Source organism: Sminthopsis crassicaudata, chromosome 3, assembly GCF_048593235.1.
Source record: "Sminthopsis crassicaudata isolate SCR6 chromosome 3, ASM4859323v1, whole genome shotgun sequence".
Lineage (NCBI taxonomy): Eukaryota > Metazoa > Chordata > Mammalia > Dasyuromorphia > Dasyuridae > Sminthopsis > Sminthopsis crassicaudata.
Window position 1 is genome coordinate 441,982,551 of NC_133619.1, and position 288,358 is coordinate 442,270,908.

General features: G+C 35.7%; 4 protein-coding genes across 7 annotated transcripts in view; all 4 read right to left on the bottom strand.

Moving 5' to 3' along the window:
- Positions 1-19,521: 19,521 nt before the first annotated feature.
- GAD1 (glutamate decarboxylase 1) lies at positions 19,522-75,362 on the bottom strand. Of its 4 annotated transcripts, none has more exons than XM_074303150.1 (17): positions 74,469-74,974; positions 72,825-72,988; positions 69,341-69,403; positions 61,353-61,511; positions 59,267-59,509; positions 54,857-54,947; positions 45,166-45,278; positions 43,733-43,848; positions 43,569-43,648; positions 43,286-43,340; positions 40,219-40,335; positions 38,570-38,634; positions 35,675-35,753; positions 34,262-34,411; positions 33,466-33,573; positions 27,906-27,995; positions 19,522-22,888 (listed from the first exon to the last, which is right to left on the bottom strand). In XM_074303150.1, exons 2-17 carry the CDS (start codon positions 72,904-72,906, stop codon positions 22,715-22,717), a joined length of 1,785 nt encoding a protein of 594 aa, XP_074159251.1. In that variant the 5' UTR covers positions 72,907-72,988; positions 74,469-74,974; the 3' UTR covers positions 19,522-22,714. The 4 variants fall into 4 exon arrangements, 3 of the variants coding, with proteins under 3 accessions (XP_074159251.1, XP_074159252.1, XP_074159253.1); XM_074303151.1 differs by lacking the exon at positions 74,469-74,974 and adding an exon at positions 73,137-73,431; XR_012488274.1 differs by lacking the exons at positions 19,522-22,888; positions 27,906-27,995; positions 33,466-33,573; ... (5 more) ...; positions 43,569-43,648; positions 43,733-43,848 and adding an exon at positions 47,078-47,178 and having other exon boundaries at positions 45,165-45,278; positions 74,469-75,362.
- Positions 75,363-85,846: 10,484 nt separating this feature from the next.
- ERICH2 (glutamate rich 2) lies at positions 85,847-168,373 on the bottom strand. Its single transcript, XM_074303153.1, has 11 exons — positions 168,185-168,373; positions 168,047-168,092; positions 137,759-137,792; positions 131,054-131,090; positions 124,075-124,105; positions 123,821-123,869; positions 104,222-104,302; positions 103,100-103,245; positions 93,758-93,815; positions 86,915-86,986; positions 85,847-86,123 (listed from the first exon to the last, which is right to left on the bottom strand). The coding sequence occupies exons 1-11, from the start codon at positions 168,190-168,192 to the stop codon at positions 85,996-85,998; spliced, it is 690 nt and encodes a 229-aa protein (XP_074159254.1). The 5' UTR covers positions 168,193-168,373; the 3' UTR covers positions 85,847-85,995.
- Positions 168,374-197,727: 29,354 nt separating this feature from the next.
- On the bottom strand, positions 197,728-200,892 carry SP5 (Sp5 transcription factor). The gene is made up of 2 exons (XM_074303154.1): positions 200,587-200,892; positions 197,728-199,593 (listed from the first exon to the last, which is right to left on the bottom strand). Exons 1-2 carry the CDS (start codon positions 200,635-200,637, stop codon positions 198,409-198,411), a joined length of 1,236 nt encoding a protein of 411 aa, XP_074159255.1. The 5' UTR covers positions 200,638-200,892; the 3' UTR covers positions 197,728-198,408.
- Positions 200,893-204,575: 3,683 nt separating this feature from the next.
- Positions 204,576-288,358, bottom strand: part of MYO3B (myosin IIIB) — a 679,546-nt gene continuing 595,763 nt past the window's right edge. Inside the window, exons 33-36 of the mRNA XM_074302208.1 lie at positions 268,234-268,340; positions 267,814-267,860; positions 266,712-266,884; positions 204,576-205,250 (exon numbers count right to left, since the gene is read on the bottom strand). Of these exons, the coding sequence (XP_074158309.1) occupies positions 266,746-266,884; positions 267,814-267,860; positions 268,234-268,340 (293 nt within the window). The 3' untranslated portion in view covers positions 204,576-205,250; positions 266,712-266,745. The remainder of the gene's footprint in view (positions 205,251-266,711; positions 266,885-267,813; positions 267,861-268,233; positions 268,341-288,358) is intronic.

A 288,358-nucleotide genomic window follows, 5' to 3' on the forward strand; every position in this document is an offset into this window, starting at 1 on the left:
TATGGTGTATTTTCTATGTCTCTTCCTGGGATGTAGTTTCCCTCTTTTTATCACTCCTTCCCCTTTTTCTGAACCGACCTCCTTCCCTTTACTACACCCCCCTTTTTTTCTTTTATATCAGTAAAATCAAATTATCCTTGAGTATTTTTTATATACCCACAACAGAGTTACAGTTCTCAAGGGTTCTGTGTACCTTTTTCTGTTTCTCTTCAGTCTTGTGGATGTAGATCAAATTTTTTGTTTAAGTCTGGTTTTTTTCTTAGAAACATATAGAATTCCTCTGTTTCATTGAATGACCATCTTCTTCCATGGAAAAAGATGCTAAACTTAGCTGGGTAGTTCATTCTTGGTTGCAGTCCTTGATCTTTTGCCTTACGGAATATCAGGTTCCAGGCCCTTCTATCTTTTAATGTGGAGGCAGCCAGATCTTGGGTGACCCTTATTGTGGCACCTTGGTATTTAAATTGTTTTTTTCTAGCTGCTTGCAGGATTTTCTCCTTTGTGTGGTAATTCTGCAGCTTAGCCACAATATTCCGTGGTGTTCTTTTTTTAGGGTCTATTTCAGAAGGAGTTCGATGAATTCTTTCCACATCTACTTTCCCTTCTGTTTCTATTATCTCTGGACAGTTCTCTTTGATAATTTCCTGTAAAATAGAATCTAGGCTCTTTTTTTGGTCATAGTTTTCTGGAAGTCCAATAATCCGCAGATTATCTCTCCTAGATCTATTTTCCAGGTCTATAGATTTTCCCAGTAAGTATTTGACGTTGTTCTCCAGCTTCTCATTTTTTTTGTTTTGTTTGACTAACTAAGATTTTTTTTAAGGAAGAGAGAGAGAGAGAGAGAGAGAGAGAGAGAGAGAGAGAGAGAGAGAGAGAGAGAGAGAGAGAGAGAGAGAGAGAGAGAGAGAGAGAGGAGGGACGGAGGGAGGAAAGGAGGGAGTGTGAGAGAGAGAACTGCTCATTAATTTTAATCATCTGTAAAGGAAAAATCAGAAAGCCAAAGGAAACCACAAAGTGGCTTTGCCCGTAAGCACATTTGCCTTACTTCTGACCTCTGTATGTGAATTATTCCCTAACTGAACAGAAACTGGGCTCTGGCAATGTCCTCTGTGAAGTTAGCATTTTGTATCGCTGCTCTGATCTGAGTATGAGGTTCCTCTACTGAAAATGAATTTTCTTGGACTTTTGAAACATAGATTTATGTCTATAAATGGCTGAGTTATTTTCAGTATTACTGGAGGCCTGACTGAATGGCATCATGGGAAAAGCCAAGAACTAGGGCTAAGATGAATTAAGTTTTAGTCTGAATTTTACCACTAATTAGCTGTGTAACCTTGAGAAAGACACTTTCCTGGTTTTCTCCTCTAGAAAATGAAGAATTTGGATTAAGGGACTTCTAGGGGCTCTTCCAACTTGTCATTCTAGGATTTTATGGAACAGTGATTTACCCACATGTTTAATGGAAACAATGCCTGAACAATAAAAAATAGAATTTGGTTGTTGAAGATCAGTGATGGTGACTTGACATTTATGCAGTTGTCTAGTAGCAGTTTCCCTCCTTTCCTATCAATGCCTTTGTGAAGCCTTTCTCTAAAACCTAATGAACTCTGCATCTCCCCATTCATGCTATTATTTACCACTTGGAGGACCCTAGCACATCAAACCTTTTTTTCTCCTATTAAACTTAGAGGATCAGTAAGTGGCCTCTCTTATATCCTCTTTTCCTTCTATGGTGGGTTGTTCAGAGAATTGGGGGTGAGAATAAAGCTATAAATATATTTATATAAATTTACATAAACATATTTGTATATAATATATAAATCCTCTGACTAAATCCAGATGGCTCATTGATTGCAAATATGTTTTTAGGCCATGATGGATGTGGACCATCCACTTCCGCTTCATATGCAAGAGATGCAGTTTGTGATGATGAGGCTGGTTGGGGGCAAGAGCCTTTTACTGGGACCCCTGATACTTCACAGAATCAGAAATTTAGAATTGGAAGGGGCTTTTTTTGAGCCTATCTATATCTGGATAAGAATTCCTCTCTAATGTATCATCTAGGTGGTGCAGTGGACAGAGTGCCAGGCCTGGAGTCAGGAAGACCTGAATTCCAAATCTGGTCTTATATATTTCATATACTCATATACATACAGGTGTATGACCCTGGGGAAGTCATCTAACCCTGTTTACCTCAGTTTCCTCATCTAAAATTTTTTCCAGAGAAGGAAATGCCAAGCACTCCAGAAAATCCCAACTGGGTCATGAAGAGTTGGACACCATTGAAATAACTCAACAACAACACAATATAACTGATGAACACACATTCAATTTCTGCTTGAAGACTTCCAATGTGGGGGGGAACTTACTGGATTATGAGGCACTCTTTTACATTCTTGGATAGCTCTAGTTACTAAGGAAATTTTCCTGACATCAAGCCTAATTTTGCCTCTATGACAGTTCTACCCATTGTTTATAGTCTGACCCTTTGAGGTCAAGCCATTCAAGATTAATTGTTCTTCTACATGACAACTTGTGAAATATTGAAGACACCATCATGTATTACAACCCTGAGTCTTTTCTTCTCTAATGCCTTTGATTAATTAATCCTCATATTGTATTCCTCTAGATACTTTTCAGTTTATCATGTCTTTCTTAAACTGTGATGTCTGGGATGTAATAAAATAACTCAGATGGGGCTAGATCAATGTTTGGTCTATAGCTTTGGCTATGATGAAGCTGTGCAAGTATAGAGTTTTTTCATATTGACATATAAAACAAAGTTTTTTTTTTTTTTTTAAGGAGCCCAGATTCATATGTGGATGGTAAAAACTGGACTTAAGTTTTATTTTAAATTAAAATTTACTTTTAACTAGGCCCATTATTTAATTTGTATAGGGAACTCCTAGTGAGAAAACCTTGATTTACAAAACAAATCAGTCTTCCTGACCCTAAATACAGTTCTCTATTCATTATAATACACTATCTTCAATTAATAAGCAAAAATATGGACTAAGCAGCTGCCACCCTACAGAAGGGATCATGTGGACAGAGATTACTGTAACCATATATAGGAAGTATTTTTTATTTCATCTTAAATCAGCTTATAGTAGGAAAAAAGAGAAAGAAATGATAAATAGAAATATTCATAGAATGCTGTTATATATACACATACAGGCATACATATGTGTATATATGCACACATATATACATACATATACATGTGTGTGTGTGTTTTAGGTCTCAGGGTTGCCACTTCTGGGAGTAGGGAAAAAAACAATCCAAAGTTAGATGATAACTTTATTATATATTTTAAAAGAAGAGCAAATTCTACATACTAGATTCATAGTTTAAAATATTTTTTCTATTTTACTGTGTTATGGAAATGTTTGTTTTATTTCTTAAATTCAGAATAAAATAAATAAAACAATTTTAAAGGCAATTTATTAAATGTTCTCTTGAGTCACAGAATTTAAGCATATACTATTATTGCCTTTGATGAACAGAGAATGAAAAATGTTAAACAAATTAAATGGTTTCTTTTATTCCCTCCTTCTTTTGGCTGCTTGCTTATTCTTTTGACACTTTTATAGCTAGATGGATGAAATGGTCTTTAATCTATATCAGATTATGGTTCTGTTGCTTTAGTCTTCTGTGGCATATAATGTTCTCCACCAAAGACAGATAGGTCTAAAATAAATTACATAAGTCAGATTTTCTCTGTCCCTGCCATAGGGAGCTACATTGAAATGGATGGATTGTAGGCTCATAGGAAGGAAGCCTTACAAGCCTCCTAGTCTAAGGGACTCATTTTACAGATGAGGAAAGTCTGTTCAATTTCCTTATTTTATAGATAAGGACATTGGGATCCATTCATAGAGGTTAACTGACTGCCCACTGTTAATATAGGTAGTCATCAGCAGAGGCAGATTTAAACCCAGGTTTTCTGACTCAAAGCCAGGACTTTTGTTTCCAGAGCCAGTACCTTCCTGCTTCTTCTAATCAATTAGCTATTTACTAAAGTAAGTGGATTAGAATTCCTATTTCCTGACTCCTGGTCCAAAGCAGTTCCCACAATAACACACTCCTAAGTGAAGAATAAAAGGTAACCTATCCATAAATCTTTATCCAATGACCATTATTAATTAAAGAGGGTTTGACCCTGAAATGCACCCGTTAAAGTCCTGTCATTGCAGAAAGTAGGCAAAGAAATGAATAGCTGAGTCTTTGAATGAACATTGAAAAAGGCTTGAGTCAATCAGCCAAATCAATTTGGATTTTCACAAATGGCAGGTGGATCTATGTCCTAAAAACACCAAACCATCCACCACAGTCTTATTTGTGTTTGTCAGTTATAGCTTTCCTGGAAAAGACTCCAAAGTGAGAAGCAAGATGTCACAGTTGATTAAATAAACCTGACAGTCAGAAGAAGCACAGGCTGATAAATCACTATTTAGCACTGAATGGGGCTAATGAATAGATCAGCTGAGGTCAATTCAAAGAAAAAAGTAATTAGAGATTCTTACTCATGTGTGCTCTCCTGCATTCTTGCATGCCAATTCACTTCAAGTTTATTGTGATTGCATCGAGGGAGCTATTGGCCAGCAAAGCTTTTATATTCAAGTGTTATTCTTGATTCTATTTATAGACATTTACACATTTGAAATATATGCTTCTCTAAAGCTTATTCAGTATAGAGTAGAAAGAAGACTGAAATGAAATGCTGTGTTCCACACTAGAGGCAGAGGAAATGTTTTTTTTCTTTAATGATAAATTTATTTTTTCATCTTCAAATAATATTTATTAATTAAACAGATATATAGAGCACAGTTCACAGTTAACTAAAAAAAGTCATAGTTCTTATCTTCTAGGAGCTAACAGTCTAAAAAGAAGGAAAATATGTTCATCAATCCTTAGCAACAACTAAATTTATTATTAACATTTTAATGGTATATTATTTTTCAAATATATGCAAAAATAGTTTTCAACATTCACCTTTGCAAAACTTTGCATTCCAAATTTTTTCTCTCCTCCATCCCTCTTCCCCAATACAGCAAAATCTGATATAGGTTAAATGTGTGCAATTGTTCTAAACATAATTTAAACACAAATTTTCATATTTGTCATTCTGAGCAAAAAAAAAATCTAGTCAAAAAGGAAAAAAAGTACATGAGAAAGGAAAAAAAAACACAAGCAAAGAATCAATGACAACAACAAAAAGTTGAAAATACTATGCTTTGATCCATATTCAGTTTCCATAGTTTTCTCTCTGGATATGGATAGCATTTTCTATCACAAGTCTATTGGAATTGCTTTCAATCACCTCAATTGTTGAAAAGAGTCAGGTCCATCATGGATTAACATTATTATTATTTTAAAAAATAGATCCAAATTCTCTTCCTCCTTCTCCTGATCTCCACATCGAGAAGTCAAGCAATATAAACTATACATGTGAAATCATGCAAAATGTGTTTTCAGATCCTAACTTGGACACTTCCCACATCTATAATGTTGAGTAAGTCACTTGACTTCAGTTATTGGACCACAAGTCAACGGGACTCACTTTTCTCTTGTAAAAGGGTGCAGACTAAATGATTTCTGAATTTCTCTTCAAGTCTAAGATTTTACAGTTTGATAACCTGATTTCTAAATTCCCTATCTCTCTTTTGCTGCCACTAATATACTTCTCCAGAAAGAAATATTTTTACAGAAGGAAATAATTTTACAGATGAGGAAACTGAGGCAAAAAGTTTTAAGTGACTTGCTCAAAGTCACGCAGTAAGTGTTTGACTCCAGATTTGTACTCAGGAAAATGAGTGTTTTTGACTCCCAACCTGGTATTCTACTGTACTACCTAGCTACCCCATGGTGATGATAGCTGGCATTTATATAGTGCTTTGAAATTTGCAAAAAACAACAACAACAACAATACTTTCACATATATAATCTCATTTAATCACGACAACAACACTGCAAGATAGGAACCATTATTATCATCCCCATTACATAGGTGAGAAAACCGAGGATCAGTGGAATTAAGTGACTTGCTCATGAGTGTATGAGTTGGAATTTGAACTCAGATTTTACTGAATCTAGTTTCAGAGTTCTATCCACTGTGCCACTTTGATGCCTCAGTCTGGCACCTACTTTCTTCTTTCTCTTTTTATATCTATAGCTACACATTCTAGACAAAGATAGAATATTTTCTAAGGTTTAACTACAAGGGGAAAAAGTGTGCAAAATCTGAGGTTATATAGTAGGATAAAGTTATTAGATAATAAAGAGAACTGTCCAGTGCTAGTCAGTTATGTTGCTTGGGGCAGCCCTGGTCTCTTCTTCCTAGTTTTGCCAGTATGCCAGAAAAGTTAGTTTACTTTTCTCTACCTCAGGCTTCTCACTTGTAAAATATGGTTATTGGACAAGAAGGTCTGCAAGATCCTTTAGAAAAAGAAATTAAGTCAAGCTCAGCTGAGTACCATGATTAAAGTACCATGTGCTAGACAGAATTTGATTTCATAGTTCTCATTGTTATTCCTTGCTCTACATACAGTCTTTACCTTGGATATATATTTGCCTTCAACTGATCCTTATTTTGAAATATCTTGGGCTCTTTCACCTGGTGACCTTCATTTTGGTGACCCTTTCCTGGCTAATACCAAGCTTAGCAATGCCACCTAAAAGTATGACTTCCAGAAGTGAATGGCCCAGGTCTGGTCTGATCAGGGTAAAGTATAGCAAAATTATCGCTTTTTTTCATCCTAGATATTCTGTCTCTCTTAATGGAGTTTAAGTTGGCTGCTATATCCAATTGTTGATTTCCTGCAACAATCCATTTACACCTCCCTAAATCAGTTCACCACCTCTCTCAACAAAGTGGCTATTCCAAACCATTTCACCACCTCTCAAACCCTCTTCCTGCATACACTGGCTAAGAATCATGTTATATCATTTTATACTTCACTGAAAGATATGAGGACATTCACCAAGAACTTCCCTCCCTCACCCTGCTTCATTCTTATTGCATATCCTTTAAGCATCTTCCATACTATTTCTTCCTTGTCTCCTTTGATCTTGTCTCCTAGTAAGAACAAGTGACCCTTATTTGAACAGGCAGTTTTCATACAAAGAAATCAAGGCTATCTACAGTCATATGAAAAAGTTCTCTAAATCATGATTGATTGGAGTAATACAAATTAAAACAGCTCTGAAGGACCCCTTCATACCTATCAGACTGGCTGACATGACAGGAAGAGAAAATGACAAATTTTGGAAGGGATGTGGGAAAATTCTATAGCAGTTCTTATCCTAGGGTATCTAATATTTTTAAAGTATTCATTTATTTCACTTAGATTATCAGATTTATTGGCATACAATTGGACAAAATAGCTCCTAATTATTGTTTTGATTTCCTCTTCATTGGTGGTAAGTTCTCTCTTTTCACTTTTGATAATTTAATTTACTTCTTTCCTTTTTCTAATCAAATTAAAGATTTATTTATTTTTTGTTGATTTTTTTTCACAAAAGGAACTCTTAGTTTTATTAGTTCAATAGTTTTCTTACTTTCAAATTTCTCAACCTCTCCTTTTATTTATTTATTTTTTTAGTATTTTTAGTTATGTGCCCAATTCATTGATCTTCTCTTTCTCTATTTTATTTATGTAAGCATCTGGAGACATAAAATTTCTGATCTTTTAAAAATAAAGATATATTTTGATAACTGTTTCCAGATAATTGGTATTCTTTGTCTTTTTCATGCTTAAAAACATTTTCTCCTCTGAGGAGTCCATAGTATTTAGTAAACTGCCAAAAGGGTCCCTAACACAAAAAGGTTAAGTTCTCTATACTATTTTGTTTGATGATCTTATTAGCTACAATAGGTTCAATTTTCATCTCCATGTAGATGGTCCTCAGATATATATATATATATATATATATATATATATATATATATATATATATATATATACATTTTCTGTACTCTTGTTCCATAACAGCAACTGAATTTTGGATATCTCAACTTGGGGGTTCCACTATCCTTCATGTCTCCCTTCTCACCTGTCCCTCATTTTTTCTTGGCTTTCTGCAAGATTCAGCTTCAATCCCCACTTTTTATAGTCTATTCATGTCCACTATTCCTAAAGTATTTCCCCTCTCTCCTGTATCCTTTTACCCTGCGATTCACAACTAATTTTTTGGAGACCTTCATTTTACATCCCTAACAGTCATAAAACAGCTCTTGAAAATAATTTTTTATTAAATAAATGTGCCTCTGCTTAATAAAGAAATTTTGTTTTATTAAATCATTTTGAATTTTTTAAAGACAAATAGAGCCTATTCTTTTCCTATTACTCAATTCTGGGTCCAAATCATTGATCAATTTCAGTGACTATCCTAGACATATGTATTGATGGATTAACTCAATAGGCTGATCTAAACATGACCCAAACAACAAATATTTTTCATCCAATTGGACAGGCTAATAACCAGTAGCCTAGTCATTTGACAGTGAATTCTCTGACATAGTGATACATGAAGCACAGCTAGGTGACACAGTGGAAAGAGTTCTGGGCCTAGAATCATCTTCCCAAGTTCAAATCTGGTCTCAGACATTTACTAGCTGTGTGACTCTGTTTGCCAGTTCCTTATCTATAAAATGAACTGGAGAAAGAAATGGCAAACCACTCTAGTATCTTTGCCAAGAAAACTCCATAGGGTTACAAAGAGTCAGATATGACTGAAAAATGGCTCAACAACACAGATAAAACAGAAAAATACAAAATGACCCTCAACTCTGTCCACATAAATTTAGAAGAGGGCCTCAGTAGTGGTGTATTGGTCAGAATTTTGGAAGATTTAGGAAAGATGTAGGAGAGAGTCAGGATGAAAAGGTATGTATGAGTTATGTCTCTTGTCATATTGATGAGATCATAGTTCCATCCAAGCATTCAAATTGGATTTGGCCCCATGTTTAAAACTATCAATTTTGGGGGGATCTTTACCCTGTCTTTCAATATGATAGCCATACCTTCTACTTTGGTGTCATCTGAAAATTTGATACACACCAATAGCTGACAAAAATATCAAAAAAGTGCAAATCTGCCCATATTATGCCATTATTCCCATGAGAAAAAACATGAACAATTGTCATGTTTTGTTAAAATTTGTTAAAAATTTGGCAAAGTAAAACTGCAGCATCCTCTCTATATTCTAGTCCAACAACAAACAATGAGGTTGATCTGGGAACCTTTTTTTTTTTTTTTAATATTTTTACTTCTGCCTTCTGGTTTTATGTAGCAGTCTTTTTCAAATATACCCCATATTCATTAGCCTTTCCCTAACCCAATTAACTTCCCTTAGCAACAAAGAAAAACATGATGTACTTAAATCTTTATCTTGAATCTGTCAAATGTGAAAAAAATTGGATACTTCTATGTGCTACAAATTGACTTAGAACAGAAAAGAGATTTGTGCTTAAAACTGCAAGTCTGTATTAAGTATAATGCATTTAAAAAAATTTCTGGGGTTTTCTCACAAAGATATTGGATGTTCTTGCCATGTCCTTCTCCAGTTCATTTTAGAGATGAGGAAACTGAAAAGAGGACTAAGTGACTTGCTTACAGTTAGTAAGTGTCTGAGGCTGAATTTGAACTTGAGAAGATGAGGCAATTGTAAAACTTTCAGTGTGAGCATATTTACAACTCACATACTGGCAAATGCTACAAATTGGGGCCAATTTGTATCAAATGATGTATCATTTTGTTAATAGTCTAGATTTAGGAAAGTGCTATAGAAAATGTTAACAATTCAAATTAAATTTAATGTAGTCTTGTATCTTTGTAGACCCAGTTGTTAAACATTTACTTGCACCCTCCCTAGCTTTATATTCCCTTTTGTCTTATAAATTCTTTCCATAGAAACTGAATTTTTAAATTTGTGTATGGAATTCTTATCCAATGACAATAAAAGATCTTTCTGCTCCCTTAGGAGATGAGAATTTTCCCACCTCAAATTTTCAAGTGTATTAGACCCTAACAATTTATAAGGTCCCAAGAAAAGACTCATTAAGTATTTTATGGTATACTCTTTAGACTATTAAGTTAAAAAGCTTAGTAATAAAACAGTTGGAGTTAATCAGTTGAATAAAGCACAAAGAAGCTGTTTTGTTTTGTTTTATCAAACTGATTAATAGAGACCTCAGTTATTAGAAACAAGAATTCTATATTATCAGAAAGATGGACCTGAAAAAGATTACTGAAAAAATTATGACTCTTTAAAAGAGCTACTTGGAAAAGTGAGGACAGTAAAGATTAATTCATAATGTGAATATCATGGCCATTTTCAAAAAGAATTTCTTTTTTCAAAATCAGAGAAGGAAAAAACTGTGATCTGTTTGACTTGAACTTGTGACCTTATTAGCAAGAGAATAATTAGTTACTATAATCTGGACTCACATGGTGCTCCTTTCCTCTAATTCCTGAATGATGCTTGAAATACCTTTAAATATGGTCAAAAGCATTTAATCTCACAGTTAAAACTAAGTATAAATACATGAATAAATCTGGGATAGATAAATGAGTTGACAGATATGGAAATTAACATTATAGAATAATTTGAGAGTAATTTTTAATAAAAAAAGCCTAGGAGCCCAAGTAGAGGAGAGGCAAAGAGGAGACAAGTAGAAGGCTTCTTCTGATCAGTTACCCCAGGAATTAATCTTAATAATTAATAATGATAATAATAATACAACTTTTTCCCATTTGTCATCCTGATAATGGAATAATTCTATTTTAGATATCTTTGAGGCTGAATTAGACATCTTGCCCAGTCTTCTCTCTTTTTTTATTATAGTTCTTTATTTGCAAATTTTTTTTCATCATTGACCCTTGCAAAATCTTTTGTTTCAACTTTTCCCCTTCTTCCCCCCACCCCTCCTCTAGATGGCAGGTAATCCAATACATGTTAAATATGTTAAAGTATATATTAAATCCAATATATGTATACAAATTTATATAATTATCTTGCTGCATAAGAAAAATCAGATCTAGAAAGAAAGAAAAAAAGCTGTGAAAAGGAAAACAAAAATGTAAGCAAACAAGAACAGAAAGAATGGAAATGCTGTGTTGTGGTCCACCCTCATTTTCCATACTTCTTTCTCTGGGTGTAGCTGATTCTCTTCATTACTGAACAACTGGAATTGGTTTGAATCATCTCATTGTTGAAGATGTTGCTCAGTCTTCTCATATATTTACTACAATTTCATGTCCAACAAACTTTGCTTGTTTCTTTTTTATTCCAGGACTAATCTTAATTATAAGCTTCTTTTCCTGAATTAGAAATGTATGGTGAAATTATTATTATTAAACTAATTTTTAATAATATTTTTTGTTTAATGCAACCTTTATTTTTACCGTGTGTGGCTCCCTTTCCTTCTGCACAGGAGCCATCTCTTTATCTTTCTCTGTTTCCCTCTGTCTATGCCTGTGTCTCTGTCTGTGTCTATCTGTCTGTCTCTCTCTCTTTCTCTCCTGTTTTATCTATATGTCTTAGAGATATTTGACACAAAGATTTTCTTCACACTGCTTTCCTTTTTAATTTAGTTCATACAATTAAAAAAATTTGTTCATATAAAAACATTTCAATTTTATTTACTGAAAATGATCTATTTTATCTTTTGTGATTCTCTCTACACTTTGTTTGGTTAAGAATTCACACTCCAGGTATTTTGTCTGATTACTTAATAAATTTTTAATTGTGTGATCCTTAATTTCCTATTAATTTTAATTCATTGTAGTATATGGTATAGGATGTTGATCTAAACTTAATTCTGCCAAATTGCTTCCCAGTTTTCCCAGTAACTCTTCTAGTTAGTAGGGGATTATTTTTTTCAGGTAATTTATACTTTCAGATTTATTAAACACTGAATTATTTATTTCAGTTATTTCTGATTTTTCCTTGATTACTTTGTTCCACTGATTTATTTTTATATTTCTTAATCAGCATCATATAATTTTGATAATTGATTGATAATATAATTTAAGGTCTGGAAGTATCTTTGGAGAAATTAATACATTTTAATAATGTATATATGAAAAATGACTGAGTGAATTTCATCTAGAGAAAATGAAGGCCTTGTTTGAAGGAAGGGTAAGAGATATTAGTCTGAAGGAGAAATAGTTGAAGGGAAATAGAGGTTTAGACATTACATATAAGGAACTTAAATTTTAAAGAAAATATGGGAGTTAAGTAGTGTGAAGAGGAGTTGCATGAGACTAATGCCTCATGTCTTTGAGTTTGAATTAAGAAATGCATAGTCACTTGACTATATGGGAGACTCAGCTTTTTGTAGTATAGTGAGATTTATTGAAAGGATATATTGGAGCAGCTATCATGCTACTTCCTTCACTAGTACATTCAACGACAGCAGACCCTGAATCAGCAGTCCAATCAGTCACATATTCTGAACCCCATATTCCCAGTTACCAATGGCATAATGAATCCCATTAATAAAAATGAAAGGGAAATGTGTGAGCAGACATTTGTACTGTCATCCTACTAGCTAATGACTCAATGCCTTCAGGGAAGAAAGGAGTTTATATCTCCAGGAGGGCTGGATGTAAAAATACTGGCAGTGTTCTCATGAGATTTCTTGGGACCATCTTGCAAAAAGTATAACAAAGTTTGGCAGCAGAGTAGGAGAAATTTTGTAACAGGGGAGATATGACAAGACTGAGAGAGGACTGTGGGATTGCCCTCTCTCAAATAAAAGGTAAATAGTAACTTACATAGATGCTCAGTGCTTGGGTACAAGATGATCATATGGATTGTTAGTGGGCCTAGTCCAATAATATGACTGCTCTCTACCCTAGGAGCTGAAACTGAGTGATGGATTTCTCAGAGCTAGATAGAACCAAGATACTTAAATATAAAAGAAAAGGCACTAAATGGAACTTTTAATTTCATTTATGGGTCTCCTAATTCCACACACGAAACCAAGTATCTATCTAGGTAGGTAGACCTATATAGGGAGGAGTCCTATTGGGAAAACAAAAATCAAAGAATGTTTATATTAATTTCCCCCTAGACAATATCAGCCTACTATATAGAACAATTAGACAGTTAAATTGTTATCTCTTAGGGTGGGTCTTTTTTCTTTTTAATGACAACATCAAGTATAATTACCAAGCATTAAAAAAATCTTCATTCAACTACTCAGCAATAATGATCTAAAAACTGTTCTATCCATCTATAAACATCTAAAGTAATATCTTAAAACAATTGAAAAGTAACTTTCACCTTCTGAGATGCCCCTCCCATCTTGATTATTGCAAATAGTATATAATGATTATTGAGACTATATGGTAACTTTGACCATAATTGCAATATAACTGATAGAGCATGAATAATTATAGATTGTATCACATATACAGTCTGTTTACAAGGTACTTACACAATTATTTGTGGTATGCACAATAAAGCAAAACCCCAATTGAAAGTTAATCTTAATAAAATTCATTATATACCTCATTTTCATTTGAATGGATACCATCTGTTTAAAATGCTAGCAAAGAGTAGAGGAAATAAACACTTCAGCAAGGACATTCTTATTTGTGTCCTCTCAACTTTTCAATGTCAGCGATTTAATACTTAAAACCTGCTAGTGAATGCAAAAAAATTGGCATTTTGGTTTTATTTTCTGGGTAATTAAAAAATTTTTCAGTAAAGGTAGGTGAAGGAATGTTTAGACATTTTTCATTCCACTAAGTTGATAGAGATCTTGGATTCCCAAGGTTCCATTTGTCTCATCAAGTGAACAATTATAGTGCTTATCTGTCCATTGGTGCTGAAATGGAAATTTGCTTTTTCATATCATCTGTAGTTGGTTGAAATATTATTCACTTTTCAGATTCTGATGATGATGATACCTTTAGCAACATAGTAGGTTTATTCTGAGAAATTTTTTGGAGCCTCTTAGACAGAGGATTACTAGATATTTTCAGAATAATTCTCTTCTTTGGTTGTTTTATTTAGTTGAAGAGTTAAGCAAAAATTTCATACTTTCTGCTATTCCTCCATTTTTTCCTCCTCCTCCTCCTCCTCCTCCTCCTCCTCCTCCTCCTCCTCCTCCTCCTCCTCCTCCTCCTCCTCCTCCTCCTCCTCCTCCTCCTCCTCCTCCTCCTCCTCTTCTTCTTCTTCTTCTTCTTCTTCTTCTTCTTCTTCTTCTTCTTCTTCTTCTTCTTCTTCTTCTTCTTCTTCTTCTTCTTCTTCTTCTTCTTCTTCTTCTTCTTCTTCTTCTTCTTCTTCTTCTTCTTCTTCTTCTCTCCTCCTCCTCCTCCTCCTCCTCCTCCTCTCTCTCTCTCTCTCTCTCTCTCTCTCTCTCTCTCTCTCTCTCTCTCTCTCTCTCCTTCCTTTTCTTCCCTGCCCCCAGCCCTAAGTATAAACAAGGAACATTTTTATTGTTGTTAAGAAGTAACTAGCACCTGAGAGGCTCAAAAAAGGCTTTATATAGATATCATTTGAGTACAGTTTTTTTTTAAAGGAAACAAAGAATTTTTGTCCCAGAAATGGTCCATGAAAATTTACTGATATGAAATTTCTAAAGTAGAAAGGTGAAGTTGTATGGAAAGTTCTTTCATTGGCATTTGTAAAAGAAACTCCAGGCATCAAAGAAAAAATTCTACTGCATTAGCATTATTGAAGCTTTTTACTTTCTTCCCCCTCAGTCATCCCTCATATCTGATCAATTGCCAAGTATTATTGATTCTACTTCAGCAGTAGTTTGCATATCCATCCCATCCTTAATTTTAATGATTAATGAGTTATTTCATACAACAGTCACATTTCACCACTCAGTTTCCTAATATTACCTTTGCTTACAAAAAGTAAAATAAAAGCATCTGATTTAGCATTTGTGACTGACAGAATATGTGATATTCCCTCTAGCTGTGGTTTATCATTTCTTGGCTGAGAAGAAGGAAATAGTTTTTTTTTTTAAAATATCAATTATTTAGAACTAACATTAGTCATTGTTATTTTGATTCCATTGATTGCCACTTGATTTGGCTTTCATTGTTCACATTCCTTTTTTTTTCAGCTCTCAAAGTCAGAACCCTAGTTGTAGGGCCTTGTTACTTTTTGATTACACATTGCAATTTTCTAATTATTTTTATTTGTTTTAGTCTTCCATTTCTTTAATACATCCTTCAAATCATTGCTCAATTTATGTAATACTTAGGTCTGATCATATTTACTTCCTTGATCAAAGACCTTCAATGGTTCTTAATCACAAAAATCTCAAAAACAGAAATGGATCTGAGGTCTTATATCTATGTATGCTCCTTTTGATTATATAAATCCCAACTCATCCTCATCCATTTTTTTCCATGTTCTCCCAAATGTTTACACAGGGGCCTCCCTAACTATATCCTGACATTGTAAGGATGTCAGTGGAACACTTAGTCTCAATCACATTTCTCACTATTCTTATCATATGACTAGTTCACTGTTTTCAATCAGACATTTCTTTGATGAATCCCTTCTTTATAATTTATAATTATTATGAATTTTATCCTTATAACCACCATGTACCATTCCTCTGTTGACTTTTGGGTGTTACTCATTTTAAATTCTTAATAGATTGTACTTTTGCCCCATGTCTTATGCCATATAATGTTGCCATGCAATATATTTTTTTGTTTTATTTTGACTTTGCAAAATAAAAGATGACAATTTCTCCTTTTGAGTTTCAATTCTTAATGTTACATCTTTTCACTTGTATAAAACTCCATGTTTCATTTGTTTTAAATTACTAAACATTGCCTGATATCCTGCTTTCTCCCACCTATGAATATTTGGACAGGCTTCCAGTAGAAGATGAAAATTTAATTGGGACTTTAAGGAAGACAAGGAAATCAGAAAGTGGCAATTAGGAGGAAAAAAGTCTAAGTATGAAGATCAGTCAGTGAAAATGAAGTTAGTAGATGGAATGTCCTTGATCGGAAGGTATATGCAACATAGTAAGGTATAAAAGGATGAGAAGGGAGGAAAGGGCCAAGTAACAAAAAAATTTAAGAGCCAAATAGAGATTTTGATAATTTGATCTTGGAGGAAATGGAGAGTTACTGGAGTTTGAGAAAAAGGACAGTGATGTGGTCATATCTGAATTTTAGGAGGACTACTTGAAATCTGAGTAGTGGATAGAATGGAGTAGGGAGTGAAAGAAGCATAGGCAAGGCATGAGGTGATGAAGACCTAACACTATTGTGGTGACCATGACAGAAGAGAGAAGGTGGTATATATAAGATGTTGAAAAAAATAGAAATGATAGGATTGGTAACAGATGTGATATGGTGATGAGAGAGAATGGTACACTGAGAATAATGCCTAGATGATGGAGAGGACAATTATGTACTCACTGTTAATAGGAAATTTGTGAAAAAATGGAAGAAAAAATTGGGGGAAAAGATAGTGACTTCAGTTTTGTATATGCTGAGGTATTTACAGGACATCTAGTTCAAGATGTCTAACAAGTAATTGAAGATGTAAGACTGGAAGTCTAGAGAGAAGTTAGGGATGGATAAGTATATTTTAGGCTCAACAGCATAGAAATGATAAGTGAATCTATATGAGCTGATGAAATCATCAAGTGAAATAATATAGATAGAGAAGGGAAATGAGCCCAAGACAGTCTCGAGTAATGTCCAAGAGTAGTGATCAGACTTGGATGAAAATCCAGAAAAGACTGAGGAGTGATCATATAGGCAGGAGAAGAACAAGGATAGTGCCATTAATATTTAGAGAGAAGATGTCAAGGAGAAGAGGATGATTAACAGTGTCAAAGGCTTAAGAGAAGTCAAGAAGGATGTAAGTTGGGAAAAGGCCAATAGATTTGGCAACTAAAGAGCACTGGTAAATTTGGAGAGATTAGTTTCAGTTGAATAATGAGGTTAGAAGTCAGACTACAAAGGATTAAGAGAGCAAAAGGCAAGAAAATGGAAGTGTTTTGAAGAATTCATTATAAATGGCCTTCTCAAGGAGTTTAGCTCTAAAAGGCAGGAAAAATATATAATGATTATTAGCAGAAATGCACAGATCAAGGGAAATTTTTTGGGGGGGTGGGGGAAATATGAGAATGGTTGCAGGCAATAGAGAAGCAGCCAGTACTCAGGGAGATATTGAGAATTAGTGAGAGAATGAGAATGATAGATGCAAGGCAATGTGCTGGAGAAGATGGGATAGAATGAGATCATTGATACATATAGAGGGGTTTGCCTTGGTAAGGAGCAGAGTGACCTCTTCATGTATAAAACAGATAAAGAAGGAGATAGTTGTAGAAGGCATCCAAATGCTGTGAGATGAAGAAAAGAGATCTTGGGGAAACAGCCTCATTTTGTGAAACATGAAACAAGTTTTTCAACTGAGGAGAGGGGGAGCCATAGTAGATGTGAGGTGGTATAAAAAAGATTTGGAAAAGTCACTATATTGAGTGGAATAGTGAATTGACTAGGGTTGTATAAAAGGATTGTCTTGCCACATTGAAGGTCCAATTGAGATTAAATAGTATAAATCTGTAGTAGACCAAGTCATCATAGTTTAGTGATTTTCTCTAGTTTCATTCAGCACTCTCTGCTTCCTTCACTTCCATATGAGTAGGAATGGATACACCAGATGCTGGGATTAATCTCAGGCTGGGATTTAGCAAGGTATGATCTTTTCTTTTTAGGTCAAACATGAACAATCCTTTTAGATATACTTCCTTATTTGTCATGTTAGGCAAAAAGACACAAAAAAGAAAAAGCAAACAAATAAAAAAAGGTGAAAATACTATGCCTTGATCCATATTCATTCTCTATAATTTTTTCTCTGGATGCAGATGACATTTTCCATCCCAAGTCTATTGTAATTGTCTTGAATTACCACATTACTGAGAAGAGCTAAGTCCATCACAGTTGATGATCACATAATATTGCTGTTTACTGTATACAATGTTCTTCTGATTCTGCTCACTTCACTCAGCATCAGTTCACGTAAATCTTTCCAGGCTTTTCTGAAATTGTCTTTGCTCATCATTTCACATAGAACAATAACATTTTGTTACATTCACAAAGTAAGGTAAGTTTTTTTAAAAAATGCCTTTATTTTAAAAATACATGCAAAGTTATAATTGTGGAAATATGTGTAGAAGAATTGCACATGTTTAACCTATATTGTATTACTTACCATCTTGGGGAGGAGGTGAGGTGAAGGGAGGGAGAAAAATTTTGGAACACAAGGTTTTGCAAGAGTGAATATTAAAAACGATGCATATGTTTTCAAAATAAAAAGCTGTAAAAAACACAGGCTCTATCACAGTTCAAGCACAAATAGTCCACATGAACATTTGGAGTAGAGGTGTCTCTACATTTGCACATCTTATGTTTCTTTTGAGCTACTGCACTTCTATTTTGTTCTCTATGAGAAAAACAGAATTTTTGAGAATGCTTATAGAACACAGTGCTTTCTTTGATGCAGGCATGCCATGTTGGATGGTTCTTTGCCATTATCTCCCATGTTAGTTCCAAGATTCTTCAGAGAGACCTTGAGAGTGTCCTTGTATCACTCCTTCTGTATGAATGCTTGCCTTGTGTAAAATAGTCTTTTAGGCAAATACACGTTTGATGTTCAAACAACATGGTCAACCATTGGAACTGTGATCTCTGCATGGATGCTTGGCAATTCAGCTTGAGAAAGAACTTCAGTGTCTGGTACATTATCTTGCCAGGTGATCTTCAGAATCTTCCCAGAACAATTCAAATGGAAGTGATCCATTTTTCTGGCAAGGTGCTGGCTGGCATCCTGCCTAGTGCTAAAGGAGATTACAGTGAGAAAATTTTCATTTTCTCTATTCACAAGGAGCTCTAATCTAGTAAGAGATTAATGTATGCATACAAATAATTATAATACAAATGAAAATATGCTAAGTATATAAGAGGAAGAAATCAAATTTTAAAAAGTGAAAGACTGGAATGGAGGGAAAAGTTCATAGAGAAGCCTTCCTAAAGAAAGTAGCACTTCATCTGGGCTTTTGAGGAAAAACAGAAATAACCTGTGGTTTTTTTCCAGTAGTAATGCTACTGGGCATTATACTATTATAATACTGATATAATAATAATATAATATTATTCAAAGGTTGGACTATAAGGAACACCACAGAACTCATGTTTTTGAATTGTGATGTTGGTGAAGATTTTTGAGAATACCTTGAATAGCAAGGAGATCAAATCAGTCAATACTTAAATTAATTCAGATTATTCACTAAAAGGTCAAATTCTATAACTGAAGCTTAAATATTTTGGTCACATCTCGAGACTCTGATGTTGGTTGGGAATGATTGAAGGCAAAAGGAAAAAGGAATAGCAGAGGATGAGATGGATAGATGATGTCATAGAAACAATGAACATGAACTTGGACAGACTTCAAGAACAATGGAGGATTGAATGACCTGGTGTATTATGGTCAATGGGGTCATGAAGAGAAGAACATGACTGAACAACCACAAGTTTATTACTAGGTTCAATTCATTGATACAAGGGAAACAGTTCAATTTAAGGGCTTATTAGGTTAGTTAGTTACAAATTAAAACACAAAAAGAAAGTTTCTTGTTTGGGGAAGACATTTAAAATAACTTACTTAATTAAAGAAGTCACTTTTCTCCTTCTCTCTCCCACTAGAACATTTTATTTTCTCTCTGAGGAAACCAGAAATGGTTCACCTCTGAACCAGTGAAAATATTAGCCAAGGAGGACAAGTTATTTTTCTCTTTTGAGTCTGGAACTACAGTCTAACTAGTTCTGTCTGGTATTAGGCTGTAATGGACCCTTTATTTCCTCAAATAACTGCCCCATCTTGTACTTTATTCTTCTTTTGTCTGTTTATCCCTAAGGCCTTAAAACCAAGATAGCAAGGATTTTTTTTGTCTTTTTGTTTGTTTGTTCTGTTCTTAGGGTTACCCTCAGGAGAAGAAAGGAATTGGAAGAGAATTGCTCTAACATTATCTAAGCTGATTTTACTTACAGGAATTATATGTGGACATTTTGGTGTTGTCTAGAGGGCATTATGATGCAATTTGCTTCCCATAATTAAAAAATTAATAAGATTATAACATTAAAAGGCAAAACTATATCCAAAGAATCCAAAGTTCTTTCTGTTTAAAAAAAATGTAGTGGTTCCTTAGCACACCTTAAATAGAATGAAAACTTCAGGGGTTCTTCTTTAATTAAACATGAATGGATGAACAAAAAAAATTCATTAATCACTTGCTATGTGCCAAGCATTTTGCTAAGCGTGGCATACAGGTATATAAAAAAGAAAGTTCCTGCCCTTAAGGACATAGTCTCATATGAGAAGACATAATACATTATACATAAAGGAGGAATATTTTAGACTGGAAAGGTGCAGTAATGGTGAGCAAAGCAATAGGGCAATTCATTTCCTTTTTAAAACCCTTCTGCACAAAAGCCTTATTTATTATTTTTCTGGACCCCTTCACAATCATGTCATTATTTCTTGAAAGAAAGTTATTCATGCAAACTAAAATCACCAACCCAAGCTGGGCAGGACAAATTGTTTCATTCTGTGCTTCTAACTTTCATAGAATCACCAAGAAATGAAGACTCAAACTGGAAAACAGAAAAGGAGATAAGAGAGCAAAACCTTTCCAAGACATTGAAATCAGCAAATGTTAGTGACTGGCCACAATAAAATTTTGTAGCTCCTAGTTGGTTGTGGGACTTTGCTTTGACATTGAATAGAGATTTAGATTAATCAAGAAGGTAAAATGCAGGCAATTAGCCACATAGTCAGTTGGCTAATGAGAACTGAATGATCTGTAGGTGTCCCAGGTGACTGTAATTGGAAACATCTCTCTCAATTAAAAAAGATAAACTGGCAAACCACTCTATTCAAGTTCTCCAAAGAGAACATTTTTATTTATTCATTTTTCTCATATATACTCTAAAATGTTCTTTCTGCAAAACAGTGGTGAGCCTGGTCAGTGCTCTCCTAGGATCCATAAGGATCTTCAGAAATGATGCCATAGAATTTATCTAAACTAGTCACAGAGCTTGGTCCTGATCTACCACAAAGGTACAAGGGCCTGGTTGTTAGCCAGGATTTACTAGAAAAGCATTCGGAAAACTGGACACACAGCCAAACAGTAAGGGGTAACAAAGGTGCAGATTCTATGGAAGTAAAGGGATTTCAATATACTCAACTCTATGTACAGTATCAGAATTCCTTTTACAGACAGGAAAATGATCCTTAAGTGATTACTTTTAAGGGCACTCTAATAGAAATGCAAATTTCACTAAATTTTACTCTTTTCTCTTTGGCTCACGACACTAAAATACCATAAACATTATTTCAAACTTACATCAATAAAATATAAATAAGATACATTACAAATGGAAGAAAATACAAGACACCTCTTAGCATGGTAAATCTCTGCATATAAATAAAGCAAATATTTCATATACCTACAATTGAACAGTTATTGAAACCATTACATATGTTCCTTTTTTCTGCCACAAAGTCATTTAACAATAATATACACAATCTACACAAAGTAATCTCTAAAAATACAGCAAGAATATACCTGTTAACAAGGACTGTGCTACTACTGTCCCCTACTATGACACTAATGGAGAGGGAGTAACTATTTGGGCAACAGATGGTGACTATCCTAGAGCTGTAAACTAGCAGTTCTGGAACTCAGGGCAAGCACCACAAGCTGCCTATTCTTGGAGCAAGCAGTAAGACAAATTCATCTGGGGCAGGTGGGGTTAGTGGGAGGAAGACCTCCCTTGGAGAAAGAGCTTAGATCTCAAGACACAAGATCCCTTGGGAGGAGACACCCCAGGACATCTAGAAGCTGCTGCTGCTGAGGTCATCACCTGGGAATGGAGTATAATGTGTCTTGAAAGAAGCTTACATGGGATTCAGGCCAACTGGGGGAGGGAGCTACTGTCATCTGACAGCTTCCTATTTTGACTATTTTTCCTAAGTAAGTGCTAAGTTCAATTGTTTCTTCCTGATGAAGGAAAACAAGTTCTGTCAATGCCCTGTAAATGTTAGCATCCTGGACAAAGCCTCTCTTGCTCGTCCTTAGTTATAGCTCTGAATTTTCCTAATTCATTATGTCAGGCTAGAGAGACTAACTGAGGGTAAGATTAAATCCTGCTAAGTCATAATTTCCTTTGTATCTACAGAACTACAGTTTTATAAAATCTTTCCTGTTTTCATTTAGCAAGCTGGTTTGCAGCACGTTATCCCCTTCTCAGTAACTGTGGAAGGAAGAATTGGCTCTCTGAAAGTGGAAAACATGCTGCTTATTACTAAGGTCCTACTCACTATACATATGTATAATTATATATAACTGTACATATATACTGTAAAGAGTTTTTCATCTGCAACTTCTTTTAAGACCTATTAGTTTCTTGCTAACTACAACAAACAGGCTTAAATAAGATTTAGCAGTACATATCACAATAATATATTTTTTTCCCTCAGTAAAATGGCCTATAGGTTATCAGCAACTTATAAGGATTTGTTCTAGAGTGCCATAGGAGAATGGAACATTTAGAAAGGAAACTTCCATGAAATGTGTTCTGTAGAACTGGGTGTTAAGCAGCCAATTCTGGAAAACAGCTCATGAAAGCAAGAAAGGATTTGCCAATTGTTATTACAGATCCTGCCCCAATCTTTCTATTTCCTCAATGAGGAAGTCGATGTCAGACTTGGTGGCTGCTGGATTTGAGATGACCATCCGGAAGAAGTTGGCTTTGTCTCCCTGAGGCTGATATCCAACCATAGTTGTTCCAGATTCCATCATCAGAGCTTTGATCTTCGGTGCCACCTTGTGATAGAGAACACAAAACAACAACTTTAACTTCTCTTTTCTGTTCATTTTAAAATCATTTTTATTTTTTATTATTCTTATCTTGACTATGGGAGGGGTCAAATTAAATTGATGTCTGAGGTGCCTTTCAGTTGTTAATCTATCATCCTATGTTTCTATCTAACACACAAACTTTCCATATTTGAAGAACAGAAAATGAGGTTTATTTATGAAATTGAAAATCTTTATAAATATAGCTTTTGTTTTAAAAAATCATATAGTGTGAACTGATGCTGAGTGAAATGAGTAGAACCAGAAGAACATTGTGTGATGATCAGCTAAGATAGACTTAGCTCTTCTCAGAAATACAGACACAAGACAATTCCAGTAGATGAGAGATTGAAAATGCCATCTGCATCCACAGAGAGAACTATGGAGAATAAATGCAGATCAAAGCATACATTTTAATTTTTTTTCTCTGGGTTTTTCCCTTTTGTTGTGATTTTTCTCTCACAACATGACTAATATGGAAATGTGTTAAAATGATTATATATGTATAATATATATCACATTGCTTTCTGTCTTGGGGAGGAGGAAGAAAAAAAATTTGAAATTCAAAATTTTATCAAAAAGAATGTTGAAAACTATTTTACATCTAATTGGAAAAACAAGACTATTGAGTGAAAAAAATAAAAATCACATAATAAAATCAACTTAATTAGTTTCTAAGCCATCCTACTAGTCCGTGTCTTCCTCTGACCTCCTTTAAGGATGTTTTTCAAATGAGTTTGTATACATATACATACAGTGCTTTGTAACAGCTAACAGATATTGTTATTAATAATAACAGTAAATAACAATAATACATAATTCAATGCATTTGGGCTATAGTGGGGAATTTAGAAAGAACAAATTGGCTAAAAACACCTTTACTATTTTTTTTTAACATGGGCAAGAATAAAAAAAGGAAAATGTTGAAAATTCCTATTTTATAGTGGCTGATGTGCTGTGGAAGAGGCAGTATGTCATAATGGATAGAATTAGGAAGATTTGTATTTAACAGTAACCAAATCCTTGGACAATATCCTAACAGAATAGCAATGTATTATACTACCATAGACATGCATAAAATATGGGCCAGGTGCACTATGATATTTGGCCCGTGCTCTATGGATGCCTCTATTTTCTCCCATGGGATAAGAGATCTTTTTTTGGGATATTCTGTTTAAAAGTAGACTTCATGAGTTTAAGGGACCAGTATATTATCAGAGCCAATTCTAACAGTGTCTGTTGAAAAAGGGCAACTATACAGGCTCACACAGCAGAGCCAACAGCAGTTATTTAAATATAGCTCTGAAATACTTCCCAAAATGTGTTCCAGCTAGCCATGTTCAACTTAGCCAATTAGAGCTTGACAAAAGCCACATTGCTGATCTTTTTCTGTGCCAGCCTCTCCCCAAAAACGTATCTCACTACTTATTGGTTGGCAGTGTTGTGTGGCAGGTACATAAAGCTTTGGATTTGGAGTCAGGGAGACCTATATTCAAATTCTACCTTAGGCTCTTAGAGTGATCTCCAGAAAGCCACAGCTCTAAACCTCATTTTCCTCATCTGTGAAATGAAGATAAAAATGATACCTACCTCACAGTGTTGTGATGAAATTCAAATGAAATAATAACATGTAAAATACTCTGAAAACTCTAAAGTGTTATATAAATATTAGTTATATCATTATTTTATTAGTTAGCTAATCATTATTTCTCAACTATAAAACAAGGACAGTGATTGGATAAACACAAGAAGGAAGTGGATTCTTATGTCATATGCTTTTGAGGGATGAAATAGAGCATTATCTGGAAAGTCTCTACAGAGGCAATATGAAATTTTCATATCCATTATTAATGGCAAGAAAGATGTCCAATATTGAATGGGGTTGACAATGGCCCACTGTTGTGGAGAGATCTCAGCAGGAGGAGACTGAAGCAGGAGGAGACTGACAGTGCAGGATGTGGTGCAACTATTTGATAGTTTCCTTTTCAATTATTCTTGCTGAGTTACAATACTTAATTTTGGCAAATACAATCAGTGCCTTCTAACTCTGTGCTGGATAAAGCCACAGTTGTTCTGTTCTAGGTATGAAATGAAGTTTTGCTCATTGTCTTGGAGTTTGTGAAAATAATTGGGGGAATATATGAAGACTGAATGTATTGACAGAGAAAGGGAGTGAGAAAGGGAGATAGCAACGGAGGGGGAAAGAGACAGAGAGAGAGAGAGAGAGAGAGAGAGAGAGAGAGAGAGAGAGAGACAGAGAGAGACAGAGAGAGACAGAGAGAGAGACAGAGAGAGAGACAGAGAGAGACAGAGAGAGAGAGAATATGTTGGTAGTTAGGGAGGTAGGATGGGGAACAATAGTTATTTAAGAAACAGAACCTTTCTCTTTGTTAGAATGATGATATTGGATTGTAACAGCAGCATCTATAAAGCTGGTGACAAAGATTTAACTCTGTCAGCACAGTGGTGGTAGAAGTCTCTGTCTAATTTGATTCTTCTTCCTTCTTCTTTCCTCCTCCTCCTTTTCTTCCTTCTCTCCCTCCTCCTTTTCCTTCTCTGTCTTTCTTCATAAAGAGCCCTAGCTTTTAGAAACCCCAAGAAAACTGGCCCCATCCCTATATACTGTTGTTGATCTCCAGAAAAGTCTTATTTTTTTAAACCATGAATGCTTCAGCAGACACATACCATGAGTTCAAAAGACAGAGATGGAACAGTTAGTCATTTTGTTATGGTTTAAAAAAAAGAATCTGCTGAATGATCATAGTTTTAGAGCTGATTTTATAGAGCTGATCATAGTTTTAGAGCAAATTTGGAAAGAATAAGACATATATTCAAGTCCTATAATAAAGGATTTGTCAGTGGAACTCAACTACTTTTCATCAGAAACCACATTCTTTTCTTCTTTTTCCATCTTTTCATCCATCTCTTCTTTTTTAAAATTATGTCAAATTCTGTCAAAATTCTGCAAATTTTTTCTTCCCTGGTCACAGGCCAATGATCCCACTGGAGTTTGCTTCATCCCAGAAGTGACATTGAAGGATAATCTATAATCTGCTTTGTTTAAACACTTTAGGAATTCAGACCTTGAGACTGACTTTCCCTATTCTTGCTTACCTCAAGGCATGACCCATGGATATTCTTGGTATAAAAATATAGTCTTTAAAAGGCTATTCTATGGCATTTTAAGTTTAACAGACCCTGACTTTACTGCTCTCCAAGGCCTTTGTACTTTGAAGATGGGACTATCAAATGCCAAATAGTGGGTTCAGAAGCAAAAAATTCCAGTTAGTTTTAATATTTGATTTTGTTTGTTTTTGTTTTCAGTAATAATGGTTGGTTTAATGCAGTGCTTCACTGAACTGAATACTGGTTATGACACCATGTAGACAAGGGGTGAAAATATACATAAAATCTTCTCAAGGGCCATTTACCTACAAAAAACCAATTCATGGCTATATAAAAAAGTAATTTAATTTGTTTTGAATGTTTTCTTTAAAAAAATAAAAACACTTCAACTCCTATCATTTAAATTAAAAAGAGTGAACATAAAACTTTGTTCACTGAACCCAACAAATACTAAAAAAGTACTTTAGTTTTAGATTGTGGTTTGTTAAATGCAGGGAAAAAATGAAAATGGAAGAAATATAAGAGAAGAGGAAGGAAATAGTGAGGGGAAGAAAGTGAAATGAGCAAAGAAGATAAAGAGAAAAGACATATAGGAAAGAAGAAAGAAGAAAATGAGAATGAGAAAAAGAGATTGAGGGAAAGGAAGGGACAGATAAAGAGAAAGATATAGAAAGAATAGAAGCAAATGAAGGAAAGAGATAAGAGAGAGAAAAGAAGGGTCAGACATATATAGTTATATATGTAAACATCTATATGTCTATATGTGTGTTCATACACACACACACACATATATATATATATATATATTTGAAAGAGACAAAGAGGAAGAAGAAGGGATGGAAAGGAAAGAGATACAGGGAGAGAAAAACTTGTCAGGACTCAGTAGATTTTTGAGGTAAAGTTCAAAACAGTCATTTGCGCTCTGGGTTTTAGTCTTAGACACTCCCCTTTAAATTTCAATTAGTTGCTTCACTATTATTTAAAGCTCTTCAACTGCCTCAAAATTGAGAGACTCTATGATAACAAAAGCAATCCATTAGAAAGAAAATTATTATTAATATAAAAGATATTTCATCACCCTGAGGAGCAGATTTAATCCATCAAAAATTCCTAGTCTGCCATAGAAACTGTCTGAATGGAGGGCTGGATTATTTGCTTTGCACTTGTATTTATAGGTTCAAACAATGTCCTCAAGTAGTTATTCAATTTTTTTTTGACAAATAACTGAAAGTTTAACCACTTAGCAAAGTTTCCATCAAATCTTTCATCTCATTCCCTTTTGTTGCTGTTGTTTAATCTTTTTTTAATCCATCCCAACTTTTTGTGACCACATTTGGAGTTTTCTTGGCAAAGAGACTAGAGGGGTTACCATTTCTTTCTCCAGTTCATTTTATAGATGAGGAACCTGAGGATTAAGTGATTTGCCTAGGGTCACACAGCTGTAAGTGTCTGAGGTCTTCCAAGCTCAGTACTCTAACCACTGAACCACCTAGCTCATTTCGTACTTTGTATTAAATGTATGTTCCTAGATGGATAAGCAGCTCCAGAGTGGTGATCAATTAGTTGTGAAGAGCTCTGGTCTTTACTGTACTAGCCTGGACTCTGCCATTGTCTAAGGATGTTCATTCGAATCTTGGCTATGTTCCAAGGGGGCTCCCATGAACACTGAGATAATTTACTAAAGTGACATAATTGAGTTGACTTTAAAACAAAATTGACAAGGATAGCTCAAAGAAGAAAACCCTGAGCTATTCAAAAATCTTTGATCTAGATAAGTAGAACCATCATATGAGAACAAGCTAACTGTAATCTGTTAGACAGAATGCAGGATAGATGATGGATTGTTTGTATCCCATACCTTGTGAAGTTTTTCTCTTCTTTCATCGCTGTCTGGAACACCCCTGAGGCTTTGTGGAATGTACCAGAAGCAAACATTTGTGTGCTCAGGCTGTGGAGGCAAAAACAACGATGTGAAAACCCAAGGAAAGGTTTTCTCTAACCCCAAATTCGTACTCAAAGTCATATATGAAATGGAAGGATCAGTCAACAAGATAAAGCTTTCAGATTTCCAATGGCATGATGTGTTTGAACAAATGTTGCTGCTGTACAAAGTAGAGTAGCATGTGATATTATTGTTCATCACCAGGGAATGAGTTATTCCACACATGAGAATTTCTCACATAACTGAAAGCTCTCTCTTCAAGTAATTACATTTAAAACCTATATATGATACAATGTATGCACTTAGATTTCTTGAAAAATTTTTTTTTAACAATATGGTATACTTCCTTGCTCTTTAGATCCCATTACAAAGTAGGTAATCAATAAATATTTGTAGATTTCAGTTTATTTAGAATGAACATAATTGAATTTTTCTTCTTTATGACTTAGAACAGGAGTGTGATGGTAAATATTAGACAAGTTGCTTTCCAAAAAAAAAAAGAGTACACATGATTCACTTTTAAGCTTAACCTGCATTTTCCCATCACATTAAGTCTAGATAATCAATAAAACAATAAGTTTATTCATTTCTGATGTGTAAATATTCACACTAAAAATTTAACAATTGACTTTCTTGACAATTCAAGTTGACTCTAGTATTCCTCTCACTCAGAGTCCTATTTATGAGCATGAATTTTTTATGTTGTGTTTTAATACAGTGATGTCCTCAGGAACCACTGGAGTATTTGGGGTTTTTTAGCCTTTATTTCATGGCCACATAATTACTTGAGTTCTTGTCTTTTTGTTTGTCACAGTTTGTCTGTCCTCTCTCACATTCTCCTTGCTGTCAATGAGACTGCCTTCTAAAGTTTTTCCTCTTCTTTCTAATCTAGTAGTTCTAAGGAATTGGCTAAAAAAGCCTGTGAATGATGGTCTGATGGATTCTCCTATGAATAAAACATATTTTATTAAGAGTTATTCCCCAATAAGTAAGTGGCCAAAATAAGAATAACCAATAACAAGCATATAAAATAATGCTCCAAAATGATAGCAATACAAATGCAAGTACAACTTTGAGTTTTTAAATCATATCCATCAAACTGGCAAAGAAAATAAAAGAGACAGTTTTATCCCGTTTCAAAAACCTGTCTAACATGGATTATAGAAGCTGTTACTGTCTCTTTAAAAATAAGAATAACTACACACACACACACACACACACACACACACATACATATATAATATGTGCAAGTTACAATGGTAACTACAATTAAAATAGGGGCTTCACTCTGTTGAGTGAGGAACTATGTGTGAGTTTAACTTTGAGCTAAGAGAATTGATGAGAAATTGTGCTGAAGACTAAAAAAAGTGAGGGGCAAATTATTTCTTGAGATAACTGTCTTAACTATTATTTTATGAGGAAATATCACTTTTAAAAACACTTTATGAAGTCAGCATGGAAGTATACTCAAGGATGAAGACTTGATAAAAGCTTAAAATGCTACTTTTCTGTCACATCTAGAGAAAGACTAAGAGAGCCCAAGGAGAAGGATGATAGAGACAACCTTTTTTTTTTTTTATGAAACTATTGTAAACATTGCCTTACAAAAAGGATAAAAAAGATTCTTTTGAAGAGATTTGTTATTTGAAGTATGCTAAATGGTATGGATTGTGCTCTCAGAAGTAAGGTCATTTGTCATCAGTGAGGATGTAAATTGACTCTGGTTGCGCTAAACACAATAATTGGCTATTTATGTCTTTGTTTTATTATTGAATTCATTGTTAATAACCTATATTATTAATTATGAAGATTTAGTATTCTTAATATTTATTTAATTCCAGGAGACTACATGATTTACTATATAGTTTTAAGTAATTACTATGGAAAAAATGTTTCTATAGTTTATTAAATAAATAATATTTGATGAACCTGAGTGAAGGCTCTGAAAATAGTTGATTAGGAAATAGATTAAAATATTATAATATTATTAACTTATTAGAAAATATAAAAATATGCTTCTTGTCTTTTTGTCATATTTTGTCTGTCCTCTCCCACACTGTCAGTTCTCCTTGCTGTCAATATCATGGTGAGATAAGATATGGAAATGAGTGAAGGGTAGCCAAGGAGGTGACTTAGAAGTAAAGTTGATGACTTATGCACCCCTGTTGCATAGCCAATATTGGAGGAACCCTTATAAATCAGAAACAGGAATACACTCTTGGTGGAACAGTGAATTGGTCTAACCATTATAGAAATCAATTTGAAATTATTTAAGAAAACTTTTAAAACTATTTATACACTTTGATTCAAAAATAATAATCATATTTATGTCAAAATTGTCACAACATCACTTCTTATATCAGTAAAAACCAAAAAACCTCTGAACAACAAGAAAACAAGCCCACAGAATGAGAGAATGACTGAACAAACCGTGGTTTGTGGATATAATTGAATATTATTGCTCTATAGAAAACAACAACTATAAGGAATTTAGAGTAATCTGCAAAGACTTGTATGAGTTGATACATAGGGTAGAAAGCAGAGCCAGGAAAATAACATGCACAAAGATTACAATAATTAAATTTATTTAAAATTAACACAACACTATCAAAATTCATATTAAATGCCATGACCAATTTTAGTTCCAAAGGACAGATGATGAAACATTTTTCTCCTCTTGGGAGTAAGATGGCGGACTAGAGGCATGGAATGCTGTATCCATTCTGTTTGTTGGTTTTTCTTAGCTTCATTTCTTAATTATTAAGGAGGACTCTATGGAGGAGGTGGTTTGTTAGGAAATGACTATGGTGTATAAAATGCAAATAACTTGTAAAATATTTTAAGAGATTTAAGAGCTTAAACTATAAGCTTTGTGATCTTTGGCTAACCAAAGTTCTAAATATTCTTGGACATTTTATAGATAAGGTTTTTTTTAAAAATGTCTTTTAGATAAATACTTATTTCTTAATGGTATTTGGTTGTGAAATTTTCATTTACTAGAAACTGATCTAATTTTAATACATTTCAAATTTTAATCAGTATGATGATGATCTACATTTAGATTAAAGTTAATTTTATCTTATTCTTTTTACAGGGCTATAGTAAAGCTTCATTTTACAGCTAATATCAGATGACATGTACAACATCCCCAATAAACATTCTGAGTTATAATGAAGTATATACAATCAACTTCTATATATTTGGGCACATGATTTGATATGCAATGTAATCAAAGGTGTGGCACAGTGAGAGACTATATATGGACAACATGTATAGACAACATATACATATATAGACAATACATACAATTTTTACATATATTTGTATATAGGTGGTAGAATTTTTGACAGTACCCAAATCAATCCAGTGACAAATAAGATCCTTAAAAAATAAATTCAATAGTCTGACTTTTTCTGGATTAGCCAAGGCATTTTTATTACTCATGTACAAAAGGGGAGAGCTGGATCATGGACACTAAAGCAAATCTCATAGACAACTCTACTTCCTCCCCAGTGAAATGTGTTTCATCTATCTATCTATCTATCTATCTATCTATTTGTATATATGTATATATATATAGCTTTACAACTCAGTTGAAAAAATATGATAAATTAGGAGTAAATGGGAGGGGGGGAGAAAGTGCAATGCTGGGAAAGACATACAAAACTGGGATATTGATAGGAGTATAGTTAACAGGTCATATGACCAAGTTGTAATTAGAGCATTCTAAGAACAAGTACTATAAGCAAGTAAATTCTTCCCAAGATCCTGCCTTAAGCCAGCATCCTCTCCCAAGAGAACTCATTTCCCTATCATTTCATCAGGTTAACAACACCTATTCGTCCCCCAAGATTTGGCAGAAATAACAAACTCTAGAAGCACAATAAAATAAGGGAGGCTTGAAGTCGTGATTCTATTAGAGGTCAAGCTAGATGAAAAAGAACTCATGGAAAATAGGGAAGGCATTACAAAGAGAGTTTGTGTAATTGCCTTAAAAATATTTTATGGAAGGGACAGCTAGGTGCACAGTAGATAGAGCACCAGCCCTGAATTCAGGAGGACCCGAATTCAAATCTGGTCTTAGACACTTAACACTTCCTAGTTGTGAGACCCTGGACAAGTCACTTAACCCCAATTGCTTCAGGGGATAAATACTTTAAATATTTTATGGAGAGAGAAGGCAACTCTTTGGGTAAAGAACATTAAAACCAATCCACTTTTTGAAGGCCTTTCTGGTTCTATGATACTATAATAAGTAGTCAACAATCTTACAGATAAGTCTGTGCTTATTTTGTTTTATTTTACAATCTGGATGATATTTGAACGAGATGTCTTTATTTAATTCCTCTCATAGTTCTTAATATTTGCTAATGTGAAGTCAAAGCAACTTCCTCAACAAGGTCCTAAAGACAAAATGACCAGCAAAATGTCTGCCTATAATAAAATCTGTTAGAGGAATTAGGTAAAAGAAATCTTGTTCAAATCTCATCCAGATTGTAGAATAGCATTAAAAGAAGTTCAATATGTCAATGGCAACTTGACAGAGTCATGTGCTTTATCTCTAGAAGATGGGGTTAAATGATTATTAAACTGTTATCTCTTTGAGAATTTGTTTTGGAGAGAGATAAAGCTCATACTTATTCCCTGAATTATTTGAAAATATTTTAAGAATTAATATAAATTATAATAACTGAGGTTTGCCCCAAAGTAAGAAGAGAAGATGCCCCTTCCTCCTTTCTTTGTAGAAGTCAGGGACTATGTATATTTTGCTAGACTCATTCAGTGTGTCAGTTTTGCTGAACTATGGTTCTTGTTAGTCTTTGTTACTTTATAGGAGGGAGAGGGATATATTTAGAAATAAAGATATATGCCAAGAAAAAAAAAAAGATGGCCCCAAATTTAAAACTAAAAAAAAAATAAAAGGTTTGTAAAGGGTTAATTTCAGAAGATAATCTCCTAAGGAAAAGAAGATGAAAAAAATAGATTTGTTCTGCAGGAGTGAGGATTTTAGTTAGAGAAGAATTTCTGATTGTAGAGATTAGCAGGGATGATTACTACTAGCAAGGAAAGATATCAGCTGGCTTTTCCCAGAGCCCTTGAAGAATAGGGAAATAGGTCAGTTTCACAGCTGTCCTAAATGGTGTCTATGCACTCTTTCCCAAAGATAGAGAAGCCAGACTAAGTATTCACTGAACACAACTCTACAAAAAAAATTGTGAATGTGCTAGTGTGTCTAATGATGCTATTTCCAATATGAATTCTGGGTCAAAAACATTCAAAAAATACATTCCAAAATGTCTTGGATAGTAGTATTTTTTTGAGCCAAAGAACAATAATGAAAACATAAAATACTGTTTGGAGTGCAATACTTGTCATTCCGAACAAATATGGCCTCATAATCGCCACTAATGGAAACACTCAATAAAACAAAAGCCTTCAACATATGCTATAATTAGGATAGACTATGATGACTTACCTCACCATCAAAAACCATTTCAAATTCTTCTCTGTTTTTAATTTTGGCATATAGATACTCTGCCAAATCCAGGCACTTGTTGACCTGATTTTCAAATCCCACTGTGCCCTGTTTTCAAAGGGAGAGAGATATTAATAAGAATGGATCATCTCCCCATTTATGCATTAAGATTATTGAATCTTAGAGTTGGGAGGAACCCCAGAAATCAGTTAGTCCAACCTCCCACCTGAACTAAGTTTTACTGCCCAGTGCTTTCAGTCTGGAGTCTTGTCTGCTTTGGAACATGACATATGTCCCTCTTATTTGAAACTATTAAGTGAACCCTGACCAAACATCCCTTCCTGCCCTCTCCCCCCCCCCAAGCAACTTTTCTCACTACTGTCATACCTTTCCTTTGATAGACAGGCAGGTGTGAGAGAGTCTTTGTGCATTCCCTGGCTTAGCAGGAGTCTTAAACATTGGGTCCAAGTACTGACAAATTAGTCAATCTAGACAAGCATGAAGCTTTAAAAATTAAGCAGAAGTGCCACATGTTTGTCGATGAACTCTCAGAAGAGCTGATTTGGGGTTAACTAACAAGACTGTGGGGTTCAAAACTGCCAAAATTTGTATCCTTCATAATGGCTGGCAGTCACCATTTTATGGATTATCCACTTTGGCAACTATCTATGATATATGTTAATGACAGGTGAGTGACTCCAAGGTTACCTTCCCTAGCTTCTGTTACTATTATATGCTCAGAAAATAGGAAGGGAAAGCATTTCTATCCCATTTCCTATATTCTCTCCTTGTTTACCTTAGCTTTCCACATCAACCAAAACTTGAAAATGTCCACATGGCGGCCACATTGGATGGCCTTGTCTCCAGTGTCATAGGAAATGTCATACTGCTTATCTTGCTGGAATAGGTAACCTGCACACATTTGATTGCATCCTTGGAGTATGCCCTGAGGGTGGAAACAGAGAAGGGTTTGCATATTGTATTCATGACTTTCTAAAGCATGACTGGCTGCCTGAAGGAGAGGGGACTTGAGATGACATACAGCTTTTATTTTTCCCCCTATTAATATTGCTAAGCTATCCTATATTTGTCCCATTAGGGGGAAGGTTACTCTTGGGAGAAATATAATGGCTTCCTGACTTCCATTTCTTCCTCTTCCACTATAGGCACTGCCATCAGAAATAGCCTTTGGGGTTACCTGTCTACCCTTTCCCATAACTCTGGGCTCTCCCACTGAAGTTCATGGGAACACTGCTAGTTGGTGGTGATAATACTTTTGACAGTGCCCTAGAAATAATACATTGAATGGCAAGGTGGGAACATTGGCAGACTCAAACAAACCAAAAAGTGCTCCCTTTTAAAATTTTCTATGAAAAAATTAATAAAAGCTTTATTTCTGTCTTTCTGTCTTTCTCTTTCTTTCTCTCTGTCTCTATCCCTTTCTCGGTCAGGCTTTGTCTCTCTGTCTCTATCTCTTTCTTGGTCTCTCTATCTCTGTGTTTATCTCTCTGTCTCTATCCCTCTGTTTCACTGTCTCTGTCTCTGCCTCTGACTCTTTGTCTTTCTATCTCTTTGTCTGTCTCTGTTTTTGTCTATTTGTTTATCTCTTTGTGTGTCTTTGTCTCTCTCTCTCTTTCTCTCTCTCACTCTCTCTTTCTCTGTCTCTCTCTGTCTCTTTATTTCACTGTCTCTGTTTCTCTCTGTTTCTCTCTCTGTCTGTCTGTCTGTCTGTCTCTTTGTTTCACTGTCTCTGTCTCTATCTCTGTCTCTCTATCTCTCTGACTTTGTTTATTTCTTTGTATCTCTGTCTCTGTCTCTCTCTTTGTCTGTCTATCATTGTCTCTTTGTCTCTCTGTCTCTCTCCATACATACACACATGTTGTCGCCCACATTAGAATGTAAGCCTTTTGAGAGCAACGACTATTTTATATTTGTTGTATTCCCATGTCAACCCCAGAGCAGACACTTTTAATAAATGCTTGTGGATTTATTAATAATAGAATATTGATGTCTACAAAACCTGGTCTGATTATACCCAGACAGATTTTTGTTCAGGAGCCTCAAAAATTCATACCTGGGAAGGACAGTATTATGGCTACCTAAAAACAGAGTTGCTAGCCTTGTTGCCAGCAGCTATCACTTTCTTTCCCTTATCTCCAGCTACCAAAACCTTTAGTACTTCAGAGTCATTTGCTGAAAGAAAGCAAACCTTTTCCCGCACGAGAATGGCAGAGCATTGTAACAGAACGCCCATCATCTTGTGAGGGTTCCAGGTAACTGAGTTGGCTCTGGAAGAAGAAGAAATTGATATTTATAAGAGGAGATGCATATCATGGAGCACAATAGATTATACTCATGTCATCACTACTTGTTCATAAACTGATATACTCTTCACATACAACCCTAGTTTGATTAAGTAAACGTGCATGTTTGACTTGTAAACCCAGTGTCAGTGCAGTAAGCAAAATACTGCCACTTATACCCAGGAAAGTGATTCAGAAGTTTCCTTCTTGTATTTATCCATAAAATGAGCTGGTGATAGATCTAACTATATGGCTACCTCCCTATCATAGGTAGAATCTACATAGTGCTTTATAAATATCATCTTATTTGATTCTTACAATAACTCTGAGGGGTAGTTGCTTTTATTATTCCCACTTTACAAATGAGAAAACTAGGGAATAATTCTGTTAAATGATTTGCCCTTGTTACACAGTTTGTGTTTGAAGCTGGATTTGCACTGAGGTTTCCTTGATTTCAGGTCCAGATACCTCTTAATAGGGGCAATTAATTGGGATGATGTATGAGGAGACATTCCTAAAAATGCCTATAGACTAGTCAACTCTAAAATTTTCTATCAGCAAGGTTATTTTAAATACTAAATGATCATGCTTTTACTATCTTCATTGTGACCATAGTTTAATAGTCGAGGGCTCTTATATCCTAATCACTTTATCCAAAACAATTAAGTGACTAAGAAGCATCTTAAACATGATTTTGCAACAATCCCTAAGTGAAATAGTAACAATTTTGCTTCAATGATGCATAGACATTAAAAAATTCCAGGTGAACCAGGTAGATTCTGTCCCCAATAGTCAATGATTTCTTTGAAATGTTTGTTTGCCCTTCCAACACTAAGTCCCTTATCCAGAATTCTTAACTTTTTATGTCACAGAAATCTTTTATTGGGAAAAGTATTCAATAGATATATTTGTGTCTGTAGAATGTGAATAAATAAAAATAGAAATCCTGACTAATTCTTTCCTCCAAAAATTATAACGAAGAAAACAAACTTACTGCAAGTAATGAATTTTCATCTCATCCAAAAGGGTCAAAGTTTAGAATCTGCTTAAGCCATAAGGGCCTTAGAGCAGAGGAGTTGGCCTGAGGTTCATTACAAATGTGCAGTTCTTTGCACAACAGATTGTCCTATTCTTAAGGAATATTTGTCTTATAAAATGTCATAAATTTTTCTGAACTTCCCAAATATTCTAAATAAACAATATAATTTTGCTTAATGGAAAATAAGATGCTCTAGTCAAGGTTTGATTTTCTTTAGGTTACATAAGCTAATGTAAATTTTTTTTTTTTTTGCTGTGTGGGGATTCAATGATTTCAGGAGTGTCTAACTCTTCATCCTCTGTAGGATTTTCTTGCCAAAGATACTGGACTGGTTTGCTATTTCTGTCTCCAGCTCATTTTACAGTTGAAGAACTAAGACAATTAGAGTTAAGCGACTTGTCCAGGGTCACATAAGTATCAGAAGCCAGATTTGAACTCAAGTGTTCTTGACTCCAGGACTGTCTCTTGGTCCATTGTACCATCTACCTGCCCCAAAATATATAATGCATAATCTATAATACATTAATTTATATATATGCATTCATACATATATCCATGTATACATAAAACATGTATATGTCTGACATATATCTATCTATACCTATATCTATCTCTAACTCATACTTCCCCCCTGTGCTTTGGATCAAGCCATTCTCCATCCTTAGCATGCCATCTTTCTTTGTTACCATCTCTCAGAATTCTTAAAGTTCAATTATGGTGCCACCTCCTCCACGAAGGCTTCCAAGAACCCTGCTGTTGTTAGTATTCTATTCCCCTTTCATTTTTCTTGGACTTATACTTATGCTGTGCATGTTGTGAAGCCAGAATAAAATATAATTTCTTTCATTTTTGTTCTTCAGCTCTAGCCCCTAGCACAATGCTTTGCAGATATATAGGTCTTAAATGTTTTTTGAATTTTTTTGATTCATCAAAAAATTCCCAATTTAAATTTTTAAATCTAAGAAAATCTGAAAAATATTGTGACTCCAAAAAATTTCTCTTAGTGAATGTGTTTATATGCATATGTGTATATATACATCTTATATATAGTCTAGATCTTCAGTATACACACATATACTATATAATATCTATGTGTTTGTATGAACATATACCTCCACACATGTATACCTGTGTTAGCATGTATACTTACATATACATATATGTGTGTGTATGTATACTCACACTAAAGAAGAAAATTCCTGGAATCAAAATATGTTTCAGGTTTTTCCAGATTCAAAACTTGAATTTCAATGGAAGTTGTTTGAGAAATCTAAACTGCATCTGGATTGGCTCCTCTCTGTGAGGAACCTTGTTTTTCACTTGTGTTTTCAATGGCCATCCTTATTTATTGTGTCTCTTTACTTACAAAAATGACCAGGAGAAATGGCTTTAAGCTAGAGAAGTCACTATAGGGAGCAGAGAGGCTAGTACTATGATTATGAATATAAGTTGCTTTTTATTTTTTGCCAATGGCCTTGAACTGGAAAGGAGAAAAGGTGTAATAAATGAGCAAGTGATGTTCTCTCAACCTGCCTCCCCTTTCTATCTCAAAGGAGCCAGCCAGCAACATGAGGCAGAGAAAGAAAATGAATTAGTGGGTGAACATGGCAAACTGCAAACTCTGCAGCTGAGCTTTTCCCAGCTAAGTAGAAAAATAACTGATTCTGCAAAGCAATCAAAGGAGATGCCACTCTGAATCAGAGGTCCACACAATGCGGGTCTGATAATCTGAATTAGAATTCCTGGAAACTGTGCCCCATACCTTTCAATGCCATTGAGCTTGTGACGGTGCTTTCTGGACATGAGGAGACCTCCTCCCCAAGCAGCCTGTGAGAGCAGAGAAAGAAAAGGGATAAAGATTCCAAGTTCTTTTCTAGGCTAGTTGGTCATTCTTTACTTAAACACGTGAGCTTTTATGCAAGATGAGATCCAGAAGTTCCTCTGGCAAAATAAACTCACTGAAGCTAACGACAACTTCAAGCTTTAATCTTTGCAAAATTTTTTAGATGATTTCTTTGAGGGCCAGGTTCCAGGCATAAAAGTTAATTGATGGAGGGTGGGAGATCAGGTTAGTTAAAGTCTGTGGTAACACCACAGATGGTCAAAGATATCGAGTATAGATGAGATAAAGATCAAAGGCTCTCCTAGATTGCTGCTTGAGTCAGGGATCACTTGGGGGAGCTTTGCAGAGTGGAAGGTGGCTGTTATCTAGCTTTTACTGCATGAGATGTATCTCAAAGGACCTAGATATGTGGCAAGATAATATCTGTATGGTTGCTGAAATTTGTAGCAAGCCACAAAATGTCCAGGTTTTCCTGGGGATAACCGTGAAAAATACTGCAGGGATGAGGGAAAGAGCAGGGAGAGACAGAAAGGAATCATATTTGTAGTAAGTTTTGTCATCTGCTTCACAAAAGAAAAAACAGTGGTATAAGGAGTTAAAAAGATAAGATAGAGACAGGTACACAGATAGTAGAAAGATATATTGAGAAAAAAAAAGAAAAAGTAGAGAAAAAATTAAAAGTTAGAGTGAGAATGGGAAGAGGAAGGAAGAAGGGAAAGGGGAGAGAGAAAGAGGAGGATGAGAAAGATATGTTGGAATCAGATTGTTAACTTTTCAATATACGGGCACTTATACCCTAAAATCAACAAATGCTACAAATCAGGAATTTATTAGTTGTTTTGTTGATTGTACAGACTTAAGAAAGTGATGGGAAAATGTTAATGCAGATTAAATGTTAAAGTGTGTCATCGTACATTTTTTAAAAAGTGAGATAATTGTTAAATATTTACCAGCACAGCCCTGAGGGGGGCAGAGAAAGAGAGAGGGGGGAGGGAAAGAGAGAGAGAGGGAGACAGAAAAAGGAGGGGAGAGGGGAGAGGAATGGGAGGAGAGAAGAAATATAGTTATGTATTTGAAAGGGTTTTCTGTTGTTCTTTAAGCTTCTTCAGAACAATTCAAGGGGAAAATCTCATTTAGTAGCATATGTATTTCCATGTTGTATTTCTAGATTAATCTTCCTAAGCAAAGGTCATGGACAGCTGCATTGACAGCAGGTAACCAAGCATGTGTAGTCACTTCCTTTATCTCTTCTCTCATTTTTCTTTTGGCCATCTAGGAGCAGTTTACCCAAAAGAAGCTGCTATGGAAGAAGTTGCTAGGTATGAACTAAAAAAAATTTCAAGTAACTCTGGAGGGGGCCAAAGAAATCTAAAGAAGAATACCAGTCTATGATGCAAGTTTGGACATTTGTCCAGAATTGCCAGATTGTGGACCAGAGGAGAACATGGGACTGAGAGGATGTGGAGAGACTGGGGGGTGGAGGTGGAAACAGCCCCAGTTCCCCAAAAGGAAAACTATTTTCCCTCACCTAGCTAGGTCTGGTCTGTCTAGTGTGTCCCAGCACTTACATCAACATGCAGCCAGAGGTTATATTTGTGACATATATCTGCAATCTCAGGTATCGGATCAAAAGCTCCATACACAGTCGTGCCTGCAGTTGCATTGACATAAAGAGGAACATATCCCTATAGCACAAGACAACAAATAATTAATATTTAATTTAATTAATTTTAACTGGTTGTTTATTAATCAATTACTTAATTAATTAATATTTAGCAGTTTTTATTTGAACCAAGAAGTATCAAAGTTTGATTTCAACTGATGGCAGCTGAATTGTTTCATTAAAAAAAAACATCCTGTAGTTATTAGAGATGGTTAAAGAAGGTTCCAACAGAATGAAACATATCTCTTCCTCAAAACAGTGGTGCGAGACTAGAACAGAATGATATATACATTATCAGATATAAAATTCCTCCTTCCTTCCTTCTTTCTTTCTTTCTTTCTTTCTTTCTTTCTTTCTTTCTTTCTTTCTTTCTTTCTTTCTTTCTTTCTTTCTTTCTTTCTTTCTTTCTTTCTTTCTTTCTTTCTTTTTCTTTCTTTCTTTCTTTCTTTTTCTTTCTTTTTCTTTCTCTCTCTTTCTTTCTTTCTTTCTTTTTCTTTCTCTCTCTCTTTCTTTCTTTCTTTCTTTTTCTTTCTTTCTTTCTTTCTTTTTCTTTCTCTCTCTTTCTTTCTTTCTTTTTCTTTCTCTCTCTTTCTTTCTTTCTTTCTTTCTTTCTTTCTTTCTTTCTTTCTCTCTCTCTCTCTTTATTTCTTTCTCTCTCTCTCTTTATTTCTCTTTCCTTCCTCCATACTTTCTTTCCTTTCTATTTTCTTCTTTTCCATCCACCCTCCTTCTCTCTTTTTCCTTCCTTCCTTCCTTCCTTCCTTCCTTCCTTCCTTCCTTCCTTCCTTCCTTCCTTCCTTCTCTTTTTTTTTTCTTGTTTAATCTATGGGTGTGGGTAAAGACAATGATACAAAGACAAAGACATCAGTAAAAATGTATTAAAAATGCTTCCAGATTGGGATAATTGATGTGACCAAGACATAATTCATAGAATCATAATTATAGAATTGGAAAGGACCTTAGGGACCATCTAAATTTAGCTTCTTCATTTTTCAGATGAGGAAACTGAGGCACAGAAAGGAGACCTAGGTCATCTGATTTTAAGGGCTCTTATCAGTATTTCCTGCTGTCTCTTATGTAAAGTGGCCAAACTGTCCAATGATATCATATAAGACCTTTGTGGGGTTTTTAAAAAATATAGATATTGTCCATTCTTCTTAGTAGTCATCCTTTCTAAAATATTTTTGGTTTATGATTATCTTAATGTAGCAATTAGTTACAAAAATCCATTCATTTTCAGAATTTGAAATATTAGATATATCAAAATACATAAAGGAAGAAATGGACATGAATTTAGAGACATCTGGGAGTCAAGATTTTTGAGGTACTTTAGCTCCACTTCCATCTCATGCCTCTGTGCAAGCCAGCCTCCATACCTAGCGTGCTACCTTTCCTCATCCTCTCCTCTCAGAATTCTTATCTTGCTTTAAGACTCAATTCAGATGCCCACTCCTCCAGGAAGCCTTCCATGAGCCTTTCTGTTATTAATATTCTTCTCCACTTCCATTTTCCTTGGACTATATGCCATTGGTGTAGTGAGGCCTGAATAGAATGTAATCTCCCTGAGGACAAAGACTTTATTTTTATCTTTCTAGCCCCAGAGTTTATCATTTACTTTACATAGAGCAGGTCATTAATAAATGTATGTTGAGTTGAAATTGTTGAATTATTCTTGCTCAAACTTTACCAGTTTCTTTCCTTCTCATCTATTTTTGTCTTCAGTCTACTGAAAGCCCAGAAAATAGATATTGTTACAGCAGAAGGCAAGAATGCTAAACCAAAACAACATTATAGTTAAATGGATTGACTGTAACATGGCAGGGCTTTATGAATACATCTGTTCGACAAGATTTTTCACTTAATAGAATTTGCTGAGATTAGATCAGCAAAGACATGTTACTATATGCCATAAGCTAGAACATGAGACTAGCTCTGCTAAACAGACTCCAATGTTAAACTGAGATTGTACCAATATAAAAAGCAAGTTAAAAGTTAAATAAAGCTGTGTTCCATAGGATGTTTAAGCAAGCAAGCAACTGAGCAAGAAAAAAAAGGAAGTTCAGAAGAAAGGAAGAACAAAAAGTTATTTAGCATAATGTGGACAAAATAATTGATTTTTGGCTGAATTTTTCACCTTTCAAGTGGCTTTTTTGTGCACTATATAGACAGAGCTTTAGAGATCCAAGCCAACCTGTTAATTGGAAATCAACAAAAATTGAAGAAAAAATGTTAGAAGTAACATTAAATGATATTTTGGGAGTCTATAACTGTAATTTGATCAATTGGTAATTCCAATGGGAAAATTCCCTCTACCAATATAGTTCAGGACCTGCTATGCAACTTGTCATCTTAAAGAGTTTTATAGGGGCACCAACAGATTGGATTTTGTCAATATGTATCAGAGATGGGATTTGAATGCATATTTTCCCTGATTGTGAAAGCCATCTCACTATCTGCTGCAAAAGGCTATTTCTCATGAAATAATGTTTTGATTTATTAAAGTCTTTTGATTTCTAGAGCAAAACTAGATTTAAAAATGTAAATACTAGAGATTATTTGTATTATGTTACTCTAAGAACTCACATTTACATAGCACATTGTCTTTTAAAACCTTTATCACAATAACCTTGTGAGTTTCTCTCTCTTTCTCTCTTTAAATATCCATCTATTTATCTGGATGAGGAACTGAGATTCACAAAAATTAAATGGCTTGGCTAAGTCAGAGTTGGGACTCAAATCCAAGACTTTTAATTCCAGGTCCAGTGGCCTTTGCATAACATCATACTACAAAACTCTTTCCTTACAACAAACTATAAGGTAGGAATATAAGATAAATCTTATCCTTTTTTTAATTTGAGGAAACTGAAGCTTAGGGACAATAAATGACTTGCTCACAGTCATGTGTGGGTAACTAAGTATTCAGGCTTGCTCAGGACTGATGACTCTTGTTTAGACTTTTCTACCACACTCACCTTTTTCTTGGCGTCAAGAATTTTTGCCTCCAAGTCAGCGGGGATGATTTTCCCCCTGTAATTGTAACAGAAGGAGATAGATTTTTTTTTTTAAGAAGCATCAACAAGGCTGCACGTGAAGGAGCTTCAGATGCAGAAGAAAGTAATTTAATCAGATATTTTCACCAGCTCATTAGCAGCTTGGCACATTGCACTGAACCAGCCCTTAAGCACAGTAAAACAAATTTAACAGATGAACACATTTAATACATCAAAAAATTTAGCAGTCACTCTTCCCTCCTACCTTTCATTGCATTTTATCAGAATCACATTGTCTGTTCCAAAGCCAAGTGCGGCCCCTGCTTTCTTTATTGAATAGTGACTCTGCAACGAAAAAGAGCCATGTATTGACAAGGAAGACCTTCATTTAGGATAGACTAAAGTCCATGAGCAGGAGCTATAACTTACATGTTCAGAGGTAAAGAGGACCAGTTTAGGAACAGCTGCCATGCCTTTGGTTTTGACTTCTGGGAAGTACTTATATCGAGCAGCCATGATGCTGTACATATTGGATATGGCACCCCCTATAACCAAATAAGCCTTGTGTTAAGGTGGGGTTGTCATTGTGCTTGCTATTCCACCAAACAACAAAGTCAGTGCTTGAATTTCACAATATAAGGGAGGGTGGAAAAAATGGGAAGAAATGACAACTTGTTGGATTGGGACATACTGGGCTATCCCCTTTATGGGGATACTGGGGCCCTTTTGGTCCCAGCTTCTATCCTCCCATCTATATTGGGGGTAGAAGTTTTCATTATTAGATTCTCCTTTGTAAATTGGCTTTTGGTTTTTCCACAGTGGCCCACCTTTCTCAAATTAAGCAGAAGTGAAAAAGGGAGTAATGGCAATAGTAATCAAGAAATATAACCTTTCTGTTTTCAATATGAGGTTGATAATGACTCAATCATAAAGTCAATCAATAATTTGAGTGCTTATTATATGTCAGTCACTGTGATAAGTGAAGCTATTCCCATAGAAACATTTTACTTGTGCTTTCCAACAAACTGTGCAATAATAAGCATTATTATCACTGTTTTATAGATGAGGAAACTGAGGCACAGAAAAGTTATAGATGAATTCAGAGAGAAAACAAAGGAACTTCCTGAAAGTTCTTGCCTCCTGAATTTTCAGTCCCCCAATCCACTTGCTTCTTGAAAGACTTTTTGTCACTATATCTCTAGTATCTACCATAATGCTTTGAATACAGTAGGTGTTTAATAAATGCATGTAGGAAGACTGAACACCAGGTCTCCTCAAAGAGCATTGAATGGTCAATCATTTATATTTCTGTTTGAAACTAAGTGATTTTAGAAAACTTAGACAAAAGCAGAACCTCTGTCTACAGAGAAAGTGAAATCCAGAAATTGAAGCAATTATTTAATCAATTTAGACAAAAACATTTTTTTTTCTTACTCCAACTATCTGGATATTACATAATCTAAATTAACTAGATATTTGCAACAGAATTTTTTAAAGTACATAATTTACTTTGCAAACACAGTTTTAAAATTTACAATTGAAATTTAAATATATAAATTTACAACTTCACTAAGACTTTTGGGATATCATATGTAGACCCTACCCAAACCAGAACACAACACACTCATAACTTATTCCTTAAATAAAATCCTTACACCTAAAAATAAAATTCCTTAAATCTTACTCCTTAAAACAAGCACTTGTTTTAACTGGAAACTGGAGAACTAGAAAAACTTTAGGAAACTTTCAATATGCTTCCATCAAACCTTTTGGATGAATTTTGTCAAGTGTCCTCCAATCCAAAGAACAGACCTCTAAACTTTATGGCTTTAATGAAATGAGACAAAGAAAAATAAACCTACCAGGTGAAAAAATGCCATCACCATCTTTACTTGACCATCCAATAATTTCTCGCATCTTCCTAAGTGTTATTTGCTCCATGAGGACAAACACTGGGGCAATTTCATATGTAAACCTTAAAAAATGGTGGGGAAAAAGAAGATGAATAAAGAGGACAAACCACTAATTTCAGGAACTGAGTTAGAGGAAGTTGTATTTCTTCAGAAAGATCTTCCAAAATCTCTAATGAAATATCTTTATTGAAGACAGAGCAAGTCACCAGTCAAAAGTTGCCAGACACCATTAAATTAGTTATCTGGATGAATTTCCCAGATAATTAAAATTCTTCACTTCAATCTGCTGTTGTAGACACTATTTGAAAACACTAAGCATTCATACCTTTTCCAAGATACCAATACTTATTTGAAAGACTCTGCCTGAACCTAGACAGAACTATTAGAGACTAGTAGTCAGTTCAACCAATAAATTTGTTTTGTTGATTTCTTTCCCCTACTGGATTTACCACAAGTTTCACTGAACTGAGCAGTGGTTCAGGAATTATAGAGATAAAGCCTCAGTAAGAATGCAGCAAATATAATGGGTTTTGCTTTTTTATTTTTACACATCCCATTATTTTATAATTATAAAATTAACTTAAAAATTATGATTTATTTACAAATCATTTTGTGAAAATTTTATGTGTTCCCATTGAACCTAAAGAGGGACAAGTATGTGAGAAAAAAATTAAATAAACCTGCCAGCTGACACTTTTTCCTTATCATTTATTTTTTTAAATGGTTACTAAGAGAATAAGAGATTCCTGATTGATTAGTTGGATATGGTCCTACCTTCAGGCATAGGGATGGATTAGGCAACTTCTCTGGGTTCCTTTTAGCCTAGGATTATATGACAAGGCACATCTTCATTATAGATATATGGACAGTTCTATATAAATTAGACTGCAAGGAAAAAAATTCTATAACTGCTAATTTTATACTTATACAATATGAATTGATGATGCCAAAAATCCTAGGTTTTTTTTTTTTTAATCATGAACATCAGAAAGCTAGCTGTGAAAATAATTAGAAATATTGGCTTGGGTTTTAAAAATCTAAGTGCAATTATCCATGTGGATTTTTTTCTACTGATAATCCCCAAGGACAATTTTGTTTTGACAGTGCCATGTAGTCAATATCTGTCAAGAGTAATTATAAAGGATGATTTTCTAATTGCCAATTACAAATAACAAGAAAGCAGTCAACTGGTATGTCTATCTACTCTAGACAAAGGGCATCAGATGGCCTGGCATGTGGTGCTTGTCTTATGCCAAACTGAATCTCCAGCAGCAGGTTATGAACTGCCAAATGGTCCCCTTGATCCAGTTATGAAAATAAGAGTATGCCCCTGAATTCAGGGCCTAAAAAAATCAAGGTAGGTCTAATGAAAATTAAGCAGCAGGCCTGAAAGATAGTTAAAATGCTCTGCTGCTCTTTGCTATCCATTTTGCTTGGTCTCCTTGAGCATCTGTGTCTTTGCAGTAGTCTGATCATGAGCTGAAGGCTGATGCCTTGTCACGTGGAGATCAAGAGAAGGTGAATCTGCTGAGGGAGGGGAAACTGCAATATCAGTCAGTGAGGGTGGGGCCAAGGAGAATGTGGGCCAAATGGAATTTTTGTTGGCCTTAACAATTTTTTTTTAACGTCTGAAAGCCCATTTTCAGACATAAGATGCAAGCAACAATTCTCACTTCCAAGAGTAGGGGGGAAACACAATCAATTTAATGACAATTATAGAAATGAGAGAAAAATGATCCCAGGGAGCTCTCATGACATTGCTGGTGGTATTTTTTTGTGGTAGAATTTTTTAACCAAAAAGAATCTGTTCGCTACTCTTCGGATTAGGAGGAAGAATACTTGGTTGTCATTTTTTAATTACCATCACCTCTGGAGGGCCACAATCATGCTTTGGTTCTGCTCTGAGCCCCATCATCATGGCAACCAACAATCCCTTATGTCTGATGGCATGCTGGAGACTGGCTGTCGTAAAGGAAGAAGAAGAGAGAAGGGTTCCTGGTAAGACCTGTGCTATTTAAAGTACCAAGTTGCAAACTCATGATGTGTGACATCAGTGAACAAGTGAGCTGGCAGAGTATGTGAGCTTCCAAACCCATTGGGAGGGTGAACTGTTTTAGCACTGTAGAGATGTGGGTATCACTGCTGTGAGCTGGCCAGAGTGGGTATAACAGATACACATGAAATGTCTTAAGAAGCCTTGTTAGAGTTGACCTGTCTGGTAAGGTGAGGAACCAACTGAGTCAGAAACCCAGGAGATCAGAAACTTATCAAGGATTGGTCAACCTTGACCACAGAGTGCATTAGTAGCCAAGCCAAGTCAGATGATCAGTTAGGAACCAGATGGACAAGGGAGGAATGGGATGTCATGATTTGTAGCCTTTTGCCCTTTGCCTGGCTTTAGACCAGGTCTAATTAGCCTCAGCTTTGTCTGAGCTGGTGATCTTCCTGTCCTAGTTGCTTACTCAGGTGGATCAGGTACAAGTTTGCTCATGTTGACTTCTGGCCTGCCCCTGCCCTTGCACCATGGTGGCTAACCAGCACTCTTAGGATTTGGAAAGGTTCAGGAAGTAGGAGACCAACTCATATTGTAATATCAACATTGTAGAAATGAACAATTCTAAAAAACCTTAAAAACTTTGATCAGTGCAATGATCAACCATGGGTCCAGAGGCCAATGATGAAAAAATGCTATCCATCTCCGAGAGTGAGGTGATGGATATACAGAACAAGGTATATGGTTTTTGGAATGATTAATATAGGAATGTGTTTTACTTGACTGTGCTTATTTGTTAAAAGAGATTTCTTTTTTCTTTTTGTTTTTTGCAATGGGGAAATAGGAGGGAGAAAAAATAAAATGCTTGACATTTAAAAAAAAGACATTTACTTACAAAAACTGAAAGTTTAGAGAATTCAATAACAAGAGAATCTGGTACCAACCAATTCTGCTTCCTCCTCAATTCTCAAGTCTTACAGCCAGCTAAGCAGTACAAAGGATAGAACACCCACAGGCTTTGGATCAGAAAGACCTCTTTTCAACTCTGGCTTAGACACTTAGTTACTAACTGTGTGATAGACAAGTCACTTAACCTCCTTCTGTCTCAGTTTCTCCATCTGTAAAGTGGGATAATGATAACACAGAAAGTTATGAGGATAAAGTGACATAACCACATATAATAGGCACTTAATAAATGTTATCTATAATCTATTTATCTATCAATCTATGTATTTATCTAAGTATCTATCATCTATGTATCAATCTATGTGTGTATCTATCATCTTTGTATTTATGTATATATCTGAGTATCCATCATCTACCTATGTATCTATCAATCAGTCATTTATCTATTTCTCTATCATCTATCCATCTTTCTAATCTTACTCTGATGATATAATCTGTTTAATTCCATGCCTCCTTACTCCTGATTTTTGCTACAATCTACTTGAAAACTCTTATTTGATCTGGGTAGGACAATTCCCTTTCAGGTTAGCTCTCTGTCCTTGGTGCCTGATCTCAGCCCTATCCTTCCCTAGTATCTGGCAAGGAAGTCCAGTTTTCTAGGATAATTTTGTATCTTCTGACTGCTGATGTTAGCTCTGATATCTCCCTAAGAGGGAACCATGTATGGTCAGAAGAACCTCATTCTGCCTGTTTTCTGATAGAGGCTGTCCCTTCTGGGACAGGTGAGGACCACTATGGACATCAAGAGATCAGAATTCAAGTCAGGAAGCAGCAGCAAGTTATATTGTAAGAGGAGAACGTGGGAAGAACAGAGAAGAAGAAATCAGGACCTTAGACAAAAGGTCTAGGTTGAAATACAGGAACTGAGCCCTAGAAGCAAGAAATGAGTACATTGAGTTGACTAATTTGAATCAATGCAATACTGAGGATAACCTGAGTTTTTCCATATACTCACCAGGGAAGGTGACTAAACTTTCTATACTGGCCTGGGGTGATTCCCTATCAAAAGATTATATGTAGAACTTTCTCTGACCTTCTCATCTTAGGAGCAAGGTGGAGGTGAGTCATTTATTGTATTTCACTCAGAGAGGGAATTTCTTCCCCTCTAGATTTGACTACTTCATAAAATTTAGAATATAATGTCCAGAGTTGGGAGGAGATAATAGAGCTAGTCAGATCACATCTGTATTGTGGAGTCCACTTCTGGCTACCACAGCTTAAGAACAAAAATAACAAGCTGAAGCATTTTCAAAAGCAGATGAACAGGGTAGTGTGAGTTCCCATTAGAAGGTTCTGAGGATATTAAACTGAAGGGAAACTAAGAGGAGGCAAGATATTGTCTTCCAGTATTTGAAAGGGTGCAGGAAAATGAGTGGGCTTCTTCTGTGTAATTCCAGTTGGAAGAATTAGAACTATGTAGGAGAAGACATAGGTATGTTGTCTGAGTTTAAGGAAAGCCTTCCAAATAATTTGAGCATATAATGTGGAATGGACTGTGAAATAGTATCACTGACAATATGGATATTGGTCTGTCTGTTGGGATGCCACAGAGGGGATCACTACATAGGATAACTAGATGACTTGTAAGGTCCCATTACACTTTGACATTCTAACATTATCTTTAATGAAAAGATCAGAGAGTACCAGAGATAGGAAGGACAGGGCAGTAGAATGAAGGAGAAGTACAGAGGAGATTCCTGTTATTCTGCTAACTCAGCCAAAGCAGAGTTGACCACTTTTCCCAGTTTTCCTTGCAGTTTTCTCCTAGGTAACGAATTGCTGATCATATGCACTTTTGTAGAAAGGCATACAATATCATGGCAACTTGCAGGGAAAATTTCTCAGTTGCAATTTCTATGAAATCATTGGCTTGGATGCTCTGAATTACTAATGAAGTGATGTAGGAGCTTTGAGTGATCTTGGTACTATAGCTGAGTATTGTCTATAAGCATTTGTAGGCAGAAACAAACAAATGTACAAGGGGCAGCTAAGTAGCAAAAGTAGATAGACTGCTGAACCTGAAGTCTGGAAAAACTGAGTTCATATTCAGCCTCAGATATTTACTAGCTGTATAATCCTAAGCAAGTCACTTAACATGATTTACCTCAGTTTCCTCATTTGTAAAATGAAGAAGAAAAAGATGAGATAATTTAGTAACTTTGACAAAAAAATCTCAAATGGGGTCACAAAGAGTGGGACATGAGAAAGCTGACTCTATGATAAAAACAACATAGGTATCAAACAGCTCTGGAAAACCACATGCCCTTATAGGGGGATGGGATGTGAGGGGTAGCATCCAACACATTAGTCTGAAATCTCTCATGGATTTGCCCTGGACTTTTGGCTTGGGAGCCTGTGTCCTGAAACAAAGGGCATATGCTGATGGGATGATAGCAAACTGAAATACATAAATATCTTTTCTGTGCTAACAATGCAGAAATGTCTTGGGTAGCCATTTTAATGATGTTACAGGGGAATACACTTCACAAACCTACATGAATTGTGGAATATAGTCATTATTTTTCCTAATAATTGCCTAGCAGTTGAAAATGTAACTCAGGTAATGAGTGTGTCATTGATGTAAACCCTACCTGGAAAAGCTTGATTCTTTTTTCCATCTTTTCCCAGAAATAGTTTGAACACTGCATCCAGATGGAGGCGATGACTGTCAGCAGGGAGGCAATTCACCCTAAAAGAACTTGACCTTTCTGCCACATTTCATGATCCTCTCATAGAATTGGCTTAGAACAATTTCTAGATAATAGTTATTACCTCTTTTCTAGACAATGCCTTGTCTTGAGAACTGACAGAAACTATTTCACTATTTTAAATAATGTTCTCTATTGATCTGTTGGAATTTTATCATATTTTTTAAAATATCCACTCTGCAGTACAGCTGCAATTACCACATGCCATTAAAGGATTTTGCTTTGACCTTCAATGGGTGAAATATATTTTAGCATTTCGTGGCTCAACTTAAATTAGGAAAGCGGAGAAAAGGGAAAAAAAGAAATAAAATTTGTGTGATTTTCCTGCTAAAGGAAAAGCATTTGAAGAAGGTATTTGGGTCATAAATTTTCAGAGGTAAGATAATATTAATTAACCAGATATGTTGGAGGAAAAACAGTGAAGGGTTGGCTTAAATATGGGAATGTAAAACAACATGAAAAGTTGATCTATGTGCCTACTCAGAGATAGTCATATAAATTTTTTTTTATGTAAAAACAATACAGGAAAGCTGGTGTGGTATCTTTATTTTTTTATTTGAAACTTAATTGATGTCTTTAAAGACCATAGTAGGAATCAAGTAATGTATATTTAAAAAAATTATCAACCATGACACTAGAATTTAATTTTCTCTTATGTATGCCGATATTAAAATGTGGAAGAAAAAATATCAATGACATTTCGTTATGCTATTTAATGCTAACATGTTTTTCCTACAAAACACAATGATTTCATAAATTAATTGATTTAAAAGTAGGTACCAGTTACACATTTTTATATAAAAATAAATTATATGTAGTTTAAAAAAAAAGTAAAAAAGCTGACAAAATAGGCACTAATCCTTTAAGGATGGTCAAGGGAATTAATTTAAGGCATTTAAAAAAGACACTTATGTTCTATGATCAACTGCCCATTGATTTCTATATTTCCTGAACTCTTTTTTCAAAAGATCTGAGATTAGTAAGGACATGGGTACCTCCCTCCATCCATGTGGATGCCCCTCCATACCTTAGGATGCTCAGCATAGTTAATATTGCCAAAGATAAATAAATAAATAAAGCATTGCCAGATAGCCACCCTTCCAGTTAAGTAGTTCTCTAAACTTAGCATGGCTGGTCTTTGGGTAGACAGTATACTTGCCAGGCCCATGCTGGAAGACTTCCCAGCTTAGTAGGACCTGTCAGAATTTATACTCCATTGGCATGCCCTTTTAGAATCCAGAGTCTCCTTCAGACCACAAGAAGATATCAAAGAATTTCTTTGAGTAGTTGAGTTTTAGTAAACTCATATTTTTGTAAGCAGCTAGGTGGCTCAGGGGATAAAGCATTAGATCTGGAATCAGGAAGACCTGAATTTAAATCTAACCTCAGACACTTACTGGTTATGTGACTCTGGGTAAATCACAACCTCTGTTTGCCTTAATCTACTAGAAAAGGAAATTGTGAACCACTTTAATATCTTTGCCAGGAAAACTCCATGGATAAAATAGTTGCACAAACTCATATTTAGCTTTTTAATGAATAATTAGTTTTTAAGTGCAACTGATGCTTTAAGTAGGCAGTAGATACCATGATTTTAAAAAGTTATTAGTTATTAGAGTACATTTTTTTATCTTTTATGTAATTATATGATAAATCACAAATAGATTCAACTAGAATAACAAGATTCAAAAATGACAAAGTGAACAAAGGGAGAATTTTGTTTGGGATGGACATTTAAATAATGATATACCTTAAACTTGGGTTTCATATGTCTGAATAGCATGCCTCATCACTCACATTATTAAACCTCGTTATGTTAACCCTTCCCCACAGATGGGGCAAATTAAAGCTCCCTTCATTTTCCATTTTTCAGATCAATGTCATTATTCAGGACATATGCCACTGAGGATTTCAGTACTGAGATACTTACTTTTTCAATTCTAATGCCAGTTTTAAATAGCAAAGTATGCAAGAATACTTGTTTAATTAATAGAAACTTGTTTTCTGTAACTGGTAAGTATTTCAACTTACAACATTTTACACTTTGGGAACACAAACAAATCAATACACAATTTCAAAATGGCCTTAGGGTTTCAGGGATGATAGTAGTTTGGTCTTGAAATACAACAAAACATCCTAAGCTTGAGTAATCTGCATTCCATCTTGATGTCAAATAGGACTTTCTTTTTAAAATCATATAACCTCTCTACCTAAATTCATTTTTCTGAGTCTCCTTTACTATGAACATAAACTCTGAGAATCTCAACAAGAATTAAATCCACCAGATAATCTAAATGAATCTCACTTGTCTATTAGGTACTATTTCCAATTTACATTAGTGAATATTGTAACCATTGTTCTGGAGACACAGAACCATTATGGCATTGATTAAAAAAAAAAAAAAAGGAAAATGCCACAAGTCCTACCCAGAAAAGAAGGCCAACTTGTAATTTGTTTGATTGATAGAATAGAGGTGTCAAACATATGGGTTTCAACACTCCCAAATCTGGTCAAATATAACTGAGAAATATTTAATAAACTAAGTTTTATAAAAATTGAACATGGATAATGTTATTATAAATGGTTTTCTAAGTTAATATACAGCCTAAAAGGACTTTTATGTACTGTTTTAATAGCCTAATTTCTATGAGTTTGCCACAACTGATATTGAGGATAAATGTATAGAAAAGAAACTTAGGGATCATTGCTGGATGGCCATAGAGGTAATAATTGCCCACCAGATAAATTAAAACCAGAGCTTTATATAAATTTACAAGAACAGAGAACAATATTAAGGCTGTATCTACAAATATTAATAGGGTTTTTTTTGGGGGGGAAAGTAACATTCAATTAAACAATAAGATATTCCACAATCCATTTAATTGAATCAAACAACTGATTAAATTTTTTTTGCCAAAAAATGTTTAGAATGTATAGTAATAACCTAAGGTAGAAAGATCACCAACCTTAATGATAATAGTCAATGACTTTGGTTAATAATAGGAAAATGAATCAAGATTATTCTAGAGGGCAAAAAATGTTGTTTAATTACCTTCTCCTGAGGACATGGGCATTTTCTTATAGTTTTAACGTAAATAATAACTCTAAAGTCACCATTTCTTTTAATCTTTTTGTCAGTGAGCTATATCATGAATTCAATTCAAAAGGGTTTATTGAATGGTAATGATGTTAATAATAGCTAACATTTATATAAACATTAAAGTTTGCAAACTGCTTTATGAATATTACCTTATTTGGATCTCCTAACCATTTGAGTCAGATACCTACATATATTATTATGCCCATTTTACAGAGAAGGAAAATGAGAATGGGAAAGTTTAAATGACTTGTGCAAGGTCACAGAGCCATGGAGGGCCTACTATATACTCAGCACTGAAAGGATACTGATTCTAGATTTAAAGGATCCAAATTCTCTTTCTGCTATTTATTAACTATGTGATCTTAGATAAAGAGCTTAATTTCCCTAGGTTTCAGCTTCTTCATCCATAAGAGAGGGTTTACCTAGATGACTTTCAAGGTCCCCTTCAACTCTGGCTAAAGAATTAACATATGGGGGCCAGCTAGGTGGCACAGTGGATAGAGCACCAGCCCTGAATTCAGGAGGACCAGAGTTCAAATCTTGTCTCAGACACTTAACACTTCCTAGCTGTGTGATCCTGGGCAAGTCACTTTACCCCAGCCTCAGGGAAAAAAAAAAAAGAATTAACATATGTAAAATGTTTTGCAAACCTTAAAATGCTATATAAATGCTAGCTATTATTTATTTATCCATTATATGTATGATTCTATGACTATAACCGTGCACCTAAGAGATTGTACAGCAAAAAATTCTTCTAGAAACCTTTGACAATTTATAATAAATTAATAGGGATTAGTCTCCAACAATCCAACTTAACAGTAAAGATGTATCAATATTGCTAATTAGAAAAGAAGAAAAAGGTATAGGACTTACATATTGGTATTAGCAGTTGACGTCAGCCACTCACCAGCTAAGCCAATTATATCCAGTCCAGTAGAGAGTTGATTGAAAAATCGAGGATGACCTAGTAAGACAAGAATAACACAGCCACATGAACGTGAGAATTTCTTCTTCTGGACAGAGGGCTGATGAACCCAGAGTGCAGACTGAAGCATATTTTCTTTTCTTCCTTCTTTTTTTCTTTTTTAGGACATAGTCAGTATGGGAATTTGTTTTGCATGACTATAGATATTTGTAATAAGCTTTTTTCCCCCTTGCTTTCTGGCCAGGTAAGGAGGGTGGGGAAGGAAGGAGAATTCAGAAGTGAAAATAAAATTGAAAAATAATTTTTTTTAAAAACCCATAAGAATTGTCAGACCCATAGTCTATGGGTCCCCTATGCTCTATGTGAACAGTAGCACCAAGGGGCACACAATGCAAGGGCATTGTCTTCTCTAAAATCAAGCTTAAAGCTTAGTGACATCTCACAAAACAGTTTGAAAACTGGGGCAGTTTTAAAATAAAACAGAAGCTGCAGCATTATAAAGCCAATCACTCTACTTCTTGTGACTTTTTTCGGTTTGCAAATTTCTCACGTTTAATTTCTCAGTGCAAAACAAAATGAAATACTCTTGAGAACGCTTGAGAACCTGCAATTTCAATAGAGTATCACCTCTTTAAAACCCCTTTGGATCAAGATAAGATTCAGTGACTCAGCTTTGAACTAGTCTGATACCTCCTGTGACCGAGAGGGAGAATGGTGCTGTAATTTAGGAGAACATCTTCTACCTTGTTACATGACTTTAAAACTGTTAATCAGTTAATTCCTGTGTCTTATGAAGGTAAATCATCCAATCAAACCAGTTGGTTCTGTCAAAAACTAAATCAAGATACCAAATAACTGATCTCACTCAACTTTTCACTCAGTGGACTTATATTCAGGTTTTGTGTAGATAAAACTTCAGTATCCTTTATCTGGAAAAAGGGTACAATAATAAAAGTCCAATAACATGTGTATCGTGATGAATATTTACTATTCTTAAAAGATTAACATCCTTTTGTTCTCATATACCTTTATTAATATGTCTGATGCTAAAGCCTAGTTTCCTTCAGTAGAGTCATTGCCTTGGCACAATTTAGCCTTCATAAGAAGGAGGAGAAGAGTAGTGGCAAAGATATTGAAAGTTGATGAAAATATGAAACGGCTGTAATCAGTCCTTGAGAATCTGTCACACTGAATTTCACAGCAATAGGCAATGACCTGCTTTGCTGTTATTCATTAAATCAACAAGCCTTTGCTAAGTTATTTCCTATTTATGCTTTATATAGCTTTGTTTGCATATTGTTTCCCCTTTTAAATTACAAGTTCTTTGAGGGCAGGGGCTTTCTTTTGCTTCTTTTTGTGTTCTCAGCATTTAACATAGTTTGGGGCACTTGGTAGGTGCTTAATAAGTGTTTATTGGTTGATTGGTTGGGAAATAGAAAACTTCCCTTAAGAGAGACAAAGAAAAGACTTTCAGCTAGGTACTCTTGGGGTAGTACATAGAGAGTTGACTTTAGAAGGAAAATCTGGGTTCAAATGCTCTGACACATATTTGATAGTGTAACTATAGGGAAATCATTTCATTTCTCAGGCAATTCTCTTAAGCTTCAGAAAAGGTAATTCTGCAGGAGTTGAAAAAAGTTCTCGCTAGCAGGCAACTTCTTATACCCATGAATTTACAAGTCCAGTTAAAAAATTAAAATCTTCTCAGCAAAAAAAGATAGGATAAGCATAAAGCAATACACTTAAATGTCTGGGCTGACTATAGACATATCCTTGAATATATCATTCACTCATTTAGATTATACCTAGTCATCTGAGTTCACCTTGGAAGCATTTCTTAAATTGTAACCTCCTGTACCCAAGAGTTCCCAGGAGAATTACACTGGAAATTCTTGTGATATATAAAGATTTTAATAAAGGAATCTATTTAACTATCACTGCTGGACCAGATTCTTAAAGTTCATCTAGACAACACTAGATTGTCTAGGACAAATGTTCTATGAGCTACAGAAGGTTTTTAGTTTGGTCAAACTTAAACTGATGGGATGTCCACAATAAGTTCATAACCAGTATGATGAGCAAATTGTCCTAAGTCAGAAAAATAAAATGAGTCAATGCTTCTGTGCTGATCAACATCGAAGTTGAGCTCATAAAGGCTGTTTATACTTCTCCCCAGGGTTAGAGAGATCCAATATCTACCCCCATTCCTAAAAGAAGTAGCATTTTCTTGTTTTTAGTGAAGGCAAGATGTGGTGGAAATGCTACTGAATAGTGGAATGACTCAAATGCAAGCAGCAGGATAAAGTCAAAGGAAGTCTAGGATGCTTGGGGTCACTGAAATGATGACTCTATGATTCTTTTGGAATGAAGAGTACCGGTCTGTGTTCAAGTGAACAACTAAGGACTGAGAGAAGACTACATTCAGCAGCTTTTGAATGCCTCGTGTAAACTGGAAAGGCCAGAGAGCTCTGCAAGCTGCTGACCAAGCTGCCTCAGTTAACCAGAAGTGGCAATTAGGAATTAAAGAAGTACCACTGATCGTCTTGGGCAACTCTCCAAATTCTGCCTCTTCCTCTGAGCACCTGGAATGTGGATCTTTGGGGAACCTGTATAAGCAAAGTCTCTTCTTTTTGGTATTCCAGATGAATTCATCTAACCAAATAGTGCCAGGAAATTTAGCTTCAACTGGCATGAATTTATAGAGTGAAGTGAGCAGAAACAACAGTTTATACAATAACACTGGAAAAACTTAAGAACTCTGATGAATGTAAAGACCAGTTATGATTCCAAGTAACTGATGAAGAAATATGCTATCTTACTCCTAATAGACAGGGCATGGACTCAAAATGCTGAATAAAGCATATTCTGTTATATTTTTTGTACTTGGTCAATGTAGGGGTGAATAGTCAAATTCACCCATCATTAAGAGAGTTTTTTTTATGTTTTTTTCTTTTTCAGTGAGGAAATGGGAGATGGAAGGGGAAAAAAATGAGAAAGTAGATTTTTGTCCATTAAAGATAATAAAATTTATTTTTTAAAAATAAAATTTATTCTTTCATTAGTATGAGACTCATAAAGAAGGTCCAATGCAAAACTGGGTCTCTAGATATCTACTTATGCACACATACATTTCTTTCTCCTTGTTCTGGATGAATACACATTTCTCTGCCATATGCACTGATAAGCTACAAAACCATTGATTTTTGATATGAGCTGGCTGGGCTATGCTCACAAAGAACCACAGTAATGAGTCAATACCTCTAACTTCTGCTTTGTCTTTGGAATCACCCTCCTGGTTGCTCCTTTGGGGACTTTAACTTGAAGGAGAGATTTTTGGCTGAGAGTTCGTAGGTTTTTTTTAAATGAGGGTAATAAGGAAAATTGAAGTTTTTTTATTTCACAAATTGTAGAACAGAAAAAATAAACAGGAGTCTGAATCCTACTCGGTGACAGGAACAGGGAGAGAGGGAGTTAATTAGTCAGGACTAGGGATGGAAACCATAGACAAAAAAAGGAACAAGAAAAATCAGTCTCCTATCTGTCAAGTATAAGTAAATGCTTAAATTACTGTCTGATTTTTGAAAGAAATGATAGACTTAAGCTACATAATGAGAAGTATAGTTTTAGACACATAATGGTGAGATTTGGTTGCTTCATTATATATCTATAATTAATATATATATATATGCATATAAATTAAAAAGGTTTTGTTTTTCTTTTCCTTTATTCCTGTTGGAAGATAGGATAGAAGAAGAAGGTAGGAATAAAGTTAGGGTAAGAGAAGAAAAAAAGAAAAGGAAAGAAAGGAAGTTACTGAGGCATATTTTTTTCTTTAAAGAATAGAAAAGACCAGATAAAAGACCAGAAAGAAGTCCAGACAAGTAGGATATTTCAAAAGCAACAAGTTGATTTTATCATTTTTTTTAAAGCAAGCAGTACTTAATAGTTGCACTTCCATATACCCATATTCTTTTATCTTTCTACTATGTTTATGAAAAAGACTGTTCTGTTTAAGTAAATTCAAAATAAAAATAAATTAAAATATAAATGAATACTAAATTTTTAAAAATGGCGATGAGCTATGGTTAGAATCATTTGATTTCCCCCAAGAAGGATAGGAAAAAATTCAAGATACCAGACTGCCAGGCAGAACTTCCAGAGAAAGTTACTCCCTTGCCATTATTCTGAAAGTTTGTGCCATTCCCACAGGATACCAGGCATGTGGCTGATTGCCTACTGAAATAATTTGATCTTCTTAGCCTTTCTTTAGAGCTATGTGTACATGTAGAAGTGGGGAAAAAACTAAAGTGTGGAGGATAGAGTTTAATCTCCAAGTGTTTGCTTGTCTGGGACTCTACCTGTTCGAACTCCGTACTTCAGAGTATCTCTGCAGTCCACAAGGATCTGCTCCAAGGATTCGGGATGGTCAGATAGCTCTAGGTTGAAGCCCTCCATTCCTTCCAGCAACTGGTGTGGGTGGTGGAAGTCCAGCACCTTGGTTGATCTGTCAAATGTCTTTCGAACATAGTTGAGGAGGATATCCACCACTTCCAAAAGGAACTGCACAGTTTGCTCTTCCCCATTCTTAGCTGGAAGAAGGTCTGAGAGGTGAAATGCAGCAAATAATTAACATCTACTATCTGGAAGACTTATGCTTGAGAATCAGTAATATCTTTCCTATTCCTTCCTATCTATACCACTATCCCCAACTCCCAGACTCACTTTGGTTTTAGGACCATGCTCCCTCAACTAGGCAATATAGTGGCTAGAGTGTTACACAGAGTTAAGAAGAAATGTGTTAAAATTTTATCTCATATACTTAACTATGTTTCCCTGGGCAAGTCATACAACCTCCTTAGGTCTCAATCTCTTTATTGTAAAATAATGAAGTTAGACTTAATAACCTCGAAAATTGTGATTTTATTATGTCCCTCTTCACGCACAGCCCCCCTTAAGTATCTGGAGATGTTTAGTCTGGAAAGAAAAGAAGGAAATGTAGGTAGGTGAAGCATATGATGGATATCTTAAAATCTTTGGAAGGGCTGTAATGTAAAAAAGAGAATGGATTTATTCTATGTGTCATTGTGAGTAGCTAAGTAGTACAGTGGTTAGAGCAGTTGGTCTGGAGTCAACAAGACTTATCTTCATGAGTCCAAACTAGGGTTCAGACATTTCCTAGCTATGGCAAGTCACTTAACTTTGTCTCAGTTCCTCATCTGTAAAATGAGCTGGAGAAGGAAATGGTAAAGCACTGCAGTATCTTTGCCAAGAAAATCCCAAATGGGGTCACAAAGAGTCAGACAGGACTTATCGACTAAATAACAATCTCCAGAAAGCAGAATTTGGACCAAAGGGTAGAAGTTACAGAGAATCTTAGCTCAGTTTATATATGGAGAAAGAGATGTTGCATACCCAAAACCCATTTGGGGACTCTGCCAAAGAAATTCAACATAAAATATGTGGAAATTTCAGACTATGACATTCACTTGAACCACAAGAGTAATCTAAGGACTTAGATACTTTAATCAATATAACAACCAACCATGATTCCAAGACTCATGATAAAAAACCTCCTGATAGAGAAGGGATAGACTCGGTATAGACTGTTTAGCCCAGAAACAATGAATGAATCATATAAGATCACACAGATAGTGAGGATCAGAGGCAAGGTTTGTTTGTTTTATCTTTTAATTTAATTTATTTCTTATTAATAATATACATTTTTTCTTTTCATCCATCCCAGTAAAAATGAAAAACAACTATGAAAAATCAAACCAAATAAATTTCTGAATTGGTAATGTCCAAAATATTTGTCTTGACTCCACCACTTGTGGATAGCATGATTCTCCATCAGTCCTCTGGACTAGAGGTAAAATTTGAACTATGTCCTTTGCCTCCCATCATTTAACTCTATCCTCCTGGCCCACATTTCTTGCCTTTATCTATCAATAGCCAAACCATTTGTCCTCTATTTTCTGGACATTATGAGCTTTCTGACTCCTTACACTAGGACATTTTTTCCAAAAGTTATTGGTGTTTAAAAAGGAGGTGGACTTTCTCATCACTAGGGATATTTGAGGAGAGACTTTTGCCAGGTCTGCTAGTGAATGGATTCCTCAACTGATTAAGAGGCTGGATAAGATGGTTTCCATAGGTATCTGTGGAAGATGAAGTTTCTATAATAAATTGGGGATGGGGCTGACATTCTCAATTGACTTCTAAAATAAGTGAAATTTGGGAAGTTGAGAAGGTAGGAATGTCCCTATCCCTGAGATATAAGGAAAACAGCTTTGATGAATGAGGGTTTGGAGAAATGAATTCAATTTCTTGGTGTCTGCCCTCCACTCCCCAGCCATTAATTAGTACTAGCAAATCCTTGAAATAAGCAAACCAAAAGGCTACTTTTTTAGAAGGAAGGGAAGGATGAAGGGTCAAGCGCATTACCTCTGGCAAACAGGTTGGAGAAGTCAGTCTCAGTTCGTCGGAACCGGGCCTCCCGCTCACTATTTTCACATGATATCAGATTCTTTGAGGATTGCCTCTCCTTGAAGGCACTCACAATTCGACTCTTCTCCTCCAGGCTGTTGGTCCTTTGCAAGAAGCCTATGTTAATATAAGAAAAAGTGGTCAAGGATTCCCCATCAGGCTTACAATCAGCTGCAGGGTGCAAACCCAAGTTGTCCAAATGGATTTCTGTTTTTCTTACAGTCAGTCTGAGTCTCTGTGTGCATGTTTCTCTCTCTCTCTCTCTCTCTCTCTCTCTCTCTCTCTCTCTCTCTCTCTCTCTCTCTCTCTCTCTTTCTCTCTCTCTCTCTTTCCTCTCTCTCTCTCTCTCTCTCTCTCTCTCTCTCTCTCTCTCTCTCTCTCTCTCTCTCTCTCATACACACACACACACACACACACACACACACACACACACACACACACACACACACAGACTTCTCTGCCTTGGGCAGTGAGAAAATAGCACAAAGTGACATCAGTGGCACAGATCCAGGCATGTTCAGAGAGAAAGAAAAAACCCCCAACCCCAACAATAAATGAAACCTATTTCCATCTCTGAATCTGACAGTAAGCTCTGAATTAAGTCAATTGGACATATTCCACTCCAGTAACCAGCCCTAGGAATAGGGTTTTAGGGAATGGATGGGATCATTGTCACTGAAAGCAGCCATAGGATTTATGGACTCTGTAAGCAAAGGGAAGGAGGGAGTCAGGATGGGCAATGAAGAGAATTATGAAATCTGGTCTTCTGCATCCCCACCCCTTAAGTCTACTGACAGGAGAGCTGACCAAAATTTTTCTGACTCAGACTTAAAATCTTATTCTTCCTATGCCTCTTTCCTCTCTTTTTCCTTGGCTCATACCATTAGGGAGGAAGAAATTCTAGGAAACGGAGTTGGGTGAAATCTGAAATAACTAAGAACAAAGACTGGTTTTTCTGAGCATATTGATTTATTAAGCAATGCATTCCAATTGCATAAAAAAATTAGGAGCAGGCCTCCTCAGCTTGGCACTGGACCCAAATACAAGAGGAGGCCAATTTCTTTGTGCTTTAAAAGAAAACAATTAACAGGATACAAACCAGGATATAAGATTAGGTAATCAGATTTTTCATTGGAAGAAAGATTAGCGGTTTTCACAGTGCGGGGTGGGGACAGCAAAAAGGTACAATTTCTCTGTATTCAATTAAAGGAACAAGGAAACAGTAACTGATTGACTAGTACAGGGCCACTTGTCAATAAGACAAATATGTAGCTTGAGATTTATAATTGGAAGAAAATTTCTTGCAGAAATCTTTGACTCTTATTGGGGTTTTGGTCAGCATAATCCAGGTGTTTAGTCTCTAAATAACAGGTAGAGGTGGTCCACCTTTCTAGCTTGAGTTTAAAAAATGCAATAAAGTTTTCTCACAAGTCCCATAATTGAATCAAGTTTTCTCATAAGAGAGAAATTGGACTAGTCCTATGATAGAAAAGAAAGAGAATTGAGCTAGCTCTAGAACTGAGTTACAAGAGGAAATTAGTCAATTCCCACAATGCCCTCTGAGTAGTTCTGAATAGTATTTTGCAAATGAAGATGTGAGCTGGGGTGATAATACTCAGAGGGAAGAACACTCTCACCTTTCACTTTACCTATCTGGGCCACAACATCCTGTATATAAAAGGGGAATAATACTAGGGAAAGGAACCAGATACCTGTGATTTTATCAGTAAAGGAATTTCATCTACCAAAGAAGATCAGCACCTTCTCTTAAATTTATAGTTTTAACTAGCTCCCTAGAGCCTTGAGGGTATAAATGATTTGACAAAAATCAAAGTTGGAAATCAAACTTAGGTCTTCCCTGCTGTGAGGCTAACTCTCTACCCATTACACTATGCTGTCCCTTATACTATAAAGCCTTTTTCTATTTGCTATGTAGAGTTGTTTTGAGGATTAAATAAGGAAATATATATAAAGTTGATTGAAACCATAGTGTCCTGGAACTAAAAAGTGCTGAATCAATGTAAGTTATTCTTATTATTTTTTCCTCCAATAAGTTATTTTTCTCAGCAAAATTTTAAGTTCTCCTGACACAATTGTCATCAAAGAGACTTAAAAGGTTCCAGGAAGAATAAGTTCATCTGTGAATTTAGAGTTTATTTCCCCAGAACTCAAGGGTAATTGTAATGAGAAATGGAAGAGGATAGGGGACAGCTCCTGGAGTGGCACATTGGTTAGGAGCTGTAATCCTCACGCACACAATCCCTGGTCATTTTTTGGATCTCTCCTGTCCTAAACACATTTAACTGAATTTTTTCTTCCTATGTCTTAGACCCATTAGCCCTAGTTCTGCACTCTGGAACTATATGGAATAAATATTTAGAAGATGCTATCATATAAAAGGCTTGATAGTAGTGTTTGGATCCTCATTGGTTCTTTCTTCTATCAGATATTTAACTTTCCCCATTCTGCTCTTCTTTACTCTGGTTCATTACTGGAAACCAGGGTCAGTTGACTGAACTCAGTTTTACCATTATTTGAAAGAATCTGACATTTTTCCCAGAGGTGAATGAGTAGTAAACAGATCATAGTGTTGCCTAGATTGGTCATGAAGTTGCCTAGATGACTTCTATGACTACTTCTTGACAAGGAAGGTGAAGTCTTGACTCATCAGTCAACTCCACTCCTCCACCCCCAACACACCTTGGGGGCAAGAGTTAGGAACCTGGGGACAAAAATGAAGCTTATATTGGCCTTCAGCAATTGTGCTACTTTCCTTATTGTCTTTGCTACCCTCCAGTAATTCAAGGAACCTAATTTGCTCTATTTGGATTTCAGAAATCCCGTCATCAGCCTGAACCTGTCTCATCCTGATAACTTTGCTCCCAGAGTTCCAGAGGCAGGAGTAAGGGAGACATATAAATTTCTTTCCCTTCTGGGATTATGGCACTGAGGCCACTTTTTTCATAGTTTTAGATATCTTTATATAAAAGAATAAATTAGTTTGATTTTTTTTCCTATTTGCATGCTATGGCTGTTATCAAAGTATTTAGTTATTTTGAGTCATAGATTTGCAGTTAGAATGGGCCTTAAAGTTCACATACTCCTTATTTTACATATGAGAAAATAGAAATCCAGAAAGATGAAGTGACATCCAACATTACAAAGCTAGGAGGTGACCAAACATCTGATTAGATTAGACTAAGAATTATCTGATTGTGGGCAGCTAGGTGGCACAGTGGATAGAGCACTAGCCCTGAATTCAGGAGGACAAATCTGGTCTCAGACACTTAACACTTCCTAGCTGTGTGACCCTGGGCAAGTCACTTAACCCCAGCCTGGGGGTGGGAGGGAAGAATTATCTGATTGTTAATCCAATGCTCTTTCCATTGTACTACATTGTTGTGTGCACAGATTAAAAAGATACAGTTTGAGGTGTATGATAGATACATGAGTTCTTTTTTTTTTTTTTTTTTTTTTGGTGCATTTTTATTCCTGCCAGGAGGCTTGCTATCTGAGTGGATTGGATATCTACTCTCTTTAGGACCAAATCTATAACTGATGGGTGGTGGTGACACAGCAGAGTCCTGGAGATGATTCCCTAGGAAACTTTGAGGGAATTAAGGGGAGAGAGAATTAGGAAGAGGATTTTGGGGCCAGATTAAGATATCTCTTCTTAAAAGTAGAATTAGCAGATGTGAAAACCAGTCACCCAATCTTTGCACTGGAAATCTATTTCTAGTGCTCCATAGAAATAACCTCACAAATTCAGTCCTATGTCCAGCTTGGGCTAAGCCAACTGAATACCCTTAAGATGACTCTGAGGGAGAGGACAGGTAGGGATGAAGTCCCTGACCATAGTGACCTGAGGAGATGACATAGACTCCTAAATCAGGAAGAGAGAGAAAGTTCATGGACCAAGAGAAGGGAATGGGGCCAGTTAAAAAACAACAACAACAACAACAACAACAACAAAAAAGCCTCATCTCTGCTCAGCTTCAGGGAAATGAAAGAAAATGGGTTGCTTGAGAGAGCATTTGATTGGTAAGAAGGTGAAATGAAACAATCTTGAAGGCAAACACTGGAGAGGCAGTGTTGTTCTGTGGAAAGAGCACTGGCTTGGAACCTAGAGAATCTGGGTTTAAATCTAAACTCTGCTACTTACTACCTTTGTGATTCTGGACTCCCTGGGCCATGTTTCTTCATAGTAAAGTAAGAGGTTTGGATCAGCTCTAAATCTGTGATCCCGTAAAAAGTAGAAAGCAGAAGCAAACATACACAAATGTTTGTCAAATGAATAAGTGAATATTCCCTCCAAGAATTTAAACTAAATATCCGCTAATCTGAAATTTCATCATCATAATTAAATTGTGTGAGAACCTTCTACTAATGCAGATAGCAAATCTAGTTACTTAGTTACTAAATAGGTTAAGAACTAAGGAGCTATGGGAAGGGCATAGAGGCTCACTGACTTGCTCAGATCCACGCTACTATTAAATTATGAGGAATGGAAGTTTAATTACGATTTTCTTGCCTCAGAGTTACCCCGGAAACTAAGGTTACTTCTATGGAAACTCCATATCAATCCTAAAATAAAGGGAATAGTTCAATGCGAATCTCCTATATGATTTGATTTGAAGGGAAATTCTTTCCCCAATTTGATAAATGAAATGCAAAATATTAAAATTATTTATAACACAAATATAGTTTTTCCTTTAACAGAACCGTACCTACGACTAATATAATGTCAATTATCTATCTCTCTTCTTTCTCCCCCTCTTCTTTTTCCAATCCACGATTTTAAATTCGGCGGCTATTTTCAAAAGATAATTTTCCTATCACAATACACTGTCCACCCCGCCTCCCATACTCGAGGCACATGCTCACACAAACGCAAGCGCACACGGGCCCACGGACGGACACACACACACACACACACACACACACACACACACACACACACACACACACACACACCAGCAAAGGACTCCTTTGTGACTTTTTTCTGCTAGTTGAGCCGACTCTGAATTATAGAGATTTAGGAGGAGTAAATGCTTTTGTAAAGTGAGGAAGAAGAATCAAATGAATTCCTAGGATGAGGATCTCTAAGCGGCACACTTCTGCTAGACTCATCCCCTATTGACCACCCGCAGAGAAAGGAGGGCAGACTTAATTACAGTAATGGGCTCCTGCGTTCTTTAAGTGCACTTGTCCAGTGAGTCCCGAGCACTATTCCCTTCCTCTTTTACAGGGGACCGGAGGATGACTAACCCGTAATTTTCTTAGACCCCTTATCCAAGTAGGCTTAATTCCTGTCAGGTTTCTATCACTACAGACGATCTTGTATCCCAGGGAATGTTTAATTTTTTTTTTTTTTTAAACTTTAAAGAAGTTGCTTTAAGCCATCTCCCTTTCCACCATGCTGGAGGATGGTGAATCTGGAGGAAGGGCAACAGCCTTCCCTGAAAGCTGGGCAGTAGTGAACTCTATGCAGTCTTGATCTAGCTAAAGGAGATGGGGTGGGGTGGAACCCAACAAAATTTACTCTTCTCATCCTCTTCCCAATCCATATAGTAACTGACCCGCTGAAGAGGGGGCAAAAAACGATCCTTTGGATACTGATTTAATTTGATATGATAATTCACGTGTATTTGGTGTTTTAAGGTTCACACACACACACACACACACACACACACACACACACACACACACACACACACACAAGCTTTACTAAGTGAAAGTGGGTTCCTCTTCCCCTCCGCCTCCTCCTCCGGCCATTCCCTGCATCCGTTGGGTCTCACCCACCCCCATTTCCCTTACTGCTCCTACAGGGGCTAGCAAAATGGGGTTGGCAGGCGGCGGTGCGTTACTCGATCAGTTCTGCTTGCCGGGCTGCATTAAAATGACAGCAGAGAAGCCGAGCGCTGCAGTCGCCGAAGGGACCCTAGGCGTAACGGCCCATTAAATCCAGATTGGGGGGAGGGGGCTATTTATAGAACAAAGCCACTAGCTCTTTGAGTTTCCTCTTCCCGGAGCCTCACTGCCACCTCTCCCTATTCCTCAACCTAGACCGAGTGCCGGGAAAAGTCTTTAAAATAAAGATGTGAATTTAAAATTGTAGGTTCCTCTCCCGCCTCCACTCTAAACTTGAATCTTCATGAATCTTGAAACCCGGGTTGAAGGGGAGAAGAGTAGGGAAAAGGTTGAACCCAAGGCTATTCTTAAACATCATTGGTGGACTGGAATTTAAATTTCACTTGATGTGTGTGTACACACATGTTGTGTATGTGTGTGTGTGGGGGGGAGCACGCGTACGTGTATGGGTCTTAATATATCCCCTTTCCAAGCTTCTCTCTGTGTCCATCGCCTTCACTCAAAATAAGAAGGATCACTTTAAATCTTCTTGTCTTTCTAAGATAAAGGGGGAAAAGGGTTTGAAGATTACCGGGGTAGTCTGGTTATCCATTACTGGGTATTTTGGTCATCGCCAGTAGGGCGGGAGGAAAGGGGAAGGTTTGGAATTTCAGAACTAAGATCTGAATGCTCCAGGTGGCTGCCACTGGTTGGGTTCTAAACATTTAAGAGCTCTACAAACGAAAAAGCAGCCCGCCAAGGCAGCTTGTTATCTCCAAATGGATCTCTAGCTGTATCTTGGCCATCCGACTGCTGGGTATTTGTTTTCCTAGTTGTCCATTTAGTGCGTGCTGGGAAACAGGGCAGGCAATGCTGCTATCTCACCCACCCAGCCTTCTGACGAATTGCTTTTTAATAATTCTCTCGTTAATCTTTTCCCTCCCTTCGCCCTGGGGAGATCCGTATTTTCTGGTCAGATAAGGTTTGGGAATTTTAGACGGCGAAACGTAGCAGGGAGAGAAAATCATCACTGTTCTCGCTACAAGGCTGCAGCTGCTATAATCGGCTTCCCTTCGAACAAAATCTCTTATTGTTCTTTTACATTTCATTTATTTCAAGTAGTCACCACAAGATTCTTCAAATAGTCTCTCCATCCCTATTCGTCTCTACCAATCTCCTCACCTGTCTGAAGCTCCCAATTGCTCATCTCTTACTCCGTGTATTAATTCTACAGCCCTTCCATCTTAGAAGCAGACAGAACATGCTTGATTCTATCTCCCACCCCACAAAGCTTTACCAAATAGACTCTGTATGCACCACGAGCTCTCACGCGCTCTGGGTTAGCTTCAACCCTTCCCTCTCCTGCAACAGAAATTTCGCTCCCCGCCCTTTCTTTCTACCATCACCTAGGACACGCATTTCAACTTCCCCTTCCACAGATAGCTCCTCCGTCTGCCTACAGAGGAATGGAAAACCATCTCTTCCTCCGTGGTCCTTGACAGAAACCACAAGCAAAGGGACGAAAGAAGGAAAGAACGTGAAATTTTAGGCACAATTGTTCACGCTGAACATTTTGATTGACCTTAGAAACGACCGCCTGCCTATTTCAAGCCAGTCAAATGCTGCTCAGGGGAAATAGCTCTTGGTCAATTGGTTGCCTCCAAAACGTAGGAGCTCAGGAACGTTCTTTCTTTCTGTGTAAGTAGGCTAAACTGGGGGGCGGATTTTGTGGGTGGAGAGCGGTCTACAGGCAGAAGGAGAGCGAAGCCCCGGGTGCGACCTTGCTGTACTAGCGCCCTTGGGCCAGCAGAAGGCGCAGAGGGATCACCTAAAAGCGCCTCCTTTAGAGAGTCCCAGTTCTAAACCTTGTCTTTTTAAGCTAATGCTTCCGATTCTAAGCAATGAAGTGGATGATTGGATTGGGGGGTTTCAAAGAGAGAAAAGAAGATCCCTAAAAAAGTCGAGTTCCTCTTACCCATCTAGAGCTCTCTATTAAAAATAAGCCGTTATCCACTAAGATTAGGGGCCGTGGCTTATGGTTTTCTCTCCCCCAACATATCCCCCATTTCTAGCTTCAGTTTTTTTTTTTTTCTTACCGCATATCTTGAGTCCCAGTTTTCTGGTACATCCATGGGCCACCCCACACCAGGTGTCATAAGCTAGAAAGAAAGAAAGAAAAACCATTCACTAGAGTATGGAAGGAAAAAAAAAAAAACCTTAGGAGGCAATTCTGGAAAGTAAACAGGATTGGGGGATGATTGAAGTGGAGAAGACAGAAGTTGTTTCTTTAGATTTTGGGAGTAAATATAACATTAAAAACATCCACCCAAGAGCACCAGCCCTAAAGTCAGGAGGACCTGAGTTCAAACTTGGCTTCAGACACTTAGCACTTCTTAGCTGTGTGACCCTGGGCAAAGTCACTTAACCCCAGTTGCCTCAGCAAAAAAAGAAAAAAAAGAAAAACGAAACGAAACGAAACAACTACAAACATCCATCCAATCCCCACTACTCTTCCAGAAGGAAACAAAACTTATTGATAGCATTGAAATGTATCAGGTGGAACCCTTCTTCTAGCCAAACTTGAAATACCACATGGAGCTTAAATGAAGGTTAAAAAAAGTCCCAAACTCAGAAAAGAATCTACATTTAAAACTAACTGTGACCTAGATCCTGAGATAGGAACAATGGTGGGGGGAGTAAGTAGGGAAAACAGAGCAGCCAAAAGCCCTTTGTTTCAGTCTAGCAGATGTGAAAAGGCCCTCACATCAGTCCAGCAAAGGAACAAAAAGGCATCTGGGGACCTAAACATCTCATAATTTCCTGGCAGGTCTCCAGCAGAATGGCAGCTTAAAATAAACTGGCATGAAATGGGGTCGCAGAAGAGTTCAGGAATTAATTGGGTGAAAAATAGTATTTGACTAGATGATAGGGCTTGCATGACTGCCCTTCAGCTGGACGGAGAATCCAAAAAGACATTAGTGTGCCTCAAATATCTTTCTCCATTCCCCCCTTTCCACCTTGTTCCTCATTAACCCACTTGCCTCCAGTCCTCATCCCTGGCCAGGTTTCATTGTGGGTTTGCTCTAGAATATAGTTTATGGAAAAGGGGGTGAGTGGGTAAGAAGGTAGGGTGGTGAAGAAAAGTCATTGGGAGGTTATGAATGGGACATTTTAATACCACTGATGTTAGCATGCTAGGGAATGTTTTCTTTTACCTTGACCTGTGTCTGTCCCAGCTCACTGCCTTGCTTTCCTATAGAAGGGGAATTAAGGGAACCAGTCCTGCAAGCATTTTGTTGTGCCTAATGGAGTACCAGTTTGTGTTCTTCCAATGTCTCCAAATTTCTTTCATTTTTATATATCCCTAACCACATCATATGGTGTTGGCAGAGATAATGGGGACAGTAATCATTGCTACATGGTCCAAAAGGACAAAGGGAAACGCGAGAAAGAAGGAAACAGGGTATATTCACTATTGATAGACACTGAGAGAAGACTATAAGGAAATGAAAGCAGAGATGAGAGAAAGAAATACTTCCAGTCACTCTGCCCTAGGGTCAAATGGAATAAGATACTTAGGAAAGGAGGACAAGAACAAAACAATATGGAAAGAACTTCCTTTGGAGACCTAAAAACCCTGACCTGGTGAATCAAGAAATAATTATGGTCACTATTGACTTCGAATGGTAATGGAAGAAAGTGGGTTTGGTGGGGGTAATTTGAGGGATGGAACAGTAATATATTTTTCCCATATGTCTGTACCAGGGATAACAAAACAAAGATACTTGCAGAACGATCTGGGTAATCACAGAGATAGAGAGAAGGTAGTCTGTAAATGTGAAATACTGGCTTGGGTTTGTGAAAGTGACAAGCTATCACTTTTTGTGTCCCCTGGAAGACAGAGCAGTCTAGGCTGTGCTAGGATGAAACTGTGGGTGTGTAGGGAATGGAATGGATTGAGGATCAGCCTCAGCCCCTAAACAAAACAAACAAGTAAAAAACCAAAAATCTGCCAATTTACTGGGAATCTCTTAAGGGATTCGTCCCTCCGGTTTTATTTCTTTGTCTTGGACTTGAATGCTCAGAAAACCTTTTTGTTTATGGGTTAGTATGACAGAACAACAAAATTTGCGAAGGTTTTAGACCAAACTCAACAAGCACCAAAGAAATATGTCTAGAACAGTCTAGAACAGGTATGTGAGGAGAGAATCTTGTTTGAGGAAATAAAGAAACATGGAAAAAGGGAAAAGGTGATGGTGGGGGGAGGCATGAACTGGGGGAGGTGGAGATTGTCGTGAATAAGTATACTATAAGCGAAAAAAACTGGGTCTAACAGCAAAGAAGATAGTAATGAAGAATGAAAATAAATAAATCTGGAAAGCAAAAAGACAAAAGCCAGCTCTCTGCATTCCTCCTGCTTCTCTCCCCCACACCCCCATCCCCCAATCCATCGGCCCAGAGCGGTGGCGCTGAAGCGCAGAGATGAGAGTGCCCGCCCGGCAGAGTCTCAGTCAGGGTGGGCTTTGCTCCTCTCGGGTTATATCCTCTTTGTTATGAGCACAATTATACACCAAGCTGGGGGTGGGGGTGGGGGCGAGAGGGAGAAAAATACGGGAATAGAGTGGAAAGAGGCAACTGTGTTGGGGCATTTAAGTAGATGCCCTCTTTCTCTCAGATTCCAGGAAAATTAATCCTATTTTGAACCGCAATGGGGTTCAAGGGGGACGGGGCGGGGCGAAGAAGCTAAGGTGAACCTTCTGAGATAGGGCGGGGTGTGTTTGGAAACAATCTGCTTTTGGATGGATTGATGCCCTTTCGTAGGGTTTTTGTTTTTCATCCTCCTCTTTTTTTTTTCCCCCCAGAATTAGCATCCAGACATGATTTTGCCAGTCTCAAGGAGAAGTACAGGGCAGGATTTTCTGGATTGTTTCCGAAAGACCATTTTCTACTGGCCCCCGCCCCTACAGGCTCCTCAATTAATTCGTTCATAATGATTACACCCTTCAATCCTATTTAAAAAAAAAGAAAAAAGAACTAATTGATTGTCTGAATTGTCAAGGCAGGACCACAACTGATTTTTTTCCACCTTCCCATCCCTTCCTTTCCCCTCACACTTCAATAGCTCGACGCAAATTCGGAGCAATTAGGGACACGGGGTTTTCGAAAAGCTGCAATTAAAGTCCAAATTTCCGCTGATTATAGACTTCCTAGCGAAGAACTGGAAGGATGGGGAGGGCGGCTGGGGGAAGGAAGGGGAGAGAAGCCAGCTCTTGGCTCAACGAATTCCAGAGACAGAAATGTTCTTGATTTCCCTGAGGGATTCCCAGCTCTTCTCACCTTTTTTTTTTTTTTTTTTTTTTTTTCTAGACCCATACACGATCTCCTTCATGTCAAAATAAATTACACATAATAAAATAAACCACTTCCCCGATCTCCTACATGGATATCTACACAGTCCTATCTGGGACCTTGAGTTACTGGGTTAACAGCTTAATTTTTTCTAATCTCCAATTTTCCCCTCCCTTCCCCCATCTCCATCCCCAGCCAAGAATTTCAGGAAGAAAATCTGACAGGACTTACTTGTAGGGCGTAGGTTGGTGGGGTTAGAGTCCGGCCCCGGGTTGGAAGAGGAGGAGGAGGAAGAAGGAGCCGAAGAAGCCATTTGCTCTTTTGCCAGTGTCTTAGGTCTTATCTGCTTTCTCGGGTTCTTCACTTGGGAAGCCGATGGTTAATTAAGGAGCCGACTGCAAAAAAGAGAGATGTTACACAATTAGGATTTCCAGGTAAGGAGGACGCGAAAAAGAGATTTGAGGACAGGCAAAAGGCAATGGGGAGTCAAGAGGCTCCCCCTTGCGCTAGGGCAGAGGAGACGGGAAAAAAAGAGGAAGGGACCTTGGTTTTATACATGAAGTGCTCGAGTGGCGTGCTCCAGAGCTGCTGTCAATTCAGCGTGCAGAGGAGAAGCACAAAAAATATGGCCCGAGTCTTAGGCCCTTGGATTTCGGAACCTCAATTCTATGACTTCAGGAACGTCAGAGGACATTTTGCATCGGGTTAAGGAAAGAAGAGCGAGGGTGGGGGTAGGGGAAGCGCAGTACGTAGACTCAGGTCTCGGAGGTCAGAACGCTTGCCCAGGAGCCCCACTCGAAGGAGAGCGAAAGGGGAGCTAATACTCAAGCGAGGACAAGCCCCAAAGGACTCGGCGCGGCGGGAGGGAGTAGGTGAGTGAGGGAGGCGAGAGGCGGGCACGTCTGGTAGGATGTCTGGTTTCTGTTGTTGTGTCTGGCAAATCCCTGGAAAGGGCAAGAAGGAAGACTCACTTTGCCCTGTGAATAGGGTACTAGTAGTGAGGTAAACTATCCTGCCAGATTCCCAAAGATATCCCGAACTGAGACATTTCCAGACTTGGCGGAGGTACAGAGACAAGTCACCAAGAAAAAGGACAATTCTCCCACCCTCATCTCCCCTTTCCTTAACTCAGCCAATTAAAGGCTTCTTCCCGACTACCCAGTCTTTTGGGACCTGGAATGAAAAGCTTAGTAGGTACTCCGACCAGCAGAGAGGTCTTGTGCTGTGTCCCCTTCATTTAATCTCCAATTGCTCCGGTCCCTATTTCATTGCCTTTGGGCATACAAAGTTGCGCCCTAGGCTAGGAAGGCAAAGGAGTTAGAAACCTACTCCACCCGTCTTTAGTAAGCCCTTGAGGGCGTCCAGAACCGTTAGGAGGGAAAGGTGAACATTCAACCAGAGCCAAGCCTCTGGAATAATATGCTTGCAACCCTACTTCTACCCAAAGCGCTCGAACGCGCGTACACACACACACACACACACACACACACACACACACACACACACACACACACACACACAGACACCCCTCTGATACCAACCCCGGGAACAAACCCAGATAGATTAGCGGTTGTAATGGAAGTAACAGGTTATTGTCGCTCTGAGCGGCTCCAGTGACTCTTGCAAAGATTTGTTAAGTGCTTCTTTTGGTTAAATAAGTGATGGTTGCACACAACGGAAAAGGGGAAGGAGAAATTGATGATGTTTCTCCCCCAGCCCGCCCGCTCCCACATATAGTTCCAGAGGAGCAGCCTCTTTCTCCTAGCTCACCGAGCCAGCTTGACGCTGCTCAATTGTTTGGGGGTTAGAAAGGAAGAGGTTGTCTGTGCGGCTCACAAAGGGAGCTGGTCGTCTGGGGTCTCTTTAGTCACTTACATTTGCGGACCGAAGTAGTCTGCACGAGCTGGCTGACAGGTTCCGAGTCTCGGGAAAACAGTAGGATGAAGAGGAAATAGCGCACTTCAGAAGCTGGGCAAAAAGACAGACGTTTACAAACTCCAGATGGCACAGCGCCCGTATTCCGAACACTTAGGTGTTGAAAATGCACCTGGAGCTGACTTGCGGCTCTCAGCTCTTCCACAGCTCAGGAGCGCTCCTGGATGCTCTGTGCAAGGCAAAAGGATCAGCTCTGTTCTTCTCAGTTCCGCTCCTACGCAGGCATGAATCACAGCCTTGCTGTCCGTCACCTCTAGTAGATGCAGTAGCTGCTTTCTTCTCAGCTGTCTCCTTAGGTCCGGCAAGGGAGGGTGAGGAGGAGAGCATAGGAAAAAGGCAAAGGGGGGGGGGAGCAGAAAGAGGGAGAGAGAGAAAAAGAAGGGAGGAGGGATGGAGAGAGAGAGAGAGAGAGAGAGAGAGAGAGAGAGAGAGAGAGAGAGAGAGAGAGAGAGAGAGAGAGAGAGAGAGAGAGAGAGAGAGAGAGAGAGAGAGAGAGCGCCCTTAGAGGCTCTCTTTTTTTTGGGGGGGGGTGGATGAAGTGGAGGGGCGAAGGAGAGGTTGGTGGAGAATCACGGCTCTTTGTAGCCGGGTTTTCTCGGCTAGAATGCTGTGACTTACTTGCAGGTGCATGGACTTTATAGCTCCATTATCGATCCAGATCACGAAGTTGCACCCGGAATGAGTAATCTAGTACGTACTCACGCTCCATTTTCTGAAAGAAGGCATGCTAGTGGGTGGGAATAAGAGTTGGGGGACAGAAACGCTTTCTTTCTTTCATCACATTCTGCTGAGCCATTTACCCCTCCCTTTTTCAAATTTCTCAAGAGATGGAGAAATCGCTTTCACTTCCCTCCTTTCCCAGGTACCCTGCCATCCCTCCTCGTGACCTGACTGTTAGATTACTAACTGCACCTGACACTTGGAAACATTTTTATTGTGAGGGGAAAATTACGCCAGAATCCATCTTCATTTTCCCCTCTCAATTCTTATAGAAAGAAAGAGTCTCGGGGAGCTGTAGAAGTAACGTCTTAATAACAAAGATATTTACAATTTCTCTCCTCTTTTTCTAGGGACAGCCTTGTGTTTTGAGTCTAACCCTAAAAGATCACCTCAGCCCAGAGTGGATACTTCCCCCTACAGGATTATATACATAATTTAAATGGTGAAGGATAATCCCCACTACCTCTTGAGTTTCTTCCTAGCTGCATTCCTACCTTTTCAAATACCTTTTTGGTGGAGTGGGGAACGATAGTTCAGCGTTATTAGACACTCGGTCATATTTTAAAAGCATGAAGGTTAATTGAAAGTATGAATGCGTCTCCAGAAACATGTAAGCATTTAATCGAGGAAGTGGCCCAGGGTCCAGGTGTTGATAGAACTGACTGAAAATGAACACCAGTCTCTTTCCCAGCTGAGCCGCATTTCCCCCCTATGTTTTCCCGCCCTCTTATAGGATCATTATTTTGAAAATAGTTGAATGACCCCAATAATTAATTCATGTTAAGCAATACTTGGGTGAAAATATGCCCCCTTTTACACAGAAACCTTTCATGAAAGATATCCACCAGAGGGCGCCAGGCACCCAAAGACTGAGCTGTCCTTCAATTACGGAGGTGGGAATGAAAACACCTGAGCTCAATAGCTAAGGGGCGAGGGGTGGTACACAGACAGCTACAGTGGATTTCAGCCTTAAAAAAAAAACAAAAAAAACAAAACAAAACAAAACAAAACAAAACAAAAAAACTCAAAACGTTTTCTTTCCTCACTACCTTCTTCCTTTCCCCCCACTTCCTTATGCCTTGTAGCCTGTTCATTTCTTTTGGTTTTGACATGAGGAGACGAAGTAAATTTCATATGATCAACTAGGTGTGGTCAACTGGGTTGGGAAAAAAATTCTTTTACTCTCCAACATTTGTATGTCGCGACCTAATGAGCAAAGGGTTTGCATTTTCTAGCATCTGGATTTCTTTCTTTGTACATCTAAATGTCCTGTGGCAGCGGAGCTCCAACAACTCTCATGAGAAGAACCCTATTACTCCCTCTCCTTGAAATGAATCCTCTAGATTCACAGGAACAGTTGAAAACTCGAAAATTTCCAATACGCCACCGAAAATTCCCGAAGGGAAGCATGGGTAGGAAAGGAGGAAAGATTTTCTGATAAGCAAACGAGAGTAGTCGTAAAGCTGGTTTTTTTTTTTTTTTAAATAAATGCTACCCAATTTATAAGGGGAAATGCCTTCTATTCCTTCCTAACTGTACCAGACACCCTTACCCACAAACGAGTCTTAAGCGGAAGGTCAGTCGCAATTAATAGTTGACATTGCTGTTTTAGCCAGGGCACACCATCGGATAACTTATATTCTCCAGGCGCTAGACACATCAAAAATAGTGCACAAAAGGCATCCTGTATTTCAGCCAATTAGTAGAAATGTGTGATTTATATACGGGGAGCAAAGCTCTGGTTTTCTAGCTCTTCTCCTTTATACTCCACTTCAGCTGATCTGACCCCCAAAGCAGTCGCTCTCTCCAATCAGGGAGATCTTTTGTCCATATTAAATCATTAGCGACACAATCGAACAATGAGCCCAGCCAGTAGAAGGAAATAAATGCTCATTTTATTTGTAGTTGCCACTGTGAAAGAATCCAAATTGCTCACTCTCAGTGCCCTCAACTCCCCCCAAAGACCCTAAAATTCTCTCATATTCAGGAGAGGAGATTCGTTTACTTCATAATTTTGTCCAGCATCTGATTTGTGCCTGACACACAGTAAGCGCTTACTAAGTGCTTGTTGGGTAATTGGTAGATTTAGAAATTTCCAAACATCCTCACTTTTGACCTCACGTTTTAAACATATGCACTACAATCTTTCATATAAGGAGAAAAATACCCATATTTCTTGGATGGTAATATCTGCCACACTACGGAATTTGTGTTAAAAATTGAAACTTTCCAGCTGTGAGTTCAAAAGAAATCTGCTGGTCAGTAGGAACAGGAATTAGATTTTTTTGAAAGTAAATTGTAAATAGCCATTGTTCTGAAAACTTGCTCTATAGTTGTGCAAGATGAATGTAGGACTGAGTCACGTTACCTATTTTATTTTGTTTTACACACACATGCACAAAGACACAATATTCCTTGTGTACCCTAAGTGATCTCTCTGCAGTGACTAAGAGGAATTGATGAACTTGATTTTTCATTCAGTGTTTTCACATCCTAAATCTCTGAGGTGAGATGTTCAGGACAAGATTCAGGACCAAGGACAGCGTTCAGCCTCCTTACAACCTGAAACCGCTCTTTTGTCTTCTGGATTTTGCTCACTATCCCCTAGTCCGACTCCCTAAGGACTTTATATATCCCTCCCTTCCCCTTTAGTTTCTCCCCCCCCCCCTTACTGGATTTAGGGTGTTGGTGACTATCTTTTAGGAATATCCATGGTCTGCAGTTTTCTATTGTTGTCTGTTTCCAATCTTTCTTGTATTTGTTTCCTTTCTGTGGGCGGGAGAGGAAGAGTAAAGGTGGAAATGAAGGAATCGCCAACAAGACTTGAACTAGCAAAGGGATTTGCAGGCGGAAGGGAGTGGCATTCCCACAGCTATTTGTTTTCATTAGATCCAGGATCTAAAGCTTTGAAGAAATATAAACAAACATCTCAAAGCCGGAACAAGGGGCTGGGGGCGATTTGCACCGCCTCTTTTTCCCCAGAGTCTCAGATTATAGTCTTCCCCAACCCCCAACCCTTGTGTGGCTTTTGAGTTCGGGAGTGAAGAGCTGGACAGCTGGATCTCGCTTTTGGAAGTAAAACCTTTCTTCGGGTCAGAGGTGTCTGGGGTTTTGGCTTCTGTCCTTTCGCCTACGCTTCCTTCCCCCCCCCCCCCCCGGGAGGTTTAAAGATTCCCATCCGGATTCTGGGTCCAGGTCCTCCTAGTGGATCAAAGATGGGGGTGGGGAGGAGAGAGAGGAAGGACTTGAGATGTGAAAAGCAAAGGGGGAGCCTTAAAACAGGCAGCTATGGAGATTTGGAGCATAAAAATGTGGTCCGAATCAAGGTGAGTAGATAAGAAACGTCCATCTTTTTTTTCCCAGCACATTTAGCATTTTTAGCCTCAAGGAAAGATAATTTTAAACTGCAAGACTGCTTCAGTTCAGTGGATGCTTTAAACTCTATTTTAAGTCTCTAATTTATGGCAAAAAAAAAAAAAAAAATGGCAGTGCTCACCACTTAAACGTCTATCTCCCGAGACAAGGAGTGTGCAGAAATGTTGCTTTAATGTTGAAGTCGGCATTTCTTGTATGGGATTTATTTCTTCTATGGTCGTCGAAGTTAGGTGTTTATCTTAACCACAAAAAAAAATCAAATAGGACTTTCTTTGCCGGACTACAGCAGAATCTAAACCACATAGAAAGCAGTTGTCAAAGCGCAAAAAGCCTCTAGCCAGGCTTGGCAAACTCTGTGGGGCTTCTGGCAGGAAGATAGGGAATCTACTCTATAAATTACAATCATTTCATTCTAAAGAAGAGAATCGAATTCCTCTGAGTGATTTCTTAGTAGCTACTTTCCCCTTAACATCCAGAAGATGAAAACATTCCAAAAGAAATTAATCAATACGACAGAGTGATTTATGTTAGTGCATATCGCCGTATGCAAATCTCAACAGACCACCAATCCCTTGTTATTTCCACCGCTGAAAAAAAATTAAATGCCACCAGGTGGCGGTAGTTTCCAATTTCTGAGATGAAACAACAACAAAAAAATTAACAGTATTTCTAACAAAGAAGAACGAAGATCTTCCTAATTTTCTTTTTTGTTGCTGACATTTTCCAAAGGGAAGTCGTTCTTTTGAAGGAATGGAAGGGCTGAATGCAGTGAGCTGAGACACCTACAGATTCCTGTCCTCAGACGAAAGGATCAGGTGACCAATGACATTTCCAAAACAATGTCAGTGGGGAAAGGGGGGTTTTTGGAAATGATATAAGTCAATGACGTCTTTCTGTCTCCTCACTCTTACAAATAGAAACTAGAATATTTGCAAAATCTGGATCAAACGTTTTGTCTTGGCCAGGAAAATTAAAGACATTTTTAGGTTACCCATGTCTACTTGACTTAGGTCCAAAACAAATTTTCAAGATCTCTGATGAAATGTTGTGCTTATTGATATTCCTTTATTTCTACCACAGGGCTTGGATCTTGCTAAATTTAAAAAGGATTTTAAGTTCAGACTGAAGAGACATCTAGACCCCCTCTCATATCCTTTCTAGATTTAGGTATCTCATTTCTAGAGTTTCCAATTTTAGGTATCTTTTTGAATGCGTGTCATAAGAGACTGGTGGATTTGAAATATGGGTTAGGGGACAGAATGAGTTTATTCTTCTGTTTAGACACAATTTTGATAATCTCCTAAGGTTCCCCCTGGAAATATTAATCTTCAAGTAGTAGAAAAAGAGCATTCATATCTTGACTCCTTCTGAAGCTTCATGTCTAAGCCACATCTATGAGGATTTCAACATTTCAATTCAACAAACACTTGACAAGTTTCTATTATGTAAAAAGCACTGTGACTGGGGCAACTAGGTAGCATAGTAGCTTGAGTTTTGGCCCTGGAGTCAGGAGGACTGGAGTTCAAATACTACCTCAGAGACTTGGCTTACTAGCCCTGGAAAAGTCACAACACTAATTGCCTCACCAAAGAAAGAAAAAACAAAAAGCACTGTGGTACCCAGTTTTTGGGACACTAAGGTACTCAATAAGAGCAATGGCATATACACAGCTAAATATATTGCAAGATATAATGTGACAAGGGTAAAAGAAATATACAAGTGATCTAAAAAATTGAAGGAGAGCCAATCAGGCAGTTATTAGGATTAGGAAAATTTTCAAGAAGGAGATGACATCTAAACTGGGACTTGAAAGATTTCAGCCTCTTTTCAACAATGAGATGAATCAAATCAGTTCCATTTGTTCAATAATGAATAGAACTAGCTACACCCAGTGAAAGAACTCTGGGAAATGAGAGTTTACCACTACAAAGCATTTCTAATCCCTCTGTTTTTGTCCACTTGCATTTTTGATTTTTCTTCTCAGGTTAATTTTATATTATTTCAAAGTCCGATTCTTCTTGTGCAGCAAAATAATTGTATGGATATGTATACATATATTGTATTTAACATATACTTTAACATATTTAACATGTATTGATCTACCTGCCATCTTGGGGAGGGAGTGGGGGGAAGGAAGGCAAAAGTTGGAACAGAAGGTTTTGCAATTGTCAATGCTGAAAAATTATCCATGCATATATATTGTAAATAAAAAGCTATAATAATAATAATAAAAAGATTTTAGCTAGAGAGAATGTGAAAGGACTAAGTCCTGGGCATTCAGCTTAGTCTAAGCAAATACATGGAGGGGGGAAATATGAGATTGAGGCAGTATACAGTCAATAACTAGTTTGACTGAAATATAGAATTAAAGGGAAGTCATATGAAATGTCTGGAAAGATAGGTTAGAGCCAGATTGCATAGGTCCATAAATACTAGGATAAAGAATTTGAATTTTATTCTCTATCTACTAGGGAGCCATTGAAAATTTTCACATATAATCTGTATATACACTTAACACCTCCCCCCTATCCATTAGGAGTATTCTTTTGGGAGCTGTATTAAGAATGTATTACTTGGGAGATAATATCATGTAGCTGATTTTGAAAGGATGCTGAATCTGGAGCACAGAGATTAGAATTATGGAAATTGAAGTTGAATCCTGACTCTGCAGATTACTTGCTATATGGCCTGAGACAAATCATTTGACTTCTTAAGGCCTGTTTCCTCCTTTGTAAATTGAGCTGCTTGGAATACATGATCTCTAAGGTCCATTCTAGCTTAACAACAGATCTATAATTTCAGAATCCTATGAGTGAGACATAAAGCTGAGGAATCTGTGAGGAGGGTATACAATAGTTCAGGTGAGAAGTGAGAAGGACCTTGAGTAAGAGAAATGACAATGTGAATGCAAAGATAGTGCAACTGATATAATTTGGCAACTCAATAGATTTTTGGGATGAGTGGAAAAAAATCAAAGATGGTAGGTTTGCAAGCTTGGTGACTGAAAGAATAGTCAATAGAGATGAAATTTGAGAAGAGAGGACTATTTGAGGGAGGGTTTACATTTTTGACATATCGAGCTTGAGGTTCTGGAGGAACACTCAGATGGAACTATTCAACAAATAGATAATAATACAAGACTGGAACGTAGAGGACAGAGGTAGACTTATTAGCCATTTTTGTTCTGGCTGAAGTAGCATAAAATATGCCAAATGCTGCTGGTAGTGGAGGGTGGGGAAATGAAGGTCAACATGTTGGGGGAAGAGCCAGTTTGGTATATGGCTGTCACTTGATGACTTCCTATTTGAACCAATAATAATTAGTTAACAATAGTTAATGAGGTGCAAAACTTAGTTGTTTCTATACTGCTGAAAGTGCTATCAGCACCCTCTAATTTTCTGTGTTCAAGGACAAAATCTTAAAGGTTTATTTCCTAGTTATGGTTCTGAAGGGGCAAATTAGGCTGGATATAAATCTGAGAATTATTGTCTAGAGGTGGTCATTGAAGGCAGGGGAATATTTGAGATCCCAATGGTAGAGTATGGAGAGCAAAGAGGAGGGCCAAAGACAGAACTTTAGAAGGCTGGAAGATGGACCTCCCAAAGGAGAGGCCAGGCAGATTGTGTCAGAAGAGAAACTTATTGGGGTTCATTAAAAGTGTCATAAAATTCTTTTCTACATTTCTGCAAAACAAAAGCCTTTCAATGATCTTGGAACCTAAGTGTCATTAGAAGAGGGATGAATCTTTTCTAAGTTACAGTTGAAATTTTCTTTTTTTCCTTTTTTTCTTTATTTTTAAAATTATAGCTTTTTATTGACAGAACATCTGCATGGGTGATTTTTACAACATTGTCCCTTGCACTCACGTCTTTTTTTTCTTTTTTTCTTTTAATAGTTTTTATTTACCAGATATATACATGGGTAAATTTTACAACATTGACAATTGCCAAACCTTTTGTTCTAATTTTTCCTCTCCTTCCTCCCTCCCCCAGATGGCAGGTTGACCAATACATGTTAAATATGATAGAGTATAAATTACATACAATACATGTACACATGACTAAACAGTTGTTTTGGTGTACAAAAAGAATTGGACTTTGAAATAGTGTACAATTAACCTGTGAAGGAAATCCAAAATGCAGGCGGACAAAATTAGAGGGATTGGGAATTCTATGTAGTGGTTCATAGTCTTCTCCTAGAGTTCTTTTGCTGGGTGTAGCTGGTTCAGTTCATTACTGCTCTCTTGGAACTGATTTGGTTCATCTCATTGCTGAAAATGACCACATCCATCAGAATTAATCATCATATAGTATTGTTGTTGAAGTATACAACGATCTCCTGGTCCTGCTCATTTCACTCAGCATCAGTTCATGTAAGTCTCTCAGGCCTTTCTGAAATCATCCTGTTGGTCATTTCTTACAGAACAATAATATTCCATAACATTCATATACCACAATTTATTCAGCCAATCTCCAATTGATGGGCATCCACATAGTTTCCAGTTTCTGGCCACCACAAAGAGGGATACCGCAAACATTCTTGCACATACAGGTCCCTTTCCCTTCTTTAAGATCTCTTTGGGATGCAAACCTAGTAGCAACACTGCTGGGTCGAAGGGTATGCACAGTTTGATAATTTTTTGAGCATAGTTCCAAATTGTTCTCCAGAATGGCTGGATGTATTCACAGTTCCACCAACAAACGTATCAGTGTCCCTGTTTTCCCACATCTCCAACATTCTGCATTACCTTTCCCTGTCATTCTAGCCAATCTGACAGGTGTGTAGTGGTATCTCAGAGTTGTCTTAATTTGCATTTCTCTGATTAATAATGATTTGGAGCATCTTTTCATATGACTAGAAATAGTTTCAATTTCTTTATCTGAGAATTGACTGTTCATATCCTTTAACCATTTATCAATTGGAGATTGGCTTGATTTCTTTGCACTCACTTCTGTTCCAACTTTTCCCTTCCCTCCATCTACTCCCTCCCCTAGAGGGCAGGCAGTCCCATACATGTTAAATATGTTATAGTATATCATAGATACAATATTTGTTTGCAGGTCTGTACAGTTCTCTTGTTGAACAAGAAAAATTGGATTCAGAAGGTAAAAATAACCTGGGAAGAAACATAAAAATGCAAGTAGTCCACATTCATTTCCCAGTGTTCCTTCTCTGGGTGTAGCTGATTTTGTCCAGTATTGATCAATTGGATCTGAGTTAGATCATTTCTTTGTCGAAGATATCCATTTCCATCAGAATACATCCTCATACAGTATCATTGTTGAAGTGTATAATGATCTCCTGGTTCTGCTCATTTCACTCAGCATCAGTTCATGTAAGTTACTCCAAGCCTCTCTGAATTCATCCTGCTGGTCATTTCTTACAGAATAATATTCCATAACAGTTGAAATTTTCAGGTTCTTTTTACCTTCTCCAAATATAAAAAATAGAATTGTGCTACACTCATATTTTCCACATGTTGTAAAGTGACTTCTGAATGTGGGTTATTAAAATGTAAATAAACTATTTTCTGATTTGGCTAATACTATTCACATATTTAATATTGGGGACACAAGCATGCTAAATCCAAACCTTCAAGGCTGGAAAATTTTTCATACAGAAAGGAAAGGGAGTGATGGTGCTGAGTCTTAAAGAGTAAAGATTTAAAGTTAAATGAATTTCAGTTAGATAGCTTCAATCTTCTTAGTGAAGTAGGCGTTTAAGTCATTAGCTGAGTGTGAAACCAGAGCAAGGCATAAAGTAGGACCTGTGTTAAGAAATAAGTTTCCCACATTTACAGTGAAGACTCAGTAAGAATAAAAGACTTGAACAGCAATGGGGGCTCAGTTGAAATCGTGCTACAGACATATAGCAGGCAAACCAGATTAATTTTATGACATTGTCCAGTGATAGATATCTATGATCTTGAAAAGAATTGGAGATGTTACCTAAAGTTTTGAAAATAGTGGAAAAGTCTGACACAAGGAATCTTAGGGTAGCTAATAAGAATCATTAAAGTGAAAGGTGAGGTAAAGACTGAATTTTCAGTTAAATACTGAGGGTAGAGATAGAATTAAAAAAGGATAAGGAGACAGGAGGTCATGATGAGGGCAGAGTGTATATAGTGTGAATGTTAAAAGAGTGGAATTAGAAAGGTAAAATCATGGAGAGATGGTTTTTAAAGATTTGGAAGTGGTGAAATTCTATGAGAGAAATATCTCTGAGATATGATTGTGAATAGAATTTTTTTACTCTGGAAATTCCTGAAATTTCTAAGACTTTTTTTTTTTTTAAACCCTGAACACCACTTTACCATGCTGACTCTTTTTATTCCATTGGTGGGTTCTCTCCAGTGTTTCCATTTTGAGGAGCAGGCCCATGCTTCATGCCCTTCCGGCTGTATTTCTTACTCAATAGCACTTACGTGCCCTCATCTAGGTACCTTCTCCCTCAATAACTAGACAGGAGAAGGTATAAGCTGAGTGGTCAGGGGCAATAATCACTGCTCATTATTGTAATAAAGTTGAAAAGCAAAAAATAACCCATATCTTATAGATGAGAAGTGATGTGATTTATGACTTCATAGTCTCATTATTGGGGGTGTTCTTGCTCTCTGATGTAGTGTTCTATTTGAAAAATTTCAGTTCCTTGCATTATTTTTCCTCCCACTTTTATATTTAGTCATTAAAGAAATTAGTATAAAGTTTAGTTTTGGAAGTTTTTTTGGTTTGTCTTAACACACATCAGATAGTAGTCACTACATTAATTCCTTACCTGGTGATTATCATCACTAATAGAAATAAAAATGGTTATTAGCCCATTCCTAAAAGCCTGTGCTAGTATTCCCAGTATTACAAGTCTTGGGTAGAATCTATGATATCTTCAGCATAGAAAGTTCCCTATGAACAAAATTCCTTCTACCAATACAGATCAATTCTTCTGGAATATACTTATGGTCTTAAGAGAGTTATATGAAGGCAATGACAGGTAGTTATTTGCTTAATGACATACAACCATCATTGTGTTGGAGGCAGTATTTAAATCTAGGTCTTCCTTTCACTCTACACTCCAATTGTAATTGGGTCACTTAATAAGTAAGGTGTTACAGGAACATATCTGCTAATGCTCCAAACAAAAAAAAAAGATTAAAATGTTTTGATTGTGAATGAATAAAAAAATGGGAATATTACTAAATATGAATAAAAACTAGACTAAGAGTAATATACTTTTTAAAAATGTTTTTTCAGATTCATCAGAACCACTTTTATTTTTATCATCCTGTTTTTGATAATAAATGCTAATAAAAAAGAATGTGAATGTTACTAAAAATGAATGAAAACCATTAGGCCATCGAAGTCATAGGAATTTTTTTTTATATATCTTCAGATTCATCAGAACTCTCTTCACTTTGATCCTTATCATCACTGCTGTCTTCTTCACTATCATCACTACTATCTTCACTTTCTTCCTCTTCTTCTTCTTCCCCAGCATGTGCTTTTTCTGACACAGAAATAAATAGAATTGTTAATGACTATGAGGATAAATTAACTTTTAGATAACTAGTTTGGGATCAAATATAATTTTTTGTTTTTACCTTGAATAAATTCAGTGGAAAATTTTGGAATAGATTTCCCCAATATCTATAAGCCACTTTTGGAAGCTATACTATTATAATTTGATAAAATTATTATTCTAAGACACAAGGGTAGTGTCAAAAACTTTTTCCTACTATATGATATTTCAATAAAGGAGCACATTCTTATTTGAATTGTGAACTTTAAATTTACCATGGATCTTTTTAAAGAGAAATTTGTAAACATGGTTTTCCATAGCTCTTCTCAACAATGTATTTTTATAAAAAATGTTAAAATGAAGACAATTTAGGCATTTCCTGTGACATGAGAAAGTCTGTGCTTTTAGTACTACGGAATAGGAAAGGGATCAGCAGCAGCCTCATGTCTTTGGGAGCTCTGCTTAGGGGCTAGAAATCTTGGGAATTACTTTAAATTGCATTGTGCAGTTAATGAAAAACTAGGAAACATGTCTTTGAAGGTTTATCTAATTAATGTCTCTGATTTCAGACAATTCAAGATAGTTGTTGCTTTTTTCTTGATTATCTCCATCTAAGCACGAGATTCTCTCTTTTCTCTTCTCTCTCCCTCCCTCCCTCCTTCCATTCTTCCTTCCTTCTCTTCCCCCCTTCACCCTCCCTCTCTCCCTCTTCCTCCTCCATTTCCTCCCCCTATAACTAGTTATAAAATAAAGAAGTAGTTTCAAATTTTTGAAAATACCCATTAGCAACTTTTCTTCAATCAGTGAAGAAAACTGTTTGGCTTCAGGATTTTCTGGTTCATAGATTAGTACTGAAATTTGACAAGAAAATATATATTATTAATGGTCAAAGTGTTTAATAAATAGACATCCCATAGAAAAATGTAGTTAAATTGTCAATCAATAAATATGAAACTGCATACAATTACATTAGTAATATAACAACTATAAATAACAAATCAAAGAACTCCCCTTACTTTTATAACTCTACTTTTATTACTTTATTAATTCTCATGACATTTTTATGGTGAAGTAGGTAACAAATATGATCAATCACAAAAATCTGTTAGGCTCCATTCATTATTTGGGATCCAAAACATTTCTTGGACACAGTCTTTTTCTTTTCCCAAAACAGGATATAATCCAGCTGCAGAACAAGCTAGCTAGCAGACAAGACTGGGGGAGGTAGTTTTGTTTACTTTTTTTTTGATCACTGATTTATCTCAAATTGAGCATATTATTGCTAACTTTAAACACAATGAAGAAAAAACATTTTTAATTTAATGATTGTCTTACTTTTTTAAACATGATAACCTATATAAAATTACTTATCTCAGGGGGAGGGAAGAGAGGGAAAGAATTTGGAACTCAATTTTTTTTTAAATGGTAAATTTTTATTTTTAAATTTTATTTGTGGAATAAAATAAGCAATTCCATAATCTAGTATAATAAAAAAGATTGCACATGAAACTGCACCTTACTATTCCTTTTACATATATAATAAAGCTATCATGTAAATGTCTTTTTTTCCCTTCCCCACCCTAGAGATGGCTGCCATTAGACAGAAATAGGTTATATATATATGTATGTATATATTGTATATATAATATATGCAAAATTAAATTATAATCTATTTTAAAACACATGGCAAAAATTGTTTTTATATGTAAATGGGAAATATTAAAATATTATGTATAATTGGGAAACATTTAACAAATACATAAAATATATAGTTTAAAAAGAAAGTTTTTTAAAAAAATACCTTTTAAAAAATCTTGCTTAGATTGGGAGTACAGGCAAGGGCTACTGATAGGCGTTGTCCCATTTTAACTGACATGGAGCATTAATCTATTTCCTATTTGGGATGCTTCAGGTCTCCTTTGAAACCTGTTGACTCCCTTTCTAGATGCTCACCATATTAATGCCAAACTCAAGGAGTACACCCCATCCATACTTTTAGCATACTGCAGTTTGGAACTTCTGAGCTCAAGAAGTCTTGCCAGCACTCTGTCTCTCTAGCAGCAGAAATTATAGGTGTGTCATGTCAAAAGTAGCTTTCTCAATATAGAGGTCATGTAACTTTTCCTTTCACCTCTCAAGTAAGAAAATCTTAAGTCAGCTTTGGTCATTACCCTATACTTCATATACCCAATTGCTGCTTTTCTACACATTTGATTAATTCATTCTGTTATCTCTATCCTGACAGCATACATTTTCATACAGATCCCTAATTGAAGTGCTATAATTTCTTTTTTAGTGGATCCATCAATACTATTTTCCTCTCATAGATCCTTTTTATCACTATTATTAATGAAGCCATTTTTGTGGCTTAGTTGTATTTAACTCTTCATGACCCTATGGACCATAACATGCCAGGACCTTCTATCTTCCACTATTTTCCAAAGTCTGTTCAAGTTCTTTTAACATGGTCCTATAACCCCTTTATTAGGATGCAAGGTGATTTCCTAACATCATATAGCTCAGAAATATTTTTACACAGCCCATCTCCTCATTCCCATTTGAGCCCTTCCAAGTCCTTGAAGAAGAAGATACTATCAATTTACTAACCCATTACACAGATTTTTAAAAGAATAATAAAAATACACATCTGAGACATAGTGAGTACAATTCAAAGTCTCTTGAAATTTCTAATAACCTTTACTTAAATATTAAAATAGATAATTTTATCCACTTATGCAGAGTACAACTCCCCACAAAATGTTATTCTAATGCCTCAGGTGTGCAGGTGACCCTGAGTCCTCACAGTTATTCCAGAATACAATAAGCTCTCAATGGTTCTATATTTGAAAGATTTTGAGTGTCAACCTGAAAACAGATTGAAATTGTTTTCCAAGGACCAATCTGGCTAACAAGAGAGACATATCACCAGAAGGCTGATAATTTCTTTAGCCATGGCAATCCATAAAACAAAGAAAAATAACCTTTAATATTTTATAAATGACTTGAAATGGTGTTTTCAATGGTATAATTCTGCCACATAAAATAAGCTACTTATTTTAATCAGAGAAGAGGCAAAGAGATTATGTTATCTCTTGGCATGGAGCTTGGGGTCAGTGTACAATCACTTTTCTCTCCTGTCTGACAAGCTGTTTATCTATCAAAAGTTGGGGGAAGGTATATTATTCATACAACAATCTAGCCTGTCAAAGACAGCAGTCAGTAAATATAAATTTATTAAGTACTTACTATGTGCTAGACACTATGGATACAAAAAAAGCCCTTTGCTCTCAAGGAGCTTACATTATAATCAGGGAAGACACTATTGAAATTTTTTATTATTGTTCAATCATGTCCAATTCTCAATAATCCTATTTGGGATTTCTTGGCAAAGGTACAGGAATAGAATGTCCATTTTCTTCTCAGTTTATTTTACAGATAAGGAAACTGATATAAACAGGGTTAACTGACTTGCCCAGGATCACACAGCTGGTAGGTGCCTGAGACTAGATTTCAACTCAGGAAAATTGAGTTTTTTGACTTAAGGTCCAGCATTCTGGACACATTCCACGAGGAATAATCAGAATATAGAACAGATTATTCTGATATTTGCCTTCCTGGGTACCAAGGTGTTTCTGGCTCTCTTTGTGGTATAAATCAAAAAAGCTAAAAGTAGGTCCAAGAGAAGGAAACCTTTAAGAATCAACTGCCCCTAGCTCATGTACCAGGTCCATCCTCTAAAGACTCTTTCAGTGTAATGTCCAAGCAGCTAACTCCTATTGCTAAGAGGGACCTCTTGAACAGCCTCAAGGGATAACAGATGATTGTTGCTGGTGAAGTTTTGTTGTGCACCCATATAAAAATGCAATCATTTTTTCATTAAATGTTGTGCATTCCAAATGGGCCTGGTCCATATGTTGGTGGGAGGGATGACTCAACTCTCATAAAATATTATTTCATTGCCCTTTTTCCCTAGTAGAAAGCCCTCCAGTGGGCTATGCACAAAAGCTCCATGCAAGAGCAGATAGATGCACCAAACCAAAGACTTGAAGACTTTCAATAGACTATTAGGCTGTTTTTAATTTGAGAGAAGAAACATTTGAAAAAAGATTTATAAATTAAATTCTCACCAAATGGATATATTTGTTAAAGGCTATTTTCAGTTTTTATATTTGGAAAAAATCACATTAGGAACTTAACAGAATTTGGAAACAAAACTATTTTTGGCAATAGAACACAATTTTATAATATTACATCATGAGGAGTAACAAGTTCCATCCATCTTAATGATGCAAAAGGGACAGACAGAGACAGGAAGGAAATTAGCATCAATCTTGTGAGACATAGACCTTCACTTTATTTTTATAAATACCAACTGCATGATTTTTTGCAATTTCATAATTTCAAATATGCATCACATATAAGAGGCTAAATAAAAAATACATCATTAGAGAGGACTTTTGGAGACAAGTTTCTGATAAACTAGATGACAGGAGGTCGGAAATGATTTTGCTGAGAATTTAGAAGCAAGTAAGAGAAAAAGTACAACAATATATTTAGTGCAGTCAGTTTTCTCAATGAGCTTAAAAGAGAAGGGAGAGATGGAGGACAACAGCTCATGGAGTCAAATTAAGTAAGGGTAAACAGAGGAGGGAAGGAATCAGGAGACAGGGAGCTATAGAATAATATTAGAGTAGGACTGGGTCCAGTCTAGGTAACTGTAAATTGGATTCAAGGCCTGCCTTGGACATATTCTGGCTGTGCGATCCTAGGAAAGGCACTTAATTTCTCAGTGCTCTAGAGCCCTAAGAATACAAGTTTTCTTCACATTATGGCCTCACATTGGAGTTTAATCAGCCAGGAGGTTCCTTATGCCAATGGAATCACAGCTTCTTGGTCAAGAAAAAGTCTTGTTTTTTCATTATTTACCTCCACTATACTTAACTGTCCCCTAACTTTTGCCCATAAATGCTATTTCATTTCCCTCCTCCATTGCCTTTGCCCACAACATACCTACCTCTTCACCTCTGCCTTCTGGAATTCCTCAATCCTTTGAAGCTCAGCTCCAGTGCTATCCTCACATGAGGCATTTCCTGACTTATTTACCCAGATTAATTTGTATGTATTTTTATTATGAATCCATATTGATGATTTCCAGTAGAACATAATCTCTTTGAGGGCAGGGTTTAATTTGTTTTTCTGTATTTGTATGTGGCTACCACAATTTCTTACAAATAGTAAGCATTTAATAAATATTTGTTAATTGAACCGAAAAAGGAATATAGAAGACATCCCAAATATTGCATTATATACATGAAGTATTAAAAAGACCTAGAAGAGGACCTCCAGGGTAGTAGGCAGATCCTCTAGGAAGTTTTATGGAAAGATATGGACTTAGGATGAGATAGGCCTAGATACGTTTTGATGTGCACTGGGAAAGGGAAGAATGATAGTATCAATGAGATCTTGCGTCCATCAAAGGAATAATGAAGTAAAGGCCCAAATTTTCCCACTTAGAGACATTAGTTGTCTGTGATAAGTCAAAATCAGTCAATGTTTGTCTCTGTCTCTGTTTCTCTCTCTCTTTCTCCTTACATCTATCCTTCCTCTGTGCCCCTTCCTCTCTCTCCCTGACAAAACTGAAGCCTATAATCTCTGTTTTACACGTGAAGGTAGCAAGAAATAGCAAGACTGATTTGTGCAAAGTCTTACAGTAAATAAACAAAAGAGCTGCAAATGGTACCTGAAACTTTTGACTGCTAGTCCCATATAAAAAACATTAATACGAATAAATTTGGCTAGCGTGCAAAGCCCATGTAGAGCATTAAATATAGAAAAAAGGGCAGCACAGGATCATCATGGCCCTTAAATGTTAGCCAAAGGAGTCAGTTTGAACTGAACATTAAGGTCTTGAACAGAGGTATTACTAGTATTACTAGATTTATGAATAAGGAAGAAAGGAGTATGAAGAACAGTTGGCAGAACAAATTAAATGGAGGCTGTTTAAAATTGCTGTAATAAACAGGTGGATGAAGACCTGTACTTGGACATATCAGGATAGGATAGATGGATGTAAGAAATCTTGCGAAGATAACATTAACAGGACTCTTATTAAAAGAGGCATTGTGGGATAGTGGATAGAGAACTGGCCTCAGAGTTCAGAGAACCTTGTTTGAAATCAATGTCTCTACTATTCTGGTTATGATTTTAAGCAAATCACAGGGCCACAGACATTCTTAATGTACTCCTAGAAGTACATATCCTGCTGCCCAATGTCCCCTAAATTTTGTCCAGGATTATAAATTGCTTATTGGAAACTTCAAAGAGGATTAAAGTAAACGAGTTTCTTTTCCCCTAAACCCTTCATCCACACTTCTCTTTGTCCTTTCAGTGTCTCAAGTTTGTCATCTCATTATAATCCTTGAATCCTTCACTGTTCTTTATTCCATATATTCATGAAGTTGACAAATCTGACTTTCTACTTCACTCAATCCTGGGCATCTAATCCCTTTGCCTTCACTTTATTTTAGGATCTTCACTTTTCTCACCATTTCCAATTCATCTTATATGCTACTGCCAAACTAATATTCCTTAAGTGAAGATGTGATCATGTGACTTCCCCAATCAATCAACTCTAGTGGCTTCCTTTTGTCTCTAAAATAAACTCGCATGTTTAGCTTTTAAAGTCTTACAGAAACTAGCCCCAAATTATATTTCCTTTTTGAATATTATTCCCTCTCCTGAATTCTGCAATCCGTTCAAAGTGGACTTTGTTTTATTCTCCTCTCATGAAATTTCATTTCCTTTCCCAATACCTTTGCATTCATTTATGCCTGGAATCCACTCCCTCCCTTTAAGATGCTGTGCAGGCAATATCATGAAGCCTTTTTTGGTCCTCCCAATTGCTGGTGCCCTCTCTCAAAACAACCTTCTATATAGCTGTTGTGCATGTTCATTTATTTTATATGAATTTATGGGAAATCTGGATAATCATTTGTTATTATGAAATTATATCTCACATTTATTTAGAAATATAAAAGAGAACTAAGTATGACTATAATTACTGGTACTAGGAGGCTGAGGCTGATTTTGATCTTTTAAGCTCAAGAGTTCTGAAGTGTAGTAGAGGCAAAGGTGATTGAGTGTCCATAATAGTGTCCATTCTCAATATGGTGAGGAGGACTATACAGAAGTAAACCAACTCTACTTGGAAATGAAATATGTGCAAATTTTCATGTCTCCTGGCAATAGGATGGAGGCCTTTGCCCCAGTGGCTTCTTCCTCTCTGGGACTGGAAGCATCTGTTGTTCTTTCCCAGAACCACCATTCAAAAAAAGAGCCCAGGTCAGCCATGTCTTTATTTCCCTCCTGACTGCACTTTGCGTGAGTTTGGCATCATGTCCCCACCCAAGGTACCTCTCTACTTTCCCCCTGCTTTTCTACTGATTGGCTGAATGCTAGCTGTTACATTTCAGACTGGGCAAGGTTGAGACCAAAAGGGAGAAGAAAAAGGTGAGAAAGTAACAAGGAGAGAAAAGAGAAGGAAAGAAAAGGCAAAGGAGGGGGAAAATACATTAAAAAAAGAAGGGAATAAAGAAAGAAAAACATAAGAAAATTGTACTTACTCAATTGACATAATTTTTTTGCCACAGCATAGTTTCGGCTCATTACTGCTCTTAGAAACTAAAAGAAAAATTAATAGATTTTAGAGTTTAAATATAAGTAAGATATATTACCTCTTCTCTTAGCTATTAATTTTTATACATATCATTTAGGAGTGTGCCTAATCAACAAAGAACTATTTATTGAATACCTTATTATGATTAACTCTTTCAAATAAAATAATAACTGTCTTATGAAAGCACTTTAAGGTCTGAAAAGCATTTTATATGCATTATCCAATTTGTTCCTCATAATAATCATAGATATTATTCCTTTCTTACAGAGGGTAAAGAGAAGTTAAAATGACTTGCCCACAGTCATATAGCAATGAGATATAAGAAGCAAAATCTCAGGGCAGGTCAAATTCAACTCCTCTCCCTCCATTGAGGGAGGAATTCCATGGAGTAAATAGTAGGATAAAGTACTTACTTTACAGTAGGTAAAAACATGCTATAGGTTTTTCGGTATAAGAACAGGACTCAAACTGCTAGGAACTTTGATGCTATTAAGGAAAAAATTCATCACTATTCTCCAGCAAACTCAAATTGATTTAGTTTTAGCACTTCATTTTTAAATTCATAATTTACTTCCAATTATGTAGAATTGTGAAGAAAATAATTGGAATAAATGTAGACTCTTTTCTTATGAACTTTACACTCTGTTGCAAAGATCTAACACATTTCTGATGCCAGCTTTGTCTTCTAGTATTAAAGAATCAAAAGAAAGGCCCTAAAACACTGGGATGGTATTCCCCCTGCCTCTGATTTTAAAAAGGGAAGATATAATTAGAACAGGTAAAAGAAGATTAAAGTAACACTGTATTTTAAGAAGATAAACTCAAATAAGGAAATCCAAGAACCTGAATGGGGAAGCATGGTGGAGAACATTTGGGTGAAGACTGATGAAGGCACAACACAGAAGTAATTTTGTTAAGAAGGGGATTCGATAGACAATCTAGACTGAGAAAGGAAGTAAACGAGGAGCTTGGAAAACAGACCACAAGCCTGGCAAAGAGGAATGATATAACCATGATGAGGGCTTAAATTATCCAGACATCTGCTGGAGCTTGCTCTCTCTTAAAAGCAGAGAAGCTAATAATTTTAGGACTTGCCTTAATGACAATTTTCAGCCTTCTAAAATGCAAAGGAACCCACAAAAGAAACTTTGATTTTGGATTTGAATCTAATCAACCCAAAGAAACCAATTGCTGGAGGGAGAAGAGTGGGAACCTTGAGAGGAACCTGGCCCCTTTCCAGTTTCTTTGTCAGGATCTTTACACAATTTACAATCCAGCAGTGCTGTCTATTCCACAACTACTACTCTATTTCCCCACCTGGGCCTTTCTTCATGCTGTCTTTCCCTCCTGAGTTGCCTCCAATGTCACTCTCTGCAAAAGATTTTGCCTAGTTCATTCATCTCTAAACTCACCCAGAACTTTCCCTTAAGGATTACTTTCCATTTACATTGTATGTATTTTATGTATTTGTTGTTTGACATACCCTCTCCCTTCTTAGAAATGTGAGCTCCCTAAAAGGGATGAACCTTGGCTTTTGCCTCTTTGTATCCCCTGCCCTTAGGTGCAATGTCTGGCACATAGTAAATGCTTAATAAATGTTTGCAGTTGAATATGGTTACAATAAAGTAACTATTCTCCTTTTCTTGAGTTTGTGATATGAAAAAGGAAATGTGGACATAAATTTCTACTAGGGATAGATTTTTGGAAGAAAAGATTTTAAAGACATCAGAGGAGGAAAAGACTTTTTATAGAAGTCAACCTAGGTGGAATAGCAATCTCCCAATAGTGAAGCCTGAAGAAAGAAAAACAATTACAATAAGGAAGAAAAAGAGGGCTTCTCTGAAGAGACAAACATGGTTTCACAGGGAACACACACACACACACACACACACACACACACACACACACACACACACACACACACACAGCTTAACTTTTTAAAAGCCAGGTATAGAAAACGGAAGCAGGGTCAGTTAGCAAAACAAATACAAAGACATGATGTGGTTCTTTAAGTCTTTGTCAGGATTGCAAGGGAAAGGAATTCCTCAGCTGGAGGAAAACTATGGAAAAATTTTAAAAAAAAACATTTTGAAAGCCAAAAGCCAAAATTGGTGGGAAAAGGAGGATCAAAGGAAGCTATGGGGAAATATGATAACTGACACCAAAGAAAAGGTAGAGTCACTGATTCTTATTTTCCCGTTTTCTGCTAAGGAGTTTCTCCCCAAGCTTTCTTTTATCCTGGGTATTAGGATCACATCTGTCAAACACAGGGGAATACTTAGGTAGGCTGCCTTCTTTATTTTTGCAAACAGTAGAGCATGAGTTCATTGTTCTTTCACTTGTAAATTCATCTGGGCCTTCTTCTAACTGAGGTTCTTTTTTAAAAGCTCATTTATGGCTTTATTAAATTTCTTTTTTTGATGTATGTTATTTAAATTCTTTATTTCTTATTCTATTTAAATGACAATTTTATATTTGTACAAGTCTCCATCAATGTTATTTATCAATTTTGTTGGCACATAGTTGAACAAGAGAGTTTTTTTTTTAAAACAATTACTTCTTCAGAAAAAAGCACTTAATTATCTCTTTACTTCTGTAGTATATTAACTACCTGTTAGCTATTTTTATTATCAATTCCAGTGGCTGAAAAATTAGAAGTATATTATGAACTAAAAAAAGGAATCAGAAAGGACAGTACAAAAATGGCCAAGAAATAATTGATACCCAAAATAAGTATGTAAAGTATTAATAGAACACTTAGTGACATTGAATGAGTTCAGGTTATATGGTTCAGATGAACTATATCTTCAGGTACAGAAAAAACTGATAGAAATAATTGATAAACCACTAATGGGAGAGGTATTCAAAGATTATGGAAGAATAAATGTCCTAATTAAAAAGAGAGAATGGAATCATCTAATAAATGTGACTGTGATTCTTAGCAAAATCCTGTAATATTTATTTTATAATAGCAGTGGTTAGTGAATATCTAAAAATGGATATGTAATCCCAAAGAACCAGCATTGACTAAGTAAAAATAGGTCATTCCAGACTAATTTTATTTTGATAGGTAAATTACTAATTGGTGGATAAGGAAAAAGGTATAGATACATTTTACTACATTTTGACAAAGTATTTGATTAAATTTAGTCTTCTGATATTCTTGTAGCAAAAATATAGTGTTATGAGCTGGACAATAACATAATTATATGGATTCAGAATTAGCTGAATGAGTGGACACAAAGTATATTAATTGTTCAATATTAACTTAGAAGGAGGTCTCCAGTGGAATTCCTCAACATTCTATAGTAGGCTCCAGTGTTAATATTTTTATCTATGATTGGGGAAAAGGGATATATGACATGCTTATGAAATCTGCAGATGATACAAAGTCAGTCAAAGAATAAATAGTATCAAGTATCTAATCTTGCAATTATGCTAGGCAATAATGCTAGGAATAAAATAAGAGGCAAAAGATACTTCCTGGAGCCAGATATCACTTCAGTTTCTAAAAGGATTCTCCTATCTTTTAGCCTCTCTACCCTCAAACCTGAGTGTTACCCTCTGGTCATCTGCACAGTTCTATTTCCTTTTCAGAGAAACTTTTTTTTTTTCCCCCTGAGGCTGGGGTTAAGTGATTTGCTCAGGGTCACACAGCTAGGAAGTGTTAAGTGTCTGAGATCAGATTTGAACTCGGGTCCTCCTGAATTCAGGGCTGGTGCTCTATCTAGCTGCCACCCAAACCAGAGAAACTTGCCAAACTGCAGAGACAAGTGTACTTTGGTGGGAAAGGAAGTACTTGAAGAAAATACTTCAGATAGCAAGAACTTTCAGTTTTCCTAAAAGTGACAATATTTATGGAACTGAAGAAGTAATTATGTTTATCAACCAAGAAATAGTGATCCATTTTAAGAATCAAAGTTTAGACATTATTGACTACAAATATGTTTACTATTGCTATTGTTATGATTACTATTGATGAAGATGATAATAAACTTCTAGATTTCAGTGGGAATGTTCATGAGACTTATAATAACAGGGCAAAATGAATTTGAGTATCAACTTTTAAAAGTTAAAACTTCAAAAAGTTATATGAAGCTGCTCTTTTATATCATGTGACTCTTTTCTTCCCCCCCCCCCTCTTTTTGTTTATGGATCTGGAGAATTAGATTTTTAGTATTTTGAAGGCCACTGGACACTGTAGTTCTTTTCATTTATTGCTTAAACACAATTCGTTCTTTTCAGCCTAACCACAGTGAACAAGTATGTAATTAGTTTGAAAAAAAATTACTGAAATCTTTACCTTGTTTAAAAAAAAGACAGTACCTGCCCTTCAAGGAGCTTACAATCTAAGGAAGAGGAATAAATAATATCATAGATGGTAGAGTAAGGATCCAATATATATTGATAGGTTAGAAAACTGGAATGAATTTAATGGCATGGAATGCAGTAGAGATCTTATCCTTGGGTTAAAAATATCAATTTTTTTCATTTTATAAGATATGAAGGAAGTATATCCAGCAGCTGGTTTAAAACAAGGTACTCCTTCCATATAGCAACTTTCCCTATCAAAGTTTTGATATATCAGGAGTTAGCATAAGAAATTAAATGGGATTTTTTTGGAGTTTCACAAAAGCCACAGATGACACTTAAAAAAAGCCAGCAAATGATGCAGAACTTATGACCAAACATAACCCAAATTTTACAATAAGATACTGTAAACATCTCATAAAAGAAAAAGAAAAAAAATTCAGACTTCTTTGGTACAAAGGGAGGGCCAAAAAATTTTACATGGATTTTCCAGATCTAGGGGATACCATATCCCTTCCCAATATGAAAGGAATAATTATATAGATTTTAGCTAATTTGCAAGCTCAATGAGTAGAATGACTTGGAGCTATCTTAAGAAGCATGATTGTCAGGAAAAGGGCAGTGATAGTCCCACTGTACTCTATGCTGCTCATACTAAATCTTGAGTTTTGTATTTAGTTCTGAGTATCATATTCTAAGAGCTCAACGATAAACTGAAAAACATCCAGAGAAGAGGCAACTAAGATGGGAGAGGTGAATGATCTTTTACCACAAATACCCAGGGGTGGGAAATGATAACAGTCTAAGTATTCAGTGAGCTATAACATAAAAGAAGTATTAGATTCATCCTGCTTGATTGTAGAGAGACACTATGTAGAATTTGCAAAGAGATAAATTTGGTCCTGTTGTAAGGAAATATTCCCAACAAATAGGGCAAACAGTGAAAAGGCTTGCCTCTATAGGTCAAGAATCCCCTTCTTTTGAGGTCTTCTAAAAAGGTTGAACATCCCTTCATTTGTAGAAAGAATTCTTGGTTATGGATTAGACTAATTATGACTTCATATGTATAACTGATATCATGGGGAGAACTAAATTAAAAAAATAAATGTAAAAATTGTTTTTATATGTTATTAGAAAAAATAAACTATTTAAAAATGTTAAAAGTTCCACATGCATGAGTTTTTATTACAAAGTGTCATGATAGATGGATATACCCTTCTTTGAGAAAAGGCAACACTTCTACCATAGTTTAAGGATCTTGTGTGATGAGTAATTTAGTTTCTTTATATAAAAGAAGACTACTTAAAGGAATCTTTTTCAAAGAAGTTCCATTTTAACATCCTCCTTTCAACCACTAGGTGAAAAAAATCATTAGCATAGTGGGGCACAAGTAACAGATGGGTCCTGATTAGTAAGAATAATAAATCTTCTGAAGTGGTCAAATTACTTGAATTCATACTGTATATTCTATTGAGCTGGAAATGATGACCAAAATATATATAATTATTATTTCAAGTAATGTGGATTCAAATACAGATTTTTCCTATCACTTTTTAAAAATAAATTATTACTTTTAATGAAAAATGTCAGAGGAATTAAAGATGTGGTGGTAATCTATCTTGACAAGAAAATGTTTTAGGATTTTTTCCATATTTAATCATCATCAAAAGCTAAATAATATAATTATTAACATTTAATAATTTTTTTTTGTTTCTGAGAACTAAGCAGATTTGTGCAATGAAGAACTTTGTTCATGAAGAAACAGGCAGCATCAAGAATCAGGAAAGATGGCATTAGGAAACTTCTCACTGGAGTGCATTTATTTTATTCTCCAAAATGTATGGCAAGTGTAATAAGTATAAAAGGATTTAATTGTTAAGTACAATTTTTGTAACCATACATTTTTTCATTAAACTTAGAAATTGACAGCATCCATTTTTTTGAGTTATAAAGGAGCAAAGTTGAAAGTGTAAGGAGTCAATAGTATAGGAATTCATTTTGCTACATTTTAGTAATATGCTTCAATATAATCACATTCAATTCTTTAGATAATATGTTAAGAATAAAGTGATATTTTAATTTAGTATTACTGAGCCTCTATTATTGATCTTTTTTTAATTAAAACTTTTTATTTTCCAAAATAATATGTGTGGACAATTCTTCACCATTAGCCTTTGCAGAACTTTGTGTTCCAATTCCCCCCATCCCATGATGGCAAGTAGTCCAATATGTGTTAAACATGATAGAAATATGTTAAATCCAATATATGCATACATATTTGTACAATTATCGTGCTGCACAAGAAAAATCAAATCAAACCAGTAAAAAAGGAGAAAGCAAAATAAAATGCAATCAAACAACAAAAAGAGTGAAAATGCTATGTTATGAACCACACACAGTTCCCACAGGCTCTGGGTGTAGATGGCTCTCTTCATAAGTGAACAATTATTACTGGTTTGACTCATCTCATTGTTGAAGAGAGCTGTGTCCATCAGAATTGATCATCATACAATTTTATTGTTGCTTTGTATGATGATCTCCTGGTTCTTCTCATTTTACTTAGCATCAGTTCATGTAAGTCTCTCCAGGCCTCTCTGAAATCAACCTGCTGATTGTTTCTTTTAGAACAATAACATCTCATAACATTTATATACCATAAGTTATTCAGCTATTCTCCAACTGATGGACCTCCCTTCAGTATCCACTTTCTAGCCATTACAAAAATGACTGCCAAAAACATCTTTGCACATGTGGGTCCCTTTTCCTCCTTTAAGATTTCTTTGGGATAAGCCCAGTAGAAACATTGCTGGATCAAAGGGTATGCAGTTTGATAACTTTTTGAGCATAGTTCCAAATCGCTCTCTAGAATGGTTGGATCCATTCACAGTTCCACCAACAATGTATCGGTGTCCCAGTTTTCCCACATTCCCTCCAATATTCATCATTATCTTTTCTGTCATCTTAGCCAATCTGAGTTATGTAGTGGTATCTCCGAGTTGTTTTAGTTTGCATTTCTTTGATCAATGTAAAGGGCAGGAACTTTGGAGAAATATACTTAAGGCTCAGTATGATTGATTTAAACAAGGTGTTAACTCAGTGGAATTGATAAGACAATGGTTATCTAGTTTAGCATGTGAGGTCTCTAGTTCAGTATGATTGATTTAATCTTACACCAAATAATGGTTCCCTAGTGATATAATGATTGGTTTATACTCAGTATATTGTAATAGAGTATATAAGCTGGAGCTCAAGCTCTCAGACTAGAAGAGACATTTCATCTTCATCAGCCACGTGGTGGCTCCCCTGCTTCCCCCCCACTGAGATCAAGGCCTGTCTGAAGGACTTCCAGAAAGCTAGCTGAGTCCCAGGCAAGGAGACAGACTGTGAAGGAGACAATAAAGACTTTTGGACTTTATCCCTGGCTATTCTTGTGGTGATTATTGTGCTGAAATGAAGGCTGATCCCAAGACCTTCAGAAAGCTAAACCAGAACCTTACAGATCAATAGGGATTTAGAGCACCTTTTCTCTATTATTGATCTTATTTTTTGTTTAAGGAATAAGGGAAGAGGCTTATTTGAAGAAGTCCCCCAAATTGGCTGCTTTAGTAATACTATTCAAGACTCTATGATAACAAGAGCAAGGAAGGTAATATTTTGTTTCTATTTAATTTTTCATCCAGGAATTTCAAAACACTTTTAAAACCATCTAGTTTTAAGAAAATTTTCTTAATTTCATACATAAAACCTATACATTATAAATTCTAATTTTCCTGAAGACACAAGTAAATTAGTTGCTAAGCCAACTTTTCATTATTTTACCTTTCTTGCTTCTTAAACATATATGATAACAGTAAAAACAAAAACAGTGTTCATATTTAATTTTTAACTAAAAATCATTTAGTAAATGGATTGGTTCATAGAGTCTAGGTTTTCCAAAAATTAGTGTTAAATATTGTGAATAAAAACAATTAGACAAACATACAAAGTAAGTATATCTCATTCCTTTATAGGTAGGGTAGTTATAGAAAGGGAAAAAAAAGTATTGGAAGTGGAATTAAGAGACCTATGGTCCAATCTCATGGGGCTTTACCATTTTCTACCTGGATACTCTAGCTCCTTTCCACTTTCATCTTCTTAATAGTGTAATGATTTTTTGGATTAAGTAAGTTTTAAGATTCCCTCCTTACTCTAGATCTGGGAACCTGAAAAAAAAGATGGGAGGAGGAATCATCTTCTCTCTCTCCAATAAAATAATCAATAATTGTTCATACCAGTTTTGTGTTCTAATTTGCTGTTTCATCTTAAGATATGAACTGGAGGAGTGCTGTGTGAATAAATGTTCTACTGAAGCATATCATGGTGCCTGGATTCAAGTTTCACAAATAAGGTTAATTTAATTAATAAGGTATTTAATTCTAACTGATGTTAGTGGGAAAGAAGTTTAAAAAAAAACAAGCAGGAAAATGTACTAAACATACTTCATGTCTCCTTTTTTATCTTACTCATTACCTCTCCCCACTTTAGCTATCATATTTAACTCACAGGAGTTTGTCTAGTAGGAAAACACAAACTATAATATAAGACAACTATAACACAGAATATTACACAAGCACATTATAGAGTTGCAAAAGAAAATCTGAGTTGGGATTTAAATTCTAGATAGGAATTCAAGATGCAAGGTGAGGAGAAAGGGCACTGTAGGCTAAGAGAACATGAGCAGAGGGTTAAGGGCATGTTGATGCTCCTCATGATGCATCCCAAGACAATCTTAGTGAGAGGAAGCCGAGTTGTTGAAGCATTAACTCCAGCTTTGCCATGAGGTTTTTCCTCAGTTAGTGCTGCCCAGGTAGATTCTGAGAAGAATCTGGAAATGGATTCCATAGATGGTCAGGTAAATGTCTATGTAGGTAGTTTTGAAAATTGTGAAGATGTAACAGCATGACTTTCAAATATATAATAATGTATAAGTAAAATTTACCTCTGTCATTAACTCCAATGGTGCAACATTTTTCCCAACAAATTTATCATTATGGTGTTTTTCATCATCAATTGTAGTTTCTAATAATTTTTCATCAGAACTTTGTGAGGAGTCATCATTATTTTTTTCATCTGCTGTATCTTGACCTATATTTCGAGCAAAACACAGAATGAACAATCTTTAAATGATCAGCCTCCAAAAAGAAAACAAACCAAAATTGCTATTCCCTACTTGTGATATACAATAATATAATCTGGAACTGATTTTGCCCTCTGGCTTTCTGTTTTGGAGCATATCATTTCAAAGCCAAAGCCAATGACAAAAAACTGATCTTATTTTTAGATATCTCTATAGTCAATTATTTCCCATTCATCACATGGTAAACTGAACAGAAGTGGTCTCAGTAAGTTCCACAGCCTCCCCAGAATACTTTCCTGACTCTTTCTCCTAGGATACTCCAGAAGCAGGTTATCTTATGCCCTTTTCCATGGAGAGAAATCCATGTGAGGATCTAACCAGATCTTCATGGCACTTTTTAAAAAAATTGCTATACAACTGGGAAAAAAATCAGCTTAGCAGTTGAGAATATATACAGCAGGGTGGAAAATAATGCCAGCAATGTCAGATTTATAGTCAGACAGTCTAGGATGGTTCAATCAATCAATCAATTGATTATCAAGCATTTATCAAGTGCTTATTCTTTGGCAGGCACTCTAACTTAGTGATGTCATTTTGGTCCTTCAAGAATGAAGAACACCAACCAATAAATACCCCCACTATTGAAATAATTAATAAAGCATAAGAATGGGAGGTCAAGAAATGATGAAATAATGGTTCCTTCAATCCTTGAGAGAAAAATGCTAAAAGAACTTTGAATTAAGGAAAGGAATAGAAATAAATAGTAATTTGAATATTAGCAAAGAGAAATTAATATGACTATTACAAAAAGTGGTTTGAAATCAAATTCATGGATGTATTTTATATATATTTCAATAATTATGTATTTTCAAAAAATAAAGACAAATGTTAAAATTCCACTTACATGAGATTCTGGAAGTGCTAGCCTCTACTTTTATGGAAGTAACCTTAGAAGTTTCTAAATTGGACTAGTACAATACTTACTTGAATCTCCAGGGCTATGACAGCGTGCAGCATCCTGGGAGGTGGTTTCAGTGGGAACAGAATAACTCGGAGTTGGTCTATCTAGGTAAATACAGAAAAACATATTTTTAAGAATGAAGCAAATAAAGAAAATCAGGAAGTTTAAAAGTATTAAGAAAACACTTAAGACCACCACTAAAGCTGCTGGGGAGCAAAACACATGCAAAAAGCTAAGTATTAAAAAAAAACACTCAACATGATGACCGGGCTTACCTGTTTTATCTCTCTGAGGCTCCACTGGCTTAAGTGTGTTGGGATTCATTGGGGCAATCCCTTGATTTAATCAGCCCCTTCTTCTTGAGGACTGACTCCCTGGCTTTACCCAACTTTACAACTGACATCACACAAGAGCTCATAATGGGGGATGAAAAGATGAATAATGTTGAACGAGCCTGAGTTGTAAACAGAAACCAGGGGATCCCCAATCTGGAAAGGAAGTTTTTCTCTTCTCATAACTAAAGATACTACTACATTTCTCATATGTAAATAGACCTTTTATTAAGAGACTAGAAATTAGCTCTAAATAAAATGAGTTATTTTTAGATTCCTTATATTGCTATTTGGCATAATATTCATTATAAACTATATAATAGCCTATCATGAATTATTTAATCCAGCTATTTTAATTCCCTATTCAGAACCTGTAGTTGTCATTGGGATAGAGTACAAATAAATTTATTATAGAAGTCAGCTTCAAAAAAGGCTCATATAAATTAATGGATATAAACCTTTCTTGAAGCTTACTTCAATAATACTAATAACAATAGCTTGTCATTTATATAGCCATTTTAAAGTATGCAAAGCAGTTTTATATATATTATCTCATTTGATCTTAACAACAATCCTGTGAGGTAAGTGCTTTTAAGGGCAATTAGGTGTTGGGGTGGATAGAATGCCAGGCCTGGAGTCAGGAACACTCATTTTTCTGAGTTCAAATCCCTACTTGGACACTTATTAGTTGAATGATCCTGGGCAACTCATTTAACCCTTAACCCTATGTCTTTATTTCTTCATCTGTAAAATGAACTAGAGAAGTAAACAGCAAACCACTACAGTATCTTTGCTAAGAAAATCCCAAATGGGGTTACGAAGAGTCGGACATGACTAAAAGCAACAAAAAAGGTGCTTTTATTATTCCCCTTTTACAGATAAGGATACCATGGCTTACAGGATAATATGGCTTGTACAAGGTCACACAGTTATGTCTGGGGCAGTATTCAAACTCAATTATCTTTCTACTCTGGTACACTATCCACTGTATCACTTTGATGTCTGATATATAAATAATAAAATCATTATGGAGTTAAGTCTCAGAAAGGCTTCTGCAATTTCAGGGATGGGGGACAATGAGATATAGTGTGTACAGAACTGGTTGCAGAATCAGGAAAGCCTGGGTTCTAAGATTGGCAGTATGACCCCAGCAAGGTAATTTTTCAGTGCCTAAGGCAACTTTCAAACTCAAGTGCAAAAAAGGGGCCAATTATTTATTCTGGCAGTTTCCTTACCTAGGCATAGAAATCAAAGGTCTGCTCCTTATTTGCCTATCTGGATAGAATGTGTCCAAAGTACAAGATTCCTGAATTCAGGCTTTTCCATTCTGTGATTTTTAGTGATCTATGTGTGATACATTCATTATGGATCATTAATGGAAATCGGAACACTTTGCTTTATAGCTATTACCTTTACCTTTATACATATTACATGTTATAGCCTTACTCTATGAAACTGATCTCAAGAAAGAAAGCTATATGCCATTTTTTTATATTCTACAAGATCCCTGAATTCAAGGCTTTCCCTTTCTATTATTTTTAGTGACCTATGGCATACTCATTATGTATCACTAAGGGAAATCTGAACATTTTGCTTTATTATCTGTACTATAACCTTACTCTGTGAGGTTGATCTCAAGAGAGAAAGCTGTATTCAATTATATTGGTATCATAGAAATGGAACTCTAGGTTAAACAAAACATTGGTTTGACCAGCAATGATTTTCATTTTATTGTTCTAGAAAATGTCAGCTCTTTCCTTTGCTAAGATCGAATCATGAATTCACAACTCTTATAATAACTAAATCTGTTTTAAATTCATTCCATTTGAATAATTTATTTATATTAAAATAAGATAAAAATGAATGACAAGACTAATTCTGTGTCTTCATTTTCACAGCTTTCACATTCGATGCTTTGATTCTTACATTATAGACATATGGAGTATTTAGGTAGGGAATCAATCTGAAGGAAATTTTGTTGCTCAGTTAAATCAACCGAAATATTTGCTTACTGAATTACTATAAATAAGCCAAACATTTATTAAACAACTACTATGTACAAGGAAGCTAGGTGGGCACAGTGAATAGAGCACTGGGCCCAAAGTCAGGAAGTTCTTCATTCAAATCTTGCCTTAGACCTGGGTAAGTCACTTAACCCTTTTTGACTCAGTTTGCTCATCAATCAAATGAGCTGGAGAAGGAAATGACAAACCATTTCAATATCTTTGTCAAGAAAACCCCAGCATGGCTGAAATAATTGAATTAATGCAAAATACTAGAGAGATAAAGATAAAAATGAAACACTACTTGCCCTCAAAGAGCTTACATTCTAATACAGTATGAACAAAAATACTAATGTGAAAGGCACTGTAGGGATACAAATCAGAGGCAGAATCTAATCTCCATGAATGACCAATGTAGTTGGGGGAAACAAGAAGGCATAAGAAAATAAAAATAGGAGAGTAAAATAATAGCAGTGTTAGCCTCTGCATAGTGCTGCTTTGAATTCTGTCTGAATTAATTTGATGCTGCACAATGACTATTATAGTTTTTCACTTACTCATTTGGTGATCCCTGTATGGATATCTCTAACATCATTCTGGGCAGTCAAGATATTGTCCTTGCCTTAGTAATTCTGATTTTTGAAACTTTTCTCAAACTTGTATTAATGGCCCTGTGACAGGATCAATATCTACTAAAATTCCTGTCATGTAGACTGGGCTAATTTTTTTGCACAAAGATTATGAGACTTTCTTGGTTCAGGGGGACTAGGATTTGAGCTTTTGACATGACTTCTCAATTGTGTAGGGTATAAAAAAAGAGTTGTAGGGAGTCAGTGAGCTTTGATGGATGTGCACCTGTCACAAAAATCAACACATTTCTGGCCGTTATGTTTCTATATGGAGGGGATGGGCCTGTGTTTACCTGACCCAGTGCAAAAATAAATCTTTTTTGGTGTTAAGTGTTGGATGATCTAAGAGTGTCTCACTTTATTCCAATTCTGAGCCTGGCCCAGTCTAGCACATTTGGTATCAGTTAGCAGAACTAAATCAGAATGATCTTGTTTCTGACAAGTGGGGAAAAGGTAATCAGAAGGCCACATCCAGGTGTTTTGCCCATCTATGGCTAGGGAGCTTTTGGCTGTCTGCATATGAAGAGTTTCCTTAATAAAGACTCAGGGGATCAGCCTAGTGGGTTCTAAAGGAGGTAAAAGAGAAGGAAAAGAGAATAGCTGGTGGGAACATTGCCTGGCTATTATTAAAAAAAAAATAAAGCTGTTCTAACATCGTAAGGAAACAACCAGAAACAGAGCATTTCATATTTAAGGCTATTCCTTGAAGAGAGAGGGACAGCTCCTGAGCTTAGGAACAGCACAAATAAAAGAGGCAAAGCTAAAGGAGATGGGAATTGTCAGACCATAAGCTGAATGCATATCTACCACCCAGAAATATAGCTGGGAAATGTGAACTCTGTTGAGATCAAAGTTAATAAAAGACAAGAATGGGAACAGAAATGAGGATGAGTTTTATATTAACCTCCTTATATAGTAGCACTTTGGGGACTGATATTGTGTATATTATATTTTTACTATTATAAAGCTTGTACTGCATTGTTTATCTTATTATTCATCATTTCTATAATATTTAATACTGACTTTCTGAAACAAAGCTTCAATTTCTTTTCTTTTTTCCCTTCTCTCTATAAAATTGCAACATTTAATTGACAATAAAAATGTATATTAAGATAAAATGAAATATTCATTGTTCCTTACTCATTCTTTATTGTATGCATGGTTAAAGTATACTTATCTTTAAATAATATGTACTTTAATTTTGTTATTATAAGAAGTCAATATGAAATTGTTATTATATCAATTTCTTTTTTTTCTTTTTCTTATTTTCTCATTCCTAGACATATCTAAAATTAAAGATGCTGATACAGATGGCTGCTTAATTTCCTAAACAAGCTAATGAAGAAATAATACCTTTTTATTTTTCAAAATACATGCAAAGACAGTTTTTAACATTCTCCCTTACAAAACCTTGTATTCCAAATTTTTCTCCATCCCTTCCTACTTACTTCCCTCCTCCCCTAGACAGCAAGTAATCCAATATAAGTTAAACATGTCCAGTTCTTCTAAACATTTCCACATTTATCATCCTGAACAAGAAAAATCAGATCAAAAGGGTAAAAAAATGAGAAAAAAAACAACAACAAAAACAGTGAAAATACTATACTGCGATCCATATCAGTCCCATAGTTCTCTCTCAGGATGCAGATGGCTTTCTCCATTACAAGTCTACTAGAATTGGACTAAATTACTTCACTGTTGAAAAGAGCCATGCCCATTACACTTGATCATCAAAAATCTTATTGTTATGTACAGTGTTTTTTTTTTAGTTCTACTCATTTCACTTAGCATTGGTTCATGTAATTCTCTCCAGGCCTTTCTGAAATCAGCCTGCTGATCATTTCTTATAGAACAGTAATATTCTGTTACATTCATATACCATAACTTAGTCTAATGATACTTTCAAAAAGAATATTTAAAATAAAAAGACAACAGTAGCAACTACATTTAAAATTTTTACTACTTTAAACTGGTTTGCTCAATCATCTATTCCTCAAACCTAAAAACAAATACATGGATCAAATATAATGATCTCTCCTTTTTCACTGACTTTCCTCTTCCTTTAAAAATAAATTATTGTTTTTTCAATTACTATACTTACTTACTTATATTTTCTCCCACATCTGGTGGATTATGTTCTCTTCATTGCCCAAATCATGATCTCATAATAAGTAATCAAGCATTTAGGAGAGTACATTATACTCCTTCATTTCACTAGGGCACCATAGACAACTCAGTGAAATTTTATCAATAATTATGTAGGATATTGTTTCCTATCCCTTTATATCCTAGGACATACCAGAATGACAAACACTTCTTTTATATATCTCTCCGCAGAGAGATGCTTCTGAAAAAAAGTGAGACACACCTGTAAAGGTAAAAGGAATATTCCCCCTTATTCATCACATTAATATTTCTAACATCAACCATCCATCCCTTTCTCCTTCCATTCTCAGCACACAGCTTGGATCTAACATTCCTGAGACTGGAGTTGGAGAAATATCAATTGTTCATGGGTAGGCAGGGCCAATATAATAAAAACGTCAATTTTACTTTATTTATACATTCAATGCCTTCCCAATTAAGTTGCCAAAAATTATTTTACTAAATTAGAAAAAAAACAATAAAAAATTCATTTGGAAGAATAAAATGTCAAGAATATCAAAGGAACTAAAGAAAAACATGTAAATAAAGGAGGTTTACCAATGCCAGATCATAAGCCATATTAAAAGGTAATAGTTATGAAAACTATCTTGTACTAGCTAATAAATAGAAAGGTATATTAGTGGAAAATAGTAAACATACAATTTACAGCAACAAAAAGATACAGTAACCTTGTATTTGAAAGGTATAAAGACTTAAGTTTTTGGCATAAGAATTCATTATTTGTCAAATTGTTGGGAAACTGCAAAGCAGTCTGGCAGAAACAGGGCATAGACCACTATCTTACACTGTTTTCCAAGATAAGATAAAAAATTACATGACCTAGATATAGAGATATTACCAAAAAACTTGAAGAACATGAAGCATATTATCTATCAGGCTTATGAATAGGTGAACAATTTATGAACAAACAAGAGATGGAGAGCATTGAGACAGGCAAGATGCATAATTTTGACCAAATTAAAAAGCTTTTATGCATCAGAGAAATACAAATTAAGAAAACTCTGAGGCACCACTACATATTTCTCAGATTGACTAAGATGACAGGAAAAGATAATGAAGAATGTTGGAGATGTTGGAAAATTGGGACACTGATACATTGTTAGTGGAATTGTGAACATCCAACCATTCTGGAGAGCAATTTGAAACTATGCCCAAAGGAATATCAAGCTGCACATACCCTATGATCCAGCAGTGTTTCTACTGGGCTTATATCTCCAAAGAGATCTTAAAGAAGGGAAAAGGACCCTCATGTGCAAAAATGTTTGTGGCAGCCCTTTTTGTAGTGGCAAGGAACTGGATACTGAGTGGATACCCATCAGTTGGAGAATGGCTGAATAAGTTATGGTATATGAATGGTATGGAATATTATTGTTATATAAGAAATGATCAGCAGGATGATTTCAGAGAGGCCTGGAGAGACTTACATGAACTGATGCTGAGTGAAATGAGTAGAATCAGGAGATCATTGTACTCAGCAACGAGAAGACTATACAATGATCAATTCTGATGGATGTGGCTCTCTTCAGCAATGAGATTAATTCAAACCAGTTCCAACTGTTCAGTGATAAAGAGAGCCATCTACACCCAGAAAGAGGACTTTGGGAATTGAGTGTGGAGCACAACATAGCATTTTCGTTTTTTCATTGTTGTCTGCTTGAATTGTTTTCTTTCTCATTTTTTAATCATATTTTTCTTGTGCAGCAAGACAATTGTGGAAATATGTGTAGAAGAATTGCACATGTCTAACATATATTGGATTACTTGTCATCTAGGAGAGGGAGTGGGGGGAAGAGAGAGAGAAAATAATTTGGAACACATGATTTTGCAAGGGTGAATGTTGGAAATTATGTATATATTTTGAAAATAAAAAGCTTTTAAAAACATGAAAAGACAAAAAAAGTTTTTGTAAAAATACCAAGATCAAAAGAAAAGCAGAAAATTTGGGGAAAACATTTTATGGGCATTTTCTCAGATATGTCAAATATATAAAGAACTTTGTCAAACCTTTAAGAATATGAGTCATTCTCCAACTGATAAATGGTCAAAGGACATGAACAGACAATTTCTGATGAAGAAATCAAAACAAGTTAGTTTTGAAAAAATGCTCTAAATCATTACTAACTAGAAAAATGTAGTTTAAAGCTAACCTTGATATATCATTTTGCAACTATAAGATTGGTTAAAATCATCAAAGGGGAAAGTGACAATTGCTGAAGGTTGGAACAATAATTCTATGCTGGTAGAACAGTGAACTGATCCAACCATTTTAGGGAATAACCTGCAATTACACACAAACAGTTTACTGAATGAACTGTGTTCTACCCTCTGACCCAGCAATACCACTACAAAATCTGTTTCCCAAGGTGACTAGGGAAAAAGGAAAAGAACCTATATATTCTAAAACATTTATAGCAGCTCTCTTTGTGGCGGCAAAGATCTAAAAACTGTGGAATGCCTACCAAGTGGGAATGGCTGAACAGCTCAATATAATTGTGCTTAAATAACTACTGTTCTATTCAAAATGATGAGCTCAAATGATCTTGTAAAAACATGGATAGACTTGCACAAAATAATGAAGAGCAAAATGAGTAATGACAAAGATATGAAGACACTATTTTTGTCCAGAGAGAAAACTGATAAATATTAGTATGTATAGAATGGTTTACATGTGTATGTATATGTATATCTGTGTCTGTATAGGTGTGTGTATGGTATATATGTGTGTGTGTATGGTGTATATATATATATGTATATATATGTGTGTGTGTGTATAATGTAAATTATCTCTAGGTGAAAGAGGGTAGGGAAGAAAAAAAGAGGGAAAAAAAGAAAGTTACATGTTAACTATTATATGTTGAAAAGAAATGGGAAGTAAAAATACTTTTGCAGTTTCACATTAAAGTCAATCATCTTTTTTTCTATTCTACTATACAATGAAAATGTTTTATTTTTTAAGTACAGAATAAATTTTAAAAATAAAAAAGAAAGAGAAGATATGGGCATAGACACAGATATTTTGAGATAGAAGAGTGAAAGATTAACTTCATCAAATACAATAAAGTAGCAAAGCAATTCAGCAAGTATTTATTAATCATCTATGTTCAAGCATTGCACCAGAAACTGCACCTATAAACAAAATAGCCCCTGATTTCAAGTTTACATTCTACAGCAAGTATTTATTAATCATCTATGTTCAAGCATTGCACCAGAAACTGCACCTATAAACAAAATAGCCCCTGACTTCAAGTTTACATTCTACTGGATAATACTAATTCTACTATTAATAACAGTGGTTAGCATTTACTTATAACATTTATTTTTATGAAAATGGTGTCCTAAAATCCCTAAGCAGTGATTAAAGCTTAAAACTGCACTAAGACTTTTGGATACCTTGTATGACAAACACCTTCCTTACATCATCTTATTTGTTTTTTTAACCAAATCCTTAAGTACTTGGTACTGAAGCACTTAAATATTGAACCAAAAGGTTCAGAAGTTAAGTGACTTTCTATACTTACAATTAATAATTGTTGGATGGTGGGATTTGAACCCAGATCATTTTGATTACAAGATAAGTACTCTAGCATATTATCTAGGAAGTAAAGGTGAAACCATATCTTGAAAGTGAACAGGGATGAGTTGGATAGGAAATAAAAGTAGAGTTAAGAGGTTGTTTTGTTTTACAAAGAAATGTAGATGTAAATGACAGCAGGTTGGAGATCAATAGACCTAAAATTAGGGTGGAAATATTAGTGATCGGATGAAAAGAGAAAAGAAGCCCATTCAGCCCAATTCCAAATGAAAAGTTGTGGTGTTTTCACTGGAAACCAAAGAATCACAGAATTTTAAAGCTAGACTCCACTCAGTAGAAACCAAGAAAAGTGCTTGTGCTCAGAGTTCACAGCCAAGGTCTTTCCTGATTAGTAATAAGAAACAGCTGATGTGATGGTTCAGGAGTAACAAACCCAGAACTTTCAGGGGGTATGTAAAATCAGGATAATTTAAAAGATGGATGATAATAATAAATGTCAAGTATCTATATCTGTAAGGAGAAAACAGATGGACGGGGCTCATCTACCATAAAAAGATAGGGCTAAGGATATAAGCCAGTTTCTGGAAAAAATATACACATATATACATACATACATACACACACACATATATACATATACATATATATACACATACACACACACACACTCACAGAGAAACAATCTAAATGTAAGTATCTAAATATAAGTATGTTATATGTGTGTGTGTGTTCATAACATATCTAAAACATTCAGATATAAAATTCAGGAAATAAAAATTTCCTTTAAACAAAACAGATCATAATCACTACCACCACAATAGTTGATATATAGCATTGGAAAATGCATACATTGTTATTATTATAAAAATAATTTGTTGTGTGTTGTCCTAAAATAACCAGAGGAACTAGGTATTATTTAAAATAAATTCTCTAAGTATATTTATATAGTGACAAGCCCTGAAGCAAATAACTACTATATAATTAATGGTCAAGACAATAAGGCAATATGCATACTGGAAAGAGTGCCAGACACTGAATTTGGAATTTAATCAAATAACCTCCTCAGTTTCTTGTGTTTCAAGAAATAAGTTCTTTAACCTTTCTGAGCATCAGTTTTCTCATATGTAAAATTGATCTGTATTGGCAGAAAGAGTTTTCACATCAGGAGCACCACACAGAAGAAATCATGGTACTCAAGTCCCTCTACTTACATTGGGATAACAATATCTGCATTTGATTAATAGGATTATTGTGGAATTAAATGAGACCACTTAAACATTATATAAATACCTTATTTAAATTTCATAAGACAAATAAAATTAAAAGATGAATATATCCATGAGACCTACATTCCATTAGTCATTAAAAATTAACACAAGTCTTCAATCACAGATTTGTGTGTAAATGGATTAATTTTGACACACCTGTAATTGAATAAAAACCATTACCTGCCTTTTCTCATAAGGAGGAAGATGACCATAACTTATTTTCTTAATTTGTAAATAAACTTTTATTTTCACTACTCTTTGAGGAAATTTTCTTCCTAGATATTAAAGTAAATAATGACTAACAAAATATTTTGTGTTTCTTTTATAAGGATTTAACATGGACAGTAGGGTTTTTTTTTAAGGAAAGATAGGATTCTAATATTCTGATGGATTGATGATTTCATTGATATATTACCTTCTCCAGAAGTACAGATTGAAACTGATCCAGTATCTACTCATCCCACTCTTTTGTACATATTCCCGAAGTCCTCTAAGAAAGCTCCACTCTGTGCATCTGACGGCTTGCCTTCCTTGTGTTTGCTTTATATTCTAGGAATGAAGCTGTAGGCCCATGGGCTATCTACCAATTAATTATCCCTCCCTCTTGCGACATGAAGTGATTCACCCTGTTTTCTAGTCCCAACTTTTTGGATTATATTTTTCTGACTATTTCTCTGTTATGGCTCTCCAATAGTAAAGTGCTGTCATTTACGCCTGCTTCATGGCCCTCTGTAACCAGAAAATTGAATTCTGAAGAGATTGTAGTACTCCATGGCTTGCAGCAATACAGTACCACCATTCTGATGTTTAAAAAAGCCCAAACATTTGAAAGGACATGAAAAAAAACTCTTCAATTTCCCAAAGTAATCCAGCCAATTACCACATTCAATTCTAAGCCCTGGTTCTGTGTCTGGGCAGACTCTGCTCAAGATGCTTATTCTAAGGAGTGTGTTCTCTACAATCTGTCCATTAATCTATATATCACAATACAGGCAATAGCAAAACTTCTTTATCCCCTTGGCTTTTTTGGATGGCCATGTGATAGTCATGACTGACCATGGCTATCACTTTGGAAGCTCTGCAGTGTTTGGGGTTTGTTGGAATCAATACAATCCATAAACATCCGTTTGGATAAAAAGAACATCAATCTCTTCTATTTGGACTCTGTGTTGGACAGCCACCACAACAGTCAAAAATAACTTTAGTGAGCACAGCTGTTTTATATACGTCACCTTGATATTAAGAATCAGAGGATCACAAAATTTAAAAAATGTTTTTTTCTGATGTGACTAATCAAAGAGCCATGGATGGTACTTGGAAAACATCTTGTTAGAGAAGACACTTTTAAGGTGGCACTTTTCTTCACCAAATAAGAAATTTCCCTAAAATCAATAAATAAGAAATACAGCAAGATCTTATATTATCTTGGTAGCCAGATGGTGCAGAGAATAAGAGTTGCATTCAAATGTGGCTTTGGACACCATCTGTGGGACCCTTAGCTGGTCATTTAACCTAACTCTGGCTTAGTTTATATAGAACAAGATAATAACAGTCCTTACCTCACAGGCTTGTGAGGATCAACTGAGAAAATGTAAAGTCCTTAGTATTGTACCTGAAGCCTATGATATAGGAGCCTAATAAATATTTGTTTCTATTCTCTTCAGTCAAGTGTGTGACTGTAAAGATATGGTTTACTAGAGAGTATAAATTATGAAAGTCTACCTTTTTCCTTTTCTTATCTTTAAATAAGAATTACTCTGTTATGGATATGGATTAGTATTATAAAGAATTTGTAGCCATGGGAATAAGGGCAGTTATTAACATTTTTCTTGTCTGTCTGGTTAATAAGATTTGAAATTTTTTTCTAAATCCTTGGTGTTAATTACTAAAATAAAAAATCCAATTTCTTTAACATTTTTGTCATTGTGACAGCATTTCTAGAAAGTTTGGGAGTTTCATAGTCTTGATACACTATCTACTACAGTAGATCTACACTATCCTTATTTAGAAGAGTAAGTTGAAGTAAAGAAAATGAACATAACCTTTTTTATATAATAGATTTTTATTTTAAAAATATATGCAAAGATAGTTTTCAAACATTCACCCTTGCAAAACCTTGTGTACCAGATTTTTTTCTCTTCTTTATCCCACTCCCTTCCCTAGATAGCAAATAATCTAATATATGTTAAACATGTAATTCTTTTAAATATATTTCTACATTTATCAGAACATATCAATCTTAAGCCAATATTCCTTCTACAATTTATAAATCATTTCCTACTACTGCTAGGACATAGAAAAGCCTTGGTGCAGTTTTAATCTTTAATAGCTTGAAACTGTACTAAGAGTTTCAGGATGCCCTGTACTTGTGGATGGAATTCAACAATATTGGTATTGTTTGAAAATAATAGGGGCAGCTAGGTGGCGCAGTGGATAGAGCACCAGCCCTGAATTCAGGAGGACCTGAGTTCAAATGTGCTCTCAGACACTTAACACTTCCTAGCTGTATGACCCTGGGCAAGTCACTTAACCCCAGCCTCAGGGAAAAAAATAATATAAAACATCTTATTTTAAAAATAAGCTCAAACAATAAATGCTTAATCTCCATGTTTAGATCTTAGCTCTGAAAATATGTGATGACATTAATGGGAATAAAATCTGGTAAGAAGGAGAGAAATCCAGGTTATATATTTTATTCAGAAAATATAGACATCTTGACTGGTAAAATAAACAAAGTTAATTTCATAATATCTTACATTAATCAGATCTTTTCAAGATTAAAAAAGACAAATGCTACCCGTATATTTAATAGAAAAATACTGTATAAATATTTTCAAATTTTCCAGAGCTCTATATCTTTACATTTAATACATAAATCTAAAGTGCTAACACTACTCAACTCAACCAATGACTTGAACTGAAAAACTAAGAGATAAGAGGTTTACTATAATAACCACATAGGTATCTCAGTTTCTAATGGATATATTCCTAAAATAGTCTCTCTTTATTAACTCAAATATATACAATAAAGATAAATTTGCAGACAAATGACATCTGTCATTTTGCTGTTATTATGAAAGAAGTCATCCATGAAGAAACATGACTAGAAGTTGGTTAGCCACTCAAGTATCCAATCGCCATCACTGTCAAATTCCAACTATCTGGCAGAAAAGTGGGAGTCAGGAAGAACCTGGCAGAACAGAAAAAAATCAACAGCAGCCACAAAATACAACTCATTGCCCCCCTCTTTATGTAGGTGGAGCTTCCCTAGCAAGTCACTGCTCTTTAGGAATTTGGCTTTCCATTTCCAAGAAACTAATTTTCCATCTTTTCAAGGTATGGCTTGTTTTTTTCAGAGTTTGACATGGCAAAGTACTGCTGCTAGTGAAAAAATAGCAAGGAGGGACAATGTCTACCTTTGTTTTCCTAAAGCCTGCTGTTCTTACCAGTTTACAATTTTACTTCTAGTAAATTCTAAAAACCCTAAATTGACAGATTTCTAACAGTTTGATAATTGCTCTTCCATTTTGTCCAGCTGTTTCAGATGAGTTTTCAAGCTTTTTGGTTCAATCTGAACCAAATATTTCATTTCTCTAGAATATGTAATTATCTCAAATAGAATATAGTTTAGTATTTGTTAGCTTACGTGAAAATGAAATTTTAAAATAAAGGAAAACATCATCAGAGGTAAAACAGGAGGTAAATTCTTTCTTGGGAGAGGGGCAAGCTTAATTCTTCTTTCTAGCCTTTACTACACCCAAAAGTTTTAGAAAAGTATATAGTTACTTTCTATGCTATGGTAACTTCTATGGGGATAGCATATAGAAGAAAATGAGGTAAGTATTTTATTGAGTATCATTTAGAATAATGTCCTACTTCATGCCTCACTGTGCAGAGTCAAGTCTTGGTTTTCAATATGTTGGTCAGCTGGCAAATTCTGGCATGTTCTAAACATTCTGCTCATTAGGACAGGTTAGGAGATAACCCAAACCTGTTACCTAATGACTAGACTAGTTAAACTGAGATAATTTTATCAACTTGGCTGCAGAAAACTCAAATGACTCACTACTGAGGTAGAGAGGAATTACAATCTGTATTTGAGGAGGGAGGATCTGCCCTGACAAAATCATATTCTTGATATATTTAACTATAATGATTATTATAAGCTAACAGGTCTGGAGAGACTAATTATTCAGCTTAAATTTATTAGCAAATGGTCATAGTCTTGAAAAATATAAGAAGAGTTTAAAAAAATAATTTTATAGCTATTTATATAAAAGAACATTAAGAACTATTTACAAATGAGTCAAGTGATGAAACATCTAAAAACAGCTATCCATTTTGTAACATACGTAATGATTAATTTTTTCCCAAAGTTTAGCCTAAAATAGAAAATGTAATCAGTTAAAATTTATTTTTCTGAGGATATTTTAGCTATACTTAAGAGAGGATTTTATTGTTGTCAATTCCCGTCTGCTTCCCAAGAATACTTAACTTAAAATTTTTTTAGCCACAAGATAAAAAATGGTTTGTCATTAGTATGGGGATAAATTTGGCTATAAAACTATGATTTTACAATTACCTATATTAAATAATTCTCAGTCTTCTGAGAGGTAGAGTTTGATATTCATCAGCTCTGACCAAATTAATTCCCTTTTCTATTCTATTCTAAATGGAATTGTAGGTTAACCCAAAGTCAATCAATTAGAAGTCAAAGTAATAATACAAATAATCATGTTAATAAATAACAAGATAAATTGATTTTTTTGTTGCTGCTATCTATCTGAAATCTATCTGATTTGGAAATAGATTTAATATGAACTGGAAAAATTTTGTTACAACTCTGAATACTAGACATTACTTCTGCTTAATCTGAACCTATTATTCTCACATGAAAAGAATTACATGACAAGATATAATAATTAAAGATATACTAACTGTGCAAAATTTCTGTAAAATTATTAAATTCATTTTTAAAAATTCTCCCTCTCTGGAACAACAAAGTAAAAGAGGCTAGGAGTTACTTTATATATGGTCCAATTTTAGATTATCACTTAGACCAAACCATGACACTCTAAATATTAAAAAAAATAAACCTCTAATAACCTACTTATTCAAAATAGATTAAAGATACTTATAAGGATTTGGGGGGAAGGAGGAGTGAAAGGGGTGGAATTGGCTGGGATTTTTAAAAAGATAATTAACATCTAACTGAACAAAAGAAAAAGAAAATCTTTATTGGTTAGTGGGTATTCATTACTCCATGACTTTCCTTGGGAATTACAAAACAGAGAAACTTTTATTCTATTTTGATGGTTCTCATGCACTGTCCTGACAGCTGAAATAAACTAGAGTAGTCTTTTCACATAAAGTTTATGTAATTAGTTGTAGAGCAGCAATCTGGAATGAGTAGAACTGCTTTGGAGTCTGGAAGATGAGGATTCAGTCTTGCCTTTAACACTTACTAGTTGTTTGATTTGGGCAAGTCCCTTAATGTCTCAGTGTCTTAGATAACTCTCTAAGATCATAAAAATCACAGAGTTCTATTAGTAGAGTGAATTTCCACAATGATGAAACAAATAAAATTATTTGTAATTAAGTAATTACTAATTATATCATGCAGTTGTAATATGTAATTATTAATACTTGGGAGAAATAACCATTTAACACAGAGTTTAGTCTGTTTTGAAATATTTAATAAACAAAATATTAGAAGCAGTAAGGGCAGAAGGGCTTACACTTTCATTTTACATAGTGATGAAACAGGTATAGACAGATTAACAGGTTTTGTTTATGGTCACATGAGTAGCTATTTAATAGCATTGTAAAGGCCAGAACCCATTCCTGAATCTTACAGAAGATTACCGTGCTGCTCCCTCACATAGTTGCATTGTTTTAGTTGTCTAACTCCCTGTGACCCCATTTGGAGTTTTCTTGGCAAAGATACTGAAGTAATTTGTCTCCAACTCATTTTATAGATGAAGAAACTGAAGCAAACAGAGTTGAGTGACTTGGCCAGGGTCACACAGTGTTTGAAGTCAAATTTGAACTTCAGTCTTCTTGTCTCCAGGCCCAATGCTTATCTACTGCCCCAAATGTAGAGTTAGCCTTCAATAATGGAAATAGGAAGTGCATTTCCCTCTGCCTTTCCCAATAGCTGAATCGTACCCTAAGTCAGACTGCACTTGGGCAGGTGAGCCTGTGGGACCACATATGGAATGCTCCTGAATGCAGGCTGTGTCACTCTTGCAACAAGTGAGATTTACAGAACTGGATGTGCCCCAAGACACCATACTAAACTGACAAAACTTAATGCTACCCATGTTATATGGGAACATCACATCCCATGGGGAAGTTTACAAAAATCACTTCCATTATGTGTTGGGAAGGACAGAAATTTTTTGCTCTAGTTTCCTATAGGAAACAAACAATTATTTTTTCTTAGTAATACCAACTATAGGACCATAGAAAAATGATCATTTTAGAGGGAACAATATGCCATTTTCATGTTTACACAGTATTTTCCTCACATTTCCATAATATAAGTAGCCCAAGTAAGATTTTTTTTCCCATTTTACAGATGAGTAAACTGAAATTCAGAGAGTTTAAATCTCTTGCCAGTGGTCATATATCTGTCAGAGAATAAGAGCTGGGACCCAAATGCAAACTTCAAACTCCAAGTTCAGCATTCTATCCATTGTATTGTTTTAGTTCTCAGAAGACTTTGAAAACATATTCCAATGCACAGGTCACCAGTAACAAGTTAGTCTATTTCCACAGCTTTCTTGCAATTCAATTTGGAATGAAGAACTTAAGTTTTCCACAGAATAACATTTTATATATAATCTTGCAAATTGGGAAGCAGGACAATTATAATGGAATCAATGTTTTCTTAATCCTCCTCCTCCTTGGCCCCTCTGTCAGTTTGTCCCTTCTGACCTCCCTTCTCTCCACCTACAAACCTGTCTTCTCTGAGTTTTCTTGGCAGTGGATCTTCTACCTGACTGGCCCTTTTTAGCTTTGTTCTGTCATCCACATCATGTCCCTAAAATGGCTGGATACCCAAGGCTCTATCTTGAACTGTCTATTTCTCTATACCCTGTCACTTGGTTCCTCTGGATTTTATCATCTCTTCCTATGGATTTAATGATCATCTCTAAGCATGTACAACCCTAGTCTCTCTCGCGGCTCAATCATGCATCAACAACTTGCTTTGGCTACTAGATGTCCTGTAGACATCCAAAACAGAGTTCACTGTCTTTCCCCCAAGTCCCCCTCACTTCCCAACTTTCCTGTAATTATTGACTACCATCCTCTCCTAGACATCCAAGCTCACAACCTTGCTATCTATCGTCCTGAATCCTCACTCACACTGGATCCATGTATACAATTTATTGCCACGTCTTGCCAATATCTGTCCTATATAATAATGGCTTTTTTCCCCCATTCATGTCACCACCCCCAGTATAGGTCCTGATTTCCTCTTGCCTGAACTACCACAATAGCTTCCTAATTAGTCCCCACCTCAAATCTCTCCCCCATTTCCATCTATCTTCCACACAATTGCCACATGATTTTCCTAAGGCTGTCATTCTCCTAGTCAAAAAACTCTGTGACCTCCTATTGCTTCTAAGACTAAATTAAACTATTTGGTTTTTAAAGCCCTTCAGAATTTAGTCCCAACCTACTTTTCTAGTTTTCTCATATACTGATCTCCCCTCATGACAATACTCCCATTTTCTACCTTCATGATTTTCCTCTGACTATATCCCCCAGATCTCATATGCACTCTCATCTTAAATGCACACTTATATATTCTGCCTCTTAAAAATCTCTTTTACCTTCAAAATTCTGCTCAACTTTTAGCTAAAAAGCCTACCTTTTTCATGAAGCTTTCCCTGATCTTCCTTGGTTCTTGTGTCCTTCCTATTTAATTTATTTTGTATTATATTTTGCATATATTTATTTATATACATTTTTAGACCATATGTAATTGATTGATAATATATATTCTACTGAATATCCGATCTACGGTTGGGAGCAGAAATTTGAATTATATATAGAATACTATGATTCATCAATAGTTCATAAAATCTATGCTATCATGCAAAATTATTGGTAATATATTTAATGACAAATGAAGTTAGAATTATCAGAAAAAAGCAATTGTTAAGTGATTACTATGTTCCAGGCACTGTGCTAAGTGCTGGGATTACAAAGAAAGGCAAAAACAGTTCTTGCCCTCAAGAAGTACAAATTTTAATGCAGTAAGCAACACTTGATGGGGACTAGGAAAGAATTCCTACAAAAGATATGATATGAGCTGAATCTTAAAAGATGCCAGGGAAATAGAGACAGAGACAAACAGAAACACAGATATATATATATATATATATAGAGAGAGAGAGAGAGAGAGAGAGAGAGAGAGAGAGAGAGAGAGAGAGAGAGGGGGAGAGAAAGGGGGGGAATGGATATATGGGAGGGAGAGTAAATATTCCAGGCACATCTGAGTCATAACTTTAGCACTGTGAAGAACTGAACATTAATTATAAAAAGTCAAAAGACAAAATTTATTTATTTATATTTTACATCGGTTAAATAAGATCCCTCTGTATTTGGAAAATAAAGAAGTCAAATGGTAGAACTTATTTTATTTTTATTATTGGTTGAAATAAGAACAGACAGAATTCTATTAATAAAATAAGTACCAGTTAATCAGGAACAGAACTCTCTTAAAATATATTGTATACAATGAATAGATCACCATTTCCTTTGTATTTTTTCTTAGAAATCAAAATTGGCAGAAAATGCTAGCATTTTACTATATACATATATATGCTCTATACATGTATTTTGGTTTCCACCCCTATTTTGATAGCTGAGTAGAGATGTGTAATAACTTTAGAAAGTTGTTCTAATACAATAATTATTTTCAACATTGTCTCAGTTTGATTTTGACTAACATTTGGTGGTAATTTTTATTTTGTGAAGTAGGATCTTAATAAATATAAAAGTAGGATCTTAGTAAATATAAAGTCCATTTTATTTTAAACACCTAAGATTCCCTTACATGTACATCTTGAAAGAATTATGAAATATCAAAAGGGAATAGAGAATGAATAGCAAATGTCATTTTTTGTGACAAGTTAAATAAACAAAAAAAAATCACATAATCAGTATTATAACATTTAGTAGGTTAAAACAAATATCTACTGTACATCTTATACATTTTAGAAAATCAACATCTACTTTTTTAATGTCCTTTAATCTAAATAACAATTGCACTAAGTGAAGTAAAAGCTAAAGTTCGAATCCATGCATTTCAAGTCTTTCAAATTTAATTGAGTGAGAAATGATTGCATTATCTAGTTTTAATTGCTTAAGAGGCATGTAATAGATCAGCTGCACAACCAAAGACATCTTCTTACCATGACATTGCTTCATTTGGTTCAATAACTATTTCTGAAAAACAAGTTAAATAGCCTTAGTATCTTAAGTGTTAGTTCCCTTCTTGTAAATTCTGATTTCCAAGTATTTTGGCCTTTAATTTCTGAAATAAAGACACTGGAATAAAGAATTGTGTTACTAAAATTAGTTATTTAGACAGCTATTTTATCATTTTTCTTCTTAGTAATTGTGATAAATTGATAGTTGTTACAAACATATTTCTGTGACAATCATGAATTATTTACCATTTGGATCAAGCACCTGCAATTTGCCATAGTGTCTATTCTTTGCTTCCTAAAACAGAAAAAGAAACAAGACATTTTCATCATAATTTCAGTTTGGGGTATATGAAAATATTTATCCAGAACCATTAACTGAACATTTCTAACAAACTAAAATATCTTATTTTAATAAAATAAAAACCATGCATATGTTCACATACATGACCAGATGACCAGGAAACAACTTTAAAGAATAGCCTAGAAAAGTTTACTCTTACCTTAGTAATGTTTGCTCTGTCAAAATTCCGCCTAGGAAATAAAAAAAAAATTAATAAAATATTTAAAAAATATTCTATAATTTTCTAGTCATTAGAACATATTTAAAAAGAAAACAAAATCTTTTATCTAGGAGATGAGTATACATTTTCATAATAACTTTTATTAATATTTCAAGGATGTAAAAAAAACTTTGCATCCATCATCTCATATAACTCTCATCAACTGGTGGTGTAGACCTACAAGAATCATGAAGCCCATTTTACAGATCACAGAATCATTGATTTAGAGATAGAGATATATGAAAAGTCAATTATGTAATTTAAACCACGAGGAAGAAATTAAAATATCTTTTGCCTGTGGTCAGCCATGTTTGGGACAAGAAGACGTACCCAATTTGACTACTCAGAGATCACTCATATAAAGCAGAATTATTTATTAGAATCTCGAGAAGAAGACCCCATCCTGGTCTGTGAGCCAATTTCACAGCGGGATAGGGCCAGAACCTTGAAAATGCTTACAGCTTTTTATACATTTCAGACAAAGAACCTTCAAAATCCCACCCTCCATATGCTGTGATTGGTCACATAAGTCTACTGTTCCCCTAGTTGGTAGTAAACAAAGTGATATACAGCTTCTTCGGCCATGTTGGACAATGGAATGTTGTTTAGGCCTTATCTAAAAATCACGTGATTCTGGAGAAGCTGAAACTGAGGCCTAATAGGCTTGGTCTACTTTAATAAACAGTCTCTGATCAATATGTGCTGTAAGTTCTTCACCCTTTTCTCACACAGCCAGCTGATGCTTCTCTCTCTAAGTGCTGGCTCTTCTCCTTTCTCCTATTACTTTATATTTCTTTATATGTTGACATGCTGTATTCTACCTTTTCTCCACTCATAGTTTATAAACTCTTTTATATCAGAGTCCGGAGAGTTTTTTCTTCTTCGTATGTTCAGCATGTAATATAACACAGCACACAGTAATGACTTTGCAAATATTTGAAATGATTTTAATTCATGGTTGGTAATCTATTTCTAAAATATTTATGTTCATTTTAGTCTGTCCAAACTATATCCTTTGAGATTAAAAAGTTGTAAAAAATACCTCAAGAGATAGGATAACCTTTTAAATATAAGAAAAGAGCTCTGAAACTAGGCATTGACCAACACTTAACACCCTCTACCAAGATAAGGTCAAAATGGGTTTATGATTTAGACATAAAAGATTATATATATATATATGTATATATATACACATATATATATATACATATATACATACATACATATATACATACATACATATATATATATGTATGTGTAATATATAAAAGAAGGGGGATAGTTTAGTTCTCAGATCTGTGGAGATGACATGCAAAATGGTTAATTTTGATTACATTAAATCAAAAAGGTTTTCTAAAAACAAAATCAATGCAGCTAAGGTTAGAAGGAACAGAAAACTCAGGAAAAATGTTTACATAGAATGATTCTGATTAAAGGCCTCATTTCTAAAATATAGAGAGAATCAACTCAAATGTATAAGAATATAAGCCATTTTCCAACTGATAAATAGTCAAAGGATATGAACAGACAATTTTCAAATGAAGAAATTAAAGCCATTTCTAGTCACATGAAAAAATGCTCTAAATTACTATTGATCAGAGAAATGAAAATTAAGACAACTCTGAGGTATCACTACCCACCTCTCAGATTGGCTAGGAGACAGGAAAAGATGATAAAAATTGGAGGGGATATGGGAAAACAGGGACACTAATGTATTGTTGGTGGAGTTGTGAACTGATCCAATCATTCTGGAGAACAATTTGGAACTATGTCTAAAGGGGTTTCAAACTCTGTGTACCCTTTGATCCAATAAGTGTCTTGACTGGGCCTTTATCCAAAAGAGATTAAGAAAAAAAAAAGGGAAAAGGACTCACATGTACAAAAATGATCATAGTAGTCCTTTTTGAAATGGCAAGGAACTAGAAATTGAGTGAATGCCCATCAGTTGGGGAATGGAACATGATTTCAGAAAAGCTTGGGAAGATTTACATGAACTGATGCTGAGTGAAATGAGCAGAACCAAGATATCATTATACATAGCAACAATAAAATTATATGATGATCAATTCTGATAGATATGACTCTCTTCAAAAATGAGATGATTCAGGCCAGTTCCAATAGACTTGTCATGGGAAGACCATCTGCACCCAGAGAGGGGACTATGGGGACTGAATGTGGATCACAACATAGTATTTTCGATTTTTTGTTGTTGTTGTTTACTTGATTTTTTTTCTTATTTTTTCCTTTTTGATTAGATTTTTCTTGTGGAGCATAATAAATGTGGAAATATGTTTAAAAGAATTGCACATATTTAACCTATATTGGATTACTTGCTGTCTAGGGAAGGGGGATAGAGGAAAAGGAAGGGAGAAAAAATTGGAACACAAGGTTTTGCAAGGATGAATGTTGAAAACTATCTTTGTGTGTATTTTGAAAATAAAAAAGCTATTACCAAAATTAAAATAAAATAAATGTTAAAAAAAAAAGAGCTCTGGATGAAACCTTATCTGGAAGAAAACAGACATAAGTGAAAATCTCTGATCTTATCTACACTTAGGATTTTATACAATGTTGACTTTACTTAGCTAATACACTTTTTATTGTTTTTCAGTTGTGTTCAACTTATTTGTGATCCTGTTTGGGGTTTTCTTGATAAAAATGCTGGAATTGTTTGCCATTTCCTTTTCTAACACATTTTACAGATACGGAAACTGAGACAAATAGGGTTAAGTGACTTGCCCAGGCTCACACAGCCATAAGTATTTGAGAATGGATTTGAATTCAGGTATTCCTAACTCCAGGACCAGGGCTGTGTGCACTGTGCTACTCAGCTACTCTATATACATTTTAAGGCCCTGAGATTTTAACATCCAAAGACAAAGAGCAAATCTCTTTTTCCCCCTACGAATTTCCTTTACTGCTTTTCCCTACTTATCATAACCTAAGAAATTATGAATTCACTTTGGATCATATTCATAATGCTCTTCTCTATTGTTCCCCCAAAGAACAAAGCAGAGAATAATGCTATACTTAAAAACCAGACATAAAAAGCCATATAGGCACACATAAGGAATAGTATAAATTGTATAATTTAAACATATCTTTTCTAGATTTGTAAGAAAAAATATTACCATATGAACTAGAAGATTTAAAAATTTTTTTTATATCTTCAAGTTAGAAGTTAAGTATATACGAGAAATATATGCTTTCTTCTAAGTATGTATCAGAAATATATGTGCTTTCCTCCAGCAAAAACCTATTTAAGAAAAATAATTCTTACCTTATACAAGTTTGATGATGTGCTTTAAAAAATTATAACTTATTTTGAACTTAACATGAATTTTTTAAAAACAATAATTATATTTAAAACCATGAATTTTTTATCCTTTAAAATAAATACCAATATATTAATATGTATAATATAGATTATAGTTATTAACATGTTTAAGCTATTTCTTATAATTATATACATAAATATAATTATATTTAATTAATTCATTAATTATTATCTAATATATAAATATAAAATATTTCTATTTATTTAATTATTTTATTTAATATATTGAATTTAACATGACAGAAACACAATTGACTCATATTTTTAATGTTTAATTGAGCTTTTTTTTTCCTTTTTAAAAAATCACATTACCCTTTAAATTTTCCTAAACATAGTCAAGCAAAATAAATCATATTGGCTATGTCTGTAAATCTATGTCTCTCCATGAACTTCTCCATTATCCCTCTGCCAAAAAGTGGAAAGAATCTTTCCTAATCATCTTCTGAGTTATGAGATTTTTCATCAATTAGAATTTTGTAATTTATCAAAGTTGTTTTCCTTTACATCACTGCAGTCATATAAACTGTGATCCTAATTGTATTCACTTCACTCAGCATTGGTTTCTTAGATTACAATAAGCAGGGAAGAAACTTGGAAAGGCTAATCCCTATTTGGGATTTTCTTGGCAGAGACACAGGAGTGATTAGCCGTTTCCTTCTTCAGTTTATTTTACAGATGAGGAAACTAAGGCAAATGGGATTAAGTGCCTTGTCCAAGGTCACATAGCTACTAAGTGTTCCAAAGCCAGAATTGAATTCAGGAAGAGTCTTCTTGCCTTTGGGTATGACACTGTATGTACTATACTTTCTAGCTGCTTTGTTCCCTTGTTCCATTTATGCTTCTTCTATACTCTCATTGCCATTGCTTACTATCAGGTTCAAGACCTCATTATTTGTGGTTTAGGCTAGGTTCCTATCTTGGCCCTTGACTTCTAATGTTTAGTCATTTCAATCCATTTTAAACACAAAGGCCAGGATTACTTTATTAATGCATAGATTTGATTTTGCTACATTCATAAAAATCTTCAATGAACTTCCCACTGTCTGTAAAATCATAGTCCAAATGCCTTAGCTTGCTAGTCAAGATCCTTTGTAATCTGCCCTAAATCCACCACATAGGATTGATGTGAACAAAATGCTTTATAACATTATTATCTTTTCTGTATTATTTTCTACTACTCCCTTTTATGTACTCTATGTTCCAGCCAAACTAGATGATTTATTCCCCATTCATGACTTTGTTATTCTCTATAAGAACCTCCTTTCTTCCTATTTCTACCTATCTAAACTATACCTGTCTTTTTTTTTTTTTTTCTTTTTTTAAAGTCTAGCTCCAATGTCATCCACTCCAAGAAGCCTTTCCTGATGTGCCTGAAAGGAACCTCTCAGAACCCGTATGACAGTTTGCAAATTGTTTGCAGCATGTTTCATGCTTCTTGTATCAGAGTTAGAATATCCCTTACAATTGTGTAGTACAATAGTGTAATTTCCCTTAGGATAGTGTAAGCCAGTGATTTCAAACTCAAATAGAAATGGGTATCACCAAAAGGATTCCAACAGACATATTAATATGGCTGGGAAAAAACCACACATTAACATTATCTATGTTCTACTATATTTTTATTTAGTTTGTTAAATATTTTCCAATCACATTTTTATCTGGTTTGGTGGCTTCTCTATTGTCAGAGGGATTACTTGATACCTCTGATATAAACCTATTCAGTTAGGGATCATGTCCTGTTTATGTTTGTAGTCTTCACAGGAAGCGGTACATAAGAGGTGATTGATAAATGTTTTTTAAATAAATTAAGTTCCAGAAAGAAAATCTGGGCATTGATACAAGAGACAATATATTCTTTAGATCATATGTTTTATCACACAGATTCTCTTAGTGAAATTCAATTTGTTTTTTAACAAAACTTCATTTTTTTTTCATTCTTTTAATTTTATTGCTTCCTCGTGTTTCATGGAGTCTTTAGCTTCTACTCACCCAATTCTAAATTTTATAAAAGGAATAATTTTCTTCAGTGAGTTTTTGTATCACTTTTTTTTCATTTAGCCAATTTTGCTTTTTAAGCATTTATTTTATCAGGGAAGTTTTATATCCCTTTTTCCATTATTTTCTTCAACTTTTTTTGTGTGCCTCTTTTAACAAGTGCTTGTTTTCATAATTTTTTTGTACTGCTTTCATTTCTTTTCCTGACTTTTCTTCTATTATTCTTATTTGATTCTGAAAATCATTTTTAGCTCTTTTAAGAACTCTTGGTGGGCTTATGCCCAATTCACATTTTCCCACCTTGAGGTTTTGGTTATAGCTGTTTTGACATGATATTCTTCTGAATTTGTGTCTTGATATTCTGTATCATAACAATAGCTTTTTATGATCATTTTTTTCCAGTCTATTTCCTGACTCTGAACTTTCTGTTCAAGTTGGGCTCTGTTCACTTGGGTGAAATGAGGGAATGGGGGATGGGGAAACTATCCCAAACTTCAAGCTTTTTTATACTGCTCTTTTCAGAGTTATTTCTGAAGATTTAGAATTTTTTAGTGCTCCCCAAGTGCAGTGATCTGGGGGGAGGTGTAGTCACTGCTCTCCTGGTCTGTGCTCTGGTCTTTACCAAGGAAGGGTCCCTGGTTCCTTGCACCTGCAAGCATTATTGCTACTCAGAGTCCCAGCTACATCATGAAAGTGCTCCTCTCCTCCCTTACCTATAACTTGAAAGTGGGCATAAGCAATGACATTGTCAGACAGCATGTGGTCCTGTGTCCAGGTCTAGCCCAGAGGCAATCTCTTCCCAACACGTTGCCAGATATCCTTATCATCTCTTGCTTGAGAGTCCCTAAAGCCGCTGCTACATCTGTCACTATCCCCAAGTCTCACCACTGATGTTGCATCCAGATGGGCTCTGGACACATTCCCACCCCCTATCATGGATCTTTCCTTTCAACCTCCTAAATTGAATTGGGTTGGAAGGATGTCTCATCCTGACTTTTTGTTAGTTCTGCAACTCCAGAATTTAATTGGAGCCATTGTTTTAAAGTTGTTTGGAATATATTAGTTCTATCACCAGAAGTCCATAAAATATTCTTTACCTTCTCTATGAAAACTACACTATATTTAGAGCAATAATCTCAAATCAAATGATCTCAAGTGTAAAAGAATATTTGACATTATCTGAGATAATGGGGAGATGCTACATCATCAACATATTGCCCACTTCAGTTGAATCATTTCCCCAAGCAACTTTTCTAAGCCTAAAAACACAATATTAGTAATTATAACAACATTTACATAGTACTTACTCTATGTCAGATATTATGTTAAGTACTTTACAATTATTTCATTTGATCCTAATGACGATCCTGGGAATTAGGTGCTATTATTATTCCCATTTTACAACTCTAGGAACTGAGACAGAAATTAAGTGATACCCAAGGTCTTATGGCCAGTGTTTGAAGCTGGATTGAATTCAGGTCTTCCTGACTCCAGACTGGTGTTCCATCTCCTTGTTGCTACCTTGCTCTCCCTATATCATCCAGTGTCTTAAAACATTAACTTGTTAATGGAATTATTTTCTCTTACCCAGAAATTGTCAAATCAGCTTCCAAAAATACTTCACCTAGAGAGAAATTAAATTAAAAACAAAGTTAAACTAAAAGATAAAACATTTTGAATCTGTAATTTTTCTTTATTAATTTCACATTCTATTTAATTGAGAGTTCCAGATAATACTTCATTATTTTGGAGTGACTACAATACACGATTTCAGCAGGAGCAAAAACCTGCACCTTGCTGTTCAGCAAAAGTATTAATTGATTCGTGCACATACCCATTCAGTTGGCTAGAATATAAATTCCAGTCTTTTCACTGGCCTAGATGTGGCTGCCAGATGGGCCCAAGTATTACTATGCTGGAGGCAGTATAACTTTGAGGGTATTGAGGGACCAGTATACAAGATATCCGAAGGATGGAAAGAGACCAAAAGTATATTTAAAAAAACCTCACACTTTGTTAAACTGAAAAAACCAAGATGACCAAGAGAACATCAGTAATTACCAATCTATGCAAAGTGTTTATGAGAGTCATTTATATATGAATTGTAGGCATCCTCAATAAGGTTATTAGTAAAGGAACAAGCAGGATTTGCAGGTGATGCTCAAAAACGGACTGCATCTTTATCATATCACAATTAGCTGAAAGATATAAGGAATAAAAAGTTCCATTGGGTTTACTACTTACAGACTACAAAAAATTATTTGATTTGCTAGAACTGAACACTGTCATAAGCATTTTTTCCCCCTGAGGTTAAGTGACTTGCCCAGGGTCACACAGCCAGGATCACACAGATTTTAACTTAGATCCTCTTGACTTCAGGGCTGGTATACCAACTAGCTGCTCCTCTTATAAGTGTTTTTTAATAACAAAGTTACTCCCATCCATATATCAAGCTCATTAATGATTCCTTGGAAGATGTAATAAGAAAATAACCCTATTTGGTGATCATCTTAAATAAGTAAACAAAAATGTTTAAAAAAATGAAAGCAACATTTGCTAGTGTTGCAGGGAAACTTAGAAAATCACTGCCTTTGAAGAACCAAAGCTGAATAACAGATGAGGGCAACAGAGGGATGTATGGTGAGCATGACCAGGCTGCAACACACAGCCATTGAGGATTTCTGAAGAAGGAGGGATAAAAGAATTATATGACAAAGAGAATAAAGTATGAGCATGCGGCAAGAGTAAGGGATAATAATATACAGAGTTCTGTATTGGTACCTTTGAAATGTTGGGAGAAAGTAAAGAAGACCTCCAGTAAGGTGGCTACCCAATCTGGTGGCAAGGGTACCCTACAGTGAACTTTGAGATGATGATAGACACAGGATGAGAAAGCATGGATGGACTGCAATCTGCACCACTGGAGAGAACTCCTTAATCAATGAGCTCACAGCTCTATTTGAGAAAAAGGTAACTGTATATGTTGGCTAATGACATAATAAGGAATGAGCACAAAGAACGTGCAGCTCAATGTAAGAGCACCTTGCAAACTGACCAATTATCACTGCAATAAGTTATTTGGAATATGTAATGCTAACTCTGTGTACAATTTTTCTGTTGAAAATATAACAAAAAAGAATTGGACTAAAACTTTTGGTGCTTTTCTGAATGATTCAGAGTCCTGCTAATTGGACAAACCTTATGTTAAACTTCAAATTTGGGAATTCTGGGGACATAAGTTGATTACCTGAATGATGTGGCTCAAATATATATACACATACACTTTATTACTATAAAATAATTCAACACTTGCAGTAATACATGCTGGATAATTCCCTCTAAAAAACCTGGTTAGTTGCATTTATATGGATCCTATTCTACCATCCCCTCCTGAGTTCTTCTGCCTACCTAGAATTTCTCTATTGAGATCTCTATGCAGACCTCTATTCAGACCTCTATTCTAATTTCTCTATTCAGGTCACCTGAAATTTTAATTAATCAGGGATTTTCATATTCTAGGATTTGTAATCATATAACATGAAGAATAGTAATTTTTAAAAGATTGGTTTGGGGAAACCAGTTAGATTTCTGAATAGTTGTGTCTAAACTGACCATTCCTGCTTCATGATTTCAAAACTGCAATTACTATAAACAATTAAAATCCTCTTGAGGAAAACTTCAAAGTTAAACTACTAGACTCAAAAATGAATAAGCAAAAAGGGAGTGCTAACATAAATTATTTTGGGGAGAGAAGAAAATGTAATGGCAGAGAGAAAGAGTCTTGTATTTTCTCTCTTTTGGCCTAAGTAATTCCATTTTGGACCATTATTATCTCTAACTAAAAAGTGAGGAGATGGGTACTCAAGCTTGATATGAGCATTTTAACACTGTATATCCCTCTGAGGTTCTATAGATGCTGCCACAAGCAGCCCTCAGTTTCCCTTGATCCACTGGACATCAAACTCTATTATCTTCACCATCACCCCTAGCTTGGCCCCTTGGCTCAACCCAATCCTATCATATACTTCAATATTGCTGTCAATAATAAGTTTCTGTTACTTCTTAGCTATTTTCAGACAAGTTTCCAAAGACAGTGGAGATTAGAGAGAAGAGATTTGATTAGGATGGATTCTGCTTTCATGGAATCATTCCTGGATCCATGTGCCATACTAAATACCATAGTTGCACTTCACATACCATAATGGCACTGGAATGGAAGCAAGTCCACTTATGGAGAAATTTGCTGAGGAGGAATTAATGCTGGTCCTGGCATCTTGTCTGTGACAAATGCTGGAACCAACACATATTACTTCCAGTTATTCTTCTGTACTGCTAAGGCTAATTGGACAGTAAGCATGTGGTTTTTGACCAAGTAAAAGAAGGTATAAAATGGTAGAAGTGATGAAGTACCCTCGTTCCCAGGATGACACGATCAGAAAGATCATTACTGCCATCTATGAACAACTCTCTTTTTTTGAGAAATAAAGAAAAACCAAAGAATTATAAGGGATGGTGAGATACAGTCTCTTACAGATTATGAGAAGATCAAGCAATAATCAATAGCTTAAAACATATAATGGGAAAAATTCTAAGCAGTATATCTTGTGAAAAAGATGACAAATGAAATTTTTAAAAATTCTAAATGAAAAACTGAAGCAGCAAAACTAAATGAACCCATGAAGTCACTATAAATCAAAGTAAAAACTGATCTTAAAGACAGAGCTTGACAAGAGAGCCAAATTATCATTATTCTAGAAAATATGATAAACAAAAGAGATATTCTAGAAAAAATATTCTAGAAGATCACACAAGAAAATTATCCAAAAACATTGGAAACACTTAGATCATAGAAATTACATTTAAAGTAAGGGGTTGAAATAAAACCTTTAACTGAATTTTAAAAAATCAGGTATCACTATGATTTTGGATGAAGCAATATAAAAATATATACCCTCAGAAAAGACAAAGAAGATATATAGGAAAACTAAGTTATGCTTTAAGACACCAGAAGTAAAGAAATAATATCAATAGTAAATATATATATATGTATATATGTATATACATATATATACACATACACACACACACATATATATACACACACACACTGAGTATCACAGGAAATAAATACATAAAAGAAAAATTAAGTGAAATGCAAAAATACCTCTATATTAAAGCAAAAGAAAACTCATCACTTAATGATCAGTTCATATTTTACTAAGAGTCTTTCCAGTCTGGTAAAATTTACCAAAACTAAGCAGAATTCTGCTGGCAGAACTGTCAGTAGATTACTTCCTTATAGTTTGAGGCATAGTAAGAATTCTATAAAGCTGTTTCATTTTAATATTTAGAAATTTTGTTTTCTCAATGAAATTAAAACTAATCAAGTTCTAAACTAGAAACATTTTACTACAATGTTTAGTATATTAAACTAATTAATAATGAAATGCTAATTTTTGGCATTTTCTTTCCACAAAACAAGTATTTGGAGACAAATATCTAGAAACAACAAAATAAAGCAGAACCAAAAAGCAGTAAAGACTCCAAAATTATACTTGATAGGATACGGTCAGTTTGTCATTTGCAAAGAAAATAGCACACTGGTTACCAAATGGCTGATCTTTTGATTCAAAATCCAAGATGAATAGGGAGGGTTGGGAGGAACACCAGGAGACAGAAAAAAAAAACATGAAAAAAAGTGAATAGAAGGGAAAAGAGAATACATAAGAGTATATACCAAATGCATACCTTATAGTAAGTGAATTGAATATTAGACCATTTGGATGGTAGGATTGGTATTGAAACAACTCACTGGCCACACAATTATGAGTTCTTGAATATTGAGAAATAAAAACCCTTATTCAATTTAGCAGATAAGATTTGCCCTAAATTTTATCCAGTGGTTGCCCAGCTGGGAAAAATCACTTTATGAAGCAATTCTCTACCCCTCTTAATGAATGAAAAGTCATATATAAATTAGCAAATAGGAAGAAAAAGCTTAATGTGCTTTTTTTTTAAAGTTCAGGATATTGGCTAGATTCAGATATTTCCTTAATTTCTGAATTTTTAAACATTCTGCCATGTAAAATGAGGAATGTCATAAATGGCTTTAACAGATTGACAATCTCTTCCTAGCCATGGAAATTTCCAATTTGTGGAGAGGGGGTGAAGAGAGGGAGAGATACTAAGGCAAAAGAAAAAGGACAATTTAAAAATAGATGTGCTTAAACCCAGCTGATTCTAGAATTCCAAAAGATGGATATGAATAGAGAAAGTAGAAATAGAAAAAGTTTCAGCAGAACAACTATCTTTTTGAAATGTCTTATTATAACATACATTGGTATAGAAATAGAATTACTAATATATTTGAATTTCAACTTATAAAAATCAGAAAGCTGTTTTTAAAATGCAATTATAGTAACTTTATTTTAAATATTACTCTCCTATCTTCCAAATTTAGATAAGGCATTTTCCATCAGTCCAAATTCTATGAAGAAAGTTTTATCTACAACCTTTCAAGTAATGGTCGCTGACCTGCTCTGGAATAAAAACCAGCATTTATTGCTGTATCAAAATGTTAAGAGTTATGTTCTTGTACTTTTCTAACCATAAATATGGTTATGTATGTGGGTTATTATTATTTTTTTTAATCTCACTGGGACCTTCCCTCTTTGCCTGGAATCTACCTCCTTAATGTGAGCTTTTATGTGCCTAAATGAGATGTGAGAATACCAGTGACATGAAAACCAGGAAAAGTACCAGTTCTAATTCCACCAACCAAGCACAGGGTCTTAGGTAAGTCTGTCTGGATCCCAGTTTCCTTATCTTTAAAGCAAGAGAAATATTAGAATAGATTACCCTTTTGTATCATTTGGTCATCTGGTGAAATCTATGGACCTCTCCTCAGATTTATGTTTTTAATCTAAAGTATATGATGTATAGTAGTAATTATCAAGATTTAAAAAATAAACAAGTTCAAGAACTCCACATTAAAAACTCTAGCCCTAAGGTCTCTCCATTAAGCAGTTTAATATTTCTAAATTTGATGATTTAATTTTAATAGTTATCTAATACAATAATGATTTAATAAATTTGCTGCTACTTTTAGCCTAGAAAAATGAAAAAGTTTAATTCCATGAGCAAGGTTCCTTCTGAAAGAATCTTTGATCATAAATCCTTATCAATACTATAAGATATCCTCTGAATTATTTCCCTCAACTTGACTTGCAAGTTGAGTCCGTAGAAGATAGGTGCTACTTTAGATACTAGGGGTATGCTGTAGAGCTGTATTGTTACCACTAAAGCTCATAAGTCCTTACCAGTGTGCTTCCTATTAATAGTCAACAGACACAACTAGATTTTAGCATTTATTAAGAAGCCATAGTACAAAAAGTAATATAAAATATCTTCTCCACCCACTCCATCCCATCTTTTAAATCTGGACCACACTCTTCCACAAATACACATAGCATCTATGAAAAAAGTAGATTAAAACTAAGTACCATGGCAGAGAGGAATGGATATATAAGTAGAATTCACATGTGGCAAAGGCAACTTCTTGTACTTCATGTTTATATATCAAACTCTCATCATGTATAACATTATCAACTAATAAAAAAGGGAAAACTATTCCCTTCTACTACTATTACTAGTCTAGAAAAACAAAGATCCAAGAGGGAATGTAAAACGTTTTTCAAAACATAAGCTAACAATGTTAAATTATGAAAAACAGTGTTCATTTATTGGATAACATTGATAAGAATATAATTGTAATATATAATGTAATATAAGTTATAACTTAACACTTCAAGAGGCTATAATTTTAACAGAGGCTACTAACTCTATTGATACCCTCTACAACTTACTAGATGGTCTTTGAGGGTTGATGCTAACAAAACATGAATAATTCTGTAGTCAACCTAGTAACCAGTCTCCTTGAACTTTGCTAGGCTGGTTCTCAGGCAATAACACAAGTCCATACTTAAAGCTTTTTTATCTTGGTAGAATCAACCAGATACTGTATTCTGCTAATAAAATATATTAAACTTTTTGAAGGTGAGATGTTTGTTTTTATCTTTGTATCTCCAGTACCTACTATAAGCATTTTATAATTGCCTGTTGAATAAATGAATGAATACCACTATAAGCCTTTGGGAATCTATGGCCACTTTCATGCCAATGAGAAACATCAAAATAGGTCTTCAGTTGACAAAAATGAATGAATGACAAGTTTAAACATTAAAAAAACAATTCAATGTTTTTTCATTCAAGATAAAAACTTATTCACAATACCTTCAGGGCCAATTACTTCTAGCATTCTTGGAGCCTGAAAAAAAATACATAAAGAGCTCATTAATAAATCACCATGTGGTTGCTAACCATAGTGTTAATGCATACAATTCAATTATGCAAAATGCACTTAATGAAAATCAGTAAATGTATGTCAAAAAAACATAAAACTTTCAAAATAATATAAAATGTGTAGCTTTACTTGTGAAAAATTCACAATGCATTCCCTGAGCAACAAAGAAATTGCAAACCGACATCTCTGGTAATAAGCACTTAAAAAACAAATACGTGGTCATGGCAAAATGGATTATGGAAATGATCTCTTTCATGTGGAATCTACACTGAACGTTCATCATCTTAGCATCTGAGCAAATTCCACACATTATTTAAAAGCGATAAGAAATTCTATTACACATTTAAGTACGGAAAAAACTGAAACAAAAATTCCTCAGGTAAATTTGCAAGTATTAAACAAATCAGGCATGTGTGCTGTATGCAATATAATAAAACAGATATATGGATAGATATTTATACTATAAAGTAATTGAAAATGAATAGAATTCTTTTTTATGATATATGATCACAAATACTTGAAATAAGGACAATAAACTTTATAAATACAGTTGCTCATACAGAAGTAATACTCAACATTATAACTGTAATTTAAATGATTAAAACAAATGGAAAAATCAGAATACACTGCATTGTCTTGATCTAGCATTTCTACAACTCTCAGCGTGGAAATTCTCCTTACTGGTGCATTATGGTACCCTGTCTGTCTTCTTACGTTCATTGTCTGGAAGTTCAATATAATGAGCACATTTGGGTAATTCTTTTGGAGGAAAGGGCATGATTTATTATCTTGCAATGCTCCATTATTATGTCAGTTATCAAACTATTGTGAATGTGGAAATGTTTCAAATGTGCACTGACCCCAAGGTATCTCATATAAGTTGTTTTTATAAATCATAAGTTTGTTTTGTTGTCACCTGAGTATCATGGCTCATTAAGTATTTGGAGTAGTATTATATATAAATATAAGCTGAAATCTTACTGCTGACAGACCTTTATATATATGCATATACACACATATAAATTAAAATGAATTATAGATCTGTCTGTTATTCTTATCTCATCCTGGGTAAGGCAGTCGATGATAAAAACTAGAAATCTCTCCTGTTCCAATATGGCAGGGCCTCCAAAACTTTGACTGCTACAAATGCTTTCTATAATCTTTGACCTCTATATTAATAGGGTAGCTTGGTGGCAAAGTGGATAGAGTGTCAGGAGTCAGACTTTACTAGTTATGTGACCCTGAGCAAGTCACTCAACCCTGTTTGCCTCAGTTTCCTCATTTGGAAAATGAACTGGAGAAGGAAATGGCAAACTAGCCTAGCATTTTTGCCAAGTAAATCCCAAGTGGCACCACAAAGAATCAATCATGAATAAAAACAATTAAACAAAAAATAGTTTTGTGCCCTTTGCTTATGTGTATAAAGACACCATTTTGCCTTATAAAATTTTGTTTCCCCAAGTGCTATCCTTTCTCACTTATGAATCAGCATTTCTTACTTAAGATTATACATACACCATTTATATAAAGCTATATTAATAAATAATAGATTAATAAGTAAATGAATAATAAATAATAATGAGGTGCTAAGGGAGGGCTAGCACTTCTGGTATGAGGGCTTATCAAGCTTTTTCAGGGCTGCCCATCCCCCTTTGGTGTCCAACCAGTATAACTTTCACCTGTGGCTCCAAGAAGCTTTAGCATAGGTGGAGGCCACACCTCAGTAAAACTGGCTGTGCAGGTGAGCTCCACCAGGCTGAGGGTAACTGAGGGGCCTCCAACCCATCAATGAGTTAGGGGCATGTTTGCCCCAAACATGTGAAGACTTCCCCTGGTAGAATGGGTGTGGGAGAGCAACTTGTCCCAACAGTCATGAAGGAGGCTGAAGCACTTAGGACTTGGTCAGATCTCAAAGACCCCAAAGTCATCCACTACATCCTGGGCCATCACCAGTCATCCTGACTTTTATTCTGCTACTAGACTTTGATGACTCAGGAGGAGTGAGTGAGTCTGACTCATTCAAATCCAATTCATGCACAAGTCATCACCATGTCATTGGTTCTTTTCAAAAATAAAGGGCAAGATAGTATAAAATATTTGGAATCTATCTGCCAAGGGAAAGTCAGGAACTATATGAGCAAAACTACAAAACACTTTCCACACAAATAAAGTCAGAGCTAACCAACTGGAAAAATATTAAGTGTTTTGGATAGGTTGAGTGACTATAATAAAGATGACAATACTACCTAAACTATTTATTTAGTGCTATACCAATCAGACTCCCAAAAACTATTTTAATGACCTAGAAAAAAATAACAAAATTCATCTGGAAGAACAAAAGGTCAAGACTTTCAAGGGAACTAATAAAACAAAATCAAATGAAGGTGGCCTAGCTGTACCAGATTTTAAACTATATTATAAGGCAGTGATTACCAAAACCATTTGGTATTGGCTAAGAAATAGAGTGGTGGATCAGTGGAATAGGTTAGGTTCACAGGACAAAATAGTAAATAGCTATAATAATCTAGTATTTGACAAACCTAAAGATCCCAGCTTTTGGGATAAGAATTCACTGTTTGAGAAAAACTGCTGGGAAAATTGGAAATTAGTATGGCAGAAACTAGGCATTGATCCACACTTAACATCATACACCAAGATAAGATCAAAATGGGTTCATGATCTAGACATAAAGAATAAGATTATAAATAAATTAGAGGAACATAGGTTAGTTTACCTCTCAGATCTGTGGAGGAGGAAGGAATTTGTGACCAAAGAAGAACTAGAGATCATTATTGATCACAGAATAGAAAATTTTGATTACATCAAATTAAAAAGCCTTTGTACAAACAAAACTAATGCAAACAAGATTAGAAGGGAAGTAACAAATTGAGAAAACATTTTTACAGTCATAGGTTCTGATAAAAGCCTCATTTCCAAAATACATAGAGAATTGATTCTAATTTATAAGAAATCAAGCCATTCTCCAACTGATAAATGGTCAAAGGATATGAACAGCAAATTCTCAGATAAAGAAATTGAAACTATTTCTAGCCACATGAAAAGATGCTCCAAGTCATTATTAATCAGAGAAATACAAATTAAGACAACTCTGAGATACCACTACACACCTGTCAGATTGGCTAGAATGACAGGAAAAGATAATGATGAATATTGGAGGGGATGTGGGAAAACTGGAACACTGATGATTGTTGGTGGAACTGTGAACAAATCCAACCATTTTGGAGAGTAATCTGGAATTATGCCCCAAAAGTGATCAAACTGTGCATACCCTTTGACCCAGCAGTGCTACTACTGGGCTTATACCCCAAAGAAATACTAAAGAAGGCAAAGGGACCTGTGTGTGCCAAAATGTTTGTGGCAGCCCTTTTTGTAGTGGCTAGAAAGTGGAAACTGAGTGGATGCCCATCATTTGGAAAATGGCTGCATAAATTGTGGTACATGAATGTTATGGAATATTATTGCTCTGTAAGAAATGTCAGGATGAATACAGAGAGGCTTGGAGAGACTTACATCAATTGATGCTGAGTGAAATGAGCAGTGAAATTGAGATATAAAGATTGTTGTTGCCATTGCTGTTTATCCTTTGTTCTTTGTTCTTGAAGAACTATGACAATAGGAGTAAAGTCTTGACTTGCAAATAAATTGAATTTAAGTGAGTGTAAAGTCAATAGCCCCACTCTCTTCTTCAGGGTAATCAGAATCCACTGACAGTGACCTCAGGTGCAGCTGGACACCAAGGCCTCTTTAAGCTGAAGTCTTCTGCAGGTCTTAGTTTGTCTGAGGCAATGCCCAATGAGTACCAAAGGCTAGGTATGAATTGAGTCAAAATATGTCCTAATTTGCCTTCACAAGAGAAGCCATTCCAAATAATGAAGGAAAAGAGGACTTTGTTTAAAGAGAATGATGTTGATTCCCTAGAAAATTATCCACCAAATTAAGATTTTTAAGACATGTACAAAAGGTGGAAGCAAGGACAAATAATGAAAAAGGAATACAAAAACATGGGATGGTCCTTCAAGGAATGCTAAAATTCAGGATGCTAATGGTGGCAAAGAATGCCAAGAACAAATCAGCACTTTTATTAAAGTGTGGCTGGACTGGAGATAAGAGAAGGCATAGGATTGCTGTTGGATCAATAAGTGACATAATGACAAGGCAGGGCTGGAGGCCAATGGCAGATCGGGCAGGGTACAGCACTTGGAAGACAAACACTTGGGTGCAAATTCCCCCTTAGATATTTATAAGATATGTGATCCTAAGCAAATCACTTAAACCCTCTGTGCCAAAACAAATAGAATCTGTCAGTCTAAGTCCTAACCAGCTCTAAACCTATGATTCTAAGAATTGTTATTTTATTTCGGTTATGAAGAAAACAAAGTAATTGTTTAAAGATTTCAGGGTAAGGAAAGAAGGGGGAGAACCCAGTATTCCTGGATGAATTCAAAGCTCGAGTGAACATCTTAGGGAAGTGAAAACTGGAAGATATGATCTATGGCTATGGTCAATGGTTTTTGAAAAATGGAAAAAAAGGAACTAGAAAAAGGTGTAGGAAAGGCAAATGTACCATTTTTTTGGAGGGGGGGGAGAGTGATGAGCTTGCAAATAAATTCTAGGCCAACAAACCTGACTTAGGTTCCTGGCAAAATTGTAGAATACATTATTAAAAGAATAATTAGTGAATAAACATTTATTAAATACCTACTATGTATCAGTTACTGTGCTTCATTCTGGGAATAAAAAAATGAGCAACCCCCCTCCCCCCCAGGGAGGTCACAGTCTAGTAGGAATGTAGGGGAAAAGACAAGATTCAAACAATGCACAAACAAGCTAAACACAGGATAAACTGGGTATCAGGAAGAGAGAGGCACAAGAATTAAGCAAGATTGGGATTTGAGTTGAAACTTGAAAGAAGCAGGGAAGTACGAAGGCAGAAATGAGGAAGGAGAGAATTTTATACAGGGTAGAGAGACAGAGAGGGAGAGAGAGAGGGGGAGAGAGAGAGAAAGAAATAACTTGAATTGATATTGTACTTTTAGGTTTGCAAAGTACTTTTAAATCCATTATCTCATATGAACCTCACAACACTCCTGGATATGTCAAACACCCCAGTCTAATTATAATGACTAATAAGATAAGATGTTCTATGGTCTAATGTCTTTTATGTGATAATAGGTCTGAGTTACAGAATGCAAGATGTAAAATAGATGTGAAGACACTTCTATTGAATAAGTCAAAGGCATAAACTAGGTGCTGAACAAAGTCCTTACTAATTTGGAAGGAACGTAATTCCATAAATCTATAAAAGAAGTGTATTAAAACTTAATAGGAAATGTGTTGGGATTTGTTGAAGAGAAATAGTCATGCTGACTGGGCTTTAGATACAAGAGCAAGGATGGGATCTGTTCACCCAGAATGCTGGGCTAGTGGCAGAGGTGCCTGGGTGACCCAGAGGAGCAACCTGTGGACCTGGAAGCAGGAAGACTGAGTTCATATGCAGTCTCAGACACTAGGTGAGTGACCATGTCACTTAACCTCTGTCTCAGTTTTGTCATCTGCGGTTTTTGTCCTTCATTCTTAAGGAAGACTGAAACAACAGCACCAGATGGGGTTGAAGTGCTGGTTGATCAGAACAATGTGAGTTCCTAAGACTCTACCACAGGTCAGGAACAAATAGTCCATGTGCACATTTGGAGTGAAGCTGTCTCTAAATTTGCACAAATCACATTTCTTTTGAGCTACTGCATTTCTGTTTTGCTCAAAGATCACTTCCTTCTTTTATGCTATATCAATTGCAAAATGGAGATAATAACAGCACCTATGTCTCAGGGTTGTTATGAGGGTCAAATCAAATACCTATAAAGCACATAGCCCAGTTACCAGAATACAGTAGATGCTTAAAAATGCTTGTTTTTTTCACAATGCTTATTCCCTTCCCTTCCCTGTCCTTATGAGGAAAATGACCTGAAAAAAAGGAAAGCGTATTATTCTCCTCCTTACCCTTATGACAATAAGATATTTGAAAGTTAGAAGATCTGGGCTTCCCAGTGGTGATGATAAGAATGCCCCCAGGACAATGGTGACCAATGGTAGCATCTACAGTGGGAACTGAGGACAAATACCAAAGAAACCCATCTTTAGGATTCTACAAGGAACTCAACCCTCAGAATCCAGTCAAAATTGCACTTCTGAGGAACTTAATGAAGACTCCATAAAGGGAGAAAAGAATTTCTATCCCATTAAAAGCTATAACTTACTCCTTTGCTACATATTCTCTGTGCCCAAATCCTTGAGATTTTTGGGAAGAATTTTTGTTTTTGTTTTTGTTTTTGTACCAATTGTCCTTACTATATCATCTTAGTAAAATCTGTTTCTGAAAGCTAGTTAATTCTGTCTAGCTAACTAATATCAACTGACAATGTAGAGCATATACATAAGGGCTCATGAGCAACAGTGCTAGAAATGAATGCTCTAACTTCTCAGGGTTACTCCAAGAATTTAAATAAGGGGAGTAATGAGCTACTCTCTGGTACCCAAACTTCCTATTCAGGTAGAGTTGGGAAAGTGAGCCCAGAATCTGTGCTACAAATGAAAGAGGCAGGAGAGCCTGTCAAATTTGCAAATAACACAAGGCTAGAAGGAATAGGTAATAACTTGGATTGCAGAATCAAAATCCCAAAAGGATTTTGATAAAGTAGATTTCTGGGCACTACATTTTGGTTAAAAAAAAAAAAACTTTCAGAAATACAAGATGGAGGAGTATATGTAGATAGAAATTCGTCTAAAAAAGAGATGGATGTGTTAGTAGCTTAAAAGCTCACTATTAGTCGACAATGTGATATAGCAGCCAAACAAAGGGAGACTTTGAGGGGCTACATTAAGAAAGTCTAGTGGTGACAAGGAATGTGATGATAATTCTATAGTCAGACTTGGTTTAACCATAAGTGAAGTTTTATGCTCAGTTTTGTGTGCCATACTTTTGGAAGGATGTTAAAGTATGAGAATGTCCAAGGGTCAGCAACCAGATGGTGAAAAACTTTGAGATCATACCCATATGCATATCTGTTGAGAAAAAAAAAGGTGATGTTTAACTTTGAGAAGGATACATTCAGCTTCCTGTAAAGGGTTGTCATATGGAAGCGAAAGATACTGTTTAGCTATAGAGGACAGAAGTAGAAAAAATAGGAAACTTCTAAGAGGAAAGTTTAAATTTAACATTAGTGAAACCTGGGTTGCCCAGGGTCATTTAACGTAAGTCCAGAAGATTGAATGATTACTCACCAAATACCTTGTGAGGAGTGGAATTAGCAGGAAAACTTTAGAAAGGAGAAAATCTTCCTGAATCTTGATTTGAGAAAAGACCAGATCCTCTTCAGGAAGAGAGCAGACTTTAGAAGATAAAACATGTAGGGGAAAACCAGATTCTCAGCATGTGCTGGATGTCTAGTTTGCTCAGATCAGATGGTATCTCCCCTCTCTAGAGTTGAGTTATTTTGCTCCCAGAGGAGAATTCATTCTCCTGCATTTTCTGGTATGTCTTATTTATGCAACTTCTCTGATTTCTGTTTGTTGTCGTCTTGGATAAATGAGCTTACTCCTTCATTATCTGTGATGGTCAGTTGTTTATATAACTAGCTTTCAGTAGGAAGTAGTAAAACTTGAGAATGCAAGCTTGAGATTCACCTTCTCCTTTAAGGAATAGTGACCAGGGAAGAGGTTTGAACATTCCCTTAGACCAGCAATGTTTAGTGGGCGTAGATAATGATGCAGTCCAATACCCCCTCCCTTTGTTAGAGAGACCACCCTTGTGGCCACTTTTCCTGCTTCTTTCAAAACACATAGGAATCAAAGACTTCCTCGAAGAGAGGTGAGATTCTGGACAAAGCTATTCATGACTTCCTTCTAACTAAACAATTTATTTAGGCACATACCCATCCTACTGGAACAAACATGAGGAAATGTTTCCAATTAAGTAGAACTATCCAAAAATAGAATGGAATACCTCAGGTGGTAGCCATTTGTGATTCATTGGAAGTTTTCAAGTAAAAGCTAGATGAGCACTAATAAGATATTTATAAAGGAGATGTTTGTTCAGTTTTAGTGTACCAGTTTTAGTGAATGACTTTTGAGATCATTTCCAATTCTGAGAGTCTATGAATATGAATTGAAGAATGCTGAACTTAACATGTATTATAAACAAACTGACAATCAATAGTTATGTGACCATAAGCAAAAAAGTATTAGTTTTATCATCTATAAAGTTGGATGATAAAACTTGAATTATTTATCTCACAACACAGCATATGGACTGGTCATCAATTATATCTTGCTCTGGTTATAGGATCCTTTTCTGGTCATACAGTTCTCTGATATCTACAGAATCTAATTTTGTTGGCTCATCATGATACTGAGGTAATATTGGATTTTCTAAACCTATTATCAATAGAGCCTGATAGGTTTTATCATGATGAAACTGTCATAATGGAAAATATCCCAAGTATGGTCCAAGTACTTTACTGTTTATTGAAAACTAATATAACTAAATAAGAAAAGGCAGTAAGCTGGCCATCTGAAAATCAATTCTTTTGGCCATGGAAACCCAAGAAACAAAGAAAAATTTTAAATGATCCCCAAAGACATATGACCCCATTACCTTCTGAGAAAAGGGGCAAAGGGTGTTTAAAAACATCCAATTTTTTAGAGTCAATAAATTTTAATTTGATTACTGACACTTTAATTGATATCCTTATCCACTAGTCAATGAGTGAACATGGTATTGGAGAAGACATCAAATTAATCTTGACATTTTTGCTATAAACAAAACCGGAAATAGGATGTTGCAATTAAATGGAAGGAAGGCTCACAGTTATCTTGAAGGGTCAAAGAAATGAATCGGGGAAGTGGGATTTATCATTTAACCAAAGGTAAAAAGAAACTTTATTTAAGGAGACATTTCATCATCACATATTACAATAGTAATGAAAAGTAGCTGTAAAAATCCATCATGAAAATAACTGCAGCTGGGGGTAAAAAAGTAAACAAATTCTAGGAAAAACTTGGTAATTTCCAAATTAAATCATATTAGTGTTTATTGAGTTCAAAGCAATAGAGAATAAGGTGAGGAGAGAAAAAATATATGGAAAAGGGTGATTTAGGAACAAGAAATGAAAGGTCAAGACTTTGTAGATTATACAGAAGCTTCAAACTTTATGTCATGACCACTTTCTTTAGAAAAGAATAGATGCTAGACATATCCATCACCAAAAAGCCTATCTAAAACTGAAATGTAGATTTTTTGATGCAGAATATCTCTGAATAGCTGCCTGTGGAAACCAATGACTACATCCTCAATGATCTAGATGATTAGCATCATCTCTATGAAAGATTCCCAGATCTATACATCCAGTTCTAGTCTGTTGAACTAGTCACACATCCCTAACTGTTCCTTGGACATCTTGAATAGGATATTGCATTAGCCTCTCAAAGTCAATGTGTTCAAAGAAATCTCATACCCTTTTTTTCACCAACCTGGAAAAGTACCATCATCCTTCCCAGTTACCTAGGCCTCACAACCTTGGTATCATCCTCAACTTCTCAATCATATTCATTTCACATAGCCAATTTATTGCCAAGTACTGTAATTTTTACCTACACAAACTATTGTGTACATACTCTTTTCTCTTCACTCACATAGTCACAAGTCTAGTTTAGGCCTCCTTCATCCCTCCCCTGGACTGCTGCCATAGTCTCCTAAAACTGCTCTCCCTCCTGCAAGTCTCTCCCTATCCCAAATTGCCCTCTTCTCATGTGCCAAATTAATCTTTGTATATTGTAGTTTGACCATGTTGATCCTACCATAATTTTTAGTAGTTCCCTATTACCTCCAAGATAAAATCAAAGTCTTCCATTTTACTTTTAAAGTTCTTTCTTACCTGTTCCCTTCCTACTTTTTTCCAGTCTTCTTATACCTTAATCCTCTCCACATATTTGAGCTACAGTGGGATACTTGGAGATCCTTACATATGATGCTCTATCTCCCAATTCTCTGTGCCTTTTCCATGGCTCTGCCCTATGCCTGAAATGATGTATCCTAGCTTCTGCTGAGATATCATATCCCATCTATAAATTGGGTAATATGAGAAAAAATGACAAATGTTGGGAGAATGTGGAAAAACTGGAACACTAATACATTGGTGGTGAACTATGAACTGATCCAACAATTCTGGAGAATAATCTGGAATTATGGAGTTATAAAACTGTATATATATATGTATATATATATATATATACATATATATATATGTATATATATACATATATATATATATACTCTTTGATGCAGCAATACCAATAATAGGTCTATTTCCCAACATGATTTATTTTTTTAATTAAAGCTTTTTATTTTCAAAATATATACATAGATAATTTTCAACATTCACTCTTACAAAACCCTGTATTCTGATTTTTCCCCCTCTCTTCCCCTTCCCCCCTCCCCTAGATGGCAAGTAATCCAATATATGTTAATTGTGTGCAATTCTTCTATACATATTTCTGCAAATATCATTTTGAACAAGAAAAATCAGATCAGGAAAAAGAGAAAGAAAACAAAATGCAAGCAAACCAACAAAAGGACTGAAAACACTATGCTGTGGTCCACATTCAGTTCACATTGTCCTTTCTCTGGGAGCAGATGGCTTTCTTCAGCTTAAGACCATTGGAACTGATTTGAATTATTGGAATCTATATGATTTAAAATAATTATAGCAGCCCTCTTTGTGATGGCAAATTAAAAAGATACCAGGAAAATTAATGAGATACCCACCAATTGGGAAATGGCTAAACAAATTGTGGTATATGATTGTGATGGAATACTACAAAAATGATCAAGCTAGATGATTTTTGAAAAACATTAAAAGACTTGCAAGAAATAATGAATAGTGAAATGAGCAGAAACAAGAGAATGTTGTGTACCTTAACCGCAATATTGTTTGAAGAACTGGGAATGACTAAGTTAGTTTTAATATTACAAATACTCAAATTAACTAAAAAGGGCCAATGAAGAAAGATGCTATGGACCTCTAAAGAAAGAAGAGATGGAAAAGAAGGATATATAGAATGGTTTTATACACACACACACACACACACATACACACACAAATGCACATGCATGTACATACATATCCCAGTGTTTAATGGTGACTTTCTCTAGTGTGAGGTGGGGAGGGAGAGAGAAAAAAAATTACAAGTACACAATACAGAACAAAAGAAAATTCAGAAGGAAATACAAAAAAAGCAAGGTTGTTTCAAAAACAATTTTGTGATATTTATTATAAATTTTTTTTCAAAAAAAGCAAACTGAAATGCAGATTCATAGTTTCATGTTGAATTCTTTTAGTGTTATGATGTATACATGAAATTTTTGGTTTTTTATTTAAAATCAAAATGAATAATAAAACTTTTAAAAAGAAAACATCTGACTTAGCAAATATATCTGACTTTTGCCAAATGAAGAAGAAACAGAAGATTAAAATATAAATGTATAAAATTTTAAGAAAGCTGACAAGCAATTATGAGCAATATCCCCTTATGAAATGCAATGGAGAGTAGAAACATGTTCAAATAAAGCAATGAGGAATGCTTCAACCTACCTATATCACTCTACCACACCTGTACAACAGTGGTGTATACCTTTAGTGAGTATCCATCTCATGTGAATGAGAGACAAACTATTGGAAAACCTTCAAGGAAATTAACAATAGTGCTTTTCAAATTTTTAAAGGTGATATGAACTCTTGGCCACAATCACCAAAGCTTTACTTTAAACATTTAAAACAGTTTTTTTTCCTATTTTAATCATACCAAAAATGATTAGCTCATTTCTCTTTCTTAGTGAGCACAGAACATAAAGAGTTAGACTAAAAAAATGTGTAGAACATAGACAAGAATAAGTATTTAAATATCACCTAATGTGCTGAGTTGTTTTAAACACAGCAAAAATATGTAAAGAAAATAATTAACACAGGTTAAAATTTTTCAAGAAAATAATTTGGGTATATATATATATATATATATATATATAAAACTCCTGGAGAAAGAGTATTTTTGTTTTTGTCTTTGTTATCTCTATTGCCTAACACTTTGCCTTAGACACAGAAGGTACGCAACAGATTTTGCTGAACTTAAGTACTAAATCAAATGTTTCCTTATTATCTAACAAGTAGTACAGTATAATTTTATATTCTCTAAACCTTTAAATCAATTGTATGATCTTCATAAGGATGGAGATGTGTGTGAGGTCTGCTTGCTACTCATATAGACTATAAAGAAAAGGCAAAGTAGACAGTATGGAATTGATAATTGCTATTTTTCCTGGTCACATTTTAATATAGTATTTTTTCCATGTGTTTAGTAAACTTCTCTCTTTTATTGAGTCTGAGGAAAAAGTCTATGGACATCACTAAAAAGTCCTTGAGATACATATAAGAATTTTTCCATGTAGTTTTTTAGAGTCAACAAGAAGACTTGAAGAATATTGCATATTACTTTGCAGAGTCAGCAGAGCAAGAAAGAATAGCAAAAGGCATAATAAAAACCACAGTTCTATAGTCTGGCTTTGGAAATACTAAATGTAGCCAATGGTTTTTCAGACAATTTAGAGAGAAAAGCTGGCAGTGAATATTGTGAGATTTGAGAGTTGTTGCTGAGAGACTAAGGGTTTTTATTTAAAAGCCAGGGAGCCATAAATTTTTCTGTGACATATAAGCCACAGAGAAAAAAAACTTCTCATATTTTGGCCCCAAACTGCTTCCTCAAAAGCCTATGTAATTTATAACATACTGGAAGTGTATTATAAATAACATTTCAACTATATTCCTAACCATCATTTGTAATATTTCTATGTAAAAATAATAACTCACATATATATATATATATATATATATATATATATATATATATATATATATATATATATATATATATATATATATATATATATATATATATATATATATATATATATATATATATATATATATATATATATGTATATGCTTTCAGAAACAAAGTGTATGAATCTGGTGTCAGAAACCTGGGGTTCAAATCCACCTCTTTCACTTCCCAGCTAAGATCTTTAATAAATCATTTAAGCATTCTGTATCTTAATTTCATCTCATCTGAAAAATGAGAGATCTAGATTAGATAAGGGATTATATGTCAATATAATAGGCTTCCTTTGCAATGCTATGAATTTTATTTTATACATTTAAAAATACAGACTGAAAAGAAGCTGGAGTTGAGAAAAGGAGATTAGGATAAAGAATGGACTCATTCTGTGTTAATGACTTAGATACAAAGAGATCAAGAATTTGTGTTCAGTCCAGTAAAAGTTTGATGTACATGCAGATCCCATCACCTTTTTTAACTGATGAAATGGGATCCACATAGAGGAATGGCTAGGTCATCTGCAGAGAAAACCTGTAAAGGAGGTGCTTTGGAGGGATGGTGAGGTATTTGGAGATATGCCATAATTGGTTCCTCTTGAGCAGTGTCCAGGAGGCTCACTGATTGGCTGTGATTCATAAAGTCCCATCAGCTTTGGCTACTCATTTGTTGCCTCCCTTCACTTTATTTGATGATTCTGGTCCTGGCATATGGTAAGAGATGTGATGGAAGCTGAAGTAGCTTCCATTCTATGAGAAGAAAACAAATAGATGCTTGAACCAGAATCAAAAAAATGAACCACAGGAATCTGGGAGCCAGAAATGCAGCTGGCACAGCACTGATGCCCTAAGGAGTAAGGCACAATCTTCAGAAGTGAATCTCAGGACCTCAACCCAGTACAAAAAGTCAACATGCAGTAGTGATATTTGGACATGAAATTGGTAAGTCTAAAGCTAAATAGAAACTGAGCTAAGTTTTGAGCTTATTCTGCCCTAGAGAGTAAAGTGGTATAGGTATGCCCTAGAGGTATTAGGAAAATATGAATTTGTTCATGCTTTATCTCTGGAATAAATATTTCTTTGTAAAAGCTATTAATAGTAAGTCATTAAATGGAACTTGAGTGCTAAGAGCAGATCCCTAACAAAGGGACATGGGAGATGGAGCCATGTCAATGGGATTCAAGAAGAAACATCCCAACACCTTCTGGAGCCCAGAGAAGATTAAAGCACATGTGTTCACTAGAAATTAGGATAATCATATACCTTTAAGGGGATGTACATTAAGATGAATGCAAAATTCTAGTAGTTTGTTGGAGGGTGCTTCCAGAGAGAGTTTTGGTTAGAAGTCCAACTGAGAACACTTGTACAGGATTCTTTTTAAGTCAGAGTTTTATTTTGTCAAATAGGCAGATCATAGCATGGGCAACTAATTGGCAATTAGGGTCAGGGGGAAGAAATCATTTATACCGAAATGTTGATTCTAAGCCATGTTAGAAATACTAAGGCTGCTAAAAACAGAGTTTTTTTTTTCAGACAATAGCTTGGCCACAGGGTCTGTTAGCAATTTGGTTACCTGGGTTCAAGGAACAGTTTAATGGGTATGTGTTATTCTGTGGGCCCAGCAAGTCTAAATATACTTATGTTAGTCATTTTAGAAAATATTTTTGTTAGTAATTTTCATAAGCTAGTTTAGGGCCCAGAGTCAAGGTCCATCATGTCCCCTACAAGAGAAAAAAAGTTCATTCAAATATTTCATTATTTTCACACCTCATGATTTTAGCTATTAATATATATATAATACATACATACATATATATGTAGTGACTATGATAGTAATTATTCCAAAGACAGCCTTTTTCTTAGAGTTTGCATAGATTTAAAAAATTTCTAATAGTTTTTTATTCCCCTCCAATTATATATCAAGACAACTTTTAGCCTTCATTTTTACAAGATTTTGAGTTCCAAACTTTTCTTCCTTTCTCCTCCCTTCTTCCTACAATGGCACATTATATAAGTGCAATAGTGGAAAAATAAATATCCATATTAGTCACAGTTATGAAAGAAGAAATAGATCAAAAGGGAAAAACATGAAAAAATAAAGTAGAAAAAATATGCTTTGATCTGTATTCAGAATTCATCAGTTGTGTACAACTGTGGATGTGGATAGTGGATAGCATCATGAGTCCTTTGTACTTGTCTTGGATCATTGTGTTGTTGAGAAGAACTAGGTCATCCATAATTGATCATCACACAATGTTGGCAACATTGTGTGTAATATTTTCCTGGTTCTGTTCATTTTACTCTGCATCAATTCATACAAGTCAAAGACACCATGTTAAAAGAATACACAATGGAAACATGTATTTCTTTTTTCCTTAATTAACATGAAGGAAAAAAAAATCTAGGAAGAATTTTATATTATACTACAACACAGCAGATTCAACTGAATAGATTAGATTTAACAATGAGAAATAAAATGTAGGAGTGAGGAAAATTATAAAGAACTCTGAACACTAAACACAGCATTTGGTATTTGTTCCTGAAGGCAACAAGAAACCACTGGAGTTTAGTAAGTGGTGTGTGTGTGTGTGTGTGTGTGTGTGTGTGTGTGTGTGTGTGTGTGTGTGATGTACAGATCTGTGTTAAGGAAAATAACTTTACTAAATGGATAATGGAGTGGGGATAAATTTGTGTCAACCAGAGCTATTGCAATAAACAAGTTATGACTTCTTAAAAGCCCTACCCCTAGGTGGTGATGTTGTCAGAGGAGAGAAGGGGCTGAATTCAAGAGCAATGATAAAGATGAAATTGTCCAGGATGTTACTTGGTAATAGAGATAACAGAAAGGGTAAGAGATAATGAAGAATCCAGGGTGACTTCCAGGGTGACTTCCTAAATGATGAGCCTGAAAGATCAGGATAGCATAAGGACTCAACAGACAAAAAATTGTGGAATGCAGCTAAAGCAATTAGGGGAAAATATTTATCTCCAAACACCTTCATCAAAACAAAAACAGATAAATAAATTGGCCACACAATTTTAAAAGCTAGAAAATCAACAAATTTCAAAATTCCAATTAAGTATTAAGATGCAAATCCAAAAAAATCAAGGATATTATCAAAATTGAAAGCAAAACTAAAAACAAGAGCTAGTGCAAAAAACTAAATTAATTTTTCTAAGGGAACAGGAAAACCAAATTACCAGCATCAAAAATGAAAAAGGTAAATTCACAAAAAATGAAAAAAAATTATGAAATTGAGGGACAGCTAGGTGGTGTAATGGAAAGAACACCAGGCTTGGAGTCAGGGAAATCTGTATTCAAATCCAGTCTCAAGTGTTTATTAGCTTTTGGCTCTGGGAAAATCATTTAACTTCTGTTTGCCTTAGTTTCCTTTGTGGTAAAATGGGGATAATAATAGTACCTATGTCCCAGAGTTGTTTATAAGGCTCTGATGAGATAATATTTGTAAAACCCTTAGTATAGTGCCTAGCATATAGTTAATGCTATTAAATGTCACACATTATTATTATTATTATTATTAAATGATATTTATAGAAAAGTAATTATTTTTTATTTCTTTTGCAGTTTTTCTTACACATAATATCTCATGTTCTTGCTCTAACAAAAATTTTGTCTTTAAATTTTATGCCTCTTAAACTTAAGAAACTAGAAAGATCTGATTTACATAACACAACATTTGAAGAATTAGATGATCCAATCTCACAAAAAAAAATTGGATAATCCATAATGGAGATGGGCAACAAGGGAAAAAAACAGGATCAGATTAAATTTAAAAGCAAATTTCATAAATATTTAAAGAAAAATAATTTCAATATTATATAAAAGATAAAAGATAAAGGAAGGTACCAATGTATACATCATCAACACTACATTATCATATAGCTCTAAAATGCAAGCTATAGTGATATGAAAAAGAATAAGCATAGGTAAAGATGAAACAAAATTATTACTTTTTGTTGATGACATTTAGGTTTACTTGTAATATCTTTGAGTCAACTAAATTAGTTGAATTAATTGAAACAATTAATAACCAGCAAAATTACAGGATTTTAAATTCACATCAAGTGATCAGTATTTCTGTATATTACCAATAAAACAAAAGAAGAGGAGGCAGAATGAGTAATTTTATTTCAAATAACTACAAAGTATATAAAATAAAAATAAATATCTCAAGGAATACACAGGAACTCTGAATAAACTACAAAATACTCATTCAAATAAGGCCTCCTAAAAAACTGGAGAATATTAATTACTCATGGCAGGTCATTGTAATAAAATAATAATACTAACTAAATAAATTTACTTATTTATTGTCATACCAATCAGAATCAATGATCACTTTATGGAGCTAGAAAAAAAATAAAATTGATCTTGAATAACAAAAGAAGAATCTCAAGGGAATATTTTTTTTTAAATGGCAAGGAAAGGAACCCAATAGTATTAAATCTCAAACTATATACAAAGCGGTAATCATCAAAATGAGTGGTGAAGAAGAGCACGGTTTCAGAAAAACCTGGAAAGACTTATATGAGCTGATGCAAAATCAAGTAAGCAGAACCAGGAGAGCATTGTACACAGGAACAGCAATTTTGTAACAATAATCAATTTTGAAATTCTATTCTGATCAATACAATGATTCATGACAATTCCAAAGAACTCATGATGAAAAATGCTACCACCAATGAACTCTGAGTGCAGATTGAAATAGTTTTCCCACTATATTTTTCTTGCTTTCCCCCCCTTTAGCATGGCAGAGTTGGAAATGTTTTGCATGATGCCCTATGTATAAGGTATATAGTATTTCCTATAGGCAAAGGAGGGGAAGAAGAAAATTTGGAACTGAAACATCTAAAATAATAATAAAGCAATTAGAAAATATCAAAAAGAAAATACAGAAGGTGGTAGTTTCAGAAAAACCTAGAGAAAGTTAATGAAATGGTGCAAAGTGAAATGAAAAAAACAAACCCCAAGAGGACAACTTACCCAATTAACAACATTGTAAAGACAAATAACTTTCAAAGACTTAAGAACTCTAATCAACTACATTACCAACCACAATCCCAGAAGACTTTGGATATCCATCTCCTGTGAGAAAAGTGATGGTTTCAGGGTGTGGAATCAAATGTCTTTTTTTTTTTATATGGCCTATGTGGGAATTCCTTTTGCTTCACATGCCTATTTGCTACAAGGATTTTGCTTTTATTTTTCAGTGGGTGAAAGAGAGAGAAGGTGGATGTTTGTCAACTGAAAAAATGAAGGAAAGGTAGGAAGGTACAAGAGGGTCTGCTATGTGCCAGGAACTATGCTACATATATTATAAATATTACTTCACTTGACCCTAACAGCCCCACTGTGTAGTATGTGCTATTATCTCTATTTTACAGTTAAGGAAACTTTGTCAGATATAATTTGCCCATGGTCACATGGCTAATAAGTATCTGAAGATGAATTTGAATCCAGATCTTCCTGCCTCCACAAGAGACAGACAAGGAGGAGAAAAAAGAAGAGAAGGAGGTGGAGACAGAAGGAGGAAAAATACTGGGGAGGAAAATTTCTGCTTATCTCTGATAATAAAAGTCTTATTGTTATTTACATTAAATTTTCCACAAAAATCTTGCTCTAATGTGTCAACATGGTGTGGTGGGGACTGCAGGTTTTTTAAGTTTTTGCTGACTCACAATTTTTAAAAATGAATGTTAAAATCTGTTTTCACATGTAATTGGGAAAATTTTTTTGGAAGTTTATGCCAGCTGAAGAGACAAGAACTGATGCTAAGTGAAATGATCAGAACAGCAGATCATTGTACACAGCAACAACAATGACTATATGAGAATCAATTCTGATGGATGTGGTCTTCTTCAACAATAAGATGATTCAGATCAGTTCCAATGATTCTGTGATGAAGAGAGCCAAATACACCCAGAAAGAGGACTGTGGGCACTGAGTTGATTCACAGCATAGCCATTTTCACTCTTTTTGTTGTTTGCTTGCATTTTATTTTTTCTCATTTGTTCCAGTTTGATTTGATTTTTCTTATGCAGCAAGATAATTGCATAAATTATATATGTCTCTATTGGATTTAACATATATTTCTCCCATGTTTAACATATATTTTAACATGTTTTAACATGTATTAGATTACTTGACATCTAGGGAAGGGGGGTAGAGGAAGGGGGGAATTGGAATAAAAAGTTTTGCAAAGATTAGTGATGAATAATTATCCATACATATCTTTTTTATTTTATTTATTTTATAGTTTTTATTTACCAGATATATGCATGGGTAGTTTTACAGCATTAACAATTTCCAAATCTTTTGTTCCAATTTTCCCCCTCCTTCCCCCCACCCTCTCCCCCAGATGGCAGGTTGACCAATATATGTTAAATATGTTAACGTATAAATTAAATATAATATATGTATACATGTCCATACAGTTATTTTGCTGTACAAAAAGAATCAGACTTTGAAATAGTGTACAATTAGCCTGAGAAGGAAATCAAAAATGCAGGTGGACAAAAACAGAGGGATTGGGAATTCTATGTAGTGGTTCATAGTCATCTCTTAGAGTACTTTTGCTGGATGTAGCTGGTTCAGTTCATTACTGCTAAATTGGAACTGATTTGGTTCATCTCATTGTTGAATGTCCATCAGAATTGATCATCATATAGTATTGTTGTTGAAGTATACAATGATCTCCTGGTCCTGCTCATTTCACTCAGCATCAGTTCATGTAAGTCTCTCCAGGCCTTTCTGAAATCATAATGTTGGTCATTTCTTACACAACACTAATATTCCATAATATTCATATACCACAATTTATTCAGCCATTCTCCAATTGATGGGCATCCACTCAGTTTCCAGTTTCTGGCCACTACAAAGAGGGCTGCCACAAACATTCTTGCACATACAGGTCCCTTTCCCCTCTTTAAGATCTCTTTGGGATATAAGCTCAGTAGTAACACTGCTGGGTCAGGGTCCATACATATTTTTTAAAAAAATAAAAATCTTTTTTTTTTAAAAAAGAATGTTTAATCCAGAAGAATAAAAGCTCTTGGAAGTGCCAGAAGGGCGTGATTCTAGTAAGTTATAACTGCTGTCCAAGAAGCAGAGATGTATCCAGGTATCAGAGAAGGTACAGTGTTCTATGAGCAAAGCAGAATTGGATTAGCCCAGAAGAAATGCAAGAGGCACAAAGCTAGAGAAGTCATCCCAAATGTTCATAGGGACTACTTGTGTATGACTTGTGCAGAGCATTTTGAGCTCTTATTGGTCTAATCAGCCATAGTTGACTTTTATAGAGTAATGTCATTCTGATCCTCTTCACAAAGTACAACCAACCAACCAACCAACCATACAAAGTCATGAATTATTTGCTCATGACAATCCTTGAAAAAAATTATCCCTCAGTACCATTCAGGCCTCCTTTAACTTTGACATGACTAATTAGCCAAAAAAAAGGGGCAGAAGTTTTGGAGAATCACAACTTCCATGCACTTTTAACATAACCACTGTGGCTCTAAATGGGAAGGCATGTTCAAATGATCTGGTCATCACTGTATTAAAGAAACCAAACCAAATATTCATTTGCATTCTCTTTCTTTTTAAATCTTTTAAAACAAAGTTATAAGGAAGGTACAGCTAAAATGAAGAAAGCCTCACATGTTCCCATAAAATAAAATAATGAAGTCACTAGAGTTGGTTTTATTGTGTGCCCAAGGGCAACAAGACATTATTTTATGGGACACTTGGTCAATTGCACTATTCATGATAACTACTTGCTGACTGATGAGTCTAAGCTAAAAGACCATGATAAAGATAAAGCAGCTTAAACAAGAATCTCATAAAATTCTTCAAACTCAGTGTATACTTTTATATTGGCTTTAGTGCAGTGGGGGAAGATGGTGAAAAAGGAAAATGTTGGAAATCATGGTTTATGATCAAGAAAAAAATGAGAACAAAGACTTCAAGTAATTCCCCAAATTTTTATGCCTCTATATCTGGAATCTCTAAAAATATTTATTAGTGATTTATTAACATTTTGTATTAAACTTCAATAAAACTAACCAAATTTGCTTCTTAATAATGAATTTAACAAGTATTTATTATACACTAATATCTAGCACTGTTTTATGCTTGAGGGATGAGGGGAAGGACATGCAGAATATATAAGATACATTGTCCTGAGGGGCCTTAAGAATTTAGTTAACTAGTACAAAATAATCCTCATGTATATAAAAGTTAAAATCGGTAGGCATTATGTGTCTATTATCTGCCAGCCTAGGAAGAAAAATTAAAATTTAGATAATCCCCCAAAGAGTTTACGTTCCACTGGAAACAATTCAGATAACTATATTAATAAATCTTAGATTGTGTACCAAAGACAACTAATATAGATCTCATTTCTTTTTGTTTGCTTTTGAAGGAAATAGCAAGATCACCTGAAAACAGGTTCTCTATAAAAATTGATAGTTATTTCTACTTCTATAATAGAAAAAGTTAAAGAGACTTTTTACCCTTCATAGGCCTTTAGAAGAGTATACTCTTTCTAGCAGCTATTTAAAATACCAGATTTTGTAGATATTGGTAGGTCAAAGAGTGTGCATAATTTTATAGCCCTTTGGACATAGATCATATCTTTTGATGATTTATCAACTGGGAAATTGTTTTTTATAAATTTTTGAGAAATGAAGCCCTCAGAGTAATTTGCTCCAAAATTCTTTTCACAATGAAAATTGCTAACTGTATTTCCCACTCATTTATCCTATTATCTTTCTCATATACCAGATTTTGTGAAAAATATGGAACACTAAAAAAAAGGACTAGACTTGGGAGTCACAAGATCTAAGTTTTCAAATCTTGGCTCTACTACTCACTACATGTATGACATTGGGCAAGGTAGGTAAGGAACAAACACTTATTGAGCACTTACTATATGCCATGAATTATGCTAAATGCCTGATGTACAAATGAAAGCAAAAAGGAAAAAGGACCCTTCAAAGAGCTTACATTGTAATGGAAGAAGACAACAAAAAGAGGGTGTGTGAAGGATTGGAGGCCATAGTGGCAAAGTCTTTAGAGTAAAAAGCACAGCCAGGACAGGAAACTAAATATGGTCTTTCTGGACTTGCCCCCAAAATGGAGGATTGGGAGGAGGTGGAGGCTGGAATGGCAGAAGGAAATTATCAGGTAAGAAGATCCAAGGTTCTGAGGGAAGATCCAGGGTGAGAAAGCAGCTGTCATAGCAGCAACAGAAGCAGGGACAGTTGGAAAATAAAGTATCAGTTCTGGGCAAATCATTTCATTTCCTGGGTCTCAGTTTTGTTTCTAAAAAGATAGGGTTTTGGATAGATGATCTTTAAGTTTCCTTCTAATTCTAAATTTGAGCCCTCATCTTATGAAATCTGCTTATCATTCTGTTGAGTTTATGTGGCTTCTACCTTCTAACCTGTTTCATTCCCTCATTGGCCAATCTATTTCTCTTCCTCAAGCAAAGTAAGACCTCTTATGGTTGTGTTCCTGATAGAACCCATGAAATCAAGTTGAAACACTTTCTTTGAAATGATCATCTCTGATTTGCAGGAATGAGCCATCATGGTTCCCAACACAGAATGGACAACTAATAATCAAGATAAAAAACAAAAAACAAAAAAGGTTATTTATTCAGCAATAAATGGCAAGTTTTATAAGATGAAAAACAGAAATAAATGTGAAATTTTACACTTAGGTTAAAAAAAAAAAACTACAAACATTGCAAGCCGAAGATGAGGTGGCTAAATAATATAGTTCATATGATAAAGACCTGGAGATTTTGGGAGATTTAACAAATTCATTGAGTCAATAGTATGGCCAGCACCCCCAAAACTGATACAAACTCAGGTTGCATTAAAAGAAACAAACAGCCCAAAGGAAGTAATAGAGCTGGTATACTGTGCCTTGGAGCACCAGGGGTTCGAATCTATGGGCTATTTAGAAATGCCAGTGAGAAGTTAATATTTGTTTAGAGAGTGATCAAGATAGAGAAGGAACCAGGGATCTTAGGATCTGTTAAAGCAAGCAAGGAAGTTCAGACTAGAGATGACCCTTCAGGGACAAGAGAATTTTCTTCAAGTATTTCAAAAGGGAAAAGGAATTATATCTGTTCCAATTGGTCCATTTGGGTCACTTTTAGTCCTTCTTCTTGTCTGTAGATCTCAAACATTCAAAACCAACTAACATATATAATGTTTTCTATATGGCCTTAAATTCTTGACTCTGGAGAGGTTATTAAAGGTCACAAAACTAGGCCTTGAGTTAATAAATTAAGAAGAAAAATCTCCCTGGTTAATATGCTTTCTTCCAGATATAGGCTATTAGATTATTTGTCAAAATAAGACATTCTTCTCTCATTCCAGACCCACCCACCCTGTCCTATTAGAAATACCGATAAGAATCTCATAAGCCATAGTCTCAGACTCTAAACAAATTTTAGAGCATCGGAACCCACCACAAGAGGGAGTGGAACAATTTTCCAGCCAAAAACAATGAGGAGGTTGGCAGGAAAGATGTGTTTCCCCAGGCTGAGAGTGCAGCACAGTCCTGGTACAGGCCTTGCCAGCACTGACCAGTTCCCAGAAAACCAGGATCGAGCCTTGAGAGCCGCTCAATGTGGTGGTGGCAGCTTCCACAGATGGTGAGGGACTCAGACAAGCGGTCAGAAGGAAGCTACAGGAGGTCTCTTCTAGTACTGAGGCAGGCCTCTATTGCTTTTCCCATACTCAGATCCAGGATGCAGCTCTGGCTTACAGTCCACAGGGAGCAGCATCTTGCTGTGAAGTTGGATCAAAGACCCTTCTCACAGTACCAGGGCAGAAAAGAGTACTCGTGGTCCCTCAAAAACCAGAGCATAGGCCAGGAGAGTAATAAACACACTTCTCCTTAGATCACCTTGGAAGAACTGAAAACTAGATCCCTAGAAGGATCACTGGAAACAGATGCAAAAATCCCATGAAGCTATGGACAGTGCACTCTCCATCCTTGAAACAGAGGTCTACTTTAACAAAGAATTAAAAGCCGAGTAATAGGCTGGGAAAATGAGCAAATAACAGAAAAAAAAGACTCTGACCAAAGAAAGTCACTACAGTGACAAGGAATATCAAAATACACAGGAAGACCTCAAAAGAGATTCTGAAGTTCATTGGTAAGAGAAATGGGAGTGATGCAAAAGGAAGTACAAAAGGCTAATGAGGAGAAGAATGGCTTAAAATGTCTTTAAAAAAACAAATTCCCAAATGGGAAAGGAAGTACAAAAATTCACTAAGAGAACTAATTCCTTAAAAATGAGAATTGAGCAAATAGAAGCTAATGACTATAAGAAATCAAGAAACAATAAAATAAAACTAAAAGAATGAAAAAAAATAGAAAATATGAAATATCTTCTTGGGAAATCAACTGACCTAGAAAACAGATCCAGGAGAGAGAATTTAAAATTATTGATCTACCTGAAAGCCATGATCAGGAAAAAAAAGCCTAGACATCATCTTTTGAGAAATTATCAAAGAAAACTGTTAAGTGTATGAGGTTAGATTTGAACTCAAGTCCTCCTAACTTCAGGGCTGGTGCTCTATCCACTGCACCACCTAGCTGCCCCTACCAATCTCTTCTGAAAGAGATTCCAAGATGAATACTCCTAGGAATATTATAGCCAGGTTCCAGATCTCCCAGGTCAATGAGAAAATACTGAAAGCATCCAGAAAGAAACAATTCAAGTATGGTAAAGACACAGTCAGGATAACACAAGATTTAGCAGCTTCTACATTAAAGGATAAGAGGACTTGGAATATAACATTCTACAGAGCAAAGGAGTTAGAATTAAAACCAAGAAATATATTTTCTTCATAGAATGAGGGTTGATGAAGATACCTCTTTTTCAACTGGTCCCTTCCAATTCCAACTCAGATGATGAAATCACAGAAGGGACAAATAAAGGAAAATCAAATGAAAGAAAAAAATATATGGGCTTTAATTAAGACTAACTTAGAAAAATGGATTGTTCATCAAAAGTAACTTGGAGCAAAGGGTGGTATCCTAATGAAGAATTAAAATATGTTAACATCTTGCAGACTCAATGCCAGTTTACCATTGGCATTTGGTCAAATTTGTGGCCATAATAAAAGATCTATTGCATATTAAATTTTTAAAGGTATAACAAGTTATAAAGTTTATTTAATAATTTTAGTTTGTATCAAATGATTTGCAAGCCAATGTATAGTCTTGCCTTCTAAAAACTGAACTTGTAGAAGGCTTAGACTATTAGTGTTATGCTCTATGGGGTGCAGTTGTACCATAGGAGTCCCTAAGTCAAAACATATATATATAAAATGTATATATGTGTGTATGTATATATATATATATATATACATTATATATATATAATGTATATATGTGTGTATGTATATATATACATTATATATATATATATATAATGTATATATGTGTGTATGTATATATATATACATACACACATATATAAAATGTTAACCTTCTCTATCGTGGGGTTAGGAGTGTGTGTGTGTGTGACCACATAATATATCCATATATCAGTTTTCTCTGAATGTAAATAATATTTTCCTTCATATATCCTTCATGGTTGATTTGAATATTCATATAACTTAGTTATTTAAGTTACTCTTTGAACAATATTGCAATGATTGTATATAATGTTCTCTTAGTTATGCCCATTTTACTCTTCATTATTTTTTTTTTTTTTTTTTTTTTTTTTTTTTTTTTTTGAGGCTGGGGTTAAGTGATTTGCCCAGGGTCACACAGCTAGGAAGTGTTAAGTGTCTGAGACCAAATTTGAACTCTGGTCCTCCTGAATTCAAGGCTGGTGCTCTATCCACTGCGCCACCTAGCTGCCCCTAAAGTATGTGTAAATCTTTTTCTTTTCCTGAGGCTGGGGTTAAGTGACTTGCCCAGGGTCCCACAGCTAGGAAGTGTTAAGTGTCTGAGACCAGATTTGAACTCCGATCCTCCTGAATTCAAGGCTGGTGCTCTATCCACTGCGCTATCTAGCTGCCCCTATTTCATGTATTTCTCCATGTTTTTCTAATATCAAGCTACTCTTTACAGCACTATGTATGTATATACATGTGTGTGCATATATACACATATACATATGTATATATTTTAAAACAATTATATACCATAACTTATTCAGCCATTCCTCATTGACAGACAGCCCTTTAATTTCTAGTTCTTTGCTCTCACAAAGAGATACGCTATAAATATTTTAGAACCTATATATTCTTTTCCTTTTCCCCTAATAACAGATCTAATAACGGTGTTGCTGGGTCAAAGGGTATACAACATTTTTATAACTCTTTGGGCATAATTCAAAATAGCTCCCCCAAATGATAGATCAATTCACTATTCTACCAACAATGTATTAGTTATCTCGTTTTCTCTTCTTAATCTGTTTTCTAGAACTATTTTTTTATGTTTTATGTTTTTTCTTTATTCTTTAAGATTCTGGATTTCCTTTTCTAATTGGTTAACTTTTTCCACAATTGTCTTGGGTTTTTTTTCAGATGGTTTTTAATTTTAATTTTTAGCTTTTCCTCAATCATTTAATTTTAAAAATCTTTTTGAGTTCAATAAATTCTCTCTAACCAGGGAACAATTTAAAGTCACCCTTTGACATAAAATAAGTTTTTGTTTGTTTATTTTTACTTCACTGTCCTCCTCTGAATGTGAACCCTGGTTTTCCCTATTCCCGTATAGTAAATTTCTGATTTAGGTTTTTTTTTTTTTTTTCTTTGCCTGTCCATTTTTTTTTAAAGAGAACTATTAGTGTAAGTGTTTCTAGTCCTGGGGCAGGGATGGTGCCTCTGGCTTCATTTCACCAAACCACCCTTCTCTAAGTATCCACAGCCAGCATTTTCCTGCCTCACCCCTTCTGCACTCACCAAATGTGCTGGTTCCTTCTCTCCCAGCGCCATCTCAGCAGTGCAGCTGGCCTGGTATTCCTAATCAGGAGAGGTTCTCTCTTGTACACAAGATACCCCTCCCCTTTGGGTGTTTTATAGTTGTTGATTTTGTAGATTTATTTTATATCATCATTGGGGGCAGCGAGGTGGCACAGTGGATAGAGCACCAGCCTTGAATTCAGGAGGACCCGAGTTCAAATATGATCTCAGACACTTAACACTTCCTAGCTATGTGACCCTAGGCAAGTCACTTAACCCCAGCCTCAAAAAAAAATTTATATCATCATTGATAATTTTGGCACATAGAGAGCAATCAGGATGTTGAAGGACCTCACTGTCAGAGCAGATGAGGGTAGGTTGAAGGTCTCCACTTTCAGAAGAGGTTTTCAAACAAAGGCTGGATGATCTATTGTCAAGTGTTATAAAAGGGGCTCTGGTTCAGAAATGGACTTACTATTTGCTGAGGCTTCTTTCAAACTTTTTAACAAAACAATCATGTTCTGTAAAACCTCAATTAGCCTGTCCTTTAAGAGAAAAAAAAATGAGGGCATTCCATTTTTAGCTGAAATACCAAGACAAAGAAATATATTGTAGCAGGGGCTCAAGTTTTTTTTTTTTTCTTAAGCAACTGGGGTTAAGTGACTTGCCCAGGGTCATGCAGTTAGGAAGTGTGAAGGGTCTGAGACCAAATTTGAACTCAGATCCTCCTGACTTTAGGGCTTCACCACCTAACTGCCCAAGGGCTCAGTTTTTAAAGCAACTTCTAAAGAATGTCTTTGGACTCACAGATTTCAATCTCTTCCAACTGTAATGCTGTATATTTAAGATGCAATATCTCAAAAGATTGAAAGACTGGAAAAGAGAGGTACACTTTACTAAAATAGACTGCAATTCCTTTATACCTTAGTAAACACTTACACAAATTGCTGTGCTTAAAAAAAGAATTAATCATCAATCAATGGCCAACTTTTTGGTGATCAGTTCTTTTGATCTTGCCTTGGCTGGTCCTCTGAGAGTAAAGGAATAGTTCACAAGCTACTTGAAACCTTTGCTGGTTGGCAGGACCCACCAGAGCTGTTTTCTTAGTGCACAGACTTTTAAGAACCCAAGTTCACCTCCACATTATAGGAATCAGTTCAGGGTGGGTCTTTGCAGGCAGTCCAATACTTTCAACTCTTTTTGCTTTTTAAAAACCCTTTGCAACTTGGTACCATTACCATTCCATCCTCATTTTACATTACTACCTGATCTATGAGCCAATAAAACTGGCCTTTTCTCTTGTATATGATGATTCATTTCCTATATCTATATCTTTACATTGAAATGTACTTGCCTGAAATGTTCTCCCTTCATCCTCACTTCTATCTAGTAGAATCCCTCATTCATTTCAAAATGCATCTCAAGTATTACTTTCTATGTGAAGCTTTCCTGATCCTCCCTCAATTGTCAGTGCCTTTTCTTCCTAAGTTTTACTGTTGTTCAGTCATTTTCCAGTCATGTCCAACTCTCTGTGATCCCATTAGTTGGCAAAGACACTGGAATGGTTTTCAATTTCCTTCTCCAGTTCATTTTACAGATGAGGAAACTGAGGCAAACGAGATTAAGTGTTTTGTCCAGGGTCACACAGCTAGTAAGTGTCTGAGGTGTGATTTGAATATGCCTCTTACTGAGTGGACCATCAGTTCTCTACTACATCACCTAACTGCCCCTTTTCTTGTAGATACTTAGTCAGTATATAATTGTCTCATATACTAACTGCCCAGAGAGGATCTAAACTGCTTGAGAGCAGAAGTGTTTCATTTCCTGTTTTTGTATACCCAGCTCCTACAGCCTGGCAAATAGTAGGCACTTAAGTGCTTCATGATTATCATGGCATTTAAAATGATTCGGATACTTCAAGATGCTGAATTAAAAAACATTAATTATGTTTATGGTATTCTACTATAAGGCAAGAAGTTAGATGAATTTACAATAAAGATAGAAGATAAAAATAGTCTTTTGGTCAACTCTACATTAACCAGATTAGCCAGAATACCTCAATTTTCTAGGCATCTGAGTTTATGGAATTTTTATTGTGTGTCCAAAAACAAAACTTAAAGTGAACAAAGAAGATAAAATATGAGGTGGAAAGCATAAAGTGACCAGATTAGGGAAAATGAGGAGATCAATTTTTTACTTATACTTCTAGTCAGTTGGTTGGATAATCCAGTGGGATATTATGACTACAAATATTAGAAAAGAAGACATCTAAAAAAGCAAGCAGAGATTTTGCGTCTAGGAAGTATGTTCTAAATTTATTCAAAAGAAATCATTAGTCTGATACCATTGCTGGAAAAACACACCACCACCAATAATAATACACAAACTCTACTAGAATTAGAGTTCAAGGGGTACAAATTAGTTTTCATAACCAAATACCCACATCGTCTGTAATATTATTTGGGTCTAATAAGTCTTCTAAAAATTCGATTTTTTTTTGAAGTAACTAAAATGGACTCATTAGTCTATCAAGTGTTATTGGAAACAGAGGGAAGAACAGTCCCTATTCTTGTCCATTTTAAATCTAAATAAGAGAAAAAGAGTTCAGCGTGGGAGTGCGTTATATCAAATTGAGAACAATTGGTTGTGGAGAGGCTGAAGTGATGGGACGAAGGTATTGGATTTGGAATCACACAATTTGTATTTTGGATTTAGCCCAAGACATTTAACCTCTCGGAGACCGTTTCCCCGGTAGGGCTCTACCTCAAGGAAGAATCGGTTGCGCTCAGCCTGTCTCAATAAGGGAGTGAACAATCAGCATCATTTCTAACTTACAAATGGAATGGCTGGTGTGGATAGAAGGCTGCGCTTTTCAAGAATTTAGAACGTCTCTGTTATAGAACGGGAGCTTAATGGTGCTGAAAGGGGCCAGGGAGCCCACAGTCCCTACCCCTTTCACCTTACAGGTGGGCCCGCCGAGACCCAGAAAGACAGCGAAGTCCCAGAGTCACAGGCTCTGTGGGGGACCAGAACCCGGCCCGACACCGCCCCGCCCAAGGCTTTTTCAGGAGTTACGGCAGGGAGCTGGGAAGGGTGGGAGGGCGGTGCCCGGCATCTTTTCATGGTGGATTTAGGTGCGCGCCACGGGGCGGGACGCCCAGCAATCAGAAGGCACTTCATAGCATCTTGCAGAACTAAATGGATCTTTTTTCCACTGGCCTAAAGCCGAAGTTAGGTGGGGGCGAGGGGAAGGCAGGTGTAGAGAGCTACCTCAAGCTTCGGCTTCTCTCTTACCTTAGAAAGTACCGTCCTGGAAGTCCCGGAGCTTCGAGAAACGTACCTACAGCGAGGGGAAGAGAAGATGGGGGATAAGCCGCCCAACTCAGCAAGAGCGGAGGGGAAAGGGAGGAGGAGGACCCCAGCTCTTCTTACCGGCTCATCTCCCCGCTTCAGTCGCCAGGGGCCTTCCACCCAAAGAGAAGGAATGACCCGCTGGCCCAGAGACAGTCACCCCACCCCGCCGGGGCGCGCTCCAGACGCCCAGCTCTCCGAGCCCAGCCGGAGAAACACTGAGCAGCCCTCTCTGAGGCTGCCCGTCTCCTAGGCAACCGCCGCGTTCCACGGGTGAGCCCCGCCCACGGGGGGAGGGGCGAGGGAAGAAACCCAAGGGGAGGGCCAGGCAAAATAGGGGAGACTCGATCAAAAAAAGGGGAGGAAGAGAGAAAACGGGAACGGAGGGAATTTTAAGGGGCCAAGAAGAGGAAACAGGAGGCGAGAGATCAGGGAGAGGAGGAAAAGAGAAAAAGAAAAAGAGAAGGGGAGAAAAGGAGGAGGTGGAAGAACCAGGAGGGAAGGAGAAATGGGGAGCAAAAAGGGGAAATAGAGGGGAAAGAAAAAAAGGAAAGAGGAACTAGAGAGGAGAAGTAGGGGGAAAAGAGGAGGTGGTAAAGGGGAGAAAAATAAAAAAAAGGGGAGGAAGAGGAGTAATGAGGGAGGGGAGATGAAGAGGGAAGAAACAGCTGGAGGAAAGAAAAACGAGAGGAAGGCTGTCCTGAAGGGATCCCTGGGTCATCCATTTGCGGCGAAAGGACCTTGGAAACGTGTCCCTTCTTTGTTTTAGTGACGGGGAAACGGAGTTAGAGGAGTGGAAGGACTTATCCCAGGTTCTTCAGGGAGTCGGAGTGACAATCACATGGCTACAGATACCTGCAAATGAGGAGACGGAAGAGTAGGGGAGGAGACAAGGGGAGAAGGGAAAGGAGAGGAGAGAAGAGCAAAGAAGAGGGGGGAAAGGCAGAGGAAAAGAGAGGAGGGGAAAGAAGAGGAAGGGAAAGGCAGAGGAAAAGAGAGGAGGGGAAAGAAGAGGAAGGGAAAGGAAAGGAGGGGAAGGAGGAAAGGGGAAGGAAGGCAAAGCTGGTAGATCTTCTGGGAAGGAGGCTTGGACTGCAAAAGGAAAAGCCACAGAGGGACACAGGGCCTGGCGCGGAGTAACTACTTAATAAATGTTTGTATCTGAGAGGCTGTGGAGAAGCAAGGTTTTGCTGGGAAACTACGACACTTAAACTTGCTCGGCTCTCTGAGAGTAAGACCAACAAATATACTCTTGTAGAAAGGCTGAGCCTAAATTGCAATGAAGGACCAAGTGTAGTAATGCACACTCCGCATCCTCTTACATAAAGAAGAAAAGCAGCAGACACTCCCATTTGCTAAACTTATATTTTCTGCCAATAACCAAATGAGGTAGATGCTGAGTCCTGTCTGATTTTGTGGCCCTATTTGGAGTTTTCTTGTCAGAGATGCTGGAAAGGTTTGTCATTTCCTCCTCCAGCTCATTTTACTGATGAGTAACTGAGGTAAACAGGGTTAAATGACTTGTCCAGGGTCACACAGATAGTGTCTAATGCCCAGATTCAAATTCAGAAAAGTGAGTTTATTTATTGCTCCACTTAGCTGTCCCTATGAAGTATATAGTCTTGGTGTTATTTCTACTTTACAGATGAGGAAATTGGAATCAATAGGTTAAGTGACTTTACCCATGATCATAAAGTAGTAAGTATCGGAGATGGGCTTTGAAATGAATTCTCAGACTCCCAATTTCTTACTAAACTTGCTTTTTTCAACCATAAAGTAAAAGCAAAGAGGCTGAAAGAAAATGTGCTCCTTTGGGAAATTTATCGGGGGAAAAAAACCAAAAAACAAAAAACGACATCAGAGGAAGAGCATTGTTTTCCTGGAAATTCTCATGCACAAATTTTTTCAATTAATGATTTTAATACAGTGAATCAGTCACTGGTTTATTAGGCCTTTGGGTTTTCTTTCTTTGGGGGCTTGCCTTTAACAAACCCATTTGGCTGCTAATTAGTCACACCACCAAGGGGTAGAATAGGTGCAGAAAGAGGAAATTCTTGGATCAATCTTCCTATTATTAGTTGTTAGCTGTGAGATTGATTCCAACAGTGGTGTCAAACTCAAATAGAAACTGTAGAGTAGGATCCTGGATGGGCTGAAAGTTGGATTAGAAACCTCACATTAGCATTATCTGTGTTCTACTGTATTTTTATTTTGTTAGATATTCCCAATTATATTTTTAATATGCTTCTAGGTAGTGTTGTAGGCAACAATATGGTTGGATTATAGCAACAAAATCCTTCCAGGTAGTTTGTAAGATCAAAACTATTTTCATATAATAGGTAAATATTGATAGATTAAATCTACATATTTCCTCAATAATTCTTGAGTGTAAAGCAGTCCTGAGACCAAATCTAAGAACTACTGACCTAAAGAATTTTGATTATCCCCCCATTATTATGGGAAATAAGTTGGTACATTTTTAGGAAATAGACCATAGGTATCTGAAACTACTGCATTTGAGGACTGTTTGCAAAGATTTATTGCTAGAATAGAAATCAGTGAGGCTGCTATTGGATTTAAGTCCATGAAAAGTTTGAGTCCATGAAAAGTTTGCAGCTAAATATTTTATTCCACTTTCTTTCAGAACAATTGCCCACCCATATTCACATTTTCTTTATAATGATAAACATTGGGTAGAAATGTTTCAAGATCATAGTGGAGTTGCTGATAACTTTGTTTGAAAAGACAAAGCCAAATTATCACCCTTCCTTTCTCAAGTAGATTGTTTAAAAATTTAATTTGGTTAAACAAGGTTTTATCTTGTAAAATAAGCCAAAAAAAGAATGTTTCATTACATTTGTTTGTCAGATAAGCAAGGCAAGGCAACAGGCATTTATTAATTGTTTGCTATATCCCGGGCACCGTGCTAAGCACTGGATTCAAGGAGTTCACAATCTAATGGGGGAGATAACATGCAAAAAACTATATACAAACAAGATAAATCCTGGGTAAATTGGAGGCAATCTCAGAGGGGAGGCATTAGCATTTTGGGAGATCAGAAAAGGTGGAATTTTAACTGAGTGTGGAAGGAAGAAGGGTTGAGGGGAATCAAGACACAGAGATGAGAAGGCAAAGCATTACTGGAAGGTGGGAAGGAAGGGAACACAGCCAATGAAATTGCTCAGTGGAAGTAAAAGGAGTGTCTTGTGCAAAATGGGAACATACAAAAATTTTTTTTTCATAACTTCACATATACCATCTGGAACTCAAAGTTTTAAAAATATATTAAAAATTGTTTTACATGTAACTGAGGGAGATAAAAATATTAAATATCAAAATGGCAACAAATCTGAAAACAAATTTTAAATGTGTTCTTGAATCATAATTGTCATGCTAGTAAATAATAGAAGAAATTCTTGATAAGTCTCGTGCTTTCCTTATTCTATCCTTTTAAGTATAACTTTAAAAAATTTTTTTTATAACTTCATATGTGCTTTCTCAATGGGGAAGTAAGGAAGAGAATCTGGAAATCAAAAGTTTTAAAAACAAATATAAAAAAATTGTTTTACATGGAACTGAGGGAAATAAAAATATTAAATATAAAAATGGCAACATATCTGAAAACAAATTTTAGATGTACTCTTGAATTATAATTGCAATGTTAGTAAATAACAGAAGAAATTCTTAAGTCTCTGCTTTCCTTATTCTATCCTTTAAAGTAAACTAAAAAAGTGAACAAAGCTTCTTACTACCATCATGACCCCTAATCAAATAGTATATAGCAGTAGGTCACAATTGTCTTACAAAGTGTTAGATTAAAAATTTTTATTTACCTTTTTGTAAGGAAGGAACTGATGAATACTGATGATCTGAAGAATGGAGTACTTCCTAAATAGGAACAGGATCTAATAATTGTACAAATGTGAAAATCACTTGTCTCCATACTCATAATTTTTTAAGCATAATAACAACAGTGTCATCAATAGAAATTTCTTATGCACCTATTGTGTGGCAGGCCCCATACTAAGTATTGAAAACAAACAAAAACCAGTCCTTACCCGCTAGAAGCACATAATTCAATAGGGGAGAGTCAACATGCAAGTTGCTTAATCCTTCTTGCCTTAGTTTTTTCATCTGTAAAATAGCTTGGAGAAGGAATTGGAAAATCACTCCAGTGTCTTTGCCAAAAAAATCCCAAATGAGATCATGAAGAGTCAGATGTGAGTGGATCACAACAACATGCAAAGAATTCTGTGCAAACAAGATACACAATCTCAGAGGGAAAGTATTAACATTGAAGGAGAGGAGGATCTTGTAGAATGTAGGATTTTAGTTGTTACTTTGAAGGAAGCTAGGCAGGTCAGGTGGCAAAGATAGGGAGGGAGAGAATTTCATGCATGGGGTACAGCCAATAAAGATGTACAGAATTAGGAGACAGAATGTCTTGTGCAAAGAATTACAAGGAGACCAGTGTCATTGGATCCGAGGGGCAAGTAAGTGATTCAGTAGGTAGAGAGCTTGACTTAGAGTTAGGAAGACTTGAATTCAAATCCTTGGTAGTTATGACTCTGGGTAAGACCCTTTACCTCAGTTCTTCCATTTCCTCTTTAATAAAAAAAGACTAATAATAGCACTTATCTCCCAGGATTGTTGTGAGAATAAAATGACATAAGATTTGTAAAATTCTTTGTAAATCTTAAAGTATTATAAATGCTAGCTAGTAATAGCAGGAAAGGTAGGAAGGAACCAGGATTTTAAAAAATCAAACAGAGGGGTTTATATATTTGATTCTGGAGACGATAGAAAGTTATTGGGGTTTATTAAACAAGGGTTTATTGAATGGTCAGGCCTGATGCAGAAAGATCAATTTGACAACTATGGGGAGGATGTTCTGGAGTAAGAAGAGACTTTTGGCAGAAAGGCTAATGAACAGGCTATTTCCATAGTTCAGGCAAGAGCTGATAAGGTTATGTACCAGGTGATGGCAGTGTCAGAAGATAAAAGATGTTAAGAAGGTAGAAATGCAAGGATTATTATCCCTAATTTGCCAATTGATCAGATGAGGATGAGAAAGCTCATCATACTCATATGAGAGGTTAAATGATTTGACCAAAATGCTTTGATCTTAGTCTGGGGAAATCACATTTTAAAAAAAATACTTTTCTTCTATTTCTAAGTTTATAAAATAATATTCTCACTTTAGCAATTTCTGATAAAATTCTGTCCAATTTGAGTAGCAGTTTCAGCTCTGGAAGCATATTTTTTGAAAGCATATTTAAAACTGAAAATATGTTCTAAAATATTAAAGAACCCTTTCTTTAACTCCCAGTTTGAATAAAAAAGAAATGGATGAAAAATAATAGCCAAAAATGCCTTCCTCAGTTAGGAAATGTTAAGGATATTGACTCATTTAAAAATAATAATCTCTTCTCTATCTCTTGAAGAAATCTGATTAGGGTCCACCCCATGAGAAAATCCAGGGGTATGCTGGAATGGACTTCCTTGAGGATGGCTAAATTTTCCTTATGAGCTTCAAAAACATGATAAATCAGCACTTGTTGAACTTTGATGGTTGTCTAGAAAGAATATGTTAATAATGAAGATTAAACTTTAAAATATGTTCTATGTACACTTTTTCCCTGAGCTGATTGTTAAATACCAGCACACTTGTTTTTATTTTGGAAGGCATAACCAAATAATTTTTTTGGATATCTTGATGTCATGGAATTAGACTAATCTTAAATTAAATAAAATTATTTTTGGAAGACTGGATCCTAAATTTAAGAATGCAATTTTTTAAACACTATTAAATTGGAAATACATAGAGTATGGATCCATTGACAGATTCTTGAAAAGGCCAGGCTAAAAGAATTTTAAAAGATTTAAAAGATTGACCATCAGGTGTAAAGTAGATCAACTTGTTTATCTCATGAACAGTAAAGATTTATAAAAAAATCCTTAGTTATTACTCTTTTGGAAACCCATCATGAATTCAAAATGTATTGGTGCTGGCTTCTAATTCCATTTCTTTGAGTCATTCCTAGTGGGATACACTTATTTTTTTAATTGCTTAAGGATGTTGAAGAGTATACCAATTGCTTTATTTCCTTTAAGATCATGCTGTCTGTATGTTAACTAGGTGACACAGTGGATAGAGTGCCAGGTTTGAAGTCAAGAAGACCAGAATTAAAATCCAATTAAAGTCATTTATTATCTATCTGAACTCAGCTTTTGTCTCTTAGGTTGTGAAATGGGGATAATAGCAGATAATAGCAACCTTACAAAGTTGTCACTATAAAGCCCTTAGCATAGTGCCTGGCACATGGTAGGTACTGTATAAATACGTATTCCTTTTCCCCTTTCCCCTTTCTTGTAAACATAGAACTCCTCTGCTTTCCTTTAGTTGTATGTCTAATGGGAGGAACAGTTTTCATTTTCCCACTTCTTGACATAAAATAAATTCTTATTGTTAACATAAAAACAAACTGGACAAAGCATGACCTTGCAACTGACTGATGATGAACCAAATGATGTAGAGAATTCCTGTCTGAGATCTATGGCAAGATTTCTGAAAGGTTATCTGAAGAACAAGAATGAGAAAAGACTGCCTTCAGACAAGATAGAATTTGTGACAGTTGCTGAAAGTGGTAGTTTTCTTTTTAAACTTAGCACCAATGGTGTTTTCTTACTGCTTTACTAAGATGTCCTTTATGATAGCAAAGAAAACTCTTCTGATTTCCAAATTTTGTTAGCTCCTGTCTATGCACCTTTTATTTATTATTATAGAGCCAGTAGGGGGAGCCTGGAGTACAAAACATTGTTGTTGTAAGTCTTGAGTAAACAGCTGTTTTCCCATGATTTTTGTTGATTTTGGTGGGCTTAAATATTTCTGAAACATCAGTCTTTACTATTATTTTGCTTAAATAGTAACTAATAAAAATTTTTATATTTCTGACTAGTCCTTATGGACTTTTTGTTTTACAGCCTTCTAATATATTGTGTAATATTGTAGTGATTTGTGTTTGTTACAGAATTACCCATGGATGCCAACTCGTCCAACCCATATCTCACAGAAATCTTTTCAACAATATTCTGGCAAGTGGTCTTCTCTCTTTTATGCCCTCTTCAATGATAATCTTTCTGCAGATGATGCCCAAGTCTTGGTATTCCAAGCCTCTAAGTTCAGCCTTAATTTCCTCTCTAAATTCCAGTCTTAAATGATTAGCTCCATTCTGGACAGCTTCTCCTGAGTTATTAGTTAGGCCTCTCAAATTTAATAAAGCAAAGAACTCATTGTCTTTCCCCCAAAACTACCCTATCTCCAAACTTTCTTTTTTCTGTTCCCACCTTTGAATCTTAATGTCTTCTAACCCTTATCCTTATTCCTCATAGTGCCTCAAATCATATTGATTCTATCCCTACAACATCTCTTGTATTTAAAATCCCCTTCTCTCCACTCATACAATCACCATTCTAGCTTGGATGCCCATGTCAAGACTATTTCAACAACTTAGTAGTTGAATCCTCAGATTTGTCTGCCTTCTCTTCAATTTGTCTTCTATATAGTTACCCATTTTACCCTTCTAAAACCCAAGTCTGACTTTGTCATTCTCTTGCTCAAGAAGCTCTGGGGAAAAAAAATTTTCTTAGTTTGACATTTCTGTAAACTCAAGGCTAGGACTATTGTTTATCTTTGTATTTCCATCTCATAACAGTATCGCACAAGTAGTGGATACTTAGTGTTTGCTATTATTTAAATCTTTTATAATCTGGGTTCCCCATACCTTTTCAGAGTAATTACTTATTATTTTCTCTAAATACTGTAGGTTCCAATAAACCTACTGGCCTTCTATCTTCCACTTATTTCTTTTTTTTTTTTCCAAATTATCCCCTCCCTCCCTCCACTCCCTCCCCCCGATGGCAGGTAATCCCATACATTTTACATGTGTTACAATATAACCTAGATACAATATATGTGTATAAATACCATTTTCTTGTTGCACATTAAGTATTAGATTCCAAAGGTATAAGTAACCTGGGTAGATAGACAGTAGTGCTAACAATTTACATTCGCTTTCCAGTGTTCCTTCTCTGGGTATAGTTATTTCTGTCCATCATTGATCAACTGGAAGTGAGTTGGATCTTCTTTCCACTTATTTCTTTGCATAATCTGTTGCTTATTTCTGGAAGGACTCCATCCTTATCTCCCATCTCTTAGAATCCTTAATTTCATTCAAGGCTCAGCTCAGGAGCTACAGGAAGATTTCCTGAGCTAATAGTTTTTTTTTTAATTTTTCAAAATTTTTTGCTAATCTTCTCGCCCTCCTCAAATTCTGTTTTATTTACTGCTCTTTACCTGTTGTCATTGCCTTCTAAAAAGTAAGCTTCTACTGAATATGATTCAAAACATAGTATTTTCACTTTTTGTTTGTTTCTTTTGTTTTTTTTTTCCTTTTGGTGGAATTTTTCTTACATAATGACGTATATGGAAATGTGTTTAAAAGAATTGCACATATTTTAACCTATATCAGATTATTTGCTGACTTGGGGGGAAGGGAAGGAGAAAATTTTGGAACTCAAAGTCTTACAAAAATGAATGTTGAAAACTATCTCTACTATATTTGGAAAATAAAATACTATTGATAATTTTTTTAAAATGAGATAAAAAGTAAACTTTTTGAAGGTAGGGACTTTTTAGGAGTATTTTTTCTTTGTGCCTGTAGCACCTAGCATAGTGCTGTCTATATGGTGTACGGTTAAGGAATTAACTTGTTCAAATCACAATTTCCAAGCATTTTATCCCATCAACTGAAGGTTAAGTGATGGATTTATGATGCAAAATAAGATGTTTTGAAACTTGATCATTGTGGAAATTTGTTTTTGTTTGACTATGCATGGTTATTATCAGTGCTTTTCTTTTTTCTTTTTTTTTCTTTTTCATTTAGGGAGTAGGTATGGAAATAGGAATAGGATTGCAAAAAAGGGAAAAAAAGAAAGCAGATAATTGAAGCACCTTTTTAAAAAATCAGAGAAGAGAACAGAAAGAGTTGCAGACAAGTAGGGTGATTTTAAAAGTTATACTTTAGATACACATAATAAACTTATTTTTAAATAAATGTAAATTTTAATAGAGAAAAAGTGAAATAAATTGATCTAGCTTCTGATTAAGGAACAACTTCCCCATGGCATCCCATTTTGCTTTTGGATACCAATAATCATTGGGAAGTTTTCCTTTATTTCAAGTCAAAGTTTATGTTTTCTATCAGGCAGAATGATTTGAACCCCTAATCTATATAATGCTTTCATATATTTGCTCAGATACCACTTCTGTCTTTCTCAACGCTTACTTCCCTCCCACTCAATACTTCTCTTCTCCAGACTAAACAACCTCTAATTAAAATTTTTAAAATAACTCAAATAATAATAGCCCACATTTGTATAGTATTTTAAAGTTGGTAGGTATTTCTTGACAATCCTTTGCACTCACTCTTCGGATGATCTCTGCCACCCAAAATTCCAGAATTGTTTCTCATCATGAAGCCCTACCTAAATCAAACTTGTCACATTTGTTGATGTGACAAGAGTTATTACTCATTGGGTTCCCTGCTCCTCCACCCCAATGTGTGCATGTGCACATACATACACACACACACATGACAATGGTCTGACCTTGCAAGTCATTTCCCTCACTTTGATATTAAAGTTCTATTTGATCCCTGACTTTGCTGTCTCTTGCCAGCTCTGTTGGGCTATGCACAGATTAGAAGTTAGTTCCAATTGAGTGGCATTGATTGGTTGCAAAAGTGGGATTGAACATGCAACTTGATCATTGGACTCTGGTACCAGAGGGAATAGAGTAAGTGCCACCAAAGATTCTTATTCTGGAGTCTGACCCCTCCTCCCCTCATCTGGTCTGGTGAATCCTCCACCTCTGTTCCTGCTCAAATCCTTTAAACCATTAAGTAGCTGGGTGGCTGGAGCACTGGACCTGGAATCAGAAGGACTCAAGTTCAAATCTGATCTATGACACCAGCTCCAAGAAGCTATAACATCTTCAGTGGCCACACAGTAAAACGGTCTAGGTGACAGGGAGATGGCTGAAGCAGGGGCTGTGGAGTACTTAGAGAGCTTGGTCTTACATTAAAGACACCAAGGTCATCCACTTCTTTCTGGGTTACTGTCTGTTGTATTGGCCTTCAGTGACTTCTGAGAGTGAGGCTGATGACTTTGTGCAACTCTGCCTTATTTAAAATCCAATTCACCTGAAAGTCAAGACATCACCTGCCATATCATTGGTCCTTTTCCAAAACGAAGGACTAGTAACAGCTGTATGATAATGGGAAAATCACCTAATCTCTGGTTTGCCTTAATCCACTAAAGAAGGATGTCCAAGTTACTCCAATATTCTTGCCAAAAAACAAAAACAACAAAAAAAAAAAACTCATGGACGGTATTTGCATGATGTGATCCACAGGGCCACAAAGATTCAGACAGGACTGAATGACTAAAAACCAGCAGTAGATTGCTAATAATAAGCTTGCTATAATATTATGATATCCATAGCTAGAAGTTCTAGAAGTTCAGAGCTAGATAGTACCTCTTTAGGAAGACTCTTTTTTAGCCCCTTAGTTTTCACAAGAAGAAATTGAACCCCATGGAGTTTCAGTCTTTTGCCCAAGAACACACATTGTCCTTTGTTTAAAATCCAATGGGAGAAATGATTATACAATGTATGTGTGTGTTGGGGGGAGGGAGGTTTGCAATTTTCTTGATCTCAGCAATTCTCTAGGAATTCCAATGATAGCAGCAGGTGTTCCCAATTCCCCCAGGTCCTGGACTACCCAAAACATTCTTATTTTGGATTACTACATCTAGAACTCCCGAGGAATCAACCTCAATCTTTTGTTTTAGATTACAATTATTCATATTTATCTTGGTCTACCTTGCTTTCAGGTTACCCTCTTGAAAAAATTGCTTAATTTCATATGTGAGCCACATAGGGTTCTTGTGAGGAAACCTTTGTCAAAATCCTATGTCACGGAAATCTTTTAGAATCTAGGAAGAGAGAGCCACATCTTTCCTGATGAACTCTCTACTCAAACAAACAACCTTATAAACTTCTTTCTAAAACTATTTTGGATTTTAGGGTCTCTTCTCATGAACAACAATCTAATGCTCTTTCTAACCAGCATTCCTATTTTCCCCTCTCACCCACACTATAGCACATCTTTGTTCTTTTTGGTTTCAATAAAATATGATGCTTTATCATCCTCTTGGTCTTTGCCTCAGTTTTCTCATCTTCAATATTAGGTCGCTTTTATTTTGGGACTCATAGTCTTAGGAATATTGATCAACGTAAGTGATGTATACAAGCTTAAGTAATTCATTATACTGGATCAAGAATAGGTGACTTAGGCCACTGGTCAAGTGATTTCTAAGGCAATTTGGGATGACATTTTACTCCTCATTAAATTATAATTCGTGATTACAATAGACCTTTAAATTTATAGATAAGGCCAGGAAGAATATTTTCTATGGAAGGAAGTTATTCCAAATTCATACATTATGTATGGGGTTAGTTGGCTTTGGGAAATTTTTTTTGGAAATAACTCATTATGATCTAAAGAGAAATGACTGCTGAATATAAGATGCCTTAGTATCTGTCATCTGGAAGCCATCTACCTAAAACTTAATTGATGAAAATTACTCTGTAAATTTAGAATTTGTAATGACAGATGCATACAAAAGGTTGGTAGCTTTCATTGATCTATGAGTATTTATTCAGCATCATCCATAGAGATAAACTACTGGATAGCATATCCTTCAATTTTCCAAGATTTATTTTTAATTCTATTTCCACAATCACTAAGCAACTATTTCCCAGAAATGTTGATAATAATCATAGTTCATGTTTACTTAGTGCTTTGTAAATTCTGGGCCGGTACATGAACTAGTGGTTAGAATGCCAGACCCAGAGTAAGGAAGGCTCATCTTTCTGAGTTCAAAAATCTGTCTTCAGACATGTACAAGTCCTGTGACCCTAATCCTCATCTATAAAATTAACTGGAGAATGAAATAGTAAACCACTCTTAATATCTTTTCCAAGAAAACCCCAAATAGGGTTATGAAGAGTTGGATATTACTGAAATGATTGAATATATTTTCAAATCTTACTGATACTTGTTCTAACAACTCTTGAAATTGGGAGTTTGATTAATTTCCAAGTTGAAAACAAGGAAACGGAGACATTAAAAATGAGGGAATTGAGACTCAGGTTAAATTACTTGTCGACTACTAATGCATTGTTAGTAGAGTAGTAAACCGATCCAGCCATTTTGGTGAATAATTTGGAGCTGGCCAAAAGGCTACAAAACCGTGAATACCCTTTGATCTAGTAATGTATGTAATAGGTCTTTATCCCAGCAAGATCATAAAAAAGGGAAAAGAACTCACGTATGTAAAAATGTTTGTAACAGCTCTATTTGCAGTGGCAAAGAATCAGAAAATGAATAGATGTCCACCAATTGGGGAATGGTTGAATAAGTTATGGATATATGAAAGTAATGAAATATTATTGTTCTATAAAATGATGAATAGACTGATTTGAGAAAAGCCTGGAAAGATTTATATGAACTGATAACTGAGTGAAGTGAGCAGAACTAGGACATTGTTTACAGCAATGACAAGATTGTGTGATGATTTACTATCATCAACTATAATAGACTTAGCTATTCTTAGCAATTCAGTGATCCAAGGCACTTTCAATAAAATTTTGGATAGAAAAATGCCATCTGTACCAGAAAGAGAACTATGGAGGCTGAATGTGGAACAAAGTGTACTGTTTTTACCTTTCTTTTCTTTCTCGTGTTTTTTACCTTTTGTTCTGATTTTTCTCTCCCAACATGGCTCATATGAAAATATGTAAAAAATGAATGTACATGTAAAATCTAAAAAAAAAAAAAGAAATAGAGAGAAAAAAATAAACAAATTACTTGTCCACAGCCAAATAGTCACTAACTAGGAGATTAGATTTTTCTGAACCCCTAATCTGGACATATTTGAAGAGAAGCATATAGACATAATTCTAGCCCTATACTCATCTTGGAGATTGGAAGAAAGATACTACAGCATTGATAGTCTTGAATCTTGAGTCTTCCTCTCCCTTTCCCTGCCTCATTCACATTTGTATAGCACTTTACAATTTACAAAGTTCTTTACTGAAAACAGTTTTTTGACCAGAGACATCATCGTCTACATTTTACAGATAGATTGAGTCTAAGAAAGGTTAAATGCTTTGTTCATAATTACATTCCTAGTAAATATCAGAGTTGAGACTTAAAACCATGTTTTCTGAGTCAACTACTCATTATACTATGGCTCCCAAGTTCTCTAAATTAATCCTTAATTTAATAATATTCATTAGAAAATAATTATGGCTTATTTCTGAAATAGAGATAAGGAAACATTCCATTTCTGGATGGGATGGACTATTTCATCTCTTCTCTTTATGCTTTCATTCTCCTCAAAATACATCTCTAAGTTTATTTGCCAAGAACCCCTTTTGAGGGGAAGGTGCCCACTTTGGTAGGTTAATTAACCTCTTTCAGTTCTCTATCTTTTTTTTTTTTTTTTTTTTTTTTTTTTTTTTTTTTTTTTGCTGGTTAAATCATTCTTTTTTTTTTTTTTTTTTTTATTATATATATATTTTATAATATTATCCCTTGTATTCATTTTTCCAAATTGCCCCCCCTCCCTCTATTCCCTCCCCCCGACGACAGGCAATACCATACATTTTACATGTGTTACAATATAGTCTAGGTACAATACATGTGTGCGAATATCACTTTCTTGTTGCACAATAAACATTAGAATCCGAAGGTACATGCAACCTGGGCAGACAGATATTAGTGCTAACAATTTTCATTCCCCTCCCAGTGTTTCTTCTCTGGGTGCAGCTACCTCTGTCCATCATTGATCAACTGGAAGTGAGTTGGATCTTCTTTATGTTGAAGATTTCCACTTCCATCAGAATACATCCTCATACAGCATTGTTGTTGAAGTGTACAGTGATCTTCTGGTTCTGCTCATTTCACTCAGCATCAGTTGATTTAAATCTCTCCAGGCCTCTCTATATTCCTCCTGCTGGTCATTTCTTACCGAGCAATAATATTCCATAACCTTCATATACCATAATTTACCCAACCATTCTCCAACTGATGGACATCCATTCATCTTCCAGTTTCTAGCTACAACAAAAAGAGCTGCCACAAACATTTTGGCACATATATGTCTCTTTCCGCTCTTTAGTATTTCTTTGGGATATAATCCCAGTAGTAGCGCTGCTGGGTCAAAGGGTATGCACAGTTTGATAACTTTTTGGGCATAATTCCAGATTGCTCTCCAGAATGGCTGGATTCTTTCACAACTCCACCAGCAATGTATTAGTGTCCCAGTTTCCCCACATCCCCTCCAACATTTGTCATTATTTGTTCCTGTCATCTTAGCCAATCTGACAGGTGTGTAGTGGTATCTCAGAGTGGTCTTAATTTGCATTTCTCTGATCAGTAGTGATTTGGAACACTCTTTCATGTGAGTGGATATAGTTTCAATTTCTTCCTCTGAGAATTGTCTGTTCATATCCTTTGACCATTTATCAATTGGAGAATGGTTCGGTTTCTTATAAATTAGGGTCAGTTCTCTATATATTTTGGAAATGAGGCCTTTGTCAGAACCTTTGTTTTTAAAAATATTTTCCCAATTTGTTATTTCCCTTCTAATCTTGTTTGCATTAGTATTATTTGTACAGAAACTTTTTAGTTTGATGTAATCAAAATCTTCTATTTTGTGATCAATAATGATCTCTAGTTCTCCTCTGGTCATAAATTCCTTCCTCCTCCACAAGTCTGAGAGGTAGATTATCCTCTGTTCCTCCAATCTATTTATTATCTCCCTCTTTATGCCTAAATCATGGACCCATTTTGATCTTATCTTGGTATATGGTGTTAAGTGTGGATCCATATCTAATTTCTGCCATACTAATTTCCAGTTTTCCCAACAGTTTTTTCCGAATAATGAATTTTTATCCCTAATGTTGGAATCTTTGGGTTTGTCAAAGATTAGATTGCTATAGATGTACCCTTTTTTGTCCTTTGTATCTAATCTGTTCCACTGATCTACCGGTCTATTTTGTAGCCAATACCAAATGGTTTTGGTGACTGCTGCTATATAATATAGCTTTAGATCAGGTACACTTAGACCACCTTCCTCTGAGTTTTTTTTCATTAGTTCCCTTGCAATTCTTGACCTTTTATTCTTCCATATGAATTTTGTTGTTATTTTTTCTAGGTCATTAAAATAGTTTCTTGGGAGTCTGATTGGTATAGCACTAAATAAATAGATTAGTTTGGGGAGTATTGTCATCTTTATTATATTCGCTCGGCCTATCCAAGAGCACTGAATGTCTTTCCAATTATTTAAATCTGATTTTATTTTTGTGGCAAGTGTTTTGTAATTTTTCTCATATAATTCCTGACTTTTCTTTGGTAGATGGATTCCCAAATATTTTATACTCTCAACATTTGTTTGGAATGGAATTTCTCTTTGTATCTCTTGCTGTTGCATTTTGTTAGTGATATATAAAAATGCCGAGGATTTATGTGGATTTATTTTGTATCCTGCCACTTTGCTGAAATTTTGAATTATTTCTAGTAGCTTTTTAGCAGAGTCTTTGGGGTTCTCTAAGTATACCATCATGTCATCTGCAAAAAGTGATAGTTTGATTTCCTCATTTCCTACTCTAATTCCTTGAATCTCTTTCTCGGCTCTTATTGCCGAGGCTAGCGTTTCTAGTACTATATTGAATAGTAATGGTGATAGTGGGCAACCTTGTTTCACTCCTGAAGTTCTCTATCTTATGAATGTAAATAATAATACTAACTATATTTGTGGAGTGCCCATTCTGATACATTTCTCCAAATAAACCCAATTGTATAGGCCAAGGAGAAAATTGTTGAACAAGAAAGTTATGTATGTAGATGATAATTACATATAACCCAGGATTACTATTAATAAATATGTACCTCTCCCTTGGAATGCTATTAAATACCTTAGACTGCTTCTAGTACTTTATTTGCCTGCCTCCTCCTTGACTTATGATGGGAATACAAAAAAAATGAATTTGAAGTTATTGTGAAATCACTCCCAGGAAGGAGTGATGGGCACTTTAGCAGTCTATGATATAAGAATTTATTCTGGACCAAGTCAAAGTTAGCAGGCCTCTTTCTTGCCTTTACTACCCCATCATCATCATCAGGGATTCTAGAGAAAATCTAATTAAAAGACGTGGGAGTAACTCTCTTAAGTTTTAATAATATTAAAAGAAGGAAAAGAGAAAGGAGAGGAATTTATAGGAATAGAGGGGAGGAGAAAGAATAGATTACATAATCACAAATAAAAGTTTTTATATAAACAAGAAAGGATGGGGAGAATGGGCAAAACTGGAACTTCACTATTCTCTGAAAACACAGGAATTCTGATCAATGTAATGACCAACCAGAATTCCAAATATCCAGAGGATATGCTACCCACCTTGTGATAGAGGAATGAAGGATTCAGAGTGGAGAATTTATATACACATATATATATGTATGTGTGTGTGCGTGTGTATATGTATTTATGTATATACATGAATATTTATACATGTGTATTTTTATAAATAAAATAAAATTTATGTATCTTTTCATGTGTATCTATATGTGTGTGTTTGTATTCATTTAAGCATGGCCAATGTGGACAATTGTTTTACTGGACTATACATGTTTATAACAGAGGTTTAATTTTCTTTCATCCTCAATTGAATATGGGCAGTTTTTTTCTGAATCAAAAAAGTGAAATTAAAAAAAATTATTGATTGAGGGACCTCCAGGAGTACTGGAAGAATAAACTGTGTTATATATAGAAGAAAACAGAAGTTAAGGACATAAATGGATGTCAAACAACAAAAACATGAAACCGTGAGGTATTTGATCACCATCGTATGGAGTACAATCCAGAAAAGAACATTATCATGGACCCAGCATGCCAAATGTTACTCAGTAGCCTTTAATAGTTAATGATATGCAGATCATCAATGAAATGCTATCAATAGAAAGCAGTGAGATGTAAAGAGGCTCAGAACTTACTCTCCCATTCTTCCTTTCTCTCTACACAAATTGGAAGGGTTCCCTGAATGATACTTCTGTACCATCTATTTCATCAGGGTTCTAAAGTTATTTCTGTGGGTCAGATTTTTTTCTAATACAAATGACTTGAGCCTCCAAGTTTCTCCCTAATGTTAATTACTCAATGATATCTATTATTACCTCAATATTATTGATTCCACTAATCAGTATCTAAGAATCATTTTTCCCAATTGATATGCAATTAATATCAATGAGATTTTTAAAAGGAATATTTATTGAAAATAGCAAGATGGACAGCTAGATATTGCAGTGCATAGAACACCAGTCCTGGAGTCAGAAGTTTCAGGTTCAGACTTGCCCTCAGACATTTACTAGCTGTATGACCCTAAGCAAATCCTTTAGTCCTGATTGTGACAGAAAAAAAGAAAGGAAAGAAGGAAGGAAGGAGGGAAAGAAGAAAAGAAGAAAGAAAGAAAAAAAGGAGGGAAGAAGGAGGGAAGAAGAAAGAAAGAAAAAAAGAAAGAAAGAAAGAAAGAAAGAAAGAAAGAAAGAAAGAAAGAAAGAAAGAAAGAAAGAAAGAAAGAAAGAAAGAAAGAAAGAAAAGGAGAGAAGAAAGAAAGAAAAGGAGGGAAGGAGGGAGGAAGAAAAGTACTAACATGTTTTTTCTCCCCTGCTCCTACCAAATAAGGGCACAATTTTCCCTCTACCAACAATGTCTTTGGGGAGAGCAGTCTCAAACTCAAACTCATACATGAAACAAAACAAAACAAAAAAGGAAAAAATACTGCAAAGCATTCACCTACCAATTATACTTCTGAGGTCAGCATAGCTAACGGATAGAAAATATGTCTTGTAGGAAAACTCAACTGCCAGATCTATCTACTTCAGGATTGTTTCAAGTAGGTCATTCCTTGAGATGCTTCCTATGTTTGGCTGCTGGACCTCTGGTAGTTTTTCCACTTTTTTTGAGATCTCACAAAACCCTGTAGCAAAGGAAAGGCAGCATAAATGGGAGGTAGCCCCATTACTGATACAGCCTTGCCTAGGAGAGGCTCACAGGGTTCAGAGAAGTTTTCCTTTGTATCCAACAGGAAGAAAAAGAGAAGGATTTAGCTTCTAAAGTGATGTTTGCCTACACAATCAGTTCTGGTTCATCAGCCAATTAAAATTCATTTACCATCATATAATAAGCCAAAAGAAACCAGTCAAAAATACTTGCACATGCCCAAAGGAGAAGGTAGGGCCCCCCATTCCATCTTTCTGGGAGCAGGTTCTTCAAGCATGCATTGGGATTGTCATCAGGCAGAACATACTCTAAAGACAGGATTTCCATGGCTAGTTCCTATTATAAAGAAATGATCTTTTTTTTTTTTTTAAAGGTTCCCAGCCTCTTTTTAAATTAACAAGAGACAGACAGAAACAGAGAGACAGAGACAGATAGAAACAGAGAGACAGAGACAGATAGAGACAGAAAGAGATAGTAGACAGATAGAGAGACAGACACAGACAGATAGACAGAGACAGAGAGCATCAGATGGTTATAGGGTGCAGTTCAGTGAGCTCCTTGAGAACATGGATCATTTCTTACATTTCTTTGCACCCCTAAACATAGTTCAGGGCTTGGCTGCTTATGTAAGCTTGTTCTTCCTCTTTCCTCACCACCTTCTAATTGAAAACTGTAACTTATGCCATGAATGGGATAATGAGAAGAGTCATGCCATACAAAAGTGGGATTTGATTAACAAAGAGTAGAATAATCTGGGAAGAGAACAAAAGTTAGAACTCTCTGATTTCAAAGAAATCTTTGAATTTCTAAAATCCAGTTTCTAAAACAAGTATACAATAAAACTCATTACTTTGTGTTCCAAATAAAGAACCAAGTTCTTGGGAAAAAAGGAAACCAATATAAAGCAAAGCAAAACAAAATTTTAAAGTTCTACAGATGTTTAAAATAGTGAATGCCTCCTGTGTTTTTGGTATAGTTATAAATGACATTAGAAAGCAATATTTGATTGATCTTAATTATAACTTAAGGCATAGGAAGCTCCTCAGTCATCATAATGCAGTTAGTTTGGTAAAGACAATAAAATGAAGACAATAAAAGTGAACTATTATGTTTTAAAGGTTTTTACCTAGAACAATTAAACATTAGCCATTAGTTATGCAAACCCATAAGCATTCCAGTTAATCAAGATTATACTTTAATATTGTTTATAAGTCAAAATATGCTTGCATTTATGTACTGCACAAAAAAGAAAATGGTGCAAGGAGGTAATTTACATTATTAGGTTTGAATTTGTTAATATTTGTGCATTAAATCTTCTCATTTAAGGTAAATTACATAAAAAAGAATGCCTCTTGATAAAGAAAGCAATATATTTCAAGAGGTAGTGGATAGCCAGAAAAGAGCATTGTTATGAATTAAGAGGCAGAGGCAGAGAGAGAAAGAGACAGAGATAAACAGAGAGGCAGAGAAAGAAGGAGGAAAAGAGTAGGAGGGAGGGAAAGAGAGAGGAGAATTTGAAGGAAAATCAGATGCTTATCGATCACATTTATGTATTGTCAAACTGTCTAGAAAGTTCCTCAGCTTCTATGCTTTGTTTCATAGTATAATTTGTAACCCCTTTGATCCTGCATTTTACCTCAGATCTTTCTTGAACCTACTATATATTTTTTCAGACTGGTCTCTATCTAAGTGTGTCTGGTTTCAATTTCATCATTGGTAATCATTCATCTCATTGAATTAAAATGATAGAAGGAAAATGAGAGGAACAAGTTGGGAAGGTAGTAATAATATTAACTTGGGCAAACAGCTAGAGAATCTTCCTGATCACTTAGAAAGTTATTGATGGGCAACTTTCTAAGATTGTAAATTACTAATGAATTGTGTATCTGCATTGGTAGAAGATGTCTCTATGCTGAGAACTTCCCATACTAATGAAATCTTAAGGATCATAATTTACTAAATGGATTTAGTGAAAGATTTATTAGACAATAGATGTATGTCATTTATCTCTCTGTTATCAATTTTCCTTTTCTAGAAAAGATATGGTAAAGTAGTGTAGCAAATAAAGAGCCAGCCTTGGGAAATACTCAGTTTTGACTTTGATTATGAGACCCTCTACAATGGAGGTTAAATCATTTAGTTTCTAAGAGCCCCATACAATTCCCAAAGAATGGAAACTTCAGAAGAATTGCCCATCTGTATCAGTGGTGAGAGTTTCCACACTAAAAATCCCACATCTGGGAAAAAATAAAATAATATTTGAGGAAAGATTGAGGAAACAAAAACAGGCCCTAAATATCACTGGTTTGAGAAAAATAAGTTGTCTCTGTTGGGCTGGAATAGTGAACAGAATTCTGTTCCTTCATTTACTATGGGATGATCTTTAGTGTTCTTTAGGCTGCAAGAACAGCTATGTTATCCCCATCTCTCAGGCGGCAAGGTAATCAGGAGCAGCTGGACCTCCCCAAGCATCCCTAGACTGCAGAGAATAATGGACCTAGTTCCAAGAGCCCCGAAAGAGAACTTGAGTGGCTGAAGTTCCTAACTTATGTTGTTTTATTTTACAAACAATTGTTTTAAATCAAAACGTAAATTAGGTTCTGGCCTGAAGCCCAGCTCTGAAAGAAATTTACAGGAAAATATTTGTTCTTATCCTAGGACCATTTGAAGGACAAGGTCTGAATGAAGCAGGATTTGGAATACAGTCAATTAGTTTGGACACACAATTAGTCCACTTTGAAGATTGTGGAGGATCATTTGAAACAAATCTCAGACCTATGAATTCATCTCTTTAAGATATTTTAGCATTTTGGGCACTCACACTGGATATGTTTATCTTTTAGTTGTATAACCATTACATTTATTCATCATCATGGGGTACATTTTCCCCCACTATTTGTACTGAAGTTTATATATGCCCTGAGTGTTTCTGTTTGAGTTATTAATCATTCATTGACAGTAGAAAGTCAGATTGCTCGCTTAGCTGAACATTATTTTTAAGAAACCAGATGTTGCTAAATGTCAGGGCTATACTTTATAGGGTGGGCAACTTTACCAATTAATATGTGAAATAGATGTGTGTGATTTATAATAGAAAATGTAAATCATGTGTTGGCGCTAAGTAATATAAAAGAACAATTGCTTATACAATGATTTGCATAATGGACACAAAACTCTTTAATATCCCAGTCTCTATTGTTTATTATTGGACTTTGACCAAATGATTTATATCCCTTTCAATTCTTAAAGTTCTCCATTTTTTCTTTCTTTAAAAGGGGGCTGACAATTATTTCAACAAACTGTTTCTCTGAGCTTCTGCTCTGAGCTTCGTAAGTCTGAGGTTAGAAGAATTCTACTTATTACATTTTGCAATTACTCTTTGTAGCCTTTCCTATAATATGATTCCATACACTGGCATTCTGAAGAAGTCTAAAAGTTCCTATCTCTCCACTTCTGGAGGACAAAAAAATCTGGTCCCTGAGAAGCCAAAGCTAAAGGAGAATGATGAACACCAATCCCTTATGCTAGATTTGTTTAAAACCGAGCATTTATCAGTTTAATTGCCCAAATGTTTTTAAATCAATAGTTTTGAGTTACCTGTCATTTATTCTCAATAATCTCAATCAGGCAAATACTACATACATATATGTGACTTCAATCTACTGCAGTTCTGCATATCAACTTGAATTACTAGAAATATTAGGGAAAAATGAATAGTTTCATTCATTTTAGCAATTTCAAGTCAAAGTTTGGAATTTGGTAAAGAATCTAGTTTTTTCCTTTAGAAATTCAAAAGATCTGTGATTTAATTAGGGCAGGTACTCTCTTTACCAAAGGAGACTGAAACCCATCCATTCCTTGGATAGTTTCATAAGTTATGTGGTTAAAAAAAAATAAAAACATATAGTAAAACCAACAGTTGGTGCCTGATGTTCAGTAATGAATTTTTTGATATTGAGATACTTTTTTTTCCTCAGATGTTAGGCACAATCTGTTACTGTGCTATATTCAAATGATCTCCCTAGAACTTTCGAGCTGCAGGCATGGGCCTTGAGAATCCAGTCACCTTTGCACCATGTTAAGGTAACAGTAGCATTTCAGTGAACAATACAAACATGTTGAAATATGACAGCACCTCATTTAATCCTGCATTTATTTATTGTGTAATTCCCATAAAGAGCATCAGTGGGGCCAAGGCTTATGTTGATAACATCACAGCCAACTATAATTATAGAATCCTACATTTAGAGACATCAGGGATTATAGACATCATCTAGTTCTAAGGTCCTTAACCTAGAGTCCTGAGAATCCTAAATGGATAGATTTTAGGGAATCTGTGAACTTGTATGGAGGAAAATTGCATCTTTATTAGCATTTCCTTTAATTATTTAAAATCATTCTAAGACAGAGTCTATAGGTTTCACTAGACTGCTAAAGAGGTCTATGGCATAAAAAAGGTTAAGAAACCCTGCTTTTGTCCATCCCTTTCATTTTATACAGAACATAAATAATATACATATGACTGTTAGGGTATTCACAGAGAATAAGATATGCTGTCGAGTAGGATTAAAGCAACACTAATGCTGACACAATATCTCAAGGTACAAATATTGCTTGCATAATAGCTAACTTAATTATTCTTTGCTTTCCTCTAATTTCTATTTGAGACTATTCTAATGATCTAAGAATCAAGTAAGCTTTTATTAATTAGATTTTCATAAACCAGATGTCATAATCTTTCATTCTATTGTCTTTAGTCCTCCAAACTAAGATTTGGCTAAATATTTAAGTTGTTCACTTTTTCCTCTTATTTTATTTTCCTCTTATGTTGCTTTGTAACTATCCAGATAAACTGAAGCATCTTATCCCATGATCCATTTCCCTTTGCCCCAGTCTCAGACCTCCACTGGAAGAGAGACCCTGGCTCAATTATAGTGGAAAAAATTCTTAAGGTTGCTCTGTGGCATAAAACACAGTGTTCTTGGCAGGGTTGAGATCAAGCACTCTCATGATTGATGAGGGGAGTTCTTTTCCTTTAGAAAACATCTTAGCAACGTTCTTCTCCAAACTCTAGTTTGAGCTTGCCCTGGAATCATAATACCGAATTTGTGATACCACAGTTGCTTTCCTGGCAATAGACTATGGTACTATTGACAGAAGACACAGACTTCATTGTAGGATCAAACAGGGAGAGAATAAAGGGTCTGAGAGAAAAAGAAAGGTCCTAATCAAGTAGAGTAGCCTCAATGAGAATAGAAAAAAAGTGGAAAAAAGTTAAATGTTCTCAAGTTCATTTTGGTTTCAATCTCTTCAATCAAAACTCTAGCTTAACAATGAAAAAGGCTAAACTTATAGATGTAAGTAATAGATTGTTTGATAATTGGTTTGCTTTTGTAATGAAAATCTAACCTGTGAGAGGCTTCTTAAATCATGAGCTATGGCTGAATTTTAAATCTTGCATCTCAATCAGTTTTTGAGAGCCTTTATTATTATTTTTTCTTCTATTGAGGATTAGTAACCCATAATAAAAATTCAGGGCTGCAGAAATTATTTTTCCTTCAAAACCCACAATAACAGTAAATTTCTTTAAAGGAGAAAAAATCTCACCTTCTTTTAAAATGTCAATGCACAAAATAACAAAATAACTCACTTCACATTTATATTTATTATAGCTAGTTGAAACACGTAGAAGGATGAGAAAGCATTTTCCCTTATTAGTATCATATTGTAGGCATTTTAATCCAAATGAAGAGAAGAGAGATACATGGAATGAATCACTAAGAGAAACATAGGAATATTCCTTGCTCCAACAAATAGCAGAGAAAATTTGAAATAAAGGCAGAGGTCATAACACAAAGAGCTACAAAGACAAAGACAAATGGGGAAAAGAGAAAGCAGCTTATTGCTTGGGAAGAGTATTCAGCTTAAACACATAGAAGTCTAATGTGGTTCTGCCAATTATATACCCAAGTGTCCTTTGGGTCACTTTAGCTTCTTCATCAATAATATCCAAGTTCCCTTCTGGACCTATGAACCTACAATCACCATCTTGTGGCCTTTTCAGGCATTGCTGCTAAAATCTTAAAACTAGCTTTTTTCCCAACTCTAGACACAAATTAGGATTTTGATCCTTGGTACCTGTCTTGAAAGATTACCATCTTTAGTCTAAATCAGAGGTTCTAAACCTCTTTTTGTGTCACAGTCCTCTTTAGCAGGCTGGTAAAGCTTGAAATTCACAGAATGTTTTTAAATGCATATAACAAAATACATAGGTTCCAGAGGAAACGGAATATAAGGATTAAAAAAAATAAAAACAACAAAGTTCATGGACCCCAGGTTAGGAACCTCTGTCTAAATGCTGCTAGGTAATTGAATATTAAGAAATAATCAGATGACTAAATTTTTTAAGTTTTATCTTAGCATTTGGCACAATTTTGACTCTAGAATTTTTTTTTAACATACCTCATTTGTTAAAATTGAGATGAATAACATTCAGTGATTATATCTAAATGATTTTAAATAATTTCATTATTTAAGTATAATACAGACTTTACTTTTTCAATAAAGCCTTGAACTTCACATTGACTAGAAAGCTTACTGAAAAGTGAAAAATTCAATCAACGAAATAAATTATTTTTCTTTTAAATGATGCCAAATAACTGGCTTGATTTTTCTTCTCCACCACACTGACTGATTCTTTTGGTCCAATGCATGCTATTATTTTTGTGTCTGTGCAAACTATTGTAATTCATATGTATGGACTGAATTATGATTCTCATGATTATGCTCAAGTGTGAAATGCACCATTGGGGATTATGTTTCAGCATAATCATTAAAGACACTGAAGGGGAAATGTTCATAATGTCTAATAAGTGAAGCCATCAAAATGTCAGCATGAAAAAAAGTATGCTAACACTGCCTATTTTGTTCTAACAGATTCTCTGACATAAGCAATCAGCACTTAAAAATCCTCAATTAGCAATATGAGCACAATGGGTAAATTTACTCTAAAGTATAGATATCTGGAAAGATCCTGGGGTCTAGAACAGTGTCATTAAATCTCTCTTCTGCAAGTAACACATTAGTTTAGTTATATAGTGTAGGAAGCCAGCAAATGAAATAATAGGGAAAGTTGCCGCCCCTGGTGATGTTTCTTATTCAGTTTAATTACATATTAATCAAAAAGGGAAGGGAAGCTAAGTGGAATTTAACAGAAGACAAGCGTATATTAAGTCTGATCAACTCAAAGTAGAGCTTTGGGAACTCTTAGATTAATATAACCAACATAAATAGCTAAACCAAATCATTTACCACCCACCCAATCTATATTGAATCTTGAATTTACCTGTATCATATGTCTACATAACCTAATACTTATTCCAGTTTCATTTCACTTGGTGTTCTTTTAAATATAACCGTTAATGCCAGAAGGTCCTTAGAGAACACTGGGACCAGAACAGAGATAGTATCTGATGTAATGAAAACATGAACAAATAATAAATCCAAGAAGCGCACTGGAACAAAATCAGTGAGCATACTTGTAGGGCCACCTTCTGCCATTGATGTTTACTTAGACAAATCAATGTCCAAAGGACAAATTACGAGTTCAACCACTGATAAATTAAAATTTTCTTGGATGAATCCTATCACTTACAAGTTTTCCAATAACATTAAAGTAGTATTTTCCTTTTAATAAGGGGTGGGGGGAGGAATGTGCATAATACTATCAGCAAGAGATAGATCACAGGGTAAAAGCCTTCAGTTGTACAAAGTACTCTCAATGCAAGCCTAGAGAAAAGGAAAATAGAAGGGGAAAAAAGCCATTCAGTTCCAACATAATCATATTTGGGTGGGTTTAACACAGGATAGAATGAAAAATTATGGCATCTGGTTTGCAAAATTTTGATGAACAAAAGCCCATCTGCTTTTACCATCTTTCTTCCCCTCTACCCCCACTTTTCCTCTTTCCCCACTTTGTTATTTCTTTCATTGAGAACCTGAACAGACTCACTGACTAGTCCCACTTCCCTTTTAAAAAATTTTAACTTGGTCCATCTCCTGTTTAGAAGCTACATTTTTCTAATGCAAGCCATGGAAGAAAAGAATTACATTTAATAGAAAATGCCTTCTTTTCAACTCTTTTCAATTTGAAGCCACAAATCTAGAGAGTTAAATTCTGTGGTCTTTATGAAATCAGACTTCCATTTGGATGCCTTGGTATAATATTTAGATACAAAAACATATTAATGTCTATAAAGACTGCCATTATTTATCTTGTTTTAATTTGTAACTTTTTGTAGTCAGAGTCACCAATTGTATGCTGTGAGCCTATTAGAGGGGCAAAATAAGGGAAAAACTACTATACACAAATCTGATTATCTACTAAATATCGTTAGTGTAAACTGAGTATCATAAAGAAACTTTGAGGAATAGCAAATATCTTTTACAAATTCTAAAGTTTTCAAATTATCATTCTATGCCAAGCATGGCAAAATTGGCTATTTTCACAGCTTTTCATTGTAAGTCTTGTGATATATAAAGTCATGAGATCAGAACTTTAGCTGAGCTGATCTTGGACAAAACATAACATAACCATGCTAGCAGGGAGACCATTCAAATGGGACACTTTCTTGAAAAATAATTAATAATCCTTCTGGTTGACTAACATGTTTGCAGATCCATAGTTAGCTATGGGACTGTAGTCAGTAGCTGTATATTTTCTTTAAAAAAAGAAAAGGAAAATGAAAGGTTGCTATCAAATTTAGTGTTATATGACTAGTATTAAATGACCCCTGATTATGAATGTTATAAAGATAAGTTCTCTAAGTGAGACAAATTTCAAGCTGCAACTATTTTGTGTTCGATTTTATACTCAGTAAATTTGAATTTTCTCATGTTATAGTCATAGAAAAAAAGAGAGAGAGCTGACACTGAAATAATATGTTCAAGTTTGCAAAGGGCCTTATGCTATTCTGTCCATTTTACAGATGAAGAAACTGAGACCCAGAGAGGGAAAATAGCTTGCCTGATTTTAAGTCAAAATAATTATTTGAGGATTCTAAATAACTACATACTTTCCCTTTTGGGGTTAGGGGAGTTGAACTGAATAATTGTTTTGTTGCTCTTGACAGGGATACGCTGATTATATTATAAGTTTTTTGTAAGCAATTTTTTAAAAACTCCACATTTTTACTGCTTTCTTCTAATTTGAATTCAACAGCAACCTGGTTTAAAAATTGTCCTTTTAATTTCATTATTTTTTTTCTGACAGATGTACTATTAAATCCATAATAATAATCTGCTTTCATTATTTATCCTTGCAAATAATGCCTTAATTTGATGAAACTCTAGCTAACAATTTTTGAGGAAACAAAACATTAAAAAATAAGAGTTGAATATTCTGTAAAATCTAAATCATTTCTGTATTGAATATGGGCGTTATTTTGAGTCATTTATTAGCTTATTTTTCACTACAAGCACACACAAAAACCTTTCCAGCCTTTGGAAAAATAGAAACACATTTTCTTGTCTCCAGTTGGCTCAGGCATAAGCACATTTTTCTTTATACTTACCACAACACAAATTTGCAAGTGGAAAAAAAAACCCTAACACTTTTTCAGCTATATTAGGTCATTTTACTTCTTTCTTAAATTTTCTGTTTCGATGAAATAAAATCATTAGAAAAGTTATTCGGTCATCATATTTGTTATGCTTCCCAACAAACTTTTTGGTATGTTTTATCTTGATTTTTAATATTTATCTACTTATGAAAACTCTCTCTTCCAAAATACTTAAACTTTGGTATTGTCTTAAAGTTTACCAAATGATAACTAAGAACTTTCTCTGTCAAAATTTAAATTTCCTTTTCCACAATTGTAGTTATTCTTGACATTCACTATTTTCTCTTTCATATTTCAGGAATTTTTTGATTGATGTCGTGAGAGAGGTTTTACCCTTATATGATAAAATATTTTCTGTCTCTGATGTTTCAGTACATTTCTTCTTGAAATTTGTTGATATATTTCTTCATAGAATTTATTTAGAGAATCTTACCTTGAAATAGTTCAGATTTCAATTTCTATGAATGGGAATTTCTTCTATTATTTTTGTCTAAGAAACAAACTCTTGTGCCCTTAAATAAAGTAAACTATTTCAGTTTTTCAGATTGAATTGTGTTGTCATTAAAGGAATGGTTCCAGGAGTTATTTCTACATGTTTGAAAGAAAAAAAAAACAAAACAAAACAAACAAACAAACAAAAAACAAAGCAAACCAACCTCACCAACTCCACTGCTCATTTAGCATTTTACACCAAGTTGCTTCACTAGTGTGATTTCCTAGAAGCATAAAATTTCAGAAATGAATTTGCTTATGTTACATTCTTAATAAATTGACATTATAACATTAGTTTAATCTCAATATTTTCAACAAGATTTAAAACATGTTCATTTAATAATTATGGACTCAATCTTCTAATACCTCCAGATACCAGAGCTAATCAAATTAGAAAAGGAAAATATTTCTAATTAGATATTCAGTAGTGAAAAGGCAACCAATTTATAGAAAATGGAATGTGTTTTCTAAAGTTTAAGAAAAATTAGAGGTGAATCTGTGCTAATAAACTTGCTACTTTCCCAAGATATGACCACACTTCACATTTTCTAATGGGGAAACTCTGAACTATTTGAATCTTTTGTAGGAATACAACCCAAAGATATAAAAAGGGCCTGAATTTCCTTCCCTACATAGATCATCATTCACAGCTATTGCCCTGGATGAGACAATTATTAATTTTCTTACCAAAAACGATATTTAATTACAAGGCTGAACATCATGGTTCAGCAAGTGATAGTGCAAATTAATTCCAATCTTGAAAAACAAACTAGATCTAAAACCTTCTGTGAAGCTCTGTCCTTATCTTTAATAATTAGGAAATGAGGCAAGCCTGCACAAAAATATTGTTCTTCTACAAGACGTCTCAATTTACTTCCCAAACTTAAATCTACTTTATATAATCAACAGTGCAGAGAACTCTGCGTGACAGGATTGAGAATGATCCATTTGTCACTACTTTCCAGCAGGCAGCAAACCAATAAAAATCAAAAGAGAATTTCCATGTTCTGTATTCTAAATATTTTAGTTAATAAGGCTCGATTTTCAGAGATGTCAGTAAATGAAAATACAATTAGGGAAGTTTTAGTCCTTCTCCCTAAGTTTGCTAAGAATTGTTTGATGCACTTAAGCTTGTAACCCATGCATCTCCCACCTTCAGCCACCTCAGGCTCAGTAGCCTTCGGACTCAAGTCTGTTGACCAAACCAAATTAAATTCAAGACACTGACTAATGGAGAAGCTCCAAAATTTGGAGAAATATAAGTTTTTTGTTTGTTTGTTTGTTTGTTTTTAGCCATTCGAAGGTAGAAATGATCATGAGACTGACTCAGTAGGATCTTCCCCAGGGGACCCTTGTTAATGTATTTATTTTCACACTGCAGTCGCAGAAACATTTCATGCTGGAGCCCCTGCATGGAGCCAAAGACAAGAAAACACTTTATTATAATAATTATTATTATTTAACAAAGCTATTAAATAATCTGTACATAAAAGCTCATTCCTGTTCCAGCAAAAGCATTTAGAAGCCTCCAAATTGTTTCGGACTTGAGCTACTTTTTCTACATAGATGGTCAAGAAAGCCTTGGAGCATAAAGGCCTGACCCCTCAAACCTCGAAGATCTGAGGGCCTTCCCCTGGAGGAATGAGAGGGACTCGACTAGCAAACTGCAGTCTAGGGCTCCGGAATCCAGTTGCTCCACCTCCTTCCCTCCCATCAAGCTCCATCACCCTCCTTAAATCAACTCTTTTGACCTCTCAGACCTCAAGTGTGAGAGCTGCCAGGAAAACAACTGGATCTGGGGAAGCTTCCCGGGAAAGCGCTGAATTTGCCAGGAATAGGGCAGAAGCTTGGGTTGGGGGCAAATCCTCAGTTTGTCCAAAGGCCGCAGTGCTGAACAAATCCAAAGCTTTCCCCCTCAGTGCAAGCGGCTCCCGGGACAGGAGGTCCCGGGGCAATAGCGGGGAGGGGTGCAGTGGCAAGAGTCGGGGATGGTGGTGGTGGGGCTGTTCAAAGATCTCGAGTGTCCTCCCGCTTGACCCCGGCCTCTCCCGCCTTAAGCTTCTTGTTCTGATGCGTCTTCACGTGCTTGGCCAGGTGGTCGCTCCTCATGAAACGCTTGCCGCACTCTGGGCAGGCGAAGCGCTTCTCGCCCGTGTGAGTCCGCAGGTGCCGCTGCAGCTCGTCCGAGCGCGTAAAGCTCTTGCCGCAGAAGAGCCAGTTGCAGACGAAGGGCCGCTCGCCCGTGTGCCAGCGCAGGTGCGCCTTCAGGTGCGACGTCTTGCCGTACACCTTGCCGCAGCCGGGAACGTGGCAGACGTGCTGCTTCTTTTTGCCGGGCTCCGCCTCGGGGGCTCCACCCGCTGCCTGGCAATTGGGGCAGCGGCAGCGGCGGCACCTCCTGGCCGTGGCCGCCAGGGGGGACTTGGTCTGTAGCAGGGCGGCGATCTGGCTCTGATATTGGGCGAAGTCCGAGTGGCCCAGTACCAGGCTGCGCTGCAAGGCGGCAGCCGCCGCGGCCGCAGCAGTGGCCGCGGCGGGGAAGCGCGGGGCATGGTGACCAGGATGGCCCCCGCTACAGCCTCCTGGGACACCGCCTCCGGGCACGCCTGGACCTCCGGCCCCGGCCCCGGCTTGCGGAATGCTCCACCACGGAATGTCCTCCGGGACAGGGTTAGGGGAGAGCTGGCGGCAGGGCGGCGGGGGAGGTGGCGGCGGCGGGGGAGGCGGTGGTGGAGGCGGCGGCGGCGGCGGGGGCAGTAGGTTAGAATAGCCAGGTGGCAGAGCGGCCTGGGCGGCGTAGGGCACGTAGGCTGGGGGGCAGCTGGCCGGCAGGGCTGCCATGGAGGAGGGTAGCATCTTGACCGGTGAGAATTCGTAAGGGTAGGAGGGGTCTGCCGGTGGGGTCAGGGGAAGTTCGTGGGCCGCCCCGAAAGAGGGCTGCAGGTGGTTCTTCTGGGGCGTCAACCCCAGACTGGGATGGGGAGGAGGTAGGCCTCCTGGCGAGTGGGCTGGCATGTCGGTAGTCCACGGGTGGAAAATCCTGGAGGGTGATCCCAGAGTCGGGTCGTAGGAGACCTGTAGAAAGTCCGGAGGGGCGGCCGAGCCCGGCTGTCCTATTCGGCTACAGGTGGCCGCCAGGAGCGCCAGCGGCGAGTGTTTGACCAACTCCGGAGAAGCGCTTGGGGTGCGGTCCTGCATAGGAAGAGGTGGTGGTGGGTCGTGGGGTGGGGACGTGTTGGGGAGAAGAAACAAAAGATTACCGCTCCATCCACCGGATCCCCAGCCCCGTTCACCACACCTACTACAGTTAGTTATTATACTGCCACCCCTCACCCCCCTCAATTCACACCAACCCGCCACCGCCCAAGTCACAGAATTCGCCCGGCACACACTTCTTGCAGCCAGAGCTGGGGAAGTTTTTGGTGCATGAGCCAAAAAGAAACAAAACGCGCGTCGTTCCCCATTAAAAACAAAACAAAACACAACACAACAACAACACAACTTAGTGGAAACAGTCACAATCAATCCTTTAGGAGATTTGGAAGACAAAAAAAGTTGGCACAAAGTGAGAGGCGAGATGAAAACCAATGGCTGCCTTCTTATAAACACAAGCTCACTTCAGACAATGCAATCTGAAAAGTATCTATAAACATCTACTGAGGTGGTGACCTGCTCTGCTTCCATTCTCCCCTCTTCCCCCCCTCCCCCTTCCTTGGATCTTTCTTTCCCTCCTTTTCCTTCTCATTCTCCGAGGGTTCCCCATTTCCCTTCCCCAGCGGGAAGCTCCTACCCTACTCCTACCCTATCCCCCTTACCCTCCACATCACTCTCCTTCCCCCTTCACCCCACCCGGAAACACCCACCTATACTCGCCGGCCAACCTACTCTCCATAGCCCCAGGTATCAAACTCCAGTTTTTTGGCTGCCAATAATACGTTAAGTTAGGACTGGAGGGGATATTGGATGAAGTAAAATGTAGTGAAAGTTTTAGGCCAGACTTTCTTCTGACCTACAAGCATCTATTTCTCGCCTCAGGAGCTTGCCTTCTAGTAAATGCAGACTAAAAACTTCCGAGTGCTTCTAGGAGATTCGGAGATAGAATAACAAACACTTAGCTTATCTTCTTTCCAGTCGGTTCTACATCCCTCAACACCCACCCCCTCCAGAGGCCCCCAGGGCACTGACCTGGAGAAAAGCTTGCAGGGAGTCGTTCCGGAGGACCGCTACAGCGGCCATGGCTACCACTCCTGGCGCAACGGGAGGGCAGCGGGGCAATGCCGAGGCATGGAGGCTCCAAGGCGAAGACGAAGAGCAGCCCAGCTTCTTTGCCCGGCCGGCTCGTTCGCCTGTGTATTCGGCCCCTCTCTGTTCGCCTCTGCCCCCCTTGGAGTGCGCTCCCCGCTTTCCGGCTGTCCTGCCCCCCTTCCCCGCCCCACGCCTAGCCTCGCCTTGCCTTGCCTGACCGCCCCGCGCCGCGCGCTCTCCGCGGACTGTCTGAGTGCTCTAGGATCACCTCCAAGAATTTGATAAGGACTTTGCTGGGCCGCCAGCCAGTCAGAGGGAAGATTTATGGCTTTGAAGTTTGCCGCTACCCAATCATCAAAGAATAGCGGCTCTTTCAGAAGCGAAAGCAAATCCTTTGAATCCACAAAGCTCCTATGGTGTGTTTGTTGGTCTGGATAAAAGAACTGATTATTAGGGGGGATGGGTAGGGAGGAGATAAAGGCGGGACAATTAATGAAGTAATCACTATGTGGGAAATGTATATACACAAATAATTGGATTTTCCTGATCAAAGGGGGCCTCACCGCCTGGAGACCCTCACTGGGGCTGCTAGAGACACTAGATCCCCCTTCGCCTTTTTTCCCCCTCTTTACTTGCAATTAAGGATTTGTAGCAGAGGCTGAGCCTAAAGTGACAATGTGTCTTTGTTATCTCTAGAAAAATCTGTCTCCGGATTCCAAGAGTTTTAGTTTGTCGGCTGGGAGTTACACAAGCACACACATACACATCAACCTAAGAAATTTCACCTGAGCAATGGCCCATGGAGGTCCAATCCAAACCCACAAAATAATGAATAGTAAAATTGCCACAGACTTCCTTTTTCCTCTCTGAAAGCTGAGGTCAGAGATTGTAAACAACATGTTGCTTCTCTTCTTTTTGGTGGCTGCTGGTGGTTTGAATGTGTACCTGGACTGAGATGGTGGGTTAGTAAAGCTTCTTTACTAATTATCCCAACCTTTTTCCCTTTAGGGAGCTGATGAGTTTGCTGACTATCCCCCCACTTCCCAACTATCTTTAAAAAAAAAAACCACAATAACATAAGGCCAAAAACCTGAGAGAAAAGAAAGTCCATTTAAGGAATTTAAAAAATAATATATAGAAACTTTGTCAGCCATTAAAGGCAAATCAGTGATTATTTATTTTGAAGGTTGATTGTTATTATAAGTGGATTGAGATAGACTTTTTTGGACACAAAATGAATCTGTCTGTGGGATGAACCAAGGCCAAAACAGACCCAAGTGAACTCTTGAAAATCCTGGGCTCAGTCTTGACTTTTTGCTTTAGAAGAATGATAAAGTTGTAACAATATTAAACAATAAAAACAAAGCAATGCTTGAAAATCTCACCAAAGAAAATGGAGCCCCATAAGGGAGAGAAAAAGACCAAAACAAAGTAAGATAACTGAGATACCAAAAGGTAATAATATTCAAGTTGTGCAATACCAATAGATCTTTGACCACATTTAGAAGATAAAATAGCATCTTCTGGGTTTGCTATGAAAAGTTCCACTGTGCTTCTTTCAAAAGAGAGGAACTCCTTCCTTCATTTTTTTCCATCTTTGCTCAGTAACTAAAGAGCTAGGGGGTTATGACGTTGACAGGTTAAGAGCATGGCCCCGACACCCTGCTGAGCCCCCCCTCCCCACTAGACCTACACTCTTGTATCCTGCTCTCTGAACTTCCTTCTTCCCTAGGTGATTTGATCCCTGCCTGGTAGTCGTTCTTCCTCCTCTGGGTGGTATGGACTACAATATATTATTTCGTTTTTATGTAGGATCAGAATGGAAAATCAGTATAATCGAGCTGCTAGTCAGAGTGGAAATTGGGTATGGAGGTAGGTCTTGAAAGCTGTTTCAGTTCTGCTCCAGGAATGATAATTAAAAAAAGGGGGGGGCGGTGAGAAAGAAGAGGAAAAAAAAAAAGGACTCCACAGGGAGACTAGGAGCTTCCCACCGCTCCCCGAAGTTTACATTTCTGCAACTGTTACTCTGCAGGTAATGTGACCCAGCAGTCAGTAGCCGAGGTCTGATTGTGCTCTGTCTTGGCCCACAGACTTCTTTATCTGACCTCTCCACTGTAACAATCTATGTCCCCTCAAAGACTTCCCAGGATGACTAGGGTCTGGCCTGTATTAGCTCGGAGCCTTTTGAAGGGATTAGGAGAGTGGAGTCCTCTCCCACGGCTCTGGACCTATGGCCTGAGGAGAGCTGCTTGCCCTGCTAGGGCCCCTAGAAATTCTGCTCCACCCTGGCCATGTGGCACTTACCTCTCTTCCCATTCCTCTCTATTCCAGCTGGTTAACCAGACCCCTGGAGCAAAGGTATAATGAGTATCCAACCAACATCGATTAAATAGATGTGATTTACCATACATAAAATGTACATCTTAAGTGCTCCCTAACACTGGTTACTTGGACCTGGAGGTGGCTAGAAGTAGTTCAGGGATTTGTCCTGGAAGAACACTGGGATGGAGGGGAGAAGGAGAACCTTTGGAATATTCAGAATCTGGGATTTATGTTGGTATCCCTTTCCGATTCCCCACCACCACGCCATCCAATTTAGGATATCAGATTACATTCCCTCTTCCTCCGCTCTGGCGACCCACCAGCTCCACCGACAGCTTCGAATCGGTGAGCTTCCTTCCTTAGCTCGGAGAGTTGTGAAATGTGAATAATTTATAGGAGATGCGGGCTTATCCTGCCCATAAGCAGCGTGGGAGGAATCTAAGAGAGCAGGTTCCGCGCCATTCTTTGGAATCTCCTCTCGCCCTCGTCTGTACCCTCGCTACCCCAAATTGCCTAGCTCAACTGGACACTGAAGTGAAACCTAGAGGGCGGTAGTTTTTGAGGAGGGGGTTGAAGACTATCCTTTTTCTCTGCTGGCTGTGCCTTACCCTGAAGGCGGGGCTGGAGTCCGGCTCAGCAGGAGGTCTGAAGAGGAGGGGCGGAAAGGGAGACCGTTTGTATCGAGATTCTCAGCCCACGTCTCACCTCCTGCTGATCAATGAAAACCTTTCCCTTCAGGACACCCAGAGGTGTAAATCTGGCACTCCACAAATCAACACTCCCTTGCTCTGTACAAGTTTCGAAACTTCAAAAAACTTTTTTTTTTCCTTTCAAGTTTTCCTCCACTACTACCCCAAGTCTGATTCTAGTCTCACCTTCTGCCATCCACCCTGTCTCTGTTGTTGTTATTGTTGTCCTTCATGCTAGAAAAGGACCATGACATCAGGGAGGTGATGCCATGACATGCAAATGAATTGGATTTAAGTGAGGGACAGCTGTGCAAGGTCACCTGCCTCACTTTCTCCACCTCTGAATCTGGTGGCCATATAAATCAGGACAACTGAAGATGAACCCTGATGCTAACCCTCTTCACAGTCCCTTCTTCTCCTAGTCATTCTGCTCCTGGTCACCAGGATGAAAAATACTCAGGTATCTAAAAAGCCTGGAAGTTATGGGTAAGTCCAGTTATAAAGACCACATCCTAACATATATTTAAAAGGATTTCCATTTTTCTGTTTTTAAAAAAGGAAAAAAGATATAATGAAACACCCCCGCCACCATTTCCAAAACTTGTTTTACGAGAGAGAACTTTCTACATAAGTCCTTTCTTAAGAATAAAAATCCGACTTTTGCTCCTCCAGGCAGAGGGGAAAAAATACAATGGGATCAGGGAGTACTCCGGCATCAAGTTGGATAAGAGGAGCACCTGCCCAATTAGCTTCTTTCTTACCCAAATGGGACAACTGCCCTGGTTCCAGATCTCTCTGACTTGTAGAGAAGTTTGAGAATATTTTCTTCACCGATAATTAACACGGTGAGCCCTCTGGGCCTCCTGAAATTTATTCTTAACGAAGTGGTGTTACATTAAAAATGCAATGCGCAGGAGATCAAAGTACAATATTTATTTTAGAAATTTGTTGCAATCATCAAGAGATACAGGTATCAAGGCCAAATGCCAATGCTTTTTACACAAAGCACCGCTCTCATGAAAAGTGTGTGGCTGCTCCGCCATAATAGAAAGAGACATGAAAAGACCAAATGCACCGCAAGCTTGCAGAAGCCTAAAGGGAGTATACCCGGGAGAGCGGCGCCGCCGGGATCACAAACAAGTGCATAGAGCCTAGGCAGAAAAAAGGGGGAATCTGTCTGGGAGTTGGCGAGGGAGGACTAGAAAAGGTGGGAGGTCAGCTCCACCAATTAGCTTCTGGATCACGGATTTAACAAGCGGGAGAGGATTGTACTTCATTTTCTCTTTCCCTCTCCACCAAGTGAGAGCAAGAATGCCACGTGGGGCTTCGGCCCCGGAGTAGGCATTACCTGAATGCCGAGAAAACTTGAACCGAGGTGGGGCATTTTAGAATCCCTGCGGGCTGGCTCGGAGCCACTCCAGCACCCGAGGAGACGCAGCCCGGTGCGCAGCCGAGCGAAGCGGCCACAGCCCAGCAGAAGCTTTCCAACGCCGTGGCAGCCAAGGGCAGATTTCCGGACCAGCGAAGTTTCCGCAGTCAGTTTTTCCTCAATTTCTTCCAGGCAGGAGGACAGAGAAAAGGAACAAAGGCAACCTGGGGAAAGAAGAAGCGAGTTGTAAACTGGGAGGGGAGCACTAGCTGTAGGCGTCCCTGAGCCTGTCTGCCCCTATCCGGTTTCTAAATTGGTTCTTCCATATTTTGCACCCGGATCGTTATCTAGTGCCCGGGTCAACTACCTTACTTCCCGAGTTTTTCGGCTTTCATTTAGAATAATTTCTTAAGTACTACTGGCTTCTGTCAAACCAGAGACTAACTTAACTCTCTTCCACTTAAAAAAAAAAAAAAAAATCCTAGATTAGAAACAATTCGGGTACCTAACCGAATGTTCATTTATTGGCCCATAAGATAACCTCAGTGAAGAAAAATGGGTTCTGAACTTGACTGCATCTGGCCCCTCCATTAGTCTTCGTGGTTTTCACAAGTATTTCTTCCAGTGCAAGGATCGGTCTAGTTAATACAGTAACACCTCTCTGTTTGGTTAAAGGTCCTTGGAACTGCACATAGTTACAGAAGGACATCTGTGAATTTCCTCTGAGATCTACAACAAAGTATTACTTAGAGCAGTCACTCAGCGGTCTTTTGAAGTCCAGCTCAAGCAGAAAGCTGCTTTTGTTCCAAACTCTCAACATGGAAGAGATCAAACTTTGTCCTGTTCAATCTGAAAGATTTTGGTGGGGGAGGGGGAGCCCGAAGAGAGAGGAAGTGGGCAGGGGAATTGTAACCTGATATTCCCTGATTCACCTTTGAGTGTTTTCTTTCTCTCTCTCTCTTTCTCTTTCCTTCCTTTCTTCTTTTCTTTCTTTCTTACTTTCCTTCTCTCTCTCTCTCTCTCTCTCTCTCTCTCTCTCTCTCTCTCTCTCTCTCTCTCTCTCTCTCTCTCTCTCTCTCTCACACACACACACACACACACACACACACACACACACACACACACACACATCATTTGCTCTTACTTAGATTTGGTACCTGACACACATCTTGGCATAATACTCAGATATGTGTATTGTCACAAGCCACAATAAAGCTTTGAGTCCTAGGAAAAGAATGACTTTTTCTTTTACAATAAAAAAGTAGCATTCTTAGCACATTACCACACTACAGAATCTTAGTATCTTAGATCAATAAAGTATCTTGAAAACCTTGTTTCAATCCTTCATGTCTAAGTGAATTTGTTTTCATCTATATCTTTGTATATGTCTATATTTACATACATCTCCCATTTATATAGATTTTAGATTTGAAAAATCTTTTTTGCTCTTCACAACAATCTATAACTGTCATATGTATTTTTGTCCATATTTTACAGAAGAATAATCTGGAGCAGAGAGATGAGATGGTACAGTGGACAGAGATCTGAACTTAGAAATAGAGTCCTTTTGGGTTTGAATTCTGCTTTGGTGGCCATGAACAAATTACTCTGAGCCTCAACATAAAATGAGGGGTTGAACTAGATGACTTTAAAGATTTTAAACATTCCTTTAGGATCTAAATGTATGATCCTATGATTTGCCCATGGTCAGGACTTCTAAGTGTCAGAGGCAAGGGTGAGAACATGTCTGTCTCCTAATTCCACTAAACTAGAATACACTGCTTCATCTCTACTATATTTTGGTTATTTTGTAAGGTTTTTTAGGGAAGAAAATGTTTAAATTTATGTAGCTAGATAGATAGTGCATTGGGTAACCCTCAAAAAAACTTGAGTTCAAAGATCCTCCAGTCACTCAGTAGCTGACAAATACTGAACAAATCATTGAATCTCTGTCTACCTTAAAATTTTCAACTATAAAATGGGATAGTAATAGCATCTATTTCTGGGTTGTGAGGATACGTAAGATCCTTGTAAAGTGCTTTGTAAACCTAAAAGTGTAATATAAATGTTGGTATTATTATTATTATCATTATTGTGAAATAGCACTTGGTAATAGCTCAATTAATATTTGCTGTTGTTGTAGTTCCACTGTGTTGATTTTTCATGACCAAACCTCTGGACATGGCTGGAAAACACAGAATGACATTATTTTATAGGAATATGTGATGCAAGGACTGTGTCCTTTAAATTATTGGTTCATTCCTGTGACCAAACTTCTGATTTTACAGCTGAAGAGAGGTTATACAATTTGCTGTATAGAACTATACAGCTAGTGTCAGAGTTGGAATCAGAATAAGTCTTATCGACTCTAAATGAGAAACTCTTAATTATTATACCATAAGACCTCTATCTTTGATTTGCATAAATATTTTATTTAGATAGGAAAGTATCTGTTGATGTTCTCTCCATTGTTAATTTCCCTCCCTCCCTCCCTTCTTCCCTTCTTCTCTTCCTTCCTTCCTTCCTTCCTTCCTTCCTTCCTTCCTTCCTTCCTTCCTTCCTTCCTTCCTTCCTTCCTTCCTTCCTTCCTTCCTTCCTTCCTTCCTTGATTGGTATCAGATCTATATCTTCCATCCTTTTAATATCTTCCTCTCCTTTGGATTCTTTGTACATTTATTCCTCTTCATGACACGCATGAATCTTATCTATATGATCCAAAAGTTTTAGTGCAGTTTTAAGCATTTAGTAACAGAAAACTGTAATGAAATTTTTGAGACAACCACCACTTTTTTTTGGTCTTTGTCTCATATTATTTTTATTTGTAAAGTCCCATTTAGAACATGAGTATTATATTAAAAATACATGCTTAATGCTTTAGCAAGCGCTAGTTTTATTTCAGAATAGTCTCTAGCTAGGACTTTGCTCTAGGGAAGAGGACAGATTATTAACAGCATCATGAATTAAGTGATTCAGGCTAATTAAACTTTAAAAATTTAAATTCAAAGTTGAAAAAAATTTAAAATTGTATTTAGCTTTCCCTTTCTCTCCAAAATAAGCTATATTATTGATAGGAAGAACAGATCTTCACTAACTATCCTTCTTTAACATATTTTGGTGTGGAGATGATTCAGCTATTATTGCTATGCCAATGGAAACACAAACTCCAGAAGATCCAATTAAGTTAGCAAGGCTTTTACTGGAGATCATTTCTTAGAGGACCAAAGATTCTCTAAAGGTAGGAGAGGCTCATTCTCAGAATATTGGCCTCCATATGATATTCTTTTCCTCAAAGTAATAAATGAAAGCTCTTTATTAAATCTTGGAGTCTTTGGAATTTTGAATTGGAATCTGTATGGATACAAGAATATACATTCAGATGTTTCACAGATCTTGCGAAAGGAGAAAGACTGGAATTCCATTTTTTTTTCTTCAGCATTGATGAATTAACAAGTATTTACTAAATATTTAATATGTAGTCAGGATTGTGTTAAGTATTGAAGGGGGTTATAGTATCAATATGTGCAAATAACTGGGAGTTTCTTTGGATATAAGTCTAATAAAGACTTAGATGATAAATTTGAGTGTTTTCCTCAAAAAATTAAATGAAATCCTGATATTTCCTTTACCCTTCAAATTCTAAAATAGAAATGTTCACAACTGAGATGATTTGGTTTAATTAAAGCATAATGTGAATGAGGTCCTGAGTTTAAGGTTTTCATATAGATGGATTATCTTTGTTCTTTTCAGTAGCCAAAGACTTTCAACTACCACACTGTCTATGCAAATAAATGTATGTCACTGGCCACTGATCTGTAAGGATGTATACAATCTTACAGATGGAATAGATTTTAATCCTGACTGATAAACCCAGATCTTTGAACTTTGTCCTAATCTGGGCCATGGTTAACTGATCTCCAAAAGGAAGTAACTGATATTCTAATATCTCCCTGGTAAAATGTATTAACCTGTTCTAAACGTAATGTTTGTCCTTGGATCCCTTAAAGTCTACCAGTCTCCCAATGGTTCTAACTTTTGCAGCCATTTTTTTGTTTTGCTAAACAGAAACTGCCCTGAGTTTGAATCAAGAGCATTTGCTTATAGGATAAATAATAAATTCACAGATTGTATAGAGGGCACAAGGACAATAAGAGTGCTAATAAAATATCACTCTGGTGTAATAAATAGATGACTCAAGCTTTTAAGATTTATGTTGCTTTTTGAGATTTATTATGTTATCTAACCTGATCTCATGGGCTCTCACCATTACCTAGAAAAGACTTAAGTGAACACCTTTCTGGGCTTTACCTCTCCTAGGCTTTATATTCAATAGGTGATTTTTCTTCAGGGATGAAGGGTCCAAGTTTGACTTGGCCCAGTTTCTGCCATTCTTAGTTTGGTCTATTGATAGCACCATACTCTCCCCCCCACTCCCAGCCAATAAATAAGGTATACCTTTCACCTGGATGTGCCTTATCCCTGATTCCCCTAAATGATGTCAGCAAAAAGTTACTCCCTGAGAAAGCCAGATAAAATGATGTCTGTTTGGTGGTTACTGTGGTTTTATCACAAAATGAACAACCAAACTTGGATAATGGACAAATCACTTGACCTCATCGAGGGTTAGCTTCCTCATCTGTTAAATGAGAGGGTTGGACTAGATCTCAGCTTCTTTAAAATTTTCTAGACTACATATAGTCTTATAGTTGAATGTGGGGGTCACAACAATCAAGATTTGTTATTGGTAGATGTTTGCTTTGTTTACCTATCTACCAAGGGTTGCATTAAAATTTTTTGGCTGAAAAGAGGTCATGAGTAGGAAAAAATTTAAGAAGTCTGGTCAGATAATTTCTGAAGGTTCCTTCTGGCTCTGGAGTTATGGGCATAGGAGTATCCTTTTTATAATAAATCCCAAAGTAAGCAAGAAAAATGTGCTATACTTTGTATATCAAAATTGTAGTATAGTCTTACTTTTAGTAGGGCAGGCATACTGAGGAATGAGATCTTGGAAGTGTATTTAAATTAACCTGTATAAATTTGCTTATATGACCTGAGAAGACATTTTTTCAATAAACTTTGAGGGTATTTTTGATAATTGGTTATTGACTATAAACTCTTTGATGTATCAATATTCTAAGGTGGTTTACTGGTTGAGAGAGAAGATGTAGGGATGTACCCTAGTCTTGGGTCCATGATATTTCTTCTCTACTTTTTCTGTAGTGATTTTTCCCCACAATGATCTTTATAACATAGCATACACTGAGCTTCTGAGGCAACAAAAGCCTCCAGATCTTTATATACTTCACAGCTGTTTTAGAAGATATGAATAGCCATAAGTCAAGTTTCATCACTCACTTTCATTACATAAACTACATAGGCACCCTTTTGAAAAAAGGCAAAGTATTATTATTATAGAGAGACTTATAGTATGGTATAGGAAAATCAACATAGGGTCAGAAAATTTAAGTTCAAATTTTGGCTTTCCCACTGACTATCTGACTACTTGTTGACCTTTACAATTATCCTTGGGGGAAGAATCTATCATTATCTTCATTTTACAGATGAGGAAACTGAGCCTAAGAAAGGCAAAGTGACTGCCCCAGTCACGTATTATCTGAAACAAGATTTTAATTCAGAGCTTTCTGATTACAAATACATTATATCATCCTATATTCACATTGCTGTTTATTAGCATCATTTGCTCCCCTAACAACTAAGAATCACAATATATGAGAGCTAAAAATGACTTTTGGGGATCAAGCCCCTTTACTTGTACAATAGATCAGAGATATGAGATTATTAGCCCAACATAAGACAACTAGTAATTAAATGATTGAACTAGAAGGTCTCCTACTTGCCTCTTAAGTCCAGTATCCCAAGCTTTCACTCCATTTCTCTTGCCTGGGTCATTTATGAAGTTAATGTTTACTTATTTAAACATTATACATTAGATCTAAAAATTGAACTCTGAATCATAAGCAATCTTTCAGTTACTCAGTAACTTCACTTTTATCTGAAGTAGTAAAAGGGAATTTATGAACATAGTTCTAGACAGAAAGAGTCTCTGGTATTTGGTTTGACCTTTGGGTCAAATTTAAGGTCAACCTCTCCCCAAAAATAAGGTCTATGGCCTTTAGTTATCTTTAGTACAAATTTTAACTTTAGCAGGTATAAAATAATAATAATAATTTTAGTAAACATTAAAAAGTTTTGCTTTTATAATACAGGGTTTTAGGTATTCAGAGTATTTCCTTGGTCATAACAATTCTTTCTTTGTTCCATAATAAGGTCCAAAGATTCTTGAAAAACAAATAGGCATCTTTTGAAAAAAGGCAAAGTATTGTTAATGTAGAGAGATTGTGAGGAGAACCAGCATAAGATCAGAGCTCAAGTTGTGGCTTTCCCATTTATTATCTCTGGAATTTAGAGCAAATCATTTCACTCATTGAATGATATATCTAGAGATGGAAAAGAGAAATATCATGAGTCCAAGCTCCTCATCTTATAGAAGAGAAAATTAAATCCCAATGAGGTTAAATGGCTTTTCCAATGTCACACAGATCATAAATATCAGAGATGGGATTTAAATTGAGGTCCACTGGAAATTTGTAATCCCATTTCTTGCCTTCTCAATGGCTGGGGAAGAAGTGAAAGCATAGAAAAAAAAATTGGAACTCAAAAAATTTCCAAAAATGAATGTTAAAAACAATTTTAAAAAATGTCAGTTCCTTGAGGGCAGGTACTGTTTTTCCTTTTATTTGTGTTTGCATTTCTAATACTTAGCCCAGAACCTGGTACATATTAAGAAACAAAAATATTTGTTTATTCAGTGGTTAATTGCTAGATGGGGAGGGGGGCATTACAAAATTTAAATAAAGACAGTTCCATGTATTTATATTCTAGTAGAGATACAAAACATATACAAAAATAACTATCATACAAAGGATGTCAAAAACATAAAAGAGATGCAATCTAAGTGCTAAGTAAATTCAGGTGGGTGGGGGAGAAGTTCATCAATGATAGGAGCAGGGAGAATAGGAACAGTTTTCTGAAGTAGGCAGCACTTGAATTGGGACTTTAAAATATGGTTAGGAATCCAGACTGGAAGGAAGAGGGAAAGAAGAAGACATTGTAGTCACAGAAAACAATGTGAACAAAGGTTTTAATAGATAAATAATTGTAGAGGAAAGTAAGGAGTATGGAGACAGCAGTTCACCTGAAAATGTGGAAGACAATAGAAGGAGGTTAGGCTGAATTTTTACTAGAGCAAATTGTTATGCTTCTTGGAAATAGGGACTGTCTTTTACCTTTTTTTGTATCCAAGTACTTGGCACATAGCGGTCAATTAATAAATGCTTATTGATTGATTGACTGATTTTAAGTTTGTCCTACATCAAACTCCAATAGTCATTAACAAAATTATCATCCCCCTTGCTCAACAAAACTCGAGAAATGCAGCATTTAGAGTTTAAAAAACATTTTTTTCTCTGTTTGAACTATAAAACAGTATTCAATAATGCATTTTAATGTAACACCTTTTTCCCCTCCTGCTACTCCAAGAAGATACAAAGTAATGAACCCAGGATTAGGCTGCTGGAAGCAGAATAATGAATGGGACACAGGTCTCCTTCTTCACCCCCTTCCTTCCAGGATCACAGATTCTCCAAGGTTAGAAGGATTCATAAAAACTTCATAGTTTAGCCCAGAGTTGGAAAAGAATCCCTTCCACAACATTTCCAACAAGTAGTCAACCTAGATTCACTTGTAGACCTGCATAGTGGGGGGAGACCCACTATAGTTTGAGACTGGTCATTCATTCCACTTTGGGACAGCTCAAATTATTAGAAGTGTCGTCTTATTTGAAACTGAAATCTGCCTGTCTATTTCTGCTTCTCATTTCTCCTTAAAATACTTGAAGACAACAACTGTATTCCTTCCCAAGCTTTCTCTTCTTTAGGCTAAATGTTCTCAATTTCTTTGCCTGATCCTTATTTAAGATAGTCTTGGGGTACTTCCCCATATTGGCTGCCTTTTTAAAACATTCTCCATCTCATCAATAGCATTCCAAAATATGATACCTAGAAGTGAATACTTTAAATGTGGTTTGACCATGGGACAATTGCTGAGGAGTTTTTTTTTTGCACAAAGATTTGGTCTTTCAGACAACTTTCCCTTTTTAATCTTCAGCAGATTTCTTCTTTTGTTGTCTTCAGGATTTTATTCTTGAAATTCTTGCTTCTCATTCCTCTTTGTCTATAAATGAATGGTGGTAGGATTGGATGCTATCAGCTTAGTCAGACTAAAAAGTATCGTGTACATGTAACATGAAATAAGTTTTAAAAGCAAGTTAGGTTGATCCCATATTATGAAGAACCATGAAAGTGAAGTTAGAAATTTGTTTTTTATTTTGTAAACATGGGAAGTCAGTGGATGTTTCAAGCAAGGAATGGTATAAAGAATGGTGGGGAGAAGGAAACCCTAGAGTCATGACCGAGATGAGATATTTTACCCATGTGAACTGATCTCTTACCTGTATTCTAATTGGAAAGATTATTTCTTTTTCTGTGCATTGTCCAGTCTATAATCCTCTTTTCCTCCACTCCCAAAATGTAACCTTTACCATTTGTCTTTCACATTCCTCAACCTCTTTGTAGGATTCCCTTAGGTGCTAAGTTTAAGTGCTTCCTCTGTAAATTTTTTACAAATCATCCCCCTCTCTCTTTTTAAAAATTTCCTAGAGTACTTTGTTCCTACTTATCTATATCTAGTTTTGTACTTATTCATGTTGTATCTTCTTTTACCCAGCCCCCATTAGGATGTACATTATTTAAATCTTTATATTATCATATTAATATTAATTATTATTAATAATGAAATAAAATCAATATACATATTTAATATTGAATACATATTAGGTGCTTAACAAATGTTTATAAAATATTTCTTTAGATGGAGAAAAGAGAGAGGGAGGCACTAGGTATTTGAAAGGAGGAGAGGGTAACCTCTGAATGAGGGAGGGGTGCAGAAAGAAGAAGCCATAGTCTGGGAATGACTAAGGAAAACTTTTCCAACTTAATCATCTCTGTATTAGCTTATTTAGCTAGAAGTTGGAGATGTATATATTTCTGTCCTATCACAGTTGTATATATATATATGTACATACATATATATATATACAGACATTTATATATAAAAATTCATTTATATGTGTGTATATGACATAAATATATGTATACATGCAGACATATATATTGATTATATATATACACATATATGTATATAAATCAATAACTATTCAATATAATTGATCTGTTACAATTCTATATATTTTATAATAGGCATTTAAAGCATTTTTCTGAAAAGGCTTTACCTGACAGACAAAGGAGTCTATGACATCAAAACGTTAATATCCCTTGCCAAAAAAAATGGATAACTTTGATTACATTAAATTAAAAAGATTTTACACTAACAAAACCAACAGAAACAAGATTAAAAGGGAAGTATAGAGCTAGGAAAAAATGTTTACAGCCAGTGTTTCAGATAAGAGTCTCATTTCTAAAATATATAAAGAATTATCTCAAATTTATAAGAATACAAAGTCATTTCCTAATTGATAAATAGTCAAAGGATATGAACAGATGATTTTCAGATGAAATTAAAGCCATCTATAGTTATAAGAAAAATGCTCTAAATAATTATTTATTAGAGAAATGCAAATTAAAATAACACTGAGGTACTACCTCATATCTCTCAAATTGGCTAAGATGACAGAAAAAGATAATGATAAATGTTGGAGGAGATATGGGAAAACTGGAACACTAATACATGTTGGAATACACGGGAGAGCTGTCTGAATACTCGGGAGCCACCTGGCAGTGGCTGCTGGAGATCCAACCCAGAATGGATCTCCTCTTGTGAGAGGATGATACAAGGAAACTGAGAGACAGTTCTCTGCCCTCTCTCACAAAAAGGCCGTTGCATTGTCTGATCTTTCTCCTCTTCCCTCTGCCTCCAATGGATCTCATTCCCAGTCCATAAACCTGTGTCAGCAAAGGTTGCCTTGCAACTCCTTCAGATGCTATGATCCACAGCTGTGGAGGCTCTTGGAGAATTGACCTGCCCCTTAACAAATACATTTTTGGTGGGAGTTGTGAAATAATCCAATAATTCTGGAGAGTAATCTGGAACTATGCCCCAAAGGCTATCAAACTGTCATCTCTGAAGAAGCAGTGATACTATGGGGTCTGTATCCCAAGGAAATCAGCAAGAAGGGAAAAGGACCCACATATCCAAAAAATGTAGCCACTATTTTTGTGGTAGCAAAGAATTGGAAAATGAGTGGATGCCCATCAATTGAGGAATGGCTGAATAAGTTGTGGTATATGAAGGTAATGGAATATTATTGCTCTATAAAAAAGATGAACAAGCTAATTTTAGAAAGTCCTGGAAAGATTTACATGAAGTGATGCTGAATAAAACAAGCAGAACCAGGAATATATTGTACTGAATAATAGTAAGAATATGCAATGATCAACTATGAAAGACTGTTCTTCTTAGCAATTCAGTGATCCAAAGCAATCCCAATAGACTTTGGAGAGAAAATGCCATCTGCATCCAGAAAAAGAACTGTGGAGAATGAATGTAAATTAACACATGCTATGTTCACTTCTTTTTTTCTGTTTTTTTCTTTGCTCTGATTTTTCTCTCCTAACATGACCATAAAGCAATATGTATTAAAATTTAAAAAAAAATTATCCCTTGCCTAGTCCAAAATGAAGAAACTAATTGTGGGAAAATGAAAATAATTACACAAAAACATCTAATTTGACATTATGTCAGGCTTCTTGTCTTACTGGCTCTGTTTTGCTAAAACACTGTATAGGGTATTTAATCAATCAATGCAATTGATGTCAATTTCCTATGACAACTAATGTTCTGTTAACATAAGTGGTATCATTCTGGAGTAGCTTGATTTCTCATGAATTCTTTAATGGAATGAATTATGCTTACATGTCCCAAAAGTTTCAGCACAACTTTAAGCTATAAAGCTCAAAAATGGCACTAAGGCTTTTGGGACACTCTGCACTCACAAAGTAATCTGCTTTGATAGAGACTTCTTTGGCTATTCAAACACTGCTTAAGGGAATCATAGAGCAGCCACCTATATGATAGCTACAATTTTATGTCTTTCCTACCCCGTCTTCTAGAATGTGTGTGGTCATAAAGCTAGCCTGAGACATTTCCATATTAAACAAAGAAGAGTCAAGAAAATGTCCCCCATCAGCATAAAAGGACTTTTTTGTAGTAGGTTGTATTTATAACAAAAATCAGCAAATCTTTCACAACAATAGGTAAGTCTAGAAAGCATGGTATTTAGATGAATAGAATAAAAGAGCTCATCAAGAACCTGACCTCAAATGAGCTCTATGGCAGGTGTACAGCTGCCAGTACCTCCACTAGGCCAGCTAGCTGGCTAAGAGGCCATGAGAGAAACCAGCCAGGATGCCTGCCTGCCATCCACCCAGATGCTCCTACCAGAAAATGAATTCCAGTGTTCACCGTGTTGCTGCTGCAGCTGCTCAGAAATCTCATTTAGGCATTGTAGTAAACTGAATGTTGGGACACACAGGTGGTTTCCATGTTTATAGTGATCTAAAACTGTGGTCTAAATTTTTTCAGTTGTATTCTTCACCTTAAGCCATCCTAAAATTCTAGAGAGCACTTCCCAAATATAATGAAAAATTCTAGTAATATCTATCAACCCGAATTGTCAATTGTTTGCCTTCCTCAAAATCAGTGCTGATTTTAGATCACAAGTGTAAAAGTATACTGGATTGTAAGACAATTTAAAAAAAATTTCTGGAAAAAAATAACTTACTTTACATTTTATTATATTCTGATTTGTTGCTTGTTCTGAGAGCTTTTTTTCATAAGTCATATAAAAGATGAACACATATAATTATTCAGAAAATGATGTTGGACACTATAGTCTCTTAAGAGGGAGGTACATTTTTGTTTAATATGAAGAAAAAGGAACAAGCATTTATTAAGTAAATACTATGCACAGGAACTATGCCAAGTGTTTTGCAAATCTTATAACAACTCTGTGAGATAGGTGCTATTAAGATCTCTAGTTTACAGCTGATGAAACTGAAGCAGACAGAGATTAAGGGAATTGTCCAGGATTAGACAGTTACTTAATATCTGAAGTTGGATTTGAATTCAAGTCCTCCTGACTCTATTTTCAGCACTATTTACTGTGCCACCCTCACTGATACCACTATTGATATATTAATAGATCTAAGCTGGAGATTATTGCTTTTGGCAAATATCATTTAAGATGAAAAATTCTTATTGTTCTGACTAGAACCCATGTAGAATTCTGTGTTCAGTTTTGGGTCCCACATCGGTAAGTTGGAACATATCCAGAGGAGGTTGATCAGAATGGTGAAAAGCCTGAAAATCAATTTTCTAGAAAGGAATAGTTGAGGGAACTGGGGACATTTACCCTGAAAGAGAGAAGATTTATGGCAATATGATGGTTGCTTTCAAACATTTGAAGGGCATTGGAAAGGATTAAATTTGCTTTGTTTGGATGGTTTCAGAAAGATCTGGAAAAACTTATGTGAACTGATGTAAAGTGAAATGAGCAGAACCAGGAGAACATTGCACATAGTAATAGCAATATTGTTCAATGAATATATGTGAATGACAGCTATTCTCAACAATACAACTATCTAAGACAATTCTAAAGTACTAATGATGTAGCATACTCTGTCTCCAGAGAAAGAACTGATATTGGTTGACTACTGACTGAAGCATGCTATTTTTCACTTTCTTTCTTTCTTTCATTCATTCTTTTTCTTTTATTTGAGCCTTCTTTCACAAAATGACTAGAATGGAAATGCTTAAATGATTGCACATATCTAATTGTTTACCACCTCAGGAAGGGGAGAAGGGACAGAAAGAAAGAAAGAGAATTTGGAACTCAAAACTTAAAAAAATGCTTTAAAAATTGTTTTAACATGAAATTGGGAGAAAACAAAAAAATTTAAAAAAAAAATTTGTTCTTTCCTTCAAAGGATAGAACTAGGAGAAAAGGGTAGGAGTTTCAAAGAGTTGGATTTTAGTTCATATAAAGACTTGCTAACAATCAGAAGTATGTCAAAATGAAATGAGGATATCTTTCATTTAAGGGAATGAAGAAGACCCAAGAATGAAGAAGACATTACAATATATATATATATAAAATTTAAAAAAAATTTAAAAAGGGCAAGTAGGTGACACAGTAGATAGAACCCCTGGCCTGGAGTCAGCAATATTCATCTTCCTGAGTTCAAATCTGGCCTCAGAAACTTACTAGGTGTGTGACTGAACAAATCACTTAACCTTGTTTGCCTCAGTTCCTTATGTATAAAATGAGCTGGGAAAGGAAATGGTCAGTATCTCTGGCAAAAAATCCCCCCAAAAAACAAAACCCAAAGGTGATCAAGATGTGTCTTACATGACTTAACAACAAGAAGAAGGATTTCACTTCCAGAAATTATAGAGGGCAGGAAGAATTGTGTAGTGGTCTATAGGAGGCCCTTCTACTTGCCAAAGTCAACCTCTCTACAGCTGTTCTGGATGCCATTTCACCTAAACTCCTTGGAAAACATCCCTACTTGTTTCTCCACTTTCTCTCCTTTCACTCCTCAATCAATTTCAATCTTATCACTTAACTGAAATTGCTTTTTCCAGTTACCAACTCTTTGTAGCCAGATTTTATGCTTTTTTCCCCAGTCCTTATCCCTCTGCATCTATTTGCTGCATTTGGCCCTTTGGAACATTCAAGAATTTAGAGAGAATACTTAGGAGTATTCAAGAGAGAATACTCTTTCTTCTCTGGATTTTTACAATATTGCTCTTTCCTGGTTCTCCTCCTATTTGTCTAAACACATTGTTATTCTCTTTTCCTGGCTTATCAGTCATATCACGTCCTCTACCTATGGAGGTACAAATGGATCTCCTGAATTCTCTCCTTTTCTTTTTACTTTCTCTTTTTCTTGGTGATCTCATTAGCTTCTCTGAGTTTATCATCTTTATGCTAGTGATTTAGATTAAGATATCAAGCTTTAATCTCTGTCCTAAAAAGCAATCCTATGTTACTAATTGCCTACTGGGTATTTTAAATGGGTATCTGAAACTCAACAAATCCAAAACAAAATTCATTATTTATATCCTAAAATCCACCCTCTTCCAAACGTCCCTATTTTGTTCAAGACTCTATTTTAATCTTCCAGGTTCACAATATAGGCATGATCCATCACTGAATGCTGTCTCTTAGCCTATAAATTCAAAACTTGTAATTCTGGCTCTATAACATCTCTTACATCCTGCTCCTACTCAGATATCTAATAGAGTAGTTCAAGCATTCGACCATGTTCCATCTAGATGATGGCAGTGGACACTTATTTGACCTCCATGCCTCAATTTTTTTTCCATGGCAGTCCATCCTACATACTGAGGCCAAAGTAATATCTTTTATGTACAGATCAACTTTGTAACTCCTCTATTCAATTAATTCCCATGGCTTTCTTTAGTCTCCTAAATAAAATTTAAAGTTTTTTTAAATGTTTAAATAACTTCACAACAAGGTCCCAACATATTTTCCTAATTTTATTGTATATAATTCTACAATCCAAGTAAACTGACCTTTTTCTACTGTTGTCCCTTGGCATTCTATCATCACTCTTCATACCTTTTCACTGGTTTGCCTATGCCTACCAGACTCTCTATCCTTCAAGATAAAGTTCAAGCACTACCTGCTACTTGTAGTTTTCCCAGACTTCCATAAATACTACTGTTCAGTTTAATTACTTTGTAATTATTCTTTTGAACTCAAGAAGATGAATTTATCTGATTCCAGGAAAGTCTGAGAGGGAAGAGGTAGTAGACTGATTACCAAATTGAAGGCCTACAAAGCCGTTGTCCTGACTTCATTGTTGTATGCTTGTGAAACCTGAACATTATACCAGTGTTATGTCAAGAAAATGAATTGTTTCCATTTGAATTGTTTTAGGAAGATTTTGATGATCATCTGGCAGGATAAGACACTTGAGGTCCTTTCTCAAACTAAACTGCCAAGTATTCAAATTTTATTGCAAAGAACACAACTCTAATAGGTTGGCCACATTGTTCAAATGCCAGATGTATGCTTGCAAAAAAAGATTATTCTATGGAGAACTCAAACAGAGCAAGCTCTTACAAGATTCTCAGAAAAAGAACACTCTGAAGGTCTCTCTTAAGAACTTTAGAATTGATTATATGACATGGGAGACACTGTGGCATAGGACTGCCCAGTATGGCGTGCCCTAATCAGAGGAGGTCCTGTGCTCTCTGAGCAAAGCAGAATTGAAATAGCTCAGAAGAAACACAAGATGCACAAAGCCATCCCAAATGTTTGTATGGACTATTTGTGTCTGACAATTGTAAAGGTCTGGGCTAGCTCCTTTGAAGGGCTCAGAATAAGTCCTTGTCCCACGTTTGGGCACCAAAATGTAGTCCTGTCGTCTCTTCAATTACAATCCTTCTTTGGGAGGATGTTTCTTTTCTCTGTGAATCCTTTTTCTCTGTATGGAGGTTTCTTGGGAAGCTTCTGGAGCCTCCAGGCAGCCTCTTCTTCTTCTTCCTGAATCCTGGCTCTGAATCTCCTCCAGCTCTTGTCCTTCCCCAATCCAGACTGCCGTCTCAACTCAATGTCCCAGTCTAGACTGACTTCAGACTCAATGTTGCCTTCTTTTATCTTCACAGAGAATGGGCTTGTGAGAACTCAGGGGCTTGTGGGAAATACTTCAACCAATGAACTTGCTCCTTTTAAAGGTGTAAATTCCTTTAAATATGTAAACTCCTTTTCAGAAGTCTAAAGACTGGGACATTGAGTTGGGACGGCAGTCTAGATTGAGCAGTCTAGATTGGGAGAAGAACAAGACTTCCCCGGAGAACTTCAGGGAAGCTCGAGGAGATTCAGAGCCAGGATTCAGGAAGAAGAGGATTCGAGATTCTACCTTCACTCTGACTGGAGGCTCCAGAAGTCTCCCAAGAAACCTGCTCACAGAGGAAAAAGATTATACAGAAAAGAAACCTCCTCCCAGAGAAGGATTATAACTTAGAGATGACAGGACCTTTACAGACACGTGGTAGAGCATTCCAAGCTCATATTGGTCTGATCAGCCATAGTTGGACCCACTGTAACTCAACTCTAACATAGTGATGTCATTTTGGTCCTCTTCAAGAAGGAAGGACAATAATCAACCAATCAACCAACCAAGTATTCTTTTGCATTTTTTGGGTCTAACTATAGAAACTAAGAACTTCAAGTTCTTCCAAAACCTATCCATTCATGTCCTATGAACATTTTTCAATTGGGGAATGACTCATATTCTTTGACTCAGTTCTCTATGTATTTGGAAAAGAAGGCCTTTATCAGAGAAATTTGCTATAATATTCAATATAGGAGGTTTAGGAAACTTTTAGTGGGAAGCAAATTCATCAGGAAGAAAGAATTCATGAAACTTGAAAAAAAGGGTATTGATTGGAAGACTCAAAGGTAACAAGACATATTAATAGCTTTTGAGCTTGGGTGATTGGGGAAATGATAGACTATGGAGAAAAATGCAGGAATGTGGAATGGCAGCTAGTTTGGCAAGGAAGACAATCTGGTTAATTATTATATTAATTTAGAGGAACTATTGGATAGTTGAGTAATATAACATCTCCCTGAGTTCAAATCTGTCTGTATGACTCTGAACAAATCACTTTCTCAGTTTCCTCATCTTTAAAATGAGTCAGAGAAGGAAATGGCAAACCATTTTTTTTTTTTTTTTTTTGCCAAGAGAATCCCAAATAGGGTCAGGAAGAATCAGATATGATAGAAACACTTCAACAACAACAAAGAGGAATCATGCTAAATTCACATTACTTGAGTTATGTTTCACAAATAGGATTAGTCTATAAAACTGGTGCTAGTGGTATAAATAGAACCCAGGATTTGTTATCATAGGACCTGGATTCAAATACCCCATGTACTACTTAAAAGCTGTTTGATCTTGGGTAGTCACTAATCCTCTTTGACTACTTTTTTTTTTTTCATTTATGGAGTAAGACAGTTAGACTTGATGACTTTTAAATTCCCTTCCTGATTTAAATCTATGATCTGCTCCAAACCATAGGGCCATGTCTGAATCTTCTCACCTCCCACCCATCACTAATATACTGCATATAGTTTTTTATGATTTGCTTATGCCAAAAATTTGCTGTTCTACTGTGAATTCCTCTCTCTGTGAAGAGCCTTTGCTGGTTTTATACATACATGTATATACATACATACACACACACACACACATACACACACACACACACACACACACATATATATATATATATATATATATATATATATATATATATATAAAGAGAGAGAGAGAGATTAAGTTAGATAGTTGGATAGATAGATAAAATATAAAATTGAGTCAACTTTTACTTGTGAATTAAGCTTCCTAGGAATCCTCATTTTGGGAATTTGGAATCTCCTGAACAAAGAATGGTCATCAGTTGTTATTAGTCTAGGATTGCTTTGGGGGCTTGTAGAAGGTAATTGATTTATTGTAGGACTGAACAGAGGAAGTAGAGTAGGGTAAAGTTGTACTTCATTAAATGGGATTACCAGCTATTTAGTGAAAAGAGTGCTGGGGTTGGGGACAGAGAACCTGGGTTGAAATCCTGGCATTGCCATTTATTAGGTATGTGATCTCAGGCAAATCATGTAAATTTACTCAGCCTCAGTTTCCTCATCTGTAAAATGAGGGGGCTGGAATAGCCCCTTCTATCACTAAATGTATAATATACATCTATTCCAGCCTCTGTTGTGTAGCAACAAAGAAAAGAGGCTGTAGAAGAAAGAAAGGATCAAAGAAAAAAGTAGTTAGGGGCAGCTAGATGGCACAATGGATAAAGCACCAGCCTGGGGTGAGGAGGACTTGAGTACAAATCTGGCCTCAGACATTTAACACTTTTACTAGCTGTGTGACCCTGGACAAATCACTTAACCTCAATTGCCTTGCAAAAAAAAGAAGAAGAAAAAAGAAAGAAGGAAGGAAAAGGATAGTGATGACACTGTATTTTTTCTTTCTTGAGTTCTTTGACTCTCCTTTTCCCCCTTATACATTTCAGTTCAGTAAATAACACTTTTCCCCATTTGTTTGCTCTTGTTTTCCTTCTAAAAATTTTTTTCCTGAATTTTCTTTGGACATCTACAGGTATAGGTGATATGATATGATATGATGTGTGTTGTTTCTTGGGGAGGTGGAATTTCAAACCAACATACCACAATTTGTATATAAATGAGTATTGCTTTTCAAAGCAGTCACTTTGGGAGGTCATTTATTCATTCATTCAGCAAACATATTAAGTGCTTACTGTGTACCAGATATTGGGCTAGGAATGCAAAAGCAAAAATGAAATCATCTCTGTCTTCAAGAAATTTACATTTTATTAGGTAGAAGCAGCACATATTCAGATATGTAAAAGTAAAGTTGGGAAGATTGCATGACTAAAGTGGTAGACTTCTCTGGGTTATGAAGAACTAGACATTGGAGGTAGGGAAGGAGTTAGGAGACTCTTTCTGGAATGCAGATCAAGGTTGGGGTAAGGAGTGCTGATTCATGCTGGGGGGATCACTTAGACAACTGGGAGGCAAGTTGATATTTAAATTTCCATCTGGTGGGAAATGAGACTTTGGGTTGTTATAGAAGGCCTAGTTTCTGCTGAATGACTCAGAAGATTTGAGTTTCCTCCAGTACTTTCTTCAATCAGTAGGGGAGAGGGGCTTCTGTAGTACTCACAGAGATCAATTAGGAGGTTATATCATGTTAAGTCAAAAAGCACTAATTAAGGGCTTGCTATATATTGGGGACTGTGCTAAATTCTGGGTACATGAGGAAAGGTAAAAACAGTCCTTGCCTTCCAGGAGCTCTCAGATTAAAGGAGGAAACGATATATAAACAATTATGTACAAACAATGTATATACAGAATAAATTGATAATCTCATAGGGAAGGCCTAGCATTAAGGGGAATTAGGAAAGGCTTCTTGAAAAAGGTGAGACTTGAAGGAAGTCAGGGAAGCTGGGAAACAATTGAAGGCAGAGACAATTTCAGATCAATGAGAATACACAGATGGGGAAATGGAGGGTCCAGCAAGGAGACGTGTCATTGGATCTCAGACTAGGAAGAGGGAAATAGGGCAGAGTAAACCTGGATAGGTAGGAAGGAGTCAGATTGTAAAGGACTTTACAAGGCCAAACAGAATATTTTATATATGATCTTGGAGGTATCAAGAACTTACTGGAGTTTACTGTCAGTCTTGGGCTTTAAGAAGATCAATTTGACAGATGAATGGAAGATAAAATGGAATGGGAGAGACTTGAGGCATTAACACTGGCCAAAGGGCTATGATATAGTCCAAGTATGAGGTGATGAGGGCCTTCATCAGAAGCCTGGTGGTGACAGAGGAGAATGAACATACAAGAGATGGAACCAACTGCTAAGACTTGGCAATTGACTGGATATAGGCAATGAAAGTGAAGAAGTGAGGATTACCCCAAGCTTATCAGCCTGGGTGACTGGGAGAGTAGTGGTACTCTCCACAGTAAGAGGAAATTTAGGTAGAGGTGAGTGTTTTGGAGAAAGAATAATAGATGGTGAGTTCCATGAGGACAGGGACTGCCTTTAGCCTCTTCTTGTATCTCCATACTTAGCACAATGCCTGGCACTAAATAAATGCTTAATGGATTGATGGAATTTAGTTTCAGACTTGTTGAGTTTAAAGAGTCTAGAGATCATCCAGGTCTAGATATCTTGGGGCTTCAAATCTGAGTTCAAATAACTGTTCTAGCTGCCATATTCCACTTTTTCTTCTAAGACAAGGCTTCTTAAACTTTTTCCACTAATGATCTCTTTTTGCCCAAGAAACTTTTTACATGATCTTGAGAATATAGGTATATAAAATAAATATAAAAATCAAACATCTACTGTTAATAAATAAAACATTTGCAACCTCTACATTCAGTTAAGAGACCCCAAATGAGATCATGAACCACAGTATAAGAATCTGGGTTCTTTGACAAGACACAAGGTATTTTAGTTTTGAGTGCTTTAGGGCTCTGTGTAAGCATCCTCACCATTTCTCTACATTCCTTGATGGTTCACCTTGATACTGAAGGATACTGCCTGTGCTATTTCTACCTACCACCCAGACACTTACCCATGTAAGTAAGCATTCCTTTTCAGGGATTTAGCTAATTGTTAATCTCATTCCCCCAAGCACATTATAAATGTTTCTGTGTCTGTGACTTTGTATTAAGGAAGTAAGTTAAATTGGGAGCAAAAAGTTGACATGCAAAGTGTGGATTTTTATAGGCTAATTTCTTTCAGAGGCCTTGAGGAAGAGTAAATAGAGTGCTAGACCTGAAATCAGAAATATCTGATCTAAATGACTTATTTTCTCTGAACCTTAATCTTTTCTTTTTAAAAATGGGGAGAATTATAATACTTGTCTCAGAAGGTTGTGAAGATCAAAGGAGATTATGTAAAGCATATTGTGAACTTTAAAATGATATTACGAATGTTATTTATTATTGCTTTAAAAGTTGTACTCAGGGGTGGTTTGGTATGGGTTTAAATAACACAGTCCTATTACTGCCTGAAGGACACTGAATCATAGATTGTTCAAAGAGGAAACAGCCTTAGCCATCATCAAAATATTCATTTGAATCCCAATTCATTTGAAATCATTAAATCTAATCTCTGCCTACTATACAGGGCAAACCGAGGTCTAGCTTTATGAAACGGTTTATTTAAGATTACTCAGCTAGCGAGCAACTAAGCTAGGACTTGGGTCTATGTCCTTTCTACTATGGTGAATGCATCCCTAAGGCTTTGTTGGTCATTGTCACTGCCATTTTGGGGATACAAGGCATAGAACCAATACTCTCACCCAAGAGTAGAAGGCTTTAGTGATACAGATCATACTGACTTTACTGAACAAGCACATACATTACATGGGAAATCAAACCAAGTCTGCATGCTGGGGATGAACAAATTGACTTCGTAGGAAACAGAATGAAGAATTAATAATGGAAGTATAAATTCAGAAAGTGTGTGTGTGTGTGTGTGTGTGTTTTAGATCAGGAAACCAAGACATTTCTTGTTACACCAAGAGGCATTCATGGAGCAGATTCTGGTGGCTATTTTAGGCACGTTTAAAATACCACAATCTGATGAGCAATCGGGATGATACTAATGATATAACAGTGGAGGCTTGTGACTGACCGTAGGCTTCAGATTTGGCTGGGAGTGACCAGAAGTTGCTACCATCTGATGTCTGCTGGGGGATCCGTGTGAAGAGTTGGGGGAGGGAGTAAAAAATCTACTTCCTAAAAGACAGGTGCTTAAAAACCCAGGTCATCCTTACAGTTGGCACCCTTTGTGTGGTCTCAGCAGGTAGGCTAAGGATTAAATCACCACAGAGACCAAATTACTCTTTTCTTCCAAGAGGGTGTCTCTAACAGGCCAGGGCTGAGGCACAGAGACAGAGTGACAGGGGCTCCCTGTCAGCATTGTTGCCCATATTGTATCTGTTCTGTCGATACAGAACTTGGGTCCCCAGAGCACTCAAGCCAACAACTTTCATAGGTATTGTCATATTCACACTCTCCTTCCATCTGGCCCCAGCTGTTTCAAGATTCAGGATGCAGCTCTTCCACTCTCAAAGAATAATGTCCTGCCAAGATTTATATTCTGAATTCTGCTGTCAGCAAATCCAAAATGTGTAACTCTGTGAAGGTGAGATGCTCTTGGGACATAATCTTTTCTTTGGAAGTTCCTAATGTGATCAAATAAAAGGATTAATAGCTAAAAGAGAAAATGACCCAGGAGCATAAAGTTGCTACTTTCTGATGGGAAATTGTATTTCTTGGAAAAATATATTTTTAATTAAAATCATCATAACTTACATTTATGTAGGGCTTTAAAGTTTACAAAACACCTCATACATATAATCTCATTTGAACCTCACTATGAACCTGTGGAATTGATAATATATTCTGATTTTACAATGAGGAAGCTTTGGTTCAGAGAACCTAAGTAATTACTTGCCTATAGTCACATCGGTTGGAAGAGCAAGAGATAGTCTTTGTAAGAATTAAACCGAAGTTCTACTGATTCTGAGGCCCCAATATTATTCATTATGTTATACTCCCTTTCAGATGAAAAGATTCACTGTAAATTTATTCATTATAGTCTGGACATAGAGTGCTATAGAACTTAAATAAGATGTAGTCCTATAATTCATGGGACAAGTTCAGAAAATGTGATCTTTTGAAAATGAGACTGAGTCAGTATGAAATACATGAGCTTAGTCATCAGTAGAAATTTGCTGAGAAAATAATCTACTCTAAGCGATTATTTATAAATGTGGCTGATGAGGTTTAGGATATTTCCCCCAATCTCAGCTCTAAATGTGCCCATCATAATATAACCTATGATATAACTAACTGTAAATCAATGTTTTGCACGGCTACACATGTATAATATATATAAAATTGCTTGCTGTCTCAAGGAGGAAGGACGGTAGTGAGGGAGAGAATCTGAAACAAAATTTTTTTTAAATGTTAAAAATTTTTGTAAACATGGAATTGAGAAAAAAATTAAATATAATTGTAATTCAAGACTGTGATGCAATAATGCTAGAAGCATTATTGATAAAGGAACATAGATAAGAATGTTGGTGTAGAGTCATCTCTATTTTTCTCCTTTACTGACTACAGAGTCTGTGCCCAAAACTTGGCAATTGCTCTCAGGGGAGAAGGTGGCATCAGACCATTACATTATGATGGTCTTACCTTTTAAGATCATCCATAGGGCTTTTCTTTGTCTCTGTAACAAGGTTACTTTCAAATTTAAATTTGAATTTAAAATATCTTTTCTTACTGAAAAGAGAATGATATGATTAGTCAATGTGAGAATTCCCATCCTTGGCCAGTTATAGTAAATTCAATAAGTGCATTCTGGTTTATGGATCAGTCTCTCATGAGTGTGGTCAGAAAGAAATATCCCCAAGAATCTGACCATCCTTGATAAAATTAAATTCCTATTTACATAGGGATGTTTCACTTTTGTCTTCTATGCTAGTGCCTAATATTTAATACATAATAAATGTTTAAATCAATGATTAATGTTTAATCAATATTTGTTGAATTGAAGTAAATGATGTGACAGGTAGACAGAATGATGATTAGAACCCTTGACTTGTGAGTCAGGAAGAACTGTATTCAAATTCTGCCTTAGACACTTTAACTAGCTAGGTTATACTGGACATCACCTAACTTCTGTGTCTCAATTTCCTCGCTTGTAAAATAAAGAAGCTGGACTCAATTTTCTACTAAGGTCTCTTCCAAGGCTAAAATGTATGATCTTATGAGTACAAAATTAGGAACCAGATCTTGAACCATGCCATCTCCATCCGAGTGCCTGAAACAGCCAGAGGATTTATTTTTATCACAATTCTAATGCTAATAATCTACTGAATTTATATAAGTTTTAGTAAAGTACTGTTATTTGGGAGAAAGTATCCTAAGTACTTAAATTTTCTCTGTTTATATAAAAAACTCTGAGGCTAAATGTGTTAGCTTTGGTTAATCCAAAGAAATCTGTGGGCTAACAATTTTTTTTTCTTATTTCTCAATGGACTTCCTTTTCCTGTTAATATCTGCCTAAACAGTATTCAAACAGATGTGCATATAGTGGTCCGAAGCAGCTTAGTATCACCACGGGGGATATCCCCCTGGGCATTAGGGGAGCTCTGAGAAAGAGGTGTGAAGTATTTAGTAAGAACTAGATATTTCCAGCTGGGTTACGTTCTTGTTACTTTTATAAGAAGAAAAATGCAAAATCAACCTTTTCTCATATTGAAATTTCACCTTGTTTCTTTCTCAGATGACACTTGGCCCCTCCCATGGATATGATCCCTGTACCTCTTCTCAAATAGCAGACAAGGTAGCCAGCAAGAGGTTTCCTTCAAAGCGAATGCTACAGCCACTCTAGGGACATATGGCTAAAACAATAAAACATCTACTCTCTCTTCAAAGAACCCATTAATCAGCTACCCTCCACTGAACAGGTGTCTAGGCTCCCAAATCTCACTAGTGCTTATAACTTGCCTCTTCCCAGAATTCGTAAAATAAAATATTGCCCCATTCTTTAAAAGTTATATCATTATTAAATTTTGAAACTGAACCAAAGTTGTTTTTTTTTAAAGATCCCATTCTCTGTCTCCCACCACTTTTTGAGTTAGTAGTGAAATGAGGACAAGTTTTGCTTCAGTGTTTTCCTTTACTATTTCAATTATTGCTATCCTATTTTTTTTTGCAGATAACCAAAAATACCCAGCATTGAATAGTATATAAACAGAGCCAACATGCATGAAATGGATGAAAACCTAGTTTAGTTGAGGAAATATGGGCAATGCAAATATATGGCAGCTAGAAAATGATGGGTTGCTAAGAATAAAGCTGATTTGCTTGAAGTGACTATGGAAAACCCCTGGATATCCACATATAGAATGCCTAGCACATAATAGATACCTGAATACTTTCTGATTAATATGCATCTCAGTCTTTTGTGTTCCAAAAGGATATTCCCCACAGTAAAACATAGCCAAATAAATGTCAGATATTGCATAGATATTTGCACATCTATAGGGGGAAATAATAGCACAGAGAAAGAAGCACAAATAAAGTCCAGCTAGTCAACTAGAATAACTCAAGCATGTATTAATAGATTTAATTAATGGTTGCTAATGGTTATTATTAATCATGAATTATAGATGTTCTGGAGAAGTCTTTTGCATGAGCTATCTTATAGCAGAGGGGTGGCTGATGGTCATTTCATCGCCACAGTCACTCTTGAGAACTTTACTCTTGGCTGCAATGATAGCAAGGTTACTATCTGTAAAAGAGGGGGCTATGTGTGTTTATGGGTATTTTTTAGATCCAGGTGACCTGTAAGAATTCGGTAGATATCACTCATCCCAACTATTATTTTATCTTAAGTAATGGGGGACAAGGCTGCCATGTGTTCAATGCTATTTACTAATGCCAGTGCATTGCAGTCAACTTAAAAAAAATAAATGTTGGTTGAAATAAATTGAATTACTTTGATGACTGATTTTCCATTAGTTTGAAAGCATGAAATAGAACATAAGCACAGAGAGAGCAATGAATTTAGGATTTCCTACACACAATCATTTGAGGTGAATATGTCCTGCAAAGTCTGACAGAATTTAGGCCAATAAGATGTTTAAACTGCAATAAGTACTTCTAACCATTTTATAAGACAAAAAGGTATTGGCTTTGTGAGTGTAGTTAGAATTAGTTGAAAGTAGCCTGTTGTGGATAAAAGGACTTAATGTCAGAAAGACTTGGAGTTTAAATCCCATCTCAGTTATTAGATATAGGTTCCTAACAAATCACTTAACCTCAATGTGTTTTAGTTAGTTCCCTGTGATTACTCTATGAAGCTGAAGCTATAGAGGTTGGGATACAAGGAAATTCCTTTATTCAAACCTTCAGCACCACAAACTTAACTTTGTTTTCATATATTATTATAGCTAATTCCATAAAGTTAGATCTGATTCCTTTATTTTTCCTTCTTAAAACCTTACTTATAAAAATACTGAAAAGCTCTTGTCTTAGTGAAAAATATGATGAAATAGTAATTTAATGAGGGATCCTCACACAAAAGTTAATTTCTTTATGTAATCTGTGGTATTCCCGTTGGTTGGAGAATGGCTCTAAATAAGAGGCTTTGTTTATAAGTCAAAAAACATTATATAAATGTGAACTGTACTTACTTTGATACCTGGATACACTCATGTTCTCCCTCTTGTAGGGATTTCCCCTGCAGGTGATTAAGGCAAAACATCTATATTTTCCCCTTTCCTTATCTACCTTTTTCTATGAATCCTCTGCAGAGGATATCCCCCTTTGATTCTTTTAATACAGCATCCAGGCTATTCATATCCCAATCACCACATGATCAGATTTTCTCCTTTCTTTGTTAAAGTTGTCCTTGATGATGTTTTTTACATCACTCCTCAAATGTAAGTCATCATTGGTAATCCATAACTGGCACCTTATAAACAAAATACACACAGAACCCAAATAAGTTGAAACTATTTCTCTGACTTGAATTCCAATTCAGTTAAATGATAGAGCAAGTTAGCAACTGATTAAGCTAGTCATTTTGATGACTTGAAAGCACACTTAGAATTTTCATTTGAATGACTTTAAAAATATTTCTGTTATTTATATAACTAGGGAAGTTGCAGATAAGGTGGCTCTGGCATTACAAAGTGAACCACAAAGGAGGGGAAACAACTAGTCTTATTCATTTGATAAATCAGTAGCAGTAGAATTGTTTCTCTGCCTTTAGCTCATTAAGGTCGGGATTGTTCTGGTCTCCTATTCAAGGCAGAATCAGTTCTGCCCCTCCCACCCTATCTTTTGCTGACTGCTTAGAAATCTTAAGTTTCATGAGTCATTCAGACACTGAAGGAAATAGTGTGAAGTGGTCAGCTCATATTTATATTAGATCTGCTTCTGTTGTCATTATAACTTCACATGTACCAGGCATCTGAAAATATGTCACTATCCTCTTAACTTAAAACATGTTTCTAATTTGTTGCAATTGAAGGGCAGTCTATGATCTGTGTATGTAACAAACTTTATTGTAGACGGAACAAAAGCTTGTCAAAAGGAAGGGGATGTTGTTCAATAGTGTTTTAAAACAGCAGATATATTGGAAATAAAATGACCTTCTTATACTCTGCTTGAGAATTGCCATTTAACTGTTTTGTCAAAAATAGTTAGAAAAATAGGTCAATTTGAAAATCGGCTAAGAATATGAGCAAATTTTCAGCCCTGAATATTTACAGCAACATAACTAACGGGTTTCTCTGTCATTTTTTGACTAATGATGTAAGTAGAAGTGAGTTAGCTGACTCATTCATCTTGACAAGTGTTTATCTTATGTAAGTTCTATATTTTAATAAAGGGCACTTCCCCCCCAGAGCTATGGATGGAGAGTTGCCTCAAATTGTGGCTAATTTGTCACTGCATGTTGAAAACATTTTAATTACACTTTGCCTTTTATAAAACTGAAATGAAAATTCAAGATAAAGACCCTAATATTAAAACTAATTTTGCATTTAGTTGTCTCCTCTAGCAGAAAGTGATTTGTTTTTCCTGTTCCCAATTTTTTCCCTCTCCACATGATGAAGACAGTATCATCGATTAGGTTTTTCACTTTAACTTCTCATAATGTTTCCAGACTTGACTACTTGGCAAAGACAATTGAGACAGATTTCTTTATTTTCTCCTCTGGCCTAAAACTCAAAACCCCCACTTCCCAAACTGTTACCACCGAAGAGTTTATTAAATGGCTGAAAAAGACAGCTGGTCCCACCATCTGTTAAAATTTTTCAGGGGCCAAATGAAACAGGTTACACCTTTAGCCAAGCCAAGTCTCCCAGTACCCCCTTCCTCTCACAGCCTGTGGAGGGCTAATCTGAATTTCACGCTCTGATTTTGCTCTTGCTAATGTCTGAGTTTCTTATGTGTGATTCTCTAAGTTGCTTATATTCTCCTTTTTTTTTGTGGTGACAAAAACGATTTGCACATTTCCACCAAGCTCACTTGCTTTCAACCGTCTCTGACCTATAGTTTCCACTGCAGCATATACTGTAACTTGAAGGAAACCTACAGAGAGAGAGAGAAAGGAACTAATTTCTGACTTTCCAAGCCAGGGGGAAAACCAAAAGCACATTTCTCTTGTTTTGCAACCATTTTTCTATAAATGCTAATGGAGGTAATTCAAATTTTTGAACAAAGGCTTAGCTCCCAACACACTGCAGGTGTGAAGGGGTTGAAACAAAAGAGATGCTAACCCTAATGGTATTTCTTGTCATTAACAATTCTTTGATGTTCACACTGGAGGCTCCCTTTTATCTTTTAGTTTTGCAGGCATCTTTGTTAACATGCAGCGCAATTGAATCTTCTTCTTTTCCCCCCCTAGCCTTTAAAGACATCTGCAAAATGTTTATGCTAACTTAGTTTCCATTGCATCTTTTAGTAACACAGCGAAGTAAAATGAGATAAAGCTTGTAAGGTTATTATTAAAACATCAGAGTTCCTATCATTAAGCTAGAGGAGAAGATCAATATTAAAAAAAAAAAAAAAAAAAGCACTTAATGTTACTTTAATAAGTACGGGTTTCCTGTAACAGGGCTGCGGATTAACTTCCCTAGAATTGAAGTAGTGTTTACCATGAATGAACCAAGCCAGCTAGCTGGGAGAACGAGAAGAGTTTGTTTTGCTTTTTACTCTGCACGCAAGCAAGATTGCAAATGTTTTGAATGTATTTGATCGATAATTTCCGGTATTAAATATGCTCTCCTAATAGAATATATTTAAAAACGTTTTATTTTTCAGGAGTGTATAGCCCTGCCCTCTCTACCGCCAATCAGACAATGGCAGCCTGCCAGCCACACAGGCTGGAGGTGCAGGTTTTTCTGTCCATCTGTCCTTTCCAGGATTTAGTGGGGTATGGGATGGGGGGAGGGAGGAGGGAAGGAAGGGAGGAGGAAGCAAGAGGTGAGATGACAGGGAGCAGTTCTTCTGCTTCAGAAAAGTTTAACACCCTATGATGACAGCAGAATGTAGGGAAGTCATTACTACATAATATAGGGTCCTAATCTATTCAGTGAGGATCTGCAAGCAGCTATCAGTGCAAAGAAATGGCACATGCTCCAAACTCACACTGCTAAATTAAGGCGGGCCACTATTTCTTCATGTATTTTTTATTACAGAGGGCAAAGGTAAAATGCTTATTTGGATACCTCTAAATCAAGAATTCTTAACTTTTTTGGGGGGATCATGGCCTCATTTGATAGTCTGGTGAAGCCTCTAGACTCCTCAGAATGTTTTTAAATGCATAAAATGCATAGGGTTACAGGAAAATCTATCATGTTGAAATGCAATTATCAATATATTTAAAAGACAAGCTCATGGACCTCAAAAGACAAGCTCACGGACCTCAGGTTAAGAACCCTTAGTCTAAATGATAAAACCTTCAGCTTGAATTCATGCTGCAGATCTGGAAAGCAGAGATTTGTTTATGTAACTAATTAACTGTCCAGCCACCACAAAAATATGGCTACTTTAGACAGTTAATATGTTGCTGTCTTTCTCTTTAGCCAAATGATAATATGAGGTTAGTTTATATATTTCACAACTGAATAGACATGGAAACCTCTACTCCTTTCTGAGGTACCACTGAGAAAAATGTTAAATGTCAAGGAGAAGATAGTAAGACATGATAAAGTACAAATTAATGTTAACAATGGATCAATTTTATGTTTCCTTTTTAATAATACTTAACAATTCTTAGCACTTTTAGGGTGACTTTCATCTTCAAAGCACTTTAGGAATGTTAGCTAATTAACCATGAGGTAATCAAGCTAGATGATAATACAGCACTAAATTTTTTTCTCACTCCAGTTTATACAGTGAAAATTGTGGGTTGGGCAGGGCAATTGTACTTATTTCTGTATAGAAATTGGTGGAAAATTATAAACTCTTGTGGAAAATGTGATAAACAGAGCCATAGCTCTGAAGAGTGGATGTTAGAAAAAGTACATCCAAATTAGATGCTAATGAAAAGGTCTTGAAGATGGTAGGAAACTTTAAAAAAAATCTTTCTAAAGTTGGAAAAGAAGACTGGAGAAACTAAATGGAACGTAGGTCATTATCAGAGACTACAATCACTGCTTTCATCTTCAGGTTTTAGAATTAAGGTGCTAGGAATATGCTAGCATACTAAGTTATTTTTTGTTAGAAAAATATACATTTAAATCTTTTTGTGAATTTTCAGACTTAATCAAGAATAAGGGAAACCCATTCAAATAGCCATAACTTTTTCAAATTAAGGGTTTGAGGAATTAGAGACTTCAACTTTGATTTCTGAATTCAGAGATTTATTCTTGAGTGATAAAAAAAGGTTTTATAATTATTTAATAGAATTCTAAACATACATTTTTTTCAATTAACTGACATTTTACTTTTCAATTTTTTTAGTTTTATGTACACACTGTATTAAAATGGACATTTTGAAAGCATTCTATAATGTTTTTTCATAAAACCAGATTCCAGTAGATCTGTGAAGCTCATTCATATATATATATTCTCTCCAATGATCATTCCACTTCAAACCTCTCCATTCTCTGCAACAATTCTTGTCCATGTCTTCTTATATATCCTACCAAGGTCCATCTAACATGCTGGAGATCTTCTTGTTCACTTGATATTGTGTGGAAACCAGTGGGGGTTGAGTGGACTGTTTGATGGTCATCTTACACTCACTATGTAATTAATCCATTGTTGTGCGTGTGTGTGTGTTAACTGATTTTGTTTCTATGATAACATTGTTTATACTATTTCTGTAACCATTACCAAGGGGAGCTATTCCTGTGGAAAAAAAAAGATCCACCATCCTCATCACCACCACTCAATCAACTACTATTGCCAGAAAGATGAGTTGAAAAGCCCTGGAAATACCAGTAACTCTTGGCCTTGCTTGCAGTCATTATCCAAGAAAGCAATGATTGTGGAGAAGTAATTGAGCAACTATTTCTAGAGGGGCTGTATCCCTGGCCTCTTCAGCAGCCTCAGCTACTGAAAACTTGGAAGAGGAAGTTCTTGGTACAAAGTTTTTGACTGTCAAATATGTCAACATCAGAATAGGATATGGTTTTATCAATGGAAAGGAGATTAAAAGAAGATGCATTACCATCTGCTTTGCACTGGACCCTAAGGACTACTGTGACTTTTCATTTACCTAGCAATTAAAACTTCTCAAAAATGTTCTCTCCCAAATGAGAATGTGAACTCCTTGAGAACTCCTTGAGAGGGACTGTTTTGCTTTTTATTTGTATCATCAGTGCTTGGAACACAGTAAATGCTCAATAAATGTTTTTATCTTCATAAATCCTCAATATGTTACAACCTGCTCATATCCACAATGTCCTCTCTTCCTTGCTCTTTGGATGGCTCCCAGCTTCAGTTCTTTGGAGATCCTGTTATTCTGTAGCTTGTAGCCTTTAAATATCACTGGAAGAATATTAGTATTAAGAAGATGGACCTTTGATTTAGGGGAAATCTTGGAATTTGAAAAGAAAGTACAATTTCCAAAAGACAATCTACTCTGTTTTTCACCTCTTTTTGAATTCTGGGCCCAGCTCTCTGTCCTCTGGCTGTTTCTATCCAAAACATGTGTAATGATTAAAAAAAAAAAAGAAAGGATATCTATGGGATATCTATAAAACTGCATGTCACATTCTAAATAATAGTTAAATGTCACTAGTTTAGAATTGGGGAAAGACATGTAGTAAGTCAGTCAACAAGCAATTATTAAGTGCCTATTTTATACCAGGTTGGAAGCACACTAGATGACTCAGTAGAGAGAGTTCTGGGACTGAAATCTGAAAGACCAGAGTTCAAATCCATCCTCAGGTACTTTGTATTTGTGTGACCCTTAACCAACATAGAAGGAAATTGCTGACCACTTCAGTATCTTTGACAAGAAAACCCCATGAACAAAATGATCTGTGAGGTCATGAAGAATTGGACACAACTAAACCACTGAACAACAACAGTATGCCAGGTGCTGTACTAAGTTCTGGAGACACAAAGAGAAATACAAGCACTGCCCAACATTTAGCAAAGTACCTGGCACATTGGAAGCATTTAATAAGTGCTAGTTGATCGACTGCTCTCAAGGATCTTATATTCTAATGGAACATATAACATGTAAACAAATAGGAATATATGTGAAACATTTAGAGGGGAAGGCACTAGAAATTGGAGAAAATTGCAACACTAGAAATTGGAGAAAGTTGCAACAGCCTCCCATAGAAGATGGTGTTTGAGCTGATTCATGAAGGAAGTCAGGATTCTAAAAAATATAGGTGAGGGGAGATAGCAGCTGATTCATGTAGATAGAGAATTGTGTGTGAGGCACAGTAAGTAAGTCAATATAACTAGATTATATCCTGAATAAAGGGGAATAAGGTGCCAGAAAGCTGTTGTTTTTTTGATGATCCTTCATTTTATTTTATTTTTTGCTGAGGCAATTAGGGCTAAGTGATTTGCCCAGGGTCATATAACTGATAAGTGGTAAGTATCTGAGGGTGTATTTGAACTCAGGTCCTTTGGACTTCAAGCCCGTGTCTATCCATGGTGCCATCTAGATACCCCAGGTCCTTCATTTTTGAAAAGGGCCAATGACATCACTAATAATGTCTTGATTTGTAATACAGAGTTTCACAAAGTCTCATTCTCTTCCAGAATCATCAAAGCCCTAGGGCAAGACAAAATCCAAGATGACTGACAATGTCCCAAGATACAGTGGCTGACATTAGTGATTTGATGTCTGACCAAGCTCTAATCACTTCATACACCTGCTTCGGCAGCCTTCATTGGTCCAACCTGTTCTCATCTGCCCATCCCATGGTGCGGAAGTTTTTACATGCTTAAGTTATAATCATCCTCCTCCTCCAACTCATGATGGGTTTGTGGTCTTCATCCTCAATCTGGGTTAGGCTGTCTGCTGAAACTGGTTTTACTCAGGTGTAGCTGCTGTACATTCTATAGTTTCTTGGAGCCACAGATGAGAATTGGGTAACAGGTGGACACCTAAGGCATGATCAGCCCTGAAAAAGGCTTGGCAAGTCCTTCTACCAGAGCTGCTGGTCCTCCCTGAACAAGCCACATGGAACTATAAAGGTAGGGAAAAACAGGGCTATAAAGAAATTTAAATATCAAAGAACTTTATATTTGATGTGAAGGCAGTAGGGATATCCTTTGGTATTTTTTGAGTAAGGAAATTTCATGATCAGAATTAGTTTTAGTAGAAGGTAATACATGTATTCCTGCCTATATGTTCATATGTAAAAAAGGAGGTAGAGAAAGTTAGGATTAAGATTAGATGGGAGATCCAGATTTTGTGAAAGGTTTGAACTATAGGTGTGTTCAAAGAAATTACTTCTCATTGAAATTAATACAAAAAATACAAAATCACAAGCTAAGATACATATGAATAATAAATATTAAATGAGTTTTGTTAGTTAAAAAATGATCATCAAAAACTCAATTATAAAAATAATCTTGACCTTTCCCCTATAAGGATTAATTGAATTTCATGAATTAAAGGAACATTGAAAATGTCCTTAATTTCTTGAGGCCTTGATTTGAAAAAGATATTGTACTGATATTTGAATGAATTTTCATGAGATCCTATCTGAGACTTCATTGGCAAAAGGAACACAGGGTAAAGAAACTCCTACTACTCACGTAGATAATGAATTTTTCCTCCATTTAGGCTTAGAGATTTTTTGATAAATTGAGAGGTTAAGTAATTTGCTCGAAGGGTGGGTCAGAAAGGGTGGAATAGGACTTAAAACTAAGATGAATCCCAGCCCTTATCTATTAAGTCATATGGCCTTTCTCACACATCAGTAATACTTTGGAAATTCACAAAATTGTATTCAATAAAAATCACACAGTCCTTATTTAAATTATTGAAAATTTTAAGTGAGAGGAATCCACATTAACAAACTTTTGTTGTTTGTATCTACTTTACAGAGTAATTTTAAGAGTTTTTGGATTTGTCTTTGAAAGTGATACCAAAACATCGAAATCAGAAGTGAAAAATTTAGCTTAGATTCTCAGTTCACTCAATGTCAGTCATGCTATTATTTGGAAAAATCAGGATGAATGGTGTAGCATAGGATAAACATCTCAACGGAGAATTTCACTATTCATCCAAATGTTTTGAAATCAGGATGATACAGTAGTAGTCTGGACAGCTGAAGAACAGTAAAAGATCACTAAATGTTGTAGTTGAATCAATTACTGTTTAGGAGATACTGAATCTGGTTTTTATAAATGTACTAGTAATGTATTGGTCTCCTTAGTGAACTAGTGACTGCTGATAGAAAACTATTCTATTATGGGAGAAATTTTAATCCAACTCTTCTCCTACTTCTTCATCCCCTACCTCATACCACCCCAAGATAATAATTACACAGTTAAATTGCCATGACAGAACTTGATCAACTGGTGATCAGAGTGAAGTGTTTCTATCATAAATTATTTCCTCCCCAATGTTTTATGCGTAAGAATTCCTTGGTACTCTGGATTTTGAAACTGCTGAGTTGTATAGTCATGCATTATTCTCAATCCTCTCTGCTTTGTTGCAAAGTTGTTAGAGTTTTTCCTGTTGGCAGTATAATCATCAGGGTGGTGCATTTGCTTTTTTTTTTTTTTTTTTTTTTTTTAATAATTTAAAAAATATTTTCCCCCAGTTACATTTAAAACACATTTTTTAACATTTGTTTTTAAACCACATGTGAAATTATGCAAAACATTTCCATAAAAGTCATGTTGTAAAAGAAAACACAGATCTCTCACCCTAATTAAAAAAAATCAAGAAAAATAAAATTAGGAGAGAGAGAGAGAGAGAGAGAGAGAGAGAGAGAGAGAGAGAGAGAGAGAGAGTGAGAGAGAGTGAGAAAGAGGAGAGAGAGGAGAGAGAGGAGAGAGAGAGAGAGAGAGAGAGAGAGAGAGAGAGAGAGAGAGAGAGAGAGAGAGAGAGAGAGAGAATGCTTCAATCTGTATTCAGACACAACCAATTTTTTCTCTGGGTATGGATAGGATTTTTCATCATAAGCCCTTCAGAGCAGTTGTGGATCATTAAACTGCTAAAAATAGCAAAGTAATTTACAGCTGGCCATCCCAGAATATTGCTATTACTTTATATATAGTGCATTTCATTTTGCTAGAATTTGTACGTTAAATGTTTTTTCTGAGAGCATCTTGCTCATCATTTCCCATACAATAATATTCCATGACGATTACATGTCACACTTTATTCAGACATTCCCAAATTGATGGGTATCCCCTAAATTTCTAAAATAGAATTGTTATATATATATAAAATAGAATTATATATATATATATATATATATATATATATATATATATATAACAATTCTATTTTAGAAATTTAGGGGATATATATATATATGTATGTATGTATATATATATACATACATACTTTTTCTTTTTTAAATGTCTTTTGTTACCTAGCAGTGGAATTGTTAGGTTAAAGGATATTATGACTTTATAACCCTTTGGGCATAGATCATATCTTTTGATCATTTATCAATTGGGGCATGGCTCTTTTTTTTTTTTTTTTTTAATTTGACTCAGTTCCCTCTGTTTGAGAAATAAGGCCTTATCAGAGAAACTTGCTTCAAAATTATTTTTACAATTACTATTACTAACTATATTTCCCCCTATTTATTTCCCCATTCTCTCTCTCCTTTTACCCTGTCCATCTTCAAAAGTATTTTGCTACTAACCAATCCCTCCCTAATATGCCCCCTCTTTTACCAGGTTCCTCCTTTCCCTATCCCATTGTTCTTTTTTCCTGCAGGCTAAGATATATTTCTATACCCATATTGAATATATATGTTGTTTCTTCTTTGAGCCAATTCTGATGAGAATAAGGTTCATTCACTCACTCTCTCCTCCCCCTCTTTCCCTCCTTTGTAAAAGTTTTTTCTTGTCTTTTTTTAATAGAAAAGAATTTATACCATTCCACTTCTCCCTTTCCTTTTCTCCCAGTATATTCCTCTTTCATTCCCTAATTTCACTCCCCCCCTTTTTATATATTATCCCTTTATATTCTACTTATACCTGTGCTCTCTCTGTATGTATGTATATGTATATATATACATATGCATGTATATATATATACATATACATGTATATATATGCATATATACATATATATACATATATATATATATATATATATATATATATATATATATATTCCTTCAAATTGCCATAATAATGAAAAAGTTCTAATGAGTTATAAGTGTCATTCTCCAATGTAGGAATGTAAACAGATAAACCTCATTAAGTCCCTTATGGTATAACTTTTCTGATTACCTTCTTATACTTCTTCTTCATCCTGTATTTGAAAATCAAATTTTAATAATGAATGATTGACAATTCTTTGTTTTCTTGAATGACCACTTTTTTCTTTGAAGGATTATACTCAGTTTATTGGGTAGGTGATTCTTGGCTATACTCTTAGCTCCATTGCTCTCTGAAATATCATATTCCAATTCCCCTCCTCCAGTCTTTTAATATAGAAACTGCTAAATCCTGTGTATACAGGTGGCTCCAATAACTTGAATTGTTTCTTTCTGGATGCTTGCAATATTTTATCCTTAATCTGGGAGTTTTGGAATTTGGCTATAATATTCCTGGGAGTTTTCATTTGGGGATTTCTTTCAGGAGGTGATCAGTGGATTCTTTCAATTTCTATTTTACTATCTCATTCTAGAATATCAGCAGAGTTTTCTTTGATACTTTCTTGAAAGTTGATGTCCAGGCTCTTCTTTCTTTCTTTCTTTTTTTTTTTTTTTTTTTGATCATGACTGTCATTTAGACCTATTTTAAATTTTCTTTCCTGGATCCATTACCCAGGTCAGTTGTTTTCCCAAGGAGATATTTTACATTTTTTTTTTCTATTTTTCCTTTTTTGGTTTTGCTTAATTGTATATTGATTTATCATAAAGTCATTAGCTTCAATTTGCTCAATTCTGATTTTTAAGGAATTATTTTCCTCAGTGAGCTTTTGTATCTCCTTTTCAAATTGGCCAATTTTCTTTTTTTAAGGTATGCTTCTCCTCCTCAGCTTTTTGTATTTCCTTTTGCATCACTCTCAATTCTTTTCCTATTTTTTCTTCTATCTCTTTTACTTAATTTTCAAAATTCCTTTTGAGCTCTTCCATGGCCTAAGCCCAATTCTTATTTTTCTTGGATGCTTTTATATAAAAGCTTTGACTTTTTATCTTCTTGAATGTGTTTTGATCTTTCTTGTCATCATAGTAACTTTCTATGGTCAGAAATGTTTTTGTTGTCTGCTCAGTTTCCTAGCCTATTACTGGGCTTTTAACTCTTTGTTAAAATAGTGCTCTGTCTCCAGGGTGGAAGATGTGCTGTTCCAAGCTTCAGGGATTTTGTGCAGCTGTTTTCAGAGGTCTTTTCAGGAACTGACCACACTCTTTTCTGCCCTAGAGCTATTAGAATGTCCCTGATCCAAAGTAACTGAAAGATCTAGTGTGCTAAAGCAACAGAGTCCTGCATTGCTACTTTGGAGTTGGGGCTGGTTTGGGGCTGGGCTGCTATTGGGATTGCATGCTGGATTCCCCACTCTCTTTCCATGAAACTTTTCTGCTGAACTTTAAGTCTTCAGCTGGAATATGTTCTACTCCATCTTTCTGGATGTTCTGATGCTTTAGAATTTGTTTAAAGTCATTATTTAAAGGAGTAGTTTGGAGGAGAGCGAGGGCAAGTTCCTACATTTACTCTGTCATCTTGGCTATGCCTCCCATTGGCTTTATTTTTATTGAAATACTTTGACATATAGCAAAAGGTCCTCACATTTCCCTTAGGAGAGAAAAAAGAATTATCTATAATAGTTCAATAATAAATTTTAGAAAAATATGGAAAAATTTGCATGAAATAATGAATAAAATGAGCAGAACCAAGAGAATATTATATACAACAATAACAATATTGTTTGAAGAATAACTGAATGACTGTTACTCTAATTATTGTAAATACCCAAATCAACTACAAAGTACCTCAAGGGAAGATGCTATCCACTTCCAGAGAAAAAACAATAACAAATAGAAATATATATATAGTATAATTTTACGTGTGTGTGTGTGTGTGTGTGTGTGTGTGTGTGTGTGTGTGTATGTGTGTGTGTGAGAAAAGGTGGCATTTCTCTAATTTAGTAGGGGAAGGAGGGAGACATTTTGGAACTTAAATATAAACAAAATTTTTAAAATTAAATTTAAAAAGCAAACAAAAATAAAAATCCTTCTATAATAGGGTTTTATATAGTTAACTAAATATGATTCTCATTGCATTCAAAATTAATTTTTTTTTTTGTAGATCATGTAATTTTAGACCTGGAAGGGCCTTTAGAGATTAACTAATCCAAAAAGATAGGAAGATATAGGGGAATGTTATTGAGTGGAAAGCATCCTGAATTTTGAATCCTATAGTCTGAGTTTAAATACTTGTTCATTTAACTTATAAGCTGTGTGATCTTAGACAAATCATTTAATTTTTAATATTTTTATTTTGGGAGGGCCAATTTCTTCATTAAGAGGAAGCTATATGTCATAGTACATAGACTGATAGATTTGGAATCAGGAAAAATCTAAGTTCAAATCCAGATCATGACCCAGAGCAAGTCATTTAACACTGTTTGTCTCAGTATCTACAACTGTAAAATTTCACATAGTTGTTATGAGAATATTTGGAAAAAGTTCTTAGGTACTATGTGCCTTCCATATAGTAGCTGCTGTGTAAGTACTTTTTCCTTTCCCTTTCCTTCTTCATTTGTAAACTGATGGAGTTGGAGATCACTTCTCCATTCCCATTCAGCTGTGGATTTATAATAAATCAATCAGTAAGTCAATAAATCTTTATTAAGCACTTGCTAAGCACTAGGAACTGTGCAGAAGGCCGATGAGACAAAGAAAAAATATACTTGCCTTTGAGGAGCTTAAGATCTAGGAAGGGAGATAACATGCAAACAACTCTCTATGAATGAGATATATGTGGGACAAATTGAAGATAATCAACAGAAAGTAGGCACAGTATTAAGGGAGGAAGATGACATGTTAGCTGGGACTTGAAGGAGCCAGGTAAGACAGGAGGCAGAGATGAGGCAGAAAAGAATTCTAGATCCTGTGGTTCCAACGTCCTGAGATTCCTTCATTACATAGATGAGGAAACTGGGAGGTCCAGAGAGATCAGGTGACTTAATCAAACAGAGTCTAGATGTTTTCACTCCAAGCCTGGTGCTCTTTCCATGGGAAAGAAGGGGTGGGGAGAAGAAGTTGTTTCTTTTTAAAAGCTTTCTTGAGGACAAGAGAATGATCAAAGGAGATCTAAGGGTAAATGGACCAACAGTAACAGGAGATCACAAAAATCACAAACTACCCAACACTTTGTTTTTATTTTTTCCTCCTAGAATGATGAATTATCTTGCTATTACAAAAGATAGAATCAAACTGCTTAGAAGAGAATGGAAACTCAAGGTAATAAGATGGTCAGGCATCAAGCTCAATGGATTCAAGTCATCAGGCCTAGAGAGCTTCATCCTATGGTGCTGCAAAGACCAGCAGATATTATTGGTGAGCCATTCATTATACATGACCTTTTAAAGAACTTGGAGACCCATACTTGTAATCCTTGCTACTGAGGGCTGACATGGATGGATTGCTTGAATACAGGAATTCTAAGCTACATTAAAGATGAAGCCAATTGGGAATGCACAGGAAGGCACCTTAAGATTGAGACACTCCTGCTCTACCAACAAATTTTTATTCAAGAAGTGCTTAAAATGTCACCAAGGAAATGCAACAACTGCAGAAAAGAAGTGGATTGGATATGTAACAAGAAGTATTGATAGCCAATAGAAAGTTTGAGTCCTGCCATGGTCTACATGAAATGTAAAATACAAATAAAACAAAACTTAAGAAGAAAACTTCCCACATATTGGATAGATTCTCTATGTATGAAATGTATGGGAAGACAAGAACAAGAATCACACATGATGACAAGTCTTATGCTAAAAGGTATTCACAGCACTGGATTTGGAACTAGGAAGACCTGAGTTAACATATGTAAAGAGTCTTGTAAACATTAAAGGAGAAGATAAGTGCTAAATATTATTATTAATTATGAATGATAATAATCATTATAACTAGTACTTTACAAATATTATCTCATGTTATACTACAATAACCCTGGGAGATAGATACTATTATTATCCTCATTTTACAGATAAGGAAACTGAGGTGCAGAGAAGTGAAATGATTTGGTCAGAATCACATAGATAGTAAAAGTTTATATCCAGGTTTAGTAAAACTCTTTAAGCTCAGGTCCTCTTGCCTCCAGATCCAATGCTCTATTAACCATGCCATTTAGGCTATAATAAGAGAGCCATACTTCTGTTCTGGTCAAAAATAGGGCATGGTAGAGCATAGTGTTTAATCCGGAGGATCACATTTTAGGAAGGATGTAGATAAGCTAAAATAGCATATCCATAAGTGGACAATCTGTATGCTAAAAGAATTGGAAAATGCGCAGAAGTGTGCTGGAGCTAGTTCATACAGGTTTGTGGTTGTTAAATTCTCTGCATGAGTATTTATACTTTGGAAATCAGCAAATGCAAAAATGAAGGGTTGATTTATTGTTTTGTTGATTGTCTAGGCTTAAGAAAGTGATAGAAAAAAGAAACTGATAGAGAAAATATTAATAATGCAGATTAAATTTTAAAATATATTATAGGCATTATGATCCTTGGGGTCATGAAGATTTATTGACTTATGATTGATAGATTATAAATCCAGAGCTGAATGGGAATGGAGAAGTGATCAATTCCATCAGTTTACAAATGAAGAAGGAAAAGGAAAGAAAAAAGTAGTAGCTACTATGTGGAAGGCACATAGTGCCTAAAAACTTTTTCCAAACATTCTCATAACAACTCTGTGAAATTTTACAATTGTAGATACTGAGACAAACAGGTTAAATGACTTGCTCTGGGTCATGATCTGGATTTGAACTTAGACTTTCCTGATTCTAAATTTTTCAGTCTATATACTATGATATATAGCTTCCTCTTAATGAGAAAATTGGCCCTCCCAAAATAAAAAAAAAATTAAATGATTTTTTTTCAGAGAGGCTGTTGTTTAACACTCATCAGGACATCTCTGATGTAGATATCACTTAAGGATTGGCTGAAAGGATTTGAGGTATCAAATTTGGAGAAGCAAAAATATAGGGGAGTGGGTATCATAGATGATTCAGGTATTTGAAACATATAGATCAGGCACATTCTATTTGGCTCCAGAAGGCAGAACTGGGAGTTAGATGTAGCAATTAGAGAAAAAAAGAACTGATGATTCCTCATCTTCCTCCAACTCTTACATGGTCTTCAAGGCCCAGCACAATCCAACTTTATTAATAAAGCCTGGTGCAATGTTGTGATCTCACTTTTATAGCCTATTTTCATCTGTCAATTAATTACATAAAATATTATCTCCAAACAGCTCTGATATTGTTTTTTTATTGTTGTTATTTAGTTCTTGTATGTCTTTACTTTAGAGGCTGTTAGATGGCTCAGTGGAAAGAAGGCTGGTCCTGGAGTTAAAATCTGGCCTCAGACTCTGGGCAAGTCACTTAGACTCCAATTGCCTTAATCCACTGGAGAACAAAATGGCAAACCTTCCCAATATCTTCATCAAGAAAATTCTATGGACAGTATGGTCCTTGGAGCCATGAAGAGTCAGACAGAACTGAATAATGTCTCTACCTAAGCTTCCTAATGGCAAGGTATTCCTGGTAAAGCATCCCCGGTGATAGCTCCCAATATTTATACAGAGCACTTAATAAAATGCTCAATAACTATCTGGATTTTAAAAATAGTTTTGTTGATGCTTTTTGTTTTATATCACAATTATTTTTGGTTCAAAATTTCTTATTATGATTACTCAGTTATCTTTTTAATTTTTAATGTTTATATTTACATTATAATAATTATTCTGTATTTTGTTCTCCTGGCTCTGTTTACTTCATTCTCCATAAGTCTATACAAGTCTTTCCATGTTACTATGATTACTTGTTATTTCTTATGGTACAATAACTTTAGCTAAATTCATGTGCGTAATAGTATAGTTTGTTCATCTCTCCCCCAAAGGATGGGCATCCATTTTATTTCTAATTTTTTCCAACTATGTTAAAAATTGCTGCTTTGAATATCTGAAACATATTAGTAGAAATGAGGCCTTTATTTCTGTTTTTTTCCTTTCTTGGAATATATGTCAAATAATAAGGCTCTGAGTCAAAATGAAGAGTTTAATGATTTTTCTTACATAATTTCCAAATTGTTTTCTAGTATTGGACCAAATAACAGATCCCCCAACTGTGTATTAGTGAACATGTTTTCCCACAACCCCAGTCCCCACAGCAGCATTTCTGTCTTTTGTTGCCAGTTTGATGAGAATGATGTGAAACTTCAAAATTGTCTGTTCTTTTCTCTTATTATTAGTGAGTCAGATCAATTCTTCACATAGGTATAATAGTTTTCAATTCTTCTTTTGAAAATGATTTGTTAAAATTTTTGACCAATAATTTGTTGGGGAATGGTTTATCTGTGATATTTTATACAAATATTTTTTCTCTTATTTTTTCCCTATTTTTAGCCATGAAAAATATTTTAAATCTCATTTGAAAGAAATGATTTACTTTTGTCTTTTATGATCTCTGTCCCTTACTTAATCAATTCTTCCCTTAGCTATAATTGTGAAAGGGGCCTCCTTTCACTCTTCCTAAATGCTTTTTTGAAATGAACTTTTATTTTCATACTGCATATCCATGTGAAACTTATGTTTAAATCAATAAATCCATTTGGAGCATCTGTTCTAATCAACACACAGCTCTTGACTGATTAATTTAGTCAGAAGTCCTGTATATTCTAGAAACATTCTAGGTCCACATTCAAATATAAGAACCAAAATGCTTCCTGATGCAAGTAAAAATGGTATTTTCAAAAGTTAGGTAGTATTAGGCTGTGTTGGGTTTCCCTTCATTATGAAGAAGAATTGTTTCCAATCATCCCCAATGTTTTTTTGCCCATATGTAAATATATTTTCATTCTGCAGTAACAACAAGGGAGAGTTATTCATCTGGCATTTCAAGATGCCACTTACCAGTCATGAACTTGGGCAAATAGCATCACCTTTGTGTAATCAGTTGCTTTATTTACAAAAAGGAATACATTATCTCCACTCTAACTGCTATAACTCTAATGTCCTTTAAGATTTCATATTTCACACTTTAGGCTTTCTATATACATGTATACACACAATTTTATAACAGAAATGTTATAATTATCTTATAATAGGATGCTATTCTCTTTGGATATTTGGAAGTCTTTGGGGGTTTTGGATACTTGAAAGCCTTTGGGGTTTTTAATTTCTTAGACTCTGCTTCTATTGTTATTTACCAATAAGTAATTTCTCCCAAGTTCATTCATATAATTTCCACTTTATCCAATTTTTCTCCTGACACTGAGAAAAAAAATGCCAATCCATAATTGACACTTCTTTTCCCATTAAGTGGTTACTTTCCTTGGAGAACAATTGTTTCCACAAAATGGCTATTATAAAATACACATGTAAGAAAGTGGTGGGAAGCAAGATTCAAAAAGCAGGGGATACTACATAGATAATAATTCACATATATTCTGAATTATTGCTTAATTTTCCCTCTTTTCTCTATCCATATTTCCCCATTCCTATACTCTGATGTAACTCAAATCTAGTTCTCTTGGAGTTAACTAAGACTTTCTTCATTCAAAGTAGTTTAGATCTTTACCTTTGCAAGTTCACTTTAAATAACCTCATTATCCATTTCTATTTTGTTTAATTCAAAGTGACTAGAAACTTTTCTGCATTTGGATAAAAGTTTGGATGTCACCCATTGCCCTAAATATACAAATATATTGTTGTTTAGTAGCATCTCCAAAATCTAGGTTTTTTTCTTCCCTCTTCTCTTTTCTGCAACATTTCTCTTTTTCTTTATCCTATCCTCTCTATCCTCTCTAACCTTGTTCAGATTTCTCTTGCATGTATTATCATCACATTGCATTTAGAAACTTCTCAATTTACAAAGTGCTTTAGAATTGGAAAAGACAATTATTAACTCTGCTATATACATGGCATTGTGCTAGACAGAGATTAATTTAAAATAGATTTGGCCTTGCCTCCTAGGAACATTTAGCCTCAGAAAAATAATACTGCAATGGACTCACAGAATAGGAAGCTCGATCAAACCCAGAATTGGGAGAAAAAAGAATAATTTTTTTTTATTTCCCTCTCCCCCTTCTCCCCCTTCTCCCCATTCTTGTACTCATGATATTATTCTCTTAATTCTTCTACCTGACTGTTCCTTATCAATTTCCTTTGCTGTATCATTCTTTATATCATGGGTCCTAACTGAAAGTATATCTTAAGGTTTTGTCTTAGCCCTGCTTTCCTTTTTCTCTCTACTTTTTCACTTGGTGATTTCATCAGCTTCTATGGGTTTAATTGTCATTCCCAAGCAGAAGACTGCCATATCTGTGTATCTAGCCCTAGTTTCTCTCTCTCTCTTGAGCTCCACAATTGTGACTCTAACTCTCTCTTGGGTATTTCCAACCAGATATTCCCTAGGCATTTCAAACAACATATCTAATAGATACCTTATCCCCTCAAAATTCATGCCTCTTTTGAACATTACTATTTCTATGGAGGGCACCATCACACTTTTGGTCATCAAGGTTTGAAACTGTGATTGCAATTTCTCCCTCTCACTCATCACACTTAGCTATGTCTATTAAGCCCTGCCATTCTTATTTTCACAAATCTTTCAACTTAGTGGTCCCCTGCTACCTCAAGGTTAAAATATAAATTCCATTTCATATTTGAAGTCCTTTAAAACCTGGATCCAATATGTATTTCCAGACATTATCTACTATGAGTTTCCAGATATTATCTATTTTACTTCTTCACTCTCTACAATCCAGTTGAAATGCTCTTATATATAGTTTTCCATTTCCCATCTCTGTGTTGTTGCAATGGTTGTGCTTCCATACCTAAAATATACTTCCTCCTTACTCGCACATCTTATCATTCTTTCCCTTCAAGGTTCAGCCCTGGTTCAGCCCTTCTATATGAACCCTTTCCTGATCCCTATAGTTACTAGTGGATCTCTTTCCAAATTATCTTGTGGTTATGCATATATATATATATATATATATATATATATATATATATGTATTCTTTCCCCTTAAAATTAAAGCACAAGGACTGTTACTTCTGTCATATCCACTGTACTTTGTATGTCACAGGTTTTTCATAAAAGTACTAATGTGTATATATAATATTTATGCATATATGTAAATACATATATATTTGGAGATATAGAAAAACTAATTTAGTAATGTAACAATAATTAATAATTAAGTATTTTAATAACTTCTTCTTAGAAGAGTCTAGGCAAGAGCTGTCTGCTAGCACAACATTTTTAAACATGACTAAAAAAAAGACTCAAATGACCTGAATTCAAGATCTTTCACAATTTAGCTCTGGTCTATTCCTTCTTTTTCAAATCTTCTGGTTGTTAGAGAAATAACATCTCCCTGGTAAGAAATAGACTAGTTTTTCTTTTAAAGGTAATGAAACCATCTTCAAACTTGCCCACGGTGATTAAGACACAAATTGGTGACATAGTTTCCTGTTCAAAGTACAAAGGAATATGGCAAGAAGTAATATAATATTCATCAGGCTTGACCTATGTTTCTGATGAATGCGCCACCAGAGCAAATGCAGAAGTAAGTAAGCTGTGTTCAGCTGAAATCAGTGCTGTATCTTTGCAGAACTTTTCTTTCCCAGCTATAATTAAACATTAAAAAAATTTAGATGGTGAATAAATGTCTTATTTGGTACCCTTCATCTAAACCACCAGAATGGCCAAGTCAGGCCTAGCCCAAAAAACCTACTCGCCAAACAAGCTATTCCTTTTGGGGATATTTTGTATGTTGTTCCCTTGCCTAAAACATCCTCCTCTTTCCTCTCTGCCTATCTAAATCTTGTCCATCTTTCAAGTACCCACCCACATCCCATCTCTTCCTCAAAGCTTTCTTGGAGTATCTTTTAGCTCAATCTTTCTTCTTCTTGTTCAAATTCTATAGCACTTATTTTCTACTCACATTTTTGGTACTTCTCATACATTGATCAGCGTTATTAGCTATTCCTTCACATTTATATATTTTCTCTCCAAAATTCAATGAAAGTTAGAAGGGATTTTTTTCAATTCAACTTATTATCCTAAGAAGGAATTTCTCCTATAATATCCTTGATAATTGATTAACCAGCGTCTGTCTGAAGTACTACCATTATTGATTAGGATTTGTCTATTGAATTCTGATATAAGCATTTTAGAGCTCCATGGCACTCTTTCAGTAGAGTCAACTATGGAGGTAAGGAGATGGTAAAAGGGATAAGCAAGAGAAGTCTAGAAGGCCATAGTCAAGACATTTGTTATGTCTAGATAAGCTTGCAAATTTATTTTTTACTTTTACTTATCTTTTTTGTGTGCATAATGATATAATTGGAAGCTTTGAAGTAACATATAAGAAAATATACCCACCATAGAGTATGTCAGAAAGATGTGCATTTTTACCATCTATACAAGGCCTTACTTGATTCATGTCCTATATTCCCTCATCCAATTTAGCAATCATTACCTCTTAAATTTACTTGCAAGACTATGTATATATTTGTACTTAATTTACGCATGTATACTATGAATCTTCCTTCCCCTCCTCTTAGTAGGATGCTTGTTTTCTTCTCTATCCCAAGAGTCCAACATAGTAATTTGTGTATGGTAAGGACTCCATAAATGTTTGTTGAATTGAAAAAAAAGTATATCTATAAAAATTGATGTTAAAAAGTTTCTCAGTGTGTTACATTTCAAGTAGTTGCCTATATATAAAACCTTAGCTTTAGGGATGAATAAGAGGAAATAAGAGAGAAGAGATAGAAGAAATAAAAGAGGAGGAAAAAAAAGGGCAAAGATGACAGACAAGAAGGAAGAAGAGGAGAGAAAGGGGAGATGAGGGAAGGGAGGAATGGGAGAAAGGAGAAGAGAACTTTTCTCCCAAATAAATATCTGAAAAACTTAATACCAAAAGATTATCTGTTTCAGAGAGAACAGTTAGATAACTTTAAAGTGATCCTACTATTAACTGAGTCCAAATCTCTTTTCATGACTTATAAGTATAGACAAAAGGAAATACTACTGTGTGAAAATCTACTAACTGGAAGAGTCAGTGTGGTAGAAAGTGTTTGGGTGAAGATTGATGGTGAGATAAGCTGAAGAGCAATTGTGGTGGTAGTATATGAAACACTGCTCAGCCAAAGAGAGAAATTGAATGCTGAGTCCTAAAAGCAGATCACAAATCTGGCACCAAGGCAGGATAGTATGGTGATGAAGGACTTCTATTATTTGGGCATATGTTGGAAATATCTCTGGTAAAAGCACAATATCTGGGATTTTCTTTATTTGTTTTGTTGATAATTTCAATCTTCAAAAGGTGAAGGAACACATATATTAAAATATTTACTGGAGCTCTTTTTGTGATAGCAAAGTAATGATGACTGAGATGATAGGATGTTCACTAATTGGGGAATGGCTTAACCTATTATCATTTATGAAGTAATGGAATATCATTTTTTTTATTCATTTTTCCAAATTATCCCCTCCCTCCCTCCACTCCCTCCCCCGATGGCAGGTAATCCCATACATTTTACATGTGTTACAATATAACCTAGATACAATATATGTGTATAAATACCATTTTCTTGTTGCACATTAATTATTAGCTTCTGAAGGTATAAGTAACCTGGTAGATAGACAGTAGTGCTAACAATTTACATTCGCTTCCCAGTGTTCCTTCTCTGGGTATAGTTATTTCTGTCCATCATTGATCAACTGGAAGTGAGTTGGATCTTCTTTATGTTGAAGATTTCCACTTCCATCAGAATACATCCTCATACAGTATTGTTGTTGAAGTGTATAGTGATCTTCTGGTTCTGCTCATTTCACTCAGCAACAGTTGATTTAAGTCTCTCCAAGCCTCTCTGTATTCCTCCTGCTGGTCATTTCTTACAGAGCAATAATGGAATATCATTGTTCTGGAAGAAATATTGAAAGGGATGATTTCAGAGGAACATGGAAAGACTTATATGAACTGATGCAGAACTAATTCAGTTGAACCAGGAAAACAATTTATATAATAATGACAGTATTGCAGAGATAATCAACTCTGAAGAACTCAGTAACTCTGATCAATACAATGGTCAATCACAATTCTAAAGAATTCATGAAGAACTCCAGATAGAGAGTGGATAGATAGGTTGAAGAGTAAAACATTATCTTCTATTCCTATCTTTTTCTTGAAACACGGCTATGGAAATTTGTTTTTCATGTCTATACAGATTTCTAATGCCTTTATTTTTCTTATTATGCCAGGTGGGAGAGAAGGAGAAAAAGAATTTGGAACTGAAAATAAAATTGAAATTAAAATTAATAAGTGATGAGTGGAATGGCCATTCATGACCCAATTCTGGACAATAAAGATGAAATAGTTGTCAAAACAGACACTGGAAAAAGGATTAAACTCATTTTACTTGGCTTAAAGGGAAGAACACTGGATGGAGATTGCAGAGAGCCAGATTTAAACAGGAAAAAACTCCCTAATAACTAGAATTATCTAAAAATACTTTGTGCAACTGCTCCAGAAGGAGCATCTTTCTAAATGAGAGTTAACCTGTATAAAGAATAATAGCTTCAAAGTTTGAGGACCTCAGTTCAAATCTCACTTTTGACACTTATCCTATGTGATTTAGAGGTAAATCACTTAGTTTTTTAAAGTCACAGTTTCCCAACTACAAAAGAAAGGGAGTCAGACTAAATGGCCTCTGAGGTTTTAGCTCTAGATTAATGAACTTAAATAACTCAGCCTTATACTTGAAGTTGGAAGGGAACTTGAAAGGACTATGATGTCACTTTCCCTATCTCTTGCTCCCTGGTCTTCTATATACTCTCTCTGTCCTTTTAGTTTATCAATTACTTAAGGGCAAAGACCATGGTGCTTCTCATCTTTGTATCCCTATCATGTAGCTGGCTTTATATTTATTTCAAATGACTTTACTTTTTTTTCTTCCTTAACAAGCATTTCTTTCCTCTTCTTCCATCAACTGGGAAAAATGCTTGTAACAAATATACTTAGTTAAACAAAACAAATTTCTATGTTGGCCATTATTTTTAAAAATGTATGGCTCATTCTGCATCTTGAGTCCATTACCTTCAGGAGGTAAATAACATTTTTCAATATTGGCTCTCTGGATTCATAGTTAGTCATTGCTTTTATCTGATTTTTTTAGTCTTATAAAGTTCTTTACATTGTTTTTGTTATTCTAAAAATATTCTGTTTATTTCACTAGATGGTTCTGAAGTCCCTTCCAGCTCTAGATATAGGAATCTAATGAAAAGTTAAATGTCCAAAGTTAATACTAAAAGGGACTTAAAAAATCAAATCTGATTGGTTTTCATTTTTAAGGTAAAGGGACTGGACTAGAAAAAGAGCTCTGATTCTTTTTTCTATAACTCTTGTTCTGGTCCTCCACAGCCGTTCCCAATTCACACAGTATTTTTCAGCTTTCTCTAAAACTATCCCTTTATTAATTATTTCATTGGGTATAATGATATTCTATTACATGCATTTACCATAATTTGTTTAACCATTCTCCAACTAATGGATATTCTTTTAGTTTCCAGTTATTTACTCTAGAAAACAACTATTATAAATATTTTTTGTACATATAGGATATGTCAAGCATATATACAGCTTATAACTTTTGGGACATTGTCCCAAATTACTTTCCAGAATGACAATCAGTACCAATTCATAATTCCATTAACAGTGGAGTACCTATTTTACCATGGTCCCACAAACATTTGTCATTTTGAAGTCAACTTTGCTAATCTGATGAGTATAAAGGGGAACTTCAAAGTTGCTTTAGTGTGCACTTCTCTATTAATAATGTGGAGTACTTTTTACATTTGGTTGCTATTGATATCTTCAATTCATTTATTATTATTGATATCTTCAATTAATTTATTTAAGACAAATGTAAAAAAAAGAAAAAAACAAAATAGAAAAAGAGAAAGAGAAAAAGGAAAAAATTGAATATTAGGAAAGATTCTAAATATTTAACAAATTTCCTTTTCAAGGAAACATATATAATAATAGAAAACATTGTATTCACAACTGTATTTCTTTTCTTTGCTTTCTTGTAGGTTTTCTTTTGTTCTCTGCTGTGCATTTTTTACTTTATTTCCCCTCCTTTTTTCTCCTTCATTTCCCCAAGTAGGCTATAGTTAACACAGATACATACATACATATATATATATATATATATATATGCTCTCACATGCATATATATATATACATGCTTTCACATGCATGCACATATACACACATATATACAATTCACATATATACACATATAATATACATTTACACATACACAGATATACATCTAAAACAATATTAATATGGCTGACATATAGAGTTCTTTTTTAACTGAATCTTTTAAAAGTTTGAATTTATCTGAAATTAATGATTATTATCCCTACTTTTTTCCTAATAAATTCTACTCCTGATCATTGTTAGTGTGTTTGTGTGTATCACTTATTTCCTATACTTGTTAATTATTCTGTTTTACTTCTACAGGTTAACTTCTTATTACTTAACCTCCTTACTACCCTGTCACATCCTATGGATGCCTCTCTTATTTTCTCCTTTCACTCTTTACCTCCTTCTTTATCCTTTTCCCATTAATTTATACACCTTATCCAACTCCCATCAATCTACACAATCCTTCTAGACTCCATCTTATCCTATTCCCTCCTCCCTTGTTTCTTTATAGATTTTGGAAGGTGTTCTTGTTATATGAATGTATTGCTCCTTGTTAACCCATTCCCAATGTGAGTAGATTTTCAGAAGTAATAGAGCTCCTCCCCCATCTAATCCCTCTGTGTTGGTTCTTTCTCTTGCACTTGATTTATATAGCATAATTACTATTTTTTGCCTTTTTCTAGACAGTTTTTTATTTGTTTCTTAGAAAATTGCTTGTTTATATATTTTGACTGTTTATCAGTTGGGAAATGGCTACACTATGTTTTATAAATCCATGGAACTTTGATTAATGTGGGTATGCCTTTGGTAAGTGTAGGTTGTGGCTCACTGATGCATTCTTATCTCATGTAATTCTTGTTCTCTTAAAAGTACTTCACAAGGGGTTTCATTATATGCTAGATTGCAAAAGTTCTTAGAAAAGTTCTTAGAAATTTGTTGAGTCTAATTGAGCTCCAGTTAGGTTCAATGCCAAAGTTAGTATTCTTTTTATTGGCTTTGTTCCTGTCTTCCTCCATAGCCCCTCCTCCAATCCATCAAAACATGGTCAATAGCATAATCTCACAGTTGACAAGTATTTATTAATTTAATTTATTAATATTCTTAGTCACTACATTATATATACTCTTGGTTATATGTGAATGTAAATGAAGACAAATTAATGAGAGCTTAGTCCTCGGGGGTATCCACAACATGCTCTGCCTGATGCAATTCCCCACATGGGCTATGGGCTCATGTAATGAAGGATTTTGTTCTCCACTTCAGAATATGTGCAGGTATTTCATGATTGTTTCCTAATTAGCTCATTAGGTCATGGCCAAGAGGGGACTTTTAAATTGGCTGCTAAGGGAAAACTAATTGTGCATTCAAAGGTCCCTAGTTGTAACTAATTCTTCTCTTTCCCTAGCTGTGTTTTAGTCAGAAGGATGGAATGTTGTAAGCCTTCTTCTGGTCAATGAGAGCCTAATCCTCAGGGTCACCCAACAGGGTGTTCTGCCTGATGCAAATACCCACAGGGGCAGTATTGAGCCTGATTCTGGGCATGTGTAATGTAGGGCTCTGCTATCCACTTCAGAATAAGAAGCCAACCCAAGCCAGGGCTCTTGAACACTCTGTTGCTTCTGTCTCTATGTTGTTTACTCTTTGGTGCTCTTAGGCAAAGAAGTATTAGACTTAGTTATCTATGCCTGGTGAGTTTCTAAAAATCAAGAGTGAACCTTCAGAGGTCCAGGAATTGAACTCCATACTCAAGTGTACCAGCAGCCAAGCTTGGTAAAGAGCATACTTCCTATGCAGGACCTATTGCAGAACCAATCTGTAAGACAAAGCCAGCTAAGGACCAGCCTTGAGGTGCTATGTTTTAGCTAATTTTTCAACAATTAAGACACATTGCTTCAAGTTTGGGTTTACTCTCCTTAGGATAGAGTGGGGTAGAATTGGAGGGGGAGTGTGTTGGGGAAATGTTTGTAATCAATATTCCTTCTATGTTATCTCTGAAAATATCTCTTTGTAAAAGCTAATTTATATTAATGGGGTAAACTAATATTAGGACATTATTCACTGGGTTAATCAGTTACATACGGGAGATGTAAACTCTAAGCAGTGATTGACATTAGGGAGAACACATTGGAAAGGGGGGACTCAAGCTGATAGAGTTGGAGAAAATCTTTATGATTGAACACAAATTATCTTTACAACCTTTAAGCAGTTGCTTTATAATTTATGTTGTATGTAGAATAAGTAAGCTAAGCCAAAATGAAGCCAAAAGGACATCAGCAATGACAGGATTATTAAAGGGAAGAAGAAAATTTTCAATTGTTTAAGACTTTCCATTTTTTTAAGGATTAAAAAGGAAGTTTCAGTTTCTAAGAATTGCTAAATGTACTTGTATGATTTAATTTTATTGTACCTCATTGAATCATGAAAATGACTAACACTAAGAATGAATGAGAGAAGCAGGGAAGTGTTTAGTATAACCTAAAATCAAAGGCAATTTCATTATATTTACACAGGAAGGAAAGGATTGTTGGTTATATAATAGTCAAACATAATACCTGTACATTCATGTATCTGTCTTATTCAACATTTTATTAGCAAGTTATAGAAAGTTATCGATGACATGTTTATTAAATTTGCAAATGAAACCAAATTGGAAGGTGTAATAATATACCAGATAAAAGAGTAAAATTCAAAATGATCTTAGCAGGCTAAGGAATGTAAGGAAATATATACGTCTCTGGCATGGATGTGACTATAGTCAGGACACATTATGAAGGACAAGCCAAAAAGCTGCTAGAATTAATGGAAAACTCATGGTGGGACAAAACTAAATATGACAAAACTTGACAAAGATAAGTGTAAAAGCATACACTTTGATTAAAGTAATTAATGGCACAAATGCAGAAAAGATTTGACTTAGTAAGTCATGTGTCAAAAGTCTGGGAATTTTACTTGATTATCGTGAATAAATAGGATGATATGTCTTTTGGTTGTTTTTTCATCATGTCTAACTCTTTGTGACCCCATTTAGGGTATCTCTTGGCAAAGATAATGGAGTGGTTTGTCATTTTCTACTCCAGCTCATTTTATAGATGAGGAAACTGAGTCAAACAAGGTTAAGTGACTTGTCCAGGATCACACAGCTAGTATTTGTGGCTGGATTTGAACTCATGAAGATGAGTCTTCTTGATTCTTAACTCAGCTCTCTATCTACTGTGTCACCTAGTTGCCCTTCATGCTTAGTCTCAACTATCAAGAAAAATTATCAGATTTTTAAATAATTTCTTTCCCTAAAGGCAACAAGCTTAAGGGTCTTGCCCAGGGTCTCACAAACTAGTAAGTGTCTGAGACTGGATTTGAACTTGGGTCTTAGGTCTTCCGATTCCAAGCTTGGTACTCTGCTATGTCTTGTAAACACCCCCCTCCCACAACCTCTCCCCCTGAACTTTAGACTAGTATGTCTATTGTACTTTGCAGTAGTCTAAAAGGCAACATCTGGACAATTGTCATATACTGGACATCACATTTTAATAGGTACATTGCTAAACAAGAGTGGATTTAGAGGATAACATATAGGATATTAAAAGTCTAGAAACCATGCCATGGAAAGACTAGGTAGAGAATGGAGAGTGTTTAGCCTAAAAAAGAGAAGACAGTAAGGAAGATGTAATAGTTAACAATTTGGTTGATTGGGTAGAAGTTATAAGGAGGCAGATTTTGGCTCAAAATAAAAAAAAATAACTCATTAACAGTTCAGCTGTTCAATGATGAAATCAGTTGTTTTTGGTGGCAATGAATTAATTCCCTTCATTGGAAGTCACAGGATTATAGGATTGTTATTAGTCCTTTGTTCTCAAAGAGGACCCCATGACATCCAGGAGGGGATGGCATGACATGCAAGTGAACTGGAGTTTAGTGATGGAGGGTTGTGCAAAGTCACCAGTCACTTTCTCCTTCAGAACCATCTGGGTCCAGTGGCCAGATATAGATCAGGATGACTAGAGATGGTCCTGGATGGCCCTGGAGACTAAATAAAAGATAAATTTAGATGAAACATTTAAAGCAGGGAGTATTTAATCACAGACTATATGATGTAAAAGATTCCTGAATTGTATGGAAAGGTGGACTGAATGACTTTTAAAATCCCTTTGAACAGTAAGATTCTATGATTTTATTTAAAATTTTTCTAAACAAAATATTTTCATGTATGGTTATGTATGGTCATGTATGGTAACACAGATATTTAAAAGTAATCACTCAAATATTTGCTCTTCTGTATATAAAACCTGCCAGGGCAGATAGGTGGTATAATGGATAGAGTGCTGGGTCTAGAGTCAGGAAGACTCATTATCCGAGGCTGAGTTCAAATCACCCTCAGATACTTATTAGCTATGTGACCTTGGCAAGTCACTTATCTCTGCTTGTCTCAGTTTTATCCTTTGTAAAATGAATTGGAAGAGGAAATGGCAAAACCACTCCAGTTTCTTTCATAAGATAATCTCAAATAAACTCATGGAGAACTGGACACAATTGAACAACAACATTAAAACTGGATATTTCACCAACATTTTAAGTTTTTAATCTTGAACTATGGTCATAGTCATAGATGAAGCAGAACTGATCAAGCAAAATTGGGTAGTGGGTAATGTTTATCTTCACTGTCTCTCCAATTCTTCTCCTATCTCTTTCAATTATCCCATCTTCCTTTGAAGATAGACACTTAATGACCTAATGATATTTTATGACTGCCCACAAGCCTTCCATTTCAGCATTCCCTCTTCCAGACCTCTATCTAATAATGCTTCATACTCTAGATATTCTCATTTGTAGCTTTTCATAGCAAAACTTACTCATCCTACTTGATATTCTCCAAGATCTTGTTTCAGCAATTAGCTAATGTGATAGACTAATTTATCATTAAAGCTTTTTGTTGTTGTTGTTGTTGTTTTTACCATATTTCATTTAGAATTATTTAATCTCTGAATCTTGGTTAATTCATCTGTAAGATGGAAATTACAATTAGTATTTTTGAGGGAAATTAGAAACAGTTTTTGAATAAGTCACTATCCTACTATTGTTGTTTTATATTTAATGTTCTGTGACCTGTTTAAACAAGCTGAAAAAATAATTGCTTCTTTTGTAATTGAATAAAAGTATTTGGATGTCAGTTCATTTCCTGTAGGCATCTTTGGGCAAGAGCAGTAGACAGAACAATCGGGAAGGGTTATATTTCACTCTTTTCCCACATTTTTATTTCCTTTGCTACAGATTTCTATATTTTGAAAGCTTTTTATTCTGTTTAACTTGGGAATTAGGAATATTTGGCATAGCTACATCTATTAAATATAACCTTAAATTTCAATATTATATTGGGACAATTGTGGGAGATGGTTCTGCCTGTGTTAATGTTCTGGTTCCAGTATAATTTAATTTATTGAATTCTAAAGGATATTTTGAGATCTGCATTTTTATTATTATTATATAATATGATATTGTTATTATTATTGCTGCGATGATGGTTGTGGTTATTGTGGTTATTACAGCAATATTATTTAGTGTCTTCAAGTAAAATTTATGAATACTATTCAGTGTTCACTATAACTAAACCCTGAAGTAGACAACAGAACTTAAAAGAATAGCATGGTAATTTTAGTCATTGGTAACTTATCCAGTGAGACATTTTGGGGGCGTGTTTTTCTTGGGGGTAATTTTTTGGTTGCATATTCCCCCCCTTAGGTAGTTCCTTATTCAATCCAGAAGCAAGATTGCTCTTGAATAGCAATCAACTTCAATACATCATCTCCAAGAGAGTGATAAATCTTCGATGATGTTGCACTAATGAAACAGGTGAGCAAAAGAGTTGGGTGGTGGTAAGATCCTTGAGTCTAGAGTCAAAAAAATTGAGTTTCTTTCTCCTAGTCATCTCAGATTGATAACATTGGAAGTATCATTGATTCATCACAGAGTGATCTCAAACTAGAAAGAAACCAGCTCAACTCACCTTTTTTCTAGATGAGAAAACAGAAATCCAAAGAGATGGAACTACCCAATTAGGGTCATGTACATAATAAGTGTCAGAAGTGGTATTTGAACTTAAAGCTAGTGCTCTTTTCTTTGGACCACAATGCTTTCTCCCTCATGCATAATAAGTTACCTCCTTACCATGTCTACTTACATATCATTCGTCTATTTCTTCCTGTCCACTCATCTGTCCACCACCTTAATGAAGGCCTCATTACTTCTCATTTGGTCTCTCTCTAATTAGCTCCCTTTTCTAATTCAACCTTCAAAAGGGCTGCTAAGATAATTTTCCTAAGATTCAGTACCTGACCAACTTATTCCCTGCTAAAAAAAAAAAGAAAAAAGCTTCAAGATCTCATTATTTCTAAGATAAACTACCAGATCCTTATCCTAGTATTTAAGGCTTATCTTATTTTATTTTTTTTAACTATGTGGAAATTTCCATTCTGGAGAGCAGTTTGGAACTATGCTCAAAAAGTTATCAAACTGTGCATTCCCTTTGACCCAGTAGTGTTTCTACTGAGCTTATATCCCAAAGAGATCTTAAAAGAGGGAAAGGGACCCACATGTGCAAAAATGTTTGTGGCAGCCCTCTTGTAGTAGCAAGGAACTGGAAACTGAGTAGATGCTCATCAGTTGGAGAATGGCTGAATAAGTTATGGTATACGAACGTTCTGGAATATTATTGTTCTGTAAGAAATGACCAACAGGATGAATACAGAGAGGTCTGGAGAGACTTATATGAACTGATGCTGAGTGAAATGAGCAGAACCAGGAGATCATTAAACACAGCAACAAGAAGACTATACGATGATCATTTCTGATGGACATGGCTCTCTTCAACAATGAAATGAACCAAATCAGTTCCATTTGTTCGGTGATGAAAAGAGCCATCTAGATCCAAAGAGAGAACTGTGGGAACTGAATGTGGACCACAACATGCATTTTTATAGTTTCTTTTGATGTTTGCTTGCATTTTGTTTTCTTTTTCAGTTTTTTTTCTTTCTAGGTCTGATTTTTCTTGTGCAGCTAGATAATTGTATAAATATGTATACATATGTTGAATTTAACATATATTTTTACATATTTGACATGTATTGGACTATCTGCCATCTAGGGGAGGGGATGGGGGGAAGGAGGAAAAAATATGCACCAGAAAGTTTTGCAAGGGTCAATGTTGAAAAATTATCCATGCATATGTTTTTTTTTTAATAAAAAGCTTCAATTAGAAAAAAACAATCTGGCCCTGCTCTTCCTTTCCAACTTTGTTTCCCATATTATTTCACTTTATACCCTCTGTATTTCAGTCTGACCATCATTTTCAGTCTTCTAGCTATTTCCCAAGATGGACATTCCACCCTCTGGTTCTAGAATACCTACCAGCAGGCCTTCTGGGCTAGCTGGTCTCTTCATCTTAGTCTTACAGAAGTCTTTTCTTCTCCCTTTAATAATAAGCTCAGTGCTAACATGTCCATGAAGTCATCTCTTATCCTTTCTGGAATTAATACAACTTCCATTCTCAAATTCTCAAATTCCATTCTAGATCCTGGTTGTCTGAGCCCTTATTTGTTGAGTTTGTTCTCTAACATTATGATTAGATGGCCAGTAGATAAGGCACCAGGCTCGGAGTCAAGAGACCTGTATTAAAATCTTTAAATCTAGCTACAGATACTTACTAGCTATATAACCCTGGCAAATCTCTTAACTCTGTTTGTTTGTCTCACTTTCCTCATCTGTAAGATGAGCTGAAGAAGGAAATAGCAAACCACTCTAATGTCTTTGCCATGAAAACCCCAAATGGGCTCATGAAGAGTCAGACACAAATCAATAAAAATAACAATAATAATATACGCGCATTATATTCCTTAAATAGAATAAAAATTCTTTGAGGGCTGGGATGGCTTCATTTTGGTTTTGTACCCTTAAAAAATAGCAGAGCAGCTTGTCCATAGCAAATGCTTGATAAATATTCCTTGAAACTAAATACAATCCAGGCACTATTGTATACTGCCAATGTGTTGCCTATTTATAAGTCATTTCTGGGCTTTGGTTTTGATGACCTCTCAGTGTTATGGTCTCCATTCACATGGGTCAATGTTTCCTCCTTTACAGGCCCTCTTTTTCTCTAAGCTACTTCCCTCCAAATTAATTTGTTTAAAATGTTAAGACAGATTTGTGCTTATCTTCCTGCTACTTGCTCATGGTATGGTTTGTGGTGCTTGCCTGGGTCACAAACTTGCTAGCTACATCTCTGTTTATCTGTAAATTGACAAGTTGCATTACGTGAAGCTCTAAGATCCCTATGTTAGCTCTAAATTCTGCAATCCTAACTTTATGTGCCAGAATTTAGCACACAGAGGATACTTAAATGCTTCTTAACTAACTCATGGGGCATCTAAGTGGTACAGCAGATAGAGTGCCAGACCTGAAGTCAGGAACTCTCATCTTCAGGAGTTTAAATCAGACACTTAGTAGCTGGGCAACTCCAGGCAAGTGACTTACTTCTGTTTGCCTCCGTTTCCTCATCTGTAAAATGAGCTAGAGAAGAAAATGGCAAACAACTTCAGTATCTCTGCCAAGACATTCCCAAATGGACATTAATGCATTATTGGTAGAGTTGTGAACTGATCCAACTATACTGGAGAGCAATTTGGAACTTTGTTTAAATGGCTATAAAACTGGCCATTTCCTTTGATCCAGCAATACTATCAAGTCTGTATCTCAAAGAGATTTTAAAAAGCAGGGAGCAGGGGATGGACAGGGGATGGACCTATTTATACAAAAATATTGATAGTGGCTTTTTTTTGTAGTGGCAAATAATTGGAAATTGAGGGGATATGATTGAGGAACAGCTGAGCAAGCTATGCTATATGATTGGAATAGAATGATACTGTGCTATAAGAAATGATGACCAGGCTGATTTCAGAAAAAACATGGAGAGACTGATATGAACTGAAGTAAAGTGAATTTAGCAAAACTAGAACATTGTACACAACACCAGCAATACTGTATGATGATCTATTGTGAATGACTTGGCCATTCTCAGTAATTCAATGATCTAAGACAATTCCAAAGAACTCATGATGAAAAATGATATCTACCTTCAAAAAAAGAACTGATGGAGTCTGAATACAGATTAAAGCATGCTATTTTTCACTTTCTGTATTTTTTCATGTTCTTTTTCCTTTGGGTCTGTGTCTTCTTTTACATACTTTTGGTCATATGTTTTACATGATTGAACATGTATAACCTATATCAAATTACCATCTCAGGGAAGTGGGGAATAAAGGAAAGAGAAATAAAATTTGGAACTCAATTTTTTTTAAAATGAATGTTTAAAAACATCTTTACATGTAACTGGGGGAAAATAAAATATTATTTAAAAGGAAAAAAAAAACCCAAATGGGGTCATGAAAAATAGGACATGACAAATGACTCAACAACAACAAAACAAACTTATATAATGCCAAATAATGACATAATTGTATAACTAAAATGAGACATAGAAATGGGTGCTGGGATATTGAGTCTAACTATACAAATAGATACTGCAGTTTTGATACAGGCTGAATAATTGGTATATCTGGTTACTAGTATATACATAAACTAGTCTGACTAGTTTGTATGTATAAGATTGTGACAATGAACGTACATTTATTGAGTACTTTTGCATAACAACTCTGTAAGACAGATGGATCAAGGACTATTTTCTCTATTTTATTGAGAAGTTGGTTGGTTAGTCAAATAGTCATAAACCATTTATTAAATGCCTGCTGGGTGCTGGATACTCTGCCTCTAGGTAAGGAAATTGAAGTCAGAGAGATCAAATGACTTGGTCATACAGCTTGTCAGTGACAGTTAGAACTCAACCCGATATCTGAATTCTAAATCCACTTCTCTTTCATTTTTCCTTTTAGTATCAATATTCCTTTTTTATATCAATGCCACTCTTTCCCACTCCTTCCCTACCCTGGCTAATCCCCACTATATTGAATTTTCCCTTATAACTAAGAACAAGTAAGGAAAACAAATGAACAGGCTGGCCATTTCTGATGTCTTCCTCATTCCATACCTACAGTTCACCAGCTCTTGCTGAGAGAAAGTCAGGATGATATAAATGTCACTGTTAGTTCTCAGAAATCTCGTCTAATAGATAATCTTTCCATCACACTGACTTTTCTAACTTGTCATTCACTTTGGTTTATAACTCATCAGTTAGGTTAGGTTGGTTCATAATCAGTTAGGACCATTAATGAGTAAGTAGTTCAATTAGTCACTTTGAGCAAACACTACTTTTTTTAAAAAACAAAGAGAGGGAGAGAAAGAGAGAGAGAGAATCCAAATCCAGATAAAAGAACATAGTATAGGATTGAACCTATTTCAGATAACAGGAGTTCTTTCTGACTATAAAATGTGAAAAAAAACTGCATGATAAATGGGTGGGAAAATGATGCTCTGTAACTGAAAATATGCTGGATTAAAATTATTCTAAACACGAAGTATATAAACCATTTCTGAATTTTGAAATACAAACTGTGGCCTGAGAGCTATTATTGCTTACCCTTTGGTGATAGCCATCTACTGCTCTATGAGCATCTCAATGTTTAATAAAATAAACACCTTATTCACTCCTCCCCCATTACACATTTGCTTTATGCAAACCTCCAAATCTGCATTAATGCTTACAATCCATAATGATGTGGTCACTTAAATGATTCCCTCTAGCATTTCTCTGTTACTGCAATTGATTTGCTCTTTCTAGCTTAACTCATTTTTACTCACAGAGAATGGAATCCATCAATTAGAGAGCAAACACTTAATGAGCAGGGCAGCAGAAGGAGCCAGTAGCATTGTGAATAAGATTCTTAGCTTTGAACTGGAGGATGGTGAAATACCACTTTTAAGGAGCATGTTTTGGAAAGCCAGACCCAGTCTTCCTGGTGACTTTAACATTTCCCCTCCCCTTCCTCTTTTTTTTTTTTTTTTTGGGGGGGGGTTGGTTTTGAAAATCAAACTCGAATTTTCAGATGTTCTGCTCAAACAGGACAGGATGTAATACCTACACTGTATATGTGTATTAGTGTTTTTTTTGTTTTTTTAAACTAAGAGTCTATTCCGATATTCAGCGAGAACTTTTTTTTTTTTTTTGACATCAAATTGCTGAGCTAAGCCTGAAATAATGGTTTATACCAGAACTAAGATGGTTTGTGTTAGAAACAAGTGTCTCTTTGTTAAGGTGGGTCACTTAACAAGGGGAGAACCTGAATCCCTGGCGATTTCAGTGCCTTCAGATGAAAGGCTGGTTCAGGGATTTCATAATGATTGTTCTTACCAGTAGCAGCAGATTGAGGGGCAGATAGTACAGCTCAGCTTTTAGCCAAAGACTCTCCTCTGGAGGGTGAGGAAAGCAGGGAATACTGGATGGAACTGTCTTCTTCAGGGACGGAATCCACAGCAGACAGTGATTTGTAATATTCATCTTCCCCATCAAGCACTTTGATTTGCCTATGACAAGGAAAGGGAATTAATTTTGTGGGGAAAAGAAAACAGAGAGAAAGCATTCCTGATGTCATCACCATCAGCAGTGTTGCTAACATTATACAAACAGTCTGAATGGAACAGTGCTAGAATCATATGGAAGCATCATTGTTTTAAAGGGTAATCCAAAGGGTTTCTCCCGCTCTTTAAATCACTGTGTAGGGAACTTGGATGGCTAGGGAGATTAATGACTGTCTGCCACACCTTTCACTTTTGGGTCAAAGAGAGCTGTGGCTGGAAGTTGTTATCATACTGGGACTGCTGATTTATGGGAAACAAATTGTCTTTGGTTCCTTAATGCTTTCTCTAAGAGCCCGAGTATCAGCCCTGATGAGCTCCTTTTTTTTGTCTCTTCACCCTAATAGCCAAGAATCAGAAGCCAGATTTTGCTTTGACCTTTGGGGATGATCTTTGCAAGTAGAGAATTTTGACCCATGAGTTATTCTGTATATGTGTGTGTGTGTGTGTGTGTGTGTGTGTGTGTGTGTGTGTGTGTGTGTGTGTGTGTATGGTACATCTAATCTGTAGATAAAAGGCTACAACCTCCCACCTCTCTCATATTGAAAACAAACTAAAATTCTCCAAAGGAAAGAATGGAAAAGAACAAGCTCCAGTAGGAGACAATTTCACAGACTCCCGGAGTACTAGAATGTTACTTCCAAAAGGGACCTAAAAACCATCTAATCCAATCCCCTTATTGGACAGTCTTTTTAGATACTAGCAGATACAAGTTGTGTACTTGCTACTATTTTTTTTTAAGTTCCCAGTGTTAATAATGACTGAATATTCTAATTGCTTATTTTTAGAAATCTCTCTAGAAGTTTTGCATTTTCTGTAATATCACAAAGGACTCCTTCTGTTTACAGTTGCTTAGAACTAAGAAGACAGATATTTACCCAAATTTTCTTGGCTTCCTCTTGCTCCCTTGATATTCTAGAGTTCCCTGTGGAGAGGGCCAAGAACACACAGTCAAAGCAAAGCAGCAAGTCGTTAATTTTTAATTCAAAGTGATTTTGTGTTGAATGCAAGCAGATGCTGATAATATCAGAAGTCACAGCATAATTTTTTTGATCAAAGGGCTCAAGTGAGCCTGATGAAGCATGCATCTTGCTCGTCTTTGATAAACCGCATCAATTATTCACCGTGAAGGCAGACATCCTGACATGAAAGCAACAGATAAAGAGCATAAGCACATGTTCAGGAGGAGAGGAGAAGAGCGTGGGGGTGGGGCTGGAGGGGCTGGAACAGGTATTAATAACAGAATTATTAACTGGAAACAAAGCCAGTAAAACGCTTTATGGCCACTTTGAACTCACGTTTAACTGGTTATAGTACATGTTATCCTCAGGGCTATTCAGCATTTTGGGCTGCTGACATCTTCTGCGAGGTGTTCTCAGCTTCTGTTCGACACAGTTTTCTGAACCTAGAATAAGAGAACACAAAATTTGGCTTTGAGACATCCCAGGTGTCGAGAAAAATCTTTGAGATTTTAGGCCAAAAAAAGAGTATTTTCTACAAATGTCCTTATTGGCAAATTCATTCCATGTAATAGGAGTTTGGAGAATACTGTGCAGCATGGTAGCTTTGAGAGAAGTTATCTCGAAGAAAAGGGTCAGGTGTTAACTGCTTTCCACTTCTGTCCTCATCTTTCCTAAGCCAAAATGACTGACTGCTGTCTGAGCATTCAGGAAGGGAATCTTTTGGTTAGTGGTCAGCTTCAGTCCAACACAGAGCGGCAGCTTCCTTGGTAGGTTATCAGGGTGTGAAACAACGAAGCCAATCGGAGAGATGCTGCTTTAAGATAATTTGCAGTTCATGGGACAGTGAAAGCCATCTGGAACACATACTCTGCCGGGCAGAGAGGGAAAGCTTTTAGAGGGTTGTATTTTGTGGAAAATGTGGGCCTAGCTAGTATTCGTTAAATGCTTTGAAAAATACAATTGATCTCTGCGTTCTTTAGAGGCGATAGAAGTAAAAAGGAAGAAAAGGTCAATTGAACTGTAACACTAAGAAGCTACTTTGTTATAGGTCTGGTTTTAGAATCCTCCTACAAGAGTGCACTTAAAATCTCCAAAGAGAAAATAACTAGTCAAATTGAGCCATGGTCCATTTCCTTTACAAACAATTGATTTTCATGGAATCTGATGCATCTTTGAAATGAGATTCCATCATTATGAGATCTTGACAGTACATAGACAACAACCCATAGAACACCAATCCTTAATGCTCCCACCCACCCCCAAGGGCTTTGTGTAGTACTAAGAAAGTCTTAGTCTTCTGGACTTGGACTGCATATTCTCATTGTGCCTCAGGACATTTTGAATCAACTTGAGCAAGTTTTTAAAATACAGTAACTTTTGGGGGAAAGGAAAGCACATCAGCATAGTTGGTTTCTTAGCTAATAATGGGTTTCTTGGTTGATTTGATTCTGCTAACACAGCCCAAATAAACAGACACAGTATTTTCCATTTAACTCTCAGGGATGTTCCTAAGGATTGGGGTGATTACCCTTTCGAACTCCAGGAAGGAAAGATGGTATTTTAAGTTCTCATGTAGAATGATAGCCAATTTGTTATCAAATTTGCATTCTTTCCCCCCCACCCCCCGCCAGGGATTTTAATAAGTGTACCCATATCATAGTACAATAGAATTGAACCAGCTATTTCTTTGTTTCCATTTAATAGGAGTTGAAGAAATGTATATTTCATTTGTATTAATGGAGCTCTACCCTCAAACACTGAATCCAGGAATCAGGAAAAACCAATTTCAAGTGCACCCTCCAGTCACTTGCTAGTTGTGTAATCTTAAAGTCATTGAACCCTGCCTGCCTCAGTTTCCTCATCTGTAAAGTGACCTGGAGAAGGAAATGGCACACAACAGTATCTCTGCAAAGAAAACTCCAAAAGGAAAACAACTAATGTATAAAACCACAAAATAATAATAATAATTGACATTCACCAAGTGCTTTGTGGTTTACAAGATATTTTTTGTATTATTTCATTTGATTCAGAAACTTTGTGTGTGTTTGTGTAAAGAAAGGTTTTGCAAGAGGGAGTGATATTATTGTCCCCATTTTACTGATAAAAAAATATGTTGAGGCTAAGTGGTCTCAAATCTTTTATGAGTTTTCTCATTTGTAAATAAAGGGATAGTGCAAGATCACTTCTAAAGTTCCCATTAGGCCTAAATTTATGATTTTGTGATTACAAACTTGTCAATGATTACACAACTAGTAAATATCAAAAACAAGATTCAAATCCAAATGACTTAACTTTAAGTATAGGTTTGTTTTATTTTTTTCTCATAAAATATCTATTTTTAATTGTGGTTGAAAGAATGTTACATTAGTATTCTTAGGAGGGTATTGCTCTAGTAGTACATTTTTTTACTTTTTAAAAATAGTTAAATGATGTCTCTACATAGTAGCCATTTGAAAAGTGAAAAAAACAACGCAATCAAACTTGTTATGGAAACACTTTGTCCTATGGGATGAATGCATTAATACAATTAATCAATCAACAAGCATTTATTAAGCACATAAAATATGCCAGTCACTTTGCTATGTTCTAGAAATACAAATAAGCACTGTTATAAATACAAATTTAATCCTGACAAGTTGCATGTAAAATGGATTTCTGCAAACTGAGTTTTATTTTAAAATTTCCTAGGTGAGATCACTATTCAAAGCAATTATTCCATAGTTAGAGGATTTTGTACATTATTTCCTTAAAGTGGAAAAATGCACTTGTATTTGACACAAAGATCACAATGTAAAGGAAGACAAGAATGAGTTCAGTGACAATTGTAGTGAGTTACAATGGAAAATGGTGACTTTATTCCAAAGAGCTTCCAGTGCTCTAGTAAATGTCACTGCTCACATCCTCTAGATGTCAGTTGGCCTGTGGATTCCCTGGAGACAGCACAAAAATTGGCAGTAAATGTGGACAAGACTGGAGGCAGGTTTAAGTTTCTCAGTTATTCACCAAGTCCTTCCTTCAGCGCAACCAACTGACCAAGTCTACCTTGACTTCTACCCTGGTACTGAGACATTGCAGGCTAGAAATCTGAATCTTTCTTTTCTCTCTCTCCAGTTCCACTTCTATGACCTTGTGGCAGATCTCTGGTTTTGAGCCCATTTCTGGTTTTCCCTGTGACTTAACTGGTCTATGTAGACCCAGATATTGGCTCGATGTTCTATGTTCCTAATCTTCTTCTTTGCTGATATTATCTGGTATGATTTTCTGTATTCCCTGAGCAAGGGTGGGTTCCATCAGTACCATCAATCTTGGTCAGTCGTGGACTGCCCCAGGCCCAATGAAAGACAGGACATAAGAACAGTCTCATGGATCTAGGTGAAAACGCCCTGGAATTTTTGACAATAATAATAGCTTATATTTATCTAGTGCTCTGTGGTCCCAATTTCATAATATTAACAAAGAATAAAATAGAAAGATGGGAACAAAAAATAGTTCAGTAAAACTAATCAATGTGTTAACCAAGTCTGAAAGTATACTCAATGTTCCATACCCTTAGCTCCCCACCTTTACTAGAAGGCAGATATTAAATCTTTTTTCAACTGTTTTCCTTGACTGATGGTGCAGATCTCAGGCCCCATCCAACAAGGACTGTATTGTGTTGCAGGGAAAGCAAAACTAGAATAAGGTCCTTCCAGAACTCCCAGGGCTTATGCCATGAATGAGACCTACCCTGGACTTGATATTCTAAATTCTGCAATTCATTGGATTGTAGTATTTAGGTGGATAGGCAGAGGCCCTGCAAAGATAATTAACTTATGTGAGGCAGAGCTAAAATAATGATCAGTTCTATCCTTTTACTTGTAAACCTGTCTGATTTTGCAGGGTTTCCAACCAAAGGAAATAATTCTTGCATTCATCCAGATTTAAAATAAATCATGAGCTAAATCTCTATCCTGTAAAAACTGATAGCATTATCTGGATAAGTTGCTCAATCTAAAAAGCCAAATGGATGATTTAAACCATGAAATTCATTTTTTGGGTCGTATTCATTCATTTTGATGTATATACTGTTCTTATTTATCAGAAAATCACCCAATCTCTGTCATGTCTTGTCTTCCACTTATGCTAATGTTTCAGTTACTCTCAACTGCACTAATGTTTTAAGAAGTTGTACCTATATGATGATATTTGTATAAAAATTAAGATTCTTTTTTTCTTCCCTGGAAGTAACTATCTCTAAGGCAGCTGCATGGTATAATAGATAGAATGCCAAGAATCAGGAGGAATTGGATTCAAATTTGGCCTCAGACACTTATTAGCTATATGACCCAGGATAAGTCATGTAACCTTTTTTTGCCTCATTTCCTTCATCTGTAAAATGTGCTGAAGAAAGAAATGGCAAAGTGTTTCTATGTCTTTGACAAGAAAAACCTAAATAGAATCACAATGAATTTGAAACAAGCAAACAACAAACTATCTCTTATGCTTCCTAAAAGGCATGGAAGTGGATAAATGAAGGAAATTATATATTTGATGTGATTCTTTTATTTTGACACCGTAACAGGTGCAAACTTAAAAATTTGACATGAGTCCTGATGATAGTAAGTTTTTAGTTTACCAGTAGCATCTTGAATCTGAATCTTTACAGGGGCTCTTACCCTCCCTCCCATGGAATGCTCTGTATTTGTCTTCTTCTTAGATTCTCTCTTTTTTCTTTAAGGCTGAGCTCCATTGTAATTTCTTACATGTGGATTTTTATTACTTCATTCTCTCCTAGTTCTTCTCCTACCTGTCTCCTTTGCTGGTTCATAACTATATCATGGTCCTTATAGGGACCCTCAAGATTATGATCTTGACCTACATCTATTCTTTCTCTACACTCTTTTGCCTCATCAACTCAAGGAGATTTAATTATTATTTCTCTGCAGATGAACCTCAGATATATCCAGATCCACATAGATGTGTGTGTGTATGTGTGTGTGTGTGTGTGTGTGTGTATATATATTGTGTGTATGTGTATATATGTAGATATTGTATATATATGTAGATATGAATGTATGTATATATAAATATGTATATGATAAAAGTATATATTTGTGGTTCTATGTCTATCTATATCTATTTATTATATATTTATATCTCCAATCTAATTGCTCCAATTCAATGCACATTTATTAAGCCCTCATTATATGCTAGCTATTATGCTAATACTTGAGGTTACAATTAATAAAAAAAAAAAAAAAGAAAGTTTCTGCCCTGAATGACTTTACAATCTACCAAAGGCAAGAACATGTACAAAAGAGACCAGAAACAAGAGAGAGGAGGCTGAGGAAAATGGAGTCAATCAAGCCTTTGCTTATTCCAAGAGAGCCTTTGTATAGTGGGATTGAAGCCAGGCAAGGCAGCAGATGCAAAGTGGAGCTTTGGGGAGCTAAGCTCCCTTGAACTTCACTGCTCCATCACCAATTGCCTTTTGAATATTTCAATATGAACATCCCATAGACATTTAAAACTCAAACTGCCCAGACCTGAACTTATTATCTTTGCCCTCAAAACTTCCCTTTCCCTAAACTTCCCTATTTCTTTTGAAGCAACACCATCCTTCCAGCCTCCCAAATTCATAATCTTGATATTATCTTGGACTCCTCATTCTCTCTTACCCCACATAGCAAACCAGTTGTCAAACTTTTCCCATTTCTCCTTTTCCAACATCTCTTGTATATGATCTCCCCCCTTTTTAACCCTCACAATTTCTTGCCTAAATTATTGCAAATAGTCTCCTCATTGGCCTCCCTGTCTCAAATCTTTCTACCATTTTATCCTCTATACTGCTGCCAAACTAAATTTCCTTAAGCACCGATTTGATCAAGTGACTCCTTCACTCAACTAACTCAAGTGGTTCCCTCTTGCCCCATAGGATAAAATAAAAACTATTCTGTTTTTCTGTTTTCTGAAAAGCCCTGCACAACTTGACCCTAATCTACTCTTCCAGTCTTCATTGGCTATTATTCACCTTTCTAACCTCTGTAATCCAGTCAAACTGTCCTTTCCATTCCTCAAATATTGTTCTGGGCACTGTGCTTAACTCCTTTTAAAAAAATTTCAATAGTATCTTATTTTTCCAATTATATAGAGTTTTCAGTTGAGTTCCATTTTTTCTCCTTCCTTTCCTTATTTCCCCCCTCCTCAAGGCAGCAAGCAGTCTGATATATTATATGCATATACAATCATTTTAAACATATTTCCATGGTGAAAATTATCTGCCATAAAAAGACAAGAAAAAGCATTTAAAGGAAGAGGAAGAAGGGAGGAAAAGGTGAGTGAGTGAACTTTACTCTCATCAGAATTGGTTCAAATAGTAAATAATTCAATAAGGATATAGAAATCTCTCTTATTCTGCAGGAAAATAGGAGAAGAATGGGATATGGGAAGTGGGGGAGGGTGATAAAAGAGAGAGCATATTGGAGGAAGGAGTGGTCAGTAGCAAAATATTTTTGAGAAGGGACTAGGTGAAAGGAGAGAGAGAATAAATGGAGGAAAATATAATTAACAATAGTGATTGTTAAAAAAATTTTGAAGCAAGTTTCTCTGATGGAATATTATTATTCTCTGGGAAATGATGAGCAGGATGCTCTCAGGGAAAAAAACCTGGAAAGTTCTCCATGAACAAAGTGAAATATACTATATGCAAAGTAATAGAAATGTTCTGGGATGACCAGCTGTAAATGCCTTTGTTATTCTCAGTAGTATATTTATCCATAACTACTTTGAAGAACTTATGATGAAAAATCCTCCCCATATTTAGGGAAGGAACTGAGTGTTTCTGAATACAGATCAAAGCATTCTCTATTTCTTAAAATATATAACAATAAATTTCCATTTCAAGAATGCATATATAATAATGGAAAAAATTAAAAAACATATTTCCATATAAGTAATGTTGTAAAAGAAAAATCTAAACAAAAGAGAGAAAACCACAAGAAAGAAAAAGCAAACAAACAAAAAAAGAGGAAAATAGTATGCTTTGATCTGTATCTCTTTGAATGTGGATGGCTTTTCCAACCCAAGTCTATTGGAATTATCTTGTATCATCACATTGCTGAGAAGAGTTAATTGATCATCACAAAATCTTACTGCTACCATGTACATATCCCTGGGATGTGGGGGTGAGGGAGCAAATCTAAGCAGCGGCAGTGATTAGACCCATGGAATACTCTGCCTTCTCTGTGGGTGGGGAATACAGTGATGATGCTCCTAACTACGACCAGCAGAAAATGGGTAGCATTTGAGTCTGGTGAAGATCCATGATCAGGTGTCAGCACCTATGACCATGGATCCCACAGTAGACATTGGCCTGGCTCCTAGCAGTGGCAGTTGGCAAGAATGAGGATCCTGGGGGAGGGATGCTGACATGGCCAGGGGCAAAGGTAGGTTTGTTGAAGCCATTATCTTACTCTCTAGAATTGATTGGTCATTCCATATTACGCCATTACAGTATCCAATGATCACAGGACAATTCTTCCCCAGAGAGGTTTTGGAAAAATAGAGGATGGCATTGTTGAAAAATGGCTAGCTTTCCTTCAGTAAGAGGGAAGTTTCTCTACTCAGCTCCAAGAATGAAGGGGAGGCAGTCCCTCAGAGGCCTCTAATTAGGCAACATCTTTTGTTCCCTGCAGGATCCGTCTTCCGATCTTCAGGTTCCTGATCGTTGGGACGATGGTGAGAAGAGTTTTAAACATTTTTTTTAAATTAAAAATTAAATTTAAAAATGTAAATAAATAAACAAATAAAATAAAATTAAAAAAAAATAAAGCGGTGTCGTTTGTCTTTCGGGGGTGGCCGTTGTTGCGAACAGGGCCAATCCCGTCTCGCATTTGCAGAAAGACATGTTCTCTGGGAGTGAGAGGTCCTAGTTGGTGTCCAGCTCCTACTAACTGGCTGGTGGGACAGGGAAATTTTTTTGGGGGGAATGATCCCAGCTTGGGACAGATTATATGTAAGAGAGCTATGACCTCTTAGTCTTTACTAGAGATGACCCTGACCCACCATAAGGATATGTGACCATAAAGGAATTGTCAGAATCTTTGCTTTAGCCTTAATGTTCCTGGAGCTTCTATTGTGAATTGCAAAGATTTCACTATCATTTACTTCATAGACCCAATTATTTAGATATGGAACTCAGTTCTTCTAAAGGGATGAGGCAAAAATCTGGATTCTTAGTCCTTCTTTTCCTATACTTAGTCATTCTGTCGGGAGCCATTCATTAAATACCTTTAAAAAAAACTTCTTCAAATATCATTAATACCAACAAGCTTAAAATGTTTGTGGCAGCCCTTTTTGTAGTGGCTAGAAACTGGAAAACGAAGGGATGCCCATCAGTTGGAGAATGGTTGAGCAAATTGTGATATATGAATGTTATGGAATATTATTGTTCTGTAAGAAATGACCAGCAGGATGATTTCAGAGAGACCTGGAGAGACTTACATCAACTGATGCTGAGTGAAACGAGCAGAACTAGGAGATCATTATACACTTCAACAATGATACTGTATGAGGATGTATTCTGATGAAAGTGGATATCTTCAGCAAAGAGAAGATCTAATCCAATTCCAATTGATCAATGATGGACAGAAATAGCTACACCCAGAGAAGGAACACTGGGAAATGAGTGTAAACTGTTTGCATTTTTTGTTTTTCTTCCCAGGTTATTTTTACCTTCCGAATCCAATTCTTCCTGTGCAACAACAACAACAAAATTAGGTTCTGCACATATATATTGTACCTAGGATATACTATAAGATATTTAATATGTATGGGAATACCTGCCATCTAGGGGAGGGGGTGGAGGGAAGGAGGGGAAAATTCGGAACAGAAGGGAGTACAAAGGATAATGTTGTAAAAAATTACCTATGCATATGTACTGTCAAAAATGTTATAATTATAAAATTAATAAAAAAATACCAACAACCTTGTTCAGATAAATCACTATTGAATCTGAGGCATCTAGGTGGCACAGTGGATAGAGTGCTAGGCATGGGGTTAAGAATACCAAAGTTCACATCTAGCCTAAGACCTTTATTAGCTGTAAATTTTGGGCAAATCTTAAAGTTCTGTTTGTCTCAGCTTTTTTCAACTATAAAATGGAAATAATAATAACACCGACTTCACAGGGTTGTTGGAAAGATTAAATGAGATAATATCTATAATGGAATTTATTCCATTTTGTTTTACTTTTTATTATTCAGAATATTTTCATGATGCAATATCTCCCCTCCCCCTTCAAGAATTTATTCATGATTTACACCTTCCAAGTGCCTGGCACATAGTAGGCTTTCATTGGATGCTTCTTCCCTTCCCTTCCCCTGTCATTGCATATTCTTATCGAATGTCATTCCTTTGCAATTGCTGACTACATTTTCTTTGGTTGACTGTTGAATGACCAATGAATATGTCATTTCATTCCAATGTTAGACCTAACTATTAAAGAACTAAGCTGATCCACTCTATAAGACTAGATTAGTTAAATTAAACATCTTTTCAAAATAGTGTTCAAGAGGAGAGAACATAGAACAGGCAAATTTTGATGAAGGAGAAGCTGGGAAGGCAAGTCAGGGGAAAGAGAAGAACCCTAGGACCAGAAGACTAGTATACCCTTTGGCTAGAGACAGCATCAAACTGGTTGGGGTTGGTCAGAGTGAGCATAATGGCTTTTAATCTCCCGGGAGGCAGGGAAACAATTTCTAACAGCACAAGAGAACAATTTTGCTGAATAAAGAAATATTATCTACATTTTCCAGAAGTCTGAAACTCTAAAGGGAGTTTGCCAAGCTTGAGCCATGAATAGATGACAAGGCTAAAAAGTCATTCTGACCTAATGAAATTTTCTTTAAAGCAAACCAGAAATTTAGGGCAAAAATTCTAATGTCTCATGAGGGCTGGTTCGATGTGGAAAGTTTTGAAAAAACACTGTCCTTTCAAAAGTTTCTGCAGATTCAGCATGTTGCTGGCCGCTTTTGGGTTTTCTTCCATTTTGTTTTACTTTTTATTATTCAGAATATTTGTATGATGCAATATCTACTTTCCCCCCTCAAGGATTTATTCATGATTTACTCATTCCAAGTCTTTACAATGCTTTGTTTCCAGGAACATCAGAGTCTGCCCAGCAGGCGCATCTTTCTATTTGCTTCTCCCTTGCTTCCTCTCTTCTCTCCAAAAGGACCAGAAACTCATAAGTGATGGTCTTTCTCCTAACTCTGATGGGTTAATTCACTCAACTTTGTCCCTGCTCTAGGGAATGAGTTATATTGAGCAGTTGATCAGTGGTAATATGTTCAACCAACCCATGTATTTATATCTATAATGAAAGCATTTCAGTGGTATAATAGATAGAGAACTGGATCTCTATTCAGGAAAATTTGAATTCAAATCTATTGTCAGTTATATCTTTGTGGCTCTGTGCATTACAACCACCATCTAAAAAATAGAGATACTAATAGCATCTATTGAGATTAATCTGTAGAGTTGTATTTCCATATAGGGACAAAGAGTTAGAGAAAGATCATGTCAACTGACTGAGTTAGTTATACAAAATAAGATATTGAGCTGCTGAATGATAAACTGATAAAAATCAACCCAAAATAAGAAAGATAAGAAGATAACTATTAACACTGAGTGTGTAGGCTTAATGAATTAATTAATATTAACATTTCTTCCTTAATGGAGTAGTTTTCTCCTATTTTTGAACATGAGCTATATGATGAGGGAGGGGGATCATGTCAAAGAGGAAGATACAATGGGAGGACTAAAAAGTCTATTAATTTTGTCATCCCAGACAGTTGGGGTAAAGGAGGGGACCTTGTGCTTCAGAATAAGAAATAAAGGGCTCATTCCTGAGCCTTTAAGTGCAGATCTGCCCAGAGTCTGCCCATGAATAAATCATTCATTTCTTCAAGAACTATAAATAAACCAACTTACTTCATAACTTCTGAGTCTTTTTTTATCTTTATAGCATATTTCTAATAAAACATATTAGGTGCTTAATAAATGCCCATTTATTCTTCACTTGACTGTTAAAAAATTAATTTGTTGTTTCCCTTGAGTCCATCTTTACAATGCTGCTCTCATACTTCTTTATTTTATGACACAGACTGAGGGGGCCATGGAAGGATTTACAATTGTGTTAAAAATTATGTTTAAGTGAAATTAAGTATTGTGAAATGTCTGTCACCAAGTGAAAAATTTGAGATACTGTTTCAGTGTTGTGAGGAAAGATCTTTGTAAATTATTTGGTGCTATGTAAGCATTAGCTATAATTACATATTATGGACAATCTGGAGTTCTTAATTTGAGTCAATTCAATTCAGTGCTCTGGACTTGGAGTCAAAAAGTCTGTTCAAAGTCCAGTCACTTAATGATATTGGGTAAAATCACTTGAACTTCCTTGTTTTCAAGATTCTCTTCCTTGGAGGTCTCTATGCAGAGAAGGGATAACCACATCTTTTTGTGGGTTACTATAGGAATTCATGAATGAGCTGGGCTAGATCTCCTCTAAGGTCACTTTCAACTCTGAAATTCTATGATTATGCTGTCAGCTTCACCTTGACATTCATTCTGTGTTCCAATGACACTGGATTTCTGGCTGTTCCATGAATTAGATATATCATCTTTTAGGGGCAGCTAGGTAGCTCCAGGAAGCACCAGGAAGACCTGAGTTCAAATTTGATCTCAGACACTTAATACTTCCTAGCTGTATGATTCTGGGCAAGTCACTTAACCCTAATTGCCTGGGGGGGAGGAGATATAGCATCTTTTAGCTCCTGGCATTTTTTACTGCTGTCCCCTCTGCATGGAATGCTCTCCCTCTTCCACTCTAACTTCCCTGACTTCCTTTAAGTTCCAACTAAAATCTTACTTCCCATAGGAATTCTTAATTCTAATGTTTTCCTAGTGACTTTCTATTTATTCTGTAGATATCTTAGTTTATATCTACTTGTTTGCACTTTGTATCTCCCTTTTTGAGAATAGGAACTGCCTTTTGATTCTTTTTGAACCCCAGTGCTTAGGACAATGCCTGGCCCATGGTAGGCATTTCATAGGTATTCAATGATTAATTTATTGATCTGTGAAATGAAACCATGGTGTAGAGAAGCCTTCCAGGTTTAAATTCATGATTTCATGATCCTATAAATTAAAATTAATTGAACAAATATTCACTAAGAATCTGCTATTTATAGAATGGTATACTAAGAAATAGGGAAAAATGTTTTTTTTGTTTTTGTTTTGTTTTTGTTTTTAAAGTCAAAGTCTTAGCCTTCAAGGAGAATATGTAATCTAAGTGACGAATAAAGAACACTGCACATGAGTCTTGTATAAAAGCAGATAAAAGCACAACTAAAGAATGTCATTTGAGGAAGGAGCACATTTGATACCAGGTTTAGGATGAGCTAGGGACAAGAACCCTAAAAGCCCCTGCCATAAATGCTCACAAAGTCACAAATAACCTAATAAAACAAAATTGGGAGACTTAGATCCTAGTTATGATAGTGCCAACAATTATAATGTCTTGAGCAAGTCTTAATCTATTAGAAATATTGTTTTTTCTATATATGGAAGAGTAATTGAATCCAAGAAAGGGAATCTCTGAGACATTCTAGTGCAAAACTCTTATTTAAAAAATAAAAGGAAAAAAAGAAGCTGAGAGAAACTGACTGCCTATGCCCTAATAGATTTAAGGAGCAGGGAGCTAAGACTGGAATCCAGACTTATTGACTGAAAAATTCAGTGCTTTTACTTTTATATGCTGCTTGACTCTACTTTTTTATTTAATGGATTTTAATGAAGGCAGATAACCGGACACTTTCTCCAAGTATATTCTGTTACAGGTCTAAAGAAACCTTGATGATGCTCTAGTTCAAGGATTCTTAATTCTTAATCTGGGGTCCATGGACTACCAAGTGATCTGTGGATAAATTTTAATGGGGCTGTAAAGTTAAATGGGAAAACATCATATTTATTATCACTAACTTTTCATTGAATTTTTGTAATTTCTTCAGTTACAATTGTTTTTCTGAGAATGCATTCATGAAACATTATTCTTAGAAGGGGTTCCTAGGCTGCTGATGGAGCCCATGACACAGAAGAGAGAAAAAAAAACTAAGGATCTCATTAAACTTTCTGCTGTTTCACAGATAAGAAAATGGAAGTCTACAAAGGTTGAGCCAAGATCACATAGATAATAAATAATAGAGCCAGAAATTAATTTAAATATTATAAATTCAAACTAGTCTTCAGGAAAAAATATAAATATGTTTGGTCTTCATTGTAGGATAGGAATATAGATTGGACTTTTACAATTTATAGTCTTAGAAAGTTATTTGGGGATATTGATAAGCTAAATAACTTGCCCATCAGTATATATCAGAGGGAAAATTTGAATCTGGGTCTTCCTGTTCAGAGATTCTGATTATCTCTCAATCTATTTTACTAGGCTGCCCCTCTTGATAATACTATTTATTATAAAAATAAAATGGAGAGGAAGCTAGGTTGCAAAATGGACAGAGCATTGACTCTGGATTCAGGAGAAACTAAGTTCAAATCTAGCCTCAGATACTTATTTACCTATGTGACCCTAAGCAAATCCCTTAACCCCAGTGCTTAATTAAAAAAAAAAAAAAAGGAACTAGATCTCTGCTGAAGAAGTTTAGTAGAACTAAAGTCCTTCAAAGAGCTCATAATAAGGTGAGCCCATCCCTATGGCAGAGCAATAGATATATGAGAGTATAAGTCAGCATTATAAACTTTATAAGTGCTATATTATATGTGAATACGTTCAATAAATGAAATATATTTCCATGTTTTGTAAACTTTGTCCAAAATCATCCTTCTGATGTATTCCCATGGCGTACAAGTGACTCGAGTTCTCAAAGGCCAAACCAGTAGAAAATAAGCGACAATATGGAAAAATTACGACTGATACTAGAACTATCATTTGACTATACCTTAGCCAAGGTTTGAAGATTAATTTAGCTATATAACTAATTAATTAAACTTTAGGTTAATTTAACTTTTAAAACCTGAATAGGTCTGGTTTCTAACATATGTTTAAGCTAAGCTGTATTTGCTTGGTAAGATTGTGCAACCAAATGGCTAGGGGTATGAGAGAGAAATTAATCAGAAACAGAAAAGAAAGTGAAGTTTAAGCCAATATAAAATTAGAAATATGGGACTGAACTTCTCATTTGATGAGAGGTATGAAAACAAAACAACAATATTAATACAAACTTGCCACATTAGTGATGAGAAATCAGAACATCAAGGTTACTTTAGTCCCAATTCTATAGAATTCCAATAAAATAATAAGGGAGATATACAAGTAAAAAAAAATCCACATTAATATCATTGGGTTAACTTTTTATCTTGTTTAGCTCTTCAGGGAAATCTTTGTAGCATTACACAGGATGCAAATTTGGTCCAAAAATCCAATAAAAAATTCAAGGATGGAGAAAAAAAAAGAGAATTGCAGAATGCTTTTGTAGCTGTATTCAGATCAAGAGTTTAGCATTTAGTTCTTTAGGGTAATAGAACTACTCGGCTTCATCGTACTGTTTACCCACAATGAACCCAAGGGGTTTTCCTTAACCAGACAAGACAGAACAACACAACCCAATTATAGCAACAAGACATGTAGCCTGATGATCTTTTTCCCTCTAATAAGAAGGAAATACCTCTAATAAGAGGTTATTTTATAATAAAGTGCTAATAAAAGTCCATAAGTTTGGACACAATATTTTTCTATGAATTAATATGTAAAAAAATAAAAGAATCCGCATCATCAAGCTAGGAAAATAAACAAAGCTGTTATAAATGCATCTGCAAATGAGGCAATGTGATATACCTTATTACAAGATCTGATCAGGTAATTATCCTTTTCCCTGATGCAGCATAGACCCTGGCTTTATATCATGATATATTGCCTTTGCATTATACTAAATCTATCTTGTAGCTTTGACAAAGGTTAATTTAAAATTTTTAAATTAACAACCATTTTCTCTGCTGTCCATCCTATAAACCTGAAGGAAATATCTAATCAGAGGACCACTTTGTCTTAGCTTTAAGCTGTATAAAATGGTGACAATAAGTAAGTCTGGTCATATTTATCAGGTTGCATTTATTATAGAAAAATGGATTACCATGTGTTCTCCATTGGATGGTTCAGAAAGACCTTTGGTGATGGTGCTGAGATGCACTTCATTGTCTCAGACCTAGGGGTGGCAGCCCTGTATGACTTGGCATTGGTCCACCCCTGACTTTCATACCTCTCCTGTCCCTGCAGGAGCTGGAGAGGTCCAACTGAGAGGGGTTAAATGGGTCAGGGAGCCAGTCCAGCTGGGGGTCATTAGCAATCAAGGGCCAGCATAAAAAGGCAGCAGGAGACTAAGGGTCTCTGCCTGGCTTGGCTCTATGTACCATCTGGACTGGGGGGGAAAAGCTGCTCATTGCTGATAAGTGAACTCTGCTGAGGCTGGCATTTTTTTTTTTTAATCATGGAGCTCAAATCCCCTTCTTCGAAAAACAACTTGCAGACTTTGGATTCTGTAGTGCTTGGTTTCCAATATAGACTTTTCTATTGTTTAATAGTTTTCCCTCTGGGGAATATAGACAGAAGGGGTAAAGGAATGAGGTATTTTCTTGACCCAATTTCAGTTCCTTACCCAACTGGGCTCAATAATCTATATAGACTCCTGATTTGGGCACTAGTGCTTTTTTTGTTTCAATTTAAATTTTCTCTGAAGTGTGAATTTAACAATTATCAATAAACATGAACATTCTGGTATATAAAGAACAAAACAAAGTAGACTGTGAATCAATGAATGTTGGTTGGATACAATCTGTTTTACTAGTCCTTTACCTTTTTTGTCCTGTTAGTTTCAATATGTATAATCAGATTAATCTACGTATATTATACAATAACCTTCTTGGTACACAGAACACCTGTATTATATGATAGGACTCATGATTAATAACAAATCTAAGCTCTGAAATATAAAAATGAGTATAATCTAAGATGAAAAAAGAAAAAATCAATCAGCTCAAGTTATGCCATGTTTGATTTGGTCATTTTAAAAATTATGATTCTAAAAAAATTTAAATGTTCTTTTTTTAAGGTGGTTTTTATAAAGACGCTTAAACCCTATCTTAGGTGCCTGGTCAGTGTCTTAGCTCACATACAGGGGCTACAGATTCAACATTCAAAGACAGAGCTGTCCAGAAGTAACCTGAGAGCTCAAAGGGCCCTCAAATATAACCTACTGTAGAAGTTGGCAATTGTTAACTTCTTTCTTCCTTCCTTCCTTCCTTCCTTCCTTCCTTCCTTCCTTCCTTCCTTCCTTCCTTCCTTCCTTCCTTCCTTCCTTCCTTCCTTCCTTCCTTCCTTGCTTCCTTGCTTCCTTGCTTCCTTCCTTCTTTCCTTCCTTCCTTCCTTCCTTCCTTCCTTCCTTCCTTCCTTCCTTCCTTCCTTCCTTCCTTCCTTCCTTCCTTCCTTCCTTTCCTTCCTTCCTTCCTTCCTTCTTTCCTTCCTTCGATTCATGTTCATCTTCTTCTCCCCTTTTATTCTCCTTTCTTCATTATCATTTTCTTCATATTTGTCAGTCTTCTTCTTCTTCCTCTTCAACTGGGCAATGAAAAGAAGGTAAAGATTCTGAGAGATAGAAATAAGATGGAGTAAATTCCAGGGATAGGGACATCCCTGATATTAATTGAAAAATGTTGATAATATTGCTCTAAAAAAATTCTATTCAAAGATTAGTACAAAAATGGCTTTTCTTCCTTAAAAGGTTTCCAGGTCTTCTATCTAGTTCAACTGTTTCTGATGTTTCAGGATCTAACTGTTGTTGTTTTTTTTTTTATCTTGTCACATTAAAAATGTCTGTAATCCATATTCAGTTTAATTATGATGACCAGTGTTATTCCTAGACAACAGATAATGGAACCCACTAAGTCTGTGATTTTATGAACTTTTGACCTCCCAGGACAGAGGTAGGAAATTACAGATGCAGACCACTATATTTCTGTTGGATATTTTCTCTTTATCAAGTGATTTTAAATAATTTTTTCTTTGTTATAAGGAAAGGTTCAGTGAGTTGGAGGCCATATATGGGGAACTGTTCAGTCATTTTTTTCAGTCATGGCTGATTCTTAGGACCTTATTTGGGTTTTTCTTGGTAGTGATACTGGAGTATTCTTTCTCCAGTTCATTTTATAGATGAGGAAACTGAGGTTACATGCTTGCTCAGGATCATACAACTTTACGATAACATTTGAACTCAGAAAGATGAATTTTCCCAGTCCTAAGCCTGGCACTCTATCTATTGTGCCATCTAACTGGGGAAAGGACTGGTATAAAAAACAAGTTATTAGGAAAACTATTAAGAAACTTGGCCTATGACTTACCTCCAAATAGCAAAAACAGCTAAACCACAATGGATGTTCATTTTTGAGAAGTTATACTTCTGAATTTATGTTCAATATTAAAAATTATTAGGTATCTGCTATGAATAAGGCACTCTTCTAGAGAGTGAAGAAACAAAGATGAAAAATGACATAGTACTTGCCCTCTGGGAGACTGATCTGACAGGGAGTGAATGACTTGTACACAAATAAGTATTTTCCAAGATAGAATGTGATAAAAACAAAGGAGAGCTCCAGATAAAACATCCTAAAATTTTATAACAAGGGTGATAGCATTTTCAGTTGAGGTCAGAAGGCAGGGAAGAATATTGAATATGCATCCCAATCTTTTTCTTTGGGCATATTTTAAAAATTGTTTAAACAAACTATTCTAATCATGAGCTAAATATATTAATTCTGCTTGGTCTCTTAAATGTCTAAGCAATTTTTGAATTTTCTCTTTCCCTCTCTTTGTATGTACACACACATACATGCATACATACACATATATCTATACATATATGTGTCTATAAAGAGATATATACACACATATTCATAGGTATATGTGGTGCAATGGATAGAACACTACTTAAAATCAGGAAGACTTCTTTTCATGAGTTCATGAGTTCATGACAGACACTTGCTAGAAAGTCACTTAACTCTGTCTCAGTTCCTCATCTGTAAAATGAACTGGAGAATGATACGGCAAACAACTCTAGTAGCTTTGCCAAGAAAACCCCATAATGGGGTCATTAAGAGTTGGATACAATTAAAATAACTGAAAACCAACAACATAAAAATATGTATGCATGTATATATATATATATATATATATATATATATATATATATATATCTGCATATACACACATATAATATACAAAATCAACTATGGTGTCTATTAGTTAAAATAGACTATCATGGTTTTTTAGGTATGAAGTTATTGTCTTCTAATTATAAAGTGTGGGGGGTAAAAGGCTTTTTTCAAAATCCATTGCAAGATGTAGTATATTTGTAATTGTGTTGAATTTGCCTTACCTTTTAGCAAGTGCTAGTCTGAATATTTTAAGAAGATTAAAGAAGCTTGATAATTGTTTGGGTTAAAAATCCCAATTTTTAGGATGCAAAGAGACTATATGGCACCCTCTGATCCTTGAACTCATGAGTTTGCTTGTGTCAGTCACCTTTAATCCCTCTTTACTAAAAAAAAAACAACAACAAACAAACAAAAAACAACAACAAGTAAATGGTAGCTTTGAAATAGAGGCATATCATAAAATATTGCTCTGATCCAATATTTCACAATAATATCATTGACATATTATTAAAGAAAAGTCCTACAATAGTATTATGAAACCCTACTGAAAACTATTTGGCCTATGGTCCATTGAAACTCATTGTTCTTTAGAACCTAGGTATTATGGAATTAATTGTCCTCTGAAATAATTTGATGAATCTTGCCTTTCTTTAGAGCCAATTAACAACTTTGGGTCAGTATATCTATATGATATTTCTGAATAATAAGGATATGGCGCACTTAAGCTCATCTGAACTAGAAACATGCCAATTATAGTTTACTTATTTTAGAAGCTTATTACTTCAAACACATCAAAATATGCATTTGAAAATTGACTTTTATAGTTATCAAGCTGTACATACCTTTTGATCGAGCAGTGTTTCTATAGGGCCTATATCCCAAAGAGATATTAAAGAAGGCAAAGGGACCCACATGTGCAAAAATGTCTGCAGCAGCCCTTTTCATAGTGGCTAGAAACTGGAAAATGAGTGGATGCTCATCAGTTGGAGAATGTTGAGTAAGTTATGATATATGAATGTTAAGGGATATTATTGTTCTATAAGAAATGACCGACAGGATGATTTCAGAAAGGCCTGGAGAGACTTACATGAACTGATACTAAGTGAAGTGAGTAGAACCAGGAGATCATCATATACTTCAACAAGAATACTATATGATGATCAATTCTGATAGACGTGGCTCTCTTTAACAATGAGGTGAACCAAATCAGTTCTATTTGTTCAATAATGAAGAGAACCATATACATCCAGCAAAAGAACTTTGGGAAATGAGTGTGAACCACTAAATAACATTTTCACTCCCTCTGTTTTTGTCCGCCTGCATTTTTGATTTCCTTCTCAAATTAATTTTGCCTTATTTCTAAGTCCGATTTTTCTTGTGCAGCAAAATAACTATAAATAGGTATACATATATTGTACTTAATATATACATTAACATATTTAACATGTATTGGCCTACTTGCCATCTGGGGAAGGGGGGGGAAGAAGGGGAAAAATTGGAACAAAAGGTTTTGCAAGGGTCAATGCTGAAAAATTACCCATGCATATATCTTGTAAATAACTGACTTTTATATGAATAAACAGAAATATATTTAAAAATTCCTGTGAATTTCCCCCCAGTAATTTGATGTCATATTCACTGTGTTCCTACATATCTTTTTCCCCTTGTATATATTTGCTCCTTGTATATGTACCAAGAAGATGGTTATACCAAAACACATCTTTTAGATAGCTATTACCATTTGGTGCTGGGACTATGAAATGTTATTGTTTGAAAAAGTTATTTTGATCTAGAAGCTATCATTTTTAAAGGTGCTTAACCTTCTCAAGGTTATTAAAAACAATTTCTCTCTATATCTAGCACTAAAAATAAGTAAATGGAAAATTTCATAGTATTTCAAGCTACTTTAGAGATCATTGATCCTAACCCTGTTCTTACTTCATTGACCACTAACTGTAAGTGTCCCCCTTTTTAGATTCCTACTCAATCTTTGTTCCTGAAATTCTCTTTTGACCTTTAAGCTTAAGACCTTATTGGGTAGCCATTACCAGGACTACCCCAAAATCCTTACCAAATGTCCTTGGGCAGAGTGAGCCTTAACAACTAAGATAACAAAATCCAACTCCATCCTGCCTACACAGACACATAGGAAGGAATAGTTGTGAAATCTATTTGAGTCCCTGAAAATTTAATGTCTGAGGGT

Bases quoted from the DNA above. Each gene is read 5' to 3' on its own strand.
- ERICH2 (XM_074303153.1), bottom strand. The intron at 131,091-137,758 runs GTATTGTGAATA...ATTTCTCTCTAG, and splicing joins AGAAGTAATTGGCCCTGAAG to GTGAAGTATTTTTGGAAGCT. The intron at 124,106-131,053 runs GTAAGAGAAAAT...TTTATTTCCTAG, and splicing joins GCTGATTTGACAATTTCTGG to GCGGAATTTTGACAGAGCAA.
- GAD1 (XM_074303150.1), bottom strand. From the start codon at position 72,906: ATGGCTTCTTCGGCTCCTTCTTCCTCCTCCTCCTCTTCCAACCCGGGG. The intron at 35,754-38,569 runs GTATGGGGCACA...TTCTTCTTCCAG, and splicing joins AAGCTCAATGGCATTGAAAG to AGCCAACTCAGTTACCTGGA. The intron at 34,412-35,674 runs GTTTGCTTTCTT...TTCCACCCTCAG, and splicing joins CCATTCTCGTGCGGGAAAAG to GGCATACTCCAAGGATGCAA.
- SP5 (XM_074303154.1), bottom strand. From the start codon at position 200,637: ATGGCCGCTGTAGCGGTCCTCCGGAACGACTCCCTGCAAGCTTTTCTC. The intron at 199,594-200,586 runs GTCAGTGCCCTG...CTTCCTATGCAG, and splicing joins CCCTGCAAGCTTTTCTCCAG to GACCGCACCCCAAGCGCTTC.